Here is a 276,033-nt window from a genome sequence, read left to right on the forward strand (position 1 = left end):
CTCCAGGAGGCGGAGGGGGAGGAGGAGGGCCCGGTCAGCATTGGCCCTGCTGCTCAGGGTGGGCCCCAGCAGAGCCTGGCCTCCTCTGTCCCGGCCAGGCCTGACCCCTGCCCTGTCTGCCTCTGTGCCTGTGTGCACCTCGAGTGGACTCTCAGAGCCTGTGGCGGACGTGCGGTGAGCAGCTAGATGGGGTGGGGAGCAAGGCTTCCTGTGACAAGGTCAGGAGAGCCCTTCCTTGTACCTCTGGGAGTGGGGGGGGGAGCTCACCGCCACTTCCAGAAAAGGCTTTGCTCCGGCCTCCTGGCTGTGGGGGCAGTTGCTCCCGAAGGTATTTCAACATTCATTAAACGTAATTATTTCCTCAAGTAAAATATTTAAACAGAGCTTCAAGGAATCCAACAAAAGAAAAGGAGATTTAGGGGAAATGCAAGAACACACGCACACACATACACACCCAAATTCTTTCCTCCAAACATAAGCTGGAAGGATTTTATCTGCTCTCAGAGGGAAAGCTCAAGAGGTTTCGTTTAAAACTTGGGCGGGCTCACGGCTTTTCAATGGAGTGATTGTTCCGTAGTCAGGATGAGATAATAAGAAAGCGATTTTCAGCCCGTGTTTGGTTTGGCTGCAGAAATTCAAACCGGCACTGTTCTGAGAGCACTGGGCCCCGGGCGTGGCCTGGGCTGGTATCTCCTGGGCCGGAGACCAGATTTGCAGTAATATTTTGTGCAGCCAGACACTTCCAGGGGAATGAAGGCGGAATAGCTGCATCGTGTACATGGAGCCCAGCCACAGCCGTGGTTGCCTGTCCTGGCTGCTTGTCACCCGGCTGCCAGGTGCCCAGAACCTTGGCGATCGTGTAAAACCTGGCCCGAGAAGACACAGGAGTAACCTGCCCTTTGAGGCAACTGCATCTCTGATCTGTCAGGGGTCCGATCTCCCACCGTCTGCTGGCCCCCTGGATGGGACGTACAGACAGAGCTTCGCACAGACGCAGCCTGTCTCGCCCCCGCTGGCCCCGGGCTGTTCCCACGTGTGCTTCTTCAGGCGGGAGTGAGCGAGCGTGACCCCTCAGCCCTGGCTTTGCTTCTTTCCTCCTGCTGGGGGCTCTTGTGGGTGAACGTTCGTTTCATGGGAGTGCAGGGCTTCCCAGAGCCCGTGTTCAGCGAGAAGGGAACCGAGTGGGATGTTTCGGTGGGAGTGACCGGCATTTCGGGGAGAGCCTCTGACTCGTGGGTAGCTCCATGGGGTCTCCCAGATGTCTCCAGTTCCAGACATCGACATCCCTCTCAAAAACTTGGTTCATTGACATCCTGTGACCTGCCTGGCCCATCCCCACACTCCAGCAGGAGAAGGCGGAGCCTTTCTCAGGGACCGCCCCTTTCAGAAAGCCACGCCCCTTCCTGCTGCAACTGGCTGTGGAGTCTGGAGGCCTGGAGACCCTCAGAGGGCTTTCTTTCAACATGCATTCTCCCCAAAGTCCTGCCCACTGACCTTTCCAAGTCTGGCCCCCCACCCCTCATCCAGCAAAACCCATCCTTAATCCTGGCCGCACCCCCCTGTGAGGCCCCAGCAGGCGGAGGTGAGGTGGGACCCTCGTGGTGACTGCAGAGTGCCCCTTGACCCCTCAGTCCCCCTGGGGTCCCTCCACCCCACCCCTGCCCCTGCCCCCGCCGCCTGTCCTCCTGAGCGATTCCTGATTCCCGCATCACTCAGCGCTGCGAGGTCATGAACAGCGACCCTGATAAGCACAGCCCACCCCATGCCTCAGACCCTGCAGGCCGCCGGCGCTAACCCGGCCGCAAGCTGGTTGGGGTTGGTGTGGCACAGCGGAAATCAATTCTCACAGCTCTGGAGCCAGAGGCAGCGGAACCGAGGTGTCAGCAGGGCTGTGCTCCCTACTACTCCCCTCGCTTCTGCCAGCAGCCCCTGCGCGCCTCGGCTTGTGGTTGCCACACTGGCTGTCTTTTCTCTGTGTCCTCACATGGCCTCCTTGTAAATCCACCACCCACTGGACTCAGGGCCCACCCTCAGCCAGCGTGACCTCATCTGCACTGGGTCCCACCTGCAGAGGCCCTGTGGCCAAGTGAGGTCACACGTGCAGGTTCTGAGTGGACACGGGTTTGGGGTGAGGGGGGCGATACCATTCAACTCAGTTGGCCCCTCGAGGGCTGGCACGGGGCTGAACGCTCTGTGCCCCCTACATCATGCTCACAGCAACCCACGGGGCGGGCACAGGCGAAATTCCCATCACACGGCGAGGAGACCGAGGCTTGGCAGGCTTGTGTGGCAGCACCCAGGGCTGTGCCGCCGGAGGACAGCAGGGCCAGGACGTGAACGCAAGTGGCCGGACCCCGGAGTGTCTCTCCCTGCCCAAACCCGACAGGAATGGCGCCCTGGATGCCAGATTAACGAGAGGGCTGGGCGGGAGTTCTCACCCCAGCAGGCTCATTCCTTCAGGCCCTTGGGTTTCAGAACCCCGTTTAGAAACCTGTGGACCTGACCCGTTGATGTTGGGGACACAAAGGGCAGCAGAGACTGGCAGTGGCCGGGGCTGGGGAGACGGAACGAGTGACTGCCCCACGGGTGTGAGAGCTCCTGTGGGAATGATGACAGTGTCGGGAACCAGACAGGTGGTGCTGGCCCAACGCAGGGAACGCACTACACGCCGCCGCACCGCGTGCTTCGACACGGTTCATTTTATGGGAATTTTACCTTTAAAATGTTTTTTCAGTCTTGCTGTCTTTCCTTTACACGAGGTCTCCCTGCTGGAGTGCACCTTCGGGCCTGAGACATCGTGAGCAGTGATCGCCGTGAACGCCGCCCTGGGGCTCACGTCCTCTGCTGGAGATGCTGTGTCTGGTTCAATGTTGGGGTGTCTCCTGGAAGCAGGGACAGAGCGCTCGGTGACCCCCGAGTACGAGAGCGTGGGTTGGGTTATCTCACTGGCCTACCGTGACTTCAGAAAGCCGAGGGGGTAGGATGCAGATGGATGAGCTTTGATCAATTTCTTTTCTGTGGGAAGAGGGGCTGTAGGGGATGCAAAGGCAGCCAGAGATGCAGACAGTTGAAGTTCATCTGTTTTTCCTGTCTCCGGGCTGACCATCCAGTATGTCCCCGTCCCCAGTCCGTCAACCGCCCCGAGCCCCTGGCCCTGCCTGCCAGGAGAGCGGCGGGCGCCGGACTTTCAGCCCCGGGGGCACGGCTGCCTGTATATTTGCTGAAAGGCCTGATCCAGCAGTAGCTCAATTTTATTGATCGTGTCAAAAGCGGTAATTCAAGAAAGCTATTTAAATTCATGGGAGGAAGCCAGAGCAATTATCTGCGTCTGCATCGGATTCTTTGTCATTTTTGTTATTGGCTGTTGAGTGCGGAGACAGACGTTTCGCGTGAGGCTGATGTGGCAGCCAGCGTGGGGCCGGTGAGGGCCGGGGTTCATCTGCAGCCGGAAAAAAAGCTTGTCATCAACAGTTTGCCAGATATAAATCCATATGCAGAAAGGTTTCCGGGGTGTTACCATGGGGGCGTGTGGGCACCCGGTGGTTTAAATTCACTTTATCCCGAATCCCAGCCAAATCCCCTCGGCATATTCCCACAGCCTCTGTTTCAGCACATAATAACGCTGTGATTTGTGGTGGAGCAGGTGATTTTTTTTTTTTTTTTTGCAGTCTTCTCCCCGTGGTTAAACTTTAATGAAAGCTTAAATCACAGCGGAATCCTCTCGGGTGCCACGCCGATGAGATCAGTGGCAGGCACAGTGATACAGGTTGTTTCCCCCACTCTCCCACCACCCCCGAGCCTTGGACCCAGCCACAGCATCCTCTCTGAGCAGGAGTCGAGATGAATTCAGCTTTGCCTCCCTGACACCGGTGCTGAGCCCGGTCCACTGTGGGTGCTCAGCAAATAACCGAAGGAGCGCATGAGCGGGGTGAGCCGCCTGCTCGAAGCTGTTGGCCCAGCTCCGTTGCTGCTGCAGACCATGGTGCTGTGATATTTCCCGTCTGTGCTGGGCATCTTCTGTTGGCCTCCCCAGGTCGACTCTCCATCCTCTTCCGCCCCACTTCCTGCAGGCCGGCCTGGCCTGGGTGGCTGCATCCCTGCACTCCCTGGCCCTTTGGCCTCTAGCTGGAGGCAGCCCATGGGGGACACCAGCTGCGGGCTGGAGGCGGATGGGAGAACAGGCCAGGGCATTCCCCAGCTCGCTCTCTGCCTGGCCTAGGTTGGTGGAGCCCCTCCAACAAAGGCTCAGCTCAGGCTCCTACTGGGTTGTTCTTTCCTGCCTCCCTCTTCAGGGTCCAGCAATGGTCTCGCCCTGGCCCCTTCAGGTGTGGTAACAGCCCCCCATGTTGCTATTGGGGGGAGGAGGATCTTTAACCCCCATGCTTCTTCAGAGAGTCGCTTTGCTAGATTCTCTTGGTTTCCCACCGGAGTGTGCCCTTTTCCGTTTTCTGTTAGCTGCCAGCTGCTCACATCCTGAACCATTGTGTTCTCTCTGTTTTCCTTTTAAGCTCAATTCACATTCTTACCTGGGTACCGACTTAGGCCTTGCCCCAAGCCAGCAGTTCTCAAAGTGTGATGTGGGGCCGACAGCCTCAGGGTCACCTGGGAGCTGGTTAGAAATGAGAATTCTCACCCCAGACCCACTGAGTCAGCCCCGCCCCCTGTGCTCCTGTGGCGCCCACTGAAGCGTGAGAAGCACCACTCTCAGCAGTGCCTTCCACAAATCATGTGGTCGGGTGTGTGGTCCACACAACCGTTTGCCTCACACAACTGTTTGCCTTCCTAAAATCCTTTCTCCCCTCCTTCTTTACTAATAAAATCCTACTTTTGTTTAGGGCATCAGTGCGCCCAGTTTACTTTCCCAGCTTCCTTTGCAAGTAAGGGTTGCCCCCTGACCCAGATCTGGCCGATGAGATGTAAGTGGATGTTGCTGAGTGAGACTTCGATGAAAGCTCTTTAAAAAGTAGGGGGGTAGGGGTGGGCAGCTGAAGAAACTAGTGCAGGTCTTCTGTCCTTTGCTCTTTTTCCTCTCCCTGCCTGGAATTTAGATGCAATGATGGAGGTAGAGCAGCCACCTTGTAACCACTAAAATAAAAGGCTTAGAAAAGGGCCTGAGTTTCCACGGCGTGGTGGAGCTGTCTCTTTACTGAGAGAAAGAAGCCCCTTACTTGGGTAAGCCCCTGGTATTGAGTTTTCTGATAGGTGTGCAGGAAACTATGGCAGTAAAAAGGGCCCACGTGCGTGTGCGACTCCAAACCATCCCGCAGGCCACGCAACCCTGCTCACACCCAGGCCTCACGGTTTGGGGCAGGGCGCCACTCGCGACTGGCAAAGAAGAGGCTGGCTGGCAGAGAGCCTGGTGCGGAACAGACGCCAGGTTTGCCGGATTTGCTGGTACCTACCTACTTGTCGGACAGTTTGTAAGAAGCTTCTGGAGTCAAGTTAAGCTGAAGTTAAGTTGGGAGAAGAATTAAGGAGACCTGGGAGGTCTTCAGTGACCCCCCCCATTATTATTGCCATTGTCATCATCATCCAACTCAAAATCTTCAGAACACCCATGGTTTCCATGGCCATGGGCCAGGTTCAAGGGGCTCCAGAGGCATGACGGCTCGATCTGAATTTGCAAGAAGGTCGCTCTGCAGGAGGAGGAGCCGGGGAGCCAGGCTGTCAGGGGAGACTGCTCCAAGGAGGCAGCGTGAGGACTGGCACGGGGAGGAGGGGACGCCCATGGCTGAAGCTGAGTGGGTGGAGGGGTGTGTGGAGACTGCTGTCTGCTCCATGATCTCTCGGAGATAAAGGCATCCCCAGGAGCAGCCCGAGGCTCAGAGAGGCGCAGTGACTTCCTCAGCGTCACACAGCCTGCTAGGGGTACTTCTGGGGCTCAGCTCTAACCTGTAAGACCCCCAGTCTGAGCCTGTGAGCATCTCGAATGGCGTGTCCCCAGGACACTGAGAGATGCCAGGGAGGGGACCCCACCCCAAAGAGACCAATGGCTGAGAGTCTGCCAGAACCCTTGAAGGTGCTTTTTTTTTTTTTAATGATGCTTTTAATTATCGATATTTTCCAGGAAAGGAAACTGGCTCAGAGAGGTCACACTTTTCTAGGGTCACACAGCTGGAGGAGCAGAGCGGGGCTCAGAACCAGATCCGGGGGGGTCCAGGGACTGAGGGTGCACTGGGGATCCTAGGAAGGCTTCCTGGAGGAGGCGGTGGGGATGTGTCTGTGAAGGGGGTGGAGGGAAAAGCCTGGGCACAGGTGAGGCGGGGGAGGTGTGGGATCAGCGTGGCCTGGGGTGACTATGACGCCAGCGTGCCCCGCGTCCTTCCCGCGCACACCGCTGCAGCTGCTGGCAGTTATGAATCCCTTTGATCTCCTCAGCCCTGTGGAGCCTGTGCTATTTTTGACTTCATTTTACAGAAAGGGAAACCTGCCTGCATTGAAGAGAGAGCCCCTGGGAGGAAGCCCGGGAGGGGCCCTGTTAGGGGAGCCTTCCACTTGGAGGGGGCGCGTCTTTGGACTTGATTCCTGGGTGGAAACGGCGCAGGGGAGAGGGGGGCATGTTCTTGCTGTAACACTAGGACCCTCCCGGCCCCGCTGGGGAACTGGGTGGTAAAGGGGTATGGCCCTGGCAAGCTGAGCCGCCTAACAGCTGACTCGGGGAAGAAGCGGGACCCACTCTCACCTGCACCCACACCCCCTGCGGCCCTGCATGATTGCACTTTGCGCTGAGCTGGGGAATCTGGGCCCAGTAAGTGGTTAAGCGTCCGCACTCCCCCCGGGAGTGGTTGCGAGAAGAGGGGCCCGGTCAGGCTGGGGAGTCCAGCCGCTGTGGGCCACTGCGCAGGGAGGGGTGTTCCAGGTGAGCCCCGCGCCCTTCCACACCTGCAGCAGCCGCAGCCTCGCGGCCTGGGGACCGTGTGCTCTGGTCTCACTTTGCCGCCTGGTGCAGGCGAGCGAACGGACACTCAGAACAGGGAAGTGACCCACTTGAGATGGCGCAGCGGGGCAGTTCCGGTGTGGGCCAGCCCCGTCTGGCTGCAGCTGCCTGCGATGTTTGCTGCGCAGGCGGCTCACAGATCTCGAAGGTGGAGGGGGTGGGGGGGGGTGGAGAGGGCGGAAGCTGGGGGCCTTGCCTGTGGGAGTGAGGGCCCCCTAGATGCGGGCAGTCAGAGGACCAGGGTGTGCGAGAGGGGCAGGCGTCCTCTCGGTGGCTTATCCAAAATCCCCTGACGTCCCAGACCACTTCCCGGGCTGAGGAATATCCACATGTTCGTTCATGCATTCATTCAACACAGACACGTATTCAGCTGAGCACCTAAGACCTACCAGGCGCTGTGGTAGACTGTGGGAAATCTCCCTGCTGCCTTTGCCGGCTGCCACTCTGGCCTTGCCCTAAGCCCCCGCAGAGGCCACCCCTGCCACAGTGCTGCCTGCCAGTCTCTGACTCCTGACAGGAGATGGGCGAGGGGCTGGCAGGGCCTCCCGTCCTCGGGCACCTCTGTGCAGGAGTCCTCCCCAGGTGCCACCCAAGGACGCCCGTGTACTGGGGCCTGGGGGGCAAGAAGAAACCAGACCCCAGGTCCCTCGGCTGTTCCTCTCCAGGCGTGGCTGCCCTGGGGAGTCACTCTTGGGGACAGGTCTCTGGGTACTTAGCAATAGCAACAGTACTAATGATGTCGCATTCGTCCAGAGCTCCCCATGGACCAGGCTGCGTGCCCAGGGGATTATCTCGCTGAGTCGGCACAGCAGCCCTGTGGCTGAGTCCTAGCATCACCCCACCTCGCAGATGGGAATCGGGAGGCGCTGGCCCGAGGGGAGAGGAGGAACGGAAGGCCTGGAGTCCGCGCAGGGCAGAAGTCCTTGAGGGCTGGGCAGGCGGCTGGAGCGACCGTGGCTGAGGACAGGAAGAGCCCGGGCTGGGCAGCAGGCTTCCCACCCACCCACGGGGCAAGTTCAGAGAGGCTGCCACCTCCCTGTCCTCATCTGGGGGGAGGAGCTAACGCAGCCTCTCTCCTGGGCTGCGGAGCCGAGAGAGAATGTCGTCGTGGGCAAAGGAGCCTGGAGACCACGGTGTGCGTGGTATGCAGTAGGTGCTCAGTAAATGAGAGCCAGAGAGGCGGTGGGAGATGACGTTTCATCAGCTGTCCCTGGCCGGGCCAGTCAGCGTCCGCCACAGACAGCCCACTCGATGCCAGTGTATAGGGATTTGGGACAACCACGCGACTCTCGGTCAAGTGCAGAGCATGAGCCGTGGAGCTGGGTCACTGGCTTCAAACCCCGAGCTGTGTGACCTCGGGCAAGTCACCTACAACCCCGTGCCTCAGACGCTTACCTGCAAAGCGGCCATCGCACCGGTGCGGCCCAGGCTGGGTCACGAGCTGAGGTAAATGCTAACACGTGCCAAGCGCTGGGGACCGTGCCCAGTCCATGCAAAGCCCTGCAGGGGGTGGCTGCTCTCATCCCCACTGTCCCCCTCCCATCCCTGTCACAGCTGAGAGCTGTGACGCATGTCACACTGCCCTGGTTTTTGCCTGGCTCGTGTGGAGTAACACATGCACCAGAAAGACACCCAGCAGGACGGCAGAGACCTGCCGAGCCTTCCAGGGTGGCCTCTCGGTGTCTCTCATGTACATAAGACCGGCAGACAGAGCCAACCCCCCCAAACCAGTCCATCTCCCCCTCAGAGGTGGGCGCAGGGCTGCCCAGAATATTACTTGAAAGCCTAGGAAAGGCATTCCGGAACCCAGGCTAATAAAATTGCTCTGGAACCATCCCTCCCCTGCACGAAGTTCCCCGGCTCCTCCTGACGCCACACGGCCCCCCACCTCCTGGCCCTGCCCAGGCCAGGGAGGCCGCACGGTTCTCCAAAGGAGCACGTTTCAACCTCCCACCAGGTCCCGGTTTTCTACAGGCTCTGGACACCCAATGCCACCAGCACCCCCTGCTCAGGGCGGGCAGACAGCACTGGGAGGGGGCACTTTGAAGCCTTCTGCGTGCTGTCCCGGGGACGTGGCGGAAATGGCTGGCCTGGTGTCTGCTGATCTCCGGGGTTCCTCTTTCCGAGCTTTCAGAAACACGGGCTGCAGGAGAAGACAATGCACCGCTCACAGGTGCCCGAGGAACATGCTGGCATGTTCTGGCCCATCTGAGCGGGAGGAGGCCCAAGTGCTGGAGGCTGCTCTGCAGATTTCACACTTGGCACGACATTCCGGTTCTCACCGCGTGAGTCACTCCTGAGACAGAGAACGGCGCTGTTGGTGGTTTTTCTTTGATTTAAGGCAGCTCACGCCCTTCCCTGCTCACTCCCTTTATGCCAGCCCCCAAAGGCATTTGGTGGGAGGGGGAGAGAGGCCTGGCTTCCCCTCAGCTGCTCAGGGGGAGCTCGGAGGAGGGCCTGCTTTGGAGGTGCGGGCGTACTGGCGGCCTCAGGCTTGCTTTGTGAAACACCAGGCCCCTCGTTCCAGGAATGAGTCACAGTGCCTTGCAGGTTCAGCACTCTGACGTCTCCAGCAGGGTAGCTGACCGGCAATGGGGACGTTTTGTCCTCGTGCTCTCTCTGGAGTCGGGAATGTTCTGGGCTGCGGTGCTGGGTCCTGCCTGCACCTTCCCCACCAGCAGATCGCAGAGTCTGGGTCTCTGGGTGACTGGGCGACACAGAACTTCTCCTGTCCGCCCAGCCAGGCATGGCTGGTTCTCCCCTGTGTGCCCATGGCGTCCCGTACAAACTACAGCGCATGCCCCAGGGCATGAGGCCTGAAGAACTGAAGAGGACCACAGAGGGACGGTGGTGACCCAGTCGCAAGGGCTCTGCGTGCCAGCTGCTATGGAGCACAACACAGACACCAAAACGGGGGGGGGGGGGGTGACTTGTGTGTGTGAGAGATGGCCCCAACGTGGAGGCTAAATGAAGAAAGCAACTCATAGAACAGTATACCAGAGGGGCCCCAAAAAACTGAATAAGGCTTCCCCTGCTGGGTGAGTGTTCTAGGAACCCATGTGGATCAGTGCACCAGCTGGAGTCGTTGTGAGAGGCTGCGTGCAGCTTCAGTGAGGATTTTTTTTTGCAGACTCTTTCCCCATGTCTGCACATTTCATGGTGGGTGATTTACAAGCTCACCTGCCCACACCATGCCGAGTGTTCAGCAGTTTTCAACTAAAAACGCAGGACCCCCAGGCCCCACCCTCCCTATTCACCTCATTCAGAGCAACTTTTTTCTGTTTCCCCGGATGAAAAGAGCCCTCGGAGGGACACATTTTGCTGATGTGGAAGAGGTGAAACAGAAGAGGCAGAAGCACTAAAAGGCATCGAAATCGACGAGTTCGCAAACTGTTTTGAGCGGTGGAAAAACGTCTCTGGCAGGTGTACCGCCCCAGGTAGAGTATCTGAAGGTGACCAAAGTTTACGCACCTAAGGATAAATACACAATTTTTTATAAATAAATTATGGGCGTTTTTGGCCTCCCCTTGTATTGTAGAACAGAAAATGGGGGACAGAGGGGAGGTTAGCAACGAACTGCTCTGACAAGCTGTGGTGTGGCTTCCTGGTCGAAAGTGAGGGTCAAAGCCAGGCTGTCTGAGTGTGGCCCGTCGTCGGCTCGCTCTGCTCCCTTCCGGCCTCAGTTTTTCCATCTGTAAGATGGGGATCAAAGCAACAGCTGTAGAGGATGGCCGTGCAAAGATTTGGTGAACAGCCCGGCTGGTGTGATCAGTGGATTGAGCACAGGCCTGCAAATCAAAGGGTCGCTGGTTCAATTCCCAGTCAAAGCACATGCCTGGGTTGCAGGCCAGGTCCCCAGTAGGGGGCACATTAGATGCAATACACATTGATGTTTCTTTCCCTCTCTTTCCCTCTCTCTAAAAATAAATACAATAAAAAAAGAATTTGGTAAATAAGGGGTCCTTTGACGGTGGCTGTCACCTCTACGCTGGGGGTCGGAATCCAGAAGGTGAGGACACTCTTCCCTCCATGTTCTGGAAATTTCGGGATTTCTCAGCATCAGCTCATGTGGATTACGTGGGTAAATGTTAGCCAGGAAGAAGAAAAGAAAAGTAGTAATGCTGCTTTTAAACGGTTACTATGAAGAGAGTTTGAAGACCCCTGGTGTGGGGGTTGGGCTTGGGAGCAGAGTGAGTCTATGCCAGGCCTGTGGGCGGGACTGTGGGTGGGGCCCGAAATCTCCAAGGGAGTGGGGCTGTGGGGCATTTCTCTCAGGAGTGGGGTGACCAGGGGCATGGTCCGTTGGAGGGGCCCCTCGTGTTGCCTGGCGGCTCCAGGACAGAAGTCCTTCAGCAAAGCAGGCTCCGTCCTACCTGGTGGGTGCGATGCTCTCGGATTGAGGGTGCTGTTGCCGCTAAGGAACAGTTTCATCCAGAAACTTCCACAACAGGGCCGGGCTTGCCAGGCCTTGCCTGCAGCGGCCCAGGGCCCCTTCCTGAGTGTTCACGGAAAGCTTCATGGGGCGGGCATAGGGAGGGGCCCATTGGTCACGGAGCACATTTTCATCAAGCACCTACTGTGTGCTGGGCACCGAGGACGGGTCCAATAGAGAAACAAGTGATGTGAGAAGTCCAACCAGTTATCAGTTCTGGGAAGACCATGAAGCAGTTTAATGGGGTAGGCTGTGACTCGGTGAGGGGGGGTGTGGGGGCACATGTCTGCTTTTAGATGCCTGGTCAGGGAGGCTTCTCGGAGGAGGGGGCACTGCAAGAAATCTGAGTGGACTAGGCAAGCCCAGCACAGGCTTCTCTGCAGGAAGAGCGATCCAGCGGAGAGCATAGCAGGTGCAAAGGCCCTGGGGCTGGCGTGGGCTCCGCGTGTTCTGCACAGAGCAAGGCGGTCAGCGTGTCAAATGCAATCGGTGAGGTGGGCAGGGCCGTGCGGGTCGTGGTGAGGAATTTGAATCGGACAATTTCCTCTCCCACGCGACATGTTTTCAAGCACCCGTTGTGCGCACAGCAAAGAGAGGCGCTCCCTCCGGGACGTGTCCAGTGTGTGTGAGAAGTTAAGCGGATGCCCTGTGTTCACGCAGTAGCTGTGGGGCTGAGCCCCCTGCTTCCCGACCACAGCAGGGGGTGGAGGTGAAGGGCAGGTGTGTGTGGGCATGTTTGGGGGTGACAGGCGGAACCGAGGACCAGCACCGGACTATAGTGAGGTGGGCTAGGCACTCTGGGCCCCAGATTTAAGGAGGCGTGCCCTCACAGTGCTGTGCCAGTGCACAGACGGCCCCTGGGAGTGAGCGCTTCCGTAAAGCTTGCAGGGGGTAACCTTGCCTGCTCAGGTCCTCGGGTCTGCCGGCCTGACAGCAGTCGCAGCCTCAGCCATGTTCTCCCTGAGCTGACAGCTGCGCGGCTCCCAGCACACTGCTGGACAGGCCTGCCCTCCTGCTGCCCTGTCCTCCCCAGACACGGGCACGGGTGCCCCACTTCCCCGGCCTGATGTATGGGGGATGCTGCCCGCCTGTTATGGGTTGACTTGAGTCTCCCCGAAAGGTGTGTTGGATTCCTCAGTCCGGAAGCTGGGACTTTGTCTGGAAACAGAGCCTTTGTGCCTTTCATCAAGTTAAGATGGGGTCATCGGGGGCCCTCACCCACAGAGGTCCCCTCGGGCCACCAGGCTCTGGGAGAGGCAGGCAGGACCACTCCCCAGAGCACGGCCTTGACATTGGACTCCTGGCTGTGGGGACTGCGGCTTTGAGCCGCCCAGCTTGGGGCTTTGTTGCCACAGCCCTGCGGCCCCAGTGCACAGCCTTCCATGGGTGAGGGTACTGAGGCCCTGGGGGTGCCTGCAGCTCCCCAAGGTCATGCTCAGGACTGGAGCTCAGGCCTGGCTCAGCGTCAGTCCAAGGCCACTGCCCACTCTGTCCCTGCTTGTGCCTCTGCCCCCTGTGGGGCTGGGGCTTTGCTGCGGACACAGAGCTTGTCCAGGTGCAGGCTCGGGCCGGGGACACGGAAGCTCCTGGGCTGGGGACCACGCGTGGCACGGCAGAGGCCTGGAGGGTGATGGAGCTGCCAGCCACACTCTCCCCCTGGCACCCAGACTCTCATTTCGCTCCGTGTTCATCCCTCGGGGGCAGTGACTCAGTCTAGCCTGCGGATGAATCCCAGTCAGTCCAGCGGAGGCCAGCAAACCGACTTTCTGTGAAGAGATAATAATTCTTCCAGGCTTTGTGGGCTAGACAACCTCTATGCCACTGCCCAGCTCTGCGGGTTGCAGCCTGAAAGCAGCTTTATTTAAAACGTGGGCGTGGCTGTGCACCAATAAATCTTTATTTATGGAAACAGACTGGGGGCCAGATTTGGCCAGCAGATTCGCCCCGCTCTGCCCACCCCTGGTCTAAGTCAATCCTTTCTGATTGCTCCTTGCCAGGTTTTCCTGGGACCCGAGTCCAGCCAATGAGGTATGAGGGGGCTCCAGTGCTGGGCTGAAGGGGAGTCTTTATTTGTCCTTTGAAAAGAGAGAGACAGAAGGAAGAGAGGACTGCCTCACCTTGGGCTACCCCTGTCCTGGTGGGATGTGATGACTGGATCTGCTGCAGCCACTTTGCCACCAGGAGGGGAGTGCTCTGTACGTAACGAGGGGAGCAGAAGAGAGTGTGGGGAAAGAGCTTGGTGCTGATGCCACCACTGCGCTGCTAAATGAAGCCACCTGGAACCTCTTCACCTCAGGCTTACTTATCATAGAAACGATAACTCTCCTTTATCATCAAAGCTGTTTTAATGGGGCTTTTTCTGTTAATTGCTGCCTGAGACGCCCTGGCTCCCACACCCACTCCAGGCGCCCCCAGCCCTTGAGCAGCTAACTGCCTCCTGCCAGGCGAGTGCCCTCTTCTGCGGGCCTGCGGGCAGTCCACGGCGCGTGAGGAGGTGCTGCGTTGGCAGTCCAGAGGTTTGGCTCCCTGCCCCAAGTCTGTGTGACTGTGACCGAGCCAGCGGCCTTCCGTCTGTGAAACGAGGTCAGCTCTGCTGGTCAGACAGGTTTCCTGTGAGGTCCTGGGCAGGTAGGGCAGGGGAGGAACAGTCAGGGCTCCACCCACAAGCCCGGGCCTTGCTCCTCACCTCCCATTCTCCTGCTGCCTCCCTTCTGTGAACCTGTGAGCGACTCCAGGCCCAAGTGGGAAGTGCTGCCACCCCACGCCCCCGAATGACCTGGGGGTCATCTCCCCCAGGGCAGCGTAGAGGTCCTGCCGCCTCTCCTAGAGGCACCCCACCCTCCACAGCCTGCCAGAGTCAGGGCTGGGACAGAGCTCTGGGACACTCCGCTTCAGCCTCCCCTCCATCCCTGCTCTGGCTCCCCACCGGGTCCCCTCAGAGTCTGTTGCTGGGGGACACCCAGCACGTACTCTGTGCCCTGATCTTAGTGCTCGGCACGTGTTCACCGACCTCATCCTCCCAAGGGCAAGAACTGTCATTCCATTGTGCAGAAGGGGAAACTGGGCCCAGAGAAGCTGAGTAACTTGTCCAGGGTCACACAGCCAGCCACACTCCAGGTCTTCACCATCGAACCGTGCTATGCCGTGAAGCCCTGGGGTCAGAAATCCAGGCTTTGAACGCTGGCTTTGCTCTTCCCTAGTCATGTGACCTGAGCGAACCATTCTGCCCCCCTTGCTCAGTCTTTTCATCTGTCAAATGGTGTACAAGAGAATTAAGCAATGAATGCTCACAGAGGGCTGTGTAGTCAACGCGCGTCAGCGGGCGTTAGTCATTACTAGGTGAGGGATGTCGTTGAGCTGGCTTTGTCCTGCTGGGGCTCTAGTGGGCAGGGAGCTCCCAGGACGCTGCGGTGACCCCTGGAGGGAGAGGTGGCCAGCTGAGCCCCAGCCCACCCAGTGCCCAGCAGAGGCAGGATGGGGCCCAGACTGAGGGAGGGCAGCCAGCGCCGTTGCCATGGCCGCCACCTCCAGAGGGTTCCCAGGAGCCCCTGGGGCCTGCGCCCACCTCCCAGGCTGAGGGCAGCCAGGTGGCTGCGGGGCCTCTGTGCCCGTTGGTGGCCTCCTGGTCACACTGGAGCATCTTCTGGTTCAAAGCGCACGTCACTCAGTTACAACCTATAAAGGCCACAGGCAAGGAAAGCTTAGAGCTGCCTGGTTGGCACGTAGAGGCTCCCCCTGGCTAAGCGGGGGCCCCTAGGCCAGCTGCTGCCCCTGGGGGAGCCCGGCCCTCTCCCCTGTGCCCTCCGTCTGTCCAGGACGCAGTAGCCGGTGAGAGGTTGGGAGCCAGCTCAGTCTCTTTCTAGCTGGGTGGACTTGGGTAAGTGATTTTACCTCCGTGAGCGAGTGTCACTGTGTACGGAAGTAACAGTGACAGAGCAGGACCCGTCTGTCCTGCCCCAGCGAGGACCGAGTGTCTGCCAGCCCCTGGCAGCAGGTCGGACTTCGCGTGCTGAGTGCTGCCCCGAGCGAGAGCTGTGTGAGGCACTTTGGGAACGAGCCCTGGGATCCTCCCAGAGCTAGGGAGTTGGGGGGCCGTCCCCTTTGCAAGGCTAGGGCGTTGGGGGGGGTGTCCCCTTTGCTCCCATTCTACAGATGGGGGAACTGAGGCACGAGGTGGTTAAGCTGCCTGCCCCCGCCAGGCCTCTGTGCCCCCCAGGCCTTCTCTATGCCATGGGGCAGGGATCCTCAGATAACACCCAGGACGCTTGGGCAGGCATTTATTGGGCACCTACTGAATGCAGCTTGTTCTGGCCTCTGCATTGAGTGGAGGCAGAGATGAGACTCTCAGAAAGACGTGCGCAGATGGCCCAGAGACCCCAGGTCCTCTGCCTCCTCCGGGATTTCTGGGCTTTTGCTTGGAGGGGCATCACACATGCCCACAACCTCTTTCCCTCTGGAGGCAGTAATTGGGCAGCTGACCCTGCTGCTCTGGGCCCCGACCTGCCCGATGGAGGTCCTTTGGGCTGAATATTCAGTCAAATCAAAGCTCAAACTCCCTTGCCAGCCTGACTGTGTCCTCCCCACTACCTCACACCACACCCCAGTGAGAGCTCCCCTCCCTGCCTCCTTCCCCAAGGGACACTAGGGTGCATGGGGCCTCGGGGGCCCCAGGGAGAAGCTGAAGTTCAAGGGCTGACCTCGGGGTCCCCACTGGTCTGTGCTGGCATGAGTCCAGGAGTCCTGGTTCCTTGGGGAGCTAGGGTGTGTCCCACTGCAGGTATGAGCTGTCAGGTCAGCCCCAACTCCTTCGCATGGAGGCTGCCCCGGGCTGCTGTGGCCAGGGCGTGGAACCTCGGGCAGGTGAGGTGCAGTTCCTCTCCAGCCTTGGCCCCGGCTTCCCCGTCTGTGAGCGGGCTGCCCTGAGCGCCGCCCCGCAGCCGTGTTAAGGCCCTGGTGAAGAAAGATGGAGAAAGTGCTCTGAAACCAGAAGCTCGTGGCGCTGACTCATCTCTGTCCTGTCTTCCTAACTGTGTGGGGTGGCTGGCAAATCTTCGAGGGGGAAACTTTCTTCCCTCCCCCTCTTTTTCTTCTTTTCTTCCTCCTCCTTCCCCTGCCCCCTCCTTTTCTTTCTTTCCTTCGTTTTCCCTCCCTCCTTCTCTCTCTCCGTCACTCATCCCTCTGCTTGCACGGAGAAGGTCTGAGCTCAGAGGACTTTCCCCACCCTGCTCTGGCCCCTGGCGGGTGGGGCCAAGGGACCCTGGAAGCCGCCCACCTGCCCGCTCAGCCCCCTGGGGTGTGAGGAGGGCCATTATCCTCTGGAAGGTCACGGTCATCCTCAGCACTTTTCACATTCACACAGCGCTTCCTGCTTCCTCGGCGCTAAATAATTAATTCTCACCACGCTCCCGTGTGAGGGAAGAAATAAATGTCACTCGCACAGGGTGACTAAGCCTGCGGGGAATCAAGGCTGACAGCTTCAGACGCCAGCAGGGGGTCAGCCCAGCCTGTCGCCTTCAGAGCCCGGGGCGGCAGAGGGGCTGACCAGAGCTGGGGGCACCAGGATGCCTGAGGAGTCTGGTGTGGGGCCGGGGGCGCTGCTTTGCTTTCTCTCAGACAGACCAGGGCCCCCCCCCTCCCCCCCGAGTGATTCAGGGCCTGACCGAAGCTTTCCCATGTGCCTCCCCCTTCCTGTCTTCGAAATGGGACCATCCTGGCACTCACCCCCCAGACTCCCTGGGGCAGATCCAGACCCAGCCCTCGGTGCAGGCTGGGCCCAGGAGCACCTCTGCGTGGGGTGTCCTCCCCTCCCAGGCCCCCCGGGCCCACGCCCACGCCTCTTGGGTCTTCTCCTAGGCCTCACTGTCCCCCAGACCCATCCCCAGGGCCCCACCCACTCCTTATCTCCCACCCCACTCCTACCCTTCCTGGGCTCACCTGCTCTAGCCCAGGGGCCCCAATCCCCACAGCTGTTTCGGGCACACCAAGCCCAGTCCCACAGCTGGATCATCTTCTGGCTGTTTGCTCTGCCAGAGGAGCATGAGGGCTCGCTCCTTGCTCTGTCCAGGTCTGTGCTCCTGTCACCTCCTCCGAGAAGCCTTCCCTGACTGCCCCATCTATAATCAGATGGGCGGGCCTGCCATTGTCCTTCCCCTTACCCCTATTTTGCTTCTGTTGTTGCTCACCTGTCCCCTGTCCCCTTGTCCCCGAGACCGTGAGTTCTGTGAGGGCAGGGACCATGCCATTCTCACCCACCACTGTAGCCCGGTGTCTGGCACAGAGTAGGTACTCAACAATGTTTAGTCACTGCACCGCTGTATTCCCAGTATGTAGTAGGCGCACAGGAAACATTTGTTCGATCACTGTTGTCACCAGCCTTGCGCTTGGCGTGTGGTGAGTGCCTAACACATTTGTACTCAAGGCTGCATTCCGGTTCCTAGAAAGGTGACTGGCACATAGTAGGTGTTCAACAAATGTTTGCTCTGTTCGCTATTGTATCTCCAGTGCTTAGCAGTCAGGAGGCACTTGGTGTTTAGTGAAGGAACGCGTGAATGGGTGAGTGGGTGAAGGTGTACTCTTCCCTAGAGCCCCAGAATCTTCCAGAACAGAGGTGTCTACATTAGGCAGGGCTACAGAAGGGGTCATCGCAGCCAGCCTGGTAGGCCTGCCCGTGCCTCCCTCTCAGGGACAGCCCCCAGCCTCCTGCCCAGAGTGGCCTGCCAGGCAGCACATGGCCTCACCACGCTCTGCCAGCTCCCGGGAGGCACCAGGCCTGGCCACCGCGGGAGGAGGAGGGGACTGCAGATGGCTGGCCATCTGGCCATGCAGGAGGCTGTCCGGGCCGGCACGCCCCACCCCCACCCCACGCTGGGCTTCCTCTTGTCTGCTTGGTGGGCCAGTGGGGGCTCTAGGAGGGAGAAAGGGGTCCCTGTCCCCTCCCAGACTTCTGGGTCTCCTCTGGGCACCCCAGAGTGTGCTGGCCCCAGGGTCCAGCTGGGACCGGGCTGAGCATCAAGGAGGACACGGCCTCCACAGCCGTGGGGCATCCTCTGCGGGGCGTCCTCTGCACCCGGCCGCTGAGGTGAAGCAGGAGAACACTGGGGTCTTGGGGCTGCGGGACGGAGAGCAGTTTCCGGCGACATTTTTCATTTCACTGCTCTCTTCCCAGCCCCCTTGTGTTTACGAGGCACCGGCTCTGCCACCGTGGGCGATCTAAGCTCGCTAAGTCCATTTATCTGCCTGAAGAGCCAGCTCCTGGCTGGTGTCGAAGGGTTGAGCCGGGGGCCGTTCTGGCCTAGAGGAGGCAGGAGCACTCCCAAGGGTGCTGGGGTCGGGTCATGCTGTGGCCTTTGAGGTCCACAGTGGGATATTTCCCTGTCGGCACCGAAGGGCCCCATCCCCTGGACTCCCTGCCGATATGTGCAGACACCTCCCAGTGCAGCGCACATTCGGCACTGTGTCTCTTCCACTGGAGGGGTCCTGCTTGTGGTGGCTGGGCCAGGGGTCCCCCAGGACCTCAGTGAGGGGGCTGAGGCTGAGCTGAAGAGGCTGAGGGAGCGAGTTCGACTCACTCACCTTCTCTGGAGGGGACAAGTTCCATTCAGGCGTCAAGGAGAGCGGGCTGGGCCTGGGGGTGAGACACCAGGCTGAGGAGTGTGTTTTGTGGAGAGCGGGGAGCCACAGAAGGTGTTGGAGGGGAGAGCCTCCGCGAGAGCAAGAGCGGCCCTTTGGGAAGTTCCTTTGTGCAGGGTGGGGGGGCGGATGGGGGAGGCCAGGGGCAGGGTGGGCAGCAGTGGAGGAGAAATGCAGTCCTCTGAATCAGATGATGCCAGGGGAAGGTCTAGAGATGAGGGACATTCCTGGGGACGACCTGACTCCTGAGACAGACGGGAGCCAGGGGCGGGGCGGACCCTTACAGGCACTCTCTGCCTCGGCAGCCCAGCCTCCCAGAGTGGCTCTCTGCAGCTGGCGGGCTGTGCATCTGGGTGGGCTGTTCCTCACGGCGGTGTGGGTGGATGTGACCACTTATCCATCCCGGTCGCATCCAGTAAGCCCCTTTTCGAATGTCACTCGGCGTCACCTGGTCGTGAGCAGTAGAATCCGAGGGAGCCCTGGAGGGACGGGCCTCCTGCGTTGTGTCTGCCGAGTGTCGGAGTGAACGCAGAAGTATTGAGAACGGAACATTTGTCAGGGCACCCTTCCTCCCCCTGCGTGGAGCTCACACTGGCAAAGGCCGCGGGTTCGGAGAGTGAGTGACTGGAAGCCAAGCTCCCCTGCCCGCCCCTCCCTGGCCCCCACAGGAGGCTGCTCCAGCCCGCCCGCGTCCTCAGCGGCCTGGAGACACTGAGCCCAATTCATCCTGCCTTCAAAGGGCCCCTGTCTGAGCCGGGCACCCCCAGCCAGCTCTGGCCTAGGAAAACACACTCGGGGCTCTTGTTCAGACGGAGGCCCGCCCGCAGGAGGGCGGCCCAGCTGCCGGTGCAGGTTCCCCTGGACGGTGTGGCTCCCGGCCCACCAGCCCCTGTGGATGCGTGGGGGGGCCCACCGGGAGACTCAGGCTGCCTGGGAAGAGGGGAGGCCTCACCCGGGAGGGGCTGGTCCCTCAGCCTGGGGTGTGGCCCACACTCCCCTCAGCCTCTCCCAAACCACACGCCATCCATGTCACTCACTGTCTTCCTCCTTGGACTTGAAGGGTTCCTGCCCAGGCAGATCCTTTCTGTTGCCGCAAAGGGCCCTCCAGAGCCAGGATCTTACAGAGAGTTATCCTCCTGGTGAGGACTGGCCTGAGGACCCACCCATTCTCCAGGGAGAGTGTTACCCCCGGGGGCATGAGGGGCCATCTCTGGGGGCCACCAAGGCTGCCAAGCCCCTCCCTGCCCCCCTACACCCACTGCAGCAACTACACCTACCACACGGCCATGATCTCCACCCGGATGTCGCCAGGGCACCGCTTTCTGCTCAGTGGGCGGTGCCACCTGGATGTCCGAAAGGGACCTCAGTGCCTCTAGAACCTTCTCTCCCACCTGAGCTTCAGACCCAGGCTTCCATGGGTTTGAGGGTAGCAACTTCCCCGAGCATCTCCCTGGGTGGTCTGGGGGCAGCCCCTGGGTGGGAGGTGTGGCAGCTGATCTGTCCTTATTGTCCCCACCCCCCCCACCAGATGTCCCTGCAGACGTGGCTGCGTCCTCATGGCCACCACCCTTGCCCCCGCCTTTGCCTCTGCAGGGACAGGAGAGCCTCCCCGTCTCCCCACTCGGCTCACTCATTCCGCTTCTCTTTGCAGCGGGGCTGAGCCATGGTCCCTGCCCCCATGGGTGGAGCTCAGAGGCTACTGGAGGGAGAGACAGGTAGCCAGGCGATTCAGAAACCAAGGGACTGGACTGTGGTGGGAACTGAGCCTAGAGGGGACACCTGACTGAGACATGGGGGTCAGAGAAAGCTTCCCGGAGGGAGTGATACCCGAGAGGAGAACCGGGTTGGCTGGTAGCCACTGAGTCAGGAGGGGGGCAGTGAGTGCAAAGGCCCTGAGGCAGGAGGGAGCTGAATGGTTCGAGGACTGGCACAGGGCCAGAGGCCAGACCGCAGAGAGTGAGAGGCACTGTGGCCACTGAGGGCAGCAGGGCCTTCGTCACAGGGAGCTCTGGGGTCAGATCGAGGCCTTGAGATTGTCTCCAAACCAGAGCACAGGACGGGTGTTTCTGCCCCGGCTCAGTCACCGACTCCCACCGGGTTTGCCGGAGCGCCTGGCACTCCCTGCAGGAAAATGGCCTCTGACAACCGTCTTCCCACACCCACTGGGGACCCCTCTGCCCCTCCCCCGGCTGGGGGGAGCCCAGGGGGAGACCAGGCTCACCTGGTACCTGCACTGCTCAGTGAGGGGCTGGCAGGTGTCCGGGGCTTGCAAAATGGTCCTTGGATGAACAAGGAAGTGAGGTGGTGTGGGGTGGACATCACTCCCGCCTCAGGGCCAGCTCCAAGCCCACCCCGCTGGCTGTGTGACCACACACAGTCTGCCCTTGGCCAGGGGCCAGTTTACCCACCGGCCTGTGTGGCGTGAGGAGCGTGGAGTCTGGGGACCAGGCCACCTGCGTCCTGGCGTCTCACTTCCACCTGCTCTGGACTGTGCCCTCGCTGTGCCTCCCGGTTTCCTCATCTGTAAAATGGGGCCCGTGAGAGCCCTTCCTTCCGGGGTGGGTGTGGGAGCCGACGCGAGTGCCGATCGGTGCCTGGGACCGTGCTGATCGTGTTTGGAGTGAGGGCTCTTCCATGGCCCCCCTTGGGGCATTAGGTGCTGGATTGTCTGAGATTTTACAAAGCAGAGACTCAAGCCTCTGGGCCCCCCAGGTCAAGATACCCCACCCCAGGTTTGGCTCTCCACACCCCCCCCAACCCTCCAACATAGCAACAGCCACGGGGCTAGCATTGCAATGGCTAAGTGGGGCGTGGGGTGGCCAGCCACTGGGGGTCCTGTCCTGCCTTGCCCTGGACAGTGAGACCCTGCAGTCTCCCTCTCTGTCCCTGCCTGGGTCGTCTCAGGTGGCGGCATGTGGTTGGTGGGCGGAGGGGAGCCGGCGGCACGTGGGGGTGAGTGCGTGGACGGTGGGCAGATTGAATTCACAGCAGGCTTCTCATCCGCCTTCGTTTATGTCAGATTTTCTGGGAAGAGTCGGGTGGGAGGAGGGCAGGGCGGGAGGACGGAGGAGGGTGGGTGGGGGCCCAGTCGCCCACCGGGGAACTCATAAACGAGGCCTAGGAAATTGCCAGGTGGAGGGGGGAGGACGGGAGCCAGGTCCCTTCTCTGGTTTCTAACAGGAGGCAGAGACAACCGTTCTGCAATTTGCAGTCCTCTCTCCACGGGCTTTTTTTTCTTCCTTCCCTGCAAGCACAGAGGACGTCCCTGAGCCCTGCCACAGCGCGGGGGCTCGTTAATTACACGGACAGCAGATGTCACCGTTCGTTAGGCCCCGTGCCCAGAGCCCTTGGGCTCCGCTGCAGACCCGCCGCCCTTGCTGCTCCTCACTTAATTACCCTGAGGCTCAGCCCCGGAGAGAGCCTGGGGCAGCCCCACGGCCCCAGGGCCCCGTGGGCGGGGGCGCCGCAGCCAGGCGCAAGGTGATGGAGACTTTTAATTTTCATCACACCCGTCCATCAGAGCTCCACTTTAAATCACTTTAACGGCAGATTAAAAATATATAAGCTGATACTAGAGGACATCCTTAGTGCCTTTATAAATGTCTTAAATCAAAAGTTTGGCTTCAGTGTACTTGGTGGGTAGAGGAAGCTGGGCGAAGGGGAGGGCCAGGCAAGGCTGCTGGGGAGGGGAGGGGGCGCCTGGGGAGCGCAGGATGGCTGGGTGGAGTTCAAAACACCCACCCTATTGACGTGGGAAGATCCAGTCTTCCCCTCTGGTCCAGATGCCTGCAAACCAGGTGAAGAGTGCCCAAGGCAAGCCCCGCCCTCCTCCCCTAGCCACACCCGGGCAGGAAAACACCCAGCAAGCAATTCCACAAAGAGACAATGCTTACGGTTCACATACTACATGGCAGGCACCTGACACACAGCGTCTCATTTCATCCTCACTCAATTAACGCAGCCGAGAGCCGGATGCGGCTCGGTCAAGGGCACTGTGCCCTTCAGCGAGAGACCTAGGCAGCCCAGCCCCACCTGCCTCCCTCCCTCCCGCTTTATTCTCCCTCAGCGTTTATTACCATCTGGCATGTTTCATGCACTTCATGTGACTTTATCACCTTCCCCGGAGAGCGGAAACACCATGAAGGCAGGATTTAGGGGTTTTTCGGTTTTATTCACAGCTGCGTGTTCAGGGCCGAGCACCATGCCTGGCACCGTGTAAACGTGCAGTGCAAGGCCGAGGAGAGCGGGGCCGCCGCCAGGTCAGAGGTCATCGGTGTCCACGGAAGAAACGCCCGAGCCTGTGGCAAATCATCGTGTGAGTTTGAGCCAAACCGACAGCCGTGGCCGGGAAGCCAGGTGTCAGTGGGTTGAGAAAACACGCAGGAAGTGGCTGTGTCACAGCTTACTTCATGCATCAGAATCGGCGGGGAAGACAGGACGTGAGGGGCTACGTGGAATCCAGGGGCGGTGGATTAGGGAGGCGGGAGGGAGCGAAGCAGGGAACCTCGGGATTGGGTAAGAGCAGACAGCGGACGGACACAGGGTGGTTAGGCGTTCACAGAGCCAGTGGGGGGCTCTGCGGCCTCAGCTCTGCTGCCGTGGCCATGCCCGAGGGGTCTGGAAGGAGGAGACTGCATTCCAGAGGTACCTTACCGTAGATGCAGAAGGACCGCAGACAGGCTCAGCGAGGTCAGGACTGACCTTTGTCAGGGAAGACACTGAACTGGACAGGACCGCCCGCCATCCCTGGTCATTCCTTAATCAGGAAGTGTTCATTTTGGACTGTCCTCCGTGGTGACTCTCGGGCTCTGAGTGTGCAAGGCTGCCACGCAGGCCTCCACTGAGCTGGTCGGGGTTAGTGTGTGGCCCTTCCGTCCACAGCAATCAAAGGAGGTTGCAGCCTGTGAACGGTCACCGTGGCACACTGCTCCAGTCCCTCCCTGGTGGCCCAGTGGTGGGAGAATTCACCAGCAGGGCAGCGGCTGGCGGAGCACCGGGCGCCCTCAAATCCTTTGGGCCTTGCCCAGTCTCCCGGCACAGAGAGGGCCTCCCTCCAACCCTGCAGTGGCCGGCTGGCTTTGGCCTCCCCAGCCCCTCTCCTTGTCTCCCCTTTCGCACCCCCATTTTCCTTGGGGACCATCTCTCTCCCAACGTCAGCCATGAGAATAATCAGTTCTATACTGCGAGTGCCAGAGATGGCCAGGCAGCTAAGGTTGTCCCCTGGCCACAGTGGTTGGCTCAGGGATGGCCATGTGACCCAAAATGGACCAACGAGTCAGCCTTGCAGCTTTTGCTGAAAACTCTCCAGACAGAGAAGCTTTGTCTGCTCAGAGTTTGCCAGGCCAGAGGGATGCCAGCACGATATCCCCGGGTGATTCTGCCACCTTTTTGGGACAGCTTATAAAGGAGGATGGGACTGAGAGATGGAGGGAGAGAGACTCATGGGACCTTTGAGTCCCTGGATCGAGCCATTCCTGAAGTCGCTCTCCCCTGACACTTTCCAGTTATGGGTCCCAGTTCTCTTCTCTGTTTATACCAGGCAGTGTTGGGTGTTGTGTCATTTGTCACCCAGAGTCTTGACGGGGCACAGATTTCCATCCGCTGTCCAGTCACATGCTGCCACAGAAGTGGGTGCACATCAGAAGTCTCCCAGAACTCACCCCAGGAGCCAGGCTGACTCTGCCCTGAGACCGGCTGAGGGACTCAAGGGACCCCTTCAGATCTCGACTCTCTTGCTGATTAACTGGAAACCGTGGGACAGTCACTCGGCCTCACTGAGGGGCCCCGGTTTCCTCGCCTGGGGCACGGGGGTCCGGCCCACCGGTTTCACCCAGCTGAGGCGTGTTTGGTCCAGCGATGTTGGCGAACGGGCTTTATAGCTTCAGCTCTCATGGAAGGCCCCCCATGGCCTCGGGCCATACCCTCTACCTTCCACCACTCCTCCCCTGCCCCTCACACTAGCTACTCACCCCGTGTTTGGGACACCCCAGCTCACCCCACCTCAGGGCCTTTGTGCTTGCTGTTCCCCCTGCCAGGAACGCTCTCCCCTGAGGTTCAGGCACGGCTGGTTCCTGCTCCACCTTTGAGGCTCTGCTCCAGTGTTACCTCCTCCAAAAAGTCCTCCCTGGCCTCCCCTAAGGTCCCAGCCCACCCCACCTCCCTGTCTTCCTCCCTTTCCAGGTCTTGTCATTTCTGAGTTACTCCTTTGTGAATTAATGCTCGTCCTCATCGACAGACCGAGACACGGCACGCAGGGAGCTTGTTGGTCTGTCCTCGATGGTGCTCGGTGAACCTTCAGGGACAGACCCTATGACCTCGGCTGGTCACCCACCCACGCAGAAGCCACCTCTCCTCACCTGTCACCTGGCACTCTGGGATCCGGTGACCGAAGATGGCTCTGGATGCCTGGAAGACGCTACATTCATGCTAAGGAGTGAGGGCTGCTTATGAGGTGGTGGGCAGGTCTCCCCCACTCCCCGCAAACCCACAACGTCCTCCATCCCTAAATCCAACCCTGAAGGAGGAATTCTCCCCACCACACATGCTTTGATCCAGGCGGGCTTCCTGGAGAAAGGGGCATTCTCTACCCAGCTCTTACAGCTCCTCGGGCTCTATGTTTGGCCACCTCCTTTCAAAGCCTCCTCCTCCTCCTCCTCTGCTCCCTTCTCAAGGCCTCTATGCATCCCCTCTGCAAGCCCTCTGGGTCCTCACTGCCCAGCGCCCTGCCCCCAACCCTGAGGCTTTTCTTCAAGAATGTAAGCAGGGTCAAGGGTACCATGGCCTCCTCCGTTAGCCCCGCCCCCCCCCCCCCCCCCGCCCCCCAGCCTGGGGAGTTAGACCCTGGGCCACGCCATCTGTCTGAAAACAATTAGCAATAAACGCCAGCACACTGGGGCTCCGGGTCACGCGGGGGGTGGGGGGGGTGGAGCGGTGGGGGTTATAAATCCAGAAGGTTCCCAGCTGAATCAGCCTTCCTGTCCTGAGGCCAAGACAAATTCTCCAGGCTGCGCAAGGAAGAGCATTGCCCAGCCTCCACTTGCGGGATGGAGAGGCGCCTCCCGGAGCGGCCTCGGCTGGGGGGCGGATGGGCCATCTGGCGAGCGCGGGATGCGTTGGCCAGACGGAGGAGCAGCCTTATTTGCTGTGTTCCTTTCTCACAACACCGCGCCCTGTACTTCAAGTGCGAGGCGCGCAGCCAGCTGGGGCCGTGATGGGCGGGTGGGTCCTTCCCAGTGAGGAGGCCAGGGGCTGGCCTGTCTGCAGGACGGGGCAGCTCAGCCCACCCCACCCCTACACACACCTGGCCTGGGTCCCTGTTCCACTCCGCCCCGCCCTGCCATGCCTGGTGCTACCCTATTAAGGTCTTCAGCCTGCTCAAATGTCTCCTTCCCTTACAAGGGAAGGGGAATCCACTTTGCCAAGCTCAGCTGAGTTTATCTACATATGGTTTGGCTCATGGGGCTGTTTTTTAATTTTAAAATTTGAATACATTGCAAGTGTATAAAAAAAACCAGGAGATTCTACATAAAAATCTGGATGTTCAGCTTCTTTTGAAAAATGAAAACATCTGCAGGCCTGTGCCGTCAGTGTGGGGTGATCGCGGGGTGGGGGCGCCCCTGCAGCCCCACGCGGCTTCTCTGTGCCCACGTCTGCTCATTCATTCATTCGCCCCTTCGGTAGTGCTGGCTGGGGCCTGCCGCTGTGCCAGGGTCTTGGCAGGGCCAAGCAGGGGGACGGAGAGACAGGAATGCCTAAGCACTGGGTGTGTGCGACAGAGGGTCACGAGGTGATGAATGCTACTGAGGAAGTCGGCAGGGAAGGGGAGGGAGGGTTGGCATGGAGGGGCTGCTGCTGTGTCACCCGGGAGGCCAGGGAAGGGCGAGTGATCGGGCCTGAAGGAGATGAAGGGCCCCAAGGTGGCAAGAAGGCCGTGCTTCTGGGGAACAGCCCGTGCAAGGCCCTGAGGCTGGAAGCCCTTCCATGTGTTTCAGGAGTAGCCGAGAGGCCAGTGTGGCTGGAGGGGACGGAGTGGGTGGTAGCCAGGCCTTCTTTGGAACAGGAATCTGGACGCACTGGGATTTGGGGTACCCCCGTGGAGCCTCGCTGCTGCTTAGGTTCTGGTTGAGCCAGCCAGCGAACCCTGGGGGCTCTCCCCAGTGGGGCTGGGCTTGGAGGATGCTGGGGGGTTCGGCCTCTCCAGAAGCCCCATATGGGGCTTCTCCAGAGGCAGTGTCCCCTCGTGGGTCAGGTCCCCCTGCCTGGGTTCCGGTCCCATCCCCCCGGGCCCACCCCTCTCCCGGGACAGGGCCCTCCCTGCTTAGCCCCGCAGTTTCTCGTTGGTGAGACGGAGTAGCCTGGAGCCCCGCTCTGGAGACTTGGTGTTATGAGATGAACACCTGCGGTCACGTCTGTGTAAAAACACCCACGTAAAGCGTTCCGGCAGAGGGTGGTCTCCGGGGAAGTGCGGCGGAACGGGGAGCCGTTCTAATTTAAGGAGCCAAGTGAGGCTGTCACTTAAGGCAGTAGTTTTCTGGGCCCTGTGACATTTCAGATCAAGGACCCCGAAGTGCTCGCCTCTCCGTGGCTCCCGTTATTTAGTATTCACCGCCGGAGACCGAAACTGGCGGCATTTGAAACAGACGTTCAGAACATCAGTGCGTTTGGGTTTCCCAGCCCTGGCTGTGCTGGGGTAACGAGGCCCCGTGTGTTCTTGTTGTCATTTATAGAGGCGCCGCCCACATGGGCTCCTACAACCCTTGCCAAGTCCCTGGCCACCCGAACCTCCTCGAAGCCTCTTGCTGCCTTGGCCAGGAGGGTGGCGTCCTTGTCCCCAAACTGTGGAAGGCAGGTGCCGTGAGGCACCCACGCAACATTCTCTTGTTCTCCCGCTCCGACGTCGCTGGAGCAGCAGTGAGGTGTGAGAGTGGGCGGGCTCTGTTCACGCAGGACTGGAAGAGGAAGTCCGCACCTCGGCTGGCGGGTCACCGGCGCCCCTGCTTGTTCCACAGCGAGTGGGTCCTGGGACGCAGGCCCCTCGGTGGTGGCACATCAAGGTGGGTTCGGTCACTCTGCCCTCTGGGCACTCCAGCTCTCAGATGGGAGAGGGAAGGGGGGCTTTTGAACAAAGCCCTTGAGGGCCCCATTGGGGCTGGTGGACCAGCTCCAGCCTTCCCTCCCTGAATCCCGATGCCTTCTGAATGGATCTTCCGGGCGGAGCGAGGGCCACAGGGCAGGACAGGCAGCGGCAGGGGCGCATGGGAGCAGCAGCGTGGCTGGCTCGGGCTGCCAGAATGACCTCATTCACTCATCCAGATTCTAATAAGATGATTTCACCGGCAGATGAGGGGAGGCGGCCAGGCCAAGGGGAAGGGGCCATTTCACGCTTTGTCCAGAGGCCAGAGGGGTTGACAAATTGAAGCTGGTGACCCAGGGTGGGTGGAGACACCTGACCACCTGACTGAGCTCAATCCCTAGACAGACAGCATGGAACCCTGACCTGGTGAGCTCAAGACCCTCGGGGGCTGAAAGCAGAAAAATGACAGTTGACACCAGCCCCCACCTGGAATTCCCTGAAGTGCCATCCGCACCCCCCCCCCGCCTTCCCCCCACCCTTCTGATGAGGAACCCAGGGCAGCTTATCTGGAGTCACATCTGCTCCTTCCTGGCTGTGTGTCCCTGGGCAAGTTGCCTACCCTCTCTGAACTTGCTTCCTCCTGTGTGTGCATGTAAGGGGCGAGTTTCATTGATATTCTTGTACCTTGGCTCAGTCCCTCTCTGCTCTAACCTCCTCGGCCACCTCCTAAGGAACAGCTTGTTTTATCATCGGAATGGAAGTTCGGAGAGGCAGAGGAGTTCTTCAGAGCCCCACGGACCTAAGAGTTTGAGCCTGACTCTGCCAGGCTGAGAGCCCCCACGTTCCCACGGCGCCCAGGCTGCCTGAGGAGGCAGGAAAAGGAAGAGGCACCATCAGAGAGATTATTACTCATAGCTCCTTGGAGTGCGGGGTCCCGACCAGAGGCAGCAGGCCCACCGGGCACTTGCTGGGAACAGAACCTCTCCCGTCCCCCGGAAGCCAGCTGAGTCCTGTCAGTTCCCAGTCCCACAGCGACACTGGGGCAGCTCTGGGGTAGATGAGTCCCGGGGAATGTGAGTCCAGGGAAGTGGGAGCCAAGGTAACGAGAAGAAAGGTAATGATAAAGATTTGGGCTGGGGCCCAGGTCAATCTGGGAAGTGCATTCACTCTGTTCCGAGTCCTGAACAGCTTGCCTTCAGCTTGCGTCCTGCCTCAGGGCCTTTTCACTTGCTGCCCCTGCCCCTGCCTGGAAGGCCTTTTCTCTGGACATCCGCACGCCTGGCTTCTTCTCACCTTGCGCCTCGCCCTGGTCTTCCCTGAGCTCCTTATCTGAACAGCCTGGACACTCCTTGTCGTTTGCTGCCCCTCGTTCTGCCCTACTTTCTTCTGGCCCTGGTGTCTCCGCGATGTTACCACGGGTGTTTCCTGTTCTTCTGCGTGTTGCCTGCCTCTCCTCCCCTGGAAAGCCATTCCGAGGGGCGGACGCCCTGGCTACTGGGGGGCGGAGGACAGAGGGCCATGACTGCAGCCTCTGAGTGCACGGGACCCCTCCCCACACGGGGCAGGACAAGGGGCCCACAGGTGGAGTCGCCTGTGAGAAATTAACACCGGCCCTCCCAACGTGCCACGGTGGGGAGAAGGTCCGAGGAGGATGGTCACAAGGACAGCACCTCGGCCCCACACCCCTACGGGCTCCTCCACTCCTCCCTCCCAGCAGCCTGTGCAGCCGGCCGACGCGGGTCTGCCAACTCTCTGAGCCCGTTTTCCCTCGGCACTGAAAGCAAGCCTCTCTGGTGACCGGGGACCAGTCAGAGGCAAAGTGGCAACTGAGTGTTTTTCTTATTGGCACCTGACCTGAGCCCTGGCCAACTCCCATCAACGGCGGCTTTGTTGTGATGAAATAGGGAATCATCTCATCCACTTTCCAGACGAGAAAACCGAGGCCTAGGGAGGCTGGCCTGGCCTGAGCCTGTGCGTGCAAAGCAGGAACTGAGGGCCGGGCTGGGCCGACCTGTCCCAACCCCCTTTTGGCTCTGGCTACGTTGGAACAGGCCCGACTGGAGCCAGGGCTGCCAGGCACCGGCACCACCTGGGGGCACTTGGGAAGCAACAGGTGTGTGTCAGTGGCCCAGCATGCACTGGGGCAGGACACAGCCCCAGGCACCGTGACTGTGTTTTTATTTATTGCCCTGGTGAGAAATTCTTGGCATCTCCAGCAACCCTCTTGGCAGTCAGCCGATTCTTAGGATTCTTATCTTCCGAGGTGGAGATGAAAGGCACCTGCCGAGGACAGGTAACTGCCTAGCACGCCTGCCTTCTGCCGAGGCCCTAGCGCAGGGCGAGCAGGACGCAGGCTGGCTCTCTGTGGCCGCTGTTGACCACTGTCCGGAGGCTTGGCCCCCAGGGTCGGGCACTGAGCAGAGAAGGGCGGGTCCGAGCTCCATCTCTTATCAGGGGAGAGCCAGCTCCCTTCTTCCTCCTCCCGGGCTCCAGCAGCTCTGGCATCCTTCTTATGGGCCAGCGGGCTCGGGGAGGCCAGCTGAGGAGCCCCCTACCCGCCCACCAAGGCACTGGACAGCTTGAGCCTGGGCGGGGACCGGCCCTGGGAGAAAGGAGAGGAAGGAAGGACAGAGGTCACCTGTGGGTGTCCTGCCTCCTGCAGCCCCTCCCCCCAAATCAGACAGGCCTGGGACCTCACTTCACCAGTGGTGGCGATCATCACGTGCCGGTCCCTTGCTCACTTACCGTGCTGTGCGTTTTCTCACCTGTGACCTTTTGGAGGTGGGCATTTTCCTTAGCCCCGCCTCACAGCTGAGGGAGGGTGGGCAGGGAGGGGGTGCCATTGTCCCCGTGGGAAGCGGGGTGGCACCCAGGCAGGCTGCTCTGCGCCCATCACCGCAAGTGTTCCATCTGGGCCCCAAGCCGAGGGAACCCTCTGCAGGAAGGCCTGGCAGCCCCGGCCCAGGTCAGGGGCACGTGGCCCACCGAGCTCTGCCCACCCAGGCCCCCGCCCGCGTCTCCTGCCAGGTGGGCCCTGGGCGTGAGGGCTGAGGCCTGCTGCCTCCCCACTCATCTTGTTGGCTCCAATTATGTCAAGTAAGCCATTATCATTTTACGTTTTTCAGAATAACATTTTCGCTCAAGGGCATGGTAATCAGCAGACGGCTGGGAATTTAACGATTCTGGGCAATAGGGAGGGAACTCCCCCCCCCCCTCGCAGTAAATCTTTGGAAAGGCCTGGAGGCTCCTGGGCCACCCGGGCAGCCCCTCGCACTCAGGGGTGAGGCTGTGGCATGGCACACAGAATGGGCGAGGACAGAGGACACTGCTGTCCTGGCCACCCGTCCAGGGCCCGCTGCTACTCTGCTACGAAGGGGGTTTCCAACAGCTGGACCTCCCATCCAGCTCTGCCCCTCTGGGCCTCTGCTGGGGAACTCCTTCCTCCCCACCCTTCCTATGGTGCAGCTTATCTGGGCCTGTGACCCCGGCTTCCTGGGGTCAGGCAGTGCCTGTTCCCGCTCTGGCCGGGTGAGAACCAGGGCGGTGGTCTGGTGGGTGAATGAGACGTTCACTCGGCTGGACGGGGCAGGCAGGTGGAGCAGGCTGTAGCCTGGTGGGGGCCGTTTGAACTTGACAGTGAGTCAGGCCCAACCACTCGATGCCCAGAAGAGGAAGCAGCAAGGCCTGGCGAGTTTGAGGAAGCCGCTGGGTGTGGCCCGAAACGAGGTGGGAAGGTCAGCCGGGCAGCTGAGAGTTTAGTCACTCTGTCCCCAGAGCAGAGGGAAAGGGGTCAGGCGGTCTGCGGGCCCGTGCCCTTTGCATTTAGCATGTCCCCTGTAGGCCAGATCCCCCCCATCCAAGGTGGTGGCCCCAGGACTTTGGGCCCCTCTGTCCTGAGGCTGGAGGCTCTCCACCCAGAGGCACGCCGGTCCAGGGAAGCGGGAGGGTTGTAGAGGGGGAAGTTTGCCAGCGGAGGCAGGTTTGGGGCAGTTTCTGCGATGATGGGTGTTGGGAGGGTGTGCCTGTTTCCTGTAGCTGCCATCACTGGCACAGACTTAGTGCCTGAAAGCCGCACAAATGTGTCATCTTACAGTTCTGGGGGGCCGAAGACCAAAGCGGGGCTGGGTCCTTCCAGGGACTCTGGGGAGAATCACGTTCTTACCTCTTCTGGCTCCTAGAGTCGCCTGCGTTCTGCAGCTCTCAGCCTCTCCTTCTGTCCTCACTTCTCTGCGTCTGACCCTCCGCCGCTGGGATGATGGGGGGCCACCAGGACCACCTCTTCCTGGCAAAGTCCTTAATCTATTCAAGTCTACAAAGTCCCCTTGGCCATGGGTCATGGTTGAATTTGTTCCCACTGCCCCCCACTCCCCCACTTGTACGCTGGACCCCTAACCCCCGTATGACAGAATGTAACTATATTTAGAGATAGAACTTTAAAGGGGGCAACCAAGTTAAAATGGGGTCATTCAGGGCCCTCATGCAATATGACAGGTGTCCTTATAAGAAGGGGAGATTAAGGTAGAGAGAGAGACACGTGGACCAGATGCAGCACTCACTGAGAGGTGACCATGTGAGGCCACAGCGAGGAGATGCCGTCTGCCTGCAAGCCCGGGAGAGGGCGCAGGAGAAACTCGCCCTGCCCACACCTGGGTCTTGGACCTCCTGCCTCGGAACCCGGAGGAAATAAGCCCGAGTTGTTCCAGCACCCGGTCGGTGTCCCGGCACCCCAAGACGACCGACACACTCAGATTCTGAGGAGTAGGGTGTGGGCATCTTTGGGGACCGTGACTCCGCCCACCCCATGTGGGTTCCATGAGGGTGTGCCCCCCCCCAGGGTGCTGGGGGCGATGGCGGGCAGTTCTAAAGATGAGAAGGGTCCAGCCTTGCCCGGAGCTGGTTGTTGGTTGGGACCGCACCTGCCCTGAGCTGGGATGTCTGCGGAGTCTCTCCTGCCACCGTGTGTTGGTGACAAGGGGGAGGTGGCCTGAACCCAGCCTCTGATGGAAGGAGCAAGAAGACTGCGTGGTCATCCCGTAGAAAAGCGAAGTATCACTAAGGCCTAGACCTGCTCCCTCCCCCTCCTGCATATCAGGGTCCGTCCCACTGTTGCCCTGGCTGCCTGGGGCCTCCGTCTCATCCCTCCAGTCCTCCCCGAGTGGCAGCTTCCTCCTCTTCTGCCACTGGGGTCCTCCGGCTGGGGAGCAGGCCGAGGCCTCCCCTCACTGCACATGGCAGGGGTCTCAGACAAGCGGACAAGCGGCTGCCCTTGGCGTTCTGGAACAAAAGCTACTTCCCTGAAGCCTTTTCTGCCAGGGAACCAAGAGCTCAGCAGTCACAGCCCCCACCACCCCACACCCCCGCCTCCAGCCTGTCCAGACACTCTCAGAATGAATGCCCGCTTCAGAGGTTTGCCGCTGTGCATCTGCGGGGGTCCGTGAGGTCGCAATGTGGACAGCAGGGACCTGGGAGAGGGGCCCGCCCCCAGACTCAGGGTGTCGCTGTGCACGTTGCTATGAGACCCCCCACACCCAGCCCCGGCGTTTGGCATTCATTCCTTGGCTCACCCTGTCCGTTCACCCTCTCGCCCTGGGACCAGGCCTGCACCCGGTGCGGGAGGCAGACCTTAAACAAACCTGGGATCCCAGGCAGCGGGAAGTCAGAACTCCATAAAAGAAGACGATAGAACAGAGAGACGGAGGGGGCCGCTGCTCTAGAAAGACCCCTGGGAAATCCCACTGGAGGTGACTTCTGACCTGGGCTGTGGGAGTCTGGGAGGAACTGCAGGACCCAGGGGAGGACCCTCCAGGCTGCAGCAACCCCCCTCTCCACAGTTCTTGGGTGAAGCATGAATCCCTTCCTCCTGCCCCGACCCTACTGCATGGGTCCCACCCACCTTCCTCCCTGGGTGGGGCACCCCAGCTCTCCAGACTCCCCAGGATGTCCTGCAGCATCCTTGCCTCTGTTCACAGGGCTTTAGGGTTCGACTGGAGTTTTTACACAAGAAGCAGTGCGTCCCAACCCTTAGGATGAAAACCTCTCTCACAATCCCTCCCTCCTGGGGGTGGGGATGGCAGCTGGGCAGCAGCAGGGACGGGGTCTCTGGAAGAGACTGAGGGAGGCTGGTCAAACAAAGTGGGGGCCCACAGCACTCTGTGTCAGGACCCTTTGCTGCCTGGCTGGGACCCACCTCCAGCACACCACTGCAGCTGGCCACCTGGACCCTCAGCCTCCTGTCTGCAGGGTCACCCCGTCTCTTGGGCCTCTTGGCTCAGTCACCGCGGGCTGCTACCACCGAAGCACCATAGACTGGCGGCTGAGCCAACAAGTGTCTTTCTCAGGGCTCTGGAAGCTGAAGGGCAGATTCTGGGGCCGGTGACAGTCAGCTCCCTTGTTCTTAGATGTCTTCTCACTGTGACCCTCGTGGCAGGAGGCCCCTGGGCTGTCTTCCCTGAGGCCACTGATCCCATCACGGGGTTCCCCCTCCCGACACCGGCACCCTGCGGGGGAGGTGTGGGTGTGCGGCCAGCACCCAGTCCGTGCACCCGGGAGGAGGGCCCTGGCCTCGCTGATGTGCTCCAGTCGCCAGACCGACCCTCCTTCAGGGCCGTGGGGACACCCCACCTTCCACTCTGGCCACTGGCAAGTGTGTCTTCTCTGCTCGTTCTCCACCTCCTCAGCGTCGTGGGGACCCCATCAGGTGATCTTCCCCGTCTCCCAGCTGGTCCCTCCTAGGAGGGGTGTGGCTCGTGCCAGACACCGCTTTCCCACAGTGCTGCCGCTCCACTCGTTCCAGGGGCCCCTGAGGGCCAGCAGGGTAGGGGCCAACCCTGAACTTGGCAGAGAGCAGTGCCGGACCCACATCCTGTTGGAAGGCTGTGCGGTGGCCAGGAGCTGATGGCCTGCCTGCTCACAGTCAGTACTCGGCGCTTTTCTGGGGCAGGCGGGGGTGGGGGAATGGTGGTCAGGGAACATGAAGCCCTAGCCAATGCCAGATTGAAGTCTTGTCCCCAGACAACAGCCCAAGGCCCCTGCAGCTCCCACAGCTCAGCTGGCCAGGACAGCCGCCCTCCACCCGAGTCCTGCAGCGTGGTTTATGGTCCCTCGGCTACGAGCGGCAACCTGCCTCCCACGGAGCAACGCAGATGACCGCCCCGCCCCCGTGGAGAGGGCGCACGCAGGCACCTGTAACCACCGAGCCACACGCCGTCTACCTGCCGGAGCTCAGAGCAGTACTGTCTCCGTTTGGCACGTGGCAACCCTGCGGCTTCGAGGGGTGGAGCAATTTCACCAGGGTCACCCAGCCGGCCAGGTAGAGCTGAGATACAAACCCAGGTGTGCTGGACTCAAAGCCTCTCGTCCAAAACCCTGAATCACTGGGTCTATGGAAGCAGAAGTGTGTTGAACGCCTTAGGGGTGAGCTTGGCTGCAGGTTCCAGAACCCTGGGCTGCGAGGGGCTTAAATCCCGAGACCACCCATGGTTCATTCAGGACGTGGGGAGCAGGCAGTGCTGGGTGGGCTCGGTGGCTCCTCTGCATCATGATGTAGGCTTGCCGTCTCTTGGCCTTCTCCTCATGGTGACAAGGTGACTGCCACAGCGCCAGACATCTCTTCCTCACATGGTGACATCCAAAGGCAGGCAGGCAGGTAGAGGGTGGGGCAAAGGGAACAAGTCTCTCTCCCTGTATTTTTCTCATTTCAGGGTGAGGCCTTTCTTTGCCAGGGGCCGTCAGCAGGCTGCACCCGCACCTCATCGGCCAGAAACAGGCAGGATCCCTCCCCTGCGCACCCCCAGGCCTAGAGGGGTAGGATGTAGTTCCCGCCACGTGGTAGGCTGGGGATTTGAAATGAGAAACGGTTCATTCAAGGATCACAATAAAGGATGCTGACTTTTTAAACATTGTGGTAAAATATGCCGTGTTGACCATTTTTAAGCCCACAGTCCAGCAGCATTCCGCACTTTCGTGTTGCTGGGCTGCTGTCCCCACCACCGTCTCCGGGACTTTCCATTGTCCCAGACGGAAACTCGGCACCTATGCAGCATGAACTCCCCCTCCCCCGGCCCCCACCCCCCTCCTTTCCGTCTCTGCGGGTGTGACTCCCCCAGGGACCTCGTACCAGTGGAATCGCTCAGCGTTCATCCTTGTGACAGCCTTATTTCACTCGACCTGGTGCCCCCAGGGTCCCCCCATGTCACAGCAGGTGTCAGGATTTCCTTTTTTTTTTTGGTAAAACTTGGGAGAGAGACCTGGTGTCTGGGCATCTTATTCGTCTGGGTTCCTGGTCACTGGGCTGTGTCACCAGCCCCACCGGCCGCATCTGTCACTAAAAGCACTGATTTGTTTGCACACTTGACATCTCGGGGAGCCAGGCCAGCGGCACCTCACGCTGACAAGCAAGCACAGCACCCAGGGCGTCTCTCAGGCCGGGTGGCGTGTGGTGTCCACGGCAGCCAAATGGAAACAACTCACGTGTCCGTCAGCTGACGGATGGGTGAACAAAACGTGCTCCATCGTTCCGGTGGAATGTGACTCGGCCATGAGAAGGGACGGAGCTCTGACCCCTGCTACTACCTGGGCGAGCCTTGAGAACACGATGCTGAGTGAGAGACGCTGGGCACGGGAGGCCCCACGGTGTGGAATCCCACTTACGGGAAATGTCCAGAATCAGCGAGCCCACAGAGATGGCGGTGGCCAGGGGCCAGGGGTGGGAGGAATGGGCGTGGACCGGGGCTCCCTTTGGCGGAGGGATGGAAACGTTCTGGAACTAGATAGGGGCAGTGGTGGCACAACTACGTGAATGCACCAAAGCCACTGAATTGTTCACTTAAAAAAAAAAAAGTTGAGTGAGTGGTTGTTCTGGACACTTACTGTCCCCTTTTACAGAGGAGAATACCGAGGCTCAGAGACACGGCCCCTTGTCCAAGGAGACAGAGGTGGTGAGTGGGAAAGCAGGGATTGGAACCCAGGCCAGTTCCGCCTCCAGAGCTTCCAGGTCCAGGACAGGTCTCTCTGCCTTGGTCTCCCTGTTTGTGCGGCGGGCGCACGTCCAAGAGGCACGGCAGCAGTAAGTGCTGGGCCAGGCCGAGAGCAGTGCTTCGCACAACCGGACTCCCCTGCTTCTCTACTTCGGGAGAGAACGGAAAACAGCCGCACTTCTTGGGAGGGCAAGCTCGTGGCTGGGGAAGGCCATCGGCCACCACCCCACCTCCCGGCAGCTGTCTCTAGGCTGGGAGAGAGGCCGCAGCACTGCGTTCCTGCTGCCAGCGTGTGGGTGTTTCCTGACACCCCCTTTTGTGCAAACACCTCCCGGGTGTCATCCCCGTTGCCATGACGAGAGGCACCTTTTTCTATCTAGAGTGACAGTCCCAACCTCCTGGGATGGAAGCCAGCGCAGCCCAAGGGCAGATTAATTCTGCCATCACTAGGCAAGTTCCAGGGAGGGCCAGCTGCTCCTCCCAAGGGGGCGAGACCAGGGCGTGCAGGCCTCTTCCAGAGCCTCACCCTGTCCCCAGAGGAGCTCCGCGTGGGGATGAGGCAGCGGACACAGGCTTGTGTGACCGAGAGGCCATTTCCCTGTCTGAAAAGTGCAGCTACCCCTGCGTCCCTGCAGCCTGTTTTAGGGGGTCTCTGATTCATGCAGCCAGCATTTGCTGAGTCCTCACCAAAGGCCAGGCACTGGGGTGAAAGCAGGGGACCAGAGGCAAGGCCCCTGTGCCCCTTGTCAACAGAGGGATGAGTGCAAGAGGTCTGCCTGTGAGCAGTGCTGCACAGTCACGAAATGCAGGGAACGGAGTGGGAGGGGTGGCGGGAGGCAGGAGAAAACCTGGGGGAGGAGCTCTATAGGCAGAGGAACAGCACGTGCAAAGGCCCTGGGGCAGGAGGGGCTCAGCAAGTCAGGGACCAGGTGGCCTGGGTAGTACAGCAGGAGGTGTGTGAGGGAGGGGGTGGGAGAGGTGGATGGGAGGGCAGAGGCCAGCCATGTGGGGCTGGGTGGGCTGCGCTGAGGAGTCCAGGCTCTGTGCCAAGAGCAGAGGGAGAGACCAGAAGGGTTTCAGCAGGGGAGCGGTGAGCGCTGCTTCCTGCTCAGGGAGGGCTCCTCGCCTGGGATGCCTGCGTTTCAGCCTCACACACTGGGTTTCGCTAGGAGACGCAGGGCTGGCCAGACGGCGTTCGGGCAGATCCCTGCCCTGTAACCCTGGAGTGGGAGGAGGGCCCTGGGAGAAAGCTGAGCCGAGGATGGACTTTAGTCCCTGCAGTGATCAAAGCCATCTGTTAATTGTGGCCAGCGCGCCCGACGGGCACACGATGCTAACGGGAGAGAAAACAGTGCAGGGTGGAGGGAGCCCTCCCGTCTTTGCCCTTAGTCCATGAAGCGGAAACTGTTTATTTTTTTAAAGGACATATTGAAAAAACAAATTCCTCAAGCTATAAAGGCTAATGCACCTTGTGCCTTCAAAATACAAAACACAGATCTTGGAGGTTGCCCCAGGCCCCGAACGTGGGACGGCCTCACCCTCTGTCCCAGCCGCACAGTGTTCCATCATCTGGATGCCCCGTCACTCAGGGTCCACGCCAATGGGCACGACACTTGTTCTCAGGCGTTTGCCCATGGGAGCAGCCCTATTTCCAAGTAAGTTCACCTCTTGAGGTGTCGGGAGTTAGAGCTTCAGCATATCGTCTGGGGGGATACAATTCAACCCAGAACGGGGTGGGGGGTGGGGGACTATGGTCCAGGCAGAGGGACCAGCAAGTGCAAAGGCCCTGAGGCAGCAGAGGGCTGTGGGTCTCCAGCCCCTGTTTCCTGCAGACCCTGTTCCTGAGGAAAAGACCCAGGCTGAATCCCAAGGGGGAGGGGAAAGAAAAGGAAGCACTGGGTCCCCAGTCCAGGTGACAACCTCCCCTGCTGTGGGCCCCCCCTGCTCCCCCACACCATGCTCCACCTCCATTCCCTCCCTCCCTTCTTCCTGTTTGGGCTGCCAGACCCTCTTATCACCCAGCACACAGCTTCCTTTTCAGCCCAGAGGTCGTTATTTTAACACCTGTTGGGAAAAGAAGCCAGTGCTGGGGGGTGGGGATGAGGGAGTCCAGGCGGAGGTGCTGTTTGCAGGGCTGCCCCTCTAACTCAGGGGGTGGTTCGTGCCACCGGTGTGGGGTTGGGTGCTGGGTGGGGCTGGGCGAGCCACATGGCTTTTTACCCACAGTGTTTGGCACTGAGCTGGGCCGGTTGGATGGTTAGTCTCGCATTTCCTCAGGCTTCACTCTGTCCCCATGGCTCTTGTCCTCCTGGAATCCGGCCGAAGCTTCTTTGCGTGGGGGTGGCTGGATCCCAAGACAGGAAAAGCAGAAGCTGCCAGTTCTCTCCAAGGCTCAGCCCCAAAGTGGCGTGGAATTGCTTCTCCTGCCTCCTATTGGTCAAAACCTTCACAGAGCCCACCCACTTTCAGGAGACCCCACCTCCTGGTGGGAGGGGCTTCAGGTACCTCAAGTAGGGGAGGATGCCATGGCCATCTTTGCAGGGAACCCTTACTTCCCTCCAGCCTGCTCACTGCTGGCCCAGTGAGGACTCAGGCTGCAGAGGACAGCGAGTCTCCCCTAATAGGTGCCAACACGATGCATGGTCATGAGGGGTCTTGCTTTATAAAAGAAGCGGGGAGGGGCCCTGATATGCCTCCAGAGAGCAAACATCGAGCCGCTCAGAACTGCACTCTGCCTGGGAGGCTGAGCTCGCAAATTAGATGTTTATGAGAATAAACAGTCATTAGAACTCGAGCACTAGAGGGGAAACAAACACCATCTCAAGATCTCTCGCTAATTTGGCTCTGATGTCGGTCTGCCGGTGAATCGGCTGGTTTCTGGCTTGCAGTGGTGCACGTGTGTGCGCATGCGTGTGGCACGCAAGGGCGCGTCACCGGGCGCTGATCCGAAGCCCTCCGCATAAGCTGTGTCTTCCCCGTGTGCCGGGGACCCTTCTGTAAGTGGGGACGAGAATAGCCCTGAACTTGGGGCTGCTCAGAGCTGCATGAGGAGATATGGACAAATTGATTACAGGCGCGCCTGGCGCCTAGTAGGTGTCCAATAAATGTAAACTGTAACTTCATTCATTCATTCACTCAGCGAGTACTTAGAGGCCCCAAGCAGGGGCGGCCCTTTGCAGTGTTGAAGATGTAGCGGGTGCTGACACAGAGGTGCGGTGGAGAGGGGTGAATGAGCCGGGCACGGGCTTTGTCCTGCATAGCTCCCGCTCAGGAGGGAGGCAGATGTGTCACTAAATCATTGCAACAATTGCAATGAGAAATCCAAACAGATCGAGGTGTGGGTTTCATGGGCGTTCATAGAATGTCAGCCCCAGGGGCCAAGGTGGGGAAAGGCTCCGTGGGCAGGCCGAGCTCCCCCCATACCCCTCTAAATGGGACAGGTAGACCCTGGCCTCTGACCCCAGTCAGGAGAGGAGCGAGCAGGTGGGGAAGCCCTCACAGGGTAGGAGATGCAGGGACTTCAGGCCACCTCCCTGCTTCCATGCTGGGGGCTCCTGGTTTCCCACAGGAACTGTAGGGGGAGGGCCGGGCAGGATAGCTGTGGGGGGCGGGCTTCACATCTGTGAGGCAGGTGAATGATCAAGTGACTCTGGATGTTTAATCAGAACAGGACGTCACCTCACGGACATCTGCTGTGAGTGGCTCTGACCTCTGCAGAGGTTCTGCCACAGCCAGGCGTGGGCAAAGCATTTCCTGCGGCTTTGGCGCTGGAGGTGGGGGATCTGTGGCCACAGCACTTGGGGCCTGGAGCCGAGGCTGGTTCTCATGGCTGCCGCAGACTCCGTGTGTGCCTCTCGAGCGGGGCCCCTGTCCAGGCAGCCACACAATTTGCAGGGCTGGGTGCAAAACGAATGCACAGCGTCCCTGGTTCAAAACTGACTACGGATTTCAAGACGGCAACCGTGGAGCTTGGATCTGAGCGCGGGCCCTTCTGAGTGTGGGTCCCTGTGTGACTGCATGAGGGCCACACCCCGGAGGCTAGCCCTGTCCCCACCCGCCCCTGCAGGCGGGACACACGGCAGGGTGTGGAGAGCCCAGGGTGCCGGGGCTCCCTCACAGACAAGGTGGCCAGGCAGGGGCTGGGAGTCGGGAGGGCTGGGCTCTGGAACGCCTCTCTCACCGACCCAGTGGGCACCCTCAGCGCTGACTCCATAGCGCCCGGGACACGGGCCTGGGCAGGAGAACAAAGCAAACTCTCAAGGGCCATAAAGATACAAAGGCTGATTGTGTGGCTCTTAGCTTCGCCTCCAAAGCAGGTGCTGAGAGGCTCTGAGCTGAGGTCAGTGTCTCGAATCCAAGGGGCGCTGCGCAAATGCTCGTGGGCAGAACTGAGCTGCGTGGCACAGGGGGGCCGGGAGACCCAGCCCTTACTTCCCCTGTGGGGCTCCCTGAACCCTCACTGCCCCTGGCTGCTCTGGCAGTGAGGAGGAGGAGGGTACGGGGCAGATGGGAAGCAGGAAGCCTTCATACTTCCATTCCAGAGCCCCAGAGGTTGCTGAACGGGCACCCGGGTGTTTTTCAGAGCTTTGCCAAGGGTTGGGCGCCACGTCCACAAGTCACATTGCGATGACATCGCCACTGGTGGTATTTGAGTCACCCCCCCGCCCCGCCACCTGTATCTGCCTGCGTGTTACCTGTGGTATCAGGGTATGTCCACGGAGGGCCCCAAAGACCCGACCGTGTGGGTGGGCTGGGGTCGCTGCGTGTGAGCTCCGGCATCTAGAAACACAAGTTATTTTTAGAGAGAGGGAAAGGGAGGGAGAAAAACATCAATCGATCAATCAGTTGCTCGCAACCCAGGCCTGTGTCCTGACCAGGAATGGAACCGGCGCCCAACCCGCTGAGCCACACCAGCCAGCGCTAGAAATCCATATTATTTTCACACGAGCTCCTTTCCTGGATGTTTTGTTGTGTGGGGGGGGAGGGGTTCACACGTGTAGGTAGCTCCTGTCAGTCAGGAATCCCATTCAGGATAGTGGAGGAGACATCGCAAACATTTGCCCTGAAAGGGGAAGCTGGATTGTGGGGAATTCTGAGCAAGCGCCTAAGAAGCAGGCAGAGGACTCTTCACGGTGGCCTTGTTTGCACCTGGGGACAGTGGAATGCCACCGACACGTCTGTCATAGGTGACGAAAAGATAAGCCGTGGCTGCGCGGCTCACAGAACACACACCCTCGGCGTTCCAGCTGCTCAGCGTGGCTCACCGCACAATGTGGCTGCACACAGGAAGCGCTCGGACAAAGCACTGAGCACACCGGCCTGCCTTTAGAGAAGGTTCTGAAACGCAGGACTCAGGACTGTGTGTGGGGCCACATGTTGGGAGCCCCGCCCACCAGGGAGCAGGGGATGCGGTCTCCGGGAAGGAGTGATTACAACCTCAGAAAACGAAGGTCTGGATGCAGGCGGCGGCATCAGTCAGGACCCAGGACCTTCCCCTCTGTCGATTGCCACACCGTCGGCAGCAGCCAGGGCCCTCCTGATTCCCCACATGGGCAGCACTGGTCAGGTTTCTTCCTACAGTTGTGTTCAGGGGGCAGAGGTGGGGCCTCCCCACAGGGCTCCCCTGTCATTAGGGGTGGGAACCCTCACCCAGGCCTCCCTCACGCCCCGGGCCTGAAACTGGGTCTCAGGTGACCAGGAATGGGTGTCTTGGGTCAGTCGCAGCCGAAGCAGCCTCAGAGGGGAGCATTTCTGTGTGGGGTGGCTCACTCTGAGGATGTGCTCTGGGACAGCTCGGAAGGGCGTGGCCAGGTGGGACAGGCCGAGGGGAGGAAATCGGGCAAGGGACAGCTTTAGGTCATTCTGGCCTCCACTGTTCCCATGGGGAGCCCTGGGCATCGCCGGTCCTGCGGTTTTTCTTGCCGGGAGCCAGGGCACCGAGCTTTTGTCCCCTGTGCCACCTGGGACTGCCAGATGGCTGTGCCAGGGGATAGATGTCCACCCCAAGTGAGGAGGTAAGGAGGTCATGGAGCGGCCATCAGCCAGGTTCCCAGAACCAGGAGGTGGAGGCACAGATTCCATGAAAGCTCACCGGGGTTCCCCCCACCCCCCACACTGGGAAAGCAGGGAGCTGGCATGCTCCACCTCCACTTAATGGGGTGCAGCCTCCCGCAACAAGGACAAGTCAGGGAGAAAGGTCATCAGGTGTGTTAACGACAGCATTGCCACAGGACCCGACCACCAGGTGACCGGCCACCGGGAGGCCACTGAGCGCTGGGGCCAGGCCCAGAGGACGCAGGAGGCCACACCAGGCCAGGGGATGTCGAGTCTCCCTTTCCCCTCCTTCCCATCCTTGGGGGGCTCCCTGGGCCCCCTTATGCCCACCCAGCGCCCTTAGCTCCATCCAGCTGAGGTTCAGCAGAGCCAGAGATGTTCCCAGAAAAGGAAGCTTTGTGCCCCCAACAGCCCAGCCCAGCCCACAAGCCTGGGGAGGGACCAGGTGGAAACCCCCTTGACTTCCACCTTCACTGGAGGAGCACAGGGTTGCAGATGGATTACCAGCCACGGTCTATTAGCTCCCTTTAATCCTTTCGCAGCAATAAAGGGAAAGATTATTAACACGAGGTGGCTGGTAATAAGCTAATTACGGTCCTGGAGGATTGGGGTGTGAGGAGAGGCGGCGACGTGCCCCGGTTTCACCTGAGCGAGTGGTTCTGAGCCATAATGGACGTGATAAAGCCGTCGCCAGCTTGCTGTGCCACGGGGTTGTTATTTACTTGGCAGATTTGCTGGGCACAGTCACCCAGACAGACACCCCTGGGCCCTGAGTGCTTTCTCCATCCCCACATGGGTGATAGGAAGGCAGGGAAGCATGAGAAATGCAGACGCCCAAGGAGACTGAAGGCCGAGCTCTTCTCTTCTTTCCTGACTCGGTCACCTTGGCAGCGAGGCCGGGAGTTTGCTTCCCCTCCGCTGACGTTGGCGGAAGGGCCTTTGGCTGGCCTCTCTGCGGGCTCTGGTCAGAATGGCTCGCTGGGGCTGTGTGGGTGGGGAAATTTGGGACAGAGGCCGCGCAGGCCAGGGCATGAGGGAGGAGAAGGAAGGGAAAGGGTGAGGTTATAGGTTCAAGCCCCGCCAAGGCTCGTGGGCTGCGCCTCTTGGCCAACCCCACCCCCTGAGCCCGCAGAGGGAGGAGGGACGGTAAAAATGACTCCTGGCAAAGTGCCCCCAGCCCAAAAGCGGGATGGTTTTCCGAGCCACAGTGAACAACTCATCCCGGTTCGTCCAGGGCTCTCTGGGTTTTAGCATCAAAGGTCCCCTGTCCTGGGAAAGCCCTCTGTCCCTGGCAGGCTGGGTCAGCTGTCACCATCTTAAGAGGTGAGGGCCATGGCACCAGGAGTCACACAGACTGGTGGCTGAGTCCTGCTTCCACCACTGACCCTGTGACCCCCGGGACGGGACCCTCCCGGGCCTCCGTCAGTCTCTTGTCTGGACAATGGGAATAAAAGCCACCCTGAAGAATTGTTGGGGGGAGCAAATAGAGTAAGACATGTCAGTGTCACTGCCGGGATGGAGGGAGGTATCAGATACAGTGCCAGGGTGGGAGGCGCAAGCGTTCTCAGTACCGATTACCAGAGACCCAGGGGAAGGCCTCGCAGGGGGAAGTCTGCAGTGAGGGGCCATCTGTGACTTCAGGGAATAAAACTAAGGAAATGAGAGGACCATCCAGAAAGACACACACCGGGGGTCGTTTGTCGTGGTGCCAGGTGGAGCAGGAAGGCCGGTGGGGTCCGGATGGTATGTTGGGGTCCCTCCAGACACTGGCTGGCTCTCTGCTCCGAAAGGAACATAGATTCCACGTGAAACCAGTAAGGAGCGTGCTCCAGTTACGGGTTGTTCCGGGATGTCGAAGAGGAAGAAGGACGTCTATATTGGAAGAACCATGTTCGTGACGCAGGAGGGGAAATGTAAACCAAAACCACGGTGAGATGCTTCTTCACATCTGTCAGGATGGCCGCTTATTAAAACAGACAGAAAATAAGTGTTGGCGGGCCGTGGAGGAATCGGAACTCTTGTGCGCTGCTGGTGAGAGTGGAAAGGGGGCAACCGCCGTGGAAGTAGCGTGTCGGGCGACCGGGTTAAACCGGAATTTCCCTCCGACTCGGCAGTTCCAATTCTAGCTGTACAGCCCCAGGAGCTGAAACCAGGGGCGCCAACGCCTGCGGGACGCTCGGAGCAGCACTGGTCACCATGCCCAAAAGGCAGAAACATCCCAGATGTCCACCAGCAGGTGGGTGGACGGAGAGACCTGTGGCCTGTGACTCATCCATGACATGGGATGAAGCACTGTCACCCTCTCCCCCCGGATGAACCTCAAAAGTACACTGAGTGAGAGGGGCCAGGCACAGGGGCCCACGCAGTGGAGGGTCCTGCTTGCAGGAAACGTCCAAAACGGGCAGATCTGTGGGGACAGAGAGTGCAGTGGTGGCTGCCAGGGGCCAGGGGACCAGGGGGAGTGGGGAGTGACTGATCCATGGGTTCGGTTCCCTTTGGAGTGGTGAGAATGTTCTGGGACTTGACAGAGGCGATAGTTGTGAATATAGTAAGTATCATGAATGGTAAATTTTGTGGTAGGCATCTTTTTCCACACATCCACAAAAGATGGCAGGGGGCACGCAGGCGTTCGCACACACGTGAACCCTGATGCAGGTACGAAGTGCCTCAGGAAGGGAAAGCTGGCAATGGCGGCGGTCCCCAGGCGTGGGGTTCAGGGGGCTGGGAGTCCAGGGGGAGGAACTTACTTCAGCACGTGCATTTGTTGCTTTTAAAATGTAATAAGGTGGCCAGGTGAATTTCACACAAAGAGCACTCCCAGGAACTTGGGGAGACATCAAAGGCGGGGTCCCTGTGTGGGGAGACGGGCCGTGCACTCAGTCAGCAGGAAGATGCAGCGTCCCCTCGGAGCAGTTCTGCCTCCACCGCGGGGGGCCGGCGTGCCTCCAAGTCCCCCTGGAGGAAGATGGGTTCTGCAGAGAGACGCGAATTCGTGGTTGGCTGGGAGACCGTGAACGCAGCCCCAGGAGACACCTGGAAAGGAAGTGGAGCCTCAAGACAGGCGAGGACCCCTGTTTTGTAACAGGGAAAACAATGGCCCCTGGAGACTGCCGAGGGGTGCTCTGACAGCCAGCGTTCTCAGCAGAATCCTGGAACAGAGCTTTTACACAGATGGCTCGTGACTGTTGAGAAGAAACTATAATCTTCAGTTTCACGAAGATACCTTGTGTCCGTTTCCTGTTCTGGGTGGGTGTGGGGAGAGAGGGGCGGGGAGAGACTGAGACCACCCTGGTGGACCAGATAGCCACTTAGGACCCTGCTCCCCTAAAGGTTCTGTAGAATCGTGGTCTCACCATCTGGTAGTGCCAGTCGTTACCGAGTCCTTGGTCCTCTGCTTCCTGCTTTCTGCATCTGCAGTATGTGGCAATATTATTCCCACATGTCCTGTGTGGGTTTTGGTACTTTCCCCTAACAGTGGCTTGCCCCTTTGTAAGCTCTCTCAGACGTGCTTTAATATCTGTTTACTTCTTTCAACCTGTCTTAGTCAAGCATCTTCTGGTTGCCAGGGAAAGGAATCCAGCTCAGGGCAGAAATGTCTGTGGGTCTCCAGCTGCAGGCATGGCTGGACCCGAGCGCTGGCTGGGGGTGGTCGGGAATTGGTGTCCTGTCCACTGTGTGTTGGGTCTGTCCGCCTTTGCTTGGGTTTCCTTCCCAGGTCAGATTTCCTCGAGTGGCGGAAAGTTGGTGCCAACAGTTGTTGGGTTACCTCTTAATCACCTCGGCCGCCCGAGCCAGAAGGGGGCCCCTGTCACCTGAAATCTCCGGTGATGGGACCGCTTCCAATGGGCCCCCGCTGCGTCTGATTCCCCTTCCTGAGATGATTGCCGTGGCCCTGCCCGCGGTGGGCCATATCCTCTGTTCACATCGCAGGAGAGATTGTTGCATGTAGCAGTGGGAAAGGAAGCTCCCCTAACAGAGAGCGCGGGCGCCATCAGCATCTTGCGCCACATGTGACGTCTCGAGCAACGACAGAAGGCGGGCACGGCAGTGGTGTGCCACAGGCCCAAGTCTACGAGGAAAAGCAGCTGGCTACAGCCGGCTGAGGTGGAGTGCACTGGGCTGTGCCATCCAGCTGTGAGTACATGCCCTCACCCCAGGAGGTTCGAGCAAGGGCAAAATGGCCCAACGACGCCTTTCTCAGGATGTAGCCCCGTTTTAAGCTGAGCATGGCCATCCTGGGAACAGAAGGAATGGGTACCGGTCAAGCAAAAACTCGGCCTCATTGAATTAGGGGCATAGCTGTGCATGGGGAGGGCCCTACAGGGCGCCCCACACTTAGAATGAATCTGCTGTTACTCCTGGGCTCCATCCCTTGCCCCAAATGAAAGGTTATAATACCTATTACCAAAAACTAACAACTCCTTAAAAAGTTCATCTAAAACCTATTTAAAAAGTTCACCACCTAGAATCACCTCACATGTCATCAGCAATGTGGATGTCACACGTCTGGAAATACCGGTGGAGGGGATGCCACTGGTTCTGAGCCAGCAGGAGGGACCCCGATTTTATTGGGGTCCCATCACTCTTTCACCAGCAGGGAGCCTCTGGGCCAGCTGAGCCCACCCCCAGCTCCAGGGGATGCCTTGATTGGTCTGGGAGCCCACCAATCCCCTTTGCCTGGGATGGGTTCAGGAATGGACACGTGACCCAATTCCGGCCAATAAGATGTTGAAAACATTGTGTGGGGCCCCGCTAACTTTCTGCAGGCAGAACCTCAGGCCCACCAACCTTGGCGCGGGCCCTTTGCCTCTGCTTCGGCCGGGGGTAACCTGGGCCAACTTGCTCTCTTTCTGTGAGCCTCAGTTTCCTCACCTGTCCGTGGCGGCTGATCACGGTAAAAATCAGAGAGATCTCAAGTGCCAAACTCTTTGCCCAGCACCCCGCTTGTAGTGAGCACCCCCAAAATTATTGTTGGTTCTGTGCAGAGGGCTCCCACGAAGTGCTTTCCCCACCAGCTTCTAGGGTGGGGTCTTGAAATGCTGTTGTCTTCAGCAGTTTTCTATTATAATTTGGGGCAGAAACTAGAGAAAAGCCTTTTACAGTCAAGGCAATGGGGTTCTGATCCCCGCCCCGCAGAGTGGGCTGTGGGAAAGACAGTGAGCTGAGCCTTGCTGAGAGCCAGGCGTGGCATGTACTGACTCACTTCACTGCGACAGTCTGTGGCCTAGGTCCCGTTACAATACCCATTTTACAGACAAGGAAACTGAGGCCCAGAGAGTAAGCTGCTCAAAGAGGGAAGGCAGGAGAGCCAGGATTTGAACCCAGGCCACCTGACCCCTGCGCCATTATCTCCTTTCCTGGTGGGAGAGCCCTGATTTTATTTAGGGTCCTGTGCCTGTCATGTGACTGAGGAAAGTGGGACCCAGCTCTGGGGGGACCCACAGTGGTTTCAGGCCATTGCTCCGATCCCATTCTGGTTGCTGGAGACTGGCCAAGCCCCAGACATGGGGCCCAGCTCTAGCCAGAGACATGAGCAAAGGGCTGCCCTGGGCTTCGGGGAAAGGTTTCTTTCTCTTCATGCGCCCCCCTCCCCAGACATGGCATCTGGATGTGTTAGCTGAAGCAGTGGCAGCCATTTTGTGGCTACGAGGATGGGGAACTAGACAAATGGGACCAACCTGGGCGGGGGTGGGGGGCGGTGTCTATGACAACAGCACTTAATCATTCAAACGCAGAACCCCCCTCCACCTGACTTCTTGCTACATGAAATAATGAGAGATCTCATTGTCGAAGCTGATTGGATCTGGAGTTTCCGTTCCTCGGATCGGAGTGGATGAGACCGAGTCAGTGTCCGCTTCATGCTGAAGGGGACGTCGTCCTGTCCTGGTGGCTGCTGTGTCTGCAGGGGCTGGCACGCTGCCCGGCACACAGGACGTGCTCAGTGTGTATTTGTGATGGACCACAGTGGCCCACGTGCCCAGAGGCAGATTCAAAGAACAGGCGCAGCGGAAGCCTGCCTCACACTGCGCTGAAGGCTTGGTACCAGGATCTCATTTAATTTCAGCACCACCCACGAGGAAGGGGCTTCAATGACCCACGTCACAGAGGCAGGGACTGAGACGGGGAGAGGTTGAGACACACAATGGGGCTGCGAGAAGAGGCCTGCTCTACCTGCAGGGGACACCGTTCTGCAGCGTGGCTGGGGCTCCCAGGGCCTTGGGAACAGGACGGCCCTGCAGCCCAACTCCCGCTTTCTTTCCATAAATAGCTTCAAAGGACTCGCAGGGCGTGCACACCCGAGTTTTTCCTCAGGCTGCTGCCAGGGCGAATTGTATTGCAGGTACCGACAAGCTCCCCTCCCCGGGCCTGGCCCGGGCTAGTCTCCACACCCAGCCCCATAGGTCTGTCCTCCGCGCCAGGAAGGACACAGACCAGGGGGAGGGCGGGAATGGGTTCCTCCATCTCGCCTTTGAACCTCTCTGGCATCCGGTTTCTCCTGCCCCCTGCCCGGCCCGCCCTGGCCCATCATTCATTGTCAGGCCACGTGCTGCTCCAGGTGTAACTGCGCTGACACCGAGCCGACCTGGCCGCAGTCCTGCAGAGCCCTTCAGCGCCACCCCCCACCCCGGTGCCCACAGGGGACGCCTGGACTCCCTGTTGGGGCACGCAAGGACCTGTGTGCTTGCCAGGCCCATCCAGCCCGCCTCGGGGCCTTTGCATGCACCGCTGCCACAGCTAGACACGCATGTGCGGGGATATCCTTGGGGGCTGGCGGTCTCTCTTCATTCAAGGCGGGGCTCCAGCATCACTGTCCCAAAGAGGCCCTCCCTGACCACCCTCTGTCCGCCTCTACTTTGTTCTTCTCCCCTCAGCGCCAGCTGCAGTTACAGCAGGCTGCTAGATACTGATTTGTTTCTTGGTCTGACAGCTGTCACGAGACCGTGGTCTCTGTGACATCAGGGGTTTGTCTCGGGTCTCCTGCCGATGGATTAAAAGCAGGAGAGGAGAACTGGAAGCAGGGGAGAGGGGCTTGTCTTGGAAAGAGCCGGCAGACAACGTGTCTCAGAGATGTGCGGGATCAAGTCTGCAGCCACGTGGGAGAAGCGTTCATGGTCCCTGCGGAGGAGGCCCAGAGGCATCCTGGGTGTGTTGAGGAGGCCAGAATGGTGGGCGGGGCCCAGTCAGGGGTGGGGCTGTGGGTATGATGAGTTGGGGGGTATGATGAATGGGGGGGTGCCTCGCCCTGCCTGGCCGTCCCTCTTCTCTCTCTCACCCTGCACCACGTCCCGGCACTGACCGCCCTGGCCCGCAGGATTCCGGCAGCGTTGATTGACGACGACCCAGGCCTGTGTGGTGCCCAACGCACGGCGAGCACAGTGGGGCCGGCACCCAGCGTGTGCTCAGCCTGTCACTAGTAGGGATGCCTCTGTGGGGTGGTGACATTACAATCCAAACATCACCCGTCCGGATCTCGGATCTCGAGGGAAGGTGCGGGGCAGGCTTCGGCGCCCCACAGAGCTGGGCTGAGTGTGAATCACCTTCCAGGTGATGGCTGAGATCTGATCTCTCCCCACCCCGCCTCCGGAGCCTACGTTCCACAGCCGTCCTGACCGGGCCGGACACGGGGGGCCTCGGTGAGACAGCGCACAGCTGGGGCTTGAAGTGCCTGCTGTGTCCGTGACCTTTCCATGCATCCATCCACTTGCTTATCACGGGAATCCTACGAGGGAGGGTCTGCTATTCTTCACTCTGCCGATTAGGAAGCAGGTTCAGAGAAGGTGAGTAACTTGCCCAGGGTCACACAGCCAGGCAGCCGGCTGCAGAGTGTGTGTGTGCCTAACCCACATGCCACACAGGACGCCCGCCTCAGTAAGCTCTGTGACATACTCTGCTGGCCCAGGCCCGGTTATGGGAAGAGCTCTTAAAAAATACTCTTCAAGGTTTTGCAGTGCCCTTGGTCTTTCTTTGGGGTTTTTGGGGGTGCTCTTGGCTGTATCCGGTCACTGAATTCCTGCAGCCACCCCGAGAAGTGGGCAGAGCTGGGCATCCAGCCCATTTTACAGACAAGGAAACTGAGGCCCAGGCAGGCAGAATGAGTGGCCCTTCCTCACACTCCAGCCACACTGGTCTTCTGTCTGTTCTTGGAACACAGAAAGTTACTCCCTGTGATATGGCCTTTGTGCCTGCTGTTCCTTCTACCTGGAATGCTGTTGCCTCCCCCTCTGGCCATCCCCCTCTCTACCTTTGGATGCCACCTGAAGGAGGATGTCCCCTCCTTAGGGAGCCCTCCCTCCTGCCCCCCTCGGCCCCTGAGTGGCTCCACTGTGGCAGTCACAGCTGTTTCTGGCCGCATGCTCCTCGCGCGCGGTTTGTCTCCTAACTCCCCAGACCTTGCCCAGAAGAACACGGGCCCCCGTGGTTGGTGGGATTCCATGGCCGATGCCCTTCCAGGCAGGACACTCAGGGCCAGGCTGCGGAAACAGAAACAGCGCCCCCCCACCCCGGGCAGGAAGCTAGTTTCAGGAGCCGCCCCCTGCTGCACGTGCCCAGGCCAGCAGCTGGCCTCTGTCTCCCCACCCACCCCCCAGCACCGCGGGCTGCGCTCACTCGGGATTCCAGTGCCTCGCATGGATTCCTGGAACCGGGGTCCCTACAGAGTGCTCCTGGAGGGGGAGGGGAAGGCACACTGGTTGGTTCTGCCACTGGGGAGAGCCAGTCAGGAGGGGCGATGCACCCAATGCACCCACCCCGCCATGGTGTCCCCAATGTCCCTGCAGGGCCCGCCTGAACGCTAGCTCTATGGGAGTGCCACGCTGGGCCCCGGGGCCAGCCCAGTATGTGTTTGTTGAGGGACTGAAAGGTATTCCAGTTGGGAGCGGAACCCAGACCGGGCCCTCCGCGGGGGCGTCAGGCCCTGTTTGCTTTGCATCCGCAGTGCTGGGCCTTCCATGGCTCTGGGGCGCTAGGAGGCCTGCAGGGCCTTTCTGAGTCAGGGGAACCGTTCACAGCGGTGTTTTCAAAGTGAAAATTATTTTTGGCTCTGTCCAATGGAAGCCGCAGGGGACCCGGAAGGGACACATGCTGGAATCCAAGATCTCAGGTGTCTCCAGCTGTGAGCAGGGCTGAGGGTTCTGATCTTGGCTGGACCAGGCGCCTGAGCTCTGGGCTTGGGGGCAGGGCTGGTCAGGCAGGACTGCTCTGAGACCAGGGGCCCTGAGCACTTCTGCAGGCTCTCCCACCGTCAGGCAGCCGCCACCCTGGGAAGGCTGAGTTTTGTCGGCTTCCCAGGCCCAGCTGGGAGGTCAGGCCACCCAGGGGCTAATTTCTGACATGCTCTGGGAGGCTGAGACATCGTAAATGTGGTACAAAGATGCCGGAAAGAAGACTGCCTTGAATCTCGAGAAAAAAATCCAGAAGCGCACGCAGGGATGTCCAAAACCAGATGTGCAAACTTAAAAAAAAAAAGAAAAGAAAGAAAAAAAAAAAGGAAAGAACTTTCATTATGCATCTTTAAACAGTGCACGTGGGGTATGGTCCACACTTGCGGCCCCCACTTTAACTCCAGCTCCTGGGCTGTCCCCGGTATCAGTTTGTGGGTGTCGGGCTCCTTCTCCTAGCTGCCCCCAGCCCCCCACCCCCGCCGCCCACTCCATCCATTCTTGTCACACTGGCCTCCCTCTTGTTCCTTGATTACACCAGGTGTGTCCCCTTGCCCTTGCTGTGCCCTCTACCCCATCTGTCCCTTCTGCCTAGACCCCACATGGTTCCCTCCCACAACTCTTCCGGTTGGTTGCTCGCCTGTCAGCCCCTCGGGAAGGCCTGCCCCGGCCTGCCCACCGCCGTCCACGCCGATGTACTTTTTCCCAGCGCGAGACCGCCTTCTCATGCCTCCCGTTTCCTCACGCATCTCCCCCTTTGGAATGTCAGCTCCCTGAGGGCGGAGACTGCACCGGCTCGGTCACTGCTGAGCCCTCTGCACACCTAGCACGTGCCCAGCGCAGAGCAGGCACGCCTGCACAAACGGCTCCCCTCCCAGAAGCATCCACGCGTACACTCGCATGCACAGGCACACCTGCCCCCGTCCCGTGTTGCACGCTCGCACAGTCCTCTGCGTGTGCTGCACTGCACGTGCCGCTTTTTGTGCTGAGCAACGCGTCTTGCAGCTCCGCCTCTTTCAAGGCCTGGGCCGTTCTCCTTGCTTGTCCACAGCCGCCACTGTCTCCCAGGAGGGACGCCCAGGGTCCGCGCAGCCCACCCTGCTGACCGCCGCCCACGGGCCTCCCCTTCACAGCGCTCTGTTCCCGTGTCCGTGGTGCCTGAGACCAGAGACCCAAACAGAAGCCCGTGGGCAGCGGGAGAGCGCCCCAGAAGGGCAGCCCTGGCAGAAAGCGAGCTGTTTATCTTCAGAGATCATCAGGCCCGGCAGACAGGGGTTTGATCCCGTCGGTTCTCTGCTTCCTTCCTTCTGAAGTGTCATAAGAAAGGCTCGGACATCAGAGGCAGCGGGGCCGGCAGGGCAGCTTCTCGCAGCAGGGGCAAGGGTGGCTGGGGACTCGGCGGGGCGCACTGGGCGATGCCCGTGCGGGTGTGGGAGGCCGGCAGGGGCCTCTGGGGAGCCGGGGGCTCCTGTCGCCTCTGCTGCCCTCCGCACCTGGAACGTCCCTTTTCTTCGAGCACCAGCACGCCTGCTTTCACGGGCTCTAGCACCCAGGCGCTGCCCTCACTGCACATTGCAGCCACCGGCTCCCCACTGGGTGCTCATTCCTGGCAGGGCCAGGCCGATCTTCTGCATGGTTCAATCCCACGGCGCCCACACACAGTAGGTGCTTACTGTACACGGCTGCACGAACAAAGCTGGGATGTAAGCTTGAGAGCAGGCTTTCCCTCCTCTTCCCTACATTTTTGAAAGAGGGTCCCCCTCCCATGTCCACTAAGAAGGTTGTACTTCCCATCCCCCACCCACCTGTCCCCTCCACTTTGGGGGGTGCATGGCAGAGTGGAAAAGTGGCCTGGGGAGCTTACTGCTTTGCAGGGGTCACAGACAGGCCACCGCCTCTGCTGCGGCCCACCCGGGCATTTGGTGTTTGTTTGCTTCGGCTCCTCTTGTGCTGCAGACAGAGGGGACTGTGAAAGTCGGGGTACAGGCCGTGGGTGGGGCTGGTGCAGGCCCTGAGGGCTTCTGAGTGGGCAACCCCCATTTTAAAGCCCATCAGAAGTAAGAAAAACATGACCCTGGCTGTCCTGGCTCAGTGCATTGAGCTTCCAGTTCGATTCCCAGTCAGGGCACATGCCCGCGTTGCAGGCCAGGTTCCCAGTAGGGGGCGCACAAGAGGCAACCACACATCGATGTTTCTGTCCCTCTCTCCTTCCCCTCTGTAAAAAAATAATAAATAAAATCTTAAAAAAAAAGAAAAGTAAGAAAAATATATGTCCCGTGCATACATGGTCCTGGTGAGGCAGGGGTTTCCTCTCGGTGCGTGTGGCGGGGACAGGCTCTGAAACCCACCCTGAGGAGCGGGACACGGGGGTGCAGGGGCCCAGGGACCCAGCCAGCCCCCTTCTCGCCTGTTGCGTGTGCTCATCTGTTCCTTCACTCTTGACACACTCTGAGTGCCTACTGCGTGCCAGAGACCCAGCAGCAAGCTACTCACTCTGGTGATGGAAGGAGAGGTACGTGGTGTGGCCAAGACAATTCCAGGTGGTGAGAAACGGTGAAGAAAATGAGCAGGTGGGGCTTTAGATAGAGGGTCAGTGAAGGCCCCTCTAAGGAGGTAGCGTTGGGTCGGGACCTGAGGTTGGAAGATTGCTGACTCAGACAGAGGGGACAGCAAGTGCAAAGGTCCTGAGGCAGGGCTGAGTGTAAGAGTGTGAGTGATGGGCAGGGGGACAGTGGGAACACAGCCTACGGGCAGGATTTGGCTCCAGTGAGGCCAGAGCTGCCTGGGTGTGTGTGTGACACGCCCTCACCCAGTTCCCGTCTGCTCAGGGCCACTTACTGTGTGCTGCCCAGTGTCCTTGGGTGACTTTCCGAACTGTCTCAGTCCCCTCCCCTGTAAAAGGCTTGATGAGATGCTTGTGGAGCTCTTCGCCACCCTGTGTGCCCAGGGGTCAGGGGCCTCCAGAGAGGCTGTTTGGGGCAGGGCGTTCCTTGCCAGCTTTTCAAAGCCGCAGTCCCCGTTACGGGGACTGCCTCTCAGAGCCCAGGAGCAATCGGTGCAGGGAGTAGCGACCGGGGTGCGGGGTGCCAGTCTGTGGGTGCTGTGCGGGCAGGGGCTCTGTTGAGCCTCCTCCCAGCTCAACCCTTCAGAGTACCCATGTGGAATCACTAGCGGAGTGAGTCCAGTGACTTAGGTTCTTAATCTTCCTGGGCCTCAGTTTCCCCACCCGTAATGTGGGATCAATCCCAGGCCCCCACCCCACCCATCTGCCTCCATGTGGGAGAGTCTCTGGGGGACTTCGGGGGCTCCTGAGAACATGCGCTTGTATTGTGCCCTGCAGCCCCCGAGGGCAAGATTAATAATGGGAGAGACAGGAGTGGAAAGAAAAAGGGCGAGTCCTTTTTGGAAAAATACCTCCCTCCCCCTTTCCTGGCTTCGGTGTTTCCATTGGGCCAGCCCAGAGGCAATCCCTGGGACATTACAAATCGCTGACCGACACTCAGCTTTCCCTACCCTCGCCTAAGCCCGCAGCAGACTCCGCTAAAACCCCAGAGCAACCTTGGGGTGGGGGGCGCTGGGGCCGGGCGGAGGAACCCCCGAAGACATCCCTCCAATGCAGAAGCTGAATTTCGTTGAGATGCAAATCCCAGGCCAGCTCTCAGGGGACACTTCGAGGTGGGGGGCTGAGGAGGCTGCCTGCTGCAGAGGGCTCCCCTCTTCCTGCCCTCCCCTCCCACCGGCCATCCTCCCTCCCCCCGCTGGGCCTTCTGCAGGTCTGGCTTTTTGCTTGTGGATTCCCACGGTCTGCTTGGCAGCTGGTGGGGACAGAACTGGGAGGGTGGGGACATTGACCTGTGACCCACCTCTGTTCCAAATGGCATACTACTCTGGGCTCCTCCATATACACTTCCCTTTTCCCAGATTTTGTCAGCCCCAGGTGCCTCCCCTGCCAAAGAACACCAGCAGCCAGAGGGGGCGGAGAGGGACAAATTGCTACATGGGAAGCAGGGCCCCCCAGCCTGCTGGTAGGAGAGGGAGCAGAGCCCCAGGCCCCTGGAGCCCCTGGAAACTGCATAGCCGCCTCCACCGCATCCATTCCCCACTCCCTCCGGGGGTTCTCAGATGTTGGCAGATGGCAGAACTGAATCTGCTGAGACGCTCCAAAAAAGGAAAGTTGAATTGAAAAAAAAAAAATTTAAACTCTCCAACCTCTTAGGGGCAGGCAGAGAGGAGGAGGGAGGCTGCAGGCCTGGCGCTCCCAGTGCCCTCTGCTGTTTGAAAAGATCTCCCCTGGTTTGGGAGGGCCCCTGGGAGAGGGCAGGCGGGGGCAAATGAGGACACGCAGTTGTCTGGGCGGCCGGTGGGGCTCCTGCCTGCGAGTGCGCGGCGAGGCCCGCACGTGTGCTAGTCTGGGAGCCTGCGTGCCGCGCCGTCTGGGCGCGTGCGTCCAAGTGTGTCCGACCACAGCCTCGCAGCATCGAGTCTGTGCACTGTGTCCCTGAATGTCCCCAAATGGCCGTTCACTCGCGACACATCCCCAGTCCCCACGGTGTGAGAGCAGTGAACGGAGAGTCAGAAATCCTGGCCCTCCTGACGCGGACGTTGGAGTGTGTGGGCCTGCGCGTGTGTGAGCTCGCGTGTGCGTCCCAGCGTTTATCTGTGGGTCCCAGGCCGCGCTCCCCCCGCGTGGGGGCTCTGTTTCCTCGCGTCCACTTGAACTTCATCTTCTGTCTGCTGAGGCCCAGTGTGCATAACCCCTGGAGCGAGTCCCGCTTCCTACTGTGTGCTAGAGCTCCCGAGGGAGGCAGCTCCACCGCGCGCATCCCTGCGCAGCTGTGTGTGTCCCTCAAAGGCCCCGTGTGTGGCCCTCCCCGTGCGTCCCCTCCCCATCCCCTGGCCACTCCTGGGTTATAATTTGATGGCTGAAAGGAGATCTCAGTGAAGTACCAGGGGCAGGGGAGGAGGAAGACGGTGTGCGTCCCGCCGGAGAACTGGGAACAGGATGGAGGTGTTTCCCCCTCCTTCCTCCTTCGGGGAGAGGCTTAAAAAGAAACTCGGCCTCGCTCCCTAGTATGTATGTGTGTGTAGCAACGTGTGCGCGCGCATGAGCTTGAGTGCGCGCCGGACCGGAGGAGGAGACGCGGGCCCTTTAAGGAGCCTGAGGGGGACGGGCTGTGCGCGTCGGTGCGGGCGGGGAGCCGGGAGCTGGGAGGCCGAGCCACCGCCTCCCGGGCTCCCGCCCCGCCCCCTTCTCCCCCTCCCGCCGCCGCCGCTGCTGCCGCCGCCGCCGCCTCCACCGCCGCCGCCGCCGCCGCCGGGGAGGGGAGCCGCGGGCAGGCCGGGCCGCACAGCAGCCCCGCGTCCGCCCGCGCCCCGCCCTAGCCGTGCGCCAGCGCCCTGCGCCCCGCCATGCGCGCCAAGTTGCGGGCCGGGGACCCGGGGCTGGCTCCCTAGGAGGTGGCGGCGGGAGGATCGCGCCCCGGCTGGAGGCACGGCCTACTGCGCGCCCCCAGCCGGATCCGCACCGCCACTTGCCCGAGCGCCCGGGCGACCTGAGCGCGCCCCGACTCTGGGCGCAGCCGCCGCCACCTCCGCGAGGTGAGTTGGGGTCGGGGGTCCCGGTGGAGGGCCCGGTGGAGGCGCGGGGTGCGCTTCCGGGGGATCGGGGGAAGAGCGGGCGGCGCACGCGGCGGAGTTGGCGGGGCCCCTGCACTCGCGAGTTGGCGCTCTCGGGGGCTGGCCTGCTGGGGAGCAGGGCGCCCCATCGACACTGCAGCCCGCGTGCGTGGGGGCACCGGGGAAGTTAGGGGAACTCCAGCTCCCCGGCATGAGGGGGTGGGGGGGCGCGGGGGCGCCCTGGAAATGCGGAGGTCAGCCCCCACCTTGAGGGGCATGGCCGCCATGCGCCTGCCTCCTCCCATAGCAGCACCGGAGTTTGGGGGTGACACTGCGCCTTATTTTTCAGCGTGCAGCGCGGGTTTGGGGAGCCCCTGGAGATGGCACACCCGGCTCCCCGACCTGGCTGCGGTGAAAGGGCGCATGAGGATTCTTGCCAGCTGAGGGGTGCTCCTGGCCTCGGGCGCTCCCAGGCAGGGGACCCTGAGGGCGCTGGGCGGGGGTCCCCCTGGGAGAGGCGCCTGTTGTTCCCCCCTCCCCCGCTGCCGGTGTTCCTGGTGTCTGGGCCTGCCTCCCGCGGCTGGTGACGCCCCATTGGGCCGCCTCCTGGTCCCTCCCCCAGGCTGTGCAGATACTTGGGATGCCACTAGTTTGGGAAGTTGGGTTTCAGAGCTTATCCCGCTTGGGCCGGGCCCGGTGGGTCCACATTTGTGGGGGACTCTCCCCAGAGACGTACGGGGAGTAGGGGGCCCCGTGGGGCGTGCCTTCCCCACCTCAGGCGCTCGCTGGAAAAAGCTGGAAGGGAGGGAGCGGGAGGGCAGGCGGGAAAGACACGCGGTGCGGGTGAGCGCCGCCGCCCGGGCCCAGTTAGCGTGGGGCGCCCGCGTTATCTTTACATTGTAGGTTTATTTTTTGGGGAAGCGAGTGTCCTCTCGTCGCCTGTCGCCGCCTGTCGCGTGCAGCGGAGGCGGATCTTTTCTGTCGGTTCAGCCTCCTCCCCTCCTCCCCCTCCCCCCTGTTGGTGAGAACTGGTTTTATTATGATTATTTTTTTTTTTCTGTTGCAGATTTGGAGGAAGGATGTGTGAGGGAGTCAGGGAGGGGGGAAGAGAAGATCCCTGTGGGCTGGATGGGCTGTGTTATCCGTGGCCTTGACTTTGCCCTTTTTAAGACAGATCTGGGTCTCAGGCTGCTTTGATCTAAGGGGCTCTTTGGGCCCAGAGGGAGGGTGTAGGGTCCCAGGGCGTTGCTGTGCACGTCCTTGTGGGTGGCCTTTTTTTTTTTTGACTGGGGGTGGGGGAAAGGAGGGGGGTGTGAACTGGGGTAGCCAACATTCATAGCCCCTCTGCAGCTCAAGTCCCTGGGTTTGAATCATTTTACTTTGGTCGCTTTCCTGGCTGTGTGACCCTGGACAAACTACTTAACCTCTCTGTGCCTCAGGTTTCTCATCTGCAAAGTGGGATGATAACAGTAGCCCCGAGCTCACAGGGTTGCTGTGAGAGGACTGAGGGTACTAATACTTGGCAGGAATCTGTATACGTGTTACCGTGGCCACTGTGGTCATTAGTCCTGGTTCTAAAACCTGGCCTTTAATCCAAGGGTCAGGAAGTCCTGTGAGGCTGTGCCTGGGGGGGCGGGGACTTTCTAAGGGGAGGGGGCCCTCTTGCCCTCCCCTTGGCTGTTACCCTTGAGAATGGAGAGGGGCGGTGGTGCCCTCTGCCCATTGGACAGACACGCAGATGGAGTCAGCTGTGCTAGCGCCAGGGGGGCCCCGGAGCCGGCTGTGCCTGGAGCCGGCTGTGTGCGGTGAGCCGGTGGCGGGGCTGCAGGGGGCATCCTGGGCGCTGTCTGGCTTCCCCACGCCTGCTGCCTTGTCCCTGCCTGGAAATTTACCGCCGACACTGCCAGGTGCCTGGGGAGTCTGCGGCGCCCAGACGTGGGGGCGGGAGGCAGCCGGCGGCCCTGGCCTCTTCCCACTGAGCTATTTACGCTTGCTCTGGATCAATACTATTGATGAATCCATGTAGATGGTAATGTGGCTGTCAGGCCCTGGTGAGGGATGGAGACCCCTCGTGGGTCTGCGCGCACCCCCTCCCTCCCTTGGCCCGGGTTTGGCTACGTGGGAAAGATTTATTTGGCATAATCTGCTCTTTTCCCCCAATTAATAATACTCGTACCACCTCCTAAAGATTTCTGAGCTCCGCAAACATGCATTCAGCTGAGCTGGGGAGGGCTCGATTGTTCTCCGGGCACGGGGCTGGGGGATGTCCGCTGGCACACACCCGCTGGCTGGCTGGCAGGCTGGCTGGCGCGTGGGAAAGCGGCCCCGGGAGCCCTGGCCCCCAGCGTCTCACCATTCAGGCTGCGTGTGGGGGCTGCCAGCCTGTTTCTCCCTGACAGCGAGGAGCGGGTGTACCGCCTTCTCCGTTCCTACCCCCCACCTGAGGCCTGTGGGTGGAGAAGTTAGTGGATCGCTCAGATTTTTTTGCGGGGGTGGGGGTGGGGGGAGGGTTCGTGCTTACTTACACCTAACTGTGCCAGAAGCAGGGAGCTGCAGCTCTCCCGCTCCTCCCGGCGTAGCTCTCCAAATCCCCTGTCCCCACAGGCCATGCTGCCGCCGACGGGGGTCGGGGGGGCTGGGGTGAGGGCCTGTGCACGGGTGGGGGGTACGTGTGTGTGTCTTCATCTCTCAAAGCCAACAGCAGCCTCCTCAGGTGACACCCCCAGAGACTGGGCTTCCGAAAAGGGGGACCGCTTGCAGGGGAGGGCGGGCCAGGCCAGGGGGTTGGCTGAAAGGGCCTAGTCTCGCCCCGCGGGTGGGTCTGGGAGGGTTCCCCAGGGAAGTGATGCTTGGGAAAGGCCAGCTGGCGTCCTCTGAGGGTGCTGCTGGCTGGGGGGCACACGGGCTTCGTGACCTGCCACCTGAACTTTAGTCTGTGACCTGGGAAATGTTGTCTCTGCGACACATTACACACACGTGTGTGTGCATATGTGCGTACGAGTGTGTACATACGCTAATACCTACGTGTGTAATGCGGTGACAGTAATCGCCACCACATATCCAGCACTTCCTGCGTGCCAGGGTCTGCGCTCAGTAGGGTTCCACTCGCTGACTCTCCCTTGCTAGCCTGCGAGGTCAGGGCCGCTATTATCCCATTGTATGGATGGTGAAACGGAGGCGCAGAGAGGCTAGTTAGGGGACCTGCCCAAGGTCACGCGGCGCGGATGTGCAGTAGCACCTGGGGTCACTCCAGGTCGCGCTGGTGCAGCAGGAACGCACTGCGGACCTGCTCTGTGGTGGAGAAGTCCTGTGTCTTATTTGATCACCTAAACGTCTTTGCCCTGGGGTGGGCAGCGGACTGAGAACCCGTCCGTCTCCCCGCCCCCGCCCCCTGCCCCCCTCCGCGCTTGCCAGGATTTGGGGAGAGGAGAGGACCAGCGCCAGCCAGCCGCAGGCCTGGCATTTCTTTGAAGTCTCATTTTATCTTAAACATTCATGCAGATTTGGCATTCCTCTTGGCGACGGGGCCGGGTTTCTCTGGAAATGAAAACATGGCCCTGAATTATTCAGCGTGGCAGCGCGGACCTGCACCAGAGGAGGACCTGCTGGCAGGCCTGCCTCCCCAGGGCCTTCCGCAGCTGGGGACCTGGGGAGGTCCTCGGATGACACAGCTCTTTCCCACTTCACAGCTGAGGGTCACAGTCAGGGGGCCAGGCTAGCTCAAGGTCACACAGCGGTGTGATTTCTCTTCTGCTGGGAACCGTCTCTGTGTTAGCACAAAGTGAGGCTTCTGTGCCCGTGCTACGGACCACCACGGCCATTTGGGCCTGGGCCGGGCCTGGGGGAGGGTCTTCTGGTTCACAGATCAGTGAAGAGTCGCTGGAAACCAGCGGAAGAGCGCGGTCTGGGAGTGTTTAGTTCATGATCTGGGCAGATCATGGAGCGTCTTCCCGTGAGCTGCAGTGCTGGCCGAGCCAGCTCTCGGGGTTTGGTGTGCACCCTGTAAGGTGGGCACATGGCCAGCGGGGCCGTGGAGAGGGTGGAGGGATGGAGAGCGTTTGAGCTGGGTTTGATGTTCAGCTGTTTGACTCTGGGCCAGTCACTTCTGAGCCTTGCTGTGCTCATCGATGGCACTGCTGACGTCTCATTGTCAGGGCCCGAAGTCTTGGTGTCTACCACTGCGGCTCCTGGTTTGGGTCCCCCCTTGGGGAGCGGAGGCTTCCCTGGAGAACTTGTCCAGCCCAGGTCCTCTCCCACCAGCTGGCTGGACACAGGCCATTCCTCCCCTGCGAGGGCTGCTGGGGCAGGTCCTCTAATGGACCGGCCCTGCACCTGAGCCCCGGGCTGGGCTCCCTGCCCTCCAGACACGGTGGCCCCCTCCTGCTGGGCAGGTGGGTGATGCACCGGCGGGCTGAGCTTCCTTCTCTGACTTTTCTTTCGGGACCTTGGAGGTCTGGGGCAGTCTGCAGGGTGGGGCAGGCCGGTGGGCAGACAGAGGGGCCTCCTGAGGGAGGGCCGAGAGCCCTTCCATCTGGGGGTTGGTTCTAGAAGGGGCTCCTTGGAAGTTAGACTTGGGGTCAAATCCTGCTTCTGTCAGTCAGTTACTTGAGTGGAGTCTCTGACCTTCTGGCCTCAGATTCCTGACCCTTAAGTGGGGGTGGCAAATAACGCCCACCTCAGAGGGTGGCCAGGGCAGCTCTGTCCAGTCTGCCCGCCTTGATGAAGGGGAAGAATGTCCTACGTCTGCGCTGTCCCCACCGGGGGGCCGTCAGCCGCATGTGGCTGCTGAGCACCTGAACTGTGGCTCATGCGACTGAGCTGGTAATTTTATTTCGTTTTAATGAACTTGAATTTGAATGGCCACACGTGGCTGTGGCCGATGGCTGCCTAATCAGACAGCCCAGGGCTGGACGGCGGAATGAGGCTCCGAGTGTGGGAGCAGGGCCTGGCTCTTGGCGTGTGATGTTTTCCTTTTTCCTGGGCTTTCCTCTGCCTGTCTCCAGAGCTGGCCCAGGCCCCTCCGCCCTCTGTCTCCCTCCCCTGTCCTGCCAGCCTGCGGGGCAGTTCTGTCCAGCAGACATTTCTGGGGGAGAGGGGCATCTGGATCTCCCCCACCCAACTCTGTGGCCACAGCCGCATGTGGCTTTGAGCTCTGAAGGGAGGCTAAGGTGACCCAGGAGTGGGGCTGTATTTGACTTCATTTTAATACATTCAAGTAGCCCCGCGTGGCTAGTGGCCACCGTGGGCAGCGCGGCGTCAGTGATGGGCCTTCTCTGCTGACTCAGGGTCACACGTCACGTTCGGGCTGCTGGCTGAGGGTTCTCTTTCTCCTGGCTCTGCAGGTCGATATCCCTGAGACCAGAGCTCTGCGCTCTGTGTCCCCACTGCCTTTGCTGGCCGTCTTGTCTCGGGCACAGGAGGCCGGACCAGGTGTGTGCAGGGTGGGCGCCTCTGACCCTTGGGGCCAGGGACCCCTGAGTAGGGACGATTGTCCCTCAGCCCCACGTCGGCAAGGCCTGCTCTCCGAGACCGCTGTCACGCCCTGTGGTTTTTTTCTGCCGTGAATTAATCCACCCGTGGACATCTTCCCGTGGAGAGAACGTCGACAAGAACTTTTTTTCGGGATCACGTTGCTTTCTCTCAGGCATTTCGGAGATGGAAAACCAAAAAGTAACGCGTTGAGACTCTGCCCCATGCTTTGGACTTCATGAAAACTTCCTTTCATCGAAGAAAATGCCTGGGTTTGTTAAAAAATTAAACTAACATGCAGAGGTGTCGAAGGACACGTTCCCGTCCTGGCCTCCCAGCTTCCGTCCCCTGGGGTGGACGCACACGAGGAGCCCCCCCCCCCCCCCCCCCGCCGCGGTATCTGGCCTCAGATGGACGCGGGAGTGCGCGCCAACAACATGCTTCCCTCCCCCGAGTCCTAAGGCATCTTGGAGTGTGTTCCCACCAGCCAGCTGCAGCCGGGGGACCTGGTCCAGCCCCTTCCTGTTTTTATACAGTGTGCAAGCTAAGGACGGTTTTTACATCTTTTCACGGCGGAAAAAAACGAAATGGCGATGACTCTTTTGTGACATGTGAAATTCACATCTCGGTGTCCACAAATGAAGCCCTGTTGGGACGTGGCCGCACCCGCTCAGCCCTGTGCCATCTGTGGCCCTGTGTGTGGCAGAGGTTGGAGGTCGGACCCGCACCTCTACTGGACTTACTCTCTGGCCCTCGCCGGAAACTGCTTGCCCACCCCGGACAGGCAGCTGCCCCATTTCCTGCTTTAATTTTATTTTTCAGCCCCAGTTGATGTTCGATATTATTTGTGTTGGTTTCGGGGGTACAGCGCAGGGGCTAGAGGATCATCGACTTTCTAAAGCGCTCCCCCTGCTTTTCCAGGACCCGTGCCCAGTTGTTCCCAAACTGGTGCCGCCCGTTTTCCCTGGGCTGCACTTTATGGCCCCGGGACTGTTGGGGGTTGCCAGTCTGTGCTTCTTGCTCCCTTCCCCTTTTTTACCCCCGCCCCCAGCGCCCCTCCCATCTGGCAACCATCAGCTCGTTCTCCGTATCTGAGTCTGTTTCTGTTTTGTGTGTTCGTTTAGTTTGTTCTTTCGATTGCACACAAAAGTGACATCATGGGGTGTTTGTCCTTCTCTGCCTGGCTTACTTCACTCAGCACAAGACCCTCTGGGTCCATCCGTGCTGTCGCAGATGGTAAGGTTCCTTCTTGTGTGTGGCCGCGTCCCACTCCTTAATGCAGCACAGCCCTCCGGGATTTTCGCCATGGGCCCAGTTTGGGGGTCACACCGAGCTGCTGCTGCGGAAGGCGGGGTGGAAGGGGGCCGGCGAGGCAGCCCGCAGGAGGGCTGACTTCTTGCAGGATTTTTGGCCTCGTGCGATGCCTGAGGCGATTGTCCCCTCTGTACAGGGTCACATGCACCTTCTGTACCGAGCTCTTTGAGTCTTCGCAGTTTTCGCCAAGTTACTCATAACCCATCTAATTTCCCTCTTTGCTTTGGCTGGCAGGAGGCTCAGAGCCAAGTTTGCAGTGTGGTTTGGTTGTGTTTTGGTTTTTGTGTAATGAGTCCTAATTTCAGGTTAGTTTGCCCCTGAGTTTTCCCTTTGCTCTGTCCTTACGCTGTGATTTTATCTTATAGTTGGCATTCCTGCAAGTTTCTCAGTTCTCAGGGGCGGCCTGGAGTGGGAAGGGAGTCGAGAAAGCACTTTGGGAGGTGTTTCCCCAGCTGTACCTCCTGAATGCCTGGGGGGCGGGGGTGGGGGGTGAGGGGCTCCTGACGGAAGATCCCAGGAGGACCAAGGGCTGGCCCCTTGGAGCACCCTCACCGAGGTGAGCCCCGAGACGAGCACTGGGGTCTTTGGATGCCCCTCAGACTCGGGAATGGGACAGTGAGTGACGTGGACAGTGGATATGTCCCTGTCATATACGGGGCCTGTGTCCCTTGAGAGCCCTTTGGCCTGAGGGGAGGTCCTGGTGGGGGCAGGTGCCCTGCCCACTGGGGTGGAGTGTCCAGCTGTCTGTTCCACATCTGGGGACTGGGGCTCGGGGACCCTGGATGTCGTGGTGGCCGTCCTGCAGGTGTGTCCACAGGGACGCTGTGCTGATGCTTTTGGACTCTGCTTCCCTTGCTGGCTGGGAGGGACGAGGGGGTGGGCGTCAGCCTGCGGTGGGATGGGGGCCTGGGGGCTGGCAGGCTGGGAAGCTCATGGGGGTCTGTCTCTCCTGGGCCCCGCCTCCTGCGTGCTGGGGTTGGCTTGGTTTCTGGTGACCTGTGTTGGTGGTTTAGGGCTTAGGAACTGGCCGGCTTCTAGCAGGCTGGGCACTGCACCCTGGGACAAGTTCCGGGGCCACTGTGCCAAGCTCCTCGGTTTGACAAGCCGTGAAATGGGCTGATGAACGATGTGGCCTCTTAGCTGAGTGGAGCTGAGGGGCCGTCTGAGGCCGGAGTCAGGCATGTCCTGCTCCCTGTCCGCGGCTCAAAGACCCGTGAAGCCACCCCCGGGCCGGGCAGGCGTGTCCAGCAGCCTCCTTCGTCCTTGCTCACAGATGTCCCTCAGGGGCCTCGCACGGGCCTGTCCCCCTTACAGCAGACTCCCCTCCTGGGCTTCCTCCTGGTGTGTGAGGCACAGGCCACAGATGGGGGTGGCTGTCCCCGCCCTCTTGGCTGCAGCTCGCTCCCTGGTGTCCCAGAGTCTGTCCTTCCCTGTAGCTGTGCTTTCCACGCAGCGGCCCGGGGGCCACAGCGCTGCGTGCCCTGACCTCACTCTGGGCCCAGTAGGACTTCCCACCATCTCAGGCAGGAAGTCCAGACCGTCCTCACCACCTTGGGGGTCTGTCTGCCAGGCCCTGGCTGGCCTTGGACCTCCCCTGGGCCCGCTGCCCTGCTGGCACAGCTCTGGACTTCTGGGCTGGCAGGTCTGGAGGGGTGGGGGGTGGGGAGCGGAGCTTTCTGTGGCCCGGGGTCTCTCTGGGAGACGCTGTTAGTTGGAAGTCCTGGAGGCCAGGCCTTAAGGTGCCTGTGGGGAGGGTGTGCCTTGGAGACCCCTGCTTGTCCCCGCTTGTCCTCATTCTGAACTCCAGGCCTGCCGCAGACCCTCTGGGAGCACTGCCCTGGGGCTGCGTGGTGTCTCTGTGGCCATGGCAACCACCTGGCATTGTGGCCTGCTCGTTAGGCTAACGAGGCGAGCCTGCTGGGCCGAGGGGGGTGGGGGACGTGCTGCCCCGGGTCTCCGCTGGGTGTCTCTACCAGGCCCCTGGCCAGCGGTGGAGCTGGGGATGTGGGGCAGGCATGGAGGAGCCCAGCTGGAGCCAGGGACCCCTTCAGGGTCTGGGGGGGCTCTGGCCAGGTCCGCGGGGTTGGGGTTCTGGTGGGAATCATGTGCGGGTAACCCCTCCGACGACCAGTTAAAGCAGGGGAAGGACGCCAGTGTTCTGTCCTCTCTTCCCCCTCCCATCTGCTCCCCTAGCTCAGCCACTCCTTCCAAGAGACAGACACGCTCCTACAGCGGGAGAGTGATGTGGAGGGTCCCCGCTGCCTATGACCTTGGCCTTGACCTGGGGCTGTGGGCGAGGGACCTATAAGCCGTATAGGGCTGTGCTGGAGGAAAGAGAAAATGCAAGGGGGACATCCGGAGGCAGAGAGAAGCCCCCTGGGAGGCAAAAGGGGGGTGTGAGGTAGGGATGTTGGGGTTCATTTGCCCTGCTTTCTTAATTCCTTCAGATCCAGCGTGGGTGCCTGGCCCCAAGGAATGGCCAGGAAAAAATGATGTCCCCCGTCTGCCCCCACCCCACAGCCCCCTGCTGTGAGGAACCAGGGATGATGCTCCCGGATGGACCGGGTCTTTTGCCACGGCCCTGTCCCCAAGGGCCTGTGTTCCAGATTCTCGGAGCAGATGGGGCTTCCTTCCTGGCTTCATTGACAGGAGGAAGAAAATGGCCCTCGCCTGGGCCTGAAGGCCTCTGGGCCAGCGTCCGGAAACCTGAAGCCATTAAATGAAACCCGACCCTTCGGTGAGGGGACCTTCCCCGCCCCCAGAAGGCAAGGCCCCAGGCACCCGCAGCTCCCGCAGCTCCAGGCTGGCGAGGACTCGGGGGCCTGGGGGCCGAGGAGTGGAGAGAGGTGGGCGTGCACCTGCCGGCCTTGGTCCAGGCGGCTGGCTTTTCTTCAGAAAAGACCTGCAGGGGGCTTCCAGCTCACCCAGGTCCCCTCCCCAGAGGTGGCCACTTCAAAGCTGCACGTGTGGTCCTCTGGGCCATGTGTTTGTGCCCCGCCCCCAGGCCCCCACGGCTCCCCTCTGGCTGGGCTGGAGAACCCTGTGGGGCTGTCTTCGCTTGCACTGCTGCCTCGTCAGGGTGTGCGCCTTCCTCTGCCAGCTTTGTAGGTCAGAAGTGGTCGGATATCGACAGATTGTATAGAACTCAACCTAGTAATTTCCTCCCCACGCTCAGGCAGGCAGCAGACGTGGTGGTTACGAGCCAGAGCCTGACGGCTCGGTCTCCCCTGCACCCCCATAGCCGCTGACAGCTCTGAGTCTGAGGCATCAGCCACGTTACCGTGCCTCTCTGTACCTCAGTTTCCCTAATTTGTAAAGTGGGATCTTGAGGGTCAGAAGGGGCTGTGCAAGGTAGGACGGTGCCGTGAGAGTCATTTTTAAAGTCACGGTTTTTGTGATGTGTTGGTGCGGTGAGATGTTGCTGGCAGACTGTGGCTTCCGCATCCGCAGTATTCTGCCATGGGGTGCGCGTCATGGGATCCGTGGACTCCCTCGGGGTGGCACTCTGGGTGACTGTGGTGTTTGGACCTTCTCCCAGCCTTCTGGGTGCTCAGGGGCTGCCCTTTCTCCAGCGGGTATTCCCGGGGGCTCCTCCGGATGCAGCCAGGGCTGAGCCTGGACCCTCTGGGGGCAGGGGGGTGGCGGGAGCTCTTCCCTGGGCCAAGCCTATGGGCAGGGCCTGCGGTTTGACCACTGCCTTGCGGAAAAGGCTTTTTTGGTTTTTAGAAGCACAACAGACGTGTTCTCTGTAAATTGGAAGATTAGAAAACAGAAAGCCCGCACACACAGAAACCAGGACCACGGTCCCCCCGCCACAGAGACCGGCTGCGTCTGGTGCCATGTGGGTTTTGATGGGAAGGACCAGCTCCGACCTGTGCTGCACAGCCACGAGGTGGGGGCGGTGAAGAGTAAGGGGTCCGCAGCCTCTTGGCGGGGGTGGGGGGAGTGGGGTGCGCCTGCAGTGTGGTTTTGGGTCCGTTGAACCGGGGTTCGAGTCCCGCCTGTGCCCTGCGGTAGCTATGCCACAGGGATCCCTGGTCAGCCCTTCACACAGTAGGGGTTCAACTGGTGGCTGAGTGAACGCACTGCGAGGGGCTCTCAGCCGGGTGCCCCCGAGGCCTGGGCCGGGTGATCCTGTCTGGAGGCTGTGCTGCGCATCATGGGATGCTTATTTGCGCAGCACCCCTGGTCTCTGTGCCAGTGGTGCCCCCTCTTCCTGCATGGTGACGGCCCGACAGGACTCCAGACCTTGTCCCCTGAGAGGGACAGTGCCCCTCACCCCCGGGCCCTCGTGGTGTGTGACGGAGCCTCAGCGTGGAGTGTCCGCAGGGCGGCGAGGCCCATGCAGGCACTTTCTTTGGAGTTCCTCCGAGCGTGTAGAGTGCTTTCACTCAGATGCTCTCATTAAGGACCTACTGTGTGCTGGGAGCTGTCCTCAGTGCTCGGCACCGCCCAGAACGAGGCAGGCATGTGCTCCCGCCTCCCCAGCCACATTGGGATATGGGGCGACTTCAGGCACGTCCCTGCCTTAGTCTCCCCTTCTGTGAAGTGGAATGAGGGTACAGGTGAGCCGGGGAGGAGCTCCGTCACCTTGGGCCGGCCGTTTCCCTCCCTGGCCTCAGTTTCCCCACCCGGAAAGGGGTTTGCGGTAGTGCTGACCTTGTGGTTGTGTGGGGATTGAGTGAGTCCCTTTGCCTCCGGCCTCAGCGTAGGTGCTTTGTGACGTGAGCAGATGACTTGTGCGTGGACTCTGGAGGCCGGTGTACGGGGGTCTGCCCTTGGGGTGACTGAGGTGGGTGGTGCCTCGGGGGGGGGGGCGGGATGCCCTCACAGCACCCTCTCTGCTCCTGGCTGCGCCGGCTGGTGGGAGCCCCTGCCCTCCTCCCCAGGCCCCTGTGGAGCCAGCTCAGTGAAGATCCCTAAGGCGATTAAGTGGGTTCATTTGATCCTGAACGTGAACTTGAGCAGACAGCTTATCTCCTGGAGATGAAAGCCTGACAGGCAGCGAGCCACCTGGCCCGGGCAGGGAATGCGGGGCTTTTATCCTCCACCCCCTGCCCGGCTGGGGCCCGTGCCGGGGGCTTCTGCCCACCGGCCTCCAGCCTCCAGCCCCTTCTGCAGGGGGCGGCCGGGGCGGCAGGGGACCAAGGGCCGCGCACTGTTCCTGCACAGCGGACAGAGGCCGGCGCCTGCCACCTTCATTCACGGGATCTTCTCAATCTCGGGAACCGGCAAGCGCTCCGTGTTCCAGGCCAGCCCAGGCTCAGAGAGGCCGGCTCTCTCGCCGGGTGCCACACAGCCTCCGGCCAGCCTGACAGTGTTCACATGCTCATGCTAGAAAAATCCCCTTTGCTTCTGGGCACTGAGATTCCTCCTTAGCGCGGCCTGCCTTTGCACGGAAGTGGCAACAGCAGAAATCAGTGTGATGTCCCCACCGAGGAGGCGTAAAGGGAAGTGGGAGGAGGCAGGGCCGGCCAGCTCCCACGCAGCATGAGTATGAGTAAGTGTCGCCTCGAGAGCGAGAGCGGGAGAGAGCTGGAGGCTTCGGGCTGGAAACGTGTGAAAGTGGAGGTAAAAAACCCCTGGTGTTTGGGTCGCTTCTGGTGGTTTTTTTTTAAACGGCCTGGTCGTTTGAAAGTTGTGTGGGGAGAGTGACCTGGGTGGCGTGAGACTGTCCCTGCACGTTCCGGGGCGGGGACACAGCCGTGGAGACCCCTGTGCCTTAACAGCACCATCCCTCTCTGCAATGATAACAGTAATAAACAACAATAGTATGTTGGGGGGGGGCACTGCAGCGAGACCCCCTCTGTTGACTGTAATGGCACCAGGCCCTGTGATGGATGGTCCCACCCCCCACCTCTCTGGCTTGGATGCCCCCAGCAGCCTCCTGCTGGCCCCCCAAATCCACTCTTGGTTTTTGCCCACTGTTGTCCAAGGGGCCCCGTCAGAAGGAGCTTCTAAGCCCCACCCACCCCTTCGCCTGCGAGGATAAACCCAGAGGCCTCGAGCTGTGGGGGGCCGCCCCTGGCTCCTGCTGCAGCCACACGCCTTCCACCCTGGGCCTTGGCACTCTTGCTTCCCACCTGGAGTGCTGTTCCCTGCAGGCTGGCATGGTGGCCTCCCTGGGGCGGGCAGGAGTTAGGCAGCTGGCACCCTCGGGCGCCCAGTTGGGCAGCCTCCCGCCTGTCGTCTTGTAGCTGTTGATGCAGAAAGGACATTTCTCAGATGCCGCGTCCCTTTGGGTGCTTCTGGCCTTCCCATGTCGGGCCTCGTTCCAGGAAGCGGAGGACTTTGCTGCTGGGCCCTGGAGCCTGGGACCGACGGGACAGAGGAGGGGGGGGCCCCCGTCAGTTCGTGTCGTGGACGAATGGGTCCCTAGGCGGAGAGAGGGGCCTGGCGTGACCAGGAGAAGGAAGTGCTGCCCTTGTTTCCATGTGGGCAGGCTGAGGCCCAGAGAGGGCCAGGAGCTGGCCCAGGGTCATGCAGCACAGCCGGGCCTGAACGCGGGAGGCCTCCCACTGGAGCCTCCCACTAGCCAGGTCCCCCCCATCGCAATCAGGATGGTTATTTATTTCATAATGTAGCCATTTCTCACCACTTCAAGTCTGTGTGTATCATATCATAGTACGCTATCGTGTTCCATTTCTATATTATTCATAGCACATTTTTCTTATTTAAAAAATCTATAATTGGTCTATCCACACAGCAGAGTACTGTGCAGCCGTAAAAAGGAAATGAGGTTGATGTGCCGCGTGAGAGAAGCCAGACACGAAAGGTCACACGGCGTGCGATTCTGTTCCAGGCAAAGGCAGGGGCACGGAAAGCCGGTCCGTGGGGGCCGGGGGCGGGGCGGGGGCCGGGGGCGGGGCTGTGCAGCGCCTGTTCTTTTCGGGAGATGGAGATGCTTTGGAAGGAGGTAGGCGTGGTGGTTGCACTGCCTCGTGAATGTACTACGTGCCGCCGACTTGTTCACTTTATAGCGGTTAACTTTGCGTTACATGACTGTCAGCTCCATAAAGGAGCCATCCGGGGCCTGGAAAAGGCAGGCGGCTGCGGAGCGCTCACTGGTTGCTGGGCGGGCAGTGTGTGCGTCCTCCCTGAGTCTCTGCCTCAGCCCGGGAGATGGGCTCCATCTCGTGGGGAGGGACTGGCTCAGAGATGCTCCACAAAGCGCCGGGGTCACACAGCTAGAAAGCCACAGACCGTCCCGGGTCTCAGGCCAGATCTGAGGTCACCAGCTGACCTCCAAGGCTCCCTGTGGGCTGAGCCCAGCTGGGGAGAGCGGGGGTAGGTGGGGCAGGGCTCTCCTGTGCCTGTCCCTGGGGGGTGGGGGGGGCGAGGCTCTCTTGCTGCCCACCCTCCAGCCACAGGCAACCTGAGGGTGCTGCTCGAGAGGGCAGGTGCTGCTGGACTCTGGGTGCTGAGCCTGGGCATGACCCATGCGGAGGCTTATGCTGGTTCACGGGCCCCAGGCCTAGTGGCTGTTCTGTGCCCCTCGTCCCCCGCCCCTACCCTGGCCACAGAAGTAGGAACTTTCCAACACAGCCCGGGCGGGCGGCTGACTGTGAATCAGCACAGTTCACTCTGAGGGTAGAGAGTGCAGGCCCTCTGGGGCTGTTTTCAGTTTCCGGAGAGTTCCTTGCTGTGACTCAGTGCCATCCCTGGCCTTGGTGACCTGGGCTTCCGCGCAGCTGCTGAGCCAAGCACTTGTTCCCTTGGGACATCAGAGAGGCCCTTGGGGGCTGCCCTGCGCCAGCCACCCTGGGCCTCAGTTTCCCATCTGCATGGCGGGGGCGGGGGCAGTGAGGGCGGGGTTCCTTGGCGTTCCTCACTTCACACAGTGGGAGCGAGGGGCTGTGTGTCCAGGATGCCTGGGGGGGGGGGGTTGGTTTGGTGCAGGCACGAGGGGCTGGAAGTGGGGTGAGGCTCAGATGCAGTCTGCTCCCTGTCCTTGGAGCGTCTGGGTGGAGGACTGTGTGTGTCCTTGTGACTGCTGGCCACCAAGCCTGGGTGCGAATGGTGGCCACCCACGCCTGAGTCTCCTGTGGGGTCCTGCTGCAGGGGCTGGGGCAGGGCCTGGGCTCCGTGTGGTCTCGCCCTGGCCTGGCTCGGGGCCTTGAGTCCTGGGTGCTGGGGTTACTGACTGACCCCCGAGCCGGGCTAGCGATGCCAAACCCCTGCAGCGAGCTTGATCTCAGCCCCTTCTGCGAATTTGACACAAAGTAGCCCTTGGCACCACCCCGTTTCACAGATGGGGAAACTGAGGCTCAGAGAAGCAAGGTGGTTTCCTCAGGCGACTTCGGAGCATGGCAGAGCTGGGATGTGAGCCAGAGCCGCCCCGGAGGAGGACGTGGTGCAGCCGGGGTCGGAGCCGTGACTGCTGCAAGATCCTGGGCTGCTGGGTGGCTGCCTCTGCATCCGTGCAGTGGGCGCCCCCTGCAGGGTGGGCGGGTCCCTCTCCGTGTGCAGGTTCTGCGCTGGGTCAGGGGCTGGGGTTCCAGATGGGGGTGTTCCGTGGAGGTTGGAGGCTGTGAGTGGGGAGCTCTCGGGGGTCCGGGGGGAGGCAGGGACAGGGAAAGGGGTGCTGGAGGGGTGTGGACGGTCCTGCTCTCTGTCTCAGGACCAAGTCAGCAGGAGCCGCCCTTCCGCCTGCGTTGCCAGACTCCCTGGGCTGTCCCCTGGGCCCTGGTGACAAATCTCTTTCACTATCTGTTGACCTGGGCAATTAATTGCTCCTGGTGGTCGATGGCTCCGCAGTGCCCTTGCTCTCCTGGGCGGCGCCCAGCCTGCCCTGCAGCCACTGGGGGCCCAGACCCTGTGCCTGGGCGGGGAAGGTCTGTGACGTCAGCACCTGGTGCCAGGCGGCCTGTCCCCGGGGAGCCCAGTGGCTAAAGCTTCAGGGTGCTTGCCTTGTACCCCTACATACAGAACCGGAATTATCTTTACAAGGAGCCTGCGATGGGGCACGGAGGGGCACCCAGAGGCTCCTGGAAGTGTCCACCCCACCCGTCCCCTGTGCACCGTTCCTGCGGCGGCTCCGGGGCAGGGTGTCCGGCACGGGTGACTTGAAGTTTCCACCGGTGGCTGGGTGCACAATTCCAGCTGTGGGAACCCAGGCGAGCCCTCCTGCCTCGCTGGCCCCGTCTGTAAAACCGGTGGGGGGAGCGATCAGAGCGACTGCTACCCAGAGTGGGCGTAAGAATGAGGTCGTTTAGTAAGCTCGAAGGACTTAGCATTATGCCCGGCACATGAGCCCCTCAGGAGGGAGTTCCAGGTCCCCGTGGGCTGTCGTTCCAGTGGCGGACAGACAGGTGGACAGACAGATGGCTTCTCAGCTCTGCCGCCTGCGCAGGCTTGGGAGCAAAGCCCTCCCCCGGCCCTCCCACCTGGCCTGTGCCTGGCCCGGCGCCCGGCAGCCCCCCGCCTCCAGAAGCGGTCGATACCCTAGCTCCTTCCTGGCGTCTTAATTGCTCCTGGCGGCCGCTGTCTCTGCAGACCGCCCTGCGTCCCACACCCCGCAGTGAGGAGATGGGTGTGGGGGGGGGCGTTTCTGAGAAGTGTGTTTGGGGCCACGTGGGGGGCGAGGGGAGGATGGTAGGGTTCCCGAGGGCAGACGGATGCCAGGGCTCTGCCCCCACACCTCACCGGCTGTGCTATCAACGGGCAGGCTCTGTCTCCTCGTCTGACAAAGGGTCGGGTCAGGACACCGCCCACCGGGCAGGGCTGCTGGACGGCCTGGGGTCCGGCTGGGGCTTTGCATGAGGGGGGCTGTTCTTGTTGTGAGGACTAGTATCGGGGCACACCTCTCTGGGGGCCTGGATGGACAGACTTGGGGCTGGGGGTGCTCCTCAGGCATCCCCATCCTCAACAGTATGCCTCACCATCTCACGGGCCTGCCCTTGGGGCCACAGCCCCCTGCTCTGGCCCTGTCAGTTCAGTCCCACCCACGCCTCCCCGCTGCTGGCGTGGGTCAGACCTCGGGAACCCCATGATCACCTCCCTGGCAGCTTCAAGGGAGCCTGCGTGGGGCTGGGCATGCCTCCGCTGTCACCGGGGAAGGAGAATTAACATATCCCTGTGGCTTTTAAATGGAAGCCTGCCTCCCTCCCACCCCGGCTGCATGGGCTGCTCTCCAATGCAGTGACCGGGGTGGGCGGCACCTGGCCCCAGGGACACGGAGGGTCCCCTGTTCACCTGAGCTGAAGAGATGTGCCAGGCGGCTAAAGGGATGGTGTCAGGCCCTCCTCCACCCCACCCCCCACCCCCAGAGCCTGAAGTCCCCAAATCCAATCCGCTGTTGCTTCTGGAAGTGAAGACTTCCCTTGGAAGCCAGTGCCCAGATCTTCCGGGGCCCGGTGTCCTGTTTGGGGTTTTGCAGAGCATGCCCCATGGCTTGCTCCTCTTGACCTAGCGTGGTTCACCCTGCTGGCCATGGCAGCCACGTGGAAGCTCACGTGGGCATCACTTCCCTTTCTTCAAACTGGCAGGCATCGCACTGGGCCCCTGGTGGTTTTGTAGAACTTGACCTGACCTGACCCCACAGAGGGTTTAGGTGGAAAGGCTGGGCTGCAGGAAATCCCCTCGAGGCTGAACGGTGTTGAGCAGGCGTTGGAGACCCCCCCAGGGATTGGAGACCGCCCAGGGACACGGGCCCATTTTCTGGGTGTGAAGACGGAGCTCAGAGAGACCTGGGGGCATGGCCAAGGTCACGACCGCCGTCATTGGAAGAGCTGGGACCGTGGCCAGGTGCTCGGAATCTGTCCAGCGCTCTGCCCACTGCGCTGGTCTTGCCCTTGTTCTTTTCGGTGCAGACGCTAACACGAGCAGAGGGCAGAAACGCACAGGCGCAGATGAATGAGTAATAAGGGGACACCAATGGCCACCTGCTGTCTTCTCTCCAGATGTGGTTGGTGTCCTAACTTTTGTGGGAGTCACCTCTGCGGACCCCCACACAGGTGAACGTGGGGCTCGGCCCTCCTCAGAGTCACACAGTGGCACCCCGGTGAGCGGAGCCTGGAGTCTGGCTTCTGCGCCCTGCCTGAGTCTGGCCTTCCTCTGTGTGGCTGCGTGTCTCTGCAGCGTCAGCGGTGCGGACGGGGCCCTCGTCTGTCTGCCCTGTAGGCTGATGGAGAGTTGGATTGTCCCCGGTCTCACTGTGATTGTGAGGGCGGCTCTCACGAACGCTCACCCTGCGTGTCTGGGTGTGGACGTAGGCCTCTGTTTTCCCTGGGTAGGTACCCAGGAGTGGGATTACTGGGGCACGCGGTCCCCCAGCGGGGGGCTTAGCACGATGAGAAACTGCTGGCCTGCTTCCCAAAGCAGTCTCGCCACTTTGTGCCCCGATTGCTGGGTCTGAGGCCCTCCGCGGGCCTGTGTTCTCGCCGACACTTGCTACTGTCTGTCTCCTCTTTCGGCCCATGCCCACGTGGTGTGCAAGGCTCGCTCGGGGTTTTGGTTTGCATTTTCCTGCTGGTTCGTGATGCTGAGCATCTTTTCCTGCGCTTATTGTCTGTCGGTGTAGCTACTTTGGTGAAACGTTACGGAGTCTTCCCCCCATTTTTCTCCTCTTTTTAATCCTCACCCGAGGATGTATTTTTATTGATTTTAGAGAAGGGAAGGGTGGGAGGCGAGAGACAGACAGAGAAACACTGGGGAGTTGCCTCTCGCACACGCCCTGCCCTGACTGGGGATCAAATCCGCAGCCTAGGCGTGCGCCCTGACTGGGGTGGAACCTGCAGCCTTTGGGTGTATGGGCCGATGCTCCACTCACTGAGCCCCCCAGCCAGGGCTCCCCCATTTTTGTACCGGCTGACTGGCTTTTCTTACTGTGGGCGTGTGTCTGGACTCTACATTCGGGACGTCGGTGTCATTATGCTGGTTCTGGCTTTGAACGGAGACCTAGAGACGCTTGAATGGGAATAGCGGGCCCACCCTCTTGCAGGGGCCACTTCCTCGCTTGTTCACGGCCTCCTCTGGGAAGTTAAACGGGGAGTTTCACGGGGACACTGTGTCATGGGCCCGTGCCCCTCGCTGGCCTGGCCTGTGCGAGGGTCCCCTTTGAGGTTTGGACGCCTAGCTCTGGGTCGAGGGCATGAGACCAATTCTTGGAGCCCGATGAGGACTGGGCAGTGCCTGCCTCTCGGGTCATCGTGGAGAGGTGCTTGGCCTAGTGGTTGTGGCGTGCTGGCCCGTGGGCCTCCCATCTCCGCCCCCACGGTGAGGCGGTCCTGTGGAGCCCCAGTGTGGAGGATGCGATCTTTACTCACAAGACCCCCGTTTTCCCTGCAGGCCCTCCGGAGTCTTGGAGGACACAGCGTTGCCGGTGGCCGTCTCTGGTAGGTTCACGTCTGTCCCCATGCCTCGCCGTCTCCGGCAGGTTTGCAGGGCTGGGGCCTTCTCACGGGCGGGGAGCCGGAGCAGCTGGAGAGCCAGGTTCCACCTGGCAGGTGTGGTGGGGGGCTCTGGCGGGGGCTCGGCGTGACCATGCCGGGTAGGGCCTGGCGCCCTGATTTCCAGGGTGGGAACGGCAGGAGGAGCTTGTGGCGCCCCCTGGGGAGGGTGTATCTCCTGGCCAAGAGCAGGGTTTTCAGACAAGGCCCGAGAGAAAGGGTGGGGTGGTCCCTGGCCGTGTAGGTGGGGGATGTGGGTTTCCTCCTTCCTGGGGGCTCCTGAGGGCTCTGAGGGTGGGCTGCAGACTTGGGGGCCACTGGGCCTGTGGAAGGGCCCGCGTGTCAGGGTGGCCGGCGTTACAGGAAGCCCTTGGGTGGAACACCTCACGGCCACTGTGTCCGGCGTCAGAGGAGGCAGCCTGGGATCCAGGCCTGGCACTGCCACTTTCACACGGGGTCCCAAGGTGAGTCACTCCATCTCTCTGTGCTTCCGTGTCCCCATCTGTGAACAGGGGGCGATAGTGCACCCTCAAAGGGCTGCCGCAAGTGGCGCCTGGCACAGTGGGTGCTCAGCGAGCTGTTGGTCAGAGTGAGTGCTTGTCATGTGTCATCCCTTTGGTGGCCCTCGGAGCAGTGTTCCTAAGCGGGCTGCTCCCCTCATTTTACAAAGGGTAACCCCCAGGCGCAGGTGGGTCTCCTGTCCTGTCTCGAAACGGGAGGGAAATGGGTGGGACTCTAACCCTGTGACCCTTTCAGGGACCCCGGCATTCCTCCCTATGGTCACAGCCCGGGTTGGGGGTGTCCGGGAGAGGGGCAGCAGTCCAGGTGTGGCTCAGCGGGGTGGGCAAAGGCTTGCAGGTGGGGATCTAGCCGTTGGCCTGGCCGGGGTGTGGTTTATTCTGTTCTGTTTTAACTGGGAGCGGCCGGTGCGCCCCAGCCAGGGCTCTGGAGCCGGCTGCTGAGTGCAGGTCTCCAGCTGCCACCCCTGCTTGGAACCGCATTGTGGAGGGCACGCAGGGACGAGTTTTGGTCCTGGTTCCTGCCACCCAGCTCTGGACTGGTGTCCTGGGTTCCTGGGGCGGTTCTGCCTCAGGCAGGCTTCCCACAGACTTGGGTGCGAACTCCTGGCAGCTGAGACACTGCTGTGCCTCAGTTTCCTCATCTGTCAGATGGGCCCCCTTGCTGGGCACACAGCGGGCACTTGGCACAGTCTGGCTTAGGACGGGCCACTGTCAGATCTCAGTCCTCTTCCGAAACATACATGGCATGATGATTTCTAAAGCACCTACTGTGTGCCGGGCCCTGTTCTGAGTGCCGTGAAAGAGACGGACAGACCCCCATCCTCACTGGGCAAGTGGGGAGCTCTGGGGTGAGGGACCAGCAGAGGGGGCTTGGGGAGTGTGGGTGGGCTGGGGGCTGCAGTTTCGAGTGGGGGTGGTCAGGGTGCGCTTCCCTGGCTGGGTGGCATTTGAGCAGATACCAGCAGGAGGGAAGGACAGGAGTGTGCAGACTTGCGGGGGTGGGGGGCGGTCTCAGAGAGGGGACAGCCCGTGCAAAGGCCCGGGGCCGTGGGGACAGGCTGGTTCCTTTGTAGGATGGCAGGATTCAGGAGCAGGGCACGCCTTTCTCCTTTGTCCGTGAACCTTTAGGGCCCCAGGAAGCCAGCACCAGGGACGAACAGCCTTGGAAGCGCCCGCTTCCTGGGCCAGGCGTGGGCCCTGTGGTGGCTTTCGTCCTGGAGGTGGGCAGCCTGGGCAACACCAGTGTAGGGGCTCCCTCCAGGCGGTCCGCCCAGGTTTTCCACCTGGTGCTTGGCGCCTTTGAAGTTGGGAGGAAGGTGGTCCTCCCCTGGTGTTTTACCTTCCTCCTCCTCCTCCTCCCACCTCTGGCCCTCCATCCATCCGCAGGCCTAATGGGGAGCCTTCCTCCAGGGCTGAGTTATCTGCTTGTCATGCCAGTACCCACCCCGGGATGATAAAAGGGCTTTTTGTCCGCCAGCACTTAGCCTCCTCCTCTGGGGCGATCCATCACCTCTGAGGGCAGAGGGGGCAGGCAGAGAGGGGGACGGAGGGGGCCGCCCCCTGGAGCTCCCAGGAGTTCCCGCAGCCCAGAGACAAGGCTTGTCTGGGGAGGGGCAGTCGGGAGGGATGCTGACCCCTGCTCTCCAGCTCTCTGCAGGTAGCTTGCAGCCTTTCTGAGCCCTTGTCACCTGGGGAGGCCCGGAGGCTGGGGCACGAAGGCAGGGTCAAGGGGACAGGGCTGGGGTGAGGGAGGCCAGCAGCAGCAGCAGCAGCCCACACACACTCACACACTCACGCACACACGGGCTCACAGGGCCCCGAGCCCTTCTCAGTGCTGTGGGGGACCACGTCATTGGGTCCTCAGAGCTGCCCCGAGAGGGGGGCCCTGCCGTTGTCCCCGTGTACAGATGACGCCCAGGGGGTGTCAGGATGTCTGCAGGTGTTGGATCCCGGGTGGCCGCTCTAGAAGGGACCCTTTGCACTTGGCATGATTCCTGCAGGAGGTGGCGTTTGGGTCCCCCGAAGCCAGGAGTAGACGTCGGTCCTGGGGCGCCTGCTGCTGAGGGTGTGGGGTTGGATGCGGGTGGGGGGCCCACAGTGGAGGGGGCTGGGGACCAGGTTCTCTGGGCAACCCGGGTGGGCAGGAAGGCCAGGACCAGGCAGAGAGGCGGCCAGGTGTGTGTGTGTGTGGGGGGGGGTCACAACGCTGTGGGCTGTTTGTCCCCTGGGCAGTGGGGCCCTGGTCCCCATGGGATGGAGGAGGAGGAGAGCCCACAGGGGTCTCTTTCCTTCCAGCTCAGGAGGCTCAGCTCCAGGCAGTCTGTCCTCCCCTCCCCCACTGCTCCCTCTTCCTTTCTTCCCTCCTCTCTCCTCTCCTTCCCACAACCCCCTCCCTCTCCCCACAGGCCACCCTCAAATGACAGCAATTACTGGTGCCCCCGTGGTTCGGTGGCCGGCGGGCTGGGAGGACAAGGCTGACAGTTGAGTGCATCTGCCCGCGGCTGGCCCGCTAACCGGGCCCGAGGGACGTCCCCGCCCCCTGCCGTGGCTCCCCCACGCAGCCTGCTCGCCCGTCTGTCACAGGGCGAGGGACCTGCCCTCCGCCGGGCAGATATGCCCTGCCATCCTCTTATTATTTGTCTCATATAAGTGGGTGGGCTCTGGGGTGACCCTTATCCTGCCCCAGTTCCCAGGATGTCCTCTGCTCAGGCCCGGTGACCTCCTAGGGTGCACCGTGCCACCCTTGGGACAAACACCTCCCCCCAGGGTACCCACCTTTTTGTGTCCCTGTTCTTGGGAGCAGTGGGTTGGGTGGGGCCAAGAAGCCTTGTCCTGTCCTGGATGGCAGGCTTCAGTGACAGGCTGGAGCCTTGGGTGTGGGGGCAGCTACACCCCGGGGGGCTTGAGTGTGTTGGGAGAACAGGAGCCCTGGCCAGTCCTCTCCACCCAGGCTTGGCACTTGCCTAGCCGTCATTTGGCAGCAGCAACAGTGAGGCCCCTGCTGTATGCCAGGGGCTGCAGCCGGTGCTTTCGCCTCAGCTCACATCACAGTCGCTCTCGGAAGAGTGTGCTGTGTATAACCCTGCCTTTGTAGGTGGGGCCTTGAGAGGCAGAGAGGCAAGCCCTGACCTTCCTAGTCCAGCACTCATCCATTAGGGGCTTGGGGCACTTGAGGGCCAGTGACAAGCCCCGCAGACCTGGACGTGGGGAACCAGTCCCTGGGCCCTGGGTTGGGTTAGTGGTGCTCATCTGTACCTGTATATTTTCCTGTTATGGTTTAAAAAAAAAAACCCAACCTTATGGGGATGTGATTAACCTGTAATAAGACTCACCCATGAGCCCTGGCTGGTGTGGCTCAGTGGCTTGAGCCCTGGCCTGCGAACCACAGGGTCACCGGTTCGATTCCCAGCCAGGGCACATGCCTGGGTTGCAGGACAGGTCCCCAGCAGGGGGCGCGTGAGAAACAACCTCACATTGATGTTTCTCTGCCTCTTTCCCTCCCTTCCCCTCTCTCTAGAAATAAATACTGTTTAAAAAAAGACTTAACAAAACTTACCCATGCGTTTTGACAAATGGTAACAACCACCACAATCAATACAGAGCGTTTCCATCACCCCCAAGAGAGTCCTCCTCCCCCCGCCAGAAGCACCATGGACCTGTCATAAGTCTTCATGATAAAATTACAAAGTACGTACTCAGGTGTGCGCGTTTTTGTGTTGGGCTTCTTTCTCTCCGCGTGTTTTTGAGACCCACCACCACCCGTGTCGCTGCGTGCATCGGCAGTTCATCGTTTGTTGCTGCTGCTGATGTTCCACGGCACGAATGTATCACAGCTGCTCCATCCGTTCGTGAGTGGATGGCCCTTTTGGCTGTTTCCAGCTTTTAGCTCTTAGGAATAAAACTAGAAGGTCTTCGTGCCTCTCATTGACTTTTCTTGGTGTATTGCATGGGCCGAGGGCCAGGGGTGGCCCTGGGTAGCAGTAGTTGGGGTTGAGTGTTAGCCAGCGGCGGCTGGTGTTTTTAACACTCCCATTTTATGGACGAGGTAACCGAGGCTGTGGCAGGGCAAGCTTCTTACCTAAAGTCGTTGGGCAAGTGTTGAGCGCTCTTTGTCCTCCTCCAGGCTGGGAAGTGCCCACCTGTTGTTGCTCCAACGTGGCTGCCGGTCCAGAGGGTCACGCCAGGTGTCCTCTGCAGGAGGGTGTGAAGGAGGGTCCCTTTCTGGGTCAGACACTGCTGAGTGCTCGTCAGGCCTTGCGCCATCCTGCTGTCTCAGGCGGAGTCATGCAGGCCTTCCGGGGAGCTGTTTCGGGGTGAGGCAGAGGTGGGGACAGAAGACGGGCCTCCTCCCTTTCCCTCGCCTGAGGAGTGTCAGCTAAGATGACTTTTCAGGGAAGGAGGCCCGCAAATTAAATAAGCAATCCTGTAAATAAATAAGTAATGAAGTTAGCGGGGTGCCTAATTACATCAAATTCATAATTATGGATGGATGCCTGCCTGAGAATTGTACTTGTTTTTAATCCCCGGCTCTGACATGTGTCTCTTTCCATCTGGTAGTGACCCCTGCCCCCAGCTGCAGGGCAGAGGGAGGCACTGCCTGTCGGGGGGCCCAGTGAGCCCCCCGGGTCTAGGGGCCTTGTCTTGGACCCTGTGGTCCAGGTTATAAACCTGCCTAAGGCTTGAAATGGTCACCAGCGCGCGGGCGGTAATAATAATAACCGTTCATAATAGTGGTCGTCCTTCACTTCCTGTGTTACAATTTACTTAATCTTCCAGAATCCCTTGTGAAGGAGGGATTAGCGTTATCTCCACTCTGTAGGAAACTGAGGAGCAGGGAAGTGCAGTGACCTGCCTGAGGTCACATGGGGTGTGGGGGCGGGGACCTTCCCCCAGGCTGTCTGCCTCGGAGGCCATGCCTGCCAGGTCGCTGCTGAGCCTGCTGAGCCGCCCCTGGGCTGGTGCTGGGACAAGGCTTTGTGCGCTCCTTGATGACTTGGGTGGGCGACGGGCTCAGAGCCTGGCCCTCCCACCAGTGCTGTGGGTCCGAGCGGATGCCACACGGAACTGCACACTTGTGCTCCCCGTGGCCACAAAGCAAGCCTGCGTGCGGAAGTGAGAGCGCTTCCTTCCAGCTCTCTCCTTTCTCTTTCTGTGGCCGGGCTTTGCGAGTTCTTGGGGCACTCCGGTCCTGCCTGTGGCACCGTGAGCTGGGTCATTAGACCCATTTTCCAGACAAGGAAACTGAGGCTCAGGGTGGTGGGTAGAGCGATTGAGTGAGGTCACAGCCCGTGGTGGTGGAGCTGGCATTCAGACCAGCCCTCAGCACCGGGCTCGGGGAGTGGAGGCCACCCCAGGCCCCCGGTATGTGTATGGGGGGGCTGCCTCTCCTGTCTGAGAAGTGGACAGGCCGTGGGAGCCACAGGCTGGCTGTGCCCGGGTCCTTGCTGTGATGGTGACCTCAGCCAGCCTGACCGGCAAGCCCGACTGTCCGTCTGTCCAGGGCTGGGCGGGGAGAGGAGGCCCCGGTGAGCTGCACTCACCTCATTTTGCGGGCAGGAAGGACGAGGGTGGCTGGGGTCGGTGTCGCTCTCACGTGGCGTCCATGCGAATCCCAGGCCCCCAGCCAGTGTCGACGCTGTCCTTTCACAGTGCGCCCTGTGTCTCGGGCCCTCTGACCCTGCATGGGCACTGTAGGATTAGTCCTTGAGATGCTGGGGCCCTCACAGTAACATACCCTGTGCAGGTTGCTGGGAGGGGTTTCCTGCGCCCAGATGGTGCCTGCGTTCGGGAGTCTGATTTGGGCAGGGGCTGCGGCTTGGGCTGGTGCAGGGCATGCATTCCCTGTGGGGGCTCCTCCCGTGCTTGTAGCCTGGGACAGACGGGAGCTGGGGACAGACTCACAGGAAGAATTGTGTGTGTCCATGTTGCATCTGGGGCTCGGAGCAATCCAGAGAGGCTGCCTGGAAGAGCTGGAAAAAGCATGTTGAATAATAGTAAACCTACCATGTAGGACTCCGTATGTGTGACGCGCTTCAAACAGGACCTGCCACAGAGCAAGTACTGTATTTATTAGCAAAGCAGACATTTCGGGACCATCTGCTTGCCTTAGTGCTGTCTGTTTGTCGTTATTAACGTTAAGACAATTTCTAGCGGTTTTGGGGGGCATTTACTTTATGCTGTAAGTATATTGTGTACCCCTCACGGCAACCCTGCTTGGGACTAAGTGCTATTATTAACAGCCCCGTTTTGTAGGTGGGGAAGCTGGGAGCTCAGAGAGGTTAAGTGACTTGCCTAAGGTCACCCAGCTGTCAGACCTGGGATTTGAACCTGGGCAGCTTGACTCCATGACGTTAATTGTGGGGATCGCGCAGGCGCCTCCTGCAGCCCTCCCCACCCCCCGAGCCCACAGCTAGACTGGGCCTCTTGGCAGGGCTGCCCCGGCCGCGCGCCAGGCTCCATGTGCATGCAGCAGCTGCTCTGCGCCGGGTGGGCCTGGTCAGGACAGGAGGGGTCTGTTCCTGCCCTCCTGCAGCCAGCCTGGCGTCCCCATGGCCTCCCTGGGGGTGGGGGGTGGTGCACAGCAAACAAGATGCCAGGTCCTTGTGGATCCCACAGGCCGGTGTGGCGGTGGGTGGTGGGCGGTGGGCAGTTCAGAACACAAAGAAGGCGCCGCAGAGCCGGGAAGTGCTGGCTGGGGAACAGGGCAGGCTGGGGATGGGGCAGCTTGGATTTGGAGGGTGCTCATCGAGGGTGGTCTCTGAGACTCGGGCCTGATGAGGAGGGATGAGCCTCCAGGTCAGGCAGCAGCATGTGCAAAGGCCCCGGGGCCTTCAGGTTCAGGGCCAGGAAGGCACCTCGGTGCCTGGAGCAGGGCTGGGGCCCCAGCGGCAGATCTGGGTCTGAGGAATGAAGTTTAATGGCTTTTCCTTCTCCTCTTTGTTCTTTTGATAGTTGATCGATTTAGATTTTTTTGGGCACATGGGATGTTCCAGATGTTCACAGGCCACAGGACTCAGCGTGATGGGAAAGCCGGACGTTGCCAATGCCTTTGAGGAGTCAGCGTCCTGACAGAGAGTGTCCGTTCAACAAGTGCTACCCAGGGTGGGGAGGGCCAAGAGGACAGTTCAGGTCGCTGGAGCAGGACCAGATCGGAATCTGCTCAGGGCAGGTTTCCGTGGCCCAGTGTGGGTGAAGGCCAGCCCCGAGGTGATTCGTTAGGATTCCCAGGTCATGGCGGAAACACACTCAGGCAGGTCAGATCACAAGAGGGAGTTTGTATATAATGGTAAAGTCCAGGGATGACAAGTTCAGGCACAGCTGGATCCAGGAGCTTAAACCCTGTCCTGGGGAGAGCCTACAGGGGCCTTGTTCTCAGGCAGGTTCTCACGTCACCAGCACCACCAGCCGAGATGAAGGAGACTCAGGAGTGTTACTCCTCTCTCCTGTCCATGGGCCTTTAACTTGTTCATCTGTCTTCAACAGCTGGGGGAGGTGGCTGAGGTGGGGGAAGGGGGTGTCCCAAACTCAGACGCAGTCACAGAAGGGCACGAGGCAAAAGGGAGGGGTGAGGATTGTGACTAACTGGCGTGCTGAATATTCTGACTGTTTTTCCCCCAAGAGAAGCCGAAATCTGGATTTTATAAGCAATGTCCTAATTTTTGAAAAACGTGTGTGTTAGAAAGAGCTTCCTTGTTGGCTGCAGCTGACTCATCATTCTGTGGCCTCTGTTCTTAGCTGTGACTTTTATCTGAAAGTATTTTGCCTTCTGTTGTCTGGGCAGAATGTCCCATGGAATGTACCAGAAGGTCCCAAGCCTTGGGAAATCACATTCAATACCTCTGGAGAGGTCCTTTCCCAAACTCAGTGCCCAGGCCCCCCCGCCCCCCCGCAGCGACTCAGCGAGCCCTCCAGCACGGCCTGAGGTGTTGTGAGAGGGTGGGCCTTGTGGTTAGTGATGTGGACCCAGATGCCCCACTCCCTGGGTTCAGACCCTGCTCTGCCACTCCTACTGGGTGCCCTTGGGCAAGGCACTCCATGGTTCGGGGTCTCGGTTACCCCATCCGTAACACGGGGTGGGATTGTTGGGAGGCCCAGGGCGCCCACGTGAAGTCTGTGGCCCAGGGCCTGCCCCTGGGAAGTGTGTGTGCGCCTGCCTGGTAAAACTTGCCCTTCCCAGATTGGATCCCCGGGCAGGCGGTGGCCAGGGGCATTCCCGAACACCTCCTCCTTCCTCTGCCGCCCCTGGAATGGGCTCCCGGGGCCTCAGGGCAGGCAGACGCCACCCCCTGCCCAGCCACACTGGCCGGTACTCTTCAGCAAGCTCTGCCTGCTGGCAGCTCAGAGCGGCTGCGGGTGGGGGTGGCCCTTTCAAAATAAAAACAGCCTGAAGGACAGTTTGCTGGCCCTGGTCAACATGGACACTTTGGTGCCCAGATGGAGGGTTGGGGAAGGCAGGAGGCATTTTGGTCCGGGGTGTCTCCATGTAGGGGGAAGGTTGTGGCCCGTTGGGGCTCCCAGTCAAGGGCTCGCTTTCCTGCAAGCCCCCTGTGGGCGGCTCCCAGCTGCCTCTTGCACGGAAGGGGATCTTGGGGTCTGTTTGTGGCTGGCTCAGGTGGGAGAGGGGCGGGGGCGGGGGGAGGCTCCTTAAGGTGCTCAGGTGTCTCCCCATAGCTAGCCGCCTGGCTCCCCAGAATCCTGCGGAGGGGAGAGGGCGGGCCAGGCACGGTCTGGGCATTTTGTGTCCCGAATGGCAAGTCTTGAAGAATTGTGTGGCAGAGGGCTGAGTTGTGGCCCCAAAGGGTAGGTCTGCTGGGAACCATGCATGTGACCTTGTTTGGACCAAGGGTCTGTGCAGACAAGATCAAGTTAAGGATGAAGATAAGATCATCCAAGATCACAATGGTCCCTAACTTCGGTGATGAAGGCCCTTAGGAGAGAAGACATGGAGGAGAAGCCCATGTGACAGTGATGGGTCCAGAAGCCAAGGAGCAGCTGGAGCCACTAGGAGCTGGAAGAGGCAGGAAGGACCCTCCTCTAGAAGCTTCGGAAGGAGATGACCCCAGCCGACCCCTTGATGCCGGTCTGCTGGCCCCCAGAGTGGTCGGAGAATAAATTGCTGAGTTTTAAGCCCTCCTGGTTTGTGGTCACTTGTCTGAGTGGCCCCAGAACATGAGGACTGCTGTGAATTTTACGTTAACAACACTTCAGATTTCAAGACTTGTGTGTGGCCGCTGGGGGCCCTAGGTCATGTGGAGCTTGTGACAGGGCGGATGGCCCCGGCCACACGCTGCCTTGGCTCACCCATTCTGGCTGCTCTGGAACTCACCTCGGACCTTTGTCCAGGCTATTTCTCTGCATGGGACACTGTTCCTGAGAAGTTTCCACACCGTGTCCCTCACTCCTCCTAGGCCACCGTTGACCGTCCCAGCCCCAGAAGCCACCCGTCCACGGTGGCGTCATTACTTGAATTACGTCCCGTCTGAATCTGCCGTTGACTCGCTCACCTCCTGCATGTCAGCCCCACGGGGGTGGGCAGCTTTGTCTTGTTCCGGCTGTGTCCCCCTTGCCCAGTGCATACAGTCGGTGCTCAATAAGTGTGGAATGTCTGCCGGCTCCAGGCCTGGGGTCAGGGGCTCTTATCAGCTGGAAGGTGGACGTCGTCTTTCAGGAAGGCTGTGAGCTGGGCCGGGGAATGCTGGCCATTCAACCAAACCGTCTTTCTCTTGTGAATCACGTAAAATCAGCCATTTCTAAGTGAGCGATTCATTAGTTCTTAGTACATTTATGTACAGTGTTGTACAGCCACCGTCTCGTTCCAGTTCTGACCTGTTTTTGTCACTGCGAAAGGAAGCTGGCCCCAGGAGCAGTCCCTCTCCATTCCCCGGTCCGGCCACCACTGACCTGCTTTCCATCTCGGTGGCTCTGCCTCTTGGGGACGTTCCCTGTCAACAGAATCCCTCCCCCTGTGCGGCCTCCTTGTCCGGCCTCCCTCACGCAGCGCCGTTTCCCAGGTTCGTCCGCGTTGCAGCGGGTGCTGGTGCTCGCTCCCTGCCATGGCCGAGTCGGCGTCCACGGGGTGGCTGTGCGTCCACAAAAGCGTCTCCTAAGGAGCTTTCCAGATGAGGAAACCGAGGCAGTGCAGAGAGGGGGTGGTCACCTGCCCAAGTCTTGGGCGCAGGGGTGCAGGACAGGAGAGCAAGAGGTGCACACAGTGGACGTGTCTAGTGCGTGCTCGCTCGCTCTCTCTCTCTCTCTCTCTCTTCCCATCTCCCTCTCCGGGGCCCCCACCCTGCTCCAGCCTTATCTCCGTGCCTGCTCAGGAAGCCTGGTCAGGAAGCGGCGGCCACCTGGGGAGGAAGTAAGTTGGGATCCCTTCCACTTGGGGCTGGATGCTGAATGGGAGCTGGGCTGAGGGTCCCCTCTAGTTGCCAGAGCTTCCCCCAGGCATAGTTTGCGAGGATCGTGAGAGAGAGAGGCAGCGGATGGGCACACCCACATTTCCCTGCTGAGCAGACAGCTGCCTGCAGAGGCAGGGGCCTTGCCAGGGGCCACTTGCTCTAAGGGCCCCCCTGGCCTCCTCTCAGACCACCTGGGCCTCTGAGTCCCCCATCAGAGTGTATTCTCTGACATTGTCACTGATCTTTGGGGACCCACTGTCCCAAAGCTTTGCCTGGCAGACCAGTTTCCGGAGTGGCCTGTGGCACATTTTGGTCAGGGGGTCACTGTCGCAGCCCCGGGGAATGAGGGTGCTGTTGCTAGGCAGACGGCCATGTGCTTGTGCTGGATCCGAGTAGAGGGCGCAGCGCGCGGCCGTTTCCGGTCTTTGATGCTCTGTGGTCCTGTGAAGTCACTCCCCAAACTCCCTGCTGCCCAGCTCCCTCCGGGGGAGACACAAGAGGTGGCCGTGGAGTGACCCAGCCCAGCTTGAGCCTGCCCAGAGCACAAATAGCTTGGGGGGGGTGGTGGATTCGATCCCCTGGTCTCCAGGGCCCGTCTCTGCGAAGGTCTGGGCGCAGGTCAGCGTCCAACACAAACAGAAAGGGACAAAAGGAGCCAGGGAGCCTGCTTCCTGCCCGGGGCTGGTGGGGCTGGTCTGGCTCGTTCCGACTTCATGGTCTCCTGCGGGTCAGGGAGAGAGCCAGCGGGCGGGAGGACGGTGCCTGGCCCTGTGCTCTAGAAACACGGCTTCTGGTCGCTCGCTTAAGTGCGTGCCTCGGTTTCCCCACCTATGAAAAGAAAGCCTGGGGAGGAGGAAAGTCCCTGCCTTGGCTTTTGGGCTGGTGCTTCCTTGGGAAGAGCTGTAGGTGAGCTGATGAAAGCTGACCCCACCCGTGGCCTCCCTGGGGCCTCTTCACGGGTCTCCTAGAGGCTCCTCAGGGGTCCCAGCTTGTCCTGTGGCCAGGGAGCTTTGTGGCACGCAGATCCAATTGACCCCAGATTACCCCAGGTCCTCGGTGGCGTGGCGGGGGCAGGCCAGGCTTCCCCGGTTCACACTGCAGCCGTGTTCCAGCTGAGTGACCTGGGACGCGCCCCTGAGGTTCTCAGGCCGTTTCCCTCTCCGTGTGGGGGGTGCCGAGTTGCGCCTGCCTCCCGCTGTGCTTTCCCGAGGGTGGAGTGCTTCCTCAGTGCTGAGTGCACAGAACCAGTTACTACCATTGTTGGAGTCACTGCTGGGCGCGTCCCCAGTCCAAGGAGGGACTTGCCCAAAGCCCCCCCCCCCACACCTTCCGTTACTCCCTGACCCCCTCTCCCTCTCCCCTTGATCCCCCGACCCCCGTGACCACTGCACCCAGCACCCCAGCCTGCTCTCTGCTTTTGCGACTCCAAACTCGGTCCGGCCTCCAGGCCTCTGCACTCGCTGCGCCACCTGCCACCTGGGCACCTCCCCGGCCCTGTGCCGGTCTGGACGCTGTCCTGGGCAGGTGTCGCCAGGCCCAACTCCTGGCTGTGGAGGTGGGAGAGGGAGCCTGGAGACCACCTTTGGGACTCTCTGCGTCCCAATGCCCCGTCACTGCCTCTCTGAGGACTATGTGGGAAGCAAGGCTGAACTTGTCCTACCCCCAACGGGAAGCTGACACCCAGAGAGGCCCTGACGTGTGACTCACACGGCCTTTCACAGCCAAGGTTCAGGCCCCTGGCCGACCACCATGGCCTCCAGGTTGGCCTGTGTGTGCGTGGGGCGGGGCTGTGCCTCTTATCCCTCCGGGCCTGTCACGGAGATGACCCCTGTTTGGAATGCCAATGTGAGGGTCATGCTTGCTTTCCCTGAGAGGACAAGCACAGAAATACTTTAAAGGCAGAGCTGCCCTCTGGCCACGTCACCCTGGAGACCGGTGGACAGGAGCAGACAGGGGCTTGGGTTCGAAGGCAGGCCCAGGCCAGAGTGGGTGGCAGGCAGGCCTGGGCCCCCGGGCTCCCCGGCTCCCAGGGACCGGGGTTGGGGGACGCTCCGGGGGGCCTTCCGGCTGGGAGGAAGCAGTTAAAGAGGGGAATTCGGGCCCAGAGCTCGCTTTCCCTTCGAGCGAGCGAGGGAATGGTGAAGAGGTTTTTCTCCCCGAGCTATAAAAAGGCCTCCCAGTGTTTCAGCTCCTGAGTGGCGGCTGGAAGCCCGCCAGGGTTACCATGGCGATGAGGAATTATTACTTACTGCCAAGGCTGGGAGAAAAGGCTCCTACTTTTGGCTCCTCAACAAGAGGAGTGGACTTATGTAATTCCCTGTGTTTGTAGGCCCGGGTGGCAGGAGGCAGGAGGGAGCGCGGAGGCCTGACCTCGTTGGCGGCTCGCTGCGGGTCGGGCGCCCGCGGCTTGTCCCCGGTGGCCGGCAGCCCCGTCTCGGGGGGGTGTCGCACGGGCCTGGGGGGCGGCCTGGCTGCCGAGGGCCGGGGGCCGCGCCGTCCCGGGGAGCCCGTAGTCTCGCGGGAAGGTGGCGGGGCCGGAGGGGCCGCCCCCTCCCAGAGTCGGGCCTGCAGGGAGGATGGTTTGACGCTGGACTCGGCTTGTCTTCTGGAAGCCAACAGAACAGCCCGTGTGTGTGGACTCTGCCGCCCCGCTGCTGGCTCGTTTCCTTGCCTTTCTTTTTCTTTTTTTTTTTTTGTGGGAGAGTTACTTCAAGTTGTGTTGGGAGCTGACGTGAGTGAAAGGCTGGTCATGTGCTTGGTAAGAGAAGTTTCCGGGCTCGGCGGTGGGCAGGCAGGGAGGGAGGGTTGGCAAGGACGAGGCCACGGCTCCCAGGAGGAGTGGGGCCGGGGCCGGGACACTGCTGGGGGTGCCGATGGCTCCTCGGGTCAGAGCCCAGTCCCGCCCGGTGTGGCGGCCCAGGGCCGGGCTGTGTGGACCTCAGGCTGCTGGCCAGATCGGACAATGGGTCGGCCACTTTGTCAGCCGGAGTGGCTGACGCCCGGGAAAAGGGCGCTGAGGGCGTGGGTTCCTGGTGGGGCAGCTCCCCTTGGCCACTGTCCATGGGAGGGGACACGTGGGGTGGGTGGCTGCTGCTCTTCCGGAGCCACAGGCAGAGCTGAGGGTCTGGGTGGTCCTGGCCCCGGAGGTGGTCCGTGCGCCTCGGGCTTTGGGGGTGCAGCGGGGGAGGGGGCCAGGTGCAGGCAGCGCTGCGGCGTCCCTGGCGCCCGGCTCCCACCGCGGTGGCGCTTGGCCGGGTGCCCGTGTCTGGTTTGAAATCAGCGCCACCGGCCCAGGCTTGCCCAGGGCCCTGGCAGCCGGGAGTGGGGGAAGCACTGGAAAGTTGGACAGGCTGCCCGAGCTCACAAGGAGCCCTCAGTTGCGAGCAGAGGGGTGAGGGCGCGATGTGTCCCGAGGACTGTGTGTGTTGGGATCGGCGGCAGGCAGTGCGAGGCCCGTGGGGGCTCCAGCCTCGGCCCCGGAGGGTCTGGGTGCCCGACCGCATCACCCTCCTGCCACATCCCGGGGTTGAATCCCAGCTCCTTCCCTCTTTCTGTACCGGGCGGCCTCGCCTCCCCTCTGTCAGCCTAGTGTCCTCATCTGTACGATGGGCCCCAACAGCGTCCCACAGGTGTGAGGTGACATCACAGGAGCTGCAGCCTCCTGCGTCGCTCTGGAGATGACTGCCGGGTCCACGTCCCAGCCAGATGCATCCTGGCCATGTGACCCGGGACAGGGCACTTTCCTCAGCCTCGGTTTTCCCATCTGACAAATGGACGTGCCCTCTGTCCCCACCCCATAAGTTGTTGTGTGGCTGCCCGTGAACACTGCCACCCTGCCCCTCACAGACAGTGCAACCTGGGGCAGGTTGTGGAGCATCGTGGAACCTCAGGTCCCCCTCCATACAGCGAGAGCCTCCCACAGGGACGTCCCGGGAAACTGGGGACTGGTTCGGAGGGCCCCGCTTGGCCACTGTCTGGGTGCCCCGGACTCGTAGGCCCATGCTTGAATTTAAGTCTGGGTCTCCAACAATTTTTCTTCTCTCCCTTGTTGAGAACCCTCCAGTTTCAGAGATGTGGAAACCCCAGCCCAGAGAGTTGGAGGTGGCCGGGTCCCTAGACCGTCTGTGTTTGGCCCAGGGCCAGGGTCCCCGGGGTTCCCCCGGTGCAGGCTTTTTCTGCCCTGTCTCCCACCAAACCTGCACCAGACACCCAGAGTCTGCCTGCTGTGGTTTGGGGGCCGAGTGGGCAGGGCCGGCTCGCCCATGCTGGTAAGTGACACCGGATGCTGGGCTGGTGGCTGGCTGGCTTGGGGCCTCTCCTTTCGGGCCAGCAGGAGACAGCTGGGAGTTCCCCTCAAGTCCAGGCTGCCCACGCCGACCGCTTGCTCTCTGGTCGTCCTTCCACTTGTCCCGGGGACCTTGGGAAAGGCCTGCACGGCAGAGGGCCCCTCCTGTATCCCCACGCTGCCCCCAAGTCCTTTCTGGGGCCTCCCCTGCCTGGCCATGAGGGTCTCATGGCCCGAGCTCCCCCACAGGTCTCACAGGGGCCCCTTTCCGTGGGACCTTCCTGCCCCTGATGCTGTGGCCTCGCTGCGCGGACATGAAAGTCGCCCCAAACTCACGCACAACTCCTGCTCACGAGTTTGTGCGCTGCCCTCTTCCTAAGACACCTGCTCTGGGGTCTTCTCACCCTCTCCTCTTTCAGGCCTCCCCCCCACGCTCCGTGGCCACTCTTTGTCCCCTTGCCATCGTTCCCACCTGGGACTTACTGCGTATTTGTCCAGCAAATCCCCCCAGGATTTCGCCCGTCTTGGTCGCTGCTGCGTCTCCAGTGCTGGGCACACAGCTCTGCCTGACTCGGTGTCCCTCCCAGGACATGGGGCCTCTCTGGGGACGGAGGTGCTTCCACAGAGCATCTGGGTCAGTCACACCTGTGAGTGCTTCGGCAGGGAGACTCTGGCCCTGGAGTCGCAGTTCACGTCCTGCTCACCTCCCTGCATCCCAGAACTTCCGCGGGGTCAAGGGGGCATCGAGAATGTGTTTTGGGGTGCACCTGGAAAACTAGGGACTTTCAAAAAGCAGTTGTGCATTCCCTCCAGAATGCACCCCCAGCAAGTCTGCCTTTCCTAGATAACCTCAGAGAGGTCAGGCTTGTGAATAAGGAAAGTGGGGCCTTTGGGGGCCAGGGGATGGGGCCAGGCGTGGGTACAGGGGCGTCCACTCCATATACTGAGGACTGACGAAGTGTGGCAAGTGTTCTGCGTCCCTGCATTTACCGAGTCCTCCTGCCAGCCTTGGACAGGGGTCTGAAGCACCCTCTCCAGGTGGGTCCCAGAGAGGGTCAGCAGCTCACCAGGAGACACACAGCCTCCGGCATGCCCACTCACAGGCGCTGTGCGTAGCTAACGGCAGTTCCAGGGCAGGTGTTTCTGTGCCGGGGCGACGATGCCCAACTCTGTGAGCGGATTATTCTCTTGGACCCTTTTGCTCTCTGACTCTGGGCAGTGGCTCAGCTGTAGAGGAGGCAGGACTTGAACCCAGGTGCTGGGGGGCCCTCCGAGAGAGCCCTATTCGGTCCTGCTCTGAGGCAGGGGCGCCCACAGTCCCCTGCAAGGCCTGGAGTGGATCTGACCCTGTGGCTGGAAGCTGGAAGGCTGGAGGAGCCACCCCGCCTTCTGAGCCGGGCATTTGCATGACAATGAGCCCTTTGTCCCTGGGTGCAGCCTCCTTCCCAGGCTAATAACATAATTCCGGGCCTGTGAAGTCATAATGGGCCCTTTCTGCACTGGGTGGGAGGCTGGGTGGGCAGCTGGGTGGACAGACCAGCGGACAGACCGGTGGCCGGGCAGGGCTGGGGATAAACGGAGAGGTGGGGGTCCTGGGGGCCTGGGAGGCGGGGTTTGCTCGCCTTGACATGGGAGTAGAGGGAGACTGAGAAGTGTCCAGCCCCTGCACTGAGCCCCTTGGCCCATGAAGGGGGTGAGTCTTGGCCACTGGCCCTCTCCCCAGCGGTGTGGGTGTGAGAGTCCCTGTTTCCTGTACAGCCCAGTGGCTGTGTGTCAGGGCCGCTCCAAGAAAGCAGTTCAGACCCCGGGCTTCCGTCTTAGTGCCTCATTTTTCCACCTGCTCAGCGCAGTCTGCTGGGCCTTGGCCGGGTGGGGGGCAGGCCGGGGCCAGCTTAGGGGAAAAGAGCCTGGCAGGGAAGGCCGTGGCTGGGTGGAGGTTGCCCCCGAAACACAGGCACACCTGTGACCACCCAGCCCTGGACGTGGGACCTGTCTTGAGATGAGGTCCCCATGGATGACCAGGTGAGCCTTAAATGCAGGGACCAGTGACCTTAGGAGAGACAAAGAGAAGACATGCAAAGGGGCGACCTCCTGAAGCTGGGCAGAGACTGGGGTGACGCGGCCACAAGCCGAGGGATGCCTGGAGCTGCCAGAAACCGAGGGGAGGCACGACGGAGCCTGCCCTGGCGACTTCGGAGCAGCCAGGCCCCCGCCACTCCTCCCGTTCCAGGCTTCAGGCCTCCAGAGCCGTGAGAGAGGCTCCAGCTACTGCTCCTCGGCCAGACCTATGAGGCGGGCTTAGTATCCCCCAGGGTCCAGGACTGAAGACGTGGGGGTGGAAGCTGAAGGGACAGGTGGGGGTCCCTGCCCAGCCCCCCCTTCACTGTGAACAGTGTGTGTGCTGCTGGATTGGGGGTATACTGAGGAGTCACTGGACAGCGGGCCCAACCCCTTCCACTGCCTGGTGAAGTTGGGGGACCCCTCAGGTCTCCCCTCCAAACCTTTGTTCTCTCGGGAGGACATCTCGCCTGTCCCTGGCCATCCCTCTTCTTCAGGCTCCCCTCGGCGTTGCTGGCCCTTCCCCTGGCTCCCAGCCACCGCCCGCCCGTCAGCAGGCACAGGTCACATCTGGCGGCCCGTGGGCTGCGTTTGGATGATTGATGGGTCGGGTTCACAGTCAGTATTTTTCAAATAAAAATTGTGAATCGAGAGGTGTCTCCCCACTGGACTTCCTTTTCCTGAAAGAATTGGAAGCTGTGGGTCCCCTGGGCCACATTCGTGACTAGCAGTCACCTCCTTCCAGTGGCCTTCAACCCACGCCACCCCCACCTGCCCCTCGCCTCCTCCTGGACTAACTCCAGTGGCCTCTACAGCCCTCCTTTCTCTCCTCCTCCTCCCCGCCTGGGACCCTCTCCCGGGGCGGGTCCTTCTTGCTCCCTCTGCACATGGAGAAGCACACCCCAGGCAGGTGCCTGACTTCCTGTGCACCACGGTTGTGCCGCTTGCTGCCTGGGTTCCTGGCTGCTCGGGCTAGAGGGCCTTTGGGTTCTCGACGACTCCATTTCATCACTGGGCCAGCTGGTCAGGGTGGGCCCTCTCCACCGTGGCCTGGGTGTCTGCTGGAATCGGGCCCCCTGGGTCTGGCCTGGGGGAGCACGTGGGAGGGCTGTCGTCGGGGTGGGTGGGCTCCAGGCCCGGTTGCTGTTCCTACCGGCAGCAACATTTGTCCTCGTTCACATGTGGCGGAGGAGGTCCCCCAGAGATCTGCCCCGACATACTCGGGGCGACCCCGTGCATTCCTCGGAAAGCTGTTCTCGAGGGCTTGCGTGCATGGAGGAGGGGGCGGGAGGAGGCATTTCCGGCAGCTGCACAGCTGTGGACACGGTGGCCAGATGTTGGTGCAGGGAGGTCGGTGGGGCCCCCTCACTCGGGATCTCGGCAGGATGGGGTGGAGGCTGTAGATAGGCAGGCAGAGGGAGCGGCCCAGGGCTTGGCCCGGGGCTGCAGGGCAGGGTGTCAGATCTGCCCCTCCCTGTGTCCAGGCCCCAGGGTTAGGGACAGCCCGTAGGGCCTGAGGTGAGGTGGACCAGATCCAGGGAGGCCTGCACAGTGAGGGGATGCTGAGCGCCAGACCCCTGGCAGCACACTTGGCAACACTGTCTCATGGGGTAGCCCTGGTGGGGGACCCACCACAGCAACACAAGCCCAGTGGGGTCCTATCAACCAGCAACTAGGGAGGCCTCCCTGGAGGAGGTGTGCACCGCATATTAATATTCTTCTTTAAATTGTGGCAAAATGCACGTAAGCAAAGAGCTTCCATCCCAGGCACTTCTCAGGGTGCAGCTCAGTGGTGGTCTGTTCTCAGTGTTGTGCAACTGCCCCACCCCCACCTCCCACAGCCGCCCCGCCCCCACCTCCAGAACTTTTTGATCTTGCAAAACTGAGACTTAGTTCCCATTAAACACCATCTTCCCCTGCCTCCCTGGCCCCGGTAACCTGCATCCTTTCTGTTTGTGAACCTCAGTCCCCTGGGTGCTTTGTAGCACGGAAATGCCACGGCACTTGGCCTTTTGCGTGGGCTCCTTCTCCCCACAGTGCATCTCGGCTGTGTTCCGTGGTCCCTTCTCCCCTTAGTTGTGGGTTCCTTCTGGACCGGACAGTGAAGGGGGCGGGCCCCAGGCCCCTTTAGAGACCCAGCATTTCCTGGGTTGGGCTCCGGGTCACCGCCCTGCGTCTGAGGCAGCTCGCCACTCTGTTCCCAGACCAGGGCAGGGGCTCAGTGTCACGTCCCACAGCCGGTACCTGCATCCAGGCATCTGCTTCTTCCCTGGGTCCCCCCTTCCCCCACAGAGAAAATTGTCCCTGCGGAAGGCCGCATGGAGTAGCTGGGTCTCACGGAAAACACGTCCCTCGCCGGGGTGCCCAGGGCACAGGGAGGGGACCTGGGGGAGGGCCAGGCTGGCAGAGCTTGGGAGATGACACCTAAGGGGACGGCCACGGAGCAGCGAGGGGTCCCCTCTGGAACCCTGTGACCTGGTGTGCAGAGGGTTGTCACGGCTGTGGTTTCTCTCTCTCTTCCTTTTACAATTAAATGGGAAAACAAGGAGTCGAGGAGGAACTGATCTTGAGCAGATCCTCTTGGCAGGGGAGCAGGGCCGGCCCTCGCTGGCCGCAGTCCAGTGGACTGAAATGTACCCATTAAATCAGAAACACGCGGACCTCCTCGGCGTCTCCAACCAGCGCCGCTTCCCCTGTGCTCACCGCGAGGGGCGCGGGGTGCCCACGGCGGCGGCCTGTGGCTTTTGGGATTGGAGACGAGCCTGGCTGCTTGTGGCTGTGTGACCTTGGGCGGGTGCGTCACCTCCCTGAGCCCTCGGTTCCTGATCTGTGAGGTGGGACAGTAGTGTCTGGTGAGGGACATTGGAGCCTCCTGTGTGGTGTGCATGATGAGGCTCGGGCACGGGGACAAGGGGGCCCTGGGGGGGTGCAGCGCGAGGCAGGATTGGGGTGGAGCTCAGCCTAGTGGCCGGGCCATTTTTAGGGGCAGGTGCTGGTGTGTTTTGCCCCGGGCTCCTCGGCTCGAGCCTGCAGGACCAGGCCCTTCACCAGGCTGCTGCAGCCATCTGACCTGGGACCGGCTCCTCCCCAGGGACCTGGACTCTGTGGGCAGAGGGCTCCAGTGGAGGAGGGCGAGTCTAGCCATGGTGGGCCCAGCCCACCATGCTCATGTCCCCGCCCCTCTCAGGCCTCGTTTCCCCATCTACAGAAAGAGGGCCCTGAGCAATGTGTGCACAGCCGGGGTTTCAGGGCTGCCTAGACGGGTGGGGGGGCGCCCAGATCACCCCTGGCAGCCCTCCCTGCCTTCAGGCATGGGGCTCCCTGTCCAATGGGACGTCTGCACTGGGGACCTGCTGCTCTCTCATTGGCTCCGTTCCCCTCACGCAGCCTCTGTTTGCTCATCTGCAAAGTGGGGATGGTAACAGTAACGACCCTGTTCTGACTGCGTTGTCATCGCTGCCCCCCGCCCCTAATTCTGAGGCCCCCCCACCTGTGTCACAAGTTCCGATGTGGATGCCCATGAGTTCCGAGAAAAGTACAGGCACGTGGGGCACAGGCAGCTCACCTTTCATCTTAGCTGGAGCGCAAGCTCCGCTCTGAAGGCTTCCAGGCTCATTTCAGTAGTCCCGTCACCTTCAATGAGCATCTTCCCCGACCTCGGAGAGGTCCCAGCTGTAACCCCATGCTGCCCAGTTTGGAACATGGCTGCCCAGGACACGGAAAATCTATGGAATGTGCCTCGGTGCAGCCGCGACCGTCCCACCTGAGGATGGAGAGGAATGTGGGGGCAGGATCCCCCGCTGCCCCTGGAAAGAGGCCTCTGCCCAGCGGGGTAGGGTGGACACGTGTGGACATCTCTGACCTCGCCTGTGCTGGACAGGATCGATCACTGAGCACCTGCTGTGTGCCCAGCGCTGTGATTGGCTGTAGGGATACAGCGGAGCGCCAGGCGGATGTGAAGTCACAGCTATGCAGCAAGCGTCCACCGTGGGGAAGCTCACCGGGGCCGCACGGTGGATGGGAACGGGGGTGTGGGGTTAGCAGGATTGTGGGGTGCTGCCATATCGGCCCGCAGCTTGTGTGCCACCCCGGGACAGTAAGCCAGAGGTCTGTGCGGGGAGCCCCTGCCTCCTACCTGGCCCTTTGACTTGGCTCTGTGGGCGGCAGGGCAGCGCCGTGGTGCTGTGGTTTGAGGCTCGGGCCCCACGCCACCTGCAGGGGGATTCTTAAGCTTGCTGGAGCGCTGTCCTTCCTCCCGGGAGCCTGGACCTTGCTGAGCTTTCCTTATTGAGCACCTGTTGTTTACCCAGCACATGGTGGTGGTGGCTGACAGGCACGCCCTTTTGCAGTTGAGGACACTGAGGCTGATGGTCCTGGGCGTCTTGCCCAACGTGGGAACGAGGGGCCCCGTCCTTGGGCCTGCTGGGCCTCCCGCGCAGTGCTGTGTCTGAGGGCCATCCTGTGTCTGAGTGTCCTCCTCAGTCCCCGCTGCCCCGGTCCCACCAGCATCACCTCGCACGGGGACGTTTGCAGGAGCCCCTCCCCCCAGGTGCCCTGGTCGGTTCCATACTTGCTCTCCACGTCCCCTGCTTGTCTAACACTGTGACCCTTGCGTGTTTGCTTCACCACCTTCCGTGGCTCCCCGTGGCCCTTGGAACAAAAGCTCACCACTCCCAGTCTGCCCTCTGGCCCTGGGTCTGCCTGACTTTTATGCGCAGAGGCTCCTCGCACGCAGAATCGTGGTCTCACAGTTCATCCCACGGTAGTCGGTGCTGGTGCTTCATTCCCTTCGGGGCCAAGCCACAGTCCACTGTGCACAGGGGCCGCGTCTGTCTGTCCGTCCCTCAGGCGAGGGCCTGTGGGTGTGCCGCTGTGACACGTGTCCACGTCGTTCGTGTGAGTCCCCTTTTCACTTCTTTCGAGTGTGTGTTTAGCAGTTGGTAGCACAGCGATCCGTAACTCTGTGTTTAATGTTTTGAGGAACTGCCAGACGGTTTTCCTAAAAAAAATTTTCAGGAAATGTGACTGAGGTTGGGAGGGGTGGAAATCAGGTTTATGAAGTAAGCTCGTGGTGAATGAGGAGGCATGGGATCCCCAGAGTCCCCTAGCTTTGGGGACAGCCTGCATGCGAGGACAGGCACTGGGCAGGGGAGACGGTGGGGCAACCCCTTGATGGGTGGGTGGTGGGGGCTTCAGTTCTCCAAGTTGGGCAGTGGCCACCCTGCGAGTCTCGGGGGAGAGGGCAACCAGCCGGCCCGGGGCCTTGAGGCCAGGAGCACAGGGAGGCGGCTGAGGACTCCCCAGGGCTGCTTGGAAAAGGTGTCACCTCCCTGGCACCCTGAGCGAGCGCGCATCCGGCAGTGCCTGCAGTCCCTAGTCAGCGCTCTGTTGGTCAGAGGAGGTTAGAGGAGACTGGTCGCCACCTTAGGCAACACAAAACCAGACAGCACCTTGGAAGTGGCCGCAGGTGCTTGGAGGAGGGGCACCGGCCAGAGCAGGGAGCAGTACTCCTGAGGAGTCTGGCCCCGGCTCCTGGGGGAGAGCAGAGAGCAGAGCGAGCAGCTGCGTGGAACCCAGAGGGCGGGACTGAATGTGCTGTGTTGCATCGGATGACCAGGGTCTGTGGGTTTCGAGACCAGCGGGAACGGGAGTTCTGGAACAGCGTCCAGCATCGGTGGTCACCCCTGTGTCCCCTCCCACATCAGAGCGTCACTAGGTTGTGACAATCCCAGTGGCCCCCGGTGGCCGAGCAGGACGAGTCCCATATGAACAGGGCACACCCTGCCCCTGGTGGCTGGGGACAGTGTGCGTGGGGGACTTCCCGAGGGGATCGAGGTGTATCAGCCCTGGCGCTGGACCTCGGCTTTTCAGGGTTGGATGGGTTGATGGCACCCAGCTGACGGACTGCCTCCTCTGTGACCCCTGCCTTCCCCGGATGAGTCGGAACCTTTGGTGGCAAGTGACAAAAACCTAGGTTGGGCTGGCGAAGGCAAAGGGCCGAAGGACCGCGGAGGCTCCCCTAACGGAGGAGTGGCTTGGATCTGCCTTCAGCATGGCTGTGCTTGGGGCCCGGGTGCACTCTCTCCGCCCTCCCGCCCTGCCTTCCAGCTGGTCAGTATCATCGGGCTCCTGCCTTCGGGCGGGCCGAGAGCTCCAGGGTTTCCTCCAGCTTCCGGCCCCTGCTTGGAGCACCTGTTTCTGGCTCCTCCAGCCGATGGCTCAGGATGGACCCTCATTGGCTCAGAGTGGGTCACATGCCCATCCCTGAACCAATCCCTAATCCATGGGAAGCAGGAGAATCTGATTGGCCATGCCTAGATCATGTGACTAATTCTGACTCATGAGAAGGAAAGATGGTTCCAGAAAGGAAAGTCAAGTTCACAGTAGCAGGAGATGTAGTGGGAGTGGGGTGCGGGCAGGTGGGGGTGTCTCGTTCCCCCTCGGACCACCAGGATGCACCTCAGTCTTCCCTCCCGATGTCTGTCCACCTCTAAGGGGCAGGTCACCAGTGCAGGGGCAGGGTGGCCACGCTTGGAGGGCCGTTGTGTGTGCGAGGGCAGGGCGCGAGGGAGGGCACTGCAGGAGGCGGGGCGTGCTGTTCACCTGGCCCTCCAGTCCAGCCCTCCCCATTGCTCAGGGACATGCGGGTGCTGGGCCCCTGCGCCATCTTGGGCTTGTCCAGCTGGGTGTGGGAGTTGGGCGGCTTTCTCGTGGCGGGGTCTGGTAGACACAGCTTTTCTGAGTGGCTGAGCGTGGACGAGACCTGAGCACAGCTGGAGGAGCCCGTCGTGACCCTGGGTAGGGGGAGCGGAGCAGGGGCGGGCGCAGAAGGGAGAGAAGGGTCTTGGGGAAGGTGGGGGAACTCAGAAGTCTCTGGGTACGAGGGCTTTCGACTGGGTTGGACTGGAGTTCCTTCTTTTTTCTGGGTCTCAGTTTCCTATCTGTGAGGCCAGCGGGTGCTTCTTGAGATTCTGTCCGGCATGGGCACGGGTGGGCTTTTCCCTGGGAGCCTGGGGCCCGGGTGACTCTCCTCCGTGTCCTTGGCGTCCCCATCCCGCGCTCCCAGCCCGAGTCTGGGCTGGCCTCCCGGCCTGTGCTCTGCTCCCAGGTCACGGCGCTGCCCTCCCGCAGAGCGCCACTGTGGGACCACCCCTGGCTGCTTCCCGTGAGCTGGGTGTTGAGAGCCCCCCACCCCCCACTGTGACTCGGGACCCTCAGGGGCCTTGGTGTGAGCTCGGGTGGCCCGAGGGGGCCTGGGACACGTTGGGGAGTGGGGGTGCAGTGCCCCCGTGGCTGGGTCTCTGAGCCTGTCACGTGAGGACCCCCGCGCTGCCTGACCTGGCTTGTGGGGCAGCTGCCGGCCCAGCCCGCAGTTCGGAGTCCCGGCAGTGCCACGGCACGCCTTCCGTGGTCAAGGAGGGCGGTCGGGAGCACCCGCATCCCGCTCATCCTCACTGGCGCCCCGGGCGGGACTGGCGCTCCCTGGCTGATCTTGCTTCCCCCTCTGCTTTTCTCACAGGTGCCTGTGACCAGGCTGCCCGCGAGCAGATGACGAGGACTGGCTTTTAGTCCTCGGTGGCCATCGAGAGGGAGCTTGTCTGGACAACCTGTGCCATGTCGGGGTCCACGCAGCCCGTGGCACAGACGTGGAGGGCCACCGAGCCCCGCTACCCGCCCCATGGCATCTCCTACCCCGTGCAGATCGCCCGATCCCACACGGTAAGGGGTGCCCGGGGCCACCTTTGGGGACTTATCTGTCACCCAGCTCCCTCCCCGTCCCTTCCCTCCTTGGAGTCAGGGCTGGCAGGGCTCCCCGTGGCCCAGGGGGGCGGTGGGCACCTCGGCCTTCCCAGGCCTTGCGTGTCTGGTAAAGTTGGCTGAGCTGGGTCTGCGGCTCAGAGTCCTCAGTGGAATTTGCATGGAAACGTGCAGCACCTGCTACATACCCTTTCCCCACAGCCCAGCCCCACCTGGGCGCCCTCCGCGCTTTAGGAGGAGTTTCTTCATGGGCGGTGCCGGGCCCCAAGGCGGCGAGGCCCAGCCTGTGTCCTGTCTCTGAGTCCTGGATCTGGGTCCAGGGGGGTGGTTCTGTTCACGGCGGGGGCCACTTGCCTGTGGGGGGAGCCAGTGCCCTTGTGACTGGCTCTCCTAGGCTGCCTGCCCTCTGCCCCTCTCCTCATGGGGCCCTACTTCCTGCTGTATGGGGATGGGCCTTTGGTCCTGCTCTGCTGGTGTTTATTATTGGGCACTTCCTGTATACCGTGTCCTCGGGTGCTTGCCAGAGGGCTCCCAGGTGCCCTGTTGGCCTCCTGGTTGCTGGGTGAGGGGCGCGAGGCCCTGTAGCTGGGTGGCAGCGGCTCTGCTGGTTTGCGTGTGGGCGGGTGCATGTCCTGTGCAGTCTGTGTGGCGCCTCCGTGTGAGACACACGGAGGAGGTGGTGGTGGAATGCATTTCCATCAGTGAGCGGGGTGGCGGGACCCAAGGAGGGCCTGTTCCCCTCGGGACTGCAGGACCCTGGGCTCCGAGGGGGGTGGTGGGGGCTGGGCAGGGGGTGGTGGGGGCTGCCTGCCCCCCGCCCCATGCTGGCCTAGCTGTGGGCTGCGCCATGTGCACGCAGCAGTGGCAGTGGAATGCCCGATTCCGGCCGTGGTTGCAGACGGGCATGGACCCCAGGCCCCGGAAGCCCCGTTCCCCTGACCCAGCCGTGGGCACGGGCCGAGCCTCTGACTCCAGTGTCAACGCCTGCTCCACCCGCAGGGCCTCTGTGTCCTGTTCCCAGTGTCTCTGCGGTCTCAGCTTCCCTGCCGAGGGTCCCGGAGCCTCCCGGGGGACTGCTGGCACCAGGGTGTCCCAGCACTGAGGGTCCTCAGGCACCTCCCTCCTGTGGGGCTTTGTCGGGCTCAGCTCTGCTCTGCCATCTCCCCCAAGTCCCCCAGGGCCCCTGCGCTCTCCTGAGCTCTGGCAGCCCTCGTGTGGAATAAATGTGTTAGAGTCAAAAGACCCGGAATCCGAATCCCAGAGCTCCCCCTTCCTGCCCTGTGGCCTTGGGCAGGTTACTTAATGTCTCTGTGCCTCCGTGAAGAAGGGCGGTGCAGAGCGCAGGCTGTGGAGCCAGACTGCTCGTGTTCACATCCTGCCTCAGCGGTGCCCCAGCTGTGGAACTTGGGTCACGAGTCCTTGCCGCCCGTGCCTCAGTTTCCCCAGCAGTTGACTGAGAGGCCATGTGAGCTGGTGAGGACCAGACCAGCTGGTGCGTGCAGAGGCCCTAACAGGCCCGGAGGCCAGGACAGAGCGAGCGATGGGATGTGATGATAATTGTGATGATGACGTGTGGCCAGTAGCTTCCTTTTCATTTCGCCCCCGGGGCTCACTGCAGGCTTTTCCTCTCCAGGAGGTGGGCTGACCTTCTCTGTAAGTATTTCGGGTTTTTCGGGCCGCGCGTCTCTGTCCCAGCGCCTTGGCGCTGCTCCCGTTGTCTCACGCAAGCGGCTTAGTGAAGACAGAAAGCCGTGGCTGTGGCCGTGAGCCAGTGACACGTGACAAGACGGGCCGAGCCTGGCCCTGGCCTTGGGTCGGCTGACTTCTGCCCTAGATCAGGGCTTATCAGGCACTGTGGGAAACTCCCAGCTGTTTAATTTACAGTTTGTCACAAGCTGATGCTCGGTCCTACTGCGCCTGACCCAGTTGGTGGACGCAGGGGCTCTTGGCTGAGGCCAGTAGGACACGAGCTGGCTGTGTGCTTGGGGTGGCGGTCGTGCCGATGAGCAGGAAAGGGTCAGAAATCGGACGTCTGCTGTGCCTGCCTCGGGCCTGCGTGTCGTGGACCTCACAGGGAGCAGCGCCGCCTCGGGCCAAGGGTGCTGGACCCAGGAGCCTGCCTGGCCAGAGTGGGATGGCAGGGGAGCAGGCGGGTTGGGATGGTGGATCCTTTGCCTGTACCCCAAATGCTGCCTGGGGTGGCCTCTCCCTTAGCTCTATGGTTCCTTCTGCTTTGGGAATGGCCCCAGAGGGATGGCGTGGCCTCCCAGAGCTAGGCTGTTGGGAACCCCCATGCAGGGAACATCACTCACTCATTCATTCATTCATTCATTCATTCATCCATCGAACACTTACCAGGCGTCTCTTCTCCGCCCTAGAAATGCAGCTGTGAATAGAACAGAAGCATCCCTGCCTCCTGGCATTGATGTTCTTGTGTGGGGGGTCGGAGAGCAGGGAGGCGGGGGAGGGATTCTGAGGCTGGGGGAGGTTCCTAATCGAAGTTGGGAGTCCAGGGAAAGAGGTCTTACTGAGAAGCTGACATCAGACTGGGAACCCGGAGGCAGCCAGAGGGTCAGCTGTGTGGCAACATACATTCCAGGCAGGGGACAGCACATGCAAAGGCCCTGAGGTGGGAGCTGCCTTGGCTGTGACCCTTGTCACTCCAGAAGGGATCCTTGAGTCCTGGGCCCCGGAGCGGACTGAGTTCTTCCTTTGCCTGCTCTGGATGTCTCCTCAGCCCCTCCTCGGGTGGGGAGTGCCCTCTCTCCTACCTGGGCTGCAAAGAAAATTCTCTCCCCAGCATAGCCTCCCTCCTGCATCTCAGAACCTCCTGGCCCCTTGCCCCTCTGGGCCTCAGAGTTCTCGTGTGGGGGGCTACGGGGCTGCCGTAGGCATTAAATGAATTAGTACAGAGAAAGCATTGAGGGGGAGGGGCACACGATCTCAGTGAGCCCCACCTCGGGTCAGACCACCTTGGGGGTTCCCCAGTTCTCCTTCTTCCTATAGAGCAGGGGTGTCAAACTCATCTTTGCGGGGGGGGGGGGTGCACATCAGCCTTGCGGTTTCCTGCAAGGGCCGAATGTAACTTTAGGACCGTGTAAATGTAACTGCTCCTTAACAGTTAAGTGAGAGCTCGGCGCTGCCTCGGGGTAGAAACAAGGTGCCGGGCCAGATAAAACAAGGTGGAGGGCCGGATTCGCCTGCGGGCCTTGTGTTTGCCACCTGTGCTGCAGAGCTTCCAGACGCCTTGGGCGTCCCCGGGCTCAGCCCTGGGCTCAGCCATGACACCGGCTTTGGGCCCCTGCGCCACACGCCTCTTCCTGCCCTCTCTGCCCCCTCGCTTGGCAGCTGCAGACGCTGTCCAGCCCGGGCCCCCTCCTGAGGGGAGGGCACTGTGTGCTCCCTGCCGCTCGGCTCATTTTGCTTTTGTGCGGAAGAGCCAGCGGGAGACATTTCCTCCTGGCAGACTGTGTGGCTTGCTGATTTCTGCTCACACCTCTGTGTGTGCGTGTGAGGTTTTTTGCCTGGCAGCCTTGCCAGAGTGATCCCCAAGCCCGCCCCTCCCTCCCTCCCTCCCTCCCTCGAGCCCTTTCTTCTTCCTTCTCCCCTGCCTCCCCGCTTGCCTGCCTTCGCCTCCCCTTTGTCAACACCTGGAGCTTTGTGCCAGACGAGGGGGCGGGGGTGGGGGAGCCCTTCTCTGCAGTCTGGAAGCTGCCTCGGCCTTGGGGGAGATCCTTGGAAAGTGAAGGGGGGTGAGAGGTAGGAGGCACACAGGCCTCCTTCCCTGTGGGCCGGTCACCCGTTTCAGAGATGAGGAAACTGAGGCTCAGCGGGTTTGAGTGACGGACAGAGGCCTCCAGCCAGGCCCTGCAGCCCTGTTTCCACATCGGCGGCCCTGGAAGGCCCTCCCTGCAGTGCCTCCGGGCGCTGTGTCAACGCCTTCTGAGGACTCCAGTTCTCAGGCTCGCTAGCCTCTGGCCCTCTGGCCTCTTGTAAGCCTGTCTGGAGCGTCTGGAGCGCACCTTCTCATCACACCTCCCTGGTGTCACCGGATTCTCTTTGCAGAAGCAACTGCTTGAATAAGCCAGATAGCGAAGGAAGGACTAGATTTTTATGGGAAATGGGAGAATTAAGAAAGGTGCCAACAAGAAAATAAATCACCGGCACTCCCACTCTGCCCCTGGCCTCTCCCGTGTCAGACATCACTAATTGATTGCCACACTCAGCACCGCAGAGTGTTCACGGCAGACAGAACCGATCGATTTGGATGGGTGCCCTTGGGAAGCCCATCCTGCGTCTCGTTTGAAAGACTGTCTTTGTGTTTGAGAACATTGACAACCGGGGTGCGTGTGATTTGTTACTGTTCAGTTTTTCTGGATGATAATGGGTAACGAATGGCCTTTTGCTGACGGAGGAGGTTTCTCCTGAACTTTATCTCCTGGCTGTGATCTCCGTTTGCATACGTGGCCCACGTGGGGGGGCTTTTGCTTCGTGTCAGAGCCTGGTCTCTGAGCCTCACAGACCGACCCTCCCTGTCCCAGGCGGACGCCGCGCTCACTTAGTGCCCAGGGTGGACATCAGACCGCAGTGTGTGCCCAGGCGTCCCTGCGAACACGCGGGCTCCGTTGTCCCCTCTGGGAAATGGGCAGAATCACAGAGCCAAGTGAGGGCCTGAGCGCGGAGCTGGCCCAGTGCACCTTAGCTGGACGGGCCGCTTCTCATGGGCAGTGGGCCCCAGCAATGACCTCTGGCCACGCTGGACCTCGAGGGCCGGCAAGGGTGTGGGGTGGGGTCCTGCCTCCTGGATGGGGCCGCACCGGCACTGGGGTCCGCTCATGCTGCCCACCCCCCGCTGCAGGACGTGGGGCTGCTTGAGTACCAGCATCACCCCCGGGACTACGCCTCACACCTGTCGCCTGGCTCCATCATCCAGCCACAGAGGAGGCGGCCCTCCCTGCTCTCCGAGTTCCAGCCCGGCAACGAAAGGTGAGGAGGGGCTCACGTGCCTGCCCACAGCCCCGGGGCCACTTCTCAGATGGGGCCACGGGGGGCCACGGAGGGGCAGGGGCTGGCAGGGTCGGTATCACAGCGAGGTGTCGGGCTGTGTGGTTGCCCTTATCCTTGGGGCGAGGGCGGAGATGTACAGGCAGGAACCACATGGCCCTCACTCGGACTTCCGGCCGTGGGACTTTAGTGGTCTCCGGGGGTGTGGCCCAGGCAGGAGGAAGTGACCTCCAAGATGTAGGGGAGCAGGCTGGGTCACTGGTTGGGAGGGCCACGCCCACACCTTTTCTCCCTGTGCCGTCCCTGTTCTCTAAGGCCTCTTCTATCCCTCAGCCGGCAGGCCAGGCCGGCCCAGTGTCCCCTGAATCCCAGTGGGAGGGAATGAGCTGAGTGGCAGTGCGGGGACCCCAGAGAGAGGAAGGCCATGGCAGGGCCTCACAACACCCCAGAGGGTAGCAGCGGGATCACTCACAGTCGGAGCGCCTAGCAGGGCCGGCTGTTCCAGGCCGTGGGCACACGGTGGGCATCTAGACAGACGGCCCTGCCCACAGGGGCCCGCCATGGAGCGGGGAGAGGTGTCCCCCCCACACACACACTGGGTGACCCCAGACGTGCCAGGTGACCTGCTGCTTACAGAGAGGGGTGGCCAGGAAAGGCCTCTCGGAGGAGGGACTCTGGGTTGATGAGCAGCTGACCATGCAGTGCTGGGTGACAGCGTCCCAGCCCAGGTGGGCAGAGGCCCATGGTGGGAATGTGCTGGGCGTGTCCCCAAGGCAAGGAGCCTGGAGGCCGGAGAGAGCAGCCAACCGGGGCAGGAGGGGCAGGAGGGTGAGCGTCGGGGACTATGAAAGGGCTTTAGGGTCAGAAGCACAGGGTGTAACTTCCATTCTAGGACCCTCCGGGCTGTGCGGAGTGAGTGGAGGGTGCGGGGGGACTGCTGAGACTGGCCCCGAGGCCCGTCCCGTCGATGCCCTGTCACCGTGCTGAGGCTGTCTGGGGTGGAGGTCACGGGGTGGCCAGTGTTTGCTCTGTGGGGTTAGCTCGGCAGAGACTGGGCCTGAGCCCTTTGCGGGGCCGCAGTCCCCTGGAGGCATCCCGGGGCCACAGCTGTGGTGTTTCAGGAGCAGGGACTTGTGTGGATGGACGGCCCGGGGATGAGACGGGATGTGGCTGGTGGGCAGGGAGGCTGCCATCGGGCAGAGGTGCCCTGTGTGCCGAGACTCGAAGGAGAAGAGCCGGCCAGAGCTGGTGTGTATGGGCTGCCAGATGCCCGCCCAGCCCATGCACAGCCCCTGGGGCAGCAGTGCAGCAGGCCAGACCGGGGGCCTCGGGGGGAGGGGCTGAGTGTGGGCTCCGTCACTGGGAGAGACGTGGACCTGACCAGCATTTCAGCAGGGGCAGTGTGGGGCTGTGCGGGCGTCCCAGCTCCACTGTGGGTGCTCCGGCAAGGCCGCGGCCCTCTCCAGGGCCGTTTCTTCTGCAGACTGGGTGGGAGGGCAAAGGGGAGCCAGTCAGGAGCAACTGGGCCAGGCAGCGGCCCACTCTGCGGCAGGTGGCTCACTCAGAAGGAGGCAGGGCCCAGGTGAGCAGTGGGAGCTCTGTGATCGGCTGGTGATGTCTGCCCTGGGTAGGTGACATGCAGGTGACTCCACCACGAGTGCTAGGCCCACAGTGCTTTTTGGACTTGACTGTGCCCCATGTCGCCGGGGATCTTGTTTCCATGCAGAGTCTGACTTGGCAGGTCTGGGGCTCCATGTGCTGGGAGGGGGGTGATGCTTCTGGTCCCAGGCCACAGCGTTCCTCCCTATAGACACAATTGGTGATTATTGACTTGAGGGAAGGCCGGTCCGGGTTTCAGTCCTGTGTGCCCTGAATGGGGGTCAGGGGGCACGTCTCCCGCAGGGCTGAGGGGGCATGGTGCCCAGCAGGGCTCAGTGGGGAGGGCAGGAGACCTGAAGCTTGTGCCCTCACCTCCCGCAGGTCCCAGGAGCTGCACCTGCGACCCGAGCCCCACACATACCTGCCTGAGCTGGGCAAGTCAGAGATGGAGTTCATGGACAGCAAGCGCCCTCGCCTGGAGCTGCTGCCTGACCCTTTGCTGCGGCCCTCACCCATGCTGGCCACCGGCCAGCCGGGGGGCTCCGAGGACCCATCCAAGGTAAGGCCTGGCCCCCGCCGCGAGCTTCTGAGAATATTGGCTCTTGCTGTGACTGGGCTGCCAGCAGGGGCAAGGGGAGGCCTGCCGGGCGAGGGGCAGCATGGGCCAAGGCTGCGGAGGAGCCAGGCAGTGAGAGGAGAGCTGGGGACAAGGGCGGCTCTGGGGGCCAGTTCTCGGCTGGAGAGGGACAGCTCCCACCCGAGTGGGTCCAGACTGCAGGCCCCACCCCACCCACCCCCCCCCCCGCCCGAGGGCTCTTTCGGTTCACTCCTCTTGAAAAGAGCAGGTTGTGCTGAGATGCGACACCCAGGTTAAGCACCTGTGGTTTGCTGCTGGTGCGGGGTTTGGTGCGGGGTGGGTGCTGCTCCTCCACTGAAGCTCAGTCTGCAGGCTGTTGGCTTCCATTTACACAGACGGAGCCAGTGGGGGTGCCCGTGGAGGGATCCCACGGCTGTCCCCAGGGTCACCCAGCTGCCTGGGGTGAGGCGGGGACTGGCCAGGCGGCACGCTCGTCCTCGGTCGGCTGTGTGACGGCTGTCCCTTCCGTGCATGCCAAGCAGTTCCATGGGGCTTCTTTGTGACCACGGGGACACGCATGAGCTCATTAACGGCCTCCCAGCTGCCGGGTGAGGTCAGCGTTCGTCTTGCCGCCGCACTGGTGGGGGTGGCGGGGGAGGGAGGTGGCCCACTTGGGCCCGCTGGATCTTCTTCTCTGCCTGACGCCAGATGGGATTGAATGATGGGATTTCAGGAGAGGCGGGTCCTTTATTTGGGAGCCAGCACCAAAGGGGTGTTCCCGTGGCAGCAGGGACGGTGGCGGGTTGGGACAGTGATGGCATGGATGGTGGTGACGAGCTGACGTTGAGCCAGTGCTGGCTGTGTGTTATGCAGTGTCTGCTCAGCCCCGGGAAGTCTGCCCTGAGACCCCCTGTTATAGATGGAGTCCCAGCTCAGCGGAAGCCCCGTGGCCGTGGGGAGGTGAGGGAGGGACTGCCCTGCTGCGGCTTCCCCTCTGGTCTCCCAGGTGGGCCAGTGTTTCCTGAAGTGGGTCCTGAGCAGGTAGGGATGTGTGTGAAGGGAGTATGGGGCCACGCCAGTGAGGCTGCATTTCCTCCCGGGGACCGGAGCCCCCAGGGTATGTGCCTCCACGCCGATGTCCTGTCTGCCCCAAGAACGGCTGTGGTTGTCTCTGGCCGTCCCCGCCAGACTGGCTCTTCGGAATGGGGGCTTGGCCTGAGGATCTTTAGGAAGGGCCACGTGTCGTGTGGCTCTTGAGTCTGGATGCTTGTCCCCGTCCTCCTCTGGGTTCCCTGGAGGACTCCCTCTGCGTCGGAGGGTCTTTCTCAGTCTCTGTGTCTGTCTGTCTGTGCCTGCGTGTGTACGTGCGTCTTTCTGCTTCTGCCTGGGTATGTGTGTATATCTGCGTGTGTCTGTCTCTTCTCTTCCTGGAGCTCAGGGTGGGCGGGGGTGGGCCCAGGGTTGGGGCCTGGCAGACGACCCCTGTGGCCGCTCCAGGCTGTCGAGAGCACTGCGGGCGAGGGAAGAAGCCAGGGAGACGGTGCTTCCCTGACGTGGTCAGCTGCGTTTGCGTGTGCTGTGTGGAATTTGGCTGATGCTGGAGACAGGAATTCGATGGGATTTTTTTATTAACACTCCCCCCCCACCCCGCCCCCAACCGTGTTTCTTTTTCCTGTGAAAATGTTGTTTTCTAACGCTCCGCTGCGCTGGGGCCCCTGGAGTCCTGTGGCAGGGAGGTTTCCTTTGGAATTCACCACACGTTGGGGACTTCAGAATCATCATAAACAGACCGACCGTCTGTGAGAGTCTCTTTGTCCGTTGGGGCCCTGTTGGCTCGAAGGGGCAGAAAACCCACGTCAGGCTGACTTGCGTCCCGGCTCATTGAACTGACCTCAGGGGTTGGCTGACTTCAGGCACAGCCGAATCCAGGCAACGTGATGATCTCTCAGGCCCCTGGCTCTGTTTAGCTCTTGGTTCTGCCACCTTCCCTGTGGTCCTGGTGTGTTCGACACGCTAGGCCTTCTTCCTCGCCTGTTCAAGGCCGCCTGTCTAGCCCAGAGCTGTCGTTCCTCCTGCTTTCCGGTGGCCTGTGCCTGAGCTGGAAGGCGTAGTTGTGTCAGGGGGGTCACCGCGTTGCTGGAGGGGCAGCGCCTCTCCGGCCTTGAGGCTTTGGCCGTCTGTCCCTTCAGTTCTGCCTTGTGAGCTTCCCTCTTCTCTGTGGGCCTGCGTTTTTACTCCCAGGGCCTCTGACGGGGAAAATGGTGCTGGTGGCTACCTGTTGGCGGGCAGGGGCATCAACGTGCTGTTCTTCTCCCGTGGCTTTGGGCCGCCGCCGCCCTGAGAACCACCAGCAGGAGGCCCCGTTCCTGGAAAACTCGGCACCAGAGGCGAGGCAGCGTTCTTCGCCCGCCCTGGTATGCACGGCAGCCTGAGGTTGACCACGTTAGGTGACGTTCACCGCTGAAAGTGAACAAGGCGTGTGGTACATTCGCAGTGTGGTGCAGCCACCACCCCCCCCCAGTCCCAGAACGTTCTCCACACCCATCGGCAGTCACTCCCCCCCGCCCCCCAGTCCCCGGCACCCGCTGGTCTGCTCTCTGTCCCTGCGGGTTTGCCTGGTCTGGAACGTCCCCTATCAGTGGAGTCACGCGCTACGGTACGTGACCTCCGCGTTCTGGAGGTTCGTCCCTGTGTGGCAGCCGGGGCCTGTGCTTCGCTGCTGTTGCTCCTTGCTGTCGCCTGAGTCATATTTGTTTTAGGGATGGAGCACGTTTCGTTTATCCGTTCAGCTGTGGGAGCTCCCACTTGTGCGTCTTGGGTGGGAATGAAAGCGGAGCCTGAATGAACCTTAGGAAGCACCCACTGAGGAAGACAGCTTGTTCCCTGCCCCCCGAATTTACGGGGAAGTGTCCGCCCCCTCTTCCTGCAGTCCCTGGCAGTTGCCAATCGCTTCAACTGACGCGCTGCCAGCTTTGGGGACGGAAACCTGCCTTTGGCTGACGTAGCTTTTGAGAATTACGCCCAGGCTGGGCTCACAGTTTCGGGTGTCCTGCCCCAAAGCCTTTCTGCCCACAGCCCTTGTCCTGCTAGCGCCCTTCCTGCTCCTGGTGGGAGACGCTTCCCGCAGCAGCTGATGCTCCTGGGCGCCAGGAGTCGAGTTGCTGCCCACCACTGGTCTCCGAGGACCCTGAGAGATGAGTGAGGCTGCCAGGGAGGCCCCCATATGCCTAGGGAGGGGCGGGGCCGGTCTCCGTGAGGGGTGGGAGGGGCTGGGCAGGAGGATGAGTCTGATTTCAGCTGCCACGGGGGTGTGGAGTCGGAGCCTCTGGGCGGAGGGGCCGGCTGTGCAAAGGCTCTGCGGTGCTGGAACGCTGGAGCTGCTTCTGCTTTGGTGTGGGAGGGGGTCAGGTGCCCACGTCCCTGTGTCCCGGGCCTGGGGGGGGGGTGGAGGGAGTTGGCAGCCCCCGGGGCTGCAGTTGTCTCAGGGAATAATGTGTCCTCTGTCCTCCGGCGCAGCTGCCATGGCGGTGGGGGAGGCAGCAGCCTGGATCGCCTCCCGGGGCCTCCCCTGCCAGCAGCTGCCGGCCTGGCCTTGAGGGCTGCACGGGGTGGGGGGCAGGGCTGGGTCCACCTGCGCTGCCAGACCCGGAGCCGGGGTTTGGGGGTGGGACTGTCCAGCCAGTACTGATGGGGCCTTCACAGTAAGCGTGCCAGGCCCTGAGCTGAGCGCTCTGTGCGTATCAACGCATTCAGCCTCGCTACCGGCTGGAGGTGGGAACTGTCCTGTAGAGCAGATGAGGAAACTGAGGCGGGGGTTGAGGTCTTGGAGCTGGGAGGTGGCAGAAGCGACAGGGATTTGAACCCAGGGTCTCAGGGGTGAGCGCTAACGAACTTCAGTTGGTGGGATGGAGCTGAGCAACCCAGCGAAGGGTTCCCTCATTGGTTTAACGTGGTTTGAAAACGGCTCTAGCACGCAAGGGCTGGTGCTCGGGAGAAAAAGCAGACTTGCTGGCGAACACGGAGGAGGCGTGGAGGTGCCCCCTTGCCCCACTAGGCACCCCTTTGGCCTGCGCGCCTCGAGTTCCCGTAGGCTCCCTGTGTGTGTTCTGCACGACCGAGTGTGCGTCATGCATGCACAGAACCCTGGGACTGGCTGCCTCGGACCGGTGTTCGGGGGGCGGCCGGGCCTCGGGGGCGGGGGCGGAGGGTCCTGTGTTTGAGGAGTGTGGTTGAGTGGGCAGACACCAGGTAGGGAGAGGGGGATGAGACAGGGGCGTGCCAGGGGAGGGGGGGGCTTCTCTGCTCGCTGGGAGGTTGGGAAGCTCTTCCTGGAGGAGGGTAGGAGGGCTCTGACCTTTGCCCAACAACGAGCAACGTGGGGGGAAGGGCGCCCCTGGCCAGGGCCCAGTGGGGACAAAGGCGGGGAGGTAGGGCTGGTAAGCAGCCTTGGGACTCGACTGGATGTGGGGCTGTCATGACAGATGTCTAGTGTGCTGGGGCTTGAAGTCAGGCCTGGAAGCATGGGGTCCCTGCTTCTGTAAATAAAGTTTTATTGGCACACAGCCACGTCCGTTTTTTGACATATTGTCCGTGGAGGCTTTCCTGACACTGCGTCGGAGCTGAGCGGTCTCCAGAGACCCTACGGCCCGCAAAGCCGGTGGTATTTCCTGGGGCGCCCCATGCCAACCCTATGCCCATTTCCTCCCCGCCACAGGACCGCAGCCTGACGGGCAAGCTGGAGCCTGTGTCCCCTCCCAGCCCCCCGCACGCCGACCCTGAGCTGGAGCTGGTGCCTCCGCGGCTCTCCAAGGAGGAGCTGATCCAGAGCATGGACCGGGTGGACCGCGAGATCACCATGGTGGAGCAGCAGATCTCCAAGCTGAAGAAGAAGCAGGTGAGGGGGCCGGGGGTTGGGGGATGGCTCTGAGTTTCAGGCCCGGCAGCCATGACTGAGATGACAGTATTCGTTGTCGTAGCTATGAATGTGCGCTGAGCACCAATCACGCGTGGGCTCGTCTTCCCGTTCTTTACGTTTATGTGCGAGGGTGCGTGTGGCGCCGTGCCAGCCGGTGGAGCCGTGCCGGCCAGTGGAGCCTTCCGCCACCGTGGACGTGCCCTAGGTCTGCGCCGTCCAAAGTGGTGCCGGCGGAAATGTGCTTTGTGTGGCTGAGGAACTGAACTTCTGGTTTAGTTTGATTTCAATTACGTGGAATTGACGCCGGAAGAGCCGCACGGACGTGGTAAATACTTCCGGCTTTGCTGGCTGCAGGGTCTCTGTGGGGACATCTCGGTGCTGTGCCGTCTGTGCTGGACATCTCGGGAATGGCGGGCAAGAGGTCGGGTTCCGACGCATCCCTGCTGCTTCCCTTCCTGCCTCACCTTCCTCATCCACTCTGTGGGGGGCATATCACCAGACTCCGGCCCTGGCCCTGGCATCTGAATGGGCTGGGCCTCCAGGCTCTGCCTCAGTTTCCTTGTCTATAAAATGGACACAGACACGACGTCTTCATAGGCTGTGAATAAGGAACAGGTTGTGTGCCGTGGAAATAAATCCTCAGTGTGACCATTGAAACCGAAGTTAGTATAAGTATTTATGATACCGATTTTATGATTTCATTTTTAATATTGATATAAGTTTAATTAATACTCTGGCTTTTCCCAGATCTGTACATGTGACCCTCCCTGGCCTTTCAGGTCTCTGCTCAGCTGTCCCCACCACAGATAGCCCCCCTTCCCTGCCCTTTATGGAGCCCTTACTCCAGACGTCCTCCCTCCTGGGACCCCGCAAAGCCAGCCCAGCTGGGCTCCATGCCTGCTTTTTGTAAATAAAGTTTTATTGGCACACAGCCACGTTGGTTTGTTGACATAGTGTCCGTGGCGGCTTTAATACAGCGTCAGAGTTGTGTGGTCCCCACTGAGACCCTGCAGCCAGCAAAGCTGGAAGTATTTACCATCTGGGCCTTCACAGGACACGTTCGCTGCCCCCTGTCCTGTTGCCTCGCTAATGTCATCGCCAGGTGAATGACTCCACATTCGGCTTCGTGGTGGTCTTCTCCCCATGACCTGGCGGCAGGCCCCTAGAGCAGACTAGGTGCTCAAGAAGACCTGTTGGTACAGTCAGGGTGACACTGTGGTCACACGGGCACGTCGGGGTGGTGCCTGGGGACAGGGTCACACCTGGCCGTGTCCAGGTGAGGAGTGCAGACTCCCATTAGGATGGATGGCCCGCCCTGGCCACCGTGGGCAGCAGCGGCATGAGGAGGACCCGGGAGTGGGTTTTGAAGGACACACAGGAGGAGGCGGGGCACCGGGGCTGTTGCTGGCATGGAGAGGTGGGGTGGGACTTGGGGGTGGCCCAGCAGCTGGGCCAGTCAGGGAGGATCGGCCAGCTGTCCCGGACCTTGGGGGGGATGGGTAGGTCTCCAAGATGGCGGCTCAGGCCTCCCGAGAGGGGCCGGGCCCTGGTGGGGCTCCGGCCGGCGTTGCCCAGGCCTCTCCTTTAGTCCCCTAGGTCTGGCCTTGGGAGGAGGCTGCCACTGCAGGTGACGTGAACATGCGTGTGCCTGCGGCCGGAAGCCAGGTGGCTCACCCAGCTCTCAATAGTTAGATTTTTAAAAAATTCCACTTTGGCTTTTTTTTTTTTTTTTAACTAAAATACACGAAACATAAAATCACTTACGGTAACGGGAGCAAGCCAGCGGCACGGAGCACACTCGCGGGTCGCACCACCACCGCCTCCGTGTGGTTCCAGGACATTCCCGTCACCCTCAAAAGGAGGCCCCAGACCCCCCAGCAGCCGCTCCTCGATCTCCCTCCCTCCCCAGCTGCTAGTCTGCTCCCTGTCTCTGTGGGTTCACGAGCCTTCCGGACACGCCACGTGCGTGGTGTCCTGCCCTGTGTGGCCTCAGTGTCTGACGTCTCTCACACAGCAGTGTGTTCTCACGGTCCCTTCGCATTGTAGCTGGTGTCGGAGCCTCGTGCCTTTTCACCGCCGAGCCGTGTCCACCGTGCGGACGGACCGTGTGTGTCCATCGTCCACTGGCCGACGGACGCCTGAGGCTTTCTGCCTTGTGGCCATTGCGAATAGAGCTCCCGTGGGCATCTGTGTTCAGGCTTCTGTTTGAGCAGCTGCTGTTATAAATTCGTCCCTGCGCCCCCGGGAGTGGCCTGCTGGGCCCCGCGGCCACTCCGCATCTAACCTTTCGAGGAGCCGCCAGGCTGGTGTCCACAGCAGCCGCCCCATTTTCCATTCCCGTCGGCCCTGCACGAGGGTGCTGGTGTTTCCACGCCCTCGCCGATCGCAGCCTCACTGTGGGTGTGGAGTGGTGACCGGCCATGGCTTCGTTTGCACCTGGCAGCCAGTTTTCATCAAGCTGCCTGGCGGTACTTCCCATGTGTCATCTCCTTGGACCCTTGGGACAGCCTTACGAGGCCAGCACTGTTGCTCCCATGTCCTCTGGGGCCAGCACAGGGTCCGAGAGGTTGAGGGACTTGCCCGGGGCCACAGAGCTGGGGAGCCGCAGACCCGAGGTTTGTGCTTGGACCTTGCCGCGTTCTCAGTCCCCTTCCTAGCTGGGTCTCTGGTATTTCTCCTCGGTGCCCTGGGGAGGACCCCCTTCACTGACGGACGAGAACCTCCGCCCACCCTCTCTGGCTGTGTACTTCCTCCGCTTCATTTGTTGTATGCTTTTTTTGGAGGGACTTTGAGGCTGTGCCAGGTGCAGACTGCCCTTCTAGAAGCCACCGCCAGGGGGCACTATGGGGCTGAGGCAGCTCGGCTCCACCTGCTAGGCCTTCGGGCCTCCAAGAACCAGAACTGGGTTTTCTGGCTCTTCCTGCGTTGCTCTCTCTTGACCACCTTTTTGGGTTTGCAGCGGTTTGCTCCACGGCCACGGGCAGGCTGTGTGAGCATTGGGAGCAGAGCACAGTGTTCTAATCCCACTCGGGACGCCCTGTCCTATGGCAGACCTGTACGTCGGCCTCCCGTGTGACCCTGGGCCAGTGTTTTAAGCTGCCTGGTCTTTTCTTTCCCTTTCGGTACCAAACAGACAGCAGCGTGAAGGGACGAATTTTATGGTGTTGGGGACAGGTCCGGCACGGACACCACGGGGCAGAGGGCAGGCGGTAGTCGAGGTGACGATGATGAGAAATTGCTTACCGAGTGCTGAGTGCTTTGCCCATGCTGGGGTGGGAAATTGAATCAGTCCCACTTTGCAGAGGAGGAGAGCGGGGCTCAGGGAAGGCCTCACAGCAGGGACGTGGCAGGACTGGGGTCCCCACCTGGACAGCCTCTCCTGAGGGCGGTGGTCCTGGATGTGGTGACGGCAATGACAGCTGACTTGCAGTTGGCTCCAGCCTGGGCTGTACGGGCACTAACTCACCCTTTCCGCCTGTAGCCCCGTCAGGGCGGCACTGTGAGAAGCCCCATTTCACAGAAGACGACACTGAGGAGCAGCAGGGTTGAGCCGCTTGCTCATGCTCACCTTGTTGCTCCGTCCTGCAGAGCTGGAGGCTGGTGCTGGTTCTGCACCGGGCCTGTCCCTGCAGGGGGAGCTGGGGCCCCTCCAGGGCTCGGAGTCCCCGCCGGTGACTCAGAGGAAATGGTTAGCAGCCTGACTTCCTGTGCGCGGCCACCAGCCGGGTGTGCGTGGGGCCGCCCCTCTGCCACGGGTGTGCTGCCACCCCTCCTTCCGCCGCCACTGGCGCGCTCACCGCCACGCTCTGTCCTTCCCACAGCAACAGCTGGAGGAGGAGGCCGCCAAGCCGCCCGAGCCTGAGAAGCCCGTGTCGCCGCCGCCCATCGAGTCGAAGCACCGCAGCCTGGTGCAGATCATCTACGACGAGAACCGGGTAGGCGTCTCGGCCCCTCCCCCTGCTGCAGCGGGCTCTGGGCCGGCTCTCCCCTGGGCCCCAGCGCTCCCACCTGCACACACACAGGGAGCTGGGCTGGTGAGCAGCGGGGGGAGGAGGGCTGGCCGGCGGAGACCCGTCTTGTTCTGCTCAGACCTGGCCCCAGTGCAGACTGTGGCCAGCCTCTGGGATGCGGTCTGAGTGTGAAGGTGTGGGCGTGAGGCTTTGGAGGGCGGCAGGGGCCAGCTGGTCCATGGGGGATGGGCAGCCACTCAGTGAAAGTTTACTTGAGGCACTCGAGTAAAAGACATTCCTGTAACGCAGAAGACAGTGGTCACGTTATTATTCACAGTAGCAACCAACAGTACCTGAGCAGCTCCTCCTTTGCAGGCGACGGGCTGGGCTTTCTACCTAGTGGTCCTCGGAGCGTAGGTGCAGTAATTGTTTCCATTGAACACATGGAAGAACGGAGGCCCAGAGGGGCAAAGTGACTTGTTCAAAGTCACACAGCTAGGAAGTGATGGACCTGGGACTTGAACTCGTGGTGCATCAGGCCCCAGGCCCTGATTTGTCAGCACTGGCCTCTCCTGACTTTTTGCCCTGGACAGGGCCTTTGGGATGGTTGGACGCAGGGTTTGTAGCGAGCTGTGGGGGCTCCCAGGGATCCCTGGAGGGCAGCTGCTGTGTCCGGAGGGGCTCGGACTTAGGGAGGAGTTCGGGGCATCCAGAGCGGAACGTCTCCAAGTGCTGATGCCCAGACCTGAGCCGTCCCGAAGGGGCTCCTGTTGTCCGCTGAGGTGGTGAGCTCGCTCCCGTCATCTCTATGAAGCCACTGCGCGCTCAGCCTCTGTGATTTACAGTCGGCTCTTCCCAGCTGTGCATGGGGCCTGGGGGTGTTGAGGCCCCCCCTGTGTTACAGATGAAGAAGGACACTGAGGCCCAGAGAGAGACTGGCCTTGGCTGAGGGCACCTAGTGACATGTGGCGGACACGGGCCTCCCTGGGCCCCCTCATGCCCAGAGCTCCCGCCCACCCTTCCCAGTGGTCTCTCCCGTGGGACACGCTCTTGGCTGCTGGGTCAGTGCTCAGAGTTCGGGCGGTGGCCAGGGCGCACCTGCTGTGCTGGGGCCTGGATAGCAGCTCTGGACCCTGGGCACACATGACTGGTGCCTGTGGCTGTACCTCCAGGCAGGAAGCTACTGGGTCAACTAGTTTGCTACGCCTCCGCCTCCTGAAGCAGCAATAGATGCAGGATGAGACCGAGCCTGCTGGGACCTGGGAGCTGCGTGCTGGGCCTGGTCACCCCACATGTGCTTTAGCCAGGCATCTGGGTTCAGATCCCATCTCTACCACTTCTGGCTCTGTGTCCTCACACACCTGACTTAAACCTCTCTGGCTCTCGTTCCGCACCTGCAAGGTGAGGATCATTGCCGTACCCCGACACAGCGGTGAGGAGTTTAAATGAGTTCACTCTGTAGTGTGCTGGAGCAGCGCCTGGCACCAAGTGAGGGCTGGCGGCACTGTCATCCTCGTTCAGGTGCTCTGGGCACCTCGCCCACATCCTGTCTGTCCGTTCATCCATCCATCCATCCATTCGTTCGTCCATCCATCCATCCATCCGTTCGTTCAGCAGCCACGTATGGGGCGCCTGCTACTCTTCCAGGCACTGGGCACACAGCAGTGACCCCGGCCCCAGCCCACTCACATTCTTTCTGGTGGGGGAGACAGAGTCCCAGCCTCAAGTCCCCACCCGTGGGCACAGGAGCTGAGCTGAGGAGTTCTGCTCCTGCTTGTCTCCAACCCCCCTTTCTGTCCTTTCATTCCTTTACCCCCTCCCCGCCCTGCCCCACTGGCCTTGGTACTTGCGTGACCCTTCTGCTCCCCCTCCCCCTCCCCAACGTGGAGGGGGGAGGGTCCCTTCCCCATGGTGCGTGCTCTGGCTCTTGACCTTCTGGTTTACCCTGCAAACCTTTCAACCCCCATTTCTCCTCTTTCTGGCTTTAATTTCCCCCTTCGCCCCCGGTACACTGGACACGATTCATGTTTTATGTTCATCCTGTTTGTTGTGCATGGAAGCTCCGTGAGGGCAAGGGACCTTTGTCCCTTTGTTCCCTTGGCTAGGTCCCCAGTACCCAGGATGGTGCCTGGCACATAGTAGGTGCTCAGTAAGTGTTTTTTGGACACATGAAGGGAGGACAGGGGAGGGGAGATGTCCCCCTGCCTGCAGCAGTCCTCCAGTTTTGGGGACTGGCCCCTGTTCCCAGTGGGGGTTGGGGGGGGTGGCGTCTGTCTGCCCAGGCTGAACCTCCAGGGCTAGAGGCTGGGTGGGCAGAGATCCCCGGCTGCCTTTGGCAGGAGCAGCCAGGACTCACCGCCCCTTGGGGGATCAATGGGATTAAATTTTAATCCTCCTTCCTCCTGCTGGTGCCTCTTCTAGGCAGCGGAGAAGGGCCTGTCTCTAAATGCTGTGCTGGCTGGAAAACGCAGCTTCCCCGCCAGGCAGGGCTGCCCGGCTTTGCTGCGTGCCGGACTCCGGCTCATTATCCATTCGGGGCACATGAGTGAGGCGCCAGCACGCAGGGGGGAGCCAGCTGAGCCAGGCTCTTTTTGCCTCCCAGGAGCAGCGTGCGTGGATGGGCCGGGCAGGTGCGCACAGATGGCGGAGCAGGAGGCCGAGGGGCGGGCACGGCGGGGGTCGGAGAGGCCTCTTGGAAGCAGTGGGTGGGCCGTGAGCCCCAGGAGAGTATCCGAGTGGGGGTCACAGCACAGGCAGAGGCCCGGAGACAGGACAGGGGTCTCATTTGATCTTCAAAGGCAGTGTGTGGGGGTAGGGGGTGGAGGCCTGGGAGGATGCTCAGTTTTGAGTCTGCAGAAAGCAAGCTCCTACAGCACTGGCGGAGGATGGATACATAAGGGGTGGTGTGTCTGGTGCTGATGCTGTAGGAATTCAGGGCCACGGGCAACCTAGGCAGACTTCCTGGAGGAGACGGGGACTTGAGCTGGTCTGCCAATGCGGGCACTCCAGGAAAAGGTAGAAGGGTGATTTCAGTAGTGAGGACGCGATTCTCTGTGCGCACACGTGTCAAGTGGACCTGTGAGAAGCTGCCAGCTGAGGGCGCGAGGGGGGTTTTGGTACCCACCTGTGCGCCCCATGCGGCCGTGCTGCCTTCCGTCCAGGGCCTGTGTCCCCTCCCTTTGGAGACGGACGTTCAGAGGAAAGTGACAGTGTGCATGTCACTCTGTTCCTTGTGGAGCATCCTTGCAAAAGCCCTGGGAGTTTGGTGCCCTGCCCATCTTGCAGGTGGGAGACTAAGGCACAAGTGGCGAGGTGACGTGCTGAGGGCTGGCTAGAGCAGAGCTGACCCCGCAGGGTTGGCCCCTGAGGGGCTGAGGTGCCAGGGGAGCCTGGCCTTCCTGGGGAGGGATCTGGTAGGCAGGACATCACCCCCCCACCCCCGATCCCAGATGCTACCCCAGTAGGGGAGTGCGGTGGGAGGGAGAGGGAATGCCCAGGGAGATGGGGAGGTGAGGGTGCCGGTGCCGGTGCCGGGCTGCGGGGCCCAGTGTTTAACCCGTCCCCCAGCCGCACCACAGAGCCTCTGCTTCCTTGCTTTCTTTCTTTCTTTTTTTTTTAAAAAATATTTATTTATTTATTTTTAGAGAGAAGGAAAGGAATGGAGAAAGAGAGGGAGAGAAACATCAATGTATGGTTGCCTCTTGCGCACCCCCTACTGGGGACCTGACCCGAAACCCAGGCATGTGCCCTGACTGGGAGTCGAACCGGCGACACTTTGGTTTGCAGTCCGGCGCTCAGTCCACTGAGCCACACCAGCTGGGGCGAGCCTCAGCTTTCTACATGGAAATGGGGCTGATGCCAGAACCTCCCCCACAGTGGGTCTGGTCCAGTGCCTGGCATGTGCAGAGCCCACCTGGCGTGAGCCGCAGCCTCCTCATTGTTGTTCTCAGCAGGAACAGCAGCAGCCAGCTGTCACGTAGCACCTACTGTGTGCCAGGTCCTGATTCCAGAACCCTACGAGGGTCAGCAACTTTAATTTTCATATCAGCCATGGGAGGGTGCCGTTGGTACCCCACTTTACAGACGAAGAAGCAGAGGCTGGGGGGTGAAGGGACAGGTTCCGGGCCACAAGGTCGGTAAGTGGACTTGGACCGAGGCTGCTGGCCGTGGACCCTCGCTCTCAGCTGCCATGCGCCATCGCTCCACCGCGCGGCATATATAGGCGGTTCTTCCGGGGAAAGGGTGGGGGTGCCGCCTTTTGGAAAGCGAGTTGCTTCTCAAAAGGCCCCCGGGTGACTCATGGCTTGGGGGAGGCCTGTTGGGGGGACAAGGAACCGTCAGAGCAGGTGTGATGTGGAGGTGCCTGTGTTCCTGAGACTGAGGGTGTGTTGGAGGGTGGGATCCGTTGTGCTTCATAGGACATAGGTCTCTAGGGCCCCCGCCACGTGCCCTGGGCCCAGATCTGGCTCTGTCAGTTTCCAATGACCCACCTGAGTCCAGCATCCTCCCCATGTCCAGCTGCTGCCGATCCCCGCAGAGCCTCATGAATGCCCAAAACCTTCTGTTCATCCCTCCCAACCCAGCTCACGTACCCCTCCTGTCCCCTGTCCAGAGAGGGGCACTTGTGTGCCGTGGGAAGTCTGCCCCCTGCACGGCACACGCCCCTGTGTGTGCTGAGCGCACTGGCCCGCCCTCCCAGCTCCCTGGAGCGTAACACGGACTGGCTGTTCAGGGAGGGTTTTCGGCACTGTCCTGCCCCCTCCCCACCCCGTCCCGGGCCTCACTGTGGCCTGGCTCAGAGTTCTCCCATTGTCAGCACTCACGGCCAGCCCTTTTCTGTGGCCAGGGCAGGGGGGTCTCTGCCCCCCTGCCCAGTGGTCGCCACTTCCCTGGAGAGGACCTAGCCCTTGTCTTCTTCCCTTCCTGGAACCTGGAGATCAGAAGGACTTCCTCCTCACACCGTCTTTCTGGGCCTCAGTTTTGTCGTCTGCAAAGTGGGGCTGCGTGTTATGCAAGCTCACACTGCGTTGGTACGCGATTTCAATATTAGGGTCGTGTGCGGTGCACTCCACGCTTGGCTCGCCCCCAAGCGCAGTAAGATGGCGGTCCTTGCTGTCACGGTCCGCCCCGGGATTTGTGGCCCCGGCCACACTCGGGCCTGTTGGCCTTGGGGTATTGGCTCTGCACGCAGGGGCCAAGAGCATGGCGCTGGGCCTGGGTGGGCTGGGCCTGGGGCTCTAGGAGGAGTGAGTTCTAGGTGCCAGCTTGAGCCCACCTACATACTGACATATCACGGGGGCCTGCAGAGGGGTGTGGGGCTGGCCCTCACAGCCCTCCTCCCTGCGTGACACCGGGGTCCTGCGCCTCAAACTCTGTTGTCAGCCACATGCCCCAGGGTTCCGGGTCACCACCCTCTTTTGAGTGGGTCTGGGTTTGGGGCTCATTGGGGGACGGTGTGATTGGATGATGGTGACTTGCTTTTCCCGGCACCTCTGCCCAGGCCAGACACGGAGTGTTCGGCTGAGTCAGGAGTCCCAGTCTTTCCTGGGACACAGGAAGGGCTGAGGGAGGCTTCCCACATGCACGCCGTGGGCTCCCCTCTTTCCATTGCTTGCCGTGGCCCTGACCCCACGAAGCCCCTGCGGAAGCCCCATCGCGGCCTCTGTCTGCCCCTGCCTGCCCCTTCCCCCAGCTGGCCTGGCTGCCCCCAGGCCTCCCGAGCGTCCCTGGTGGTCCCAGGCGGGGGCCGGCGGGGCCTGGCAGAGGCACAATGTCCGCCTTCACGGCCAGGCCCCAAGGTCCAGCCTGTTGAACTTGCGGCCACCGGGGCCTTTCTGCCACATGTCCCTGTTCTCCTAATAAGTCCTGGGTTGTAAGAGAGGAGGGGGCAGGGCGGCCCCAGGGCAGCTCAGACACAGTCACGTGACTGTGAAATGCTAGAAAGGGCATCTCCAGTCTCAGAGTGTCTCCATCCCCCCCCCCGCCCCGCGCTGGCAGCACCAGCTCAGAGGTAACAGTAGACACCCAGCCAGCCTCCAGGGCGCAGGAAGGCACCTCGGTTGGCAGCGTGGGCCGGCTGACGAGGAGCCGGGCCCACACCACGGGGCCAGGGTGGTGGGCCAGGGGGCCTGGGCGGGCATCACCTGAGAACACGGTGCGTTTGTTAGAATCGAAACTTGGTGAGCTTGCCAGGGATGCTGCAGGGGGGTGGTGTGGGCCCCCGTGTGTGAGTGGGTTTCCAGCCGGAGGAGGGCGTGCGGGGGGGGGCTGGCCTCCCCCACCGCCTGGGCTGTGGATGGGCGTGCTGGGTTGGGCAGCTGCCTGCCATTCCCGGAGGCCTCTATTTATAACCTGTTCTATATGTGTGTGTGTGTGTGTGTGTTTAATTCCTCCTCTTCTCCGTCATCCTGCAGAAGAAGGCTGAAGCTGCACATCGGATTCTGGAAGGCCTGGGGCCCCAGGTGGAGCTGGTGAGCCAGGGGACAGGGTGGGAGCTCTGGGCGGGGGGGGCTGGGGACGTGTGGGGGGGCGGCAGATGGGTATGGGGGGGAGGAAGCCCTGTGTTGCCCAGTGCTGCCCTGTCCTTGGAGGAGGCAGGAAATGCCCTGTGTGATAAGAAGGCCTGGCAGATAGCCGGTGGGTGGGCCGGGTCGCCAGGGGTGGTGGCGGAGCCCTGGCACTCCTGCTGGACTCCCAGGCCGCCGCCCAGGCTGTGGGGAGATTGACGCATCGGAGCCCAGCCCATTTGGTCCAGCTTAGCATGGGAAGCCCGTGCTCTTGGCTGCATGACCTGAGTTCAACTCCTAGGTCTGCCCCTCCATGGCTGTGTGACCCTAAGCCAGTGTCTTAACATCTCTGTGCCTCCCTTTCCTCACCCGTGAAGCAAACATCAGGGCGACATACGTCCTTCGGGGTGTCGCGGTGACTGACCGTGACTGTTTACGAGGCCCCGTGCACGGTGCCTGGCGGGCAGTGGAGCGTCTGTTTTTGCTGTTAGGCCGTCGGTGCCTTTTCCCTGACCGGATGGTGCCAGGGGTCGGTGCAGAGCCTCAGGGCAGCATGTGGGGGCGCTGCCAGCCCACGCACGCAGGCAGGGTGCATGTGGCAGCTCTGGAGTGGGCACGGGCGTTCCCACAGGGGGCAGGTAAAATCTTGCCCAGTCAGAGCCTCTTTTTAAACTCGGCTGCACTGCGTGTTTGCTGAGTGGCCTCGGGAAGGGGCCTCGTCTCCTCATCTGTGCAGGGGGGAGTCAGGGTCCTCATGCGGTTCCGTGAAATGCTCCGGGGTGCAGGGCAGGGCCTGCAGCGGAAGGAAGCCCCTGGCCACTGGGAAGACTTGGGAGGGTCGGGCTGTTTGCCCCCAGACAGGACTCTGTTTGCCAGGGGCCAGTGAGCCTCAGGCGCCCAGGCTGGGCCGAGATCTCAGGGCTGTCTCCCACAGCCTCTCCTTCTTTTCTTCTTCTTCTTTTTTAAAGAGCAGTTTTATTAAGATGTAAGTCCCATGCTGTACAACGCCCCACCGAGAGCGCACAGTTCCGGGACTTCATCCTGTCCACAGATGTGCGCGCCCTTCTCCACGATCCCTTCAGAACTCTCTCCATCTGAGTCAGAGCTCTGTGCCCCTGACTGTCCCCTCCGTGCCTCCCCGTCTCTGCGCCCCTCCCGGTGTCTCCACCCGCCAGCCACTGCCCTGCCCTCTGCCTCTGTGGACGCGTCTGTTCTGGATGCCGCCTGTCCGCAGAGCCCCGCACTTGTGTGGCCCCCGTGTCCAGTGTGTCTCCCTCAGCGCCGTGTGGTTGAGGGTCGCCCACGCCGTGGCAGGTGTCAGGGCCCCATGCCTTTTCGTCACTGAGTCACAGTCCTTTGGATGGAGAGACCACCTTCAGTTTATCCGTCCCCTGCTGACGGATGCCCGTTTGCTTTGGCCCCTGGCGACTGTGCGGGCAGCGGCTGTGTGTGGACGTGTGTCTTCCTCTCGTGGGGGTGTGCACCCAGGGCCTCAGCAGCCGCATCACGGTAACTCTGTGCGTGGCCTCCTGAGTGACTGCCACTGTTTCCCAAACAGCATGCCATTTTCTAGCCCCACCTGTGGGCTGCTTCCTGCCTCAGTTTCCCTTTCTTACCAACAGGATGGCAGGACTAGAGGTGGTACCCAACCATCCCCAGACCTGGGGGCCCTCCCTATCCATTTTTCCCTTCCATCCAGTCCCAGGGCCCTCTGAATGGGGGGTGTGGACGGAGGCCGCTGTGTGTGGGGCCAGAGAAGTGCCCTGAGAGAGGGCCAGCGTCCCTGGGAGGCGGGTGGGGGCCTGCCAGGCTCAGCATCTGAGCGGTCCTTTTCTGGGTCATCCCCTGCGTGGGGTCCCGAGGCAGAGCCTCCCTGCAGCTGGCGGCCCAGGAGGCTGCGGTCTGGGGCCCTGTGCCTGTCACTCGGGTGCTCGAAGTCTGTACGCTGTTGGCTCGGGAGCCTTCACTGTCTGCAGAGGAGGCTCACAGGGACGAGGTGCCTGCCGCATGTCGGGCCTCGTGAAAGTGTCACTGTCCCTTTTCTAGATGAGGCATAGAGAGGGCAGTGTGTTGCCCAGGGTCACACAACAGGAGTTGATGGCAGTCATGTGGAGCCCATGGGGCGTGGCCCGCTTGTTCTGCACAGAGCTGACCTCTGTCTGCATCGCTGCAAGGCCTAGGTGGCCAAAGCTGTTCTCCAGGCAGAGGCAGGTCCAGGGGGCACCCTCTGCGGGGACCACTTGGTGGGGTCCCTGGACCACACCACAGGGAATCCAGCTCCCTGCAGGTCTCCCAGCTGCAGCCAGGGGCGCTCAGCCCAGGGAGCAGCCACTCGGTCTCGGGGACAGGGGTGTGCACGTGGTGACCTCCCGCATGATGTTGGGGCCTAGGAGAAATCTGTGTGGGGCGCGGCCCCTCCATCCCGGCTCCCTGAGGCCCGGCCCTCCTGGAGGCGGGGCCGTGCACCGTGCCCTGGGCCGTCAGCTCCTGTCTCTCCCCCCGCAGCTTTGAGTCACTGGTTTCCTTCCTGTTCAGAGGTGTTATTTTAAGAACATGGTGTCACCACGGGGTTGAGGGCCAGCGCTGACACTTCATTTCTCAGCAGCTCCGTCCACCTGGGGTTGCTGGCGCTCTCGGCCACCCTGCTGCCTGGCTGCAGTCAGGCCCGAACGGGGCCCCTCCTCATCCCCAAGACCCAGCTCTTCTTTCTGAGGGACACCAGCGTCTCTCGTCTCTGAGTAGGGCTTCACTGTCATGCATCTGCTGTCATACCCACCTTCTCCCTGTGCCCTCCAATTGTTTGGCTGCGCCCCCATTTTTCAAGGAGGAAATTGGGGTGTGGAGAGGGCGAAACCCAGGCCCAGGGCCCGGCCGGGAGGGTGGGGCCACTCTGATGTCCCGGAGCCCTTGCTCCAGGCTCTGTGGGAGGGGTTTTTCCCTCTGGGGTGCCCTCTTCTCTCACCCTGGGTCCTGCCTGAGGCTCCAGGACTCCGGATCCCTGTCCTTCCTGTCCTGCTTGACCCCTCACACTCTGTGCCCCGTTCTCCCTCCACAGTCACCCGTGACCACCCCCAAGGTCCCTGCTGCATGTGTGGGCCCCAATGAGAGACAGGGTGGGGGCAGGGGCGGAGCAGGCTTCCTGGACCGGCTGGTCTACCAGCCTCGAACAACTGCCTCTCCCTTTCAGGGGCGCAGTTCCCCATCTGTAACGAGGGGATGAGACTCACATCTGTTAGCTGCTGCTGCTGCGTAACAAAGTGGAGTGGGCTGAGACAAGCACTGGTGGCCGTCGGCCACGAGGGCAGACGTCAGCCCGGAATTTCTGAGCTCTGGGCTCGGCCCGCTGGGTGGTTGGCGAGTGGCTCCAGCTGGGCCTCGGCCGGAGGGCCTTGCTGCCGTCCACGTTGTCAGTCCACCTCCGTGGGCTGGACTGTCCCCTTGACGGGGGCAGGCGACCCAGCGAGGAAGCAGAAATCCCGACACGGGTTTCCCAGCCTCTGCTTTCACTAAGTTTGTCCCATTGGCCCAGGCAGGCAGGGAAAGCAGGCTCCGCACCTCCGGGCACCGCCCCTGAGGGCAGCAGCGATGCGGAGCCTTGGGCATTTATGCCCAGCGCTGGGCGGTGAGCTTGCAGGCCCTGCCTCATTTCAGCTGCACAGCAAACCCTGGGAGGGGTTTGTAGCTGAAAACCGGGGGCACAGATGGCTTGACTGACTCCATCAGAGACACACAGCCAGGGAGTGTTAAGACCAGGCTGCGAACCCAGGCTGTGTCACGAGTCCCTGACTGCAGGGCTGCCGTCCCAGAGGGGACACGTGGCATCCAGCGGAGCTCCGGGCCCCTCGCGGGCCCTGCAGCAGCCTGCTTCTTTCCTTGCACACGCTGTCTGCTCGTGTGGCCCCAGACACCCATTCTTCAGTGCTGTGTAGTGCTCCTGACAAGACGCCCTAATCTCCTTGTTCACCCTTCTGATGGTGGGCGCTTCGCTTGCTAGTGTGTCCCTGCGGGGAGCACTGCCGTCTGGCATTCTGACGTGCCTCTCCCGGTGGGATGCGGGGCCCCAGAGTCCCTGGAGCTTCCGCAGAGGGTCTGGGGGCCGCGGACGGGCACCCTTTCGTTCTTTAACACGGGCCTCTTCACTGCTCTCCGAGCCTTGTTACCCGAACATGTCTGCAGCAGCTGCGTGCCATCCTTCCTGTCTCCCCACGTCCTTGCCAACACTGGCATCCCTCGCCTGTCTTCTGTCACTCAGGGGCACCCACTGCTGGTTTCAGCTCTCCTGGGACAGCTGTGCTCACCACGGTGGCCTTGACAGGGAGTTGTAGTCCCCCAGCTGTGCCCAGAGTGTGACAGCCTATTCCTGGCTGGGGCCGTGGGCTGGGCCCCCGTGTTCCGTTTCATGCCTGCCGGCGGCTGGCTCTCACACTAGAGGACAGGCCGCTCCCTGGCGCCGGGGTTTCGGGTGCAGCGGCTGTCGGGTCTGTGGTGGGGCTGCGGCCGGCCCTGCGGTGGGGCTGCGGCCGGCCCGGCCCTCACAGGCGTCCTCTCTCTCCCCCCGCAGCCGTTGTACAACCAGCCCTCCGACACCAGGCAGTACCATGAGAACATCAAAATGTGAGTACGCACAGGCAGCCTGCAGGCGCTCGGGTGTGGTGGGCGGGGGCAGGGGAGCAGTGTGGACCAGCGTCCTGGGCCAGGCAGCGCCCAGCTGGAGTCAGAGCAGGCCTGGGCTGGGTGGGGCCGGGGGTGCCACCATGAGGCTTCGGGAAACAGACCTCAGCTGGGGAGGTCAGGCGAGGATGCTGCACACACAGCCCTGAGAGAGGAGGACGGGGGTCGAGCGTCCTCTCCCTGTGTGTGCAGGAGCCCGCTGACTCGGTGACGGGGTGGCCCCGGGGAGAGCCGGGCCTGTGGTCTGGGCTCCGACCTCAGCCTGTTGGGGAGCGTCCTGCGGGCTGTGGCAGAGCTGCCCCGCACTGGGGAGCACTCTCCAGGCCTGGAGGCTTTGGAGGTAGCTGAAGTCCCTGTGCAGGGCCTTCCCCGGGTGGATGCTACGGGTGGAGAAATATCAGCGAGGTGCCACGTGCACTTGGTGGGTGGGGCTGGCGTAGTTAGGCTGCCGGGACTGGACTGGGCTGGTGGCTTCGAGTCTTCTAGCTGGGTGTGAGGCGCAGTTTCTCCGGCTGTGCATGGGGCTGGCTCTTTTGTGGGTGCACAAGGGGGAGCCCAGCATCATCGGCTGAGGAAGGGGTTTTCCTTCATGTTGCCCTGGAACCCAGAAGGTACAGGGGTGCAACCCTTGCCTCTTGGGGACACTTGGCTGGGAGCACTCTGGGGCTTAGGTTGGAGGCACACTCAGAGGGGTCATGGTCTGAGCGGTTCGAGGCTCTGCGTTGGGAGAGGGTGCAGGCTATTTTGTGGACTTTGGACGGCAATGCTCAGCGGGTCCAGGAAGCAGTCCAGCCTATCTGCTTGTCCGAGCGCCCCTGGGGTAGCATTGCAGCGTGTGTGTACAGCAGTGAGCTTCCCATCCCTGGAGGCGTGCAAACCTCCAGATGCTGTCCACGTGTCTGCTGAGGCTGGACTCATGGTGGGGTTTATTCTGGGAAGTGGCCTGGCTGGATTTTTGTTTCTGAAAGCTTCTGCTGGTGGCTGCAGGGAGAAAGGCCTGGGGGTAGAGACCTCAGCAAAGGTCACTGCAGCCACTGAAGTGGTGGTGGCGAGGATGCTGGTGGAGCCTGACCCTGTGGGAACTGTGGGGGCGGGCGGGTGTGGAGGAGGGTCAGGTCCTAAGACAGACACTGACGGTGCGGGGGCAGGTTTAGGGCCCTGAACCTCGAGTGCTCAGGGCCCTCACTCGCTCTCAGCCCACAGGTCCCCACCTGTGCGGCGGGAAGGATATAGCACCCGTCTCCCGGCTGCTGTGGGCTCGGCGAGGCGGCGTTCCGTGCTTTCCATCTTCTTCCTTGGCCTGCAGACACCCAGGCTTGCTCTCCACCCGCTCACTCTCCCCACAAACACCTACCAAGCACCTGCTGTGTGCCGCCCCGGCCTGGGCCTGGGGAGACAGCGGGGGCGCAGCCTGACGTCCGGTGGTGCAGACCAGTCATGAACACGGTGGCGGTTGGACCAGCAAGAGAATCAGGCTGGGGCAGTGCAGGGCTTGCCCTTGTGCGTGCCGCCCCCCCCCACCCCCCACTGCTGCTGTAAATAAGTGCTACCAGCTGGGAGGTGACCCCGTCCCCAAGGACCTGCCCAGTCCCTTTAACTCCTCGGTGTCTGCCAGGGCCGCAGGGCTGAAGTTAATTTCACACTTGGCTTCCCACGGCACTGGCAATCTTGGACCCATTCAAGTCACCTGGACCACCTCTGCTTTCCTCCCTCTGAGAGGAGGTGGGGGGGCAGCCGCCTGCGCCCCATGGTGGGGACTCGCTGCAGGACCTTTGCCCCAGGCCTCAGGAGTGGCTCCTCAGACCTCTGCAGCTTTGGGGGAGCACAGGCCGGGGCTGGGGGCGACCCTGAGCGGCAGAAGTGGACGCTGTGTTGAGGGAGGCGCCCCCTCTGCAGAACCGGCCCGCAGAGGTCTCTGCAGAATGTGCTGGTGTCAGGAAAACCATGTGTGACTGGCGGGTGCACGGGGACAGTCACTGCTCCTATGGGCTCGGCTGTGGCCCCGCCGGCCATGCCCTGGCCTGGTGACAGAGCCCAGGCCCCTCCGGTCCCTATTTCTTCTCCCTTCTGTCTTGTGTGGGGCCTGGGCCGACGGGGGCCACCAGGGCAGGAGCTGCACAGATGGGAAGGTCGCTTGGGGCCCAGGTTACTACGGTTAAGAGGCCGTGTGGTCTTGCTCTGGGAGTTCAGAGGTGTCTGGCACCTTCCCCAGGGTCATACCGCTGGGCTCCTCGGCCAGCCCCATCTGTGCATCCACCTGTTTCCCCCCGGGTCTCCAGGCCGGGCGCTGCCCCCTCTAGCCCAATGGCCTTGGCAGGTCCCGGCACTTTGCCTGTCAGAGTCGGTCTCCTCGGAGCCTCCATTTCACGAGGGGAAAGCACTTCGGACCCTCGGTCACCCCTGCGACAGGCCTCTCCCGAGGCATCAGGGCCCTGACCCGGCTGCATCCATCTGACCCTTCCCCAGCAGCCCTGTGCGCCCCGCCTCGCCCCTCCAAATTCACCGTCACTCCTTCCTAGCCCGGAACCTCTGCTCTCCCCAAGCCTCGGCGCAAACCTTCCTGCCTCCAGGAAGTCTCCCCGGATTGCCCCAAGCTTTGCTTTTCCAGAATCACACAGGTCCCAGGGCTGGTCCCACCCGGGGCCTGGCCAGCATCTCCTCAGACATCCTCAGAGTTTCCATTTCCTCACTGCTCCCTCCTGGTTCAGGTCAGAGGTCGAGGCCCAGAGTACCCTGAGGGCTGAGCTGTCTCACAGATGCCTGTAGCCATGCCTGGTTCACGTCTCTCCTCCTGAGTCCAGGTCAGAGGTCCAGGCCCAGAGTGCCCTGCGGGCTGAGCTGTCTCACAGACGCCTGCAGCCGTGCCTCGTGGCCCGTCGGCGCCGCCACTGGGCAGATCCCGTGCTGCCGGGGCGGCCGCCCTCCAGAGCCTGCGAGAGGCCGTGCCGTGTTCTCGGTTCCAAATAAACACTCAAAAAGTGTTTGCCGGATGGACATGGAACAAGGGGACACCCCGAGCCCACCGTCTCGGGGTGCTGTCCCACACACTGGCCTCGCTGCGGGAAGAAAAGCGGAGTGGAGGGCTGGGGGCTCTGGCGACTGAACGGCGGGCTCATTGCCCTTTTAAAGGGGCCTCAGGCCTCTCAGTTCCCAGTCTGTGGCCAGGAGGGAGTGTGGCCAGACCGCCTGGTGTCTCCAGAGAGGCTGTAAGTTGGGCGTGTTACGCAGCAGCGTCTGGTTTTCTGTGCGGGCAGGGAGTGGGGATTTTTCAGAAAGCACCACAGTCCGAACACAGTGCTCTCCTGGGCTGGCCCCGGTGGGCGGACTGCGCCCGTTTGCCACCTGTGGACACTTGTTCCCTTGGGCGATAGCAAGCAGATGCCTCCGGATGCCAGGCATGATGCTCTCCTTGGTAGGAGACGCAGGCGGGCCAGGGAGACACCGCTGCACCACCCCCTCTGCGCACATAGAACTCGGTCCTCACCGCCTCTGCCGGCTTTAACAAGCCCTGGCTCCACTGCTTGTTAAAGACTGTTGTGTGCGGGGTTAGTGGCCCAGGGCTGCGGGGCAGACGCCACAGACCGGCTGGCTGCACACAACAGCAATGTATTCTCTCGGTGCCGGAGCCAGAAGTCGGAAATCAGGGTGCCACCTGGGACGGGGAAGGCTCTCGGGGAGGCTCCCTGAGTTCGCCCGGCGTCCTCGGCACCAGGAGGCTTGTGGACACGTCTGTCCCACACCTTCCCACGGCCTTCTCGCTGTGTTCGCACATTGTCCTCCCTCCGGGTGTGTGGGCATCCACACCCACATGTCCCCTTCTTGCAAGGACACCGGACACGTGGGATCAGGGCCCCCGGAAAGGCCTCACTGCAGTCTGATGATCTGACGATCTCCACTAAGACCCGCTGTCCACATAAGGTCGCGCTCTGAGGCCCAGGGCTCCGCTCCAGCCTCTGTCTGGGGAGGGGGCACATCTCAACCCGTCGCGCACACCGAGCCCCTCCGCGGGCTCTCCAGGAAATGGCGTTCGACCCTCACCGTGGCCCTCCTTTTCACGGAACCATTTTAAAATAGCGCAGCTCAGAGAACAGTTGCAGACGCGGTGCGGAGAATCTCACGTCCCCTTCGCCCCGGCCCGAGCGTCTCAGGTGCCAGGGTCTCTTCTCAACGCCAGCACGGTGACTGGGGCACAGTGCCGCCCAGGAAGCCAGACCATCCTTGGATTTTCCCCGTGTTCCTGCTGACGTCCATTCTCTAGTCCAAGATCGGGTCCAGGCCCCACCTCACACTGTCCCCGGGTCTCCTCGGTCCCCAGTCCACACCTGTCCCTCCGCCTTCCTGTGGTTGTCCTGTGGGAGAGCGCTGGTCAGGGATTTTGTAGAATGTCCCCAGCCTGGGCTTGTCTGAAGTTTCCGGGAGGGGCTGGTCTTGTGGCCCGTTAGAGTTTGGGATGTGAGGCCAGGTGGTGAGGATACTGGGGGCCTGGGAGTCAGGGTGGGTGCAGCAGGCCCAGGGACGGAGGCTGTGGTGGCCTGCCCGGAGCACGGCCAGCCTGGCAGCTGGCCTCCTGAAGCCGTGTGGCTGTCTGCTGCGAGTCCCCATGTTGGGTTGACTCCAGGCCCTTCAGCCACCGTGAGACGGGTGTTGGGGGAGCTTCCCTCCTCTGTCAGGGCTCAGGGTGTCCACCCTGCCATCCATTCCCCGGCTTGGGGCCCTGGGTACCCCATGGGCACAGTGGCTCCTGGGAACCGGGTGGGGGTGGCTGCCATTTGTCCACGGCAGGTGTGGCCACGGGCAGAGGGGAGCCTGTAAGCATGGGGCGTGAGTGCAGGAAGCCATGGACACCTCGCCCCCTTCAGAGCTCCCTTTTCTGCGAACCAGGCTCAGCCCAGCCTGATTGTGGGTGGGAGGCACTTTGGGGTTGGGAGCAGAGGGAGACCCCGGGCACCTGGTGGCTTGCTGTGGGGCCTCCATGGGCCACCTCGGGGCTGGCACTGAGACCCGGGCAGGAGGGGCCGAAGGCCTGGGCCCTGTGTGACTGATGTGTCCCCTTTCTGTCGTCCCGTGCAGAAACCAGGCGATGCGGAAAAAGCTGATCTTGTACTTCAAGAGGAGGAATCACGCCCGGAAACAATGGGTAAGTCACCCCGTGGCCCCCACCCTTCCTGGGGAGCCAGGGACCCTGTGGCTCTGCCGCTGTCTCGGTCCTGAGTGCCCAGGCTGTGAAGGAAAGCTGAGGACAGGGAGAGAAACAGGCAGGGACAGAAGCCACCTCAGGGGAGCAGGCGGCTCCAGGCTTGGCTGCCCCAGGGAGGCTGGTGCGGGCCGGGGCCCGGGACTCTCTTCCCCTTGTCCAGCCCGGGCGGGGAGAGCAGAGCACTGGCCGGGCAGGCCGGTTCATTGTTGTCGGAAGACACACTGTACGCTCTCCAGGTGGAAGGGAAGAGGCTCGTGGTCACGGCCTGGGGTGGGCTGTGAGCTGGCTGATGGCAGGGAGCTCCCTCAGAAAGGGGCCTGGCCCAGCAGGCAGTGGCTGCGTCAGAGGGACGGGTGCCAGCTCCTGCGCCCTGCCTGGAGAGCGAGTGGGAGGGAGCCTGCTCGGCTGGGGTACAAGGTGGCCGTTTCCATCGTGGGGAGGGTAGGGCTGAGTGATGGAGGGGCCATTACCTGCTAGCATTCTTTCAGCTCTGAGGGGAGGAGGGGCTGGTTCACGTGGGCGTAGGTAGTAAAAAAATCTGTATAGCTGGAAAGGCCCGCTGTGTAGAGTTCAGGAGAGGTTCGATCCGGTTTCACCTGTATTCCCATGCGGTATTTTTCTTCCCAACTCTGAATGTTGGTACATTGACAAACTTTCCTGGGGACCTGAATTCCTGTAAGCAAGTTGGAGCCCTCAGACAGAGGGGGCACTTCCGGCCCAGATGCTGGGTGGATGGGAAACTGGATGGGTGGCGCTTGGGTCCCCAGGGCCCCGCGGGGTACGAAGCGGCAGACTTCCCAGCCTTTCGTTTCTCAAGATGATGACCAGGGCCACCCGGGCAGGGTGGACGGGGTTCATGAAATGGGGCGTCCGGTCCTACTCATCGAGTTAAATATTTTCCGAGGACCTGCCGTGGGCCTGGCGAGGAGCTGAGCGGTGCCGAGCCTGGGAGGAGGAGGCGGAGGGGCTGCACCCAGGGGCAGCGTGAGGCGGGGACCTCGGTGCCGGGGCGGGAATGATGACAGAGAACAGGCAGAGTGAGGATCTGGAGGTTGGGTGCGAGGGCAAAGGCCCTGAGGCAGGAGCCTCTGGGGAGCACAGGGCAGAGCAAAGCAGGCAGGGGGGGGCAGGCGCGGCAGCCTGGGCAGCCAGCTCACCCGGAAGTGTGTGCCCTCCGTCGCTCGGATGAAACACTTGCGTTTTATTCCAAGCACAGCGGGAGACTTGGCTCAGTCACTGTGCGAGGTCTTCGTGAAGAGTGCAAAGGCTTCACGATGGGAGTTCTCAGTCCTACAGGAAATTCTTCCACGGTGCAGCGTGCCCACGGTGTACCCAGGTGTCCTGCCTGGGGGTGGGGTTCATTTGGAGGAAGAGAGGGGCTGGTTGATATTTTAAAAAGGATGCCTGTGGCTGCTGGGGATGGAGTTGGGGTGGGTGTATGTTCTTAAGAAATCTCAAATGGCTCCTTGGGGGCCTCTTGAGTGGGTGGAGGGGAAATTGGCTTCTTTAAGGAACTTGCACGGGTGACCCGTGGACATGAACAACGGTGGGAGGATTGCCTGAGGGAGTGGGGGGTGCTGGATGGAGGGGGCAAAGGGGGAGAGGTCAGGACAACTGTGATAACGTAATCAATGAAGTTTAATTTAAATAAAAAGGAAAAGATAAAGACAGAGGCACCAGGGACTTCTGAGAAGTCCCTGGGGGCTTTGTGGAGCCCATCCGAAGAGAGGACTTGTGAAACGGACACATGAACCGCAGAAGCCAAGATGCGGGTGTTGGGAGTGGTCTGGAATGACCTGGCTCTTGATCTTAGGATGTGAGCTAAAGGCCCTGCCTCGGCCCGGACACCCCCAGACCTCGGGTCTGCGGGTCCCCACCTAGCGCCTGCCTGGCTTCTGCAGCCTGAGTGGTGGGCAGGGCGGGCAGGCGAGCCCCTGCCTTGTCCCCGGCGTGCGTTGCTAGACACTCGGGAGAGGAGCCCAAGCCGCACTCTCAGGACGGCGGGGGGGGGGGGGGGGGGGGGGGGGGGGGTAGGGGTACCCTCTCCCAGGCCTGTGGGAGGCCTTTGGGGAGGTCACAGGTGACCATCTTCCCTGGTTTTGGGGGTACCTACTGGGCACCCCCCGTTCATTGCCTCCCTAAGTGTAGAGCCGCTTCACACTGCGCCTGGCAGGGCAGGACGGGCCACGGCCTTGCCCTGCTGGGTGGCCGGGACATTCACCTTCTGGCCTCGGTTTCCTCTTCCGTTGGGTGGGAACACTGTCAGCACACACCGTGCTGGGCCCCAGAGTGAGCGGTCACTCAGGGTGACCCCCGGCGTACAGATGGCGCTCCACCCTGGCAGCTGCCAGCTGGTCCTGAACGTGGGGTTGCAGGGGACCCCGAATAGCCAAAACCACCTTGGAAAAGAGCGACCACGTTGGGGGTCTCACTTCCCAATCCCAGCCGTGTTAAAAAGCTACAGTCCTCAGAACAGTGGTTCTGGTGTCAGGAAGGACGATGGGGGGGAACGGGCTGGCGTGGAGGGAGGGCCCAGAAACTAGCCCATCCGGTGATGGTGACGGAGGGCGGTCTCTTCAGCAAACGGCTCTGGCACAACTGCACATTTACACACCAAAGAACGGGCTGGACCCCCACCTCACAGAATTAGCACCACGTTAACTCACAGTGCATCAGAGGCCAAAGTGCAAACCCGTAACATTCCGAGAAAAACCCCATGGGGTGAATCTTCGCGACCTTGGGTTTGGTGGCGGGGTCCTGGGTATGGCACAAAGCACAAGCCTGGGAAGCAGATGGGGTGGGCTTGTCCAGAAGACGAGGCCTCTCTAGGGGGAGACCAGGCAGGGGGCCGTGCCCTTGGGGAAGCCCGTGGGTTTTCTTCAAGGGCCCGGGTTTGCCCAGGTGTCACGTGACCGTGCGTGCATGTCTGTGTGACCGCGTGCCTGTGTGTCTGTGACTGTGCATGTGTCTTTGACCACATGTGTGTTTCTGGGTAACGAAGCATGTGTGACTGTGTGTGCATGTCCGTGTGGCCGTGTGCATGTGTCTGTGTGGCCGTGCACCTGAGCAGGGCGGGGGGCGGCTGCGTGCAGGCGTGCGCAGGCCCTCAGCAGCGCCCCCCCGCGGTGCCTGCAGGAGCAGAAGTTCTGCCAGCGCTATGACCAGCTCATGGAGGCCTGGGAGAAGAAGGTGGAGCGCATCGAGAACAACCCCCGGCGGCGGGCCAAGGAGAGCAAGGTGCGCGAGTACTACGAGAAGCAGTTCCCCGAGATCCGCAAGCAGCGCGAGCTGCAGGAGCGCGTGCAGAGGTGAGCGGGGCGCCCTCCTCGGGCTCCCTTCCCCCGCCCCGCCCCACACATGCCAGGACCTGTGGCCTGGCCAGCGCAGGGCCCTGGCCAGCGTGATGTGGGCAGCGCAGCAGGGTCTCACACCGGTGGCCCCAGGGGCCACGTCGGGCACCTGGATGCCGCACTCAGGCCCTGCGTGGCCGAGATTCTCACCGGAAGCTGAAGTGCGTTCCTGCGAGCAATCGCTTCTGCTGCTGCGCTCTGGGCTAACACCCGCCAGCCCCGCCCCGTCCACTAATGTGGCCTGCAGGGCTCCGCGGGGGCTGAGTTCGAGATCCTGGGGGCAGATCCAAGGGGAAAGGACCACCTGGCTTGGACGCCAGGGGCAGGATGTTGGCAGATGCAGCAGCTGTGCAGACAGAGTGAGGTCTGTGTACCAGGGCCCAGCACACAGCAGGTGCCCGGTGATGTGTGGCTCTGGTCTCTGTTGTCCTTGTCCCTTTACATAGATAAGGTGACCAGCCACGAGCAGTGATAACACAGGCTCTCTTGAGGCATCTTAGGAGAGAAGGGTCTGAACCCCTGTGGTGTCGGGGTTTGGGCATTCCTGGGTCAGGGCAGAGGCTCCACACCCTCCCCTGGACCCCTTGGCTTGGGGCTATCCCTGTGGGTGGGTGTGGGAGCCCCGGCCCCTCCCCGCTGCCCACACGCCGCCACTGGGGAAGTTGTGGGCTTAGGCCTGTGCCGCTGGCTGCCGAGGGGCCGGTCCTGAGCGTGTCTGTTTGGCTCTCAGCAGGGTGGGCCAGCGGGGCGGCGGGCTCTCCATGTCAGCTGCACGCAGCGAGCACGAGGTGTCTGAGATCATCGACGGCCTTTCGGAGCAGGAGGTGAGTCCGCAGTCTTGACCCCGAGGTGCCCTGGGTGGTGGGGATCCAGGGCTTGTTACCCAAGTGTGGGCAGACCCGCCCAACCAGGATGGTGAGGCGCTCGGGCCCGACGGGCGAGTGGGGCCACGGAGGAGGGCCCACCAGGCAGGATGTGGCTCCATCGTGACGCCACATTGGGGCGGAACCTGGGGGTCAGTCCCCTGACATCTGGACCCTCCCGCCCTCCACCTTCCTTCAGTGCCTTCCACTGGCTGAGTCCAGGCGGTAGGGGGCCTGGGTGCCGGGGGTCTCGGTCGGCTGCTCGCTGCCCCAGAGCCGGGACAGAGGGAGAAGCCCCCCAACACCACTGTCCACCCAGTGGGGACCTTCTGACAGGCCTCCCCACCCTGCCAGCTCGAGCTCAGCCTCTGTGTCCTCGGGGGTCTCCCTGGGGGTCACCTGGACACCCTGAGTTCAGCCTGGGGGACTCTGGCTATGGTAACTGGAGCCCAGAGAGGGCCCCGAAGCAGAGAGAGGAGGCACTTGCTCCTGGGGAAGGGCTGGTGTTGGCCTGGCCCCTCCCGGGTCCCTCGGGTCAAGTGTCTGATCTGCCAGCACCCCCTGCCCCATTCCATGTTCCCACCATCACAATGAGGGCACCTTGAAGGAGGAGGGGCGCGTTCTTCCTCCTGGGGACAGCTGTCCAGGTGGGACGTGGTGTTGCTCTGGCTCCGTGCGGTAGCCAGTGGCTGTTTGCACTGAAACCGGCTGAAATGAAATGAAATGAAAAATCCGGTTCCTCAGTCACGGCAGACGCCCTTGAAAGCGCTGGGCAGCCGCGAGCGTCAGTGGCTCCCACGCGGGACAAGGCAGGTGGACTGTCGGGTCAGGGCAGCGCTGCTCTGCCCCCTGATGGTTCAGAGGGCAGCCAAGAGCCCTGGGGATGGGGTGTCTGGTTTAAGTGCTAATTTCCTCGAACCCCCTCCTCTCCCCTCCCCCTGTGAGGTTCTGATTTAGCCCACCTAGGGCGGAGCCCGGGAACCTGTATTTTAACCAGGCCATTCTGACCCAGGTAATTCACTGACCAGTAAAAAGGGGCTTTCTTTTAAAACATGGCTACATCCCTGTTTCAGATGCCGTCAGTCCATGGAAAGCAGAACTCTGGGCGCCTTTGCCCACAGCCGCACCACTGGGTCTGCCCGGCGCCCGCTCCTGGTGCCGTGGCCACGAGCGTGGCCCACAGCCATGCGGGCGGGCTTGGTTTGCCCCAGAGCCAGAGTGGGGAGGCCCTCCCCTGTGTGTGCCCTGCCTGATTCAGGGCCTGAGACATCTGGGCTGACTCGGTGTCCCTAAGTGCTGGCCACGTGAGAACGTAGCCACCAGTGTCCCCAGGGTTGTGGAGGGAACTGTGTCCAGAGGGTCAGAACGGGACCAGGGCGGAAACCTCCCCTCAGCGGCCCAGGCCGACCTGAGGGTCCCTGGGCAGGAAAAGAGAATGACCCCCTCCTTCAGGGGGCCATCAGCAGCCAGGGTGCAGGCCTCGTGGGGAAAGGCTGGATGGCAGCCCCAGACGGCAGAGCCAGGGGTCCTGCCGGTGCCCGGTGCCGCCGCGGCTGTGGTCCCCCAGCACTCTGCCTTGGGCAGCTGGCGAGGTGAGGCTGGAGAGGCTCAGGCCTCCGTGGGGGCCCTTTTCCCAGCTGGATCAGGACTGACTCCCGCCTCCCCTCGACTCTTGAGTGGAGAGGTCGGTGTGGGAGGCTGGGCATGGGGTCCTTTGAACTAGCTGACTGTGGGCTGGCTGGGTCTTCGCCTGCCTTCCGAGGCGGGTAATTAAGAGCCAGTCGTGGGCTGCAGCAGGGATCTGCAGAGTGGAGCTGAGCTGAGTGGCAGCTCAGGGCCTCTAATGGCTGTCCCGATGCATTGTGGGTGACTCCCACCACGCATCCCAGGTGGGCGCCTGGGAGGAGCTGGACGCCAAGACTGGGCCTGGTGTCTGCGGAGCCCGTGGTCCTGCAGCCTGCCCGCAGCCCCCTCCCCACCCTGACGCCCTCTGAACCTGGACGGCCGGGCAGCACCGAACATCTTCCCGCAGTGTTTTATGGCCCTGCGTTTCCCAAGGAAGATTCATTGCCCCCCTCTCAGCAGACTGGGCGGCTGCTGCTCTCTGCACCTGATTTACAGCCTGCCCACCATCAACCTGTCTGGGCTGCCTTTAAACTCCCCGCCCCCCAGCGCGGGCTTGTTATGTTTTCGCTCCCCGTCTTCCTTCTCTCTGGTTCCACATTCTCTCACTCGCTCCCGGACGCTGGCTCCCCCGCGCATCACCTGGGTCCCCAGGGTGGGCTGGGTGCCTGCCCCTCCCCTGCCCCGTCTCCGGCTTGCTCTCCCTGACTGCCCGGCCCTCCGCCTCCCCGTTTCCCTCCAGAACCTGGAGAAGCAGATGCGCCAGCTGGCCGTGATCCCGCCGATGCTGTACGACGCCGACCAGCAGCGCATCAAGTTCATCAACATGAACGGGCTCATGGACGACCCCATGAAGGTGTACAAGGACCGCCAGGTCATGAACGTGTGGAGTGAGCAGGAGAAGGAGACCTTCCGGGAGAAGTGAGTCCCCAGCCTCCAGCGCGCCTGTCACCCCGCCCACCCGAGCCTTGACCGTGACTGCACACTGGGTGGCCCAGAGCAACAGGAATCGATGATCCCAGTTCTGGGGGCCAGAGGTCCAAGGTCAAGGTGTCAGCACAGCTGGTGCCTTCTGGGAGCCCTTGGGGACATTGCTCTGTTCTGTTTCCCTCCTGGCTTCTGGTGGTTTCTGGCAATTTTTGACATTCCTTGGCTCGTAGCTGGGTCACCCCATCTTCATCTCTGCCCCTGTCTTCACATGTTTTTCCCCCCTCTGTGTTCCCTGCATCTCTTATCTTCCTAGGAAAGCACCACTCGAGTTGAACGTGGGGCCCACCCTCCTCTAGTCTGACCTCATCTCCCCTTGCTGCGTCTGCAGAGGTCTCATTTCCAAATACGTCCCATGCTGCTGTGCAGGCAGACGTGGGTGTAGGGGGCACCAGTCCACCAGGACGAAGTGTAAAGGCAGCTTGCGAGAGTCGAAGTGTAAGGGCTTCGGGGCGGGGCTGCTGCCGCCTTGGTCCGGGATGTGCGGCCGGCCACCGGCTTTCAGGTTTTCACTCTGCTTGGAAAGCGGTGACCGGCGGGGCACTGCATCCCAGACGCTGGGCCAACGTTGTCTGGGTTTTGTGCGTTTTCCCTCCTTATCTATCGAAACAGCAGTGCTGGGCCGGCCCCTTGACACAGGAGGAAGCAGGCTCAGAGAGGTTAAGGCGCTTATTGAAGGCCACACAGCTGGCGAAAGGTAGAGGCGAGATGGGCACAGCCCAGGAGCAGGGAGGGGTGAGCCAGGGCACAGGGGGCTTTGGAAGCAGAGGCAGGAGCTGGATGCTGAGGAGCGGAGCCGGGGGCCTCCGAATGTAAAAGCAGGATGACTGAGTTTGAGGAGACAGACGGAAGACCCCCCGATACCAACAGGGCACCTCCTTGGACCCCATGAGGCAGGAGGGTGGGAGATGGAGACCTAGACAGACAGATGGACGTGGTCTCCGTGCCCCACCAGGAGGTATGTGGGAGACAGGCTCTACCTGCCTGGCCGCCGGCCTCCACCTCCGCGGCACCTCTGGAGAGGGCCTCCTCAGTGGGAGAGTGTCTTCCAGGCCTGGGGTGGGGCCTGGGGCAGCCTCCGCCCTTTCCAGGGTGGGGGAGGGGGGCGGACAGGTTGGCAGTGCAGGAGGGGGCACCTGCCAGCAAACCCCGTTCAGCAGCATCCCGCAGGAAGTGGCTCTGCGGGGGGGGGGGGGGGGGGGTAGTCCCCTGTGGTGCGTCTGGGGTTTAAGCTCAGGGACAGAGAGGCCCAGGTCCCCCGTGGCTCCTGCCGGGTCCTCACAATCAGAGACGATTGCTCCCCCATCAGATCAAGGCCCGTGTGAGGTGTTCCACGTTTTTAAGCCAGTGAAGTAACTGGAACAGTCAAGGGTGCTGAGCGTTACTGTTGCGTTAGGTATTGAAATTCCCCAGCGTGTTTGATATTTCTACTGATTTATTTTAAAAAAGGAAAAAGCTGTTTCTGGGTGCTCGCTGTGTTTCAGCCTTTCTGGAGATTCCCTGCTGCCGTTCAGACGTAGGGACCGCAGCTGTTGGTTCACAGACCAGGGCCCCGGCTGGCAGCACACGCCTGTCCTGGAGTGTGGTCCTGGTTGGGGTCTCACATTCGGAGGGATTGGTGGTGCTCAGGGCCTGTGAAGATCACGTGTGGGTGGCGTGGAGCCCCACCATGCCCGCTCCCTGAGCCTCTGTCTCCCCATCTGTAAACGGGGTCAGCCAGCACGCCTCGAGGTTTGGCTGCCTCGTGGTGCCCCTCACGGTGCGTGCTCTGTTGTTGGAAGAGGGTACAGGTGCTAATGGGAGGGAGGTGGACAGGTGGCCTAGGAATTTCCCAACCAGACTCCCGGGCGCCCACCTCTGCTTGGGGAAGCCCCCGAAGGGGAAGGACAGTGCCTCTAGGGGGCAGCGATCGGGAGGGGTGGGGAGGGGAAGCTGACCGTCTGGAAAAGGAGGGCTCTCCAACCTTGCAAACTGCCTGAGGTGGTGGGAGCCCGGGTGGGGAAGCCCACCACCGACTGCAGGCTGACTTCCTCCGGGAAGAGAGAAGAGGCCCTTCCCAATTCTCCGGGGTCTGGTTGGGGAGCAGGGGCGGGGTGTGCTGGCCTCCTGCCCAGCCATCTGGAGGGTCAGGCACTGGCCCAGGCTCCCTCTGGGGGACCCAGGGCCCCGCTTCACCAGCGACTCCACCCAGCATCCCTGGGGCCAGTGCAGCCCTGACCCACATCTCTGCCCCCACTGCCCGCTGGTCTTGCGGCCCTGGAATTTCAGCCTGGCGGGGCTCTTTCCCAGTCATTCTCCCAGTTCTGCAGGAAGCCAGTTGGTAGGGCGCCAGCCAGCTCCCTGCCACCCCCTCTGGCTGAAGTCCCTTCTTGCCGCCTCCTTGGCTGGCTTGCTCTGCACACCACCCCCCCACGCCCCCAGGGCACTCAGCCTGTGCTCTCACCGCTGGAGACCTGACCTGCGGCCTTGCGGGTGGGGGCCCGGTGGGGGCCCCGCGAGGCCAGCTTCCCAGGCCCAGCTGGAGACAGAAACAAAAGCAGATTTTAGAAGGGGGGGAACCCCACCAAAGAGCTGCATGCCATGTCCTCGTTTTTCCTGGAAGCCGCCTCCAGCAGGACAAACAAATATATTTTCAAAGGCGCTAAAACCAGTGACTCACTCCAAGGAACGCCCTCTCTTAGCCCTTGGCCCGCCCGCCCAGCCCTTCCCACACCCCCGTGGGCTTAATTGCTCCGAGAGGGGCGGTGCCCGCCCAGCCAGGCCAGCAGAGATGGCAGGCGCCCGGGAGCTCGGCGGCCGCCCAGCTGGGAAGCGCCCCTCGGCCGGGTCTCAGGCTCACCCCTCTCTCCCCACAGGTTCATGCAGCACCCCAAGAACTTTGGCCTGATCGCATCTTTCCTGGAGAGGAAGGTGAGTGGATGTCCGCCAGCCCAGCCGCCCCACCCCGTGCCCTACTGGCGTCCATTCTGTCCCCGCCCGCCAGGCCTCTGCTCGCCTGCCTCTTGCTCTTGTTGCTGTGTCTGTCAGTCCTTCCTTCCTCCTCCCCTCTGGGGAGAAGCAGCCGCAGGCCCCGCCCCAGCCTCCCGGGCCCACAGAGGCGGGGCTCCACGCTGGGAAACCCCAGGAGAGCTGTGTGCAGGGCGTCTCTGCGCCACCACGGAGCAGCCGGCGTCCTTGCAGACCCGGCATGGGTCTGGCAGCTGTGATGCCTTCATTAAGGCTTTATAGGCCAGAGTGGCGTTCTTCCAGGGGGTTGGACGCAGTGGCCCTTCTGGTCTCTCTGCTTCTCCCTGTGTGCTGACTCCCGGACGCCAAGGCAGGCGTGCTGCTGGCAGGTCCCGTCCTCGTCAGACATACTTGCCCGCGATGCTGTCCTTGAACCCCACCTTGGCCCCAGGACAGCCTGGGGCAGTGTCCCTTTCTGCTCCAGCCCCCTCTTGGCAGGTAGACACAAGGCATCCCTAAGGATAGTAAAGCCCCCTTTGGGCATCCCGAGGCTGGACAGGGCAGTGCCCATAGGGGCCACAGGTAGGAGAAGCTGGCGCAGGGGCTGGATCAGCCCATCATCAGTCAGCCCTCGGAACCCTGGGGTCACAGGCCAGAGTGGGAACGGGTTCTCCCCAAGGTTTGTCTTCCAGGGCTGCTGTTCTGGGTGTCATAAGCAGCATTCCCCTAAATCTCATTTCTCAGGGCTGGGGCGGGGGTGTTCACCCACCCCCAGCTCTGCCAGTGAGTGCCCTGCCGACTGTGGCAGGGTGGCGGAGTGGGGGAGCCAGGTTGCCTTCCCGGGTCCCCGTTGTTCCCAGGTCTGCCCTTAATGAGCTGATCACCAGAGGACTGGATGGGGACGGGGTGGCGGGGGGAGCGCCTCTTCCCCACCTGGAAAACCAAATATGAGGGAAAACCCGGAGTTTGTTTCCAAAAAACCGTGTGTTTATTCTTACATGCTTCCACTCAGTCACCTTCATAGTGCTCTCCGTTTGATACAACACACCTGTCGAGACTTTTCCCCATGGCTCAAAACAGTGTTTGAACTCGTCGGCTTTGATGCCTTTTACAGGTGCTGCCGTTTCTTGTTCCGCCTCTTCCACATCGGCAAAACGTTTCCCTTTGGGGACTTTTTTCATCTGGGGAAGCAAAAAAAAAGTCGCTTGAGATGAGACTGAGTGAACAGGGAGGGTGGGGCACAGGGGTCGTGCCACTTTGGGTCAAAAACTGCTGAACACTCAGTGCGGCGCGGGCAGGCGCGCTCCTACGTCACCCGTCATGGGTGGGCGAACAAGCACACTGAGAGAGTGAATTTCTAGGAAACTCACTGAAGCCCAGCGCAGCCTCTCACAACAACACCAGCTGGTGCCCCAATGCAGATGGGTCCCTAGATCACTCACCTAGCGGGGGAGGCCTGGACTGCAAGGACCTGCCCTCAAGAAGACAATTCCGGGGTTTTTTGGGGGGGTCCCCCCTCGTAGCCTTTCCCCCGAGTTAGTGACGGTACCTTGCTAAGGGTCAGGCGACCCAGGAGCCTCCTGGAGACGGTGGCAGGGGTTGCAGAAATTGGCACCTGAGCAGCACTGTTTGGGGACGAGGGGATCCGAGGTCCCTACACTGGAGGGTAAATGTGACAGTGTTCCTTGGCTCAGAGGTGGCCCAGGACAAGACTTAACTAGAGCTTCCAGAAGGGTCTGAAGCACGGGGTGCCCACGGCCCTGTGCCGGTCCAGAGTGTGAGTGAGGCTGACGGCAGGATGGGAGCCCTGGGGCCTGGCCAGCTGTGGTCATCTAGGGACTGCTGCCACTGAGGGGCAGTCACGGTCACCCAGCTCGGGACGGTGCTCTCCTGACTTGTCCAAGGGGAAGTCGAACATGCCCATTGCCCCGCTCGAAAACACCAGCATCGGATCATAAAATGTGTTTCTTGCCTGGGGGTGGCCTCCATTCAGGGTGGGTGTGGGGAGGTGGGTAGGGGTGAGGGGCGCCTTCCACCAGCCTCCACGTCCGGCAGCCCCCGGGCAGCACTCCTTGGGGCGAGTTCCTGGCAAGGCCCGGCTCTAAGCATTACGTCAGTACCAGCTGCTGGCACTGACGGGGCTCGAGGCCACAGGGGCAGGTGTCTTCTCGGAGTCCCCCGCTGTTTCTGAGGCTGCCCCCAACTGGGCCCTTTAGGACAGGGAGGAGGAGGGACTCGGATCCAGGTCCAGGTGAAAAGGACCAGGGCAGAGAAAAGCCGTAAATGTTTCACGGGGTGGGGAGCGGCGTGGGGACACGGGTCAGTGTGGAGGTGCAAAGCCCGAAAGGATCTGCTCAGGCCCCAAATGCGGGAGAAGAGGAGGGTGGGGTGAGAGAAAGGGGACCCAGCCCGGGTTGGGGACCTGAATTCACCCAACTGGGAGCCGAAAGCCTTGATGTCCTGGGGCTGGGGAGGGCAGATGACAGCTCTGTCGTCAGTCACCACTAGCATCAGCAGAGCAGGGAGCACCTCCGTCACATGGTCTCTGGGCCTGGCGCCGCCCTGGGCCCTTATTAACTTAATTGATCTCCGTGACAGGGCTGCAGTGTGTGTGGTTAGTGTCCCCATTTCATAGGCGAGGAAGCTGAGGCCAGATGAGGTAGCCTGGCCAAGGTCACGCAGCCGGGGTGTGGAAGAGGTGGGATTTGAACCCAGGCTCCTGGCCGCCCGCCTTGCCTGCCCACACAGGGCACCCCTCAGCGTTATCTCTCTCCGCCCGCAGACGGTGGCTGAGTGTGTCCTCTATTACTACCTGACCAAGAAGAATGAGAACTACAAGAGCCTGGTGAGGCGGAGCTACCGGCGGCGCGGGAAGGGCCAGGTGAGAGGCGAGCACCAGGCGGTTGGCCCCTGGGACCGGCTCCCAGCATGCTTAGCATCGGCTCCCTCCGGGGTGGCTGGGATGCCCTCTCTGGGGACGCTTGGCCCTCCCCAGCAGCAGAGAACAGAGCTGGGAGAGATGGCCACTTTGTTCTCAGCCTGGAAAATTCTAGAACTCAGCTTGGCGACCCCTGGGCTCAGTGGTTAAAAGGCTGCATTTTCTGAGCAAGGGCTGTGTCTCCTGGCTAATGTGGGCTGGCCCACAAAGTTAACATTTAGAAACTTGTGATTGTTTTTTGTGCGTATGTTAATGCCTGTTTGAAAGAAAGAGGAGCCCACTCTTCAGCCTGTGATTTTTCAGACCTCACTGCTTAGGGGGCGACTGAAGGGTTAAGTCAGGTCAGTGCTCCGGGAAGGGCCGTCTGCTTTTGTGAATAAAGCTTCATTGGCACACAGCCACGCCCACTCATTTACCTGTGGCTGGGGCGGCTTCTCTGTCGCCACAGCTGGGTTGAGGAGTCGTGACAGGAGCTGCAGAGCCCAGGAGGTTTCCTGTCGACTTCTTTGCAGAAAAAGTCTGTTGACCTCTGAGTTAAAAGCAAAAGGCGTCGGTTTGAAAAGATACTCAGGACAGAATGGGGACGATGACGGGGTTCTGTGCCCGCGCTCCAAGGGGGGGGCCGTGAGTGCCTAGTGCCAGGGGGGACGAGAGCAGGGGACGGATCGGTTTTGCTTCCGGGCTGTTGAGAATCAGCCTGGCTCATCCTGGGAGCTCCCAGCAGGAGCGAGTTCAGCCATCCCCACTGAGGTCCCAGCGTCCACTGTGAGTAAAGTGGCCACTCGGAGACCCAGCCCCACAGCCTGCGGCGGGTGGGTGCGTGTGGCTTCCAAACCCACACCCGTGTCTCGGAACTCGTGTGCTGGGAACCATGCTTCCGGAGTGGGATCCCCTCCCCCGCCACGTGCGGTCAGGGAGGCAAACCTGTTGATGGGTCCAGCTGCCCCTCACGGCGCTCTGAACATTGGGCCGGAATGACCGGGACGGAGTGTTGGTGCTCGCCGGCCTGGGTCCTTGAAGAGGGGCTGCGTTTGGCTGTGGACAGGGTTTTCTGTCAGCCAGACGTGTGAAACTGAGGCTCGCTGGCATGGAGCTACCGCATTCCAAAGACCTCGCTGTGGCATTCTCGAGACGGAAGTGCGTTCAGAAGTTTCTAGACTGAGAGGCAACAACCCCAATAAAAGTCTGGCAGGAAGCACACATTGGCTGAGGCATGGCAGCAGTGGGGTGGGGTGGGGGCTGTGGCAAAACAGGAGGTGCGGAAGGCCTTCCGATTTATTTTAAAAACGTCGTCAGCTACTTGTTGAGTGCTTACGCCAGTTTTCTTGCTGGTCTTTCTGGTCCCTCCTCACACCTTTGTGGAGGCCCTTTCTGGGGGCTGGGCTGGGGGCTGTGGTGAGGAGAGGGGCAGGGAGGGGCCCCGAGCCCTGTGGCATGGAGGGAGGTGGAGACCTGTTGATGTCACTGAGGAAGGGGACGGCCCCCAGCGAGTGCTGGGGGTGGGGGTGTCGGGGCCCCATGTCTGCTGGCTGATGTGCCTTCCGCTCTGTTCCTTGACCCACCTCTGTGCCTTGGACATTGTGTGCCGGGCACCAGGGTCCACGCTGGTTGGCAGACCAGGTGTAAACAGGCAGTTCCAAGGCAGCGGTGGACCTGCATGAGGGGCACCCCCAGGTGGACAGGATGGAAGTGAGGGGCCCTGGGCCGAGGGAACAGCAGGTATGAAGTTGCGGGGCCTCAGAGAGCCCTGTTCTTCGGAACAGGGGTCTCCATACTTCCTGGGTCTTAAGTAAGTGGAGGAATGGAGAAAAGCCGGGGGACCCTCTTTTTTCTTTTGCTCACATTCCCCGAGTAGAGAGGGAAAACGAGTGCAAACGTGACAATGAAGGGCAGCTCACACTGGACTTCCGTGCCGGGGGGAGGCAGTAGGGAGCGCTGAGGCCTGTGGCTAACGGGAGAACATGTGCCACGTGTCAGCTCCGCCTGACTCCTGGCCAGGTGGCCCTGTGTCTTCTGGGGTTTCTGGATGATGAACTGGAAGTCTGGTCTTATGTGAAACTGCCTCATTTTAAATCTCGGGTCATGTGAAGAACAACAGTGACGCTCTGTCTGGGTCAAACAACTCACCTTTGCTCTTGAAACCTGCCCCCAGCGCCCAGGGTCAGACCTCGGGTTAGGGTGTGGCGGGGCAGGGGAGAGGGAAAGAAGGGGTTGCATGGTTTAGCACGGTGGCCGGGCCCAGGGACGTTTCCTGCCCGAGGAGAAGCATCGGTGCCCTCTGTGCCTGAGCCGTCCTGGGCCAGCCGTGGCACCTGTGATGCCGAGGTCGTGGGCTGCCCTGCTGAGGTTCACCCTCTGGGCTCAAGCTGGAGTCTCAGGCTGGGGCTCCCCGCATGGAGAAAGGAGCCCACCCTGCCCCCGCTGCCGCCGCTGTGCTCTGCCTCTCGCGGAAAGACAGAGGAAGGCAGGGCAGGGGGCCCTGCCTCCTTGGAAGATGGCACATGTCCCCCCCGGGGCTGCAGCAGAAATACAGTTGTGCCCCAGGACCTGCCAGGGACAGTGACTGACGGGTGCTGGAAGGACTCGGCGGGCAGATACGCGGCCCTCACACCACCGCCAGCCCTGTTCATGACTGTGGAATAAAGGGGTCCGCCCAAGTGTGGACTCCGGGGCCGCCCCTCTGCTCTCTGCCCCCTGACAGCGAAATAGATGGTGGGCCCTCTGGGCCCCGCAGCCCCTCCTGTTAACCCGAGATGCGACTGCTGCACCGGCCTGGGCATCACCCTCCCTCCCGCTTTTGTCAGCCCCGTGATTTTGCCAATGCGTCTTGCAAGGAGGGTGGATGTGGGCAGGCGGTGACCCTGCGCCGGGCTGGGCGGCCAGGCCTGCTGGGGGAGGGCAGTCACCTGCTGCGTGAGGCACACCAGGTGCCAGGTCACAGCCTCTTGTTTCTGACCCACACTCAGCCCCCACCTCTGGCAGCTCAAGACTTGGGGTGAGGTGAGCGTCCCAGGCCCCTTCCCTTGCTGCCTGCCCTGGACCACTTTTCCTTGTGGGCTTCCCTCCCAGAGAAGCCCCCCTCCCCCCACCAGTCTCGCCTGCAACCATGGGAGGATGGATGACCAGGTCGCTCCCAGCAGGGACAGGACGTGGCCCCTCCCTCCCAGCAGGTCTCCGCAGGTGGGTGGAGGCTGAGCCATCCATGGGGCTTTATCTCTAGGTGGGAGCCTGCCAGACGCACCCCATCTGCCTGGGTCCCTCTAGTTTTGGAAGCAGACTCTGGTTGTCATGGCCAGTATTCGCTGGACGCCTTGGTGGGGGAACACTGGGTGTCCAGTGAGACGTGGGAGCCCTGTTGGGGTTCCTGGGGCTCTGAGCCCTGTGGGGTGACGAGGATGGTGATGCTGCTGTGGCCACCACAGCAGGGGCGGGGCAGGGTGAAACCGCCCCACGGGGACATTCACTCAGTCCCAGCTAGAACCACGGGCCAGGCTGTGCCGGGGGCTCCGAGGGGGTGACTTGGAGCAGCTTTGTGGGAGGGGCCCTGGAATTGTCCCCATTGTACAGAAGAGGAGACAGAGGCTCAGGTAGGGAAGGGGCTCCCTGAGGAGTCTGCCAGATGCGGGGGCCTGCCTGCAGCTCGGGGCTGGTGCAGCCAGACTGTCGGAACCCGGCACCGACTGAGCTCGCTGTCCGTGGGGTGTTCTGCCGCTGCGTCCGGCGGTGACGGAGGGCTTCCTGCACGGCTGTCTGTCCGGCTCCACTCCCCGGGTAGCCCCTCCACTCGGCCCTGGAGGCCGGCAGCTGGAAGTCCCTTCCGTTTCTCTGGGGCAACCCTCAGGGCCCTCTGTACCACGTACGCCTCTGAGATGCAGAGGCTGCTCCCCCTCCAGTCTGTCTCTCCTGTCACCCCCCCTCTGTCTCTTGCAGTCTCTCTCAGCACCCCCAGAATCCCCCTCTCCCGGAGGCTGTGGCCTGTCTGTGGTCCTGGAGTGGTTCCGTGGCTCAGGGCCACCCACTGCCACAGACGGCCACGAGGGGTGGTGGACACCACCAGCTCCACAGATGCTCCCACGACAGTCCCTGTTGCCTTCTTCCCCAAGATTGACCCTCCTCCCCAGGGTGTCGGGCGCACAGTAGGGGGTGTGCGTCCAGAGGGCCTTTATCAAGGGCCTGCTGCATGCCGGGGGACAGAGCCCCGCAGACCTGCTGTTCAGGGAGCCGAGGAGGGGCGGCCGTCCGGCTTGCCTGTTGACTGCCCTGACGAGGAGCTGCCGAGGCAGACTTGGGGGGCCTCCGCGGGGCCGGCGCACACATGGCAGCTGTTCCCCGGCCGGCAGAGCCCCCCTCATAGAAGGTGCACTCCCAGAGCTGGCCGGCTCGTGCCGCAGGTCGAGACGGGGGTACCCCGGCGACTTCTCTGGCGCTCCCTCCGCAGGTTCTGCCTTGGTGGCACTGGAGCTGGCGGTGACCAGAGAAGGCCCACTCGGCTCCAGGCCAGCGGTGGGAAGTCCCGCTCCCTGGGTGGAGCCCTTCCTCCCCGTCCCAGCACCACTGGCCACTTGGCTGGAGCAGCGGCCTCCGGCCATGCTCTCCCGGGGTCATGGAGGGAGAGACTGAGTCACAGGCCCCGAGACACAGCTGGTGTCCAGCCGATGTTCTCAAGAGGGCTTTCCCCGGGAGGGCTGTGGAAATGCAGAGTCTGGGCGGCCCTTGGTGGGGCCTGGGAGCCTGTGTTTCTAATAGGCACCCGGGCAGCGCTGGTGAGCAGGTGGCAGAAGGGGAAACCGAGGCACAGTGCAGGCTCCCTGGCAGCCCTGGCTGGCCACTGGGGTTTCCCAGGGGGGCTGAGAGAGCTGGGTCTTAAGTCAGAGGCCACGGACAGCTGAGGGAATTCTCAGTGGCTACAAGGGGACCTGGCCCGTCTGTACGGGGGGACGACCTGCCCGAGTGCATGACTGTGGCACGGGCCCCCACCTTATTCAGTTGGCCCCCGCCCTCGCCGCACGCTCCACACCTCACTGTCTGTCCATTCCCTGACAGCTGCGTTTGGACGGCACGAGTACTTACGAACGGGGAACCTAAAACTCCCTGAGGTGGCGCGCCGGCCGTGGGTGTGTGTGGGCTCAGACCCTCAGACCTGTGCAGCCCTCCACCCTGTCCAAGAGGGACAAGGCCCATCCTGCCGTCCACTGCGCTGCGCCTGGCCCTGAGCCGGCGGGAGGCTGGGGGGATGTGCTGGGACTGCCAGAATGGCTTTCTCCTTGAACAGAGGGTGCCGTGCGCTTTCTGGAAGCTTCTCCGTATTCCAGCAGAGGGAACCATGGGCCCCGCCGTAAACTTTGGCATGCTACATGCCTCATGCCCAACTCCCCAGAGCTCGCGTGGCTGAGCTGTGGTGGGAAAGGGCCAAGCCCCGTCTCCTGGCCCCCATCCTGGTGACCTCGTGGGCGGGGCCATGGCCCGGAAGTCCTCTCCCCAAGGTGAGTCACTGGCTGAGGCCGGGCCAGCTCCGAGCACCGGGTGACGTCACAGTGGTTTCAGTTTGTGATTCAGGGTGAGGGGCCGAGTTATCCCCACGAGTGGCAAACCCGAGGCCAGGAACGCTGTGGTCAGTAGTTGACCTTAACTGTGCAAACCGTCGGGGACGAGGGTGAGGCTGCTGCCGGCCGGGCAGCAGGGCCTGTCCCGGGGGCAGTAGTAACTGTGCGGCGGCAAGGCCTCCCAGGGGTGGGGGAGCATGTCCTCAAGGGTGAGTTGTCACTGGGTTCATCCCATTGGGTGCAGAGGGCAGAGGGGGCGGCTGGAGAGCAGGTCCAGTTGGGTCTCCTTTCGACTGCATCGTCTGTGGTCTCCTGTGTCCGCAGAGCAGGGTGTGGGGAGAGGTAGCGTCCCTCCTGGGCGCCCAGCCTCTGGTCCTGCCCCTCCCCGGGCCTGAGCGGGATGTCCAGGGAGGGGGCTGCCTCCTCCCTCCAGCTGCAGGCCGGCAGGGCCCTGGGGCTGCTGCTCTTCCTGTCCTGCTGCCCAGTCCAGCTCCTCACTGCCAGTGGGGAGGGCAGGCCCCTCACCCCAGGTCTCCCTCTCGCCTCGGGTTGGCCCCTCTGTTTCCCTGTTTGTTTCTGCTCTGCTTCTCTGTCTCAGACAAGTGAGCCCACACCCCCTCTCCTCCCTGGTCCCTCTTCCCACCCCTCCCCCAGCCTCCTCTCCCAGCTCCCTGCTGAGGGACTGGTGACCTTGTTCCAGCTGTGGTGGCACTCCAGAGGCTCGGGCAGCTCAAATGGGGACAGTGTGACTTGGGAAGGTGTTGCAGGCGGACCGGCCGAGCGTGGTCTTCTCGGGAGGGGCAGCCATTGTGCAGTAGGCCCGTGCGGGCTCCCCCTGGACGGCTCCGCGGGAGGACTCTGGTGGGGACATGTGGCAGGCCAGGCAGGACCAGGTCGCCCCCAGACTGGGCTGTGCTTCTGGGTGAGTGTGAGCTTGTGTCTTGGGAATGGCCGCCTGGTAGGGATGGACATCCAGTGGGAGGTCAGTCCCCTCCCCTGGCAGCCCAGGCCCGCAGGCAGCCACCGCTTCCACTCTGCGGGGGGTGGGACTGGGTCTGGACGCAGGACTCCTGCGAGCAGATGTCTCTGGTTCCCGCCGTTGTGTGCTAAGTGGGAACGGACCTGTGGGACCCCTCAGGCCCACAGTCCCCCCGATTCACCCCAGGGGTCACTGTTGTCAGTGAGGCAGCTGGCGGGTGGGCCCTTGGGAGGAAGGGGAGGCTGTATCCCAGGGACCATCACGCTGAGCTGCTGTTTTGGGAGAAGATGAACACAGCCTTCTCACGGGCCCTGGCGTGGGGGCGGGGAGACCACATCAAAGGGGGAGGAGGGCTCGGACCGTGTGAGTCCCACCCTGAAACCATGAGCGTGGACCCCCTGAAGGGAGAGGAGGGGCTGGCTGACCTCGCATCGGGCACCCCAGGTTGGGCTGCCAAGAGTTGGTGAACAGTGAGAGAGAGCAGTGTTTGTGTCTGCTGTTCCGGGTGGTTCCACAGTGAAGGCAACCACCGAGGTCCCCGGAGCTGACCCCCACCTGGCAGGGCCAGGTGGCTGACCCCAAAGGCTGCCCTGAGGAGGCATCATTTGGGCTCAGACCTGAGCTGCCAGCTCAGGCAGAGGGCACAGGGAGTGCAAAGGCCCTGAGGCAGGGACTGCGTGCCTGAGGTGGGCGGGGCTGGTTCTGCAGGAGCTGTGATTTCACCCCCGGGTGGCAGGACAGGGTCTGAGGGAGGACTTGGCTGCTGCCGTTGGCGTCTCCTTGCAGACAGGTCCGACGTCATGGGGTGTGTGTGTTATTAAAGGCTGCTCAGGTGTGGGTGTGCTGGCAAGTGATTGGCAGCCAGCTCCTGGGGGCGAAGCTGCAACCCGAGGCCCGTGATGATGGCCCGGGTGCCAGTGCCCCTGCTGGGTGGGCTCCGGGCTGCCACTGCGCTGCCCTGACATGGGCCTGGGACAGGGCTGGCACATGGTCATGTCCCCCTCCCGCCACGTGGACGCAGTGGCTCTGTGTGACCTCAGAGATAACAGCCACATGTAGTCAGGTAACTCAGAGGGGAAGGTTTCCAGTACTTACCGCCTTTGTTTTTTTTTAAGTAATCTTTTGATTGTAAGGTTATGTATTTCAGTGTTTAATAATGGCTGGTTAACCGTGTTCAAGCAAGCATTGAGGTCTGCCCCCCCCCCCCCCCCCCCCGCTGGTTCGAGCCGGCTCCCTGCCCAGCCCTCTGCCCCCAGCCAGCAGGACGCCCCCTGTTGGCGAGCACGGGCCTTGCAGGCAGTTGGGCTCTGCAGCCACGTCCCTTGTGCCACTGGCTGACTGTGGGCGTTTTCTCGTCCATGTGCCTTGCCCGTGTAGGTCCCCTTCCTGTGGTGTCTGTCCCCTCACCCGTGTCTACCATAGGCCTTGGAGACTCAGCTGAGAGGCTGCCCCCTCGCTTGTCTTGTGGTTGGGGCGAAGGGCAGCCGCCTAGGCAGCATGCTGTGCCTGTAGAACATTGTCTCGCCGCCTCACCGCTATCCGTCCTCCCGGAGTTCCTTGTCTCTGTCAGCCGGAGTTCCAGCTCCGTACAGTCAGGGGCCACATTTGCTGAGGCTTGGTGTTTCCCTAGGGGCCTGGGAGCGTGCTTGTGGAGGGAACGGACAAGTGGGTGGCACAGTTGGGCTTAGATGGGGGTGGGGAGTCCATGGTCCCCTGGCCCAAGGTGTCAGATAGAGCACCTGCCTATAGCGTCTTGGGGGGAAATGCTGTGTGACCTTGGGTGGGTTACTTAACCTCTCTGTGTCTTCGTAGTCTCTTCTCTAACACAGAGGCAACGTTAGGTTGTTGGGAGGATTCAGCTCCCCACCTAACAGGTAGGGAATGAGCAGACGTTTGGGGAGCTCAGCCAGCATTGGCTGTGTTCATTCTCACTATTTCCCACGCAGCCCCCAGTCTGGGCTGTGGGTACAGCGCAAGCTGTTCCAGGCTCCCTCAGGGATTGGAGCTGATGTCTCTGGCTAACCGTGGATCCGGTCGGGTCTTCCACAGAGCTGTGCTGCGGCCTGGAGGGGCCGTCCCCAACCAAGCACTGGGCACGAAGCCCATTGTCAGCCTGGCTGATGGCGAGTCTGCAAAACAAAGCAAAGCAAAGCAGGACCCCCACCGTGAGCTGCAGCATCGTTTGTGATGGTGGGGTTTGGCTTGCGGAGCTTCTCCCAGGTCCACAGGCATCGGCTGCTGCCCACAGCCAGGGGCCTGGTTGTGTTTGGTGGCACGGGAACCCCAGCATCACTGCCCATAAGTTCAGAGCCTCGGGCCCACCCCAGTCCCCCTGAATCAGACCTCCATTCCGGTGCCGTCAGGTGGCCCGTTGGCGTGACACTGGTCTGGAGCACAGGCTGGCAAGTGACTGCCTGGGGACCAAAGTGTGTTTTTGTCAATAAAGTTTTATTGGCACACAGCCACCCCGACTGTTCAGTTTGGCTGCTTCACGCTTCCAGGGCAGAGTTGAGTAGCTGTGGCAGACTAGAGGAGCAGTGGCCCTGGAGCAGGCACCAGCTGGGCCTCACCAAGTTTCCCCCCTCCTGCCGAAGCCCCTCTTCTCTCACCTGGCTGCCTGCTGGAATCCCCGGGGAACTCAGACCCACCATGCTGGGTCTCATCTTGGCACAGATGCAGCCGAGGGTGGTCTCGGGAGATGCCAAGCTCCCTGTGGTGGGAGAGCCCCTGCCCTGCCGGGTCCCTGGCCCTGGGTGTGGGTTTGTAGGTGGGCTGAGGCTGGCAAGTGTGACAGGTAGAGACGGCAACCACACCGGGTGGGCCACGTGGCCAGGGAACCCCTCCCCAGTCAGCCAAGCCGTGTCCTGCCTGCCCTGGGCTCCGCCCCTGTGCCCTCCTTGGTGGATGTGGGCAGAGAGGGCACGCTGTATTGGAGCAAATGGAAAACCTCTCTCCCCGGCCCCCACCAGCGGGACCCGCTCCAGACGTGCCTTCACTTGTGGCTCCCGGGCAGTTGGAAATTCACGCCGCAGGGTTTGAGGGCTTCCGGTGGCGGGGACAGGCTAGGTCAGGGGCCCTGGCTACCCGTGGGGAATCAGCAGCGACATGGTAGGGGTGAGAGGCCCTTCCACCTGTCCCCTTCTGCCCTTCTTACAGAAAAAAGGGGGCTCTTGGGGAGGAGACAGGCCCTGGCCTCTGAGAGCTGCGGTCCTGCTGTGCCCCCCGTCCACACAGTGCCCACAGCTGGCTGCACCCTAAGCTAAAGTTACAGAGAGGATGGTCGGGTGGGGTTGCAGGCCGAGGAGGCTTTGTGCGTTGGTGGGCATGTGTGCCGGGTGCGGAGGAAAGGTGGGGGGAGAGGTGGCCCTGCCCCCACCTGCTCCATTTGCTGGGGTTTCTTTTCCCTTGGCTTGGACATCTGGATGACTGGGCCTGGTGTGCACTGAGGAGCTTCTCAGTGGGCTTGTCTTCATTTCACTTGGCTCAGCAGGATGGAAAGATGGTCCGGCTTGGCAGCCGCCTGCAGAGAGGGCTTTGGGGTGTCCAAGGGAATCTGTGCACTTTAAAAGAAATCAGGTGGGACAGAAAGGAAGTCGGGTGGGGTGCGGGCAGGAGCCGGCTGCTCCCTCTTCCTTTGCCGTCCTGTCACACAGGGTCAGCGGCCCAGTGTGACAGGGCAGGCTGGCCAGCGTCCACCTCAGCTGCCTTGCCCGCTTGGGAGGGGATGAAAGAACCAGGCCCTCGGAGAGGCTGGTTCTGCCTCGAGTGTCTTTGATCTCCCTGTAAAATGGGGAGAACCTCCTCCCCTGCGAGGGCCTCGTCCTCGCTGCCGTGGAGACAGAGGCTTAGAGAGGTGGCCTGAGTCAGGGATGGGCAGACAGGTGTGTGCCCCAGGATCCCCGATGCTCATTCTGCTCTGGCCTGAGGCTGGCCAGGCCCCGCCTGCTGGTGTTTACGGCTTCTGTTCCATGGAAGTACCCTCTTCAAGGGGTCTCCCACCTCAGCCTCCCGTCTGCTGGCTGAATACAGGGGGAGGAATCAGCACGCAGAGTGGCTAAGACCCTCACCCTCGGTCGCAGAGCCACCGAGTGGACAAGGCAGGAATCATGTAACGGCTGGCGCTCTCTCCACGCCACCTCACGCCCCCTCCGCCCTAGACCCCAGGGGCTGTGGTCTGCGGGGCCCTGTGACCCCGCACCCTGCAGCATCCTCTGCTGTGGCCTCTTCTGGCTGACTCCCCATGTCCCCAACGCCACCCCGCCCTGCACCGCCCCAGCCCGCCCAGCCCAGGTGCACACTCACCTGCCTCCCTGGTTTCCTCTTCTCGCTTCCATCTGTGGCCTGGCGGCGGCAGCAGCAACAGCAGCAGCAGCAGCAGCAGCAGCAGCAGCAGATGGCCCGGAGCAGCCAGGAGGAGAAGGAGGAGAAGGACAAGGAGGCCGAGAAGGAGGAGGAGAGGCCCGACGTGGAGAACGACAAGGAGGAGCTGATCAAGTAAGGCCAGCTGGCCCTGACCCCCGGTGGTGGGCTCTGTCCTCGGCCCGGATCGGGGCCCGTGGGTGACCCTGTGGCCGTGTGTGAGGACATGGTGATTCGGTGTCCACAAAGTACCTGCCAGGGAGAGAGGCATTTTCTGCTGTCCCTGACAGCACCCCCTCCTGGAAGCCCACTCCTCTCCTGCTCTCCCTCCTCCTCCCACTCCTCCTCCCCCGCCCTTCCCCTCTGCCTGCCCTTTCTTTCTCCAACCCTCCGGAGACCTTGCAGACTGATAGCTCATTTGAGCTCCACTCCTGAGCGAATAAATCCAGGCGATGACTTTGGAACTCTGCCCCTCATCCCTCCCTGTCCTGGGGCACGTCTCCCGAGATGCAGGGAGGGGGATGGGGATCAGAGGAGCCGGGAGGGATGCAGACAGCTGGCAGCCCCCACCTTAGAATTACCGCTGTCGGTGGGAGTCCACACGGATCGAGGTGTGCCCCCCCCAACCCCCCGCCCCGTGCCTGCCGGGGTGGAGGGAGCACAGCCAGCCAGGGAGTTAAGCAGAGAAAGGCAGTGGAAAGGGGCCGGGCTCGGCTCAGTGCCAGGTGCCTGGACCGGGCTCAGGAATGTGGTTTCAGAGAACATCTGGCTGGCCCCCCCACCCCACGCCGTCTCCCAGACTTCCGGGAGGACCTTCAGGAAGATGCATGGGAGGTGGAGAGGACGCATGTGAGCGGCCCCACAGTAAACCTACCTGGTCGGCTTCTGAGAGGGGCCTGGCTCTGGGTATTGAGGTCCCGGGCGCCCCCACATACCTGGCTCGGCCTGCGTAAGACCCGCAGGGTATGTGGGGTCCCTGCTGGCAACATCTCCGGGAGCAACGTGGCTCCGTGCCCCCGTGCAGGCAGCAGAGAGCCCCTCTCTCTGTGGTGTGTGACACAGCCTTGCACGCAGCGGCCAGCCCACACCCCCACTGAGCGGTGAGTGAGTGAGGCGGCCGTGCGGAGCGCTGGCCGCCTGTCCCTTGTGTGGGGAGCGGGGCCGCGGAGCGGTCAGCTCACACCTGCCTGGGGGTGAACAAAGCGGCAGGTGCCGGCCGGCGGCTGAGGCAGCGCGGGTCGCCTGCCCTGCCATGCAGTGCAGCCATCCCTGTCTCCCTCTCTGGCCTTCAGGGAGAAGACGGACGACACCTCGGGGGAGGACAACGATGAGAAGGAGGCGGTGGCCTCCAAAGGCCGCAAAACTGCCAACAGCCAGGGGAGGCGCAAGGGCCGCATCACCCGCTCGATGGCCAATGAGGCCAACAGCGAGGAGGCCGTCACCCCACAGCAGAGCGCCGAGCTGGGTGAGTCGCGGGCGGGGGGAGGGGTGCCAGGACAGGGCAGGCTCAACATTCCAGCTCCACCTGAACCTGCTGTGTGACCTGGGGCGAGTTCCCTGGCCTCTCTGTGCACGGTGGCTGCCTGTGACCACAGCATTTCTGTGCCTCTGTGGAGGGAAGGGCCTGCAGCAGGCTCTGGGGCGTGGACCGTGCTCAGTGGCCGTCAGCTGGGATGGTTCCAGAGCTGAGAGTGCCCACAAAAACGCAGACCGCCAGTTTTAGCTTTGTTGTTCAATCAGAAGGTCTGGCTGCACTTGGCCTACATTTCCACCAGGTGGCAGCTGCTGGAGCTGAGTAGCCGGCACCCTTGTTTGGAAGGGGCTGCCTGTCCCCACCTTGCCCTACCCCTGGTAGGCACCTCAGACCACTGCCATGGGCTGGGGGATCGAGTAGCAGTTCCCAAGCGCAACCACAGGGGGGCAGCCCACGTACGTCTGTCACCTGTACCATTGTGGCTGTTGGGGAGGGCCCACGCTCCTGCCTCTGGGGGAGCCTCTGCCGCTGGCCCTGAGTGCTGGAGTCAAGGCCTCAGCCACCAGGACGCAGCCCAAGGCGGGCGTTGATGGAGGTGATGTTTCATTTGTCACAGATACACCCTCCCGCGCACCCGGGGTCTGTTCCAGGCACCTGTCCCTTCTTCCCAGGGGAGGTCCCTTGTACCCATTTCGTGGATGGAATGTGGGAGGCTTAGGCAAGGGGCATGACTTCTGTACAGCCATGGAGTTTGTCGGGGCTCAGACCTAGCCCAGGGAGTCGCAGATCTCGGGCGGCTCCTCCAAGTGTGGGCTGGCTACCTGCAGGGGCCAGCGCACCCAGGGGCCCAGGACCGCAGGCCCCCTTCAGAAATACGCGGGTGTGCCTGGCTTCTGTGGAAGCTCCTCGGGGCCCCGTGGGGGCTGGTGCTGGGCCGGACTGGGGGTGGGAAGTGCACTGTGCTGTGCCTACACGCCCACCCCAGCCTCAGACATCATCTGCCCGGGGGGTCCCATGGGAAGGAAAGGGGATGGTAGCCAAGGCCCCAGGGGTGGGGGGTTGCCTGTGAGGGTGGGGCCTTATCTCTCTTGGGCTGCTGCTCCGTAGTGCCCTCCTGCCGAATTCCCTTCCACCGGTCAGCGGTGTGTATCAGGCACACGTCCCATGCCCGGCACTGTGTGGGTGCTGAGTCCAGGAAGCTGATGGCCCCCCCAACCCCATGCCCACCTTCCCCCCCCGGGGTCTCATGCACCTTGCCGGGGAGGACCCGGCCCCACACACGGGGGGATGCAGGAGAAATTCAGACACAGTGCCACAGCAGAGGCTAGGCCAGCTCCATCCCTTCCAAGAAGCACGAGCTACCCTGTCCTTGGTGCAACACATCAGGGGAGAACATAGTAACCGCCCTGTAGGCAGGTTCTCGGGGCATTTTACCCCAGGGACACTTGGCCAGGACTGGAGACAGTTTTGTTTTAAGATTTTATTTATTTATTTTTAGACAGAGAGGAAGGGGGTAGAAGAGAGGGAGAGAAACATCAGTGTATGATTGCCCCTCTCGTGTGTCCCCTACTGGGGACCTGGCCCGCAACCCGGACATGTGCCCTGACTGGGAATCAAACCAGTCACCCTCTTGTTTGCAGGCTGGCACTCAGTCCACTGAGCCTCACCGGCCAGGGCAGGAAGCCTTTTCCATTGTGATGGCTGGAGTGGGGGCCTCTGGCCTCTCTCTAGAGTATAGAGGCCTGGGGTGCTGCCAAACACCCACAGTGCCCAGGATAGGCCCCTGGCAAGGAGTCCACGCTCGGACGGGCTCCCAGGAGGGCTACCCCCTTCCCAACCAAGTGCCAGGAGAGGCAGCTCTGTCTGTCCTGGTCCCAGAGTGCCTCAGCTTCCCCATCTGTGAAATGGGGCGATGGTGCACCCTCACCCCGGTGGGTTGCTCAGAGGCTGGCGGGCGCGCCGTGCAGCAGAGACGGAGAAGGCGCCCCCTGGTGGCGCTGCCAACACGTGCTGTGCCCCTTCCCAGCCTCCATGGAGATGAACGAGAGCTCCCGCTGGACCGAGGAGGAGATGGAAACGGCCAAGAAAGGTGAGTGGCGCGGGCTCGTGTCCAGTCCTGAGGGCCTGGGGTGGCGGGGGTGGGGAGGGTGCCGACTCCCGGCCGTGAGCAGGGGCAGCGCTGCTCCTGGGACGTTCTCAGACGGGACACTGCGCCTTGGAACCTCGGGTTTGCCCTCCAGAGCGTGGGTCTGGGTGGTCATGGCTTCCGGCTCCGCGGGGCATCCCAGGTGCTGTCGGGGCAGAGCTCAGACTCGGGCAGCTCACCGTGCACGTGGCTGGTGGGCGGCGCCTTGTGGCAGCCGCACACCTGGGCTCCTCGGGGTGGGGGCGCAGAGCCCCACTGGCGGCCAAGGCAGTGGGGCCACAGGGTCAAGCTGTGCCCCAAGGGCAGGGCGTGGCTGGCTGCGGAGTGCTGGGGGGCCAACCCCCCATCATCCCTCAGAAGCCACCAGCAGGCTCATTCGAGCTGGGTCCTTTGCTTCCCGGGTCCGTGATCCATCCCCGTGGGTGCCTCAGTCAGCGTGAGGAAGCAGAGGATGATGGGACCCGCGCTGCCGGGACTGTGCTGGTGTGGCTGCCCCGTCTCTGGAGCGCTTCCGGCCGGGTCCCACCGCCCATGCCCTGCGTGGGGCTGTCAGCCCAGCATGGTGCCAATGGGGAGGCAGGGCTGGTGGCGGCTCCAAGCTGCACTTTGCCCGCTCACTCGCAGCTACCTTGACCCCAGCCCGGAGTGGGGGTCTTGCTTCTGTTGGCCAAGCACTGCCAGGTCCTACAGCTCATTCCACCGGCTGCAGGCCCCTTCCACTGGCCTCTGCGCCCAGGCCTCCAGGGAGCAGGTAGAAAACGGAACACATGGTCTTTCTAGTGGAGGCCCCAGGGCACACAGGATCGGGCGTGTGTGAAGCCAAGACCCTGGCCCACGGGCTGCCTGCCCGCCCTGTGCCCACCCCGACCCCAGGGACAGTGTGCTGAGGGGCCTGGTGTTCCAGAAGCTGAGTGGGCCCCTTGCTCAGGGCTCCTGTCTAGGGAGCTGCTCTCCCAGGCCCCAGGTGAGGGGGGCCCTGGACCCTCTCGGCCTCAGGCCCGACTTCCCGCGGCTCCAAGGGGCGCTCATGGGGCGGGGGGCAGAGGGGGTGCGCGCCTCATTGCTGCTGACAGGGCCAGGGGTGCTGCCAGCCCCTCGAGGGGCCACTGTGCCCTTTTCCTCTATCCTCTGTGTCCAGCTGGCTTCTATGTGGGTTTCACTGTGGTGTGCAAAAGAGGCCTTCTGGAAATCGTGGGGGTTTCCCACTTAATGTGACCAGGTAAACATAAAATGGACCGTGGTGACCATTCGCAGTGTATCGTTCAGGGGCTGTGAGTGTGTTCACAGCGCTGGGTGACCGTCCCCTTGGTCTGCTCCCGCACTCCCAGCCGCCACCCTGGTCCTACCAGCCCTGCCATCCTTGGGGACCTGCCTTTCCGGACCTTCCCAGGACGGGGGTCGCACGGTGCCTGTCCCTCCGTGTCTGTGGCGTCTGGCTTCTCCCGGCCGCACCCTGTTTTCAAGGTCTGCCCGTGGCACGTCAGCGCTGTGTCCCCTCTCCCGGCTGCGTCACCCTCCGTGGGGTGGATAGGCCACGGTCTTGCATTCGTCCATCCACTGGTTGGGGGACGTGGGGGTCGTTTTCACCTTTCGGGGATGGGACTGGTGCTGCTGTGCGCATTTCTGTGCAGTGTGTGGGCTTTTAGCCTCCTGGGAGGCCGTGGGGTCTCACTGTTGATGGTGACATTGTCCCGGGACCCACCTGCAACAGGAGTAGGGGCCTCCCAGGCTTGCAGGCCTCAGCTCCCACGGCCTCCCACTCCCCTCGCCCTCCCTGCAGCCCGGGAACAAGGAGTTGGCCGGGAGTCAGCTGCCCTCTCTCTCCTTTGGGAATTGGGAAGGGCAGATCCCGGACGGGGAGAATGGCGGGGCTGACTCACTGCTGAGACGGGAGCGCCCCAGCGTCTCCAGGTTGGATCCTCAGCGGAGGCAGTGAGCTCATCCTGGCCCTGCCCACGGAGCCGGTGGCGTGGAGTCACACCGAGGCCTTGCTCCGTGACATTTGTAACAATGCAGCGAGCGCCAGCGGGCTCGTCCGCGCGAATTGCAGCAATCTGGACAATTACCGCCCAGGGTGGCTGCTAATGGCTGTGTGTTCCGGGCGGGGGTGGGGAGGCAGGTGCTGGCGGCCCTGGCGGCTCCTCCATGGTGGGCAGGGGTGGGGAGGCTAAGAATGTTCCAGAGCCTTCTGCCCAGCCTCAGAAACATAGGAGAGGACCCAAGAGCTAGCTATGCCAGAGGCAGATGGCGCCCACCGCCCTTCTTCCCCTCATGTAAATCGGTGTGCTGCAAATCGGAGCCAGCCCGGTCCCTCTCTCTCCGGGATCCCAAGGAGGCAGGCAGCTGATGTCCCCTGGCAGGGGGACCACAGAGCCTGCCTGGAGCACCCGAAGACAGACAACCCCCCCCCCCCCCCACCGGGCTGCACCGGTTCCCCCATCCCCAGAGGGAAAGTGGACCTCAGCCTCTGGGCCTTTTAGGTCTGGCCGGCCTTCCGGTGCCTCGTTTTCTCACCCACACCGGGGAATCAGGGCTCTGGAGGCCGGAAGTCAGATATCCAGGGGTCTGCAAGGCTGTGCCCCCACTGAAGGCTCAGGGGGAGGAGCCGGCCTCTCCTCCGGTCTCCGCCTGCCTTTACAGAGCTGCCCTCCCTCTGTGTCACTGTCTAAATCCCCCTGCTCTCAGAAGGCCCTGCCCCCGTCCGTGTGACCTCATCTGACTTGATTGCGACTTTAAGGCCCTTTTTCCAGACCAGGTCACATGCACTGGTTTGGGGAGGGGCAGGGAGCACTGTCCAGCCCAGCACAGCCACCCGTATGGGGCTCTGGTGAAAGAAAGCAGAGGTGCTTAGGGCAGTGATGTCTTAGATGGACCGAGCTCCCATCACCCTGTGGTGACAGCCAGGCCCCCGCCCAGCCCGGCCTCCACCTCATACCTGTCGTCTCCACAACGCGGCCGGATGCCGCCTCCTGGGGGTGCATGAGTTGTATGTGTGCGGCCCTTAGTATACAGTAGGTGCTTAGAAGTGGCAGGACCACAGTGCAGCACACAGACTCCGGGGCCTTTCTTCCTGGGTTTGAGTCCCAGCTCTGACCTGGGTGTGTGACCCTGAGTGGGCGGCTGCACCTCTCGGGACCTCAGCCCCTCGTCTGCACCCAGGACAAGTGGGTGGGCAGGGAGCGGCCCGTTAAGCAAGTGCAGAATGACGTGAAGAAGGTTCCAGGGTACTGGGCTTCCACCTGGCCGGGGAGTGCTCCCCTGTGGAGGGGCCTTGGGGCCCAGACGCGGAGCATGAGACAAGAACACTAAGTAACTGTCTGCAGGACGCCTCCGTAGCTCTGGGAGTTAGGAACCGCTACAAGTTGTACATGTTGCGGTTGCTTCATCCCCACCAACCTTAAGAAGCAGGTGCTGTTCTTGTTCCTTTTTTGGTTGAGGAAACTGAGGCCCAGAGAGGGTACGTGGGCTGCGGCAGGTCACACAGCTGTTACGTGGTGGTGCTGGGATTCGAACCAGAGTGGGAACGGGGCTGGTGGAGGACTGGACGGGTCAGTCCAGGGGCCAGGCTACCTCGAGGGAGGCAGCAAGGAGGGAGCAACACGCAGCAGCGGCCTCCCTGTGGCAGAGCAAGTGGTGGGGTTCAGGGCAAAGCTACTGAAACCCCGAGGGCGAGAGGGGTGCACAAGGGATAGGGCGGCCGCAGGGACCCTGGCCTTCCCACGGTCAGGTGGAGCTGGGCTGTGGTGCTGAGCGCGAGGTGGGGTGGGCAGGGTTCCAGGCCGGCAGGCGGGCACCCTCCCCTCCGTTGTGCTCGGAGTCAGGGCCGCCTGCCCTGGGGCTCTGGGGCTCTGGGGCTCTCGCCGAGTGGGGACTGAGCATGTGCAGGAAGCTGCCTCCCCAGGAACTGGGCAGCCCCGGGGAGCTGGCTGCCCGCCCTTGGGCCCAGCGCCACCCTGGGCAGGAGGGGCAGGCCCAGCTCTGGGCTGGGATGTAAGGCTCCATTGCCCCTGGGAAAGGTCAGCCTGGCCTGGCTCGGAGTGTTGACCCAGCCGTGCAGGCGGCTCCTCCCATCCCGGCCGCCCTTTCTCTGGTGGGGGCGGGGGGTGGGGGGTGGGCACCAGCTGCAGAGTGGTGGAGAAGCCCCCAGGTCCCACCATTCCAGACCATGTGCAGATGCCGGCCCAGCTCCATGCTGCCAGGCCCTGGTGGCCCCAGGAAAGCCCCGTCATGCTGGACGGGACCCTGGCTGACCCCAGCCCTGTCCCCCAGTAACTCCAGCCTTCTGCTAGAGGATGCACCCCCTTTCCTAGGGAGTGAGGGAGAAGCCAGGGATGGCTTCGCATGCCAGAGTGCCAGCTGCACACACTGGCGTGCTGCCTGGGGCCATCGGTTGTCACAGATGAAGAGCCTGGGGCTTGGGGAGCGGAGGTGTGAGCCCCAAGCTGCAGAGGTGCCCCCATGGCAGGGACACGCACCCCCAGGGCTTGCACTGGGCAGTGGTTCTCGAACAGCACAGGCAGCTGACGGGACCGGGTGCGGGCATCAGAGCGGGTGACTGAGGAGACTTACAAGAGCCTGTGGTGTCCCTGGGGGGCTGCTGCCCCCTCTGGGCTAGAGACTGATGACCGTGGAGCTGCCACATTTGGCCCCATGCTTCTCGACCTGAATGCTCCTGGTGTGTAGAAGACAGGCTTCTGAGGCAGAGGAAGTCGGAGGTGGGTGGCCGCCGGGTGTGTGCCAGCCCACCTTCACCCCCGGTGGGAAGCCGTGCAGGCTCCTGCTTTCTCAGGGGGTGGCACACGGCAGTTGGGTGCGGTCGTGCGGGGCCTGCTACCAGGTTGCGGGGGCTCACTGGCTGGGCACTTGGCATACATCGCCGAGTGAGTTGTCCTAGTCCTCCGGGGGGCCCTTGAGGTGGGTGCCCCGCATGCACTGCCACACCCGTGCGACTCCTGCTTCGCAGGTGAGAAAACAGGCCCCACGGCCGAGCTCCGCAGGGAGACATGACGCGGAGGGCGTAGCACGGCTGTTTCCCAGTGGGGCAGGCGAGGCCGCGCAAGCTCGCACGCAGGGGTGTCTTGCGCCTTTGTAAGCGTATCTTGTCATATGTGGGGCCTAGTGCAGCTCTTTCCCAGTTCATCTGTGACTTGCAGGTGTAATTACGCCACCGAGGCTGAAGTAGGCATCGCGCAGGGTTTTGAAAAAATAGCCAAAGAGCAAAAGGTCAGTCATGTTCAGGTGTGAAGTCGTCTAAGCAAAACCCAAGGGGGCGTCAGGCCCGGTGGGCGCCATGGAAGCTCTGGCCCACGAGGGCACCCAGCAAGGCCAAGACCGTCTGGCACCTTCCCAGGGCTCATGGTGTCCGAAATAAGGAAGTGACGTGAGTCGGAACTAAGTCTGCTGGACTCCCCACCCCCTGCTTCTTTGATAGCGTTCTGGGCCAAAAGTTCTGCTTCACAAACTGGAGTTTCTTTCGGAACGTGGCAGGTGGCAGGAGGGGTGTGGGTGGTCCCGTGCTCTCCAGGGGTGGAGGGGGAGAGAAAGCTCCAGGGTTGGAAAGGGCAGTGAGGGGCAAGCGAGCGTGTTCTCCGGACGGGGGCTCACTGATGCCCAGAGAGAACAGCCATGACCTTCCCAGGCCAGGGGCGGATGGCAGCGTGGGGCCCACAGGTGCCACATGGGTGCCCAGCCCAGGTTATCTGAACTTGGGGAGGGGGGTGGGGTTGGCTGTTGGTGTGGGCTCCCAGGGGAGAGGGTAGCAGCTTGGGAGGGACCCAGGGCAGGCACCCACCCAACAGCAGCACTGGCCTCTGGAGAGCAGTGTGTCGCGGGCCCCTGGTGGCACAGGTGCCTAGCTCCTTCCAAGGGTGACTAGAGCAGGCATCGGCCAGGCTGACAGGGACTCCCCTCTGGCTGCCACCTCTGCAGCCACCCCCTGCTCCCTCAACCTCATTCCAAGCTTGCAGTCCGTGACTCAGATCTCCGGGCTTGACTTCCTGTCTTGGTCAATTTCACTTCCTAGTTCCTGTCCCCGACTCTTCGGAACGAAACTCCTTCCTTAGAAATTAGAAGTGGGGTTGGGGAATCCAGACCACAGAGGATGTTGGCAGAACCTGCTTTCTGGGCACCGGTGCTGAGCATGAGTGGGTGTGCCCTGGACGGGGCACTCTCTCCTGCTTCTTCCCAGCATCTAGGGCGCCCCCCAGGGGTGAGCCCTCCACCCCCTTCTCTCTGGGCAGCTGCTTCCCGGGTGGTCCTAAAGAGGTAGTAGGGACACCTGTGGGATGCCCAGGGGGCCCCAGACCCAGAGGCCTGGTGTGTCCAGCTTGTTCATTGTCTGAGCACCTCCTGCCAGCCCAGCGGTGACAATAAAACCTTGGGACTGGGAGGGTAGCTGAGCAGGGGGCAATCAAGGAAGGCTCTGAGGAGGTGTCACTAGAGCCCAGAGCCAGAAAGGACAACAGGCGGATCTGGGAAAAAGCCCAGCAGGCCGAGGAAACAGCGAGTGCAAATGCCCTGGGGCACAGCCCAGGCTGGGCGTGGAGGGGGGGGCGGGGGGGGGGGCTGGAGTGAGTGAACAAGGAGAGTGGTGGGAAGTGGTGGGCGGAGGCCATTGGATTTTATCCGAGAGCTCTGGGCCATCATTGGGGGATTTGGACGGAGGAGTGACACAGTTGGATTGACATCCCGGAAAGCAGCCTCGGAGCTCCCTGTGGAGGAGGGAAGTCCTAGACCCTTGACACAGTTGGGATCTGCTCCCCTCACCCCCGGTGGGGTCCCCTCAGAGGAGGGCAGGGGGCTCAGGCCAGGGCTAGGGTGCTGCGGGGACCTGGGACCCATTGTTTTGGAGTTTCTGTGGGCAGGACGGAAAGGCTGAGGGCTGAAAGGACAAGCAGGCCAGTGACCTTAGAGCTAGAAAAGTCGGTCATGACCTGAATCTGGCTCCAAAGTCCAACTCAGTTAACTTTCAACCTCCCAGGAGCGGCTGGGGCATCTGGCAGGTGTCTGTATGGGGAGCAGGTTGGCGTGGTTCCTGGGGGCATCTCGGGGAGGGAGGAAAGGGGCGCTGCGTCCAGACAACAGCAGGGAGCTCTCGAGGGACTCCAAACCTTTCCCCGCTTTAGGGTCTCCCCCAAACCTAAATCACCCCACAGTTGCTGGGCCAGCCCAGCCCCCTCCCGCCCTCCCAGACCCCCCAGGCCCCCACGGAGGGGGCGGGCCTGGCTGCTGCGGGGGGCAGACCGCAGGTGGGTCTGAGCGCAGGGCCCGACAGCAGCAGCGGAAGAAGCTGTTTGCTCCGTCTGCCTGCGGGGTGGGGAAGCTCTGTTTTTCTGAGCCCTCATCTGCTGTACCACCGCTGACGCGCCGCCGCGGATGGGAAGAGAGGGAGGGGGAAGCCAGTGCCAAGTCGGCCCGCCCCCTCTGAACCTGGGCTCCTGCCACGCTCCCCCGCCCTCCCGCCTGCTGCTCCTGTGAGCCTCTGTCTGGAGGTCACATTCAGCCCCGAGGCGGCTCGCTGGGTCAGGCAGCAGGAAGGTCTGCGGAGCCAGGTGCTCCACCAGGCTGCCGGGGCGCCGCGGACGCCTCAGGCTTGGGTCTTAGGACTTTGAGCGGCAGAAGCATCAGGGGCCGGGGGCTCCACGCCAGTGCCTCTTGCTGAGCCCCGGCACGGGGCGCCTCGGTACCCAGAGGGCCAATGGACATTGAGCCCTGGTGACGCCTGGCACGGGCCACCGCGCACACCACTGACCGCTTCCCGCTGGCCGGCTGCCCCCACCGGCAAAGGGCACCTCACATGCCCGCAGCTGTGGGGGGGGCAGGGGGACCCCATTGGGGTGAGCAGTGCTGGAGCCCTGGGCCAAGGGCCCCCCCCCAAGGACCTGCTTCCCCACCCTTTTAACGCCCACCCTTGGTCCCTCCTCCCCACCCCTCCCCCCTCCTCCCTCCTCCTCCTCCTCCTCCTCCCTCCTCCCTCCTCCCTCCTCCCCCTTCCCCCTTCCCCCCTCCCTCCTCGCTGGCGCTGTTGGAGGAGGATGTGAGGCTGAGCTGAGCCGCCAGCAGACGCCAGAGCCGGCACCGCGGCCGCCCAGCCTCCCGCCTCCCGGCCCGCTGCTCCCAGCTCCTCTCCCTGGAGCACCCTCCAAGCCGTATGTTTCCGGAAAACTTGGCCGAGGGGGAGACACAGATGAGAGGATGTGAGTGAGTGGCACTGGGGGTGGAGGGGGGGACTTCGGGCCACGGGGACGGGGACTGGCTGTGGCAGCCCAGGGTTAGGGACTCCGGAGTTCCGTGCCCACGGGAGCCCACCTCCACCCTCTTCCTCAGAGCCCCTACATCTTTGTGGCTGTCAGCCTGGGCTCCCCGGGGAAAAGGGCAGGACTGGGGTCTTGGGGAGGCCTCAGGGTCTTGGTTGGCATGTGTTAGAACTGTCTCCTCCAGGTGGACGGTTGGGGGTGCTTCTGCTGGGCCTTGTTCAGGGAGGCTCCCAGGCATGGTGGGGTCTGACATGCCCCTCCCTGCGCCTGGCACCCTGGGTCCGGGTTCGAAGGACAGGAGCAGCCTGTGCGGGCCACCCACACCCAGGCCCTTTGCGCCGCAGTTAAGGAAACTGAGGCCCCAGAGCAGAGGGGCGGCCCCGACCACACAGGGTGTCTGGGCCAGGCTTCTGGACAGCTCTGTGCCGGACTCTTAGCCGGCGTCTCTGGGTCAGGAAGGGCCTGGGGGACCTGCCCCCACCCCCAGCCAGACTCCTTATTCTTTTTGCCTGGGTCAGAAGTGTCAGCCTCCCCGGGGTCTGGCCACCCTCTGGATGCTCTCTGCCCCCACCCCGCCCACCCCCAGAAGGCCCAGATGGGAGACCCACCCACTCCCGCCCAGGGTTCCGGCCCGACGTGTTTGCCTGGGCTCTCTTGGCCCCGGCTGGGGAAATATAAATAAACGCGCGTCCCTGCCGTCCTCCGCCAGGTTCTGTGGAAGTGGCAGCTGCTGCTGGCTCGGGTGGAGGGAAAGGTCGGGGGCCGGGTTGCACTTGATCCCACGCCCTCCCTTCCCCTCCTGCTGTCCCTGAGGAACCCTGAGGAGCCCTGGGGCCACATGGCCCCGTGGCCTCCGCAGGAGAGCAGGTGTCCCGCCGGCCCAGCACCACCCCCACCCCCGCCCCCACCCACTGGGTCTGGAGGTGGCAGGCAGAAACCCTGGGTCCCCAGGCCCACGAGACCCCTGAGCCTGTCCCACAAGCTCGGGAGTTGCTGTGTCCCCTGAGCCTTGGATCCCCCCATCCCGGGGAAGGGGGGCCAGTCGTGGCCTGGCAGCAACGATGAGATGAAATCGAGTCTCTGAAGGGCTTTGCAGACGCCCTGTCACTTGGTCGTGCAACGGTGGCTTGTCGGTGGTGTTTCTGCTGCTCTTGTGTCCTTTCTGCTGGAGCCTTGTGTATAGCGAGCCGCCGGCCTGTGCTTGGACGGATGGATGGACGGACGGAGGGAGGGAAGACAAAATGCCAGTGCACAGACAGCCGGCCCCTCGGGCTCTCGCCGTCCTGCAGAATTGCTGTCCTTGCCACCCCTGCCTGCAGCTTGCTTTGATTCAAGGAAAAATGGCCTCAAACTTCGCTGTGGGAACTCTCTCACTAGTTGTTGCAAGCCTAGCCCCGGGGCTCAGAGGCCACCAAGTTCATTCCCAGCAACGTGACTCAGGCTTCATGCCTGCCGCCCTCAGGGGGGCCCCCGGGTCCTGCCCCAGAGCCCCTGGAGGACTGGAGTCCGCCTCTCACCACACACGCACGCCAGTGTGCGCGCACACACATACACACACGCATGCAGGCCATCCACGGGGGAAGTGGGCTGGCCCTACCTGCTCTGCTCAGGCAGACTGGCCTCTGCGGGGCAGCATAAATGTTCAGACACCGGCCCGTGTGCTGCAGCTCCAGGAGCCAGGCTTCCCAGGGCGCTGCCTTAAGAGCTGGGGTGGAGGGGGCTGCTGTGGGGGGAGGCTGTGTTTTTGCTGAGCCTCGGGTTTAAAGGCATTGGAAACAGCAGGGGGGAGGGGCACTGCTCCCGCCTGAGTTTGTGGGGATGGAGGAAACGGCCTCTGACCATAGCGGCTTTGCCGTGGGGACTGCCAACTCCTGGGGGCTCTTCCTCATGTCGGGAGGCTGCACAGCTCTGGATGCTCACACAGATGGGGGGCTGTGATTTGGGGGCAAGTCACTCCCAGCCCCTGGACCAGCCCAGTGTGGTCCAAGTCCAGGGTGGACCTTTGGGTGTCCAGGGGGCCTTTGAGCCCCGGGTTCCCCAGTTAGTCTGGGCACAGAGGCTGCTGGCCCCAGCTCACCCCCACCTGGATTTCACGGTCCCCCCGCCCCGCTCACCCGTCCCTTCCTTTCCCCGCCCGGTGCAGCCGGAAAACAGCCCAGCCTCCCGAGGCCTCGTCCGCAGCTGCGGGGACGTGTCAGCGCTGGGTCACGACAGCAGGGGGCGGGAGGGGAGGGGCCCGGCGGGGTCTGTGTCCTGGACCTGACCAGCACTTGGCCCCCGGAACCCGTGGCAGGAGCGGTGGCCTGGGCACCCCCGGCGCAGGCACCCCTGCCTTCCCAGTTCCTCGAGCCCAGGCCTCTCCCTGGCAGCTGTGGCCCAGGCACCGACCCTTGCTCTCTCTGGTGCCCCCACCACTGCTTCGGGGTCTCAGACCCGAGCAGGGAACCCCGGGCCTGGCGTTCCACCCAGGGCTCTGTGTGCCCCCGGGCTGTGGGCACAGCCCTCACCGGCTGCCCTCTGCCCTCAGGTCTCCTGGAGCACGGCCGGAACTGGTCGGCCATCGCCCGGATGGTGGGCTCCAAGACGGTGTCCCAGTGTAAGAACTTCTACTTCAACTACAAGAAGAGGCAGAACCTGGATGAGATCCTGCAGCAGCACAAGCTAAAGATGGTGAGCCCCCCCCGACTGCCTCCTGGGGGCCTCGGGCGGCCGCTCCAGGGTAGGGGGGTGCCCTTCCTGGTTCACGCTGAGCTGCACCCACAGGACCCTGCAGGGTTGATTCGTGCTGTAAACATCCCGCTGGGTACGTGGACGGACGGGCAGGCGTGCCACCGTGGGCCAGGCCCACCCGCCTCCGCCCCGGCACCCCTCTCCCACTCCTCTGGGGGCCTGAGGCTGGCTGACTCACCCGGGATTTGTGGCTGTCAGCTCATTGGAATGTAGAGCCAGAGGCAGATGAACCCCAAGTGGGCATCTCCTCCGCCCTGTAGGTCTCAGGACCGCCCTGAGGAGTGGGGGATAGGCCAGGGGGGCAGCCTGCTCAGCCCTGACCTCTGGGCTCCAGGGGAGGCCAAGACCTCTCCCTCACCCAGAGGCCCAGCCAGGGAGGGTGCGCCCCTCACAGCCAGTGAACGGTCTCCTTGGAGAGGCTGCTTCCTCTGCAGCTGTTCCTGGAAGGGAGGGCCCCTGCTTTCTCCCTCTCTCCCTCCCTCTCCCCATCCCCCCTCCCCCCAACTTGGTCACACTTTGTGACGTGCCAGGTGCTGTGTCCATTTCGGATGGGGGAAACTGAGGTTCAGCTGGCTCATAAGCAGCTGCTTGGGTTTGAAACCAGGGACCCATGCTTCTGATCGGCGGGGCTGCACGGGGGGGGGGGGGGGGACACGCAGCTGAACCCCCAATGCACTGCCGTCGGGCCACCTGTTGCAGGGTTTAGAGCTGGCACAGCCTATCCTGGGAGGCCGTGCCGAATCACTCCCCCACATAGCCCTCCGAGGACCAGAGAGGGTGAGCAGGCTGCTGAGGCAGCAAAGCATGGGGCAGGCCAGAGACAGACTCCCCCTGTTGAACTCCTCTTAAGCACTGTGCAGAACTTAAGAGCGCCCTGTGCCGGCTCCATGAGTGTTCTGGGGGGACACTGGGCGTGCCCCTGTGGTCAGGGCTGAGCCCGGCCCCTGCCCCGTCATGTTGGTTAGGTCTTGCCTGCGTCCTGCCTGCTCGCTACTCCGATGTGGCCCCTGGAGTCTACCCTGGTCCCCCTTGAGCCTCAGGCTGCACCCCTGTGCACATCAGGAGCTCTGCTGTGTCCTCGGGTGCCAGGACTCTGGTTCCCACAGGGAAGGAGGAGGGCTTGGCGAGGGCGAGGGCACCAAGCACCTGCCCTTGAGCCCGCCGGAACCCCCAGGTCACAGAGAGCTGAGCCCAGGCAGCGGGCGAGCAGGCCAGCCTCTGCAGATGCCGACTGAGCCCTCGGGGGTGGCCCCAAGCACCACCCCAGGCACAGAGTGATGTCTCCTTGTTCCCTCCGACCTCCTCTTCCTCCCTGGCCCTTGCGTCCTTCCTCCTCCCCGCTCCTCCCCCATGTCATGCTCCTTTCAGCGGGTGTCCAAGCTATCGGGTTACGGGCAGCGCCACCCTCTCCCTTTGCAGCCTGCTGGCCCCTGGACTCACTTTCCAGGTTTCCTCGGGGCACGGTCCCACTGTGCCCCCAGGGGCCCCCTGAACTTGAGAGTGGGGATCGGAGAGCCAGAGACCCCAGCAAGGTGGTTAGTGCCACTGGAGCTCGGGGGGGGGGGGGGGGCAGGGGGAACGTAGGGACAAGTCCTGGCTTGGTGACTGGACACCTGTGTGACTTTGGGCAGCAGTTTGACCCGCTGAGCCTCAGTTTCCTCCTCTGTGAAGTGGGGGCATAAAGGCCCTTCCTTATCCCGAGAACTTGGGGTGAGTCCCTGCCTGTGCGGGACTGCGAGCCTGGGGTGGGCACTCTGTGGGGCCGCCGCCCTGGGGGCACTGCTGCGGCCGACGATGGGTGTTACACCCTGTATGGTAGCGCTGCGGCAGCATCGCCGTCATGCCCTGGCAGAGCCCCGGGGGCAGGACCGGCCAGAGCAGGGACTCTGGGCCCCAGAGACCCGGGTTTAAATCTGCACTCTCCCAACTTCCCAGCTCTGTGGCCACAGGTCAGTAGCTTGACCTTCATGCCTCAGTCTCCCCACCTGAAATGGGGGTAATAATACAGGCCCCCTCAATGGGAATGGCTGGAGTGTGAAACACCCCATGAGTGAGGGGTGGCGTGGCTGTGCCACCGGTGGCTGGCTGTCACAGTTCCCTCGGTGGCCAGTGGCTGTGTGGCCCACCTGCTCCCGGACTGACTGAGCGGCGGGGTTGGTTGGTTGATGGACCGACTCAGCTGCTCACTCAGACGGGCAGGGCAGGACAGTTCTGCAGGGCAGGACGCGGCCCCCTCGGACGGTGCCAGTGGGCGCCTGGCCTCAGGGCTCTGGGCCGTTTTCCTCCGTGAACCAGGCCACCCAGGACCCTCCCAAAGCCACGGTGAGGAGCAGACGAGTCCCTCGTGTAGAGGGCGATGCCCGGGCCGTGGCCCGCACTCAGCCTGCTGAATGTTTGCCTCATTGTGCACTTGTGCCCTTTATTGGGCGCCCTCTGTATGCCCAGGAAGCGGTGGCAGGTGCCCCAGCGCCCACAGGGGTTTCCTGCAGGGCTGAGGAACTAGGTGGGTGTTTGTTTTGGGGACTGCGGGAGCCCTTGGAAGGTTGTGAGCCGAGAGGCAGCCCCGTCGAAGCTGAGTGAGACGTAGCGAGGCTGCCAGAGAAGGCCACCCTCTGTGCCCCCAACCCGGAATGCTAGGGGGGCAGCAGCCCTGGTGCTGAGGAGCAGGTGTGAACAGGAGGGGACCCAGAACCAGCGTGGGCCCTGCCCCAGCCCCTGAGGTCTCCTCCATTGCCCCCATTCCCTGGGTGTGGGTGACGAGGCCTGAAGGGGGTAGATGACTGGTGAGACCACAGCGGGGCTGGGAACCAGACCTTGGGAGCCCCTGGCTTCCCCTGTGGGCCTGGCCCTGGTCAGCAGACGGGGCTCACACAGACCTGCAGAGGATGGTCCTGCTGGGTGAGCAGTGGCCAGCTGCGCTGGACCCCAGGTGGGGCCTGGCTAGCCACGGTCTGGGCTGACACACAGGTGAACCGCTCTGCCGGCTCGTTGATGGCAAAGGGCAGTGTGGAGTGTGGGGTTGATTGGCTCTTGCTCGGCCGGCCCCGAAGGGCAAACTGCCCCTGAGGGCTTCAGAAAATGGGCAGTGAGGGGACCCAGGGACCAGTCCTGGAAGGCAGGCTGAGCCTGGGTCTGTCCATCCAGACCGAGGCCCGCCCTGGAGCCGAGGCGAGCTCCCCATTGCTGCAGCAGACACATGGGACGCATGTGAGGCTGCTGAACTTGGTGACCTCCGCCTCCTGCCCCTCCACCACACCCTGCTGTCCTCAGGAGGAAGATGGGTCCTTGTGGATCCCAGTGCGTGGCTGCCACCTCTGGCTGCTGGCCAGGCCCTGTCTGCAGCGCAGGAAGACATGTCACCCTCCGCCAGTGCAGGAAGGAGTGGGGGAAGCAGAGGGTCAGCGGGTGTCCCCTTGCGCCTTGCAGCACTCCCGGCTGAGTGTGGCCATGGCGACGTCAGCAGGAAGCAGGACCGGGCGGGCCGAGCTGCCCAGAGTTATGTAACATTTGGCAACAGTGTCTTCGCGAGGCTCCCCGCCTCCTCCTCCTGGCCGAAGGTTACCCTGCTCTCCCATCTGTGTGCGAGTCTGGGCCCCTCGGCTCAGCTTCCGTGTTTCTCTGTCTCTGTGTGTCTGGGCCCAGGCTCAGCCTTGCCTTGTTTTCCTCCATCGTCTGTTGCATCCGAGGCTGCCCAGGCCTGTTGTGGGGGAGGGGTTGGGGGGAGAGAGGATCCTGGCAGGGAAGGGCTTGAACCTGACCTGCTCTCATAGCTGGGCTCCTCGACTCCTCAGCTGTGTGTCCTTGGGCGAGTTCCTCAGCCTCTCTTAGCCAGTGCCATCTTGGCCCAGGTTCACGCATCTGAAGCAGCCGTCTGGGGCAGGCCTAGAGCAGCCGGTTCCAGAGTGAGAAACACGTGAACACACAGATCGTTGCCCACAGTGGTCTGAAGGTGGTGGGAGGAGGGGTGTCGTAGAGCGTGATGACAGGTGGCAAGGGCTTGCTGGTTTGGATGCAATCAGGGATGGCCTCTCGGAAGGGGTGAGAAAGTGAGTCAGCAGGTGCCTGTGCGAAGGTGGGCCAGGCAGAGGCCCTGGGGTTGGGACGTTGAGCACACATCTTCACAAGCAGGGCCCTGCAACCCAAGCTGGGCAGGTGGGCGGAGTCTGTATGTAAATTATGTGGGGCTGTATGAACAGGTAGGACTTGGGGTATTATTTCAAGGGTTTTGGGGATCCCCTGCAGGGTGTAAAGCAGGGAGCGGCATGCTCTGATTTGCCGGGTGGCTGTGCAGATCCAGTGAGCTAATATCTGGGCAACGCCTGGCACATAGTAGCTGCTCAATAAACATCGGCTGGAATTACAGTGAGAATACTCAGCCCCCGTTCCGTGCGCACCTCCCGATGCTGAGGTGCAGCGCTGTGAGGGGAAGGGTTGGTTGTAACTCCCAGGACATCCCGGCCTCTCAGACCCAGGCGCCGGTGCGGGTGTTTGGGTGTTGACATCACACTCTCCCCGCTTGGCCTGCTTGACTGGGGGACCCTCCCAGAGAGACCTTTCATGAAAGAGGACGGAGGACGTGTCCCCTGGCCAGGAGCAAAAGACCCTGTTCCCCGGGCGGCTCTGAGCTTCCTGAGTCTTCCGCTGCTCAGGCAGCCGGTCTCTGCCTTCCCCAGTCCTGGGCACCGGCATGAGTGGCCGCCTGCTAAAAATAGATTGGGGAAGAAGGGGGAACCCTCAGCCGCGCCCACAGGAGCCACGGCCACACAGTTTTCTGGCACCTCCATGGGCTCCAGTGGGGCCTGCAGAGGGAAGCTTGGGTTTGGGGCAGGGCTGGGGCAGCCCTGGGAGTGGGTGGGTGGCCGGGCTGGGCGTTCCCAAAGCAGCCCATGGACATTGGGTGGGGCGGGGCTCTGGCCCTCTGGCCCAGTGCTGGTTACGGAAGCTGTGACTAACAGGCCAGAAGACATTTCCCTTTTCCTCCTGATGTTCCCAGTGGCTGCACCCTTGAGGACCCCCGTTTGCTTTGGGAGGAGGCAGGACTGGAAGTGATTCTGCCCTGGGGTGGGGCTGGGCCTTGGGGACCACTGAGGCCTGCTCCCTGCCAGGCCATGGTGAGGAGCTGGGGTAGGCAGCGCCTGTTGGCGTTTGCCCCAAGAGCGGGCTGTGATGTGCAGTGGCTCGGGGCGGCCTTCTCCTGGGGCCTGGCAGGGTGGGTGGCGGGAGGTGCGCTGGTTTCTTATTCCCTGTAACAAAGGACCGCCAGCCAGGAGGCATCAAACAACAGAAATTCATGCTCTCACAGTTCTGGAGCCAGAAGTCCAAAATTGAGGTGCCGACAGGGCCCTCTGAAGGCCCCGGGGGCCACCCTGCCCGTCCCTTCAGCATCTGGTAGGGGCTGGCTTCCTTGAGGGTCCTTGGCTTACAGACGGGTCCCTCCCCTGTGTGCCCGTGTCCAAGTTCCCCTCCTGTAAGGACGCCCATCGTAGGATTTGGGCCCCCCCCAATCTAGTCTGACCTCATCAAGTCCAAGTAGTTGCATCTGCTACGAGCTGGTTTCCAAATAAGGTCACATTCTGAGGTTTGGGTGGCCATGTTCCGGGGGACAGTCTCCCACACAGGACGAGGGGCCTGGCTGAGAGCTGTTGGTGTGTGTGGGGTGCTCTGGCTCCCGTCTCCTTCCTCGGAGACAGCAGGGCTCCCATGGGCTGTGTCGGGGTACCTGCCCTCTGAGGGTACAGTCCACTCCCCGGGTGTCCCTGGTCTCCCCCCAACACTGTGCTGTGTGTTCAAGCCTCAGACATTGTCAGTCTGCAGCCCCTGAGTAGGTCAGTCACAGACAGCTTCTGAGCCTCTGCCTGTCTCAGCGTGGCAGCTAAAGAGACGTCCGGGACGTACGTCCCTTCAGCTCTGCAGGAGCACCTGGCCCAGCACAGGGCAGAGAGGGAGTCACGCACATGGAGTGACGTGGGGCCCTGTGCTAGGCGGCAGGCTCCTGGCCCCTGCGTGAGCAGCCGGGTTTCTGGGGACCAGGGCGCTGTGCAGAGGGAAGTGAAAGGCTCGGCTGCCAGGGCCTCTGGGATGTGTTCGAACACACCCGCCTGTGCCGCCTCCGGGCCTGAGTGCTTGCGGCCCTCCACCTGGGCTGCCCTCACCTGGAGCCTGGCCCACCAGCTCCCCCCGAGCGCCTCCTTGGGGAAGCCCCGGCCCCGCCCCATCTGATCTCTCCGGCCATGTCCGCACCCCTGAGTTGTCCTTTTAACAGACATGTTGCTTGCTGGCCTTCCCAACCAGGAGACCACTGGGGGCAGGGACTTGTCCACCCCGTTCGTGTACATCCTCCGCTTTGGTGTGGTGGCCACACACAATAGGTGCCCTGTGAAGACTGGTGGCATGAAGTGATGAGCTTCCCGTCCCCCCCAGCTCCGCAGGGTCAGATGAGACAGGCAAGGAACAGCCTCCCTCAATCATCTGCCCAGCGAGGGCAGGCAGAAGAGCTGAGGGCTCACGGGGCCTCTGTGGGGCAGGCTGTCCATCCTGGCTCACCTGTTCTGGAAGGATGTTAGGGCAGCGCCGGGCTCTGCTGCATCGAGGTGTCCCCGGGGTGTGATGGAAGGATGAAGGCCTGGGTAAAATAGCCACTGGCATGTTTGGCTGCAGCAGTGGGGGGCGAGGAGGCAGGACACCCCAACAACCGTGCGGCCAGGTCGCTGTCCCTCGCAGCTGCGGCGAGGCCTCAGCATGGGGAAGCCCCAGGCTGACAGCCCAGGCCCAAGCCCTGACCTGCCGCGTTCCCTGTGCCCCAGGAGAAGGAGAGGAGTGCGCGCAGGAAGAAGAAGAAAGCCCCAGCCGCCGCCAGTGAGGAGGCCGCCTTCCCGCCCGTGGTGGAGGACGAGGAGATGGAGGCGTCAGGCGCCAGCGGGAACGAGGAGGAAATGGCAGAGGAAGCTGAAGGTGAGGGTGGTCCGGCAGGAACTGACCTTCCCCAGAAACGTCTGGGTCCTTCTGGAGGGGCCTGACTGCCCCAAAGGGGAGAGCCAGGTGTGTCAGTGATGGTGATGAAGATGGTGGTGAGGAGGATGGTTGTGTGAGGATGGTGGAGGTGGTGAGGAGGATGGTGGGTGAGGATGGCGAAGGCGAGAATGAAGGAGGTGAGGACGGCCCCAACAACAGGAACGGTGACCACCTGCCCCGTGCCTGCCAGGCCCTGGTCTGATCCACACGCCCTCCTGCTCCCCACCCCGGCCTCACAGGTGCAGCCCAGGGCAGCTGTGGGCACATCTGCTGCCATGTTTTACAAAAAAAAAAAAAAAACCCATATATATTTTTTGGAAACAGTTTTTTGACCTGGACTGTTTACAAGCTGACCGGGTTAAGGAGAACCAATCTGCAGGTCGGTGGACGTTCTGAAAGTTCTATGGTTATAGTGCCCCCCGTGCCCCCGGGTGCCCCAGTTTGCTGGCACGTCATACGCCTGTTTTCTGTGAGGGGAGCTGAGACTCAGGCGGTTAAGTGCCCCAGCTCAGCGCCCACGTGCCCCCCGCTGTGTGGCTGCACCCGTCCTAGGTGCACTGTCCCTCCCGGGTGCCCGGGGGACCTGCCCCAGTCTCAGAAGGAGGATTTTGGCCACCCAAGATCGGCCCCGTTTTTAACCATGTGACCATGTCTCTAGGCCCAGGAACTTCCCCGGGCTGCCCGACACAGGTCTCATGCCCCTGGTCACTAATGAGCCTGCCTTTGCCCGTCACGCCCCCTCCCCCTGGGTCTGCACCCACCACCGTGGCACAGGGCCCATGGGGACCCCAACCCCGGCTTAGTTCAACATCTCTGCCTCCTTTTCTGTCGTCTTCCTGCCCGAGCCGCCCCTGCTGGGCCCTTCAGTGTTTGGTTGGTGGAACCTGCTCTCCTCCTGTCCCCGCCTGGGGCTTCTTCCTCTTGCTTCTGTCAGCCTGTCCCTGCCTTCACGCTGCCAAGCCCCTGCCACGTGGCAGAGGAAGGTGCACGTCCCTCCTGGCTCTGTGAGCCAGGCCTGCGGTGAATGCCGATTTACCAGCCCCTGCACACTCACGAGCCCAGATCCTACTCCCAGCCTCAGTGGAGCTGTCCCTGCTGTCTCAGGCTGGGGAGGGGTGTGGTGTCTGAGTCTGGCCTGAGGGTCTCTCTGCCCAAGCTGGCCCCAGGCCTGGTGAGGGACCAACGGCGGGCTGCCAGTCCAGGTTGGTGCCTGGGTCCGCCCCACACAAAGGGTGGGCCCAGGGAGTAGACGCTCAGCCCCTCTTCAGAGACCTCAGTGGCCGGGTGTGGGCAGGCGCCAGCCTGGTGGGAAGTGCAGGGGAACCAGGTGGATCTGCCCGGAAGAGAGCTGAGTGTCGGTGAGCTCACGCGCAAGATCGCCTCCCATCAGGTGTGGGAGAGGGGAGCAGGGCTGGTCGGGCCAGAGCTGAGGCTTCTGCGACCACCTGGTGGCCCCGAGCGGATCAAGGGTGGCAGCTTAGAAGGTCCCGCACGAAGAACAGGGTGGCACTTTCATCTTACGGGTGAGGGAACGGAGGCCCAGGGGCTGGGGAATCTGCTCAGGAGGGAGTCCTGTGACTGGCAGACTGGGAGTCCCCAGGCAGCCAGCCCTGGCTGGGCATCCCTGTCTTCTGAGGCCACCCCCCTTGGAACCTTCCAGAAATCCCAGCCAGCCCCTAAGGCTTCCTCCAGGGGGCAGGCGGCAGGGGCCTGTGGCTCAGGGCAGGAGGCCCCCGCGTGGCCCCGTGGCCCCGCAGGGTGTCCAGTAGCGGGCAGGTCAGATGACAGTGGCAGCCTCGAGGCAGCCTTTGACACCAGGGCGGGAGGTGCTGCTGTCGCCCCACCCCCAGGGGAGGGACCCGAGGCACAGTGGCTGCCCATGGTCGCAGAGCTGGCCGGTGTGCAGGCCAGGATTCACACTGTTCAAAGTGCCGACCCCCAGGCCCTGGCCGGCCTACTGAAGGGGAACCGTGTTGGGGGTGACCCAGCCGCCTGAGCCCCCGGCCCCCGGTGCTCGTGCCCGAGGACTGGTGCGGACGCACTGCCCGAGTGTCTGCTGCCCGTTTCACGGAAGGACAGACTGAGGCCCTGGGGGTGCAGGCTCTTGTCCGAGGACCTCGGCCTGGCCCCCACATCCTCTGTGTGGTCACGTGAACTGCAGGGAATGGCATTCTGGGGTCAGCAGGCAGGGACAGGAAGCCCAGTGGTCAGGGACGCAGGCTCCTGGGGTCAGCCTGCGCCTGCCCCGCTGCAGTGTGGCCTTGGGCCGCTGACCTCACCTCCCTGAGCCCCAGTTTCCTCACCTGCAGACAGGATGGAGAGAGTCACCACGTGAGGGGGACTGAGGGTCACGGGAGTCCTGTGTGTCCAGAGCTCCACGCCCCCAGAGCCGGCCCATGCTGCTGTCACTGGCTTGTTCCCAGGAGGGGTCGCCCCGGCTCTGGGCCTTGCAAGGAGGGAGGCGTGAAGTGGGAGAGGCCGGGAGCAGTGGGGGCTGACGAGGCCTCATCCAGCACCCTGGGAGCCGGGAGGCAGCAAAGGCCTGTGACCTACCCGAGGCCACGAGCACTGGGCAGGACGTGCTCCTCACCCTGAGAGTCCCCCCAGACTCCTCATGTCCAGAGTCTGAAGGGAGAAGGTGGAGGGAGAAGGTGCAGTGGTTCGAGGATGGGGGCTGCCAGGGCAGGGCAGCTGAGCAGCCCGTGTGGCGTGGCCGGTCCCTCGTGCTGCCTGCGGGCCCCTGGCCATGCCTCCCTGGCCACACCAGCCTCTTCCCTCCTTCCTCCCTGCTGCTCCTGGCACCCAGCTTCTAACCCTTTTCTCACTTCCTTCCAGCCTTACACGCCTCTGGGACCGAGGTGCCCAGAGGGGAGTGCAGTGGCCCAGGTACGAATGTGGCCGTCCGGCCTGGGGGGCAGGGGGGGGGTGCCGAGGTCACCTGCCCTCTGCAAGGGGCCCCACTTCTGTGAGCTTCTGCCTGCGAGCCCGCCGTTCGTGCTGCCGCTGCCTCTCCCCGTCCCCCCAGCGCAGGCTCTGTCCCCCACACTGTCCCCTGCCTCCCTTCTCAGACCATTGCGCTCTACTCAGCTGTCCTGCCGGTGTTCCCTGGTATCTCTGTCCGGGACTCTCGCCTGGTTGGGTTTCCCCCCAGCAAGTTGGGGTTTTTTAATGTCCCCACTTCACAGACAGTGGGGGGAAATGGAAACCCAGAGAAGTGTCAGGAGTGGTTTTTTAAGGCCAAAGAGCCAGGCCTGGAGCTGAGGCCCCTGGCCCTTGGTCTGCACACCTGTGCACCTGCTGTGTACCTACCAGTCCCAGGGGAGACAGGTTGGGGTGCAGTCAGCGTGGCTGCCGCCCCCAGGTTCCTCTGAGCTCACTGCTCCCAATTCTACTCTCCTGTTAGGACGCCAGTAACGATGCCCCAGCAGCAGAGAGCCCCCAGGGCACTTAACAGAAACTTCTGAGCTGTTTGGTGTCAGTTGACGGGGCCAGGGCATCCTGAGCTCCTGCCCCGAGTCAGGACGGGCCGTCGGGGATGGGGCGGCATCCACCTCCTCCCTCGGGCACCCCACGCTGCTCACCTTTCTTTGTTCTCCCCCCACAGCTGCCGTTAACAACAGCTCTGACACCGAGAGCGTCCCCTCGCCCCGCACGGAGGCTGCCAAGGACACCGGGCAGAATGGGCCCAAGCCCCCGCCCACCCCAGGCACCGACGCACCTCCCCCTGAGCCGCCCACCCCACCTCCGGAGGACGCCCCAGCCCCCGCTGAGCCTGCCCCAGTGCCTGAAGCCACTGGCCCACCCACGTCCCCACTGGCACCCCCAGCGTCTGCGGTGCCCCTTCTGGTGGTCCCCAAGGAGGAGAAGGAGGAAGAGGCTATCTCAGTGGCCCCGGCAGCGGAAGAGGGGGAGGAGCAGAAGCCTGCTATGGCCCAAGAACTGGCAGTGGACGTGGGTAAGAAGGAGGAGCCGGACGAGGTGCCGCCCGCCGAGCCCATCAAGACTGAGTGCAAGGAGGAGGTGGTGGAGGACAGTCCTGACAAAGGAGCCGCGGAGGCCGGCACCGAGCCCGCACCCGAGGCGGCCCTCAAGGTGGAGAAGAAGGAGGCTGGAGGGGGCCCTGCAGGCAAAGCCCCCTCGGCCAAGGGCTCAGGCGCCCCCCAGGACAGTGACTCCAGTGCCACCTGCAGTGCCGACGAGGTGGACGAGCCGGAGGGAGGTGACAAGAATAGGTGAGTGGACCTGCCAGGGGGTGGGCGGCCTTTAGCTTTTCTTTCTGCAAGCACTTGCTGAGCATCAACTGTGTGTCAGGACAGCACAGGCGACTCTGTTGCTGCCCTCAGTGCGTGGTCTGCGAGGGAGGGGAAGCACCCCTGGTAGTGGCAGCTGAGCTGAGCCTTGGGACACGTTCCTCCCTCTCTCACCTCTGCTTGGCTCCTGGCGTGGGTGCCTGTCCCCCCCTCCCCGAGACCCAGGACTGCTGAGTTTAAGCCCTTTCGGCACAGCTGCTCCGAGGCCCCGAGGCCCCAGCCAGCACCTGAGCCTGTCCGCCTGGGTTGGGGAGCGGAGGAGTCGTCTCCTAGCGAGGCAGGGAGGCCTCTCTTACTTTGACTAGAAACAGCGCAGGCTACTTTCTCTCCTCACGTCTGTTGGAAAAGTTCTGGGCAGAGTGAGAGGGAGGAAAATCTGACTTTCAAATCTGACGCGTTCACTCGGAGCCGTTTGCTCTGCCCCATGATTCACCTTGGGGCATGTTAAAGTGGCAAGTTCTAGAACATTCCATAGGAAAGTCAGATGCAGTCAGCACTCTGTGCGTCTCTGCTTATTTCACAAAAGTAGGTGAGCCACGTCGGTCTTGGCTTCCTGTGTCCTGAGGTCCACTGGTGGGAGAGACAGGTGGTCTAGGGAGTCGACAAGCGAAGGCCTGGCTGGCAGGCTCCTGAGGGGGCAGAGTTGCCGAGCTTCTTGCCCAACAGGCGCAGCTCAGAAGACAGTGCTTGCAGCTGCTCAGTCTGCGGGGGAGGCCCTCGGCCAGGCTCTGGCTGGGCCCCGCCCTGTGTGCCTGGTAAAGGGGTCAGTGCGGTCGGCTCCCCACCCGTTTCTGCTGGGTGCTCTCTGCAGGGTTTGTGCTCACCTCCTTGGGCCGCCACGCCGCCACGCAGTCTGCTGGAGTCTGTTTTGGGTACACGTGGCTGGCCCAGGCGGGAAAACTGGGAGGGGCGGCCCAAGTCCCCTTGCCCCCGGGACCCCTCGAGCCAAGCCTGAGGCCCACAGGCACCTTGCAGCCTCTCCCCACCCCTCTGGCAGTCGCAGCCCCACCCAGGGGCTGGGCCTTTCCTCCCCAGCTGGATCTGGCTTTCATCCAGTCTTCCTGCCTAAATGTCCAGTATTCGATCCCCTGGGAGCAAGAGTCCCGGGCGGGGAGTCAGGACACCTGGTTTGTCACGCCCTGTGTGACCCAGGCCAGTCCCCCGCCCTCGGGGTGAGGCTGGACCCAGGCCAGCCTGCTGTGACCTCTTCCCAGCTGGCAGCCCGCCACCCCGCCCGGCCGAGAGGTGCGTCAGAGCGGGCCCTGGCAGTCGGGGCCTCCCGGAAGGGCCAGTGGGAAGCGGGGGCCCCCTGGAGGGCCCCAGGGCCTGGCTGCCTTCCCACCACCCTCCCCCCTGCCTGGCAGCCCAAGGCAGTGAACTGGGCATCTCTGGGTGGACGCGAGGCGCTGCTGGTCCTGGCCCCGACCAGGCAACGTGGGGAGAGAAAGCCGCATCCTGCCAGCCCTTGCCGTCACTGCTAGGCAGCTGCGCCGGGGAGTTTTCGTGGCCCACAGCCGGAGACAGCGGCTTTGATGGCAAGCCCTGAGCTTGCCCGCCCTTCCCTGTTCCATTTCCCAGAGAAGGTGCTGGGCGCTTTCTGGATGGGCTGGGCCTTCAGAAAGTCCCTTCCCCTGGCACTCAGCTTCACACCTGGAAGGTGGGGGTGGTGTCCCCACTGTGGTGGTCACCGGGGGGTAATGGAGTACTCGCCCCCGTGACCTGCCAGCCGGGGCCAGGCCTGCAGGAGGTGCTCCATGAGAAACTTGCTGCCCTCTTTTGGAACTGCTTCAGACACCTGCAAAGGTCACACCAAGAGGGGCCCAGGGCGTGGCTTCTTCAGCTGAGCCCCTGGAAGTTTGAGAGAATTGTAACAGCAATTTCTCTTTGGTTTCTTTATTCCATGAGTGATAAATCGGGCCCCAGTGTGTGCACCAGGCAGCAGGCTGGGCCTATGGGGTGCTGGGAACAGGGTGGACGAGGCCCTGCGTCTGGGGAGCTTACGTTCCAGCAGCAGCGAGTAGCCTGAGACTGTAGCAGAAAAGGAAGAAAGTGACCACTCACGTGACAAGTGGCTGGTGGAAAGACTGTGGGGTCGGGGACGGGAGTGGGCAGAGCGGTCAGGAAGAGACACTGGAGGGCGATCAGAGCCCCACAGAGTAAGGCACAGCAGGGGAAGTGGAGGGAGCTGCAGTGCGAAGGGCCTATGGCCACATGCACTTGTATTCAGGGGATAGCAAGGAGGCCAGTGGCAGGCAGTGGAGTGGTGTGGGGTGGGAGGGCAGGAGAGATGGCCATGCGGTGGTCAGGGCCCAGTGGGTTGGGCTGAGGAGTTGGGGTTTCACCCTGGGGTCACGGGAGAGACACGACCCATCTGTATGGGCACTGTTCACAGACCAGCCTTCACTGTGCTCCTCACCCAGCTTGGTGGCGAGGCATGTCGCAGCCCAGTGATGGTGGGGACTCTGATGGGCTACAGAGGGGGGCGCGGGCAACGGCCTATGTGCCCCCTCCCCCGCTGCCCCTCCCCCGGCCCTGGCCGTCTAGGGTGGGAGGTGAGGCCACAGCAACAGGAAGATGGCCCGACCCCTTCAGCACCGGGAGCAGCTCTGGGCACTTCTCCTGCGTCCCCTCGGGTCCCCCACAGAGCAGTGCGCAGAGGGAGCGCCAGTCCTCACGCCCCTTTACAGATGAAACTGAGGCACAGCTGATGAAGTCAAATGGCTGGAGGCAGGATTTGAACCCAAAGCCTGGGCCCTGAACTATAGGTTTGGATGGCGAGACAGGGCCCAGCTGCTCCCGGCCCCGCTGCCTGGGTCCCCCTTCTGCCCCTCCCAGCCCACATGTGCCATGCCAGGCTCCTCGAGCCCCTTCCCCACCCGGCCTCCAGAGCCGAAAATAAAAGCCGCTGTCCCCCAAGGAAACAGAGGGAAGGGTGGGAGGGAGGGCCAGACCCAGAGGAGGGCCGTGTCCAGGGGCCCCTACCCATGGTCAACGGATGAGGGGAGGTGGGGCCCAGTGAGCGCTGGGCGTCTTCCTGCTCCCTTGGGCTTAGGACCCTCGGGAGTCATGGCTCAGAACAGCCCTCGTTCCCAGGTGCGGCCCTCTCCTCTGCTGTGAGCAGCCAGGCTGGTGTGGGGCTCCTACACCTTGGTCTCCATGGAGCTTCTGTCTGGTGCCGGGGCTAGCCCCCCCAGTGCGTCCCCCTGCAGATGTGCTTTCCCCTCCCAGCTGCACCCTGCCTGGTGTGGAGCCCTGGGGAGACCACGGCCGCCGAGCAGGAGGCCCGGGTTCATTGAGAGTCGGGGACACAAGCACTTGGCTGTGGACTGTAACAACTCACTTTGTATCTCTACAGAATTACATTTGCGCAGATACTGAAGTTTACATTTTAACTAACATTTCACAAAACAAATAGTGATGTAACATTGTTACTTGTTGTTCTTAGAAACACCACAGCTGAAATAACAACCCCTTGGTTTCAGGCTAGTGTGTACTAAGTGCCTTCTTCGCTTTTCGTCTGTAGCTTCTTTATCGGGATGTAGTTCGCGTGCCACGTAGAGTTCAGCCAGCAGAGCGTGCGGTTCACTGGCTTTTAATGTATTCACAGTTGCGAAGTCATCACCATTATTTAATAACAGCGTTTTCATTACCCGTCACCCCCCAAAATAAAAACCCAGAACTCACACCCATGTGCAGTCACTCCTCAGCCCTCAGCCCCCACCCCTGGCAACCACTGTGTCGTCTTTCTGTCTCTGCCTGTCCCGGACGTTTCCTCTAATTGGTGTCATACGTGTGGCCTTCGCATCTGGCGTCTCTCGCTCAGTGCCGCGTTTTGAAGGTTGGCCCACGCTGTAGCAGGTCCCCGAGCTTAGTTCCTGTTCACAGCTGAGTAATATTCCCATGTGGCTTGACCCCATTCCATGCCTACGTTCCTCCAAACGTGCGGGTCGTATGCCCCTGTGCCCGCCGTGCAGGGTAACTGCCAGCCCAGGTGGGGAGGAGCGGCTAGGTTTGGGGCTGTCGCAGCAGAGCTGGGGGTCACCTGGACAAGGGGTCGTGTCTGTGTTGGGACTTGGCCAGGGTGCTGGCCTGAGGGAGGCAGGTGAGACAGGCCTGGGCCCGAGTAGGGGGGACAAGGCAGGACAGCAGCTGCAGGTGAGGCCTCAGGGGGTCCTCAGAGTGCCAGCAGGACCTGAGGGTCAGGAGAGGTGAGGGCAGGAGGCAGGGAGCCCAGGGGGAGGACTGCTGAGGCCTCTGAGCGTGGCAAAGTCAGGCTGACCTTCCCCGGCACCCGGCCCCACCCGCACGCCGCGGGCAGCCGCGTCTGTGCACTCAGCCAAGCGAGCAGCAGATGTGGGCGGAGGCCGGTGCCCTCAGGTCTGGCCGGTGGCAGGCCGTGGTCCCCCCACTGAAGAGGGCACCGAGACTGAGCGCCAAGTGTCTGCTCCCTCCATCTGCTCTCTGCCGGGCGTCGGGGCCTGGCTGCTGGGCACTGGGTGGTGTGAGTGTGTGTCCTGGTCGTCCCTGGTCTTGCCTCGGAGTCAGTGGTGGTGGCCTCCATTCTGTGAGTGGCAACAGCACGGCCCCAACATCCCATCGGGGCTGTGCTGACGGGACCCTCGGCCTTTGGGGAGCTAGACGTCACTGTGCCATTGGCTGGCTGGGCCCCAGACCCCAGCCCACGCTGTCCGTGCTGGTTGGCCGTCCAGCTGGCCCTGGGGCCCTGCCAGCCGACCCTGGATTCCGAGTCTCCTCCGTGCACCCCAAGCCCAGAGCCAGGCCAGCGATGTGCTCAGCAGGTGCCGTTCACCCAGAGGAGCCCAGCTGGGCTGGGACCAGGCAGCCCCAGGGGCAGGGGCAGGAGCCAGGGGGGGACCGGGGCAGGGCTCTGGGCCCAGTGTTTGGGTGTCCAGGAAACCCTTGAAGGTTTCCTGAAGGAAGTGACACCCATGAGCAGCGTGGGAGCTACCCCCAGGGCAGGCTGTGCCCAGGCGCCAGGGGCCGTGGCCCTGCGCCGGCGCAGTCCTGTGCAGGTGCCATGCACAGCTCTGCCTGGCAACCTCGCTTCGGGGGCGAGGCGCCCACGGGCCCAGCGCAGGGCTGGCGGGTGGGCAGCACACACTGACTGGCCCCTGCATGACCTCCTGCGGCCCCGCTGCCTTTGGCTTCTCTGTGAACAGGTTAAGTGAGAGTCCAGGTGGCGAGACATTCTGCTGGAGCCGGTGGGCGGCCCACTCAGCTCCCTGCCCTGGCACCCGGGCCCCTCAGCTTTTGGGGGGCCGCCACCCGCCTGAATCTCGTGAACTCACTGAGCCTTAATCTAGTTGACTCTTTGGCTTTGTCAGCTTCTGAGGGGCCATGTGTTGTGCGGGCCCTGAGTCGGGGCTTCTCTGGAACCTTCCTCGTCTTGGGGTGACTCAGGGGGTGCTGGGCCCCCACCAGGGCCTCGGGCTGGAGGTGGAGGGGCTCCCCAAGGGGGGGAAGGGGAGAGGGAGGAGCCCCTCCCCGCTGCCCTGCCCCAGAGGACTGGCTGGGTTCCTCTGGCCTTGCGCCCTGGTAGTGCCCTCCCCTCCCCCGTGGTCTAGGGCTGGAACCAGCCATAGGCCTGACACTGGTCTCCCCCTCAGGCTGCTGTCACCTCGTCCCAGCCTCCTCACCCCGACCAGCGACACCAGGACCAACACCTCACCCCAGAAGCCTCTGGACCTGAAGCAGCTGAAGCAGCGAGCGGCCGCCATCCCCCCCATTGTGAGTGCCAGGCCCCGACCTCCGGTGCCAGATGTGGCAGCAGCCCCTGCACAGCTGACCTGGCTGACCTTCGCCTCCCATCAGGGACACAGGGGCCCGGCCTGCACAGGGGAGGGCGGGGCTACACCTGCAGCCGCCTGCTATTTCCTGGAGAAGTCCCCATGGAGATGAGGCGGACAGCACAGGGCAGGGCTCAGGGGAACCAGGGAACTGGGCCTGCGGGCTCCTCTCTTCTGTCCTCCCACCCAGCCCCACCTCAGAGGCCCTCGGAGCCAGCCTGGCTCTCGCTAAGGGGCCCCACCCCTGCCTCGCCTGCTAAGGGTTTCCCAGTGCCAGGCACTGGGCCTTGAGAAAGCAGGAAGCTCCCCCAATCCCTGTGTGTGGCAGCCTCAGGGAGAAGGATGGGGGCCCCTCCAGTTCTAAACTTGAGGTTCTTCGGGGAAGGCCAGCGGCTCTGGGAGATTCATCAGGCCAAGCAGCAGCCCCTTCCCCACAGTGGCCCAGCCTCTGGCAGAGCTGCCCCGTCTCTGGAGGTGGACCTGGCCTTCCCAGATGTGGCCGGGGCTCAGGGCCCAGACTCCGAGCCAACCAGGGCTTTCCGGTGAGGGCGCGGGCATGTCAACTGCACTGCCCACTCCCAGAGGCCGGCAGTCCTGTCGGTCAGCCCCCATCTCTTCAAGGCGCAGGGAGACTTGGCGTCGCGCTGGGTGGGGCGGTGACCTCCAGGCAGCTGGGATTCGGGGCATGCCCCATGGGCTCTGTGCAGAGACCTGGCCTCCTGACCCTCGTGCTGTGCGCCCCGGGGCGAGCCGCTGCCTCTTCCTGCCGCAGTTCCAAGCTGGCCACATGCAGGGACCCCAGAGACTTCCCCTGACCTCCGGGACCCACAGACAGCCTGTGGAGATTCTCACTTCTCCCTGCTTCCCTCAGCAGGTCACCAAAGCCCATGAGCCCCCCCGGGAGGACACAGCACCCCCAGCCCCAGTGACACCGCAGCACCTGCAGCCAGAGAGCATCGCCCCCCAGCAGTCTGGCAGCAGCCCTCGAGGCAAAAGCAGGAGCCCTGTGCCTTCTGCCGAGAAGGAGGGTGAGTGCCCCCGTGGCTGGGGAACCTTGGGGGTGGCGAGGGGCTGACGGGCGGGGATAAGGGGCCTTCGTGTGTCCAGGAGCAGCTTCGCAAATGCCAAGCCTATAGTGACAGAGCAGGCCACATGGGCGAGGGAGACAATGAGGAGTGGCGGGGCCTGTGGCAGCGGAGACCTCATGTCTTATAAAGTGGGCATGCACCGGCCTCAGCCGAGAGCCGCCGTGGGGCAGCATGGGCCGGAGGGTTTTCTCCCAGAGACCAGACACCTCTCTCCACGTGCCATCGTGTGTTTCTCAACACGGGCGACTTTCCAGAATGTCGAAAGCCTTGTGCCCCCAGCCTGCCTGTGCCTCAGAGGCCTCTGGTGCCATGCGGTTCGGCCCTCGCATGAGCTTCTAGAGCCACAGGCGAGGCTCAGCGCCCAGCTGGCAGCGGTCCGGGCAGGAAGCCCTGCCCCGTCCAGCTCTCCTCCCGACCTTGTTCCAGGCCGAGGTCGCTGGGTTCACTGGGGAGCGGTGGACTCCCCGAGCAGCTGAGCCCCAGCACCCGGCCGGGGCTTGCCGTGCTGTCTCCACGTGGCAACGTCAGCAGACAGGCGGGGCACATCTTTCTCTGGCCCTGCTGTCGCTGCCCCTCTCCCCACGGGGCCCAAGGTGTTCCCAGCCCACGTCCCCACAGCACTCTTCCCGGGTCAGCCCGGCCTGCAGTGGGTGCGGCCGGGGCGCTGCCGGCGTTGCAGCCTGCCCCCCACGCTCGGCCAGCCCGGACCGCCGCTGGCTGCCCTAAGGCTCAGAGGGTGGCAAGACCCCGGGTGGCCCTCTGTGACCACCACAGCCAGTGCCATCTGTGCCCACCTGTGTTGGGCACATCGTCCCTCCTTCTCTAGAGAGCCAGGCTGGCCCTCAGCCACGGGCTCCTTGAGGGCGGCGCTCTGTGCCTGACCGAGGACACGGGGCAGGGCTGTCCCTGGGGGAGGACACTTCCACAAGTGACACGGAAGTCTCGGGCACCGCCCCACGGGCCTTGTCGTGGCTCTGGGCCAGAGCACTTGGTGAACACCCACGGTCACCGAGCAGCGTGCTGGGCAGCGGGGCTCGGGCAGTGAGCAGGGCGAAGTCCCCACTCCGGGCGGCCGTCGTGTCTGTGAGTGAGGAGGACGTGTCACTGGGGCCGCGCGAGGAAGCAGGGTAGCTTGAGAGTAATTCATACAAGGGACACACCACTCAGGGTGAGCTGGGGAGGGGTCCCTGCATGGGGGCGGGCGGCGGGAGGGGCCAGTCATGGGAAGACAGAGGGGAAGGCGCGCCGGGTGTGGGAAATAGCACAGGCGAGGGCCCGTGGTGGAGGCAAGCTCGGTGTGTTTGAGGAGCTGCCGGGAGGCTGCCTGGCCGGGGCGGGAAACGGGGGGCCAGGTTGTGAGGTCCTCCCAGCTGCGGTCCTGCCGTGATCTTGTCTCGCAGGCAGCAGGAGCCCTTCCGGAGCGATCGTCCGATCGTCCGTGTACGGGTGTGCGCTGGGATAGAGGCGGCAGTCGGGGGCAGGGGTGTCTGCTCTGTATCTGGGGAAGATCTCTGTTTGCGGCTGTTGCTGAGGGAAAGGGCTGGGAGGAGTCAGGGCCAGTGGAGAAGGCTGTCCCAGCCAGCGGTGGTGGCAGCCTGGACGCAGGGCGCAGGGGACCGTGGAGATGGGGAGGAAGGGGGCGATGAGGCCTTGTTTCAGAGGGCCTGCCGGCCCGCAGGACCTGCTGAGGGACTCAAGTGCGGGCATGGGACAGGGTGTCTCCTCTCAGGACCCAGCCCTGCCTCCCACGTTGGGACCCGACACCCTGTGGCCAGAGCCCAGCATGAGGTGCAGGGTCTGGCTCTGAAAAGACGTTCCAGATTTGGGGGACTGGCCCACAGTGGCAGCTACATGGCGACGTGGGGCCCAGACAGCTTCGGCGGCACCGGATCTGAGCTGGACTGGGCTGCCCCTGGGCAGCTGGGACGGGCCCTGGTTCCCATTCCGGGGGAACATGAGCCACGGCCCACGGGGTCAGAGTCTGGCTTTCGGCTCATTCGTGTGGCAGCGGCCCTGTGTCCTGGAATAGCTCCCCACAGGAGACGGTGCCCCCAGCATCAGGTTCCCACACCCTTCTCACAGAGCCTGGGGCGTGCTTGGCACCCTTATGCACTAGCGTGAGCCCGATGCCCGACACTGGTCTCGGGCTTCTCCGGGCCCGGCTGGAGGAGCAGGTTGTCTCCCCAGGCCCTCGGCCACCTGCCCGGCCTGGCCTGGCCCCAGGTTTTGCTTCCAGCCCTGGAGGCCCCCACCCCCTTCAGAAAGCAGCTGAGGTGCACATGGGTTGCGGGGCCACTGAGGCCCAGGGCTTCTCAGGGTTTCCTAGCACCCTGCGGGGTCTTCCCCTTAGGGGCTGGTCGAGGGTAAGAAGCCCCGGGTCTCACATCTGAGGCCCCTCCTGTGGGCCGCCCCCTTCCCCAGGGCATGGTCAGGGGCACCAGGCCTCTCCTGAGGGAGAACGGGCCTCTGCCCCATGGGCAGCGCCCCCAGCGGCCTCCCCTGTCGATGTCGGCAGATGGACGGGCCTGCAGAGCCTTCCCCACACTCGGAGGTGGCCCGAGAGATGACGCCTGCCTGATGTGCCCACACCGTGTGCCCTTTCCCATTTCTCAGCCACCGTCTCCCCTGGAGGGTCCTCGAGCTTGACCCCAGTTCTCAAAGGAGAGGCCCAAACCTTAGGACAGGTTTCAGCAGAAATGCCATCTGGAAGCCAGCCCGGTGCCCCTGGGCCTTCGGCTGGGTCTACGCAGTGTCCCCAGGGCTGGGAATCTGGGGCTGGTCATTGCCCCTCTTCCTGTGGGCAGCGTGTACAGCGAAGGCCAAGGCCTCAGCCTGCAGCTGACCCCTGGATTCAAAGCTCCCCCAGCCCCTTGCTGGCTGCAAGCCTGTGACCAGGGGACTTGCCCTCTCCGAGCCTGAGTCCCACCTATAAAACCAGCGACAGTTGTGGTCAGTTCCTGGCAGGGTATTGCGTTGTGAGCATGAGTGAGCCAGCGCAGAAAGCCCGCAGAGGCCTGGGGCCTCCTGCCCTCTGTTGTCCTGCTCTAGCGGCTGAGAGGTGAAGGGGGCAAGTCCTGACCTAGCCAGCTATGGGCCGCTGACCTCAGATAAGCCCACGGTTGTGACCCTCCTTCCTCCTCTGTGGGCCCTGGTGACGGTCTCTCCCTTACGCGCTCACGCTGGTGCAGCAGTGTGGTGGCTGGCAGGCAGGCAGGGCGGGTGCGGAGTGTCGGGGCCCTCGGCCGCCCCGCACGTGCACACGCAGCAGCTCTCTGGCCGCCTTCACCGTCTGCAGAGGTCAGCGAGCCTTTTCTGGGAAGGGCCTGTCAGTCAATGTTCTGGGCTGCACAGGCCAGACTGGGTCGCAAGGCCTCGGCTCTGCCGTGGGTGGCGAACAAATGGGCAGGCCCGGCCGGGCTCCTGTACAAGGGGTGCAAAATCAAGCGCAGGCTGCCCCTGGCCTGCAGCTGTGTCCTGGGCCCCCTGCTTGCCTGCCCCTGGGCCAGGGCCTGCGGCTCCCAGCACTGGAATCAGAAGCCCCCTGGGGTCTCTGGTTCTGCCAGAAACCCTCAACGCCCCCCTGGGACACACTGCTGTGCTGAGCAGACTGTCACGGGGCTTGAGCGGGCCCTTGCCCCTGCCCAGGGCCCTGCTGTGGGCTCGAGAGGGACATGTCTGAGCGGGGGCGGCCGTGGCTTCTGGGGTCACAGCTGACCGTGCCCCCCCGCTCCATCCCCTTGGCAGAGAAACCTGTGTTCTTCCCGGCCTTCGCAGCCGAGGGCCAGAAGTTGCCCACAGAGCCCCCGTGCTGGACGTCTGGCCTGCCTTTCCCCGTGCCCCCTCGTGAGGTGATCAAGGCCTCCCCGCATGCCCCGGACCCCTCGGCCTTCTCCTACGCCCCGTCTGGTGAGTAGCTTGGCCGAGCGCAGGCTCCTTGGCCTCCCTGCCAACACAGCCACTGGGCGCCCGTGGCAAGCACGGCTCGCTCTCTGCAGAGGACCTGAGTGTGACAGAGCCGTTGTGACTGGGCCATGGGGACATGAGAGGGGGTCTGTTGAGATTAGAGGACCTGTGGGATTGGGGTTGAACTGGGAGCCACAGGCAGTGCCTGCCTGGTCAGGGCAGCTGTGAATCCTGGCAGAGCTAGAGGACGGGCAGCTGGAGAGGAGGCCTGGGTGGGAGAGGGGGCTGCTTTAGTCTGCGGGGACAGTCAGGCTGGGTCGGAGGTCCTTCCGGGGCTCTCCTGTCCAGTGGGGCTGCCCCAGCAGCTGGGGAAGGCTGTGCTGTGCAGCACAGACCTGGAAGCAGGAGTGGGCCTGGTGAGCCAGGAGAACAGCAGGAAGACGGGCCAGGCTGAGGGAGCAGCACATGCCAAGGCCCAGGGGCAGGAAAGAGCAGGGGAAGCTTGGGCTGCGGTGGTGGACGCCTGGTGCCCAGTGAACTGGGGAGACCAGCAGCACCAGGCCAGGTGGCCCTGATGGTCATGCCGGGAGCAGTGGGAGCCCCTCGACTTCGTCCAAGATCCTCCAGTTCCTGTGAGGGGACCTGTGAGGACACGTGGCCTCGGAGGGGAAAGTGGGGGTGGGGACGCCAGTTCAGGGGTCTGGGCAAGAGCTCAGGGCCTGGGCCAAGTCTGATGGGTCCATCCTCCCTGGGCTGGTGGCATCTGAACCAAGGACACAGACAGCCCATGAGGAGCAGCACAGGGTCCCCTGTAGACACCATCCCTCCCCCCCACCGCCAGGCAGGACAGGGCAGAGGTGGGAGAGGCCCGGGGGGTGAAATCTGTCCAGCAGGGGCATGACCATGCTTGGGGACCTGTGATGGATAGACATGTGCCCTTACAGGTCACCCGCTGTCCCTGGGCCTCCATGACAGCGCCCGGCCCGTCCTGCCGCGCCCTCCCACTGTCTCCAACCCCCCGCCGCTCATCCCCTCCACCAAGCACCCCAGCGCCCTCGACAGGCAGGTGGGCGCCTTCTCCCAGGTGAGGTGGGAACGCAGGCCCCCCCAGAAATTCAGGGAACAGCAGCCCCAGCTTCTTCTGGGGGGTTGGTCTCACCCCCTGTGAGGTGGGGGCTTTGGGACCAGGGACGTCTGGGCGGGGGCGGGGGTGATCACTCTTCACGGCCGCATTAGGGTCTGGCCTGGCTGGGCCCACCCCAAGCACCTGGGGCCTTAGGAGGTCACTCCGCAGGGCAGTCAAGTGCCTGCGTTCTGCAGCCACACTGTGTGGCCTTCGGCAGGTCACTCGGCCTCCCTGTGCCCTGGTCTCCCCTCTGTGAAGGGGCAGGCCTCATGTGCTAGACTCACAGCAGCCAGCCCATGCTGAGCCCTGGCCTGGGGCAGTCTGCCCCTTTCGCCTCCCCAACCGGCCTCCACGCAGGAGCGGGTGGGGTGGTGGGTGGCTGAGGGGTAGGCTTGGCCCCCAGACTGCTGGTACCATTCTCTTCAAATAGCACCAGGTCACAGTGGCCACTTCGTGGGTGAGGGGCCTGCAGGTTCTCTGCGGTGGCTCCATGGGGTGCCAGGCTGGGGCTCGCACCCCAGGTCTCGGGCCTGCTGTGATTCCCGAGGTCGCCCCCTTGGGCCCTCATAAAAGGGTGTGTGCGGGCACTCAGCTGGGCCAGGGCCTGTGTGGAGGGACTGTGGGGGGACACTGTGACCCCATGACCCCTGTCCCCACAGGGTCTGTCAGTGCAGCTCCACGTCCCATACTCAGAGCATGCCAAGGTCCCTGTGGGCCCTGTCACCATGGGGCTGCCCCTCACCATGGACCCCAAGAAGCTGGGTAAGGACCTTCCCCCTGACGGCCCAGGCTTGGTTCCAGCGGTCCCTGTTGGAGGCGGGCAGCGTGTTCCTGGGACTCTGGCCCCGACTCGCGGGTTGGCACACGGTTCCCCTTACAGGGGGGGGGCCACCCCCCAGGTGGGCCGGGGTGAGCCCTGACCCAGTGGCGCGGGGCTCACAGCTCTTGCCTGTCCCCAGTGCCCTTCAGCGGGGTGAAGCAGGAACAGCTGTCCCCACGGGGCCAGGCCGGGCCGCCGGAGAGCCTAGGGGTGCCCGCGGCCCAGGAAACGTCTGTGCTGAGAGGTGAGGCCCAGATCTGCCCCCTGTCTCCGGGGGCTGCCACTCCAGTCCTTGGAGGGGTGAGGCAGGAACGGGACCCTTTATCCCAAACAGTTGTCCACCTCACCATTCAGACAGAGGTCCCTCTGCACAGACACCCTGAGGGAGACTTGCGGGCCACTGGGAGCAGTCAGGGTGGCACTCGGGCCTGGGGCCTGTCCACAGACACCCCTTCAGCCCTGTGTCTCCTATCTCCAGGGACATCCCTGGGCTCAGTTACAGGCGGGAACATCAGCAAGGGCGTGCCCAGTGCACGGGCGCCTGCCGAGAGCCCCGTCACCTACCGCGGCTCCATCACCCACGTGAGTGCCTGGGGCGGGGCGGGGCGGGGCCGGAGGGAGGGGCCGGGCCAGTGGGTGGCACCTCAGGTGCCGCCCTGATTGAGGACAGAGCAGTGGACCAGCCCCTCTGTCCCCTCTGTGACAAAGTGTGGCACCTGCCTCGGTGGGTGGGGGGCTGTCCTGGGACAGCAGCTCATCCCTTGGTCGTCCATCTGGTGCACTTGGTGTCCAGCAAAACACAAAACCGCTTTCCCCAAGGAGCTGGCCTGGGAGTAGCGGACTGCGAGCCAAAGCCCTGGGCGGGTGAGCACTGGGTGGATGACAGTGGAGTGGCCGTGCTCCCCACCGAGTCCCATGGTGTGGATGGGAACCCGGGGAGACCGTGAGCCCTGCGGACGCTCAGGGAACAGCCCTCCAGGCCCAGGGCGGCCGGTTGCCACCCTGACCCCGCAGCAGGGGTGGTGGGGTGGGTGCTGGTGTGCCTGGTCCTGGGCTTCATGTGCAGCCAGGCCCCCTGCTGTTGACTGGGCTCTTGGACTGTCAGGCAGAAAAGAGGGACATCCTGACTTGGGGACAGCTTGTCTGTGCCGGGTGCCTTTGACACGTGTGGGCGCAGAGTCTGTTCTGTGGATGGGCAGACTGAGGGTCAGAGAGGCCAAGTGACAGGGCAGAGGCCACACAGCGGCTTGTCAGTAGGGCTACTGCTTGAGTGACCGCCACCGACATCACTCCAGAGTGCGGCCTGACCCCCACGCAAGGGTTCCCAGAGGTCGCCTACGTGGGCCCGTGTGTGGGCTTGGCGGGGACACGTGGACACATGCCTGGCGCGCCCATGTCGGCTATGGCGGGCATGAGGGGCTCACCGGCCAAAGCCTGCGGGCGCTCACGCTCTCCCACCCGCAGGGCACACCGGCTGACGTCCTATACAAGGGCACCATCACCAGGATCGTTGGCGAGGACAGCCCAAGCCGCCTGGACCGCAGTCGGGAAGACAGCCTGCCCAAAGGCCACGTCATCTACGAGGGCAAGAAGGGCCACATCCTGTCCTACGAGGGTGAGTTCTGCCCGCACCCTGCTGGCTGCTTGAGAGAAGGAGGCCCGGGACCCGGGGAGGAGTGTTTGGCCCAGGGGGAGACAGGGCAGGGTGACACCAGGCAGCGTGTTCGGAGTGGTGGTGACTTCCCGGGGCCTGCGGGTTGCAGGCCAGCAGCAGCTGGGGGTGGCGATTGCTGCTGCTCCCAACCCCCGCCCAGTTCCTCACAGTGGGGGAACGAGCTTACAGCCAGCCTTGCCAGAAGCACGGGGGGAACTGAGGCCCGGCCTCCAGCCCAGCACCTGCTGCACACGCTGGGCATGTTGGTTGACGCCATGTTGGCGGCCAAAGCGGTGATGGCCAGATGGACCCCCTACCTGTCCTTGCACCCCAGGGCCCTGCTCCAGGCCCCCGCAGCCCCTCTCCTCTCTGGTTCTCGGTCCCACATCCGAGGGACCCTGCAAGGAAGGAGTTAAGGGAGTAGAGGTGGACAAGAACTTCCCGGCAGCTGGGCGCCCAGGGGTGTGGAGATAAAAGCTGCTAATGGGCGCCCTCTCTGCAGCTGGCAGCGGCGAGGCCCTAAATTGCAACTCCGGTGGGCAGGCGCCTTTTCCTCTCCATCCACCTCCGCCCGTGCCCAGCTGCCCCCACCCCTGCCTCGGCCCTGGGAAGTGGAGGCAGTGCCCTGTGGCTTAGGCATGTGCTGCTCTGCTGCCAAGTACTGGGGACAGCCTCGGGGTGGTGCCAGCCTTGGTACCCAGCTGGGTGCCCCAGGGATGATGGAGGGCCCAGCAGTTGAGGTGCTAGGGGCAGAGCACCCTGGGTGGAACCTCCCCTCAGGCCCCCGACCAGCTCCTGAGCCTCTGTGGTTAAGTTAATCGTCTGCAAAATGGACTTTTAATTTCTCGTGCACTTTCTGGGCCCAGCAGCAGGGGGCAGCCAGCGGGGCTAGGGCAGTAGGAGGGGAGGACTGGCAGCCTGGAGAGCGAGTGTGCCTGCCTCTGTGGTCTGAAAACAGACTCGGTAACAGCAACTCTCCCTCAGCACCCACCCCCCCCCCCCCCCCGGTTTGCAGCCTCCACAGTAGCCAGTGCTTCGAGGGCCCCGGGAGGGGACCAGGCTGTGGTCTCCCAGGGCCGGAGCCAGGGCTGAGCCCCCAGCCTGAGGGCAACACCCAGCCCGTGACTCCCTGCTGCTCAGAGCCCTGGCCTGTCCCGGGGCAGTGAGCCCGGCTGCAGGTCCCCGTCCTGCTGGGCTCACCCTGGCTTGGCGCAGCTCCCTCCCTCCCCCAGACACGCACTTTCCCATGTGGACTTGTTGCAGCACACACGTGTGTCTGCACACATGTGCATGTGAACATGGCTAGCACATGGGTTGGGGCCCGGTGACAGGGCTGCGTGCGCCTCCCCAGCCGGCTTGCTGGTCCCGGGCCCATGTGCACGACCGCCCGGTGGCCAGCCCCTCACCCTGCGCTTGGCCTGGCTTCCAGGTGGCCTCTCTGTGCCCCAGTGCTCCAAGGAAGACAGCAGGAGCAGCTCAGGGCCCCCCCACGAGACCACCGCGCCCAAGCGCACCTACGACATGATGGAGGGCCGCGTCAGCCGGGCCATCACGGCGGCCAGCATCGAAGGTGGGCGTGCCGCCCAGCTCGCTGCTCCAGCCCACACTGGACGCCAGGCTGCCGAGGGCTGGGTCCCCATGGCAGAGAGGATGTGTCTCTCAGCGCCCCCTGGAGGGAGGGCATGGGATGGCCAGCCCAATTTCACAGGTGGGAAACCTGAGGCCCTTGCTGGGCCCCAGAGGTGGGACGCCCGCTCGCTGGGTTCTGCGCCACCGCCCCCATCATCATGGGGGCGGCTGTGAGTGGCCGCAGGGACCCATTGCCGGGCGGGGGGCTGCCCAAGGCTGGCTTGGGACCCCCGTCACAACACTCGCCGACTGCTCGCAGGTCTCATGGGCCGCGCCGTCCCGCCTGAGCGACACAGCCCCCACCACCTCAAAGAGCAGCAGCACCACATCCGTGGCTCCATCACGCAAGGTACCGCCTGCGCCGGCACCCCCGGCAGCCACAGCTGGTCACAGTCACAGCGGGGCGAGGGGTGGGGAGGGACGCCTCAGGGCCGGAGGAGCTCCCACTGGGGACGAGGGCCTGGGCAGGCGCGGGACAGGCCTGTGCACAGGTCGGAATGGGGAGCCGAGGCGCTTCTTACTCTAAGATAAAAAGAGCGGAATGCCACCTACCTCCACGCTGGACACCTTTATCCGGCCCCCACTCTGGCTGGTGCTGACCCAAGCACTGCTGGTCCCTTACCTGGCGGAGCAGCTCGGAGAAGACGCAGTTGGTGGGAGGGTTAGGGGTCAGATGACCGGGCCCGTGAGGAGCCCACCACCGAGAGCCTTGGTTTAGGCTTTTCATCTGCATCATCTCAGTGAGGCCCCTGCCTGGTGGGGATGTTGGGGCTCAGAGAGATCAGGTTATGTGTATGGGGGGAACCCAGAGTCGGGGGATGTGGGGGCCGGAACAGAGGTGAGGCCAGTGTGCTGTCCTGCCGGCAGGGATCCCACGGTCCTACGTGGAGGCCCAGGAGGACTACCTGCGTCGGGAGGCCAAGCTGCTGAAGCTGGAGGGCACACCGCCACCCCCACTGCCCCCACGGGACCTGGCCGAGGCCTACAAGGCCCGGCCCTTGGAGGCCCTGGGCCCCCTGAAGCTGAAGCCGGCCCATGAGGGCCTGGTGGCGACGGTGAAGGAGGCTGGCCGCTCCATCCACGAGATCCCGCGGGAGGAGCTGCGTCGCACACCGGAGCTGCCTCTGGCCCCTCGGCCGCTCAAGGAGGGCTCCATCACGCAGGTACGGGTGCGGCACCACTGGGCAGGGCCCGGGGGTGGCTGAAGGCCCTGCCCTGGCCCCTGAGGACGGGGAAACTGACCCCCGAGGTCATGCAGCTGCTGCTTGGTGGGCATAGGACTGTGCCTTCTGGGTTCCAGGCTGAGGGCTGACAGCCTCGACCCCATTGGTGCCTTCATAGCCTCTGAGGTTCCTGCCCTGGACCCCCAGTCTCTAGGGAGGGGCTCTGGGCCTAGAGAGGCTGAGCTGCCCCTGCGGGGTCCTCCTGTGGGTCTGGGGCTACTGGGCATTCGGCCTCGTGGGTTGTTCAGCCCTCCCATCTGTGCTCCAAGGCACCCTCTTACCGTCCTCACAAGTTCAGGGAGGTCAGGTGGCCTGTCCAGGGTCACACAGCAGCAAGTACATGGCTGTGGTGACCCTCAAATCCAGCTGCCCCCAAATCTGCAGCACCTTTGCTACGCGGCGTCCACTCACCAGAGGCCCCCTGCCTCACAGCAGAACACCAGCTCCAGCTGTGAGGAGTTGGTCACTGGGGACCACTACAGGCCACAGTCCCTTCCTGTGATCACAGGCGTGTCCCGTGACAAGGAGGGCAGGGCCCCTGGGGGAGGCAGGGGACGGTGTGGCTCTCAGCCTGTGGACACTTGTGGGGCCATCGGCAAGAGTCCATGAAGCCAGCAGGGGACCTAGTCTGACTCTAGAATGTTCTCTTTAAAAGAAGGGCGTTTCCCCTCCTTAGGAAAGTAATATGAACAGCTCTGAGTAAACACAGCATTGTGTCACTTGTGAAAATGCAGGGCCCTCTGCCCCCGGGCGTCCCCAGCCTGTCCACACAGGCCTGGGCCTTCCCCTGGAGGCGGGGCTGGGACATGACCCCTGTGTCTTCAGCTGCCCTTCCTGGCCAGAGAGCTAACGGGAACCTCAGCCCCACCCTCCCAGCCTGAAGCCCCCGGCAGTGGGGCCGGAATTGGCCACTGAAACTTCTGGCCAGCTGTGGGTGTGCAGAGCGTCCCAGACTGACCTCGTGGGTTGTCGACCCTCCCTCCAAGAAGGGCTGACCCCTGACCTCTCTGTGCCTTCTGCGGCCCTGCCCCCAGGTGGCTCTGGGGGCCAGAGCCCAGGACGGGACAGGCTCCTCTGAGGCCCAGGGTTTCCCTCGGGCGTGGGGCGTGGCTCCCCATTCTGTGGCTGAGCAGCAGGCCCAGAGTTTTCCGTGGCTCATGCTCCGCCGCCCCCGCAGGGCACCCCGCTCAAGTACGACGGCAGCGCACCCTCCGCCAGCTCCAAGAAGCACGACGTGCGCTCCATCATCGGCAGCCCCGGCCGCACCTTCCCGCCGCTGCACCCGCTGGACGTGATGGCGGACGCGCGGGCGCTGGAGCGCGCCTGCTACGAGGAGAGCCTGAAGAGCCGGCCAGGCGCGGCCAGTGGCTCGGGGGGCTCCATCACCCGGGGCGCCCCGGTCATCGTGCCGGAGCTGGGCAAGCCGCGGCAGAGCCCCCTGACCTATGAGGACCACGGGGCGCCCTTCAGCAGCCACCTACCCCGCGGCTCGCCCGTGACCACGCGGGAGCCCACTCCACGCCTTCAGGAAGGTGCGTGGGGCGTGGGTGTGGGGCGAGGGTCAGGGGGCCGGGTCAGGGTGAGACCCTGCCTCGCTGGCCAGTCTAGCTCAGTCAGAGACTGGGGCGTCCCGGTGCCCTGCCGCACGCCGTCTGCCAGACCCATGGGTTCTGCCTCAGAATCCTGCTCAGGACCGTCTCCCCAGCCCCGCCCAGACCAGCACCTTTCCCACCTGGCTCTGCACCCCAACTCCCCTCCTTCCTGTCGGGCTATGACCTGCCTCTCAAACGGCTGCCAGATACTTTTTCGAAACATTTACATTGAATGATCCCATTCTCTGGCTTAAGTATTTCCAGTGACTTCCCACTGCACTCAGGAGGAAAATTGGCTTTTCCCACCATGGGCCCCCACTGGTCTTGCCCTCCACCCCAGGCCCAGTCAGACGGGCCTCTGCACCCCGGGCATCCTCAGCTCCTCCCCCCGGGGACTTGGCATGTGCTACACCCTCTGCTCGAGGTGCCCCCCACCTTCCAGATCTTTCCCTAACTGGCCTGTCACCCTTCGGGTCTCTGCCCCAAAGTCGCATCCTCAGGGAGGCTTCTTAGGACCAAACGTCCCTTGTCCTGTTGCAGTCACGTCCATTAATGCTTTCTGTTCAGAGCTTCGCTCGCTCTGGGGTTCTTACCTGATGACTCTCTCACCTGTCTCTGCTGTGTGTCTGCCCCGTCCTCCGCGAGGCCCCAGCTCTCAGGACAGTGCTTGGCAAGCAGTAGGGGTTCCAGAAGTATTTTTTGATTGAATGAGTGAATTATAACAAAGGAACAAATGAATTTTTTTAAGAAGTAAAAAAAAAAAAAGCAAATGAGTAAATGATTTTTTTAAAAAAAGAACGAACTAAGAGGGGAATGAGCAGGTGAATGGAGATACCTGGTCCTGGAACCCCAGAGACCCGCTCCCTCCGGTAGCTCCCCAGCCTCAGTGGCCCGGGTGCGGCAGCTGGGCCCCCCGCACACAGAGGTCGGTGCCAGCCCTACCCCGCCCTTCCACAGGCAGCCTCGCGTCCAGCAAAGCATCCCAGGATCGCAAGCTGACGTCCACGCCCCGAGAGATCACCAAGTCTCCGCACAGCGCTGTGCCTGAGCACCACCCCCACCCCATCTCACCCTACGAACACCTCCTCCGGGGTGTGAGCGGCATGGACCTGTACCGCGGCCACATCCCACTCGCCTTCGACCCCACCTCCATCCCCCGCGGGATCCCTCTGGATGCAGGTGACTGTCCTGGGCCCACAGGACCCCAAGGCACGGGGCCGGGGGCTTCCTCAGGGTCACCCCAGGGCTTTCATCAACTAGGCTCCGCTATTTAGGGAAACCGAGGCCTAGAGCTGGGGGGACCCAGCGGTGCCGCCATGTGGACGATTGGCTGGAATTTCTCAGAGGCGTCTGAGGGGTGTGCTGGGGGTCACATCTCTCCGTGGATTTCTTCTCCTGGGAGCCTTTCAAATGGCAAACGTTTCTCAGGAGGGTTTGAGTGTGGGCTTCCCAGAAGGGCATGATCTGAAAATCTTTGTAAAGGGTGAGTCCCCTCGGTTTTTCCATGGCTCATGTCTCAGAGGCCCTCTGTTTGGGGGGACCGCAATCCCACGAGCACTGTTGACAAGGGACCCCCTGTGTTTCAGGGAGTGTCTTCTACTTAGAGGCGGTGATTCTGTCTTGGGTGTTTTGGGGGATGCTGTTAGACGCTGTCAGGGGGCTCAAGGACAGGTGGGCCGACACCTTCTGACCCTGCTCCCCTCTCCCAGCAGCCGCTGCCTATTACCTGCCCCGGCACCTGGCCCCCAACCCCACCTACCCTCACCTGTACCCGCCGTACCTCATCCGCGGCTACCCCGACACAGCGGCGCTGGAGAACCGCCAGACAATCATCAACGACTACATCACCTCGCAGCAGATGCACCACAACGCGGCCAGCGCCATGGCCCAGCGCGCCGACGTGCTGCGAGGCCTGTCCCCCCGCGAGTCCTCGCTGGCGCTCAACTACGCCGCCGGCCCGCGAGGTGGGTGGCGCCAGGCGCTCTGGGTGCGCAGGAGGGGCCGTGGGTGCGCAGGGCCCTGCGAGGCACCGAGACAGTGGTCGTCCGGGGGTCTGGGTGGCGTGGCCGCCCCGAGAGCACACGCAGGCCGGTATGGTGCGTGGGAGTTGCGTGCACAGGCGGCGGCCGAGAGCCGTGTGCTCCTGCATGCACGGTCCTGGGAGTTTATACAAAAAAATTCAAAATGTGAGCCTTTGGGGATCACTGGCTCCCTTGAAGTCAGCCTCTGGAAAAGCTCCCGGAATGCCCAGTTGCTAGTTAGAGTCCAGGTAGAGAAACTGGTCCCACGAGGGGTTTCCAAGGTGGGGACTGAACATAGAGAATCGAGGCCGGAGCAAGCAGGACGAGGCCACTTCTCAGTTCTCAGGCCCGGGAGCTGCAGGGAGGTGGGGCCGGGGGGGCCTGGCATTCAGAAAAGGGGACCTGCAGCCCAGCACTGGGACCCGGGGAGGGGGAGCGCTCAGGGTGTGTGTTCAGGGGAGGGCATGGGGACTCCACCAGCGGGGTGGTCCAGCCAGCAGCAGCCCCCCACTCCCTGTGGCTGCAACCCCACCCCACTGCCACCCACAGGCATCATCGACCTGTCCCAAGTGCCACACCTGCCCGTGCTGGTGCCCCCGACGCCAGGCACGCCAGCCACCGCCATGGACCGCCTGGCCTACCTCCCCACCGCACCCCAGCACTTCAGCAGCCGGCTCAGCAGCTCCCCGCTCTCCCCAGGTGACACCTTCTCCCCATCCTGAGTCAGGGCCCGGCCGGGCTGGGGCGGTGGCTGCAGAGAGGGACACAGCCCTCACCCTCTCTGCATCCCTACTCGCCCCAGAGAGACCCAGCCCTTCCCGGGCCCCAGGCTGAGTCTCGGGCCTTGTGGTTTCTAGGAGGCCCCACTCACTTGACAAAACCCACCTCCACGTCGTCCTCCGAGCGAGACCGGGACCGGGAGCGGGAGCGGGAGAAGCCCGTCCTCACCACCACTGCGACGGTGGAGCACGCGCCCATCTGGAGACCCGGTAGGCATCAGAGACACCCCCCGCAACTGTCCCAGCCCCTCTGACGGGGGTCCCCGCAGGCTGCGGGGGCCGGCCCCTCTGACACCACCGCCTGTCACCACCAGGTACTGAGCAGAGCAGCGGCGGCAGCAGCAGCAGCGGCAGCCGCCCCGCCTCCCACTCCCACTCCCACTCCCTCCAGCACTCACCCATCTCGCCCCGGACCCAGGACGCCATCCAGCAGAGGCCCAGCGTGCTGCACAACACGGGCATGAAGGGCCTCAGCCCCGCGGAGCCTGGCACGCCCACGGTCCTGAGGTGGGCCAGGTTGGCACAGGGTGGGGACCGGCGGGCGGGTGGGCAGATATAGGCAGCAGGTACCCAGGTGGACCCGTGGGTTGGAGACAAACGAGGGTGGCGATGGGTGGGGAAGCAGATAGGTAGTAGGGGTTGGCAGAGGGATGGGAGGCGGGTAGGTGGGCAGGAGGATGGGCGCAGAGATGACGGGAGGGTAGGCAGAGGTGAGCGGAGGACAGGAGGGGTGGGTGGGTGGGGACTGTGAGTGGGTGTGGATATGACAGGTGAGCAGATGGATGGATGGGGGTAGGATAGGTGAGGGGATGGGTGATGGTCTGTCTGGGTGGGTGCATGGGTAGGTGGGCAGCTGTGGGTTCAGGGAGAGAGTGTGGAGAGGAGACAGTGGAGGCTGTGCGCAGAGATGCTGGCCCTGCCCATGGCTCAGCCGGGCCCTACGGGGATGGCGTGGCCTCCCTCTTGCTGGGACAATATCCAGGGGTTTGCTTAACACAGGAGGGTTCCCCCAGAGCCCATTCCTCTTACAAGGGGTCCGAGTCCCCTCTGGTGACAGATGTCCCAAGGACTATGGGCAGAGCTGCTTAAGTGGGTGAAGCAGACCTGGGAGGGACCTGTTGAGACACAGCTGAAGTCAAGTTTCCATTCGTGCGGGGCGGGGGGTGGCGGGGGACCGGCTGCTCTGAATCAGACCCCTCCCCCACGATTCCTCTCACGAAGAGGGACAGCACCGTATCCCTGAAGCTGAGGCCTGAGTGGCCCCTGGACCCCCCTCTCCCTTCACTCTACTGGCTGCCTTCCGGTGGTTTCCACACTCCGGTGGGGGGTTAATTTGTCTGCTGGCATACCTGTAGTCTGTCGTCTCAACTAGAATACGAGGTGTTTTTGTCTGTCTGGTTCATTTCTGTGTCCCTGACGCATAGTAGGTGCTCAATGAAATGTTTTGGAATGAACGATGGAATGAATGATGGGACGAACGGACGGGGGGGCGGGTCAGGTCATGCCCTCAGGGAGGTGCAGGCCAGGGTCAGGGGGTGGTGTTTTCTGGGAGCAGTGGGCAGTGCAGGGGCTCTTCCTGGACGGTGCGCCCCCCAGGGGTAGGAAAAGGAGTGGCTCGGGCCCCAGCTGTGGCCCCACAGCCACCTGAACCCCACTCTCCTCCAGGTCCACCTCCACCTCTTCACCTGTCCGCCCAGCCGCCACATTCCCGCCTGCCACCCACTGCCCGCTGGGCAGTGCCCTGGACGGGGTCTACCCCACCCTTATGGAGCCGGTCCTGCTGCCCAAGGAGACCCCGAGGCTCAGCCGGCCGGAGAGGCCCCGGGGGGACGCCAGCCACGCCTTCCTCTCCAAGCCCCCTGCCCGTGCAGGGCTGGAGCCCGCCTCCTCCTCCCCGGGCAAGGGCTCTGAGCCCCGAGCCCTGGCACCCCCTGTCTCCAGCCACTCGGCCATCACCCGAGCCCCGCCGAAGAGCCTCGCACCCCACCACGCCAGCCCGGACCCGCCAGCGCCGCCCACCTCGGCTGCGGACCTGCACCGGGAAAAGACTCAAAGTAAACCCTTTCCCATCCAGGAACTGGAGCTCCGTTCTCTGGGTAAGACCATCCTGACAGCGGCCACCTTCATAGACGCGATAATCATGCGTCAAATTGCTCCCGATAAAGGGCCGCGAGAAGGAGGTTCGCTGGCCGCCAACTCCACTCGCGATGGTAAGACTCCGGCCCGCCGCTGCCCACCCCGTCTGTGGCCTAAAGATATTTTCAGGTCTCTGCTGTTTGTTCCCTCCCCCCTTTTCGTTGGTTTTGGTATTTGGTTTTTAAATTGCTCTTTGTCGATTGCACGTTCCGGTGGTCCCACGGGCTGCTGCCCCCACCCCGATGTGGGGGCGGCCCATCGTTTGCACATCATTTTATCCTGGTTTTTTTTTTTTTGATTTTTGCTTTTTTCCTTAAATGAACGATCTGTGATTTTGACTCCTCCCGTGCCTCCATCGCCCCTTCGCGCCTTTGTCTGGGGGTCAGGGAGTGGGCTGCCGGGGCTCGGGCTCTGCCTGCCGCTGCGTGTGGATGGAGGAGTTAGCTTTGGAGGTCCTCTGAGGAAGACGGGGAGGGGCGGGGAGCGGAGCACCCCACTTGCCAGGAGGAGCTGGGGGCCTGACCCGGACCCCTGCATCCTGCCCAGGCTGTGAGGGAGCCCTGGGGACACCCTGGCACACCACCCCGCATCCGGGGAGAAGGGGGTCCTATGCGCCCCACCGCCCACCTGCGGCTGCAGCCCAGGCTTCCTCTTTGTGGGCTGTGGGGCCTCTGGGCCTTGGGCATCACTCCTGCCACACCCCCTGGTGCTGTGGCTCCCTCCGGCCCTTCACAGCGCCCACTCGTCCTTCCCCAGAGACACACCACCCCCCGCCAGCCTCTGTCCTCGCTCCGTCTCTGTGTCCCGGTCCCATATGCGTTTCTCTCGCCCTCTGTCTCCCCAGGCCCCACGCTGCTGGCCTGAGCTTCCCAGCATCATTTTGTCTCCCTCTGTCTCTCTGCTGTCCTCTCTCCCTCCTCCCTCAGTGTGCCCAGCCCTGGCCGGCCAGCAGCCTCTGCTCCAGCTCATCCCCCTGTCCATTCATCTACATGCCCAGCTCCGGCCTGGGGACCAGCCCGTGTGGGAGGGCAGGGGAGAGGGGCCGGGAGGGGCGGTCAGCCTCAAGTCCGGGCCAAGCCTGACCCTTGGCCTGGCCTTGCTTCAGGTTACCATGGCAGCAGCTACAGCCCTGATGGGGTGGAGCCCGTCAGCCCCGTGAGCTCACCCAGCCTCGCCCACGACAAGGGGCTCCCCAAGCACCTCGAGGAGCTCGACAAGGGCCACCTGGAGGGGGACCTACGGCACAAGCAGCCAGGTAGCCCCCCCCCCCCCCGCGCCCTTGCCCCGACGCTGACCATAGCCCTGAAAGACAGGGATCGTTGTCACCCCAGGACACAGACAGGGAGACTGAGGTGCCCAGAGGCAGAGTCCCCTGCACGTGCCTCGCCCGCCCCACCCCCTGACCAGCTCTGCTTGGCCCACAGGCTCTGCGAAGCTCATCGGGGAGGCCATGCACCTCCCACACCTGCGACAGCTGCCCGAGAGCCAGCCCTCCAGCCCGCTGCTCCAGGCCACCCCGGGGGTCAAAGGTCACCAGCGGGTCGTCACCCTGGCTCAGCATATCAGTGTAACTACCCCACCCTTCATCCTCACCTTTGCATCTGGGGCGGGACCAGACTCCGGGGGTGGGGGGGAGAGGGAGGGCTGGCCACGCGCAGTCCCTCGGTCTGGTGGGGGAATTGAGTCCCAGCGGTGCAGCCCGGGGGTCCCCATGTCTCAGCTTCAAACACTGTAGCCGTGCCTCCTCTAGCCGAAGCTGCAGCGTGAGCCCGAGCTCCGCATTTCACCCGTGGGGCTGCTGGGCCCGGCCTGGGCTCCGGCCTCCACTTGGTCCAGGCCTCACCCCCAGAAGGTTCTGGCTGTGTGGCTGGCTGCTGCCTGACCCCGTGCCCTGCCCCTCCGCAGGAGGTCATCACGCAGGACTACACGAGGCACCACCCGCAGCAGCTCAGCGCGCCCCTCCCCGCCCCCCTGTACTCCTTCCCCGGAGCCAGCTGCCCCGTCCTGGACCTCCGCCGGCCCCCCGGCGACCTCTACCTCCCGCCTCCGGACCACGGCGCCCCTGCCCGTGGCTCCCCCCACAGTGAAGGGGGCAAGAGGTGAGCGCGGGGCATGGGTGCTCCTTGCCAGTCAGCCACCCGGAGGCCTCGGTCAGGCGTCTGCCTGCCTCTTGATGCCAGTGTGCAGAGGAGAAGCGGAGGCCGGGGGAGAGGGACGTTTGTTCAGGGTCACGGCTGATAGGTGACAGCTGGCACCCATGGGTCCCAGGCACTGAGCTAAGCACCTGGCCTGCGTTACCCAGGCTTCCCAGCGCAGCCCCGGGGAATGTAGGCAGCCCTGCCCCTGTTCCACAGATGAAGCAGCTCAGGCACCGGGAGTGCGTCCACTTGCCCACAGGCATGGCCAGTAAGTGGCGCAGCTGGGATTTGAACCAGAGCCTTGTGATTTGAGAGTGGCCTCCCAGCGTGCACCCGCTCACACCCACACACGCACACGCTTACACCCAGGTTGCCCGGGGGAACGTGCGGGTTGGCGAGATGAAGGGCAGTCCCCAGCTCTGGGGAAGGAGCCACTCCGGGTGGGGGGCGCCGGCGGAATAAGGCCCAGAGGCGGGCGGACTGCAGGATGTCTGGGCGAACAGTGGGCTCCTGGGGGTAGGGGGCAGGAGGAGTCTCCAGACCGTCGTCCGTGGGCAGCTCCAGCCCACTGCACGAGGGAAGGGTGGCTTACGTTTCTAAAATGCTGTGAAAAAGAAGATACAGCAGAGACCACAGGTGGCCCCATCTCCCAAAATACCTCCCGTCTCGCTCTCCAGGAAGAGTGTGCCGGGGCCTGGTTCGGAGTGAGGCGGGCTTGGAGGAGGGTGGGAGGGAAAGTTGCTGACCTCTGACCACAGCTGGGACCCTTCCTCCACCTAGGTCTCCAGAGCTGAGCAAGACATCATCCCTGGGCGGCGGGGAGGACAGCGTCGAACCTGTGTCCCCACCAGAGATCGGGGCAGAGCCCGGGCATCCCCGCGGGGCTGTGTACCCACTGCTGTACCGGGACGGGGAGCAGGCGGAGCCCAGGTACCTCGGTGCCCCACACCCTGGGGGTGCTTAGGACTCAGTCCCTTGCCCACCATGGCCTCAAGGGCTGGCAAAGGCTCCAGCGCACAGCTGGGGAACCTTAGCGGCAGCTTCCCATGCCCCAGGCTAGCGTCCTTCAGCTCAGGCCGGGTCCCAGGGGTGGTGCGTGGGGCGGGCTCTGAGAAAGGAGCTGAATGTGCTGGACCCAGTTGGGGCTCGGGGGGTTGGAGATGGAGAAAAGGGCTGGCCAGCTGGGCTTCGGGAAGGCCTTGCTCTGAGCCCACCCGGTGCTTGGGGCCCTTCGCAGGGGGGTATGGCAGGCAGGGCTGGTACAGGTAGGCAGGTGTGGCCCACCAGGGCAGCTGGGGCTCCTCAGAGATCCCCCAATCCCAGGGGCATGTGAGCTTCAGAGATGACTTGAGGAGATGGGATTCCCTAAGGGGTAGGATGCAGTAGCCCCCGCAACCTGGGGAGCAGGGGAGGCTCGGTTTCAGATTTCTGAGGCAGCTCGGGTGGTGAGTGCCCCGTCCTCAAAGGTGAGCAAGCTCAGCAGCGGGCGAACTGACCAGAGTGTCTGGTCCTCACAGCAGGATGGGCTCCAAGTCTCCGGGCAACACCAGCCAGCCACCCGCCTTCTTCAGCAAGCTGACGGAGAGCAACTCTGCCATGGTCAAGTCCAAGAAACAGGAGATCAACAAGAAGCTGAGCACCCACAACCGCAACGAGCCCGAATACAGTAAGGGGCCGCTGTGGGGCTGGGAGCTGGCTGGATGGGGGAGGGGCTGTGCAGGGCCAGGTGGACCCGTGGGCCCCCCGGGGCCCTCCACCCCACGTTCGGGTGCTGTCCTTAGGCGCTCGGCGGCCCACCGTGTGGGAGCTAGAACAGCCCCCACACGGGCGCTCTGTGTGCAGGCACAGGTCTGGGCTCAGCCCCGTACGGGCACCAGGGCTCGGGGTCAGGGCCCTACAGGGGCCCTGTGTGCCCCCTGTTCACGGTGCCCATCTCATCTGACTTCGCCCACATCCGTGGTTAAGGCATACCCCAGCACAGAGCAGAGCTCAGGAGGGCAAAGGACAGGAAGCCTTACTGGGGGCGGTGCCATGGGGACATTTCTCTTCCGGGGACTGGCCTGGAAACCCCGCAGAGGGTCACTGGCCAGGCTGGTACCTCCAGAGCCTCACCAAGTGCAATGCCGAGCTGGCAGGCTGGCAGCCCGGGTGTGCTGGTTAGAGACAGCCTGGGGCCCCGCCCCAGCAGGAACCCATCCGCACTTGAACCAGCTCCCAGCTGGGCCTGGACCAGACGGAAGACAGAGTGGGGGTGATTCCCTAGGACTTGCCGGCTGCAGGGCTCACCCATCTCGTCCCCCTCACCAGGTATCGGCCAGCCCGGGACGGAGATCTTCAACATGCCCGCCATCACCGGAACAGGTAGCTGTCTGGCCCCAGCCACGTGGCCCCCTCTCCCCCCACTTCCCCAGCACGGCTATGCCCTGCAGAGACCAGGCTTGAAGGACCCTGGGGGACCTGTCTTAATTCCAGTGTGTCCCCTCCTCTGGCCTGAACCCAGCCTGCAGGGGGACAGCGAGGCTGGGTGAGGGTCTCTGCTTGGAGTTAACGCCAAAGTCCCTGTGTGTCTAGCACCGTATTAAATGCCCGCATAGCTACCAGGGAGCCTGCCCGGCCCGCCTGCTGCGTCTCTGGTGGGGACTGGGGCGTGGGCCCGTGTTCAGGGTGCTCGGCGTCACACAGGGTCCGCGTGGGCATTGGCTACAGTGAGAGCGTCAGCTTCCCGTGAAAACCCCAGGCAGGGCGCCGCAGAGACAATGGGGCTGCGTTATGGAGCTGGGGCCACGATTCGCACCGTTTTTTAAGCTAAAACTTAAGCCTTCTGTGACATTTTGGACTGGGGGGGGGGGGTGCCTCCAGTATTGACCCCACTGCGTGTCCCTGCGGAGAAGGACTCGGGTGCCACCGAGTCTGGTTGGGGGGCCTGCGCCTGCTGTGTTCTGGAGGAGCTGTGGTGTCTGCTGCCCTGTCACCTCTGTACTCTAGTCCTTTGTGTGGGAGGCTGAGGCCAGAGGGCACGGGGACACGTGCTGGAGACCACCATGTCATCCCTGGGGCTGACATGGGGTGACAGCCAGGGATTTACCAGGGGCTCCACCGTGGGGGTCCCCACGGGGTCGCGTCTGTCTACCCAGACGCGCTGGGGGCTCCTCCTGCCTCCAAGACAACACGGTGGTTACACGTGAGCGTTTCCAGCATGTTCCCAATCCTGACACGGGCCAGTAGACACAGGTGCACGTGTCTGTGGAAATTCGAGCCGAGGGCACAGTGGGGTCTGTGCTAAAACGTGTGTGCGAGTCACCGTTGACCGTTGTTTTTAAAGCTGTTTCGTCCCCACAGAAGACTTTCCCCAGACCCCGTGCTCCACTGCTCGGGCCCAGCCTCAGGCCTGGCCTGGCCTGGCCTGGCGGGCATCCCGCCGGCCTGTGGGCCGGGGCCTGGCGAGGGGGGCGGGGCTCAGGGACAGATGCCTGTGCTCGCCGAGACCCGCATCTGACCGGAGACCCTCGTGTCCCGGGTCCTGTGCGTCACTTCTCCACTTGCTCTGGGTTTCCTTAGTCCCTAGGGGTGAAGCTACACTTTTTGTCAGCCCTCACCCTTGCTGGGAATTTTGCTTTTTCTTAGGGACACAGCTTTTTTCTTTTCTTCTTCCGGAAGTGCTTATGGATGTGGCCAAAACACAGCCAAAAGGTTGGAGAGGGGTAAAGGAAGAGAAACTGGTTGCCAGTCGGTTGCCACAGAGACGGGGCGCTGGCAGCTGCCCTGTGGCGCCCACGGCCGCCCCCTGTCTCGCCGGCAGAGAGTGGGGGTCAGAGGGGCACATGCAGTGCCCACGCGGCATCCGTGCCTGGTTCTCAGAGTGGCAGGGAGGGGGGGACTCAACAGTTCGTGGCGCCGACGACTGGCCGAGTGGGCTCGGGGCTCCGCTGGCGACATCTGGTTGAGCTGAAAAGAGACACATTCCCCAGGGTTTGCAAAAGTGCCCACAACGAGTCACAAGACAAAAAGAAAGGGTCAGGAAAGTGGGTCTGTGGCAAGGGAGGGTCACTTAGCGTGACTGCGCAGAGGGCGTCCAGAAGGGGCAATCTGGGACCCGTGCGTGGACGCCACCACTCTGACTGGGTGGCCGGGCTGGGGCGGTCACGCAATTGTCTCTAGCTCTGCCCTGTCCCCCGCACGCACCGTAACTGCATGGCTACCACCCACCTCGCCGCCCGTCTCTGCACCTCTCTCTCCTCGTGGCTCCGGGGTGGGGGGAGTTAGGCCCCGCTCGGAGGGCAGACAGGGGGCTGAGGGTGCCAGGCCTCGTGGGCAGGGCATCGGAGGGAGCGTCTGGCCACTTCCTCCCCGAGTCTCTGTTCCAACCCCCTGCCACCCCCACTCCACGCCCAGTGCTGAGCTCCAGTGGCTTGGCCTTGTTTCCCAGCGGCCCCTTCCCCCAACAGGATAGCCCTCCACTCCCCTCTCTTTAAGGCCACTTGGAATTTTAGAAAGAGAAGTAGCCTCAGCTGAGACTAGGGGGCAGAAGGGGTCTCTGATTTCCCAGAGGACAGAGTAGAAAGGAAACCTGGGGGTGTTGCCTAGCTGCCCCAGCCCCACCGCCGCCAGCCCGCCAGGAATGCCCGCGGCTTCCCAGGGCCCTGCCCCCGGCATCCCCCGCAGGCAGGCAGGCGGGCTGAGGGGTAGGGAACGAAGAACGTGTTGCTTTGCCAAAATGTGCTCACTGTGTGTTCTCTCTTCCCTCTCTCCCCCGCTGCCCTCTCCGCTGTCCCTCGGCCCCGTGTGTGTGTGTCTCTCTCCCAGGCCTCATGACCTGCCGAAGCCAGGCGGTGCAGGAGCATGCCAGCACCAACATGGGGCTGGAGGCCATTATTAGAAAGGCGCTCATGGGTAAATATGATCAGTGGGAGGAGCCCCCGCTCGGCGCCAATGCTTTTAACGCTCTGAATGCCAGTGCCGGCCTGCCCGCTGCTATGCCCGTAACCGCTGCTGACGGACGGAGCGAACACGCCCTCACCTCGCCAGGTCTGCAGGCTCCTCCGCCTGGGCCCCCGCCCCGCCCTGTCCGTCCCGCCCGCCCCCCCCTGCCCCCCAGTGTCATTAACCCTCCTGCCTCGAGTTCCTCTCACCGACCCCCTCCAGCTTTGGAGCTTCTGACTATTTTTGTGCGTGTTTGACGTGGTTCTGGAGTTGGCTAATCCCTTCGCTGGGCGGGCACCCCCACGTGCCCACACCGCCCAGCTCCCCTCGGCCACCATGCCCGAAGGAGCTGCTGCTTTTGTAGAAACACTCACCCTGCCGCCCGAGCCCTGCCTGCCGTCCCCCCTCTGCCGGGCACGGGGGGCACTGTCCTGGCCTATCTGCGTGTCTCCGTGGGGTTGGTCAGGCTGCAGTGAGGATCTGGGTGGGTTTGGGGGGACCCTGGGCCCACGGGTGAGAGGCCTGTGGGGCCACCGTGCGTGTGCACCGCTGGCCCTCGGGCTGGTGGGCGGAGACCGGTGCCTGTGCCCACCCTGCTCTCAGAGGGCAACCCCCTGTGCCCGGTCACGCTGTCCTAGTGGTCACACTCTGCGAGGCAGAGCAGGGACCGGGCAGAGCATTCAGGCCTGTTTGTCTGACCTGGACCCTGTGGCCTCAGAAAGTCTCTGGACTTGATGGAAGCCTAGGCCTGGCCTCAGGGCTCCTGGCTTCTCTGTGCGGAGCCTGCTGCCAGCCGGGCTCGGTGCGGTCCCGGGGCAGGGGTCGTGTGCAGGGTCTCAGCCAGCCGCTGGGTGAGGAGGGGGCCACAGGGCAGCCCGAGGGCTTTGCAGACAATCAGCCCACCCCCCAGGAGAAACTCCCTCTGAGGCCCAGGCTCCTGGCTGGTCCGGCCGAGCCACCATCCCCCCGACCCCGTGGTGTGTGCACTGCCTCGGCAGTCCGACATGGCCCCCCCGTATGTCTCCCGCAGGTGGTGGCGGGAAGGCCAAAGTCTCCGGCAGACCTGGCAGCCGAAAAGCCAAGTCCCCGGCCCCGGGCCTGGCATCGGGGGACCGGCCATCCTCCGTGTCCTCGGTGCACTCGGAAGGCGACTGCAGCCGCCGGACCCCGCTCACCAACCGCGTGTGGGAGGACCGGCCCTCATCTGCAGGTGGGCGCTGGGGTGGCGCCAGGCCGAGCCCCTCCTGGGAGCGGGTCGGCCTGTTCTCGGAAAATGCTCAGGCAGTCAGGAAGCTTGTAGAAAGGGCCCAGGTGGAGGGAGAGGTTTGATGGGTATGTCCAGGGAGCCTGGCCTCCGGTCCTGACAGAGGAAAGGATTCAGGAGGTCAAGGGTGAGGGTGGCGGGCCTTGCAGGCTGCTGGGCGCCAGGGTTTCTCTGGGAGCGAGGGGAGGCCCTGGGGCTTGGGTGGAGAGTGGTGTGGGCGGCGTAAGGTCACAAGGTCTGTTGGCTGCAGAACAGATCCAAGGGGCAGGGCAGGGCAGGGCAAGGACCGGGAGGAGGCGCCTGCTGGTCCAGCCAGGGGACAGGTGGCTGAGGAGTGAGGGGTGGAAGCGTGGAGAAAGGCAGTTTATAGAAAAATGTTCTGGGAGTTTGGCGGGGTGGGACAGCTGCCAGACCTGGGGGACCAGGGCCACCCAGAGGCCAGTGTGGTGGGTGGGTGGTCCTGTGGGGGCTGCCTGGCTCACTGGGGTCCCGTGGGCGTCTCTTTGGTCTTTCTGGCAGGTTCCACACCGTTCCCCTACAACCCCCTGATCATGCGGCTGCAGGCGGGTGTCATGGCCTCCCCACCCCCGCCGGGCCTCCCCGCGGGCAGCGGGCCCCTCGCCGGCCCCCATCACGCCTGGGATGAGGAGCCCAAGCCGCTGCTCTGCGAGCAGTATGAGACGCTCTCTGACAGCGAGTGACCCTCGGGGAGAGGTGGGGCGGCGCCCGGGCCCAGCAAGCATCCCGAGCAGCGGGGCGAGACACGGGCGACTGCCGACTCCCCAGCTGAGGAAGGAGCCCCAGAGTCTGCCTGCGCATCCGTCTGTCCATCCGTCCGTCCAGAGCCGGCATCCTTGCCTGTCTAAAGCCTTAACTAGGACTCCCGCCCCGGCTGGCCCTGCGCAGTGACCTTACTCAGGGGATGTTTACCTGGTGCTCGGGAGGGGAGGGGCTGGGGAGGTGGCACGGCCCGCATGTGGTGGCCACACGCTCGAAGCTGGGATGGCCAGGGACCCAAAGCAGGATGACCACGCACCTCCCACGCCACTGCCTCCCCCCTTAATGCATTTGGAACCAAAGTCGAAACTGAGCTAGCAGCCCCCGCACCCTTCCTCCGCCCCCACTCCGCTTAGCGCTCTGGACAGACGGACACGGTCCCTGTCCAGCTCCCCAAGCTCTGGCCCCGGTCCCCGTGGGCTGGCCCAGCCACCAAGACTGCTGGAAACCAAGTCAGGCCAGACGGGCAGGCGAAACGGCCAGGGGCGGCCCGGGGCGAGCGGCTGGAGGAACTGGACTTGCTCGCGCATCGGCGCCACGGCGGTGGGAAGAAGGGCCGGTGTAGATGGTGTATTGGTTTACAGGGTATATTTTTGATACCTTCAATTAATTAATTCAGATGTTTTACGCAAGGAAGGACTCACCCAGTATTATTGCTGCTGCGCTTTCGATTGCTTACCGTGCAAGGGTGCCGGCAGGGCCCCGGTTGGTGGCCCCATCGCCCGCGGGCTGAGGGCAGGGCCGCTGGCTCATCGCCCCTGCCCACCCGCCCTCCCTCCCTGGGGCAGGATGCATTTGATGGGTGTTCTGTGACCGTCATCTGTGCCCAGCGGTGGCGTTCTGTCATTTACACACGTTCTCATTAAAAAGCGAATTATACTCGGGTTACAGAGGCTGCTTCTCTGTCTGGGACTGGACACCGGGAGGGTGGGCATCGGTGGGGGCGGGGCCGTCAGGAGCGCAGCGCTGGGGGGGGTCGTGGGAGCATCCCACTAACTCACCTGACCGTCGGGGCCGCTTGCAGGTGAGTATTTACCCACAGTGTGTCCCCACGAGGGCGTCCCAGATGTCATTATCAGGTGACAAGCTATCACCAATCCCTTTGACTACGAGGCAGGGGAGAGAACAGCTCACCCGCTTGGGCGGTCCCTCTGCTCCTCGGCTTTGGACTGAACGGCCCAAGTCCCAGAGCAGCCACCGTCTGCCCACTGCACCCCCTCGGGGCCCTGGGGTCTGGCTGCGGCTCTCCAATGAGGACCCATGTCCCTCTTTGCCTGTGGGGGGCGCCACAGCCTCTAGTGCCTTCGCCGCCTTGCCTGACCAGCCAGTCTCCACCTTGCCCACAGCTTGGCTCCCGCCTGGTCCTGGGTCCCGTGGGTAAACTTCGGTCCACTGCCAGATTGGGTGCCTAACTGGAAGGGTGTGCGGGAGACCCCATGGCCCACCTGTGCCCCACCTGTCCCCACGCCTGACTGCCCAGGGTGTTGGAGGCTCATGGGGAAGGCGCTCGGATGAGGCCGCAGGGGTCGTGTGATGTGGGCCCTTGGTTGCCTGTTTACCCAAAAAGAGGAAGGTTGTCCCGCCCCAGAGCCACCTCCCAGCCCCCCCTGCCCCCCTGCCACGGCCCTCAGGGTGTCTAACTTGTGACCTCTGACACCCACCCTCCTCTCCCAGCAAAGGTCAGCCCTGCACTGTGGGGTGCAGGGCTCCTGTGGACAGCCAGCCAGGGGACATGGTGCCTTGGGCTGAGTCCTGCTGGGAGCCTATGGGAGCTGAGAAGTGAGGGGATCAGGGACTGCAAGGGCGAAACCCACAGGGCAGCCTGCAAAGCAGGAGCTCTTTTTGCCCAAGTTATGCTAAGCCCAGGGTCCTGTGGTCCTGGAGTCCACTCTGTCCCTGTCTCTCAGCCTCTTGGCTCAGGAAGCCCAGGGGTGCTGGCCTTTCAGCCCACCCAGGGACAAACAGCCCCAGACACCCAGAGCAGAGCTGGCAGGCTTGTGAACAGGCCAGCAGGTCCAACAGAGGGGACCGTGTTCCTTCGGCTTGGGACCAGCCTTCCAGGGCTGCACGAGGGCCTCAGCCGGACGGCGGACTTCAGCCTCGCATTCAGTGCCCCCGCAGGATCTGGGGGGCAGCGGAGAGCCAGGGTGCACTGGAGGAGAGAATCGCTGTCGCCCACGCTGACTCGTGGCTCAGGGTTTGGGCACGGTTCCACACAGGCCTGGGTGGCAGGCCAGGTCCTGGCAAGAGGCACCCAATCTCTGTTTCTCTCTCTTCCTTATTTTCCCCTCTAAATCTTTTTTTAAAAAATCACCACCAGTGCCTGGCCTTCAAGCTTGCACCTGGGAGGTCCGAGGGAGCGGGTAGGGGGGCGGTCTGCAGACAGGGACTCGGCCCCAGAGGCGAAGTGGGCATAGGGTTTTGGAGCCACGTGGCCTGGCTTCCAGGCCTTGTGGTGACATTCTCTGTGACCTTGGGGATGCTCTGAGTGCCCTCAGCCCTGCCTGCTTGTCCTTGCCCTGTGCCTGGCCTAACCGGCCACCAACAGGGCTCAGCCTGGCGCCTGGGCTGCAGTACTGAGGTCGACAGGCAGGTGGCACTGGTGGGCCAGCAGAGGGGCCTGTCCTGGGCCCAGTTTCCACTCAGGGCTCAAGTGCCTCCACCTGGAACCCAGGGAGGGCCCGGCAGCACTGTCCACACCAGCCGCCAGGTGTTGGCCACGCACGCTGGTGCCACCTGGGATCCTGCCTCAGTTGTGCGTGGTCAGACCAGAGTGATGCGACATGTCTGGGGTGGGGCACTCATCTCAGGACCATGGGCATTTCTGCCCCCACCCGTCTCCCTGGCCACAGAGGGGGTCTCCCTGTCAGGGCCAGGGGCCTGGACCCAACCTGCGGCTGTTTTCAGGACGTCTTGGTGCCCTCCGAAGGCCCACCCGGTCTGCAGCTGCAACCAGCCAGCCCTCCACCCCCGAAGGGCTCCTCCCGCCCCATTTTGTTTGGTTTTCTCCCTGCCCCGCCTTTCGAACAGAGGCCGAGATTGTTCACGCGTCCCCATCTCCCTGGAGAACACGCAGGTCAAAACCCTGCCACACGTGCTGACTCCTCTAAGTGCACCTCCCTCCCCAACCCCCTTCTCCTCTGGGTCTTGCAGAGGCCCCTCTGACTCAGACGCACGGAGCCCCTGGAGGCAGAGTGGGTGTCTGCCTCCTCCTGACCCGGAGCCCCAGGCGGCTGTTGACCTGCATTGATACCGTGAGGGTCTGAGTCGGGCGGGGCGGGGCAGGGTGGGGTGGGGTGGGGCGGGGCGGGGGGCGGGCAGGGATGGAATCAGAACAAGCCTTGGCTGGAGTGGCTCCATTCTCCGGTTTGATTCCCAGTATGGGCATGTGCCTGGGTCCCCAGTAGGGGGCGCACCAGAGACAACCACACACTGATGTTTCCCTCTCCCTCCCTTTTCTCTCTAAAAATAAATAAAACCTTTAAAAAAAAAAAAGAAATCAGAATGTGATTTGTAAAGTGAAGGACAGCTGTTGACAAGCGTTCCCGTGCCTTAGGACATTGGAAAGTTGGTTAAAATGTGGGCCCCACCTGGGGCATGGGAATATGGATGGCGCTGTAGGTCCTGGATGGGTGGGCCTGGAAACCTGTTTGCAATAAGCAGCCCAGGTTTCACATGCAGGTGGTTTGCAGTCCAGGTGTTCCTGTGCAGTAGTTTGCAGCCTCACTAGTGGGGCGGGGGTGGGGAGCCCAAGGTGAGCAGCATGCTTGCTTGAACCTGGCCCCTTCCTGCCGGTCCCGGAGAGCCGCCTCCCACAGCGGGGCAAAAGCGGCTGGTCCTCCCGGCTTTGGGGCAGGCGCAGGACGAGCCTGCCTGGGGCCGGGCGAGAGACGCTGAGCAGTCAGCGTGGCCTCCTGGAGCGGGGGGTGCTGGGAGGAACGACAGCTCAGTGGAGACAGCCTGTGCAGACAGACACAGGCCGGAGCCCAGGGTGGCTGCGCATCGGTCAGTGTGGGGCCCAGGCCTTTCTGTTGGTTTTGTGAAATCGGCGGCCTCAGCCCGCAAGGGTGCGGGGTGGATAGCGAGGGAGAAACGGCCCAGAGACAGGTTCCTCTCTGCAACACGGTACAAGAGCCTGGCAGGAGGCACCCACTGCCTCATCTTCTGTGTGGGAACTGCCCCCCACCTGTGTGCAAGGGAGGTGGAGCAAGGAAAGGAACAAAGACAGATGGGCTTGGTAGGAAAGGACAGGGAGGGGAGGAACAACGCCAGGTGTTCTCGTACCTGAGAACTTTATTTGCATAATTTGGGAGTTAACCTCGGGCAGCTGGTGGGAGGGCTCCTGGCCGCTCTGTCCTTGAGCCAGCTGAGGCAGCTTGGCAGGCTGACCCCCTGCAGCCCTGGAGGTAGGCCAGGCCCCGCTCATCAGCATTTCTCAGCAGCCACCTCCCAGGGTTGAGGGGAAGGGTAAACACGGGAAGTGTGGACAGCTGGCCAGGCTGTCCGCAGGTCGTAAGCGCCCTCCTCGGTCAGCAGCCAGGGCTGCTGGTCTTCTTCCTGGAGAGATGGAACCCATTGAGGTCCCGGGCTGCAGGCACCTGTTTTTGTGGGGGTGGGGTGACAGGGGGTCGTGACAGGTGTCTGGGGCCAGAAGAGGGGCTGCCCGGCCCCGCCCCCAGGAACGGTCTGACTAGGTTCAGCTGTGCCGGGGGCTCCATCAGCGTGAATTCCTACAGAACCAGCAGCGCGGGAGGTCAGGCCGGAGGCCCATTTTGCAGGTGCTACAGGAAATAAAGCCCCGTGCTTTTTGTGTAGCCTCCGGGCTCACCCCCTAGTGGGGGGGGCACCGTTCCTCAGCCTCACTGTGCCTGGCCCAGCTGCGGAAGGAGACACAGCAGGGAAGGCTCCCAGGGCAGAGCACAGGTCGCTGAACAGGTCCTGGAGCAGGCGCCCCTGATCGTTTCCCGGCAAAGGTTCGGGCGCCAGGAGGCCACAACTGACCCTGCCCGTGGCACTGCTGGACCCACCCCCTCGAGGGAAGGTTCTGTCCCTGCCAAAAGCCTTTGGGTCAAACGCCACCCCACGTGCCTGACTCAGGGACACTATCCCACTGCCCCTGTCTTCCCAACTGCACTCACAACCCGGCCCTCCTGGGAATCGCCCCCAGAACCGCGCCGTGGGGTGGGTCCCGGTCCTCTGCATTTGTTAACTGGCCCCCGCGTGGGGCGGGGTGTGCGCCGAAGCTGTCCTGTGGGGGCTGGAGCACGAGGCTCCGAGCCCAGCAGCCGAGGGGAGGGACTGCGGGCCTACAAAGGCCGAACTCACCTCTCCCCACCCCCGTGCCACCGAGGACCCAGACACACCGGATTTACACAGTTTATTAAGATAATCAATTCTTAAGTTATTTCTTTGTTCATCAGAAAGCATCTCCGGAGAGAGAGCACGCACCGCCAGGGTCGATACAGAAAAATGTCATTCCTTTGGCCTCCCCCGGACGTGAGCGCCGAGAGCCCCTCCTCACCACACGAGGGCGCTGACGCCCCAGCCTCCGTGGCGCCTGGGGGCGGGGCCACCAGTGGGGCAGCCCTCTACCCACGGGCAGTTCAGGCCTGGGAGCATTCCTGCACACAGCTCAGGGGCTTCCGGAGCGTCTGTCCCGGGAAGGACCAGGCCGTGAGCCACCGGCCCTGGGGACCTGGCTTGTCCCGGGGAGCAGGAGTGCCCCGTCTTCCTCTCCTGACAAGCCACACGCCAGGGGCGCCTGGCGGCTTTCACTACGGATGTAGAACCATCGCGTTTCGTGGTGGGCGACCGCCCCCCCCCACCACCAGGTCTCTCTTTAAGCCCACTGGCTGGGCCCGAGCCTCAGGCAGGAGACGCGGGCATTTCCAAGACCTCAGACGCCTCCCCGGGCCTCTGGCACGAAGGCTGCGAGGTCGGAGAGTCCTGGCTCTGCAGGCGGTGCGTGACGAGGTTGGCGGGAGGCCTTGCAGGTAAGGCGCTGGATTCGGAGCTCAAACGTCTCCGTTGGGACTGCTGTGCCCTCCATCTTCCACACGGGCACAGGCCACCAGAGCAGCGCAGACGAGGTCTGTTCGGCCCTCCCCCTTTTCCCCGCCCCGCACACATCACCAGCCCCAGCCCCAGCCCCAGCCCCAGCATCAGCGTCCTTGTGGCCTCAGCCCGACCTCGGTCGGCTCCGTCTCCTCCAGGGCTTGCCCAGCGCCAGCCTCTCGGCGCCAAGCCACAGGCGTCTGGAAATCCGAACAGCGTCCCTCTTCCCCCAGCCTGGACAGACAGGGGGCCTGGGGCCTGGCGGAGCTGCAGCAGGTCCCCCAGCTCCTCGACCTGCCCCTGGGGGCGGCTACCACCTGGCTGCAGGCCCCGTACCCTATGCCTTGTGCTTCAGGGGCTAATAGAACTGATTCACATACAGGGTCCACCAGGCCTAACCGGCCCGGCAGTGGGCTGGGCCCTGGGCCTCCCCAGACCCTCCTGAGCCCGGATCCAGGCTCAGCCCTGGAGTCCGCGGTCCTCAGTCACCCCGTCAGAGCGCAGAGGGCCCGAGGACATGGGCCCCGGGGTGCTGGCCGGGCTGCAGCTGCACACTGGAGGTGAAGCGGCGGCAGGGCCGGCCCAGGCTGCAGTGCAGGGTGGTGCGGAAGGAGCTGCGGGCGTGCTTGGGGAAAATGATGGTGGTGCTCCCGAAGTGCAGGGCGCGCGGGCGTGGCTCCAGCGTCAGCTGGCTGCGGTAGCTGCGCCACGTGCAGTTGGGCGCCGCCACGATCGTCTCGCTGTAGGCCGTGACCGTGGGCACGTGCGCATAGAAGACATTGTCCCGGAAGTGCTTCTCGGAGGCGTACTTGACCTCAGAGTTGCAGCTGGGTAGGGTGGGAAGGACGGGCATGAGCCCAGGATGGGGCCTGCCCCCCCCCCTCCCGCCCCCGCAGGAGTCTTACACATGTCTGGGCTCTTCAGAAAGGTCAAGGCCAAAAGGTCAAAGGACAGAAGGCCCGTGCCAGCTTAGAGCACACTAGAGAGGCTGGACAGCTCAAGGCCACATGCAACCCTGGCTGGACCCTGAACTGGGATAAAAATGTGCCTAAAGGGGCATTTGGGACAGTGGGCAGAATGGACTCTGGGTGTGCATGGGCCTCCCGGGTGGACAAAGGGCCGGGTTTCAGCCACGTGGCACTCGGGGCCTTCCTATGGTGCTGGGAGACACCTAGCCGGAAAGGGGCCCCAAGGTGCTGGCGAGGTTCGTTATAGCGACCAGCTGGGTGGGGAGGAGTGCTGCAGAGCGTCAGCCCGGCCCCTGCCCAGCGTCCCCGGGGGCAGGGCGGGTGGGGGGGGGGCTGCCCTGCCCCCGCCAGGCCATGCCCACTCACCGGATCTCATGTGCAGGTTCGGGGCTAACCTCGATGCCCTCTCCGAAGAACACTGGCAGCAGCCGGGGCCTCATCTCCAGTGCGGAGGGGTTCGGGGGGCGGGGCGGGGGCTGCAGGGAGAGTCAGGACTCAGGTTTACAGGCCCTTGGTGGCCCCGCTCCTCTGGGCACAGGACGGCCACCCACCCCTTCCGGCCCGGCCTGTGGATCCTGAGACCCCAAGGGCGACCCAGCCCCAGCGCGCACAAGGGGCTGCCCGCATCTCCTCTGTCCCCGTCACCCCCCACCCCGCTGTCCCAGGAAAACCGCCCCCCTTGACGGTCCTGCAGGGACACTAAGTCTAGGGGCCACCCAGACGAACGAGGGTTTGAAGCAGGAATCTGACAGGGACAGGCCTCTTCCTCCGAGACCTGTGGTCGCTCCTGGCAGCCTCCTCAGGGCGCTGTGCCAACATCACCTGGTACCTTTCACCCGGTTCCCGTGGTTAGAACCGGCCTGACCCCGCGACAAGCGCCGGGGGAAAAGGGGCCCTTGCCATCCGCACAGCAGCCTCTGCCTTCCCTCCTGGTTTATCCCCGTGTGGCCACCGGGGGGCTTGTGAAGGCAGGCCGTGCCCTGTCAGCTCTGTCTCGCTCTCACGTGGTGTGAGCCCCACGTCCCAGTGCCCCTGTGGACTGCAGGGACAAGTTCTGCCTGGGACATGTCCCCTCCGATTCAGTGTGAGGTTCGCCAGAGCAGCTCCCTCTTCCTTCTGGTGCATCCTTCAGGGTGGGGGCCATGTCACTCACCAGCCCTACACCCCCGGATCCTCTGCAAGGCGGACCACCTGGGCCTTCCCACCACGGTCGTCCCCTCTCTGGGTTGCAGCCTCCTGGGCTCCAGAGGCGTGGCAGGCAAGGACTGAGTGGTGCCCAGCACAGAGGGAGCCCCGGAAAGAGCTGGCTCGTGTCACAAGTTCCCCTTCTCGTGAGGGTCTGGGGCCCTCCCCAGAGACGGGTGCAGCCCCCACCCTCCGAACCTTGAAATGACACCGCTGCCCTCTTCCAGAGCAAGCACCTGCAGTTTCAGGAGACTGAACTCAAAAAACAAAGCGAAGCGCAGCAGCACGCTCCCGATGCTTCCAGCATATTCCGGGGCTCCCCTGCTAAGTCAACGCCAACCCCAAGTGCAAAACTGCGGGACTTAATGTTTCTAGAAATAACGCGCTCTCTTCAAACAGGTGTTTCCCAAACACGTGCCAGTGTTTGCTGAGCACCTACTGTGTGCAAGCCCTGTGGGTGGTGTGTGGCACAGTGCCTCCAGGGCTCTTCTTGGTCAAGGAGGAGCAATGCGTAGCCACTGAGAAGTTAGGAGAAGATGCAGCCCTGAGAGGGCACATGAATACTAAGGTTTCTGGAAGCGTTTCTTCTGTCTGACAGGTGGGCTGGCTGGAGGAAGAGAGGCAGCCTGTGCTGGTTTTACCGCCCCCCCCCCCCCCCGCCCCCAAGAAAGAATAATTCCCAAGTTCATAAGCGGAAAGGATGTCTCGGAGAAACAAAGCCCCAGGGGCCGCCCTCCTGGGTCCATCCAGACTAAAGAAACGGCCGAACCTCCCACACAGCCTGAGTGGACTTGGGGCCGGCGGGACAGCAGCCCCACGTGGGCAGATCTGGCTCCCGGTGGGCCGCCAGCACAGGAGACAGGCTCGCTGCATGGGCTGGCCCAGGCAGCTGGGCCCTGGGCAGTGGTGGCCAAAGGGCCCCGGTGGAAAAACAGCCCCAGCCTGCTGAGCTGGGGGCACCTCATGAGATAGGACAGGCGGCGAGACCCAGACACCGGCTGGCATCCAGCGGGCCTGGTGGCGCGACAGCTCTGGAAGTCACCAAGGCCCAAAGACGCCCCCCGCTGGGCCCCAGGCTGACGGGAAGGGGAGACTTCGCAGAGCTCAGGCTCAGAGCTGCGTCCTTCTGGCTGCGGGGCTACCAGGACGGCGCCAGGTCAGTGAGGCCCGAGAGTGGGCACAGGAAGCACCTGCCGCAGCCAAGAATGCACACCACGGGCCCTCGGAGGGCGACCTTCCAACACCCTGGACCGAGCATCTCCTCAAAGACTGGGCCACACTGGGATGGGAGCCTCAGGGTGGGGGAGGGCTAGGGAGGGGCCCCCAGTGCTCCGGCTGCACAGTGGCAGCTCAGGGGCCGCCTGGAGGGAAGACAGACCCCAGGAGGCTCCCACTGGGCCTGGGAGCCTGGCAGGGACGCCTGAGGTGCTGGCCAGCCACTGTCCCTGGGGCTCAGGTCCCCACCCAGCTCTGGGATTCAGGAGCAGGGGAAAAGGAGTGGGTCCCAGGACCAGACAAGCTGCGACGTAAAGGCCACCCTCCCTGCCCTGGGGCGGCCCACAGCCTCCATCTGCTTCTGGGGCCCTGGAGAGCCCACAGTGGCCTGGGGGCCAGCCCGTGCCCGGGCCTCCTGGGCAGGCAGGAGAGGGACCAGGATCTGGAGGACAGCCTGCTGCCAGGCCGGGTGATTCATGGGCCTTCCCGGAGGGTAAGTACTCGCTGGCTGGAAGTAAAAATACATGCGTGCACCTCGGCCTGCCCCTGTCCTGGCTACAGTGCAGCACTCGGCCCACAGGATGCAGGGAGATAACCGCTGAGTGGGCAGAGCACTGCACCCAAGGTGACGGCCCCGCCGGGGGTCCTGGCCTGGCCGGCAGGGACACATAGGGACAGCACAGTGGCATGTGGGCCCCAGCCCGGGTGCCTTGCAAAGCCCACAGCTGCCACAGCGTGGCCCAGGGAACTTGGAACTTTCCCTTCAGCCAGGCAGTGACAAGCCCCCATCAGTGGAGGGTGAGTAGATGGAGGAGGGGTCCAGGGCCCCAAGGGGCCACCAGAGAGACCCCACACGGGGATGGGGGTGGGGCGTCCTCGCTGAAGCCATACAGAACCTTTGCCCCCTCCACTGGCTTCTCTGGCTGGTGACAGACTCTGCTGCGATGGAAAATAAACTCCATTGTCTTCAGCTGGTATGTGGGATTTGAGGCCAGAGGTTCACAGGCTGGTCTAAGGTTGACCTTGACCGTCACCCATGAAGCAAATGATCCATGGGAGGGACCATGAGGAATTCTCAGCCTGCTTATGAAAGGGTTGGGGGGGGGGGGGTCCTACCCTCCCCTGACCTGGCACAAAGGGGCAGCTGAACAGGGCCCAGCGAGGGGGCCCAGGAGACCCTGAAGGAGCCGGGACGTTCCGCGGGCCCAGCACAGACCCGCAGGCCAGGACCCGACGCCCAAAGCTTGAGACTGTGAGCAGATGCAGACGCAGCCGCAGACTGGAGACAGGGCTCAAGGGTGGGCCGGCTCCCTGCCCCGGGTGCCCGGAGGGACCCCCCACAAAGATGTGTGACCTGTGACCGTGACCCCGTTTGGAAAGGGGTCCTTGCAAATATGATCAACGGACAATGAAATCCTCCTGGATAAGGGCCCAGATCTGGGGACCAGTGTCCTCCCGAGAGGAGGGAACTCTGGGACCTACGCAGAGGGGAGACGGCTGACGACAACAGGGGAGACACTGGAGTGGTACGTCTACAAGCCAAGGGACAGCGAGGCCGGCCGGCCACCGCCAGAGCCTGGAGCAGACACGATGGATTCCCCCTCCGACCCCGGAGGGGGCGAGGCCCCGCCAGGCCTTGACTTTCGGGCTCCAAGGCTCCGGGAGAAGGAATTTCCCTTGTTTTCAGGCCACCCAGCTTGTGGCTTTGTTGTGGCGGCTCTAGGACAGGCACCTGCAAGGTTCTGCCAGCCACCGAAGGAGGGACACCAACCTTGGCCACAGGAACCCAGGCACGTCCCCCAAACACCCCTCACCACAGCTGGACGGCTTCCGAGAAAGGGACCTGCTTTCTGTGCCCAAAGGACAGCACACCCACCCCCTGCTCTCACAGAGGGCCTGGTCTGCAGCAAGGGGGGCACATGTACCCTCATCTGGGTGTCATCTAAGGAGGGCACAGGGGGGCCCTGTATCTCAGCCCCCATGGCTGTCAGTTCTCGCCTGGGGCCATGTTCCCAGGAAGTTGGCCCCTGCTGGCCCCCGTCCCCAGGACCCCTGGAGGGGGGTGGCCCTGTGTGCTGCAGGTAGAGCTGGGTCTCTCAGTGGAGCCCACCACAGGGGTGGGGCCGGCGGGGCCTTCAAGGGCCCGCTGGAGGCCAGGTCACCGGGACTAAGCCAACAGGGCTGAAAGGAGGCCCCAGGGTTTCCAGCTTTTCCTCCCCCCAGTTTTCACAGGCCCCCTTTCTGCTTAGGCCCGTCCCACCTTGGCCTGCCGCACCTGGCTCTCTTCCACCTGCGCTGGCCAGCGGCACACCTGGAGGCCTGTAGAGGGCCATGGGGCTGAGCCCTGTCTCCTCAGTTGGTCTGTCTGTCTGCCCATCTGTCCATCAATCCTTCCTTCTTCCCATCCTTCCCAGTCCCAGGCACTAACTGCCCAAATCCAATCGTGTCTGGTCTCACCATCACAGAAGCGGAGAAATGAGACTATCCAGGATCTGGGGGGCTGTGGGGGGCGGTTTGGGAGGACAGCCAAGACCCTGAGAGGTGGCGGTGACCAGGGCTGGTGTCAAAGAGCTGGGCGGCCCCGGGAAGTTCTCGATGATGGAGCGAAGACACACCCCTCCCCACGGCAACACCACCCAGACGTGGCCCACAGGGCGTCCCTCAGAGTCCAAGCCCCGGGGACCAGCATCTGGTCCCCAGGGACATTCTCAAGTGCGCCGCCCAGAAACCTGACAGAACCGCAGATGGGGGTGGGGGTGTGACTGCGGCACCTCCCGCCACCGCCCCTCAGCAGGCCGAGGCCCTCACTGCCCCAGACGCAAGGTCTGTCTGCGCCTCACCCACCCCAGTGGTGGCCATGCCCCAGACATGCCCCCAGAGGACTCGGCTGGAGATCCCAAATGCCATTTGTGGTCTCCCTGGGGCGGAAGATGGGGCAGCTCTAGCTCCCCAAACTGCCCTGTTACCTTGGGGAGACAGGCTGCACAGGACCCCTCTCCCCACGACACCCCCTCAACCCTCCTCAAGCGCTGCCAGGCTGGGGTGAGGGAGGGAGGGGCTGACTCTCTGGGCCAGGAGCCTGAGGGGCACAGACGGCGACCACCCTGCTCCTCCAGCCCCACGCCCGGCCGCCTGGCTCGCGCATCTGCAGGATGAATGCAGCTGGCGGCCGGCAGGGTGTCCTGCAGGGGGCCGGGCCCTGCCCACGGGGACGAGCCCCACACAGGTCCCGATCCGCACAGCCGCTCCCAGTCAAGTCTCTGATCCAGGTTTCTAATTTGGGGGGTGTGGGAGCTCATAATACTTAAAAAATAAAAATAAAAATAAAACAGTCACAAGTATGTGTCTAAGAGACCAAGTGGAATTTTACTCTGGCCGCGGCTGGGCCCACAGGTCTCTGCTCTGCCTCTGCCGGCCTCCTTGCTGCCCCGGGACCTTTGCACTTGCTGTTCTCACAGACTGGCACGCACCACGGCCCTACAACCATGACGTCTACGCCCTGGTTTCCCCCCCTCTGGTTTCTGTTGAAGGTCACTTCCGTGACCTCCCTGTCTGCAGGGGCTCCACCCTCCCCCACTCAGCGGCCCTCCTGGTCCCGTGTCCCACTGGGGGCCTGAAACACCTTGCTCCCTGGTATGCCACGCCTGTACATGCCCCTTCTGTGTGCGTGGTATACAGTAGGTGCTCAGGAAACACTGATGGGGTGGACGTCTGCTTCCCAGATCTCCACGGGTTTGGGCTCGCTGGGAACTATCATGGCTCCAGAGAGCCAGCAAGAAAGCACAGGGCCGGGGCCAGGCAGGCGGTCTGCTCCCACCCAGCCAGCAGTTCTGCTTTGATGGGGTGCCATCGGGAAGGTAGGTCCCGCCCACTCACACAAAGCTGGGGGGAGGTGGGGACCTCTTGGATGAAGGGAGGTGTCAGCAAATTTCACACACATCCAGCGTAATAAATCCGGTGACAAGCCGCTGAGGACCTCAGCAGTGAGAGTTTGGGGACAGGCCTCTAGCTCAACCCCCTGGCCACCCACTTTGCCCGGGACTGCAGGGCTGGGAAGTGGGTGTGGGAACAGAGACAGCTGCCCCGTGCACAGCAGGCTGAGACCCGGCCGTATGGTCTGCGTGGCCGTCCCCAGCCTGCTTGGCCTCTGAGACCATGGCCTCCGCGACCAGGATGGGCTTCTGCCCCTTTCCCTGAGCCAGGCAAGGTCTGCGGCCACACTCGGCCTGGAGGGTGGTCTCAGTGAGATCGTTACACGCCCAGTCGGCCGGCGGGAGTTAATGGGAGGTGGGGCGTCCTGCCCGCCAGTGAGGGGTACGCGGGGATGCAGGGGGCAGCTGCAGGCAGGCCCCCTGCTGAGAGGAGGTTGCCCGTGGCAACCACTTCCTCTCTTTTTATTAAAGGCGGCATCTTAAAACCACAGAGGTTCACGGGCATTTTGATGTTTAATTTAAAAAACCCACACAGGTAGTTTGTGAGCTCCACCGTGAAAAGTGGGGTGACGTAAGGTCTGAGGTAGCGACTCGGCAACCCGATTTGGGGCCCTGTCCCAGCACCGCCACTTACCAGCTGGCTGACCTCTGTGCCTCAGCTTCCCCCCCTGGAAAGTGCGGGGGGCAGGAATGACCCCTTCACTGGAACGTGGTGAAAACGAGTGGTTGCACCCCAAGCCTTCAGGACAGTTCCCAGCGCCGGGAGGGGCTGGCCAAGCAGGCACCTCTACCTGTGCGGAAGTGGCTCTGGCTCCGCCGCTGAGCCAAACTGCAGGGCCGGGAGCAGCGCAGCTCCAGCCCTGGCACCCGGGTAACAAGGTGGGGAAAGAAAACCAGCCCACCGCACCGGCCGAGACACGTCGGGCGGGCACACTGGCTGGCCCAGCGGGCGGACTCAGCATCCGGAGGATTCTGGGTCACCCACACAATACAGGGGGAGGCCGGTTCCCTGTCCCTTTTCTCTGGGCCCCATGGGGCAGGACACCACGGGGACTTGTTCCAAGGTCCCCTCCCCGCCACGGTACCAAGTCTGAGACCTGCGGCGCAGCCAGCAGGACCAACGTCACCACGACGGCACCAGTCACCTCCACTGGCCCTGCAAGTCCTCAACGCCCCTCCCACCCCCAGCCCCCAAAAGAGACCAAAATTCAAATGCACCGCCTGATTTTGGTCTAAGATAGCGGTTCCCAAACTTAGCTGCACATTAAAAACACCTGTGGAGGGTTTGAAACTCCCAACACCCAGGTTGCAGCCCGTCCGGGTGAAATGGGGGGCGGGGGGAAGGGGCGCAAGGTGGGCCTGGCATTTGAAAGGTCCCTGAGAGAGTCTAAGGCCCAGTCAAGTTTGGGGCCCACAGGGCTACGGAGCAAGGGGGGCGCAAATGGGGTTCATGTCAGCATCCTGAGGGAGAGGAACCATTCCTTCGAACCTCAGCCTGGGGGGCCCTGGACAGCCCCACCAGGGCCCAGGCCTCAGGCTGAGGACCCCAGAAGGCGCCCGGGGTCCTGCTCCCCCAAACGGGTGGTGAGTGGCGCAGACCGAGGGCAGCGGTGGGAAATCTCCCGATTTCAACTTGTCATTTCCTCTGGTCCGGAGGAACTGGGCCCCCCCCTCCACTGGCCCTGCCTGCGGGGACACCCGGTCTCAGTCCAGCCGCCAAGCCACAGGCTCACTCAAATGCCCCACTAAGTCCGGCAGGAGACAGACTCGCGTCTCCCGACCCGAGTCCCAGACTTCCCCGGGCACCGCCTCAGCTCCGCGTCAACATCCCTCACCATCCCGAGCAGGAAGGGTTCGCGTCTGGGTTTGCTTTTAAAAGAAAAAAGAAAAAAAAAGACTTGCTCGTTGGCAGCGGAGGCCAATAAACAGGGAACTGGGTCAGGAGCGGCGGAGGGGCCCGGGTATGGACATCTGTCTGCCCTGCTCGGCCCAGGGCTCCGGCGCCTGGGAGGGGCGGAACCCTCGGGAGTCTGGGCCAGTCCTGCACCCCCTGCCCGCTCCCTGCTGATCCAGGAGTCGGACGGCGGTGAGGCCTACCCCCGGGGAGCCGTCCGCAGGTCCCGGGGTCGGGCTGGACCGCCCCCACCGACGCGCCCTGGTCCCTACCTGGGCGCGTGCCTGTCCCTGGGCCACCTTCTTGGCCGGCGGTGGCGGGGCAGGCAGGGGAGGGGGCGCTGAGGAACTCGGTCCTCGCTTTTCACATATCCCTTCGGGGCGCACCGCGCGCAGACCCTCCCCACCACCGCCCCGCTCTCCGTTCCGCGCCCGGGCATGCGCTTACCGCTCTGGCCTCGCTGGGTCCGGGGGGCTCCGAGGAGGCGCCGGCGCCCCCCGCGCGGGCGTCGAGGATGCCAGGCTCCAGAGAGTAGAAGGGCGGGCTGGGGCTGGGGCTGGGGGGCAGCCCGGAGTCGGGGCTGTCCAGCAGGCCCTCCCGGCTCCGCTCCCGGAGGCTCTCCTCCATGCCCTGCAGATGCAAGTGGCCCACCATGTCTGGGGGGCGCGGGGCGCCGGCCCCTGGCTCCTCGGGGGGCTCCGCCACCGCGCTCCGGGCCCGGGGCTGGCGGCGGCGGCCGGGACAAGGACTGCGCGCCCGGGACCTGCGGGCAGAGCCGAGAGGCGGTGCTCAGGCCCGGCGTTCCCGCCGCCCTCGCTCCCCACGGGCGCCCTGAAGGGGCCGCGACTGGGGACCGGGCTCCGGGCTCCGCGCCGCCACGCCGGGCCCGCCGCCGGCCTCTCCGCACCTTCCCGGCCCGCGCCTCCTTTTCTAGGCGCCGCCCCCTCCCTTCCTCTCCCCGCCCCCGCCGCCAGCCCCGGGACTCACGCCCCGCCGGGCTGGCCGTGAGCAACGGCTTTCTGAGTGCCTCCGCCCGGACAAAACGCCCCGCGGCGGCACTGCGGGGTGGCTGTGGGGTCCCCAAGTCATCCCGAGGGGGGGGAGGGGCCAGGATCGGCCTGTGGGGCCACTCCAGGCTCTCCCCGGCCCGCCGAAGCCCGAATAAAAGACGCCTTAGAAAGGTCTATTTCGGGAGAGCTGGCGCTGCGGAGGAGGGCAGCAGCGGCCGGAACGCGCGCCAGGCTCCCTGCGGGCCGGCGTCCACCCCAGGGCCCCGCGCTTTGTTTACGTTCGCTGCTCGCCGCCCGCCGCCGCCGCCTCCGGGGCAGCGCGTCTGGGAAGGGGGCTGCGGGGCGCGCTGGGAAACACGTCCCGGAATCCTCTGGCGTATTCCTGTTTACCCAGGTTCTTCCAAGCAGGTTTCTTGCTCACTGACCAGGGTCCCCCCCTTTTCCTCCCTCCCAGGGGGAAAGGCACTGGCTCCCCTTTCTGCAGAGGACTGGCAAAGAGCCCCTGCACTTCCAGCTCCCACCCACCCAAACAGACAGCCCACCCCATCTCTGGGGGCCAGCCCCCGCCAGGAAGGCACAGAGTCCAGGCTGCCTGCAGGCTGCTTTGTGAAGAGCAGGGAAGGGGAGGCTAGGGCCTGCCTGGGAGCTGGGGCAGAGGGAAGGGCTGAGCCGTGTGGACCACACACCCGCCAGGGTAGCTCCAGGCCCCCCACCCCCGTTCGGCCAGCCCCACTGGCTCTGGGGAGCCCAGGCTGATCAGGGGTGAACACACCAGCCTGCAAACGCCGGGAGTTTCATGGGGAAGTTAAACCCCATCAGTAATCGGAGGGACAGGCTAGGGCTCGGTGTGCCAGGAAGGCGGCCCAAGGAGGTGACACTTTCAGGTGAGACCCAAACAGCCAGGCAGTGAGTGGGGACAGCAAGGCCCCTGGTGCTGCCGCTGGGACGTGAGGTGTGTTCCAGGACACGGGTCCAGAGTGCGCGAGGACACCGACAACCCATCTCCAGGCCGACCAGGCGCGAGATCCTGCTGCCCAAGCAGAATGGACCTGGGCCCAGTGTCAGGGACATTCTGGAGAGAAAACAGAAGGGCCCATTTGCCTCCATTCTTCGGCCACGCAGGCCTTCCTGGGCCCTCAGGCCTCCGGTCCCGAAGTGGGTGGGGGGAGCTGCTATCATCTCACAGGCTGAAAATGGGGGGCCGGCCCTTCCAGAACGCAAACACAGGAAGAGTCGCCTGCTCCCCAAATGCCACTGACCCCGTGGGGGCGAGCCGGCACCCACTGCGACTGACCGCCACTCAGCTGTCCTGGAGGCGAGTCCCCGACAGGCAGGGATCATTCTGATCATGTGCACTGAGCGTCCTTGGAGCCCCTGGGGACAGCACCCACCCAGGGCGGCAGGAAGTCAGGGCGAGGCATGGGAGGCGGGGTGCACAGCTGAAGGTCAGCTCACCTGGATTCGAAATCTTGACGTTTCCTCCATCCTGAACAGTTTTTACATTAATTTCAACCTTTAAAATATCGCAGTAAAACAGTATTCGTTGTGATTTTCTCGTCTGGGATATTCCTTTAAACTCACTCGCCTCACCTAATCTAGCCAGCTTGTGCCGCTCACACTGACCGGCTGGCCTTCATGCCCACGCCCACATGAGTTCTGGAAGTTTCCCGGGGCCCACACTCCGCTTCCCTTGTGCAGAATCATGTTGGAGACGAGCCTACAGCTGGCAGCACCACAAATGTCAAACACCCAGTTAGCGGCCCACGCAAGTGACCCCAGGGGCCATGACCTCTGACCTATGTGGATTAGAAGCCACGGGCCTTGGACTGAGGGCCCCTAGTGTAAAAGCTTCTGTTTCTCACAAGGCCAGACAGTCTGCAAATGTCAGAGAGGAAGGAAAGGCCGAGATTTCCATAAGTGAGCTGGAGCCATCGGCCAGTGGGCGGTGGGTGAGCGGTGGGCAGCCCTCTGGCCGGCTCGGAGGCCGGGGGGCTTCAGCCTCGGCAGTGTGAGGCTGGGTGAGCCAGGAGGGCCCGGGGTCCTGCTCTGGGCCAGCTGCTGTGACTGAGGGGCAGCCTGTGGGGGTACTGAGGCATCTGGGCTTCAATCTGCCCATGGGTGGGGGAGTGGGGTGCGCAGCGATTTCAAAGCAGGTTTCCGGAATGATCTGGTCCCAGGGGCTTCTGAAGGTGGATTGAAGAGAGGAGAGGAGAGAGCCGTTGGGCAGAGAGGGACACTTAACTGAAAAGAGGCCTTAGGGTACCCGATGAGGGGTCCCAAAGTGTGTGCCCCGTGCTGGAGAGAAGGGATGACTCCTGCACCTCAGCCCGTGTGGAGAGAGCTGGTCACCCAGGAGCTGGCAAAGTCACCTGCTTTTAGGAGCATGTGGTGAAGAAGGAAAGCGACGCGGGGTGACCCTCAGGGGTGGGGGGCTCGCCAGCACCCCCACTGGGGGACTTTCTCGGGCTGCTTGGTGAGAGGGAAGCGCTGCCCAGAGAGAGAAAGGCCAGAGGGCAGGCGGAAGGGCTCAGAGAAAAAAGGCTTTTCCACTGAGAGCCGGCAGCCCTTTGTCCAGGGCGCCTGGATGGTCAGGAAGCGGGCTGCCCTCCCCGGCTGACCACAGGGCACGGGCACCGCACTGTCCAGCGCTCCAGCCCAGCAAACTGTCAGGACGCGCTGGAGGGGCGCGTGTCCCTCCCAGTGTGACCAAGAGCAGATCGCACGGCGGGGGCCAGCGAGGTGAGTGTCTGCCCAGACGCGAGCAGCAGGCCAGGTCCCACAGCCCTCCCCTGGGGCCTGTCCGGTCCTCTTTCGGGGCCTCTCCACAGCAAGGCGCTGTCCCTTCCCCTGGGCCGCGGTCAGAACCCACCAAAAAGCCCCCTCCTCCCTCCAGCGAGAACGTGGGGCCTGTGCGCAGGTGGGGTCCGGAGCTTCCTGGGGTGCTCCTCCGACGAATTCCAGGTGGGGGGCCCCGCCACCTAGTGAGGGGCGTGCCCTTGGGTGCAGGTTTTCCTCAGCACCTTGTAGAGGCAGCTGCCAGCACCACCCAGCCTCCAGGGGAGCTGTCTGCGAGGAAAGGGGAGGTGCTGTGGGTCTGCTCTGGCTGCCGGCCCGGTGCCAGCCCTGACCCTCCCTGCTGCGTGGCCCAGCCATTTGCAAGCCCTCTCTGTGCCTAAGTGTCCCATCCAGGACTGGGGACACTAACAAAGGGATTAAGTAGAGATTGAACAGACTGGGATTAAGTGTAACTGTAACTCCAGTGTGCTTCCAGGAGAGCCAGGTTCGAGCCCAGCCCCCGGCTCAGCACAGAGAGGCCAGGGCACCCAGGCTTCACCGGATCCTGTTCTTCGCTGTGACTCAGGTCTCTGTCGTCACCGCGACCTAGCTCATCTGTAGGTTTTAAAATGCATACACACACCCCATACACACACACACATATCTGCATATCTAGGTCTCTGTATTTTGTAAGGAGAGGAGGAGGCAGTGGGGAGCTCAACTTCTCTGTGCGGAGATCACACTCACTCCAGGGGAGGGGCCCCGGGAGACAGCAGCACTCACACCTCACTTGGCATTCCCGAGCAGCCACCGCAAGTTCCAGCGGGGTTCACAGCGCAGAGGGAGGAGAGGCAGAGACGGTTGCTTTTTGACCACCAGCTCTTGACAAGTCCCCCTGGACCTGCGCATGAGCACATGGGACCAGCCCCGTGACACGGGCTTGCAGTCAAAGGCCTGGCCGGACAGCCACCTGCAGGTCCCCCGCAGGGCCCAGCCAGCGTGCCCTCTGCCCGCCCTTTCCCTGTCCCCAGTGCGGCCTCCGCCGTCCCTGTGCGGACGGCTTCCACAATGACTCACCTCTTCATTTTTAGCCACGTCCCCTGAGCCTGTGGCCGGTCTTCTCCGGGCAGCTGTCTGTCTGGGGCTCAGGCGCTGCTGTCCCGCCTGCTCTCCGGCCTCACTGCCCTCAGCCCCCGCACAGAGGCAGCTCCTGGGACCAGCTCTTGACACCCTGCCCCCTACGAGAGGGAAGAGGGGACATGGATGTAGGGTGCAGTGGGAGGTGGGGGCCTGTCCTGCTGGCCTCCGAGTGTGCGTGTCTCCGACAGCCCAGGAGTCCTCAAGCTCCAGGCAAAACAATTACAACTCGGCTGGAAGGAGCAGACTCCCCGGCCCGGCCTGTCCTGGCCTGGCCAGGTGTGCCTGCCGCCTTCCTGCCTCGCTCCGGAGTGGGGTGACTCTGTCACTTCTCGGCCACAAGCGAAGAGTCCTCAGCTGAAGGGTGTTCGTGGCGGCTGTTACTTGCTGGTTCACACCTTCGGGGTTTAAGGAGCTTTCAGCTGAAAAGGCCTTTCTGCCAGCTTCCCCCCAATTTGAGTAAACAAAAACCTCATTTATGTCCGCAGAGCTCTCAGTGAGGGCGGGTCGTAAAAACACAGTCTGGAGTCAGGAGGTAGCTGGTCCCCGGTCCCAGTTTCTGTTCTGTAAAGTCGAAGGAAGAAGGTGATGAAAAACCAGCTCCATTCGCCTCCGCAGGGGCCACGGTTAACGTGGGGACGTGCCCGCCCTTCCTCGGCCCGCCGGCCCCGGCCCTGCGTGTGAGTGAGCATGTGTGTGGGCATGTGTGAGCGTGTGTGCGTGTGCGTGTGTGTGAGCGTGTGTGGGAGTGCGTGTGATGCATGTGGGTGTGCAGTACGACTTCGGGGTCTGCTTTGCTGGACCACTGGAAGGTTAGTGGGAGACGTCCTGACCCTGAACTCCACAGTACTTCGGAGGCATCTCTGAGAACAGATGAATCCCCACCAACCACAACAGGATTTGCGAGGGTGACCACGAAGCGGAGTCATAAGGGAATTGAACGCTGGCATAACGATACCACGTAACCTCTGTGTCACACCGAAATGCCCCCATAGGCCCCGTAACGTCCTGGAAAGCCGCTTTCTTTTCCAATCCAGGGCCCACGCCCACATCACACTGAGGGGTCACTGTTGGGGGACAGCCCTCTGTGGGTCTTGTGCATCGCACATCTTCCCAGCAGAGGCCACCTTCCGTCCAGCTGTGGCATCAAGGCCTCTGTGTAGAGGACAGCTTCCACAGGCACAGACGGCGGCAGCTGGGCGCCACCTTCCGTCACAGAGACGGCGCTGCCCGCTGGGGAAGCCATCATGCAGGCTCGCTGCCCCCGATCCGAGACCTAGGTCCCCAATCTCCAGCTTCCTGTGCAGGTGGCACTGGGTCTTCTTTGGGGCGTCCTGTGGGAATTGGAGCAAGAAAACACTGGCCCTCTGGCCGCGGCTAGGGCCACGGTGATGCCCTTTGGCCCCGACCTTGGAGTGTCGTGTCTTTGCCAACATCCAAGTGATTGCAGAAGGTAGGGGGGCTGGGGGAACCTCACACTCTTCACAGCCTTTGGTGGCCATTTTCAGCAGGAGGCATGTCGCATCTTCTCCTCCCGCAATCCGCCCTGCGAACGTCTCGTCCCCGGGGTCAGGCTGGCGTCTTCGAATGTCTTGGCTGTAAAGGCACCTCTGTCTTTGTGATTTGTCAGGAGTCTGCGGGGAGGTGTTCTAAGACCATGGGAACATCCTGGTCCCTCACCAGCCTTGACCTCTGCCGACCCTGGCTGGCGTCTCCACGAAGGGCCGTGGGCTAGCTGGCAGCCTCCAACACGGTGGTGACCGCGTGCCCGCCACAAAGAGCCTCGGGCCTGCAGGGTCTCCCGCCGGTCCCACCAGGCCTTTTATGGGAAACGTGCGCCAACCTTGGCGGCAGTGGTGACAGAGGCCAAAGGGGACTCTGGGGGTTGCCTTCAGTAAATCTCCTCCAGTACATTCACTCCCCCTTCCTTCACCATTTTTCAACGTGTTAGGGGCTCCTGGTGGCTCTGCCCCCACCCTGCACAAGTCAGACCCACACGCCTCCCGTCCCTGACACGCTCGGCCCTGACACGCTCAGCCAGCACCGAGGCGTCGCGCCGGGCAAATCTACGGAAGCAAATGTTTGGGGTCTCCCCCACATGCCATGCCATCCAAAGCCACTTCAAGTGATGACCTCCGACTAGAAGCCACGCTGTCACAGGAACTGGTGAGTCTGGCAGCCCGAACCCATAAGGCCGACCTGCCACTTCTTGATGGGGAGGGTTTGGGGGAAAAAGGAGTCACGTCCAAGAAGCAACATGGCTTCGCAAGAGCCGTCAGGATACACGCTTGCTAACAGGGCAGCCGCTGGCCCCACCAGGGTACGGGGGCAGACAGGACCCCACACCTGTGTCCGTTAAAGATCCCAGGAGACAAGTCTCACCTGGTCAGAGCCACAGCAAGGCCTGGGGGGTGGGTGGGGAGGTGTGAGAAGGAGACAATGGCTGTCTCAGCTCCCGCCAGACTGAAGTGACTGGGGTCAAGTTGGGGGGGCCCAGTCAGAGCACGCTGCAGAGGAGGGCAGCTGAACGCCGTTTTTGTTCATTGCTCAAGGAAGATGCAAGTCCGGCAGGGTTCTGGTCACATGGCTTCCAGCTGAAAGTGAAGAAAAAGGACGTTGAGTTGGAAACACATGAAAGGTTCCAGGTTCCTGGCACGGTACCTGGGCCCAGGGGGGCACCAGTCATACCAGGCTGGATGATGGATGGATGATGGATGGATGATGGATGATGGATGGATGACAGATGATGGATGGATGGATAGATGGATGGATGATGGATGGATGATGGATGATGGATGATGGATGGATGATGGATGATGGATGGATGATGGATGGATGGATGGGTGATGATGGATGGATGATGGATGGATGGATGGATGGATGATGGATGGATGATGGATGGATGATGGATGGTTGGATGATGGATGATGGATGGATGATGGATGGATGATGGATGGATGGATGATGGATGGGTGATAGATGATGGATGGATGATGGATGATGGATGGATGGATGGATGGATGATGGATGGATGATGGATGGTTGGATGATGGATGATGGATGGATGACAGATGGATGATGGATGAATGGATGATGGATGGGTGATAGATGATGGATGGATGATGGATGATGGATGGATGATGGATGATGGATGGATGATGGATGGATGGATGGATGATGGATGGATGGATGATGGATGGATGGTGGATGGTGAATGGATGGTGGACGGATGATGGATGGATGATGGATGGATGATGGATGGATGATGGATGATGGATGGGTGGATGATTGATGGATGGATTCTCAAACTAGAACATGTCTCTGATCAGCTGTGTTGTCTGTATCTCACTCAGTTTGCACAGATATTTTGCACACACACAAATGCCCACTTGGAGCAGAAAAACTTAACTTAGAGACCATTTCTGAAGCCCAGGCTCTTCCAAAGCAAGGGTCAGCAAGTTGGCATACTCACTCTCAGAGGTTCAGTGAGAGGAAAGGACTACCTGCTCCGTAAGGGGGACCTGGTGGCTTAGCCAGGCACACCATGCTGTGAGGAACAGGACCGGGCAGTGGTACTGAAGACAGGAGAGAAACAAGCGTGGCCAGATTGCTCACTGGTTTTCAAGTCCTTTTCTTCTAGGGGACAATGCTGTGCTATATTCCCCAGGCTTCTGGGCACTTGGGCGTGGCCATGTGGCCAGGTAGCTGGGTTCTGACCCCTGGCATGTGGGGGGGGGCATGCACAACTTCTAGGCAAGGCCCATAGAACTCTTACATCCCCTCTCCATCACAGGCTGAGTGGAGAGGACTCCAATGGCATAAAGGAGGGTGGAGCCACAGGGTGGAGGGAGCCTGGGTCCTTGAGTGACACTGAGAAGAGCCTGCTGGCTGATAGCTGCTCAGCCACTGAGAGTTGGGGAGCTGTTTGTTACAGCAGCTGGTGCTACTTGTCCTGACCAATACAAAGGAGATGAGGAAGGCGAGGAGCAGGGCTCTCCCCTCCTACAGGAGACTCCAGAAAAAGGAGATCCCCAACTCAATGGTGTTCAGAGACCAACTTCTAGGACAACAGGCAGGGCCATGAACTAGCTATCTCTGGGACCCAGTCTGGGGTCAAACGCAGGGAGGGAAGGACAGGTAGGAGGAGCCAGAACCAGGGCACCCAAGGTGAACCCACTTGACACAGAGTCAAAAATCCCATAATTTTAAAACAAAAGGGGAAAAAGAGGTTTAATTGGAATGTCATCTTGAAAAATAAATAAAAAATGATAAAAATTTCAAATGAGCCACTTTCATCTTAATTTACTGAAGTGTGGTAACTCCGATTGTTAGAGCAGACAGATGACAAAGATTTTTTTCCTTTTCCTTTCCATCAGATTTGGGGCGAGGGGGACAGCTCTATGATTCGGAGATTTTTGGGTAAAACGTTCAAGGCCTTAATCACCATTTATTTCCACAGCTATAGGTTAATTCCCATGGGCCAAGGTTAATCCCTGTAGATCCAGGCTGCTGTGCCTCAGGCTGGACTCAGTACTGCAGGTGAAGGGGGCCCAGCCTGTGTCCCCCGCTGGCCGCTGGGTGGGTGTCCTGTGACTGACGTCAGATGGGACCAGAGCATCTCTCTCTCTCTCTTCCCTCCCAGACGTGCTGAGCAAGACCTCTGCAACTGCCACTTCCCACCTGAGGGACTTCAAGCAGTGGCATCTGGCAAGAAGGACACCTCTTGTGGAGCTCGCCTGGCCAGCTGACTGTGGAGCCCCTGCCGAGGCGCCCCCAGGAGCTGCCCAGGCTGCCCATGACCTTGCCTTCCGGCGTCCACCATGTTTACCGCCCCTGTTTTTCTCGCCTACTTAGCTATTCATGGGGGAAATATCACTGTGGGTAGAAAGTTTTTGCTCTGAATCCAAAGAAAGAGAAGAGAAACAAGAGCAAAAGGAAAGGAGGCTAATAAAAAAAAGACTTTGAGAAATGCCGAATGCTCTTGTTAAGCAAATAATTTCCCAGGGTTTCCTGGTGGACATGGAAACTTGAGAGCTAAAATAAAAAGACAAGGAAAAACCAGCTAAAGAAAATACCTCCATTTCAGACCGACACTGTGTACCCACCGTGAGCCTCCTGGCACCTGCCAGTGTCGAGGGTCCGGTCAAGATGTTCCTTGGAAGCCAGCTGGACGTCTGGAAGCTTCTTAGAATCTTCCCTCTCGCCTGGGCCCCAGAAGTGGCTTTGCTGCAGTTGCTCTTGGTGCCTAGGCTTCTATCTAAGCGGAAGGGGAGAGTGAGTTGTTTTTCTTGGAACCAAGAGATTCTTCTCACCATTCAGGGCTCTGCTCAGATGCCACCTCCTCAGGAAGCCTTCCCTGACTATCCCTCCTTCCCCAGTCACTCTGTCCTCCGTCACCATGTCCTCTGTCACCCTGCTTTCTGGTCCTCACAGAACGTAACTCCACCTAGAAGTACAGGGTCTCTTGTTTCCATGTCTGCTGTGCTCCATGGAGGAAGGGACTTTACCCAGCACCTGGGAGTGTGTCGGGCACAGGGTAGGTTGTCAATAAATGTTGGCTTAAATTGAATCCTTAAGTGAAAAACATTGAGAAGAGCATCACTGCCTTCCAGAAGGACTGGTCCTGTCTCCCGCGCATTTCTCTCCAGAAAGTGTGTGCACATATATATGTGTATATGAATGTTTGGTTTTTTTCTGTAGGTGATTCCTGAATGCAACCCTTGTGCCGAGCCCAGCCTGTTCGCTGGGACCCCATTCCCAAACGAACTCCGCCCACAGGCCTCCGTCCCAAGCTGTGCTGGCCCCGGGCCGAGACATGGGCCGGCTCTGAGGGGTCTCCGGTGCACCCACCAACTGTGCACAGATGTGGACGCCCTCGTCACCCTCCAAACACAAACCGCACCCCATCCCCATAGGAAGGACTTCCCAAGTGACAGCCACAGGAGCCAGTAAAGCTGAGACAGCTCCCCCGGGGGACAGCCAATGTTCCCTGGGGTGTTTGGGACACCCAAGGACTCTGAAGTGGTGGGATATCAGCTGGGACATGGGGGCCCCTGGGGGAGGGGGGAAGTCTGGTGGATGAGCCCCAGCATGTACCCCCAAGTGACAATACTTCCTTCTCGAGGTGGAGTGAATGCAGCCCAGACAGATGCTGCCGGCAGCTGTTCGGGGTGGGGCCCGTGGCAGGCCGGTGACTCTGAACCGGGGGCTGGAATGGACTCTGACAAAGGGGCCACTGTCTCGGAGGGGCTGGTCGGGGCCCAGCAGAGCCCGCGGGCGGGAGTTTGCACAGCTGTGGCTGCAAGCAAACATGTACTCTGGGCTGACCCGGGCCCGCGGCTCGGGCATTAAACCCGACACTTTCCAGATGTTGGCGCCCTGGCTTTGGCACGGTCCGCGGCGCTCTGGCCCCAGGCACGCACACGCGTGCTCGCTCGCCCTTGCGCACGCCCTGGCCCTGTGAAGGCCACATTGTGCTGGGACCCCAGGCCTCTCCTGCAAACTCCACGCCCAGACCTGAAGGTGAGTCCCCCGGGGCCGAGCCGGAGATTTACAAGCTGGATTTCAAAACAGTTCAAGTTCAAAGTTGGCTCCCTGGCAGCTGCCACTCTGACCGCCATCCTCCTGTATGCCTGGCTCCAGGCTGGATGGTGAGGGGGTGCTGGGCGTGCCTTCTAGAGGTTTCTTTTCAACCCACAGTGGGGTGCATCCTGAGGTCTCTGCAGCCGGAGCAAGGGGAGCGTAGCAGGAGCTCGGGGGTGGGGTACCCCTCTGTGGCCACTCTCAGTCTTCATCTGGCCTGGGCACAGCCCATGTGGCCCCCCATATATGAGCCCCAGCACCTGGAGACCCCGGGGCAGTCGCAAACCCCACCTGGGCCCAGCCTTCTCTAGCTTCCTGGTTCTGGAAATCTCTGCGCTCAGCAGCCCCAGTGGAGGGGCAGCACAGGTGCCCCAGGGCAACAAGCCTACGAGGCCAAGTGACAGGCGGGAAGGGGGACCTTAGGACATTTTCTTATGAGGCCAGAGGAGGTGGCCTCTGGCAGGGGACACCGCAGGCCCCACCCCAGCATGGGGTCTCTGAAAGCAAACAGGCGGAGCAGCCAGAGCCCTAAGACCGGGCAGGGTGTGGCTTTCCTGCTACAAAGAGTCCCCTTCCTGTCCCTGCCCCTGGGTCATGGAAAGGTCACATGAGGTGGCATGAGGCAACAGCACTGACTCACAGGGGGTGTCCCTGATGGGAGCACACCTGAGGACACCGGGGACACACCCACTCAGGGGCTGGACGGGCTGCCCCAGCCTGCACCCTCGGGCGACCCCAGGCTGCAGGCGGGCACCGTCCTCGCACACACCCAGCCTGTGGAGCCCTCGCCCCAGGCTCCAAGTTACGGACCTCGGCCTGCTGCTCTGTGGAGAGCCCTGGCCGTCTCCTCTCCTCCTGAGGGGGCTGTGCCCTGGAGGCCCCGGGAACCAGTCTCCCAGCGCCCACTTGTTGGGCCCCCGCAGAGCCGGCCTCAGGTCCGTACGCCCTGGCCAGCTTGCAGAGCCTGGGGATGAATCGGCCCATTCTGCTCCTGGCAGACAGACCGGCCTATCGCCCGCTCCACCTGTCTGGTCACCTCCGGAGCTCTGAATCCCCCTTTTGTGGGGCTGGTGGGAAAAGAGAGACCTTTGGAGTCTTCCAAAGACACTCTCTGAGCCCTGCCTGCAGACCGGCACCCCCCACCTCTGCCTCGAGTGTGGGCTTGGTGTCTTTTGGGACAAGAATGAGCCAAAGAACTTCAGAGCCGTGGCTCTCAGACCGGGAGAGACCAGGCTGGCGGCCAGCGTGCGGGCGGCCAGGGCGGAGACTCTAACCCGGGGTCTGTGATTCTGTGCCGTCCCGGCCGCTGTGACGCATCAGTGAGTGCATTTCGAGGCTAGGGCGTTCGACAAGCGTGACCCAACTCGACAGTGGCATGCTCTGGACCAGCAGCTGAAGAACACACGCGTGCACACACTCACACGGGCCAAGTAACTGGCGAATAAGGGCCCATGACGCGTTGAACCATGTCCCCCTCGAAAAGACACGTGGGTCCGAGCCCAGGGACCCATGAGTGTGACCTTGTTTGGAAATAAGGGCTTTGTGAGTGTGGTCCAGTCCACGTGAGGTCCCATGGTGGCCCGGCCCTAAGGGCGGCCGTCTGAAGACCCACGGCAGGGGGGAGGCCGTGTGCCCACGGAGGTGGGGACTGAAGAGACAGAGACAGGTCTGCCAGGTTCAGTCCCGTTCTCCGTCCCCCAATTGTCTTTTCAAAGCGGAAGCGACAGATGACCAGAAAGATTTCAAGACTCATACAACAAGCCACACACCCGCTGCCGGGTCAGGAAAGAAACTCCGTCCCCGCAGTCCCGGGTTCCCCCCGGAGTGAATGCTCAGCCTGGGTTTGTGTGAGTTGTTCCTGCACTTTTCATTCACTCGACTTTCCTACATGTGCCCGGACACACCACTGAACATTACGCGTTGTATGTTTTTAAGCTGCATGTATATATCTTACTGTATCTATTGTTCTACAAGTTGCTGCATTAAACATTTTTAAATTAATTTTTAATTGATTTTAGAGAGAAGACAGGGGGCAGAGAAAGAGAGAGAGAGGTCTGTTATTTCACTCATCTATGCATTCATTGGTTGATTCTTGTATGTGCCCTGACCGGGGATCGAGCCCGCAACCTTGGCCTGTCGGGATGATGCTCCAACCACCCGAGCTATACAGCTCGCTGCTTTGATTCAATGTTAACTTTGTAAGTTCATTCACATTCATGCATGTTATGCTGGTTCGTTCATTTTCTGTCCTGGAGGGCAGAGACAATTGGCCTGCCAACAGCTAGAACGTTCCATGAAAGGCAGAAGGTTCCTGACTGTGCTGACCCAGTGGAAGAGCCGTCTGAGTGCATCTTAGTAAGCTCCACCCTTTGTGAGTCCTGGACCAAGTCCCCCTTTTTAAGGGACCCAGTCACACTGGATCAGGCCACCCACACTGGTGCAGCCACGCCTTAGCTAATGACATCGGCAACGGCCCTGTCTCCAGATCGGGTCGAATTCTGAGGTGCTGGGGATTGGGATGTCAGCACCGGAGTTTTGGGGGACACAGTTCAGCCCATACAGCTCCTCTTTGCTGTAAACGATATAGTGTCAACCCTAAAAAACGTTTCCAATGTATTCTTGCATGGCTGAGGGCGACGGGAACGGAGCTGAGTTTATTGCTTACAGTTCTTCTGTACTCGGCACTCATCTCCTGGCTCCTTTCTCTGCTATTCCCCTGTAACACGTGTGTGCGCGCACACATGTACATGTGACAAGCACACACATGCTCACACACACTCACACACACATACCCACATGAAGGTTAAATTTCCACAGGGCTACATGGAGGGTTAAATCGAGGGGGAAGGCATAACTTGGAAAACACCGTCTTTGGATTTGGACCAATCCCCCAGTGTTTGTGAAACAACCAGAAGGTTTCAGGGAGCCCAGAGCTGGGCCAGGCGGCCAGCCCCACGCGGGCCCCCGGGCTCGGGACGTGCCTTTCCGTTTGGCTCCGAGGCTCCCACACAAGAGCTCAGTGTGCTGGGCAGAGACACAGCCTTCATTCTCCGGGGCTCCCCACCCCCGTGCTGGCGGCCACAGTGCCCACCGCCCCTGAAAGCCAGACTTTCAATCAAAGCCGGAGGTGTGACAGATGGGCCGGAGTGGCAGACGCCCCATTTCCCGCAAAAAATGCCACATTGTTCCTGCAGGACAGGGAGCCGGCAGCAACCTGCTGGGTTGAGGTGAGGGTCTGCTCCAGCCCTCGCGCCCGGAAAGGCGCCCCCAGCGGGCGTCGGGGGAGTCGGAGCAATAGTTCTAGGCTTTCTATCTATTTAAAATTTTGTTTCAGCTGAGAATATTCATTTTTAACTCACATTTTTCTAGCTGCAGAAACAAATTTTTTTTTCTTAACCAAAGATCAACTTCAGCTGTGAACAATCTAACCTTCTAGGGCAGGGGTCAAACTCATCTTCACTGGGGGCCACATCAGCCTCGCCGTTGCCTGCAAAGGGCCGAATGTAATTTTAGGGCTGAAAAAACGTAACTGCTCCTTAACTAGGGGCAGGGAGCTCGGCGCTGCCGCAGGGGAGAAACAAGGTGCAGGGCCGGATAAATGAAGGTGGAGGCCGGATGCGGCTGCGGGCCTCGTGTTTGCCGCCTGTGCTCTGGAGATTAAAGACATACTTGAGCTTTTTTTGTCCCCGAAATTCCTTGTAATTTTTCCTGACCAGGCGGAGGAAAAAACACTGGTGCCGCCAAAACCCACGGTGGGAGACGGAATCCCTATGAACTGTTCGTTGCGTGTGCTTGTGGCTCAGGTCACCCCTGTCCGCAGCGTTGGTGCGAGCCTCCCGCCCAACCCGGGACCCCGAGGCAGCTCCACCTGGGTTCCCACAGATTCGCCCCGTGTGACTTAGGCGTGCCACCCCCTACTCGAGACTCTCTCTCCACCTGCATTCCCAGTCCACCCGTGCCCTCAGAACACACGGCTCCCTCTCCGCCGTGGCCTGCGTCCACTTCATTGCCGTGTACGGATTACCTACGGCCGGATGCTGCTGGAATTGGGTCCTCCCTGTCACGCTGTCTCCGCCCACTGATTTCAGCGTCCCTCATCGGTCTACTGCAGCTGCTGTACTGAACAGAGGACCCCTGACCCCACCTAATAACAACCTTAAAGTCTAAGTGGCTTAACGCAGGGGATGTGTGCCCCCCATGCGTGCTGGTACGGTGCGGTCTCTGCTACAGTGATCTGGGGGCCCAGGCTCATTCCCTGTCGTGGCTCCATCCCAGCACCCTCCCCCGAGGCTTGCGTGTCCAGCTGGGAGTCTGTAAAGAGCTTGCAGAATCTCTCAGGAGCTTTTAGAGGCCAGGCCTGGAAGTGGCCACATCATTCTTGCCCATGGTCCATTGGTTAGAACCAGTCACATGACCCCCTAGAGGCAAGGGGTGCTGGGAAATGTAGTCTGGTGGGGGCAGGAATTTATTGGGGGCTGGCTGCCCCCGTCCTGCTCGCTGTGTCTTGCTGTGGTTCTGTGTCTCTCTCTGGACTGGGAGTTCCTCCAAGGCAAGGAGGGCGTGCAATTCTCTCGTGTTTCCCAGCCCAGCACAGAAGAAAGGCCTAACACACGTTGGCGGAGTGGATGGGTGGATACGCCGGGCAGAAAAACTGGACCTGCCTGTCCGGCTAAGGTGCCTGCTGCACCCACGCCCCTGGCCAGGACCGGAGCGCCCATGGTGGCTCCCGAGCAGGGCAAAGTCTGAGCTTCTCCCCGTGTGAGGTTCTGGCCCACGCTCGCATTATTGGGCTCTCGGACCAGGGGCAGAGAGGGAGTTGGCCGGTCAGGGTGAGCTGAAGCCAAGAGACCCGGAGAGAGAGGGCAGAGAGCGCGGGGCCCTGAGGCCAAGGAGGCCGGGACGGGGCTGATGTCTTGGCAGAGAGCAGGGAGAAGGCAGCATGTCACCGCCGCCAACAGCAGACATGGGAGGGAACAGAGGCCTCGCGGGAGCCTCCGACATGAAGTAAAACGCGGAGTAAAGCAGATCGTTGCAGGAGGGGTCATCCGGCGGGGCTTCTCGAGGGATGGGGCGACGGAGGCCCCTACAGGGAGCAGCCGCGTCCCCAAGGCTGGCAGGGGATGCGTGAGCCGGCAAGGCTGAGAGGACACAACAAAGCAGTCGCTGGAGCCCGCCCTGGGCACAGCGCCAGCTCCCGGGCCCCAGCCACATGGCAGCCCCTGGGACACCCATGCCCCCGGGCCCACTCGCCGTTGTTTCTGAATGTGTGTCTTGGGAGGCTGCTCGTGGGTTCAGGGCGCTGTCCGCTTGCCCCTCAGGAAGGCGGGACCCTCAGGTTTGGGCCCCCAGGTTTGGAGGTGGGGGCTTGCTGACAGGGCCTGGGATCTCGCTTCCTCCCTTGAATTAAGAAACCAGCCCGCTTGGCTCGTCTATCCCAACTCTTGTGGCCTGCAGCCTTTGGAACGGGGATTATTTATTCATTTAAATTGGATTCTGGCATTTACTTCTGTTTGTTCTCCCATAAAGACCTTTTTATTTGGGTCCCGGAGAGCTGTTTACTGCTGAGCACATGTGGCAGGAAGAAATGATTGGACTGGAGACGCTGGCGTTACTCTCCGGTGACCGCGGGCTGGAGGGGTGCCAGGGGGGCCTCTTCCCGCGCAGGGCACCGCTAGCCTCCATCCAGATAAGGACGGCCACTCCAAACGCGACCGGCCTCACACCCCCACGTGGAGCTTAGAGATCAAGGATGGAGCCCGCCTCCCCCCACCTCGCCGCCCGGCCCCGCTCCTCCAGGAAATGGCAACGTCTCCGACACCAGCAGGGACACGCTGACTGCAGTAACGAATGAGCTCTGAAAAAGGCGTTCCTGCGTTTGTGGTTTTATCCTTAAAGGGGTGAGAAGGATGAAGTTTGAAGGGTGAAGGGTAAGAGGCATGCCCCGAGGAAAGTCGCTGGCGAAGTTTTAAGATGGTTTTGGCCTAGGGATGAGGGCAGACGCGGGGTTTGCCGGGGTCCTGAGGGGGGCAGATAAATCAAAAGTGGGGGAGCAGTCCCAGGGTCCAACAACCGCACCCCTGGGTGTTTACCCCAAGGAGCTGAAAACTTCCGTCCATACCCAGGCCCGCACATGGGTCTTTACGACGGCTTTGTTCATCGTTGCCCAAACTGGAGCAACGAGGCGTCCTTCCGCGGGTGGTAGATAAATACGCCGCAGTCCCTGCAGGCCACGGAACAGGTACTACTCAGTGCTAGAAGGCAATGAGCCACCGGGCCGTGAGGGGCTCGGAGGAACGGTAAATGCACATCACTCGGTGAAAGAACCAACCTGAAAAGGCTGCGTTGCTGTAGGATCCCAGCCATGTGACCTTCTGGTAAAGGCGACCTAAGGTGTTGGTGAAAAGATCAGGGGGTGGCAGGGGCTGGGAAGGGGTGAGGAGGGAGAGGCCGGCGGAGCACGGAGGAGGTTTGGGGCGGTGAGCATCCTCTGGCTGAGACCGTCGTGATGGGCACCTGTCTGTCTGTCCAGCCCACAGGGTGCGCAGTCCAGGAGTGAGCCCCGTGCCCGCCGTGAGCTCTGCGTGACAGTGACGAGTGTGTGTGGGCTCCTCGGTTGTGCCACGTGTACCACCTGGTGGGGACGCTGACAGTGGGGGCCTGTGCGCGTCGGGGGCCGGGGGGACACGGGGCACCTCTGTACCTTCCGCTCAGTTCTGCTGCAAACCTAAAACTGCCCTAAAGATGATCTTCCAAGGGGCAGAGGAACGAAATTTGGGCCACTCACATGAGGGGGAATTGGACAGTAAGTGGTAAGACAAGTTCAAGTGAAAGTATTTTTTTTAGCATTGGGGGCAGCCAAGCATCTTGGGGGACGGGAAGGTTTTGGGAACAGGGGCCACAGTGCTGCAGAGGGACGAGAGAGAAAGCAGGACCCGCAGGAAAGAAAAGAGTCGGACCCAGGAGCAGGTGCAAGGACGGGGCTTAGAGACAGAAAGTCACATTTTACTTATTTATTGAGAACTTGTAATACGCAAGGCACAAAATGCCTCCCATTCAGTCCTTGGGACAGCTCCCGGAGTAGGGCCCCCCGCCCCGGGTACCCACTTTCCAGAGGAGGGAAGCGAGGCCGACGTAGCTTCAGGGAGCTGGCTGCGGTCACCCTGGGCGGATGGGAGCAGGACCTCTGGCGTCCATCAGGCCCTCAGGGCAGAGGCGCGGCTCCCAGTCAGCCCCACCCAGCGGAAACGGGGACAGCTGAGTTCCTGAGGGTAAAAGAATCAGGTGAAAGCAAACTCTAACCATTTAGCCCATCGAAAACGCTATCATTTCAGCAGGTGGTCCACACACACAGGCTACTCACTCACTGCTTTTTCTCACCCTGCGCCTTTGAAATCCAGCGCGTATTCTACGGTGAGGACGCACGGGTCCCACCCCACTTCAAGGGCTCCAGAGCCACGCGGGGCTGGGAGCTCCCACGTGGGTGAGCCCAGGGCAAGAAAACGGCGTCTTTGAAAAGTACCAAGTGGTGTGTCGAGGCCATACAATGAGATGCTTCTGGCTGGTTTCAGGTGCAAGCCTTGCCACATACTTTTTTAATGAACTCTTTAGTTGGAACTAATTTTAGATTTACAGAAGTTGTGTCTATGTATCTTGAACTTCAAAATCTCCCTGGGGTCGGCAGGGGCCAGCGTAGTCAGGGCTTTGGGGGTCTTGAGAAGTCGGGCTTGGTCGGGTCCAATGCCTTGGGCGGTCCAAGTTTGGATTCCCCGCAGATTCCTCGGGGAATCGAGACTCTACGGAAGGTTCCGGAGTCGGTGATAACTTGGGAGCTGCCAGATTTCTAACTTATGATTCATGTTCCTATTTACACCGTCCTTCCTCTCTGGGCGAGGAACGGCCTGGCGGCACATCTACTCCTGACGTCTGGACGGCACCGGAGCCAATGACCAGCGCCGGCAGCCCCCCGGCTCGGTGGGAACCGCAGCAGCCTCGCCCACTAGAAAGTGCATTGACCTGCCTGCGTCAGTTCCAATTTTCTGTAGCCACCTCCACAAAGGAAAGAGAAGCAGGTGACGCTAATTTTAATGCTACATTATTTGCAGTCTTTGGAAGGAGCCTGGCATACAGAGCGAACGGCGCTTGGAAATAAACGGAGCTCAGTTCCTCCTTCTTAAAAAAATAAAAATAATGTGCTATCTAATCCAATGGACCTAAAATATGATCTCAACACACAACTGCTATTTAAAAACCTATTATTTAGACCTTTCTCTTTGGTACTAAGTCCTTGAAATCTGATGTGTTTTGTACTAACATACAAGTCCTTTTGGAGGTTACATTGTCATTGGAAATTTGCAAATGTCAGTTTTGCGATTGGTAACACAATGGTATATTTTACAAAACACACAGCCGGAAGGCTGGGTTCACCTACCAGCGTTGTCCCGGGCACGCTGGGCAAGTTTTCCAATCGCTGCGTGAAGTACCAGCTTTTACACTGAAAGGTGTTGCGATGAAACTGAAATCCGGTTCCTTGGGGGGACGAGCCCCATTTCGAGCGCTCACCAGCCACCAGAGGCCAGAGGCCACCACAGGGGACAATGACAATGCGTCTCCAGTCATCGTCCAGTTTCTTTCTTCTGCTCCAGCCCGGCCTCCCCGCCTCTAACTCTTCCAGGCGCGACGCTTTCCGCCTCACCCTTCTTCCTTGCCTGGCACCTTTCACCCAGATACGGCTCTGCCAGCGTGGTTGGCTGAAGCCAAGGGCCGCCCCTCCTGAGATGGACACTTGCCTGGGGCGCACCTCGCCCTTTTTTTTCTCGATTGCTGCCAACCGTGGGTCTCGTGGCCACGACTCCAGGGGCCGAGACGTTGCCTGCGGCCCTCGGGCTGCAGGAGGAACTCGGGGCAATTATTCCACAGCACCTTTGGGGCAAGGGTTGATGAGGAAGGCTGTGGTCTGTGCTGGGCTCTCGTTTTTTCTCCTATCCCCTCCTCCGGCACTCGAGCCACCAGCCGCCAGCCCCACGGCGATGACCACGGGTGTGTTTGTCTTGGCATCTGGACGATGAGAACCCTCCGAGCTTTGGTCACGTGTCTGTTCCTAGTGCCGCCAGGGACGCGCTCGCTGACGCTTGGGTCTCCTCCCAGTGCCGCGATCAGAGTGAGCAAATGTATCCACGGGGGAAAGAATGCACCTGTGAGCCTCTCAGATGTAATGCGCAACTTCCGTGGCCGCCAGTGCCTTTCCTGGGAATTTGAACAAAAGCCACAGAAGACTTGTCTTTGTGACAGGGGCCACCCCGAGCTGTTTCCTTCCTTGTGGACATTACCCAAGGGGGTTGGTGCTATGGCCAGTTAGGGGTTTGCTAGTATCTCTATCTCCAAATCTGCCCGTGACACCCTTGGGGAACTTTAAGCATTTAGGCAATCTGATGTTGGCTCCTTTATGTGATGGGAGATGCTGGTGGTGGTGGTGACAGTGGTGGTGGGGGGGGGGGGTGATGGTGATTGTGGTAGGATGGGGGTGGTGATGGGGGTGGTGATGGTGGTGATGGAGGTAGTGACAGTGGTGGTGGTGGTGGTGGAGGTGATGGGGGGGTGGTGATGGGGGTGGTGATGGGGTGGTGGTGATGGGGTGATGGTGGTGGGGGGGTGATGGGAGTGGTGATGGGGGCGGCGGTGGTGGTGATGGGGTGATGGTGGTGGGGGGGGTGATGGGGGTGGTGTTGGTGGTGGTGAGTCCCACAAGATTTAAGGTGTCCTAAGAACAGGTGGTGTCTTTCGTTTTCTTATCTCCGACTCAGATTCAGCTCAGTAAATGCTTCTTGAATTGGAGGCAGACACAGTAATTGAGTAATTAAGCAGAAAAAGAGGGTTGCTCCAAGCTGCCAGGGGACTAAGTGGGAAGCCGGGCGTAGGCCTGGGGCCCGAGTTAGGAGAGAGAACCAAAGTCTGACCAGGCAGGGAAAGAGAGGGAAGAAGTTGACACTCACACCCCTGTCCCCATTCCCAGCCGACTCCTCCAGTCGCAGCCCGCCCAGAGCTGGGAAGGAACACATGACATCGATTCCGGCTCACACGGCCACCCTGGCGGTATCTCAGGGTGATAAGGCCGTCAGACAAATGATTACCAAAGGTCCTGTCAACGGAACTCATGTGTCTAGTTTTTCAGTACTTTCCAAACTTTAGCCATTTGCTTATCACCTTCCATATTTTTGCTGTATCGGACCTATACCAGGGATCGGTAAACTTTTCCTGTACAGGGTCGGAGGGCCTATATTTCCAGCTTCATGGGCCAGGCCATCTCTGCTGGAACCACCCCGGGGCTGTTAAAGCAGCCAGAGTAACGGAAGTGTCAGCCATGGGCGTGGCTATGCTCCACCAAAACCTCACTGACAAACCCCAGGCTACAGACCGCATTGCACCAGGGCCGGAGCGCGCCGACCTCAACCCGCACTATCATTTACAAAGCATGTTAAGGACTCGCTGGAAGGAAACAAATTTACAATAATTGAAAAGAAAAGGTCATACGAATCCCATGCATGGAAAACCGTGCCATGTGTAAAACCTGCAAAACTAGACGTGATGAAGGAGAAACAAGGTTATTAAATTGCAATAAGGAGGATGAACTTGGGAGATTTGCAGCCTGAGGTCTGCTCTCTCCTGTTAAAAGAAAAGCAGGGGTGGGGGGCAATTGGGAAGTCCTCAGGAGGGTTGATGACTCCTTAGCACTAGGCTTTCTCTTCCCTGGTCAGAATCGGTTGGATTAAAGAGAATTGAAGAAGCAACCTCTCAACCTCTCTTGCTGTGGCCTATCTCATTCAAGTCCCTTTGGTTTCCTGCCTGACGTCGGGCAGGGTCCCGCAGTGCCTGTCCTGGCAGACCCTGGTTCATCTATTGCGGCGGCTGCTCTCTGACCACAAGAGCCCTGTGCATGTGGACGGTGTTGTCCAGACCACGTAGGCGTCAAGGCTGCGGGCCTTCCCCGAGGCAGAGTGGCCAGGCAGGAGGGTGGCCCCCTGGCAGTGTGCCCAGGCAGGCTCTGCCCTCCCTGAGCCCGTGAAAAGAAGGCAAATAAACCCTCCCCCTGGGCTGGGTGACAAGCCCTGCTGGCCAAGCCCGGCTCATAGGCTGACCCAGGACACCGGTCCACCCTGGCTCCTGGATAACCGTGACCCAGCCCCGCCCTGCCTGGCCAGTGCCCTTAGGTCTGTGCTCACCTTCAGGCCACTCAGGGCCCTGTGTGGGAGGCGGTCACCAAGCAGCAGAGGTCATAAAGTCTGAGCCCTGGGCACCGACATGATCCCGGGGGCGCGGGGACAGCAGGCAGCCTGGAACTCAAGCTCCATCCTATCGGAGGTTGTAACCTGGAGCTGCAACCCTCCAGGCCCCGTCAGCCGAGGGCCAGGAGCATGAGCTCAAGACGACCGGCCGCAATCACTGTCAGTGAGTCAGACGCGTGATTTAGAGAGCAAACAATGCTGAGCTCACGCCCGCTGCACAAATAGGCTGGTGGAGTAGAGGCTGGCACCAGGGGGGGAGGGCTCCCACGGGGCTCGTGGGCTCATCGAACGGAGGACCGAAGTTGAGATGGGCCCCCAGTGAGCTCCCCGTCTTCCCACTGGCATCCTGCAGGGACTGGCGGGGCAACACTGATGCTCTGGGAGCCCCGGGCCTGGACGCGCCCCAGAGCCCATGCCCTCCTCCGGCTGTGGGGCAGGTGTACCCCCAAGGGTGGCTCTAAGGCATGGACCCTCCCGTCTTCCAAGCTCCTTAATGGGCTACTGAGCAGTCACCTGCCCCAAACACAGCCTATTATGCCCCTTCCCTCCCTGCCTCACTGTCCCCACTGCCCTCGGCTTTTCCCTGGGATCACCTCCCGAAATAGCCCAGGCACCCAAACCCTTGGCTCGGGGTTTTTATGGTGTCACGTCTTATGTGTAAGTCCTTAATCCATTTTGAGTTGACTTTCGTACATGCTGTGAGATACGGGTCCAACTTCATTCCTTTGCGTCTGGAGGTCCAGCGCTCCAGGCACCCATTATTGAAAAGGCTGTTCTCAGCCACCGTGCGCCCTGGTTACGAAGCACAGGGTGTGGCTGCAAAGAGATGAAGAACTGGGGCCATTAGCGCAATCCACCAGGGAGGGGACACAGGGCACCCTCAGCTCTCCCAGAGGACGCATCTGGCCCTGGAACAGAACGGCTGTGAGCGGGGTAGGTTGGACCCCAGCCAAGGCCCCCCCCTTTCCTCTCGGCGTCACAAGGCTGTGGGAGGCGGCAGCTGGCTGATGGCGAGGGGCTCGGAGCCGCGGGGAGGACACAGAGCCCGTTGTTACTGGGAAACCCAGCGGTCTGAGGTCGGAAGGCACCCCTCTCGGCCTGCCTCCCAAATCAGTACGAGTGGTGTGTCTGCATACACTTCTTGCTCTGCTGCTTCCCGGACAGACTCCGGCAAACCACACCCTCTGGGGGATGTGGCCCGCCGGAGGTCCCTCACTCACCCCCGCCCCCACTCAGTCCTTCGGCCTCCACTCCCTGCTTGCAGCTGGCCCCACCTCCGGGTAACTACCAGGGCTGACGGGCCGCCTTGGCCTTTTACTTCCCTGCCTCAGCTCCCACCGGGGTCATCTTACTTGGCTGCAACAGTGTTCTCCCCGTCCCGGGCCCCCCTGCTGCCTTGGGTCCACGGACCACAAGCAGAATGACACAAAGGAGCGGTGCCACCTGGCCAGCCCCTGCTGTCAGGCACTGTCACCTCTGTCTCATTCCAGAACGTTCCCATCACCCCGTGAAGCAGTCGCTCCCCACTCCTCCCTTCCCCCGCCCCGGGCCACCACCAGTCTGCTTCCGTCTGGATGGATTTGCCTTTTCGGGACGCTTCCTAGACATGGGATCGCACACTGCGTGGCCCCTGTGTCTGGCGTGTCTTGCTCAGCATCATGTCCTCACGTTCATCCTCGTTGTGGCGGGTGCCAGAGCTCCGTCCCTTTCCACGGCTGAGTCACGGTCCCTGGTGTAGACAGACCACAGTCTGCTCATCCTTCCTCTGCCGATGGGCATCCGGGTGTCCCCACCTTGGTCTGTCTCGAACAGTGCTGCTGAGATCATTCATGTACACGTTTTTGCTAGAACCCCTGCTTTCGGTTCTCCTGGGCACGTACCTGGGAGCAGGGTTGCTGGGTCAGGCGGCACCTCTACGTTCAACCCACCGAACCGAGGGCTGCTTTCCACGGTGGCGGCGGCACCGCTTACGTCCCCGCCGGCAGTGCTTAGCGCTCCCTCTGGCTTCTGCACCTCCTCGCCGGCACTCGCTACTCCCCACCTTTTCCAGTCTACCATCCTGGCGGGCGTGCCGCCCGGCCTTCCTTGGCGTTAACCTGTCACTCAGGCGCTCCCTTCCTCTGTGGACGGGAGGTCAGGCTGGTCCTCACTCCGCTGTTACGAACCGCTGTGAACACTGCTGCACAGGACGGACGGCCTCGGGCTCCCCCACTCTGGGTTTGCTCTGCGTCACGTGGGGGGAACATCCTTCCTGCCTTTCCCACCATCCCTGCATGAGAGCCTCAGGCCAAGCCACGGTCTCCAGCACCCTTCCTTCAGACCCACGCGGTGCGAGCCGGCAGCCACCGGACTCACGTGGCGACTGAGCGCTCGGAACGTGGCCGGTCCAAATTGAGATGGGAGGGAAAGGTAAAACACACACCGATTTCACCGCTGCAATGCAAGAAAAATGCGAAATGTCTCATGAATCACGTTCTACGTTGATGACATGCTGAAGTGAAAATGCGTTAAATATATTGGGTTCAATAAACTATGTATTAAAATTAATTGCACCCGTTTCTTTTTACTTTAAAAAACAATGTGGCTACTGGGAAGGGTAAAACGAGCGCATTGCGGCTCCCGTGGGATTTCCGGTGGACACGCTCCCCAGAGAGCTCACCGGCCCGGTTGCGTGTTTCCTGACATGGCGTGTTTCCATTTCTTGCCCCGGATCGTGGACTTCCGGAGAGACAGGCCATGTCTCGGTCTTCCCTCCGCCCCGGAGCAGCCTTGCGGGGGGCGGGGGGGGGGGGAGGATTTCAGCAGCATGGTCTCTCTAAACGCAGATCGGATCCTGTCGATGCCGCTCCTGCCCCAGCTCTGTCTTCACTAACATCTTTCGATAATTTCCTGTTGATTTGCAGGAATGCAAATGTGTTCATCGAGCCGCAAGGCCCTGCGGGGTCTGGATCTGCTCCGTCACCCTCTGGACCCTGGCCACCCGGCCTTCTCTCCTGCTTGCTTCTGCCCCAGGGCCTTTGCACATTCCGGGGGGTGATTTTTCTTTCCTTCCGCACCCTGTGACTTCTGTTCACCCTCTGGATCTGAGCTCAAACAGACCACGCTGACTGTGCTCCCAGCTCAGAATCGCAGGGTGCTCCCCGACACCTCAAACAAGGCCAGCTCCACAAAGCGTCTTCTTGGGCTAATGCGCACACCCCCCGGAACTCCCTGGCCCCGTTTGCCATCCAGGGAACCCCCTGCCGCACGCTCCCCGCACTGGCTGGAGGAACACGTGGGAGCCGGTAGATGCTCTACCTGGGTCCCAGGTGTCCCTGAAATAGATGACACTGGTAATTAGATGCCTCATGTCAATTTCCCCGGCTGCGAATGCCTTCCAGCTTCACCCTGAGCTCAGTTACAGGCTGCAGCTGATCCGGAGACGCTGCCAAAATGTTTCTCAGTCGCTCTCCTAAAAATGTCTTTGTCCCTGACTTTGGAGCTGGCCACCCCAGCCTGGGGCAGGGGGCAGGGGATGGGGGAGCAGCCTGGGGCTCCTGCTAGGACATGACCAGGGCCACGAGGCAACTTTCAGGGCAAGCCAGCTCGCTCTGGGCAGCTGACAATCACCAGTGTCCAACCCCGGGTCACCTGAGCCCCACAGGACAGACATGGGCTCCTCTCGGGCCCATCCAGCCTGCCGGCGCTCGGCAGATCTGATGCCAGATTTCACACGGAGACAAAGCCACCTTTCCCCCGAGGCCCAAGGCAAAGCCGATGACCTGGGTCACATCCGTAACCAAGAGCAGACAGAAAGGACATCGCTCACACCGAGGAGCAGGGCAGCACCGGGCCACCACGAAGCTCAGAGTCTCTCTTCACACTAGTTCATTTAAACACGTGCGGAAGCGGAGCATGTGCAGAAAAGCGCACCCCCCCCCCGCCCCCCGACACGAACAGCTCGCTGAATTTTCGGAGTGAGCACCCCTGGCAGCAGCCAGGTGAAAGACCTATGCCTTCCCCGGGTCCCCTCCTGGGGCCTGTCCCAGTTCCTACATTCACCCCGGGCAGCCACCACTCGACTCCCGACCCTGCAGGGTCATCGGCTGGCTTGCAAGCAGCAAACACCCATACTAAGAAGCCCACGTACGTGGGCTGTGGGGGGGCCAGACTGCTGTCTGTGTGTGGGGGTGGTGGGTGGGGTGAAAGGGTGCACAGAGAAGGTTTTCTTGTGTGTTTATTTGGTTTTGACATTTAATCTGGGGGCAGGTAACACCTGCACGGCGGGCTGCCTGAGGGGTGTCACCCACCGAGGGGGCAGGGCACTTCCCTGGGGCAAGCCAAGGACACAGACCCCACCCGGCCACCCCTATCCTGCGACACCTCAATTTTCACTGCCTGGGAAGGAACTGACCCCAGCAATTCCATGTCTACCCCCGAGGCTGCTGTTCTTTTATGCAAAGAGTGCCTAAAAAAAAAAAAAAAAATTCAGCAGCGAACCTTGAAGAATGGTCTCAAATGCAGACCACTGGTGTTTATGGGACAGAGCACAGCAGCAGCCCTGGCTGGGTGACGCGGTGGGTTGGAGTGCCGTCCTGTGCAGCAGAAGGTTGTGGGTTCCACCCTGGGTCAGGGCACATCCCTAGGCTGCGGGTTCAATCCCCAGGCAGGGCATGTATGGGAGGCAATGGATCGATATTTCTCTCTCACATCAAAGTTTCTCTCTCCCCGCCAGCACCCCCTTCCTCTCTCTCTAAAATCAATAAACATGTCCTCGGGTGAGGATTAAAATAACAAACAAAACCAAACAAACAGACCAGTGCTTCTCCAAGTGTGGTCCCTGGCCCAGCAGCCGCTCCTGGGAACTTGGTAGAAGTGTGAGTTCTCGGGCCCCGCCCCGGCCTGCTGAATCAGACATTCAGGAGTGGCCGACCCCCACCCCACCCCGCACTGTACATGCTCACAGGCCCCCGGAGTTCCGACCCAGGCTCAGGTTTGAGAAGCACTGAGCTGGCACGAGTCATCTGGGGAAGGCTGGAGACCTGGGTCTCTGCCCCGTGCACGGAGCCAGAGGCGGGGGGGGGGGGGGGGGGTGAGGTGTGGGAAGGATGGGACCTTCGCCCTGGTCTCCAGCCTGCATTAGCCCACGGTGTCCCCCTGCATTCATTCAGAGGAGGGGAGCGCCGGGAAGGGGGTGGAAAGGGAGAGGAAACGGATGTCAAAGAGACAGCCATGTTTTGAAACCTCCATGGTGAGAAGCAGGAGACAAATAATTAAACGAGAGAATTCCCGCTCTGAAGGAAGGAACCAGGAAGGACAAAGGAAAGGAAAGAGCATGTTCCACCGGCCGGGGTTCCCATATCGTCATTGTGCGCCCGGGGGCCACTGGCCTCCTTTCCATTCTGATTAACATCATCTGAAGGACACTGGTGGTCGGAGGGAGGATGAACGGGCTGAGGGAGCCAGAGAGGAAGTGGGGGGACCCCTCCAGAGGCCATCGCTGCTGCCCAGGGGAGCACGGACCCTGCTGCGTGTGGGCGTATCCCGGGCAGAGAAGGGTAATTTGCAAGTTCACCCTCAAACCCCGCGGCTCCACGCTGAGGGCCTGCACCTAGCACCTGCCAGCTCATCAGAGCTGCTTTCCTGTGGAAACCGTAGCTCGGCCTGTGTGTGACAGCGGTGGGTGAGAAGCCGGACTTCCTCCTGTGTCACAGTGGACCAGGGGCCCTGTCCCTCAACCACCTGCTACTCTGGGAGTAGCAGGAGAGAGGGAGAAGTGAGACAGAGAAGGAATTCTCCAGGTTTACGGGTGCACCGGGTTTGGGGGGTGGAGGAGAGGGTCTCAGATGACCCATGAGAGCAGCAGGGGAGCCCTGAGTGAGCAGGACAGCTCCCAGCCCCGGGATGGGCGCCTGGGGCCACGGGTGAGAGAGGCAGGATGAAGGGGCCTGGACAGGAGAGCCCCTGGAAGAGAAGCCACCAGGCCGCTCGCAGCTCTTGAGAGCTCATTCACTCCCGGGGGCTGGGGGTCCCGGCCATCCCCGGTGGGGCCTGCCGCCCATTCCCAAGGTTACAGACAGACCCTCAGGGAGAAGCAGGCCCCCCTCACAAGACAGGGAGTTTGCCACCTGCCCTGAAGGTCACCAGCCTCCGACACAGACTGGAGAGCCAGCATGCCTGTCTGGCCCCTGCGGAGACCACGGATGAAACCCAACGGTCATCACAGTACGTGGAGGTGAGGAGGCGGGGACAGTGGCCAGGGAGGTCCACACTCACGCTGCTGCAGGACCAGGGCCCCTGGAGCCCACGGCGGCGCCAGAGGGGGGGCAATGCAGGGGGGGGTGCTTTCTCAAAAAGACGTGAGCGAGCGAAATTTTCCATTCCTTTCACTGCCCTAAAACTGTATGAATGGGCCCTGGCCCGCGCTTGAACTTTCCCGAATAAGGCGATTTTTGTTTTCCTCCTTTGTTTTTCTTGGTTACCTGCTGCTGGGTCTCCGGGCTGGGCTGTTTTGGAATTTTTGTGGGAGGATTTGAAAGCACGTTTGTCACTCTGGCTGGTGACGAGGTCGGGTATGCTTAGAAGGGGAGCGCCATGCCAAGTGGTCCCCCGAAGTCTGCACTGGACACGCGCTCGGAGTCGGACCACAGAGCGTCTCCTGCCCCGCCCCCAGCACGGGGTGATCATCCCCCGGGACCAGCCTGAACCAGGCGACTCTCCCGTTCTCATCATTCTCGTGCCCTGGAGCCCAGAGAGGGTGAAGGACGTGTTGGAGACCACACAGCAGAACAGTCTACATACCTTAGTTCCAGTCTTCTCGTCCAAGGACGACATTAATCGGCCACTTAATGTGAGGGTTTGGTGACAGACCACAGTTCGGAAAGGAATGGCTTGCTCTTTGATGGAGTGGGCTGTCTCTGCCTTGGCAGAGCGTGAGGACGTGACAGAGGGGACGGACACAAGTGTGTGCCAAAGCCAGCTCCCGGAGCTCGCTGGAGACGACCCCGTGCCTCTCCCCACTGCCACGTTCATGGCGTCTCTTGTTGGCTTACAATCAGTCTGGGAGAGAGTATTTACACCACAGGAATTGGCACCTGCTACAAACGAAGGCTTTTTTTTTTCTTTCTTTCAAGAGAGCTAGTTCAGGACTCTCAGCAGAGCCTAGGACTCCCTCCCTCCCTCCCTCCCTCCCTCCCCCACAAGCCCTGGTCCGCTGTGTGTTTGGTGCTGTGCTAGGTGTGGGGTCTCACGGAACGGAAGGGGGGGTCTGATTTTTACAGAAACGCACCACCTGGGAAGGGAGGCAAACACCCACCTCCCCCTTCATGCAGGAGGCCTCGGGGTTGGTTCAAAACAACGCCTCCCAAAGCAGAGCCGGTCGCAGGGAGCAGCCTGCCTCACCAAGGGGGCCCGTCCCCCCTCTCCTCTCCTTTCTCACCGGGGCAGGAAGAGCACACTAGGGCCCCGGGCAGCGATGGAGGGCGCACTGGCCGGGGCTGGACGGGGCCGGGGCCACGCCGTGACCCCAGTGTAACAGCACTCGCTGAGCACTAATTAGGCACCAGGCTGCGCACACCTGTACTGAGTGCCGAATGTCTACTCCCAGCTCATGGGGTCCCTGCAACAGAGTACAGGGTTGGCGCGAAGAGCGACTCGCAGTCCAGTTACGTCCCCCCGCTGCAGCCCCGCACCCCTGGGTAAGAATGACACGTTCTCGGTTGAACCCAGGGTGGCGTGTGACACATTTCAGCCAATGAAATGTGAGCATCAGATATTGTTTCACTTCCAGGTAAAAGCTTGAAGAGACGCCTTGGTTTCCTGGTCTCTTTCCTGCTGGGAGGCCGGTGGGTTTCCTGATCGGAGCTCCACCAGCCGGGTCCAACGTGAGATTGGACTGGGGGGATTGGACTGGGGGAATGCTTTCTGGAAGGACGCGGGGAGTGAGAGCGAGAAATAACCCTTTGCTGCAAGCGAATGAGACTTGGAGGGTCGTTTGTTATGGCGGCGTGACCTACACGTCCCGACTGTCACAGCGCGGCCACACCCATTCCCCCTGGATAGACAGGAGGAAAGCGGGCCAGAGAGCCTGTGTTCCTCCCCCCCACCCGAGCTCTTCCAGTTGGCAAAGGGCAGAACTGGGACTCAAACCCAAGGAGCCGGCCACCGCCAGCATTTGAGCTATGCACCTCCTCTGCTGCACCCCCCCCCCCCCCGGAACATTCCAGAAGGAGTCAGCCCAAGCGCAGCTCTAGCCCTGATGGACACGTTGGGTCCCAGCAGAAACCCAAGACTCTCTGCCCCGATTCTCTCCAGCCCACGGCTCCTAAAACCCACATTTATGCTTAAAAATTCATCCCAGATGTTTCTGACCCTCTTTCACTGAAGCCAGCCCGTGACGGAGCTGTGTAACAGCTGCGGAAACTGCCGGCTCGCAGCTTCTCTCTTCTCCAACAAGACACAGCCGGGTGTCGGCCGGGCATGGCCGCAGTGGGCTCCCGAGGGTGACACAGATTAAAGGGTTGAGGGGGGCGCGCTGCCCAGTTCTCCACCCAGTGCCGCTTCAGAGCTAACAAGAGGATATTTCCAGAAAAAGCCTCAGAGAGACACAGTTCCAATATGTGACAAAGGTCACACCTATTTTGCAGGGGCATGGGGACGGGTGAAACGCAGGTGGGTTCTTCCTTTTTTAAGCATTTATTTATTTATTTATTTATTTATTTATTTATTTATGGGAAGGGAGGTAGAAAGAGAGGGAGAGAAACATCGATGTGTGGTTGCCTCTCATCTGGCCTGCAACCCAGGCCTGTGCCCTGACTGGGAATCGAACCTGAGACCTTTGGGTTTCCAGGACGACACCCGATCGATCCACTGAGACACACCAGCCAGGGCGAATTCCTTTTTTGTATCATCATTTCTTAATGGCCCCATCAGGGTGGGCCTACAGGCTGCTTTAGTGCCAGGCGCCCACCCCAGCACGTGGGTGCCACGTAGCTTATCCAGTGATCCTCCCGACGCCTCCCGCCCCGCCCGGCGCCGTGCACAGGCGTGGGGACACCGCGGACTCCATTCCCTGTGCTGGACTCCACGTCCCCCGGACTGTTCTGTAACAGCCCAGCTGTGCTTCTCAGTCCCTTCTGGAGGTGGGCGCTTGCTCCTCGATCCGTGAGGGCATGAGACCCTCGTCCCCAACTGTTTTTTAAAAACAGATCGGGGCATGGGGGAGGGGTGGGCGGCTGACCGCAGGAGCAAGACCAGAGGGCCAGCAGCAGCTCTCCAACCGGTTGGTGTCAGGGTGTCCTCAGGAGACACATGGACGCCCACGCCCCTGGAGCCTGTGACTACAACCTCACTTGGAAAAGGGGCCTTCGCAGAGGTAGGGACCCCAGGGGTCTGGAGGCGAAGTTCAGGAAGGCGGGTGGGTTTGTGCTGGGGACGTGGGGGGTCATGTCCAGACAGCCGGGCGGAGGTGCCCAGCAGGCGAAGTGCGTGCATGCGTGAGTGTTGGGGTGAAGTTCTTCAGTGGGGAGGCGTCTGAGGCTAGTAGTTGGCCAGAGCACACGTGACAGGAGCGGCTGGGGGGAGCTGAGTGCCACTTTCTCAGGCGGCTCGGTGTGGCTGGGGCTGTGAGCGGAGTTGGGGAGCCAGGGCAAACCCGGCGGCACTGGATCCTCGAGGGCAGGGGCCGCACACCCGAGCCCAGCCCTGCCTCGCGCCCCATCCCCACACCCCTCGGCAAAGTGACTAGGCAGCTTCCTTCCCGAGGTGAAGCGGTTCCCCTCGCTCTGACTTGAGCTCAGCCATGTGGCTTGTTCTGATCGATGGGATGTGGTAGAAGTGATGGTGTCAGCCGGCTGGGGGACCAGAGACAGTGTGGAACTGAGCTGAGTTCTCCCGGAGGAGGCCAAGTTCAACCAGCCAGCCCCTGGCTGATTCACCAGCAACCCACGGACACTCGGAGGCCGGCCAAGCCCAGCCCAGTAGACGAACTGCCCGGCTGGCCCAGGGACACTCGAGGGATCACAGAGAGCAGCGCCAGACCCTTTGGGACGGTTTGTCACACAGCGTGCTGGAACCAGTCTCCCCTGGGGACCTCAGAATGGACGGGGCAACCTCACAAACTGTCTGGGAGGGCTTCGACCCCAGCACCACTGACTTTGGGGCCGGGTGATTCTTTGCGGCAGTGGCTGTCCGGGGCCCTGGAGGAGGTTTAGCAGCATCCCTGGCCTCTGCCCACTAGAGGTCAGTAGGATACGCCGCGCCTCCCCCAGCTGTGACAACCCAAAGTGTCTGCCGACATTGACATGCGTTTCCTGGGGAGTAAAAAATAAAAACCACTCGAGCTGAAACCACTGGGCTAAAGGGTTCCGGAGAAAGCACAAGACCGGTCCTCATAGACTAAACGGGTGAGTCGAGGCTGCACAAGGCTCTGCCCATACAGCTGCTGCAAGAACATCATTCACTCGTCCATTCTTCCGTTCCTTCTTTCTTGCATTCACAAGCAATCACTGCCCACCCACTCTATGCTGGTCACTGGACTCGGCGCTGCAGCCCCCAGGGAACTCATAACCTCGTGGGACACACATGGGCGAGTCTAAGCCCTGGGACATCAGGGAAGAGGCATTTAATGCAGATTAGTGGGAGGCATGCAGGGCCAACTTCCTGGAGGAGGTGGCTCCTTAGCTGAACTTTAAGAGCTGAGTCAGACTTCTCCAGGATGAAAGGGGAGTACTGGGGGCATACGGGGAGGCACGATACATGACAGGTTCTACGGGTAACAGGTACAGCTGGTGTGGGGTGACGGGGGCAGAGCAGACCTGGCACTTCAAGGGAAACAGGACCCCTTTGCTGGGGAGTTGTGATAATCCAACTTCCCAGAAGGCAGACACAGCCATGTGAGTCCCTGCAGCAGAGCTGAGCCGGCCCCGGGGAGGGCTCTGCCCGGCCAGCACCGTTCAGGTGGAGGGCTATGGGGAGGCCCAGCCCTGCCGCCCCTGAGGGCTGGTGCGTGGCTGCATCTGAGAAGCTGTGGAACGTAGAACTGGGGATGGGCCGGGCAGGAGCGGGCTCTGGGAGCCGCACATTCCTGCCCCTGGGCTCTCTGGTCCGAAAGAACCACCGTGCTCACAGAGAGACTCTGACGCCCTACCGTGCAGCCCCCACCTAAGGCAGGTAGGCGGAAATAGCATCCTTCGGCAAATATTGACCAAGGGCTGGCATGCCGGAGGCCTGGGGGAGGCGTGGCTGGGAATACAGTCTCAGGCTTTATCGGAAAGCAGGCTGATAGTGTAGGGCATTGGACAGAAACGTCCCGAAACTTGACTCGTGCATCTGCTACGTGCCAGGCACTGTGGCAGGGCTGGGACCTCGAGCGAGATGGAGAAGTTTCCGCAACCGGGGTGCTCACGTTCCATTACAGGGACAGAGGGGAGCCAGCAAATCAGTTACTGGCCATTACGAGACCATCACGAGACAGTGGTAAGTGCTCCTTGGTGCACCATGAAGTGGCGTGACGAGAGAGAAGGGACTGGAAGGAGACATGACCTTCCATGGGATGACCACAGGCCGCCTCTCCGATCAGGTGGCAGGTGGACGGCGTCCAGGGGACTCGCTCACTCATTCACCCTGTGTTTATGGAGCACTGCCCAGGCGCCAGGCATGGGAATACAATCAATGAATGGAATCGACACAGGTCCCCGCGCCCCTGGAGCCAATGGGAGGGCAGGACTCGAAGCAATACAATGACCTCATAAATAAACTGTACGAAACGCTGGAAGCCGACAAAGTGCAGTGGAAACAAGAGAACACAGGGCAGGAGGAACGGGGCCAGGGGGTCAAGCCTCAGGGCAGGGGCGGACCAGAGTGAGCCACGCCGGGTGACAGTGGAGCAAAGAGGCAAAGGACGGAGCCACGTGGATATCCGGGGAGGCGTGTCCCAAGGGAGCCAGGAAACTCCCAGACCCGTGAGGAGAATAACAAAGTTGCTTTTAGCCACCAGCTTGGGTGTGCCTGTTACACAGCTGAGGGTGAGAGGAAAGCCGAGCTAAGCTCAGTTCTGGCCCAGAGACCCCTCCCACTGTGCTGCGCCCCCTCTGCTCTGAAAGCTTAGCCTGTGGTATCCCCCCAAGAGGCGACCTGGGCCGTCTGTTCCCCTGTTCCCTTCCCTGCTTCAGCGCCTTCCCTTGTGGACCTATCACCTGCCCCTCCAAAGACCCTCGGAGTCCCGGTCACCCTTCCACCGTTGGTGGCACTTGGGAAACCTCTCTCGGTCTCACCCCGTTTCCCATTCCCACCCCTTCCCTTGTGACAGGCCTCCTTCCCTCGTCCCTGGACTCTGCCCTCAGCCCCCCACCCGTCCCTTGCAGCCCAGCGCTCTCACGGCTGTGAGCGAGCTCTTCCTGGGGCCCTGGCGGGGGTCACTGAGGGCACACAAGAGCCAGTGCGCCTCTGCCGCTTCTCACGGGGGCCGTCCAGCTGCCCCAGCCCTGCCCTTCCCCTCCCCACAGGCTGTGCTTCCCCGGAAGGCGTGCAGGTGCCGGGTCGGCCAGGCCTCCCCCCTGTCCTTACAGGGGCACTAGCTGGCCCCTTCCCTCAACGGCCTTCCCCTACTTTGTCTTGGGGTGCAGGCCTTCCCCTCATCAGACACCACCTCTTCCGAGAAGCCTCCTCTGACGTCACTAAGCAGCATCAGAAGCTCCTAATCACAGCTTTTGGTGCACCTGCGCGATGGTGCCGATCCCATCAACTTATCCTCACTCTTCACTCAGGGTCTCCCCGACTTCGCAGACCCTGAGCACCCCGAGGGCACAGCCTAATGCGGCTCTCAGCAAAGGGCGGTGACTTATCTGAATGAGAGGCCAGCAAACCGCAGCCCGTGCCCAAACCCAGCCATCCCCACAGACCGTCTTCGGGCCCGCGAGCGAAGGGCGCCTGTCACAGATGAACACTTGCCATCAATCTGATGACAAGGGTCGCTAATTTTGGACTGCAATTCAGCAAAATGTTTTCCCTCCCCCGCAAAGAAGCCCATTCTTCTCCCTTGTAGATTGTGCGATAAAACACTGCCGCCGGTTACCATTCCACTCGGAAGTTCTACCGATAAAAATATGAAAATTTGTGTCTCTTATTATACACGAACTGACATGCTACCCTCGATGTTGCCACTTGGTTGTCAAAGCCTAAACTATGTATTAGCTGGCACTTGACTAGAAAAGTCTGTTCTCTGTGTGGCAGGGCCTGGACGTGCTGCCCGGGCGCCGTGGAGCCCCGAAGGCCTGCGCCTGCCCCGCGTGCCTGCCCCTGTTCCCCCCGGACAGGCCCCGCCCGGCCACCGGGGCTCCACTCGACAGGCTCACCTCCCTGCCAGCCTGCCGCATCGCCCCAACGAGTCCTCCCATCCTCCGGGGCACCACACACTCTCGTCACTGCACAGCCCGCCTCCCACAGCCCCTGCTGGTTCACCCTGCTTGAGTCCGTCCCCCATCCCCCGCCCCCCGCCCCCGTGTGGCCCGGAGTGGACTGTGCTGTCCTTCTCCCTCTCCCAGGCTGTGAGCATTCGTGACTCAGAAATGCCCGGCCTCATCTGTCCGGCGTCGGGTGTTGCGGTACAGCCATCTCATAGGTTTAGGGCAGGGGACCCTCCTTCACCGATGGGGTAAATAGAGGTGCTCAGAACTCTGACCCTGGTCTGAGGAATGAGTGAATCTGCCCGATTCTGGAACCTCTGGTCTCCCTTGTGCCCTCCTGCCCTCCTCCTGGTGTCCCACACCCAGCCTCCAGGCCCTCGGCCTCCTGCCCCAGATTTGTGCCCCCCCACCCGGCTCCCCGCCCCACTCAGCCCGCGGCAGGGCCACACCGCTTCTCCCGTGGGTCCCCCCTGCCTGAAAGAACAAACCACCACAACCTGCCAGCTCGCTCTCCAAGTCTTGAAAGCTCCAGGCAGCCCCTCCTCTGCCCAGACCCCTTGATCCGAAATAAAGAAGTGCCTCTTTGAGTGTCTGGAGGTTGGAAGTACCGGCGGCTGGCCTGTCTGAAGGCGGCGTCGCCCCGGGCTCATGAAAAGGCCTGTGTGCGGAGGCGCGTCGGCGCGGCTCGAAGGCGGGACCGCGGCTTCCTTCTGTCGGACCCCGATGGGCTTCCGCGGCACCTGAGAAAACACAGCCGGAGCTGCGCCTGCAGCATGCCGAGAAGGGGGCCCCGACGGGGAAGGCCGCGAGCGTGTCGCGGTCAGGGGGCAGACATTGGGCCTCTGTGTTTCGGCACAGCTGGCAGCCGCCGCAGGAGCCGCACACAGAGCCCTCTCTCCGCTCTCGCCCGCCGAGAAAGCCAGGCGGCCACCGTGTTTACTCTGGGCTGATGCTGAAGGGCCCGTTGTCTGCAACTCGGGAAGTGCGGGCACCTTAGCGGCCAGCCTCCAGGGGGAAGAGACGGGCGACCGGGCCGCGGGAGAGCAGCTCGCGTGCCCTGCCTCTGTGCGGATAAGCGAATCGAGGAGAAACCCCATGAATGTGCCTGAGTTGTGGCAACGGAACACGGGCCCGGACCCCCGGCGGGTGGGTGGAGGGGCGCACGAGGGTGCAGACAGACAGACATCTCCACTCTTGTCCCCCCCATACGGCACATAGCCATGAGAGGGGTCGACCAGATGGCCCTTCGAGGAGACACGTCATAAGTGCTCAATGGCTGCCAAGGGAGGGACGGCACCCAGCTGGGAAGCTGGTCTGAACATAGAGAGACTGGAGGCAGGGCAGCAAGGCAAGGAGCTCCAAAAGGCCCCAGAGGCCCCGACAGGAAGTGGTAAGGTCTGCACCGGTGTCTCCTGGGATGGAGAGACAGCGACAGACCCTGCAGATGTCCCAGAGTAGGAAGTCGCAGGCTCTCGTGGGTGGAACGGTGCCTCCCAGAAGGGACGCCCACCCGGAAACCGCAGATGTGACCCTGTTTGGAGAAAGGCTCTTTGCAGGTGTGATCAGAGTAAGCATCCGGAGGTGTGGTGACCCTGGGTTATCTGAGTGGGCCCTGTGATATGCCCCTGCCAGAGGAACAGGGGACACGGGGACACGCACACAGACGGCCGGTAGACAGAGGTAGAGGCTGGCGTGATGCGGCCACAAGCAGCGCACCGGACCCACTGGCAGCTGCAGGAGGCAGGAAGGGCCCTCCCCTGGAGCCTTTGGCGGGAGCGCGGCCCTGCTGACACCTCGACCTTGGACTTTAGGCCTCCAGAGCTCTGAAAGGGCACATCTGAGTTGTTAGAAGTCACCGAGTCCAGGGAAACCTGTCACAGCGGCCCCGGGGAGACTCAAGCCCTGGCCCCCTCGGTATGGGTGGTCCGCAGATTCCCAGGCCTCAGGGCAGACGGGCGGGCAGACAGCAACATCGTGACCCAGCACGGGAGCTGTGGGGGTGAAGGTGCCAATCACCCCAACACGGTCGGCCATGGGAATAGAAACGGCAGATGGTGGGCAGACACGGAGCGTGGCAGGCGCTATTTAAATGCTTTAAATCCTCCCCTCAAAAGCCCCCTGAGGGCTGACACTAATCTCCACCATCCAGGTGAGGAAACTGAGGCACAGAAAAGGCACCTCACAGAAGAGCACGCATCTGATAAATGGGGGACACGGGATTCGAACCCTGGCCATCTCACGGCTGGAACGCCTCTCCCAAACATGTTGAGTCCCTCGTGGAGACAAGCGTGGGACAAGCAGGGGACAAGCAGGGGACAAGCAGGGGACAAGCAGGGGACAGCCGTGAGTGGAGTGAACCAGAGGCAAGCAGATGCTGCTTCTCCTTTGGGCTTGTTGGTGAAAGACGATTGTATCCACATTTGTACTGAAATCGTTGAGGTGGATTAACTGTCCACTGGTTTGCCTGTGTCCCCCACCCCCATCCCTGCTCAGAAGCCACCGCTGAGTGACGGGAGGCACCCCAGGACCAGGGAGTATCCACGGTGGTGGCAGAAATCCACACAATCAGCCCCAAACGGCAGGCAGCGCTGCATGTCCCTTGTCCACAGCACAGCCCGCGGCCCGGCTCGGCTCCCTTCAGGACATCCTGTTGGTGCTATTTTGGGAAAATTGATGGCTTTTTTTTCCTGAGCCCTCCACAAGCCTGACAGATGGCCCCAGATCTGGCCGCAGTTTCCAGGGTAGCGCCCGCGACACTCTCGATGGTTCTTTCTGCTGTGTCAGGCACTCGAGCAAATGTGTTGCTTCAACAAATGTTTGCAGAAGGCCCGCTACAGACATTGCCCGGTGAAGGACCGGGCTCGGCGCTGGGAGCCGAGTCCCCCTGTGCCCATCGAACGTGCGTTACACGCTGGAGCACGTGGGAGCCAGCCAGCTGCAGGAAGACCCGGCTCCCCCCTGAGGGGCCACACTTGGGGGCGCTCCATGCCTGTGGCCCTGTCGTGCACGCAGAATTGGACCAAAAGCAGTAACCATGGGAGCCTAAAAACGGAGACAACGTCAAGGACACAACCAGGAGCCCATCTGCCTTGGAGAGAGGAGGGTGTGTGTTTCATGAAAAGGAGCTGCAGGCTTTTCTTGCACCAGCTGGAGACCGAACTCCTCCCAGACTCCTCGGAGGAGAAGCTGTGTCTATGCCCACGGGAGGAAGCTGTATTCTAAGTAAGGTGCTATGCATGTCCCGTGAGAAATGACGGAAGTATTCCCTGGCTACCGAGGCGCAGACCCCGCCTGGTTTCTGCTGTCACCGGCGGCTTGCGCCCTGTCTGTTGTAGTTATTATGGCCGCGGTCAGTTTCCAGCAGCAAGAGAGCTGGTTTTGGATCCCTCAGCCCAGACCCTTCAGGGAAGTCCAGGGGCTTCGCACAGATGAGGGCTCTCTCTGGGCCTCAGTTTCCCCACCTGTGAAACGGGGGTGATGATGGCACCGACCATGTAGGGTTGGGGGTGTCGAGTGGGGTGGGCCGTGTGTCCCGGCTCACAGCAAGTTTTCGGCTGGGGTGACACTTGGACAGGTCAAGGCCGGTGGAAGGCAGCCTCTTCCTTCCCGGAAGCCCATTGGGGTCCAGCTTCCGGGGGAGACCAAGCTCCAGAAGCAGAGCGCGCTGGCGTGGAAGGAGAAACTAGGCATAGGGAGCTGGCCGTGGCCTTTGTTGAATGTCCGGGCGCACAGTGTCCTAGCTCACGTCCACCCGGCATTTCGGACGTGTTTAGGCAGGAGAAACGAGGAGGTGAGGCTGTGCCCGCTGTCGCCTGTCCCCACGTGCCCGAGCCGGCTCTCCAGGTGACTCTCCTCCCTGCCTGCCTCTCTGCTGGGCTGGCACCGGGGAAAGCAGAAACTCTGATTTTGAGAAAGCCCCAAAAGGTTTTTTTATGCAATGTCTTAGATTTATTCTTAAGTGGTTTTCCCCCAAAGCATTTAAAAAGCTTTTTGCTACTATGAACAATTTCAAGGCGAGGGAAAAGGGGAGCACATGATGCAGAATGTTAGCAAGCGCTAAGCGGTTAAGATCCTGCCATTTCTCTCCTCCTCTCTCTCTCCCTCTCTGTCCTGCTTTAAAGCAAATTACCGACACCGTGGCGCTTCAACTCTCGACTCCGGCTCGTATCTCCAAGAAGTAAGGACGTTTCCCCACAAAGCTACAGCTCCTTTATCACATGTGATCAAACTAATAATAGTTCCCTACTATTATCTCGTGCCCAGTCTGTATTCACGTTTCCCTGACATCCCTGACATCCCCTCCCCGCAGGGTTCTGAGGCTGTGCCTACACGAGCAGATGTGGCCCAGAAGGCTGCTCGGCCACCGAGGCTGATTCTGGGTCTGATGTCAGCCTGGGTAACGCAGAACTGTCCCCAGGGGGTCGACTTTGCCAGGGAATGGCAGGCCACACCAAGCCCCCGTGCCCGGAGCCTTGGGAGTGAGAGAGAATTTTTCGCGTGTTCCTTATGCCTCGAGTTTCTGGGAACCCCCCTACCACGTCCAGGCGCTGGCCCCGCCCACCGGCTAGAAACTGGGCCCTCGCTCCTGGTTCGTAGCAGGACCGGCAGAGCCCACAGCAAGGGGCACTTCCCTGCCCCTGCCCCGCGAGAACCCAAACGGAATGCTTCGGTTATTAACCTTCTTTTCTGTGTCCGAGCACCTGAGGCCCACCCCACCCCTTCCCCTCCGGCACTCCACAGGACTGCTCCCCCAGCCCAGCGTGCCCAGGCGACACCCTCGGCACGCACGCACCCACACACACACATGCACACCCGCTCACACACAGAGCACTCCCTCCATCCAGGACAAACGGAAATACAGGCTCCCAGAATGTGCTTTCCCCCCTTCTCCCCCTTCCCCAGCTCAACCCCTCCGAGGACTCCCCAGCCTCTGACAGTGCCCCCTCCTTGCCCCCCCACCCCACACACACCGTAGGAAAGTGTGCAGCTGGCCAATCTCTGCTTGTAAACGGGCTGAGCTGGCATTCCCCAGCCGGGCTGGCGAAGGGCAGGCCAAGCCCAGGAAAGGGGAGGGGCTCCCTTTCCTGGCCCCGGTGGGCTCCCCTCAGCTCTGCCCCCTCCCCGGGCCCCCCTGTCCCCCAGCCCAATGAAAACACGAGAGAGCATGGTTAGCCCTCAGGTGCGACACAGGTCCCATAAAACGCGACAAAATAACCAGCGGAAACAGCTGGGGGGAGGGGGGCTTAAGAGGGGCCTGGGCCCAGCAAAGGGGAAGAAACTCGAGTCTACGCTTTATAAGGGGAATTTGATTCAAAGCAGTAAGGATCTTCTTATAAACCTGCCCACGGCGAACGTGGCCAAGAGCAAGGCGGGCACGTGGCAACACAAGCAAGTTGGGCAGCACTTTATGGGGCTCCCCGCGGCCAGGCACTGGCCACAGGCGTTCACCCCTTGTGGACCGAGAAACACAGGGCAGCCCCATACGGCCGATAGCAGATGGGAAACATTCCTGAAACTCAGCCACAGGTTCCCTCCTTGGCACATTTTCCCGGGGCGCAGGTGCCCATGGGCTGCAGAGCCCCATGGCACAGGCAGGAACAGGGCTCTCTGGGCACCCACTGTGCGCCGGCTCCACCGCCAGGGCCCTGAGCTTGGGGGTGAAGGAGCAGAAGAGAGACTGCAGTTCCGGCTTCCGGAGAACCCACTGCGCGCTGGGGGCGCCGAGACATGCAGCCGACGCTCACAGCATGTTCATCAACCAAGCGATGCACAAGCGTCTTCTACGCATGTTTCTGTTTCAAGGCCCTCATTTAATAGATGTCACCGATTCATTAACCTCGAACTTGGCCGACAGCACCACCGCTCTGGGGTCATTGGGAACGAAAAGCACAGGCAGGCTCTGGACGGAGGGTGGTAGGACGCTTTTGCAAAATTGAGCTGAGCCCATGGGATGCAGGGGCCTGGACAAAACACGTTTTCAGCCCACGTGGGCTGCTCCCTCTGCCTTCCTGATGAAATCTAAGCCGGGCTGACGTGGCGGGCGAACACGAGCTCGCTCTGCTGGATCTCCACCCACTGAGCCTCCAGCTGCCATCTCATAAATGGGCACAAGGGACACGGCCACAGGTGGGCGCCGGGGCCGGCGCTACGCTGGCTGGAGGCGGTTGCTGTGAGGGGTGTTATTTTAGCTGCTCTCTGGCTGCTGTGATTATCGTTGTCGTCATTGCTAATTATTATTAATATTAATATTATTATTGTTATTATTACCAGCATTTACCCCCCAGCCAGGCAGGTGGCCTCTAACCCATTACCAGCTCTAACAGCAAGAGCAGAGCCAGGTTTGGGGGAGTGTAAAGCTTATCCAACTTCAGAGGACATTTTTTAAATAAAAAGAAATACAAAATTGCAAATTAAAACTTCTATCCAGGGCCTTCCAGAGGGGTGTTTGGGTGAGGAGCCTGCAAAGACAGCTCCAAAGTAAACCCACCTGCTTGGACCTGACACCGATACGAAAACTAAGTCCTCGGCCATGTACTTCTTTCTTAGCTAATCAATTAAAATAATCAGACAGGTCATTTCATTTCCTTCTCTGTGCCAAGCATAGTGGAGATCGAGACCAAGGTTGCACTCTCCTGGGAGAGGACTTCTGGGGGTGGGGGAGAGACGGGGAAGGACTATGTGAGCCCATAAATAACGTGGACAGAGCGGGGAGGGACGGGAGGGTCTGCTGTGGGTACCGAACTCGGGGCAGACTGGGGGCTTCGATCTCGAGGATGAGAAAAAACAAGTCCTGTAGAGCCCAAGGGAAAGAACTTCCAGACAAAGGGAACAGGAAGTGAAGGGACAAGCATGGTGCACTCAAGGAATAGCAAGGCCAGTGGCCTGGAGCGAGTGACCTGGGACAGACTTGAAGAGGGGGGCAGGGGCAGATCGGGCAGGGCTTTGGAGACCCTCGGAAAGGGTTTGGACTTGGCTGTAGGGAAGCCAGTGGGAGATTTTAAACAGGAGTCGATGCGATTTATGTTTCTGAAAGAGCATGCTGGCCCCCGTGAGTAGAATGGATTACCGGGAAGAGGCGGCAAAGAGGAAAGGCAGCCAGGAGACCCCTGACTGCCGTCTTGCGGGTCAGCAGCTTGGATGGTGGATCCGGTGCGGGCGCAGGAGTAGAGCGATTCTTAGGGGCGCCTGCAGCCCCCTGCTGCCACGTGGCCGGCTCAGGAGGGTCAGCAGCTGTTTACGTCACCCAGCCTGCCGTGTGTCGCCACCTCGGCTGCCGCAGTCAGGACGATTGTCTGGTTTCTGTGTGGCAGGTGGGGAACCTGGGGCCTGGAGAGGCTCACGGCTCATCCACGGATGAGTAGCCCTTTAGCCCGAACACCAGTCTTTCAAACAGGACTCCTTTTCCAGAACCACCACAGCTCCACTCCCAGGGGACCCCACCAAAAAGGTACCCCCCAACGGGGGAGAGAGAGAGGAGCGCTCGCTGGTCACCTTCCGGGTCCTGCGGTGGGAGCCCCATCTGGCACTTCCCCACCTGTGCTCATGTCCTGTAATTTAGGACTCAGGGAGGTTAAGCGACTGGCCCAAAGTCACACAGCTAAATAAGCAGTTGGCTGGGATTTGAACCTGGGGTGTCTGGTGCTGAAGCTTAAGCTTTCTCCCTGAGCCACCAGAGCCCCCCAAGGTAAGTGGGTTTGGGAGAAAGGAGATAAAAGAAGTGAGGAGAAAAATAGGCAGATAAAACA

At 62.0% G+C, this 276,033-nt stretch overlaps 2 protein-coding genes and 1 long non-coding RNA gene across 18 annotated transcripts; 1 reads left to right on the forward strand and 2 right to left on the reverse strand.

Annotated features, from left to right (window-relative positions):
- Positions 1-57,526: 57,526 nt before the first annotated feature.
- Positions 57,527-217,759, forward strand: NCOR2 (nuclear receptor corepressor 2). Of its 14 annotated transcripts, none has more exons than XM_053929082.2 (49): positions 57,527-57,856; positions 76,946-76,992; positions 101,827-102,026; positions 106,924-107,051; positions 109,050-109,227; positions 113,960-114,139; positions 117,982-118,095; positions 124,524-124,580; positions 129,178-129,230; positions 134,358-134,424; positions 137,620-137,792; positions 138,565-138,658; positions 141,063-141,241; positions 144,163-144,217; positions 147,036-147,134; positions 158,068-158,207; positions 159,365-159,537; positions 161,573-161,635; positions 172,475-172,617; positions 179,481-179,628; positions 182,524-182,574; positions 183,293-183,920; positions 189,626-189,746; positions 190,677-190,833; positions 194,638-194,799; positions 195,741-195,880; positions 196,582-196,684; positions 196,882-196,986; positions 197,221-197,324; positions 198,207-198,357; positions 199,826-199,966; positions 200,285-200,374; positions 200,893-201,188; positions 202,426-202,780; positions 203,798-204,019; positions 204,550-204,804; positions 205,411-205,560; positions 205,719-205,850; positions 205,955-206,156; positions 207,306-207,850; positions 208,882-209,031; positions 209,201-209,343; positions 209,682-209,875; positions 210,695-210,844; positions 211,432-211,580; positions 212,222-212,275; positions 214,718-214,939; positions 215,865-216,044; positions 216,618-217,759. In XM_053929082.2, exons 3-49 carry the CDS (start codon positions 101,922-101,924, stop codon positions 216,797-216,799), a joined length of 7,683 nt encoding a protein of 2,560 aa, XP_053785057.1. In that variant the 5' UTR covers positions 57,527-57,856; positions 76,946-76,992; positions 101,827-101,921; the 3' UTR covers positions 216,800-217,759. The 14 variants fall into 14 exon arrangements, with proteins under 14 accessions (XP_053785057.1, XP_053785062.1, XP_053785058.1 ...); XM_053929087.2 differs by having other exon boundaries at positions 204,553-204,804; positions 205,955-206,147; positions 207,306-207,736; XM_053929083.2 differs by having other exon boundaries at positions 190,680-190,833.
- Positions 217,760-222,237: 4,478 nt separating this feature from the next.
- Positions 222,238-233,374, reverse strand: RFLNA (refilin A). 2 transcript variants are annotated; one of them, XM_053928877.2, is made up of 4 exons: positions 233,111-233,374; positions 232,571-232,886; positions 224,264-224,373; positions 222,238-223,756 (listed from the first exon to the last, which is right to left on the reverse strand). In XM_053928877.2, the coding sequence occupies exons 2-4, from the start codon at positions 232,775-232,777 to the stop codon at positions 223,423-223,425; spliced, it is 651 nt and encodes a 216-aa protein (XP_053784852.1). In that variant the 5' UTR covers positions 232,778-232,886; positions 233,111-233,374; the 3' UTR covers positions 222,238-223,422. The 2 variants fall into 2 exon arrangements, with proteins under 2 accessions (XP_053784852.1, XP_053784851.1); XM_053928876.1 differs by lacking the exon at positions 233,111-233,374 and having other exon boundaries at positions 232,571-233,036.
- Positions 233,375-250,622: 17,248 nt separating this feature from the next.
- On the reverse strand, positions 250,623-255,155 carry LOC123480436 (uncharacterized). Of its 2 annotated transcripts, XR_006656451.3 has the most exons (3): positions 254,844-255,155; positions 252,056-252,870; positions 250,623-250,889 (listed from the first exon to the last, which is right to left on the reverse strand). It is a non-coding gene; the product is annotated as an uncharacterized lncRNA (long non-coding RNA). The 2 variants fall into 2 exon arrangements; XR_006656450.2 differs by lacking the exon at positions 254,844-255,155 and having other exon boundaries at positions 252,056-253,075.
- Between the last annotated feature and the right edge of the window lie 20,878 nt (positions 255,156-276,033).

This window comes from Desmodus rotundus, chromosome 7 (genome assembly GCF_022682495.2).
Source record: "Desmodus rotundus isolate HL8 chromosome 7, HLdesRot8A.1, whole genome shotgun sequence".
Taxonomy (NCBI): domain Eukaryota; kingdom Metazoa; phylum Chordata; class Mammalia; order Chiroptera; family Phyllostomidae; genus Desmodus; species Desmodus rotundus.

Coding starts and splice junctions, on each gene's coding strand:
- RFLNA (XM_053928877.2), bottom strand. CDS start 232,777: ATGGTGGGCCACTTGCATCTGCAGGGCATGGAGGAGAGCCTCCGGGAG. Junction 224,374..232,570: donor GACCCAGCGAGGCCAGAGCG/GTAAGCGCATGC, acceptor CTCTCCCTGCAG/CCCCCGCCCCGCCCCCCGAA. Junction 223,757..224,263: donor GAACCTGCACATGAGATCCG/GTGAGTGGGCAT, acceptor CACCCTACCCAG/CTGCAACTCTGAGGTCAAGT.
- NCOR2 (XM_053929082.2), top strand. CDS start 101,922: ATGTCGGGGTCCACGCAGCCCGTGGCACAGACGTGGAGGGCCACCGAG. Junction 197,325..198,206: donor ACCGCGGCTCCATCACCCAC/GTGAGTGCCTGG, acceptor TCCCACCCGCAG/GGCACACCGGCTGACGTCCT. Junction 199,967..200,284: donor CACGGCGGCCAGCATCGAAG/GTGGGCGTGCCG, acceptor GACTGCTCGCAG/GTCTCATGGGCCGCGCCGTC.